The sequence below is a fragment of the Phaethon aethereus genome, assembly GCF_964289735.1.
Source record: "Phaethon aethereus genome assembly, chromosome: 2".
In the NCBI taxonomy this organism is placed as follows: Eukaryota; Metazoa; Chordata; class Aves; order Phaethontiformes; family Phaethontidae; genus Phaethon; species Phaethon aethereus.
The window spans coordinates 38,801,097-39,053,439 of record NC_138582.1 but is presented as its reverse complement, the minus strand read 5'-3'; the positions used below and the strand labels follow the sequence as shown (position 1 = coordinate 39,053,439).

General features: G+C 38.9%; 1 protein-coding gene across 1 annotated transcript; it reads left to right on the top strand.

Annotated features, from left to right (window-relative positions):
- Positions 1-51,827: 51,827 nt before the first annotated feature.
- On the top strand, positions 51,828-238,952 carry PREX2 (phosphatidylinositol-3,4,5-trisphosphate dependent Rac exchange factor 2; the record flags this gene model as incomplete). The annotated part of the gene is made up of 40 exons (XM_082014802.1): positions 51,828-52,355; positions 105,512-105,583; positions 105,658-105,780; positions 107,680-107,784; positions 110,650-110,751; positions 112,491-112,652; positions 120,102-120,235; positions 125,309-125,412; positions 132,110-132,259; positions 135,783-135,927; positions 137,498-137,598; positions 141,520-141,623; positions 142,888-142,937; positions 143,486-143,561; positions 144,279-144,351; positions 145,496-145,638; positions 145,791-145,883; positions 147,189-147,337; positions 149,735-149,820; positions 152,112-152,248; positions 156,448-156,565; positions 157,424-157,608; positions 161,817-161,978; positions 165,880-166,102; positions 166,453-166,660; positions 172,384-172,563; positions 175,394-175,488; positions 177,466-177,548; positions 177,886-177,976; positions 179,442-179,570; positions 186,164-186,205; positions 189,133-189,350; positions 192,124-192,226; positions 194,453-194,596; positions 198,605-198,719; positions 211,605-211,671; positions 214,957-215,147; positions 227,367-227,469; positions 235,001-235,068; positions 238,907-238,952. The coding sequence occupies exons 1-40, from the start codon at positions 52,215-52,217 to the stop codon at positions 238,950-238,952; spliced, it is 4,821 nt and encodes a 1,606-aa protein (XP_081870928.1). The 5' UTR covers positions 51,828-52,214.
- Between the last annotated feature and the right edge of the window lie 13,391 nt (positions 238,953-252,343).

Genomic DNA, 252,343 nt, shown 5'->3' with positions numbered 1-252,343 from the left:
TTTGGAAAACTGGGGGTTTGCCGTCTCTTTTGCACACTGGTGAGGGTGAAAGACCCACGTAGAGATAAGTCACTGGAGTGCTGTGAATAGCAAGGAAAATGGGGAGAATTTTGTTGCAAATAATTGTAGTTTATAGAAAACACATGGAGTACTCGTTAGAGAAAAAGGTGAAAATATAATGCCAACATGGAATAAATTGATAGCCCCTTGGATACCTTTATTGTTGACTTTCATAAAAAGGAGCAAAAAGTGTTTCAAAACCAGCCGATTTCCAGCCTCTCTGAGGGCAAAAAGAACGAGTGGGCTGTAGACAAATAAAACCAGCTGACATTTGAACATGTGTGAGAACTACTGTAAATCCCTGTTAATGTTTCAGAGACACAGGGAGCCATTTGAAAAAGGGCTGTATTTAAACCACACACACTTCATATTCTATGGCTGAAAGGCAAAAGAACGTTTCCCTTTGTCTCTTTTCCATGCTGGCACCGAATCTGACACTAGTTGTGTGATAGAGTCTGGAGATGGAAAAGACTTGATCCAGGGCAGAATTATTCCCTTCTGTTTGGTTATTGGTGTTCTCTCCCTTGAACTGCCTGTCCCCCCACAACATATATTCTGCTTTAATTCTCAAATTAACTTCTGCTGAGGCTGTGCAGAGGTGAATTTCTGTGTCTGTGTGTGCTTATGCACAGATGTGTGTTTCAACATCTCTTGTTGAAAACACTTTCCACTTACTGCAGGCAAAAGCGCAAACCTTTTCTGCAACTTTTCAGTCTTGTAATAAATGCAACTTTAACTTTACAGACACCTATTTAATAGAAGCTCTACTGTAGGTTCAGAAGTGATGTAGACGGTAAAGCTGGCTGTTGTGAAGTTGAATGACTCTTGGACCGCATGAGTATGATATTGGAGGAAAACCAGTGCTTTATTTCACATGCTGTTCTTGCAATGTATCCGTGCTACACCTGAAGTGCATCAGGTAATAGGCCAATTTATTGAAAAGTTTGCAAAATGTAGTTTGGCTATTATTCGAAAATGTTTGCTTTCAGGATGAAAACCTGGCTCCATTTGAGTTAAGAATTTTACTATTGGCTTCTGTTTGCATAATAGTTTGGCTATTATTCTAAAATTTTTGCTTTCAAGAGGAAAACTTGGCTCTGTTGGAGTTAGAGAAAATTTTATTATAGGCTTCTGTGGCTTTAGATTTTGGTTTTAAATCCTGCCTTTCTGCAACATTCCCTGAAATGCAAGAAGATATGAGAAAAAAGGGAGGTCAAGCAGCAAAACTGAATAGTAAAGCTAAATAACAGAATGTGGAATAAACACTCAAAGAACGGTATTGCTATCTTTGTTAATATGTATGACTATTGCCTGCTTAAAATGCATTTAAAAATTAATTAAAAAATACAACTTTAGAGCTGTGGCAAAGCTGGAGAGAGAAATAGCACAAAAAATATAAAAAAAGGCTTTAACAGAGGTAGGGATAGTGAGGGGGATAAAGATCCCTTGGTCTCTCTGGTCCATCAGTTTAAATCATAGTAGGTGACTGGGCAGACTGGAGGGAAGGCTGAAGCTCCGTCATGCTGGCAACTAGGAAAGGATTAAAATGCTCTAGTTGAGCCTGGAAATTCCGCATGTGATAAGCCTACTTTCCTGACAAGATGGGGCTATAAATCTTGCAAATCTAAGCAAAGGATTTGGGAGGAAGAAAGCAAGGGTTTCTTTTCCTCCACTTCTTGGAGCTGAAAAGAGGAATTGCCAACACCAGGGTTCTGCTTTGACTTGGAGGTGATGAGAGCCTGTGAAGGAACAGGGGAGAGAAGACTGAGATATGGTTTCCCTCTTAATGAATCAAGATGTGGGATTTATAACAGCATCCCACACTTTACAAGGAACACAGGCTGCCAAAACAGAGGCAATTCTACATGGCATGAAAACAAGACAGACTTCATGTAAAGTGAATGGGCAGGCAGCCTACATTTGGTACCTGAACTTGAGAACATGCCATTTATTGAGAAACCTGTAATTGCGCAGAAGAGCAGAAAAAGAGAAATAGTTTCTTATAAACATGTGTTATACCTTTGAGTGGTCCCAACTCTCACCTTCATGAGAAGGTTGCATTAGCTTGAATAAACGATCCTTGCCGTATGTTTGTTAGAGCCGTAACAGTTCAGAAACAGGAGTTTAAACAAGGTTTACATTGTTCTAGTTTAAATCATCCCAGTTAATAATAAATTGGAATAAGTGTGTTTGTGCTGGGATTTGCACTGCTATAACTAGTTAAAAAAAGATTGAAGTTGATGGAGTACAATGTCCTTTTCAAGATCCGGCCTCCATTTCTTTTAACTCACACAGAGGCCTCGAGGGATGAAGGACAGTGAAGTGGCCCTGCTCATTCTGTGCTAGATTAGGTTTGGGGTCCATAAGAACATGAAAGTGATATAATCCATGCATGAGTGCCATGGCTGAGTTAACTTTAGCTAACTGCTTTGCAAAGTCAGGAGTGTTACTGTAGCACCAGAGAGTTGATAGCCCGAGGACTTGACTCCTGGGGTTGATTATTCAGGTTGTGCTGAGCTTTGAACTGTCAGGGACAAGCTGCCTGAGCTGGTCTAGTTAGTTGGGGTACTAGGCCACTGCAGAGGCAAGACACTTAGGGCGTCTGTGCTTCTATATAGGGGTAGCAATCCTACATACAAGTCTTCCCCATCCCCACGCCCATGTCTTTTAAGTTGCTTCAGCCTCCTGCTTAGCATGCTAACACAGCTCAGTGGTTCTTCCTCCTGGGTCTGCTGAGAACCTGGCGCTTGGGAGGGTGTCACCATCACTCTGCCCTCGCTATGGCCCAAGACATGGCAGCACAGGAAAGAATAAATGATCAGCTAGTTTTGTAACAATGAACTAGTGCTGAGCATTGCCTTGGAGGGTATTCAGATGGAATTAGCTTTCTAACATGAGTTTCAAGTGTCTTTAAAAGGGATGAGTTTTGTAATTAAGAATCTTGACACTCTATCTTCAGCTTACTTGGGGATGCTGCGTTACTATAACTGAGTAATTTTGTTTGGACTTGTGTCAGTGGCACTGAACTGTTATAAAATGGTTCAATTAAGTGAAATACAGGAACTCTTTCACTTACAGTATTTCTGTCTTCTGTTCTGCTGCTATTCTGTTATTCTACAGAAAGACAGGAACACAGGCTAAATACTCTTTTCTGTTTTGTAGAAATTAGAGATCTTTAAATATGGCTATGCTTTAGAAGCAGATAAAGGAAATTAGATGTGTAACAGACAAACCATCAACAGATCAACCCCCTCCAGGAGTCTTTAGAAACCACACTGACAGATAACATCAGATGACAGTATTACATCGCCTGATGAATTCTGTTCCTTAGCATGGTTTTAGTCTTGGAAAGACTGCTATACTTGTGCTCATATTTTTCTTCATATGTATGAAATTTTTCTTAAAACTACTACTAGATCTTTGAAGGATCTACAGCAAGGAACATTGTGAAGGAAAGCTTGTTCTGTCTTGAGATTCTGCTTTAAGACACACGTGGCCACTTGGTTTTACACTCTTGGCCAAGAGTTCTGAAAAAAAGCATTGCTTGTGACAATTCTTAAAACTTCTTTTTTTTAAAGTGAGAGATGTATATAACTGCATAAACAAATTGCAGTGTAACTGTACATGGACTTTGTCTCAGATCTCTTTTTACCCTTGCTAGCACTCACACAAAAACAACATTAAAAAGATTTCCTATATCTGAACCAAAAGGATTTTGATTTGAGTGAAAAGTCAGTCATCCAGTGCAAATTTCACACTGGGAAATATGAGGATGGCAATTTAAAAATTTCTTGCACCTCCTACACAAATCATGGGTATTTACTTTCTGTACAAATGATTTGTGTCTAGTAACACACTGAGCTTGTACTGCACGTTCTTCCAGCCCTCTCTGAACTTCTGTACTTTGCAGTTATTAAAGATGTCAGCCTTCCTCTAACTTCATTTAACCAGTATTTTCAAGCTGTTTTGCAGGTGGGGATACTAAGATATGGGGAGTCTGAATGATTTGTCCCAGGTGAAAGAGAAAATCACTGGCAACTCTAAGTCTAGCATTTGGGTCTCCTGACAATCACCACTGGAACATATGCCATTAGTGAATTTGATTAGATTCTATTTTTAATTTAAAAGGCAAACATACTAGTTCCCAGAGCCTCAAACTTGTCTGAGCATACTCAGGCTTAGATATGGTTTCACTGCTTTTACTCTAAGGGGAGCAGCACATTCACAATGAAAGATGATGTTCAGTATCTAGTTTTAATATAGACATTATTTGCAATCATCGGATACCCACTAATGATTTTTTTATAATGTTGAGAAGAAAGGAAAAATAATAGCAATGTTTATTTTGAAACACTGTGAGAAATCTAAACTACTTCCAAACCAGCAAACTGTGTTTATAACTACTCTATAGCAGCTACTGCGCACAAAAGATGACAGGTGCCCAGGTTTTATTTATATCAACTAGCATTTACTGTATATGTGCATATGAAAATATTTAGAAGGAAAAGGTACTTTGGAAAGAGTAAGTTCAGTGCGACAGCGTGGTGTGCGGCTCCCCAAACAAGTCCCAGCTGCGGATGTTCTGCAGCAGACTATCTTTGTATCTTCTGGGAGAAAAGGGAAGGTTACGCATAATATCATGCTGGAGATAGGTGAAACAGAAACTACTGAGTGGTTAATTTTTCTGTCAGCGGCACTGGCATGAAAAGTGTCTTTCCTCCTCCTCCCTTTCTCACCCTTACCATTACCTGATAATTATTAGGTCATTTTACCATCTGTGTCTGGAATGATATTTTGATTGTCCTCCTTCAAATTTGGATGCCTCAATAGCTTCAAACTGTATATAATTAGGTAGCATGTACTTCAGAGCTTTATGCAACTTGAATACTGAAAAATGCTGAAAAGACTGGAAAATGTGAATGGTGAAAAATACTGGTATTACAGGATTCTGTCATTCCAGTTCTGAAACATTGAAAAGACGGGGGATAAAGTCTAGATCTGGTGAAATATGTCAGAAGAGAGAACAGAGGAAAAAAACAAGAGGGCCCCCAAAAGCATATTTTGCAAACATCCTTGTATCTTACAAGCAAGTAGAATTGCAGTGAGACAATACCACCTGTCTGTCATCAACTCAAAAAAAACCCCTGGATGCGCACAGAATCACAGAATCATTAAGGTTGGAAAAGACCTTTAAGATCATCAAGTCCAACCATCAACCCAACACCACCATGCCCACTAAACCATGTCCTGAAGTGCCACGTCCACACATTTTTTGAACACTTCCAGTGATGGTGACTCCACCACCTCCCTGGGCAGCCTGTTCCAATGCTTGACCACTCTCTCAGGAAAGAAATTTTTCCTAATATCTAGTCTAAACCTCCCCTGGCACAACTTAAACATGAGCTCTGCCATGAGAGGAAATGGTTTCAGTTGGGGGATAGAGAACTGCCAGGGCCCCCAGGGCACCGCCAGCCCTCCCCACGGCCCCGGGCCCCATGTCAGCCACTGCCCCAGTGATGCTGCAGCAAGGCCAGTCTCCAGCTCTCCACAGCCCTGCCCCGCTCAGCCATGGGCCCCACCAAGCCGGGCCTGCCCACGGGCCTGCGTCCTGGCCTGGGCCTGTCTTCGTCCCCAGGGAGATGCCCGATGCCTGGGGCTGGGTCCGCCCGGTGCCCTGGGATGCCCTGCGGTGCTCTGCCACCCCAGGGAGCCCCTGGTGTTCCTGGCCCACAGGGAGCTGCCAGCTGTTGCTGCTGTCTGACATTAACTTGGCATTTATCTTCTCCATCTTGGTAGCTGAAGCAGTGCACACACACATAGCCTTGGAGTTCAAATCAGAGGCGAGTGGTTACAAAACCAGAAGAGGCAAGGCGGCAGAAGCTTTTGGGTACCAGAAGTTGCAGCGTAGTCATAAATATGAAAATACCATGCCAAAAAAAAAAAAAAATCTGAACTGAAACCCCCATATTTCTGATTAACACTCTACTTGTATTTACAGGCATTGAGTGAATTTGACAAATATTCTACTGATGTAACAAGAGCTGACTTTACATAATTTTGGTTCAGGAAAGAATTTCATCATGAGAATTTCATAATTTCATTGTCTGGTGGAAGTTCTGGGATCCAGAAATGTGCACTGAAAGGTTAGAATACACTTAAAAAGTTATCTGTAGTAATCTGCTGTTGGGGGCCTGTTCCTTCAAAAATTTTAAAGGACAACCTGTAAAACTGTTTCTAACTCTTTACTAAGAGAAAGGATTGAAAACAGTTTGTAGAAAGAAAAAATTGCTAAAGATCCTTATTAGTATTTTCCTCCAGGGCAGACCAAGAGTTGTTTTCACCTGACATCCGTGTTGGTAATGCTGTTTCACACAGCGTTACAGTGCAGGAAGGACATGTGATATAGTTAAAGAACATTTTAGATGACATTTTAGCTTTTTCTCTTTGCTGTTGATGGGAGGAGAATTATCTGACTACGGTGTCTAAGCTAGACCTTACAGTATTGTGATCTGAATGCAGTATCTCTTTTTCTTCATTAGATAAAGTACCTAGTGCTCGATAACTTGGGTAGCAGGCAATCTTCATTCACTCTTTCGTCTCTTGGTGATTTCAGGCATGACAGCATGTGGCTGGGACACAGGAGTGCAAATTTTTTTCGCTTTATTTTTACTTGAATTGATTAAATTTCCCTGCATGACCAAAAGACACCACCAACTCCCCTAGCCCTCAAATGTAAAAACGTGCTTGTCTCTTGATAGGCTGTTTCATTGTTGGGGGAACAAGAAAAAAAGTGAAAGAAATACATTTAGAGGGGGAAAAAAAAAAGTTTTTTCAGCTGCTCTGTTACTGTCCACAAACATAAACACATGAAAACACTAAGCAGTAAGAACCAAGCAGAGCAAAAGATACTTTTACCCCTTAGGAGCCTGTTAAACCATCTTTCACTGCTGTGAGTAGCCAGTCAGTGGATCGCAACTTGTTGCCTCTGTAAGTGATGCCTTTCTCTGCTGTTTCTCAACACTGTTAAAAGTGTTTCAGATGTCATCCTCTGTGTGACTGTAGAAGTGGGATAATCCTTTATTATAACATTTAACCCAGGTATATGTGAAGCTTAAGTCAGTATAGTAGATAAGTTCTTCAGGTGAAAACACTCAATTGAGATTTAATTATCAATTATCAATTCAACTATGTTGCTAAACTTTAAAAGTGTGGGGTTTTTTGTCCAGGTCAGCTGGTGTCCTGCATTCCTGCTCACAGCCTGAGCGTAACGTACCAGGCAAGCCATGAGCATTTTTGAACCTGGGCTGCCAAGAGTGAAAGCTCTCCTTATGGTAAGACACCAGGTAAGAAGAGCTGTGGGACCTTATCTCTAGGAATGAGTTACAGTTTGCTGCCTTCTCTTAGTGCAAAGCTTAGTTGTGAAGATCCATATGACCTGTCAGGGATAGTCTATTCAAGTAATATCTTCATTAATACGGAAGTATTTTGGCAGAATCCTATTTTGCTTCCTGTGACACAGTTATCACTGGGGATAAACAAGTGATTGCAACTGAAAATACTGTTTTTTCCAAGAAAATGAAAAATGTACTTTGGTCAAATTTTGTCAAATCAGTTGATAACTGATAGTCAGAATTAGACTACCCATGCACCATGGAAACTGTTTCCATGGTGAAAATCTTTTAGCTCAGAGACAGTTGTCTCTGGATTAAATCCAAGGATTCAGACTGATAATCTAGAGCTTCCTCTGACAGCTAGGAAGACCAATACTTATGAGCAAATTGCCGTACAGCTATCTGAAGGTTGCACCATCCCACTGTTGGAATATATTCTTACCCTCCAGAGCAAGATAAGTGCCATGATGTTTCTTTTCATTCCACGCATCTTTGGTGTTCCAAATGCCATTGTGTCATTTAGAGGCAGTTGCCCATTCTGTCAATATTCTCAGTTACCTGCCAGAAATACAGAGAATTGATGGCAGCCCTTTCTAGCACAGCTGCAATACAGTCTGTAACTCTTCACTTCTGTTACAGTCTGTAATGCTTCAAAAAGAGCGGTTACTCTACTGTAGAGAAACTACTTTTAACCCATGTAACAAGGGTGGAGAGAGAGTAAAAAGCAGTAAAAGCAGTAAGGTCTTTGACATTAACTACACTGTTACCTGTTTCAAAGTTGATTAGGAAGGAATTGTGGGATTTTGAATACTTGTGGATCAACGTATTAGCAAAGCCCCAGGAAGGGCACACTTGTTTTGATGAGGGCAAAATGAAAGATACGAATTATTTCCTAAACACCACTCTAATATATGGAAATAAAAACTGTATTGAATTGAATATTCTTTGAGAATAAGTTATTTTATGGCCTGAAGACACAATTCAATGATTTCTGTTTCCCAGGAGATAGGACGTCACTGGCTAAAAGCCTATCCTGGTTCAGTAGTGAAATAGGTACAGCAATTAAACAAACAAAAAAGCAATATCTAATAAGAAAAAAGGAGAAATATATAGCAATGGATACACATTTTCTATACTTCATAGATTCTGGATTATAAGAGGACCTAAAGCCATCAGGAAGAAACTCGTGGATGGCAAGTCTAAGAACAAAAGGATTTAAATACATTGGGTACAATGTAAATCCTAGCAGTGGCAAAGTGCCACTGCTTGATGAGTAAATTATTAATAATAACACAGAAACAGCAGAAGTGTCCAACAGAAAAATCTGTTCTGTATTTGGAAAGAAGGAAGAAGCAACATTATATCCTTATACCACAAGAGAATCAGAAAGTAATTTCTGCAGTAATCAAGGAAGAACATAAACAATTTCTAACAAAGGATTAAAAAAATATTAATCAACATGGCCAGAGAAGTTGTATCCTGGCCCCTCATGATTTTAAATAAATACTGGATTTCTGAAAAGTTTCTGGAAAAGTTAAATACTCTTCAATATTATGTATTACAAAGGCAAAGTGGCTGATCCAGGTCAGCATAAGCTTGTTGGTCTGACACAAGTCCTAGGGAAGACAGAGGAGTGGTCTATACAGGATGCAATTAGGAAAAAAAATCTGAGGGTTAGAGTGGAAGCAATGCTAGTCAGTATGGTTTATGAAGAAAGCTACCTCAAAAGATTTAAATCAAGAATGCTTCGTATTTGTGCACAAAATATTAGCTGCCCCTCTGGGAACTGGGTTGATTGCCATATAGGTACAATATATTCGGACTTTTGAGAAGTACAGTACATGATTTCATATCGCCTGATGTTGTGATTAGCACAAATCAAAACCAGCTCTATACAATATCAATAAAGTGCAAATTCATAGTTTAAGAGCTAGCTGACAGATAAACACAAAAAGTGGTGGTTATTAGGAAATTATAATTAATAGGAACCATATAAGCAGGGCTCCATAGGTGTATTAAGTCTAATCTAGCACTTTCATTTGTGATTTGGAAGTAAAATCACTACTGGAAGGCATTTACTTACAAATCAGATTCAACCAGTGCAATAAGCAGAGGGGCAATGACTTACAGAGAATCATTCAGATGGTTTAAGTTCAGTATGACTTGCTTTTCCTATTTGAAGATGGATAATTTGTAATGTCTGAGACAAGTATCCTGCATTTGATAGCATCCACATTAAATGTGGAAGGGACCATCAGCTGAGGTGGTTTAGTAGGAAATTGGGACTAGCCCAGTTTCCACTACCAGAGAGTAGTTGACCTACTCACTACATATAAACATATCAATACCAAACCAGAAGTTACTAGATGACAAAGAAACCAAAGACCTTACAGGTATTTACTGTGCTGTTGGGAGACAGTGGCTAGAATCTGGGGCCAGGAGTCTGAGGGACTTAACTTTTTGACTGGACCTTGCTGTTAGCCTGCTGATGACCCTGCACAAACTACATCATCTTCCTCAGCTTAATTTTCCTTGTCTAGAAAAGAGGTATAATGATACTCAGCATTTTTAGAGAGCACTTAATGAAAAGTGAGAAGTGTCAGCTAGTCTTACTGCCTCTGTATTATCTTAACTACAGCCTTGTGTGATGGATGTAGCTAGTAACTGTTCTAAACTTGTTTCTTGTAAAGAAATAGACTGGCAAAACACTTAATGAATGCAAAAGTGAGGATGTCTTTTGGGGTTTTGTATCCTTCCAAGCATGTAAGGACATTCAAAGTTCTTAAAACTGAGGAATCAGAATGACCATATATCACCACAGCTTACTGCGCTGTTTTTGGAGAGTAGTCCCATGTAGCTCTGGAGAGATACTCTGCCTTCTAGCTAGCGCAGATCACTTGTGGCATATATGCCACCCATAAGGCATACCTGATATTTCTCATTTTCCAGCTTTCCTGCAGCACATCAGCCTCACGGGCTTGAAAAGCTGGAGGAGGTGCTGCCTGTTTGCAAGCCCAGTGCTAAAGCAAAGCTGCTGTAAGGGTTGAGTGGCTCCCTGTAGCATGAAGAACCTATCAGCTCTGAAGAAGGCTGTTGTAGTACTTCTATCCCTCTCAGACAACATGACGCTGTGCAAGAAATCACGAGGGATACCTGTAAGAATTGCATTAAGAAGCCCCTTTGCTCTGATAACACTGAACATTCCTGTCCAAAACTAATGAAGGTTTAAGCCAGAGTCTATGAATAATAAACTTTTAGATGGGAGTAAAGGGTGGGTATGAACCTCTCTAAAATGCCTATCAGAACCTCAGTCCCTCTAGTCCAGCTTAATTCCTTTAGCTGCACCAAGTAGCAATTCAGTAGAAGATAGAAAAAGCCTTTACTTGGCATGGAATAGTCTGTCCCTCCCATTAGGTTTCATCCTGATCTCTCTTTCTAACAAACATGGACTCTGAGGTTTGAGGTTTCACAACTTTATTACATGTAATTTATTTTCTAAATACACCACCAGCTTCTAATCACATCTGGGAAAACTTCACTGGGGTTTGAAACTTGTAGAATCAGTTCCACCACTTTTTTAACCCATGATGGACTCCATTTAATTACTGAGATTATATGTAGGTATTTGAAGAGACAGTCAGTCTCCAAGAAACGTCTGAGCTTTAAAAACATAAAAATCTGTTCTGCTTTATTTCAGAATCCTCACTATATCTTTCCGTTAGATTTTATTACCCGATTTACAAAACGGCATGGCATTGGGTTTTTAAACTGATTTATTAAGGCGACTCTGACCAACTGGAAATAATTTACTTCAATCTCCTGCCATCTAGTGTCAGAAATAACACAATTGCACCTCAGCTCACACATGCTCTTGCAGCTCTAAACTGTACACGACAAAACTATAAAATATCGCAGTGTTATTTTTGTCAGTGTTTAGCACCTTAGCACGATTAAAGTAGGTGTGTGTATATATATATATATGTATGTATATATGACAAAAGATCTTTTCTGTCTTTATTGATTCCGACATATGAACTAAAGCCTTGCTCTCAACCTTTGGGAAGCGTTTGGCATTGAAACAAGGGGCAGGTTTGTAACTAAACGTAGCATGGTTTAAGAAAACCCTATACGATCAATCAAATAAGCATGCATATTCTCATGTATATTTTGGGGTAGTATGAAATATATTAACCATTGTTCAGCAAAATGTACTTTGTTAACTTCTTCACCAACTTTGAGATGTCTTGAGGCAGTCTTGTTGCAGCAGCCTGGGTGAAGATTTTGAAAGGCTTCCACATCACATCCTAGCAGATCAACTCCCTCATTGAACGACTGGGCTGCCACCAAGAAAGGGAGGCAGGTAGGACCTTCCTGAGGCACTCCAGTATGGCTAACGCTCCCTTTAGAGTGAGGTGAATCCTGTCAGAATCTTTACCCAGTCTATTAATTCACTCTACTTGTCTATTAGTTTCCAAGTCTTATAGTTATGTTTGACTGTATCTTCCTCCTTTTCTTCTTCCTCACTCTCTGCAATGGTTCCTTTGCAGATTCCTTTTTATCCTAGCTGCCTTTTCCAATTCCCTCCTGAACTCTCACCTTCAGGTGATTACACTCCCTCAGCACAGCAGTGTTTCCCTTTCTTTCCTCTCCCCTCCCATTTAATTCATCATATTACATCTTAGACATGTTCCTGTTCTTACCCGTTCCTCCAAAAATCTTTTTGTTCAGCAAATATCTCTTGGAAAAAAAATAATCTGAATTTTCCTCATATCACTTTGCCAGGTTCCAGATAATGGTCCAAAACTCCTCTGAAGGATGAATTACTTAGTGCAGGCTGTAAGCAACAAATTGTTTTCACTGTAGCCTCTGGTAATTCAAATGGTAAATTAAACACAAAATAAGTAGGACAGATTTTTTTTAACGTTACCTAAGGATGAGGAAAGATTAATCATTAGCAGAAGTGAAGATCACCTTTTCTTAAGCAATTAGCTGTCTGCATTTTATATTAGCATTTACTATAATAATGTAATATATTGTCATTAAATAATACTAATATAATTTAATATAATAGCATTTATACACATTATTAAATGAAGATATTTTTGCAGGTATGTGCACACCATGCTTTCCATTATAAATGAAACCAGTGAGAAGATCCGTGTTGAAAAAAAATCTTTCTGTCCATGTACCCAAGAAATAGGAATACAAACGTACAAAAGTACGGTTACTCAAATTACCCTTTGATTTTAGCAAATAAAGGTTAGGACTTGCTGCTTTTAAAGTGTACATCTTAGTGTCTCATGTCTCAGTGATTACTGGCAATCAACTTCCTTACTCCATTTTTCTTGGGGAGGAGGGGTTCGTTGTTCAGTTGAAGGCTCTATCCAAATCCATAAATGTCCGCCCAAGAAAGCTAGTAACTGAGGGGGGGGCGGTATTCAACATGATACTTCATAATGGGAAACAATGTCAAGAAATCAATGTATGGATGACAATGTTTTCCAGTCTTTTCCTCCCCCAAACTTCTTTATTTTAATATTTGTTGATACAGTTTCTAATGCAGTGGGTATTGATCTTGTCTGGAATCTGTTGTGCAAATAATACTTTAAGCACAGTCAGGAGGGTAATATGGAACAATGAGAAATTGTACAAGGATTTACAGGTTAGATTAAGAAACTTGTTGGGAAAAAGCTGTCCGTGGAGCCATCTGAACTATCCCACTATACCTGTAGGTAACATTACTGTCTTGTTATCATCTTGTTTTCAAACCTTGTACTTTCAGAACTCACTCTTCCCACTGCCATACCTGGGAGTTACAGACTTGAGCCAGCATGTGCCTATTACCTGAAGCAGCTGATTTAAGCTAGTGGTAGTATGTCTATGCAACACTAAAATCTCAATAGTGTGATCATTGTAGTTGTACCCGTGATAATATGTTCATATCCCTCACTAATGAAACTGATAAATGACATTGAGTTTAGCAGCAAAAAAACCTTTTTGTCCTGAGGAAGTGTATGCAGAGGACAGTCAACTAGATTAATCGCTCTTCTTTTAAGAGTATTGCATAGGTTCATGGGAAAATTTAGGTTGGAAGGGGTTTCAGGAGGTTTCTAACCCAACCTTCTGCTCAAAAGAGGCATATATGTGAAATCAGACCAGGGCTTTATCCAGTCAGATCTTGAAGACCTCTAAGAACAGAGACTGTGCTTCGTCTCTGGGCGACCTCTTTCACTGTCACTGTCCTCATAGTGAAAAAGTTTTCCTTTATATGTCACTTGAACTTCTCTTGCTTCAGTGTGGCTGTTGTTTCTTGTGCTCCCACCATGCACTGCTGTATTAGCCTGGCTCTGTCTTTTCAATGATCTCCTCATAGGTACCGGCAGGTTAGATTATTCAGTCTCCCTCAAAGCTGTCTCTTCTCCAGGCTGAAGGTCCCGATTCCTCAGCCTTTTCTCATAGGAGTATCTTGGTCACCCTTTACAGGATGTGCAGTGGTTTAACTGACGTCTCTCCTGTGTTGGGGCCTCAAAACTGGACACAGTATTCTAGATGCCATTTAACAAGTGCCAAGGAGAGGGGAATAATCACTGCTCTCAATCTGCTGGATACATTGCTATTAACATAGCCCAGGATTCTCTTTCTTTGTGTACTTGCATGGCTTTGGACTGACAATCCTTTCAAATTTGCTGCCACTCTTTTACTCTTATTTGAGCTCAAAGGTCAAAAGGACTCCTATGAGTCCAAGGCCAAAACATGATATAACATTGACCTGAAGAATGTATTTTAATTTTGGTGCAAGGTGGCCTGGCATAGGGGTGAGACAAAGTTTTCACAGACCCCATAAACACAGTATTACTGCACTGATGAGCTCTTCTAACCCTGGCTATTTGGAAATACCATATCATATTTATCTCCCTTTGAACTTTGCAGGTTTATACACACAAACTGATATATATCTAGATTAAGACTACATTTTAACACTTATGCCAGTCAGTAAGATTCTTGTGATGAGTAGGCAGATGTCAATGTGCTTTTGTGTCAAAGAAGCTGCATGGGAAGGAAATTAGAGAATTAATAGAGCCACAGATCTTCCCAACACTTGTGGTAGAAGGGATATATAATAGACAAAGATCACCCACAAATTATTCCTTCCCCTTTAGAAAGGGGAAATTGGAAGAGGTTCGTGTCTAGACTAAGCCACAGAGTATTTTCCAGGCTGCTGTTAGACAACGTATTTCATGTTCATCTCCTTTCTCAAGACTGTCTAAAGACAGACTAGAAGCAGCACTGTAGAAAAACAAGATCACCATCGACTGATATTTCTAGCCTGTGACTCTTTCAAGCACTCTTTATTCTCTACCTGCCACATAGCTATTCTTTGAACTGAGCTGCAAATGGATAAACACCTGTGTTCAAATTAAACTTCAAAATCACAAAGTCCATTGAAAATAGAAGTAGGATGAACTCTCCCTTGATATATTCCCTTGGTCTAGCAGCAGGCAGACTGGACTCTGATACTTTTTGTATGTTCTGGCCAACTATAATTCATCTTGACCTATCAGTTATATAGATAGTGCCTGGCATTTAGAAACGAGACACATTTCTTGGATAAATTCCACGGAAAAGGCATAGTGAGCTTTTGATAAGGCAGCACTAAATGTTTTGGTTAATTTCCAAGCACCTGCAGATAAATTTATTTCCCCTAAATTAGAATGATGGCAAATGAGAGTACTTAGCACCTAATTTAGCCTATGTATGATTAAGTCCCCGGACAATTTTAAGCAGAAGGCTGGTTTCAGTTCTATATGTGTATACATGCAATGTATTTGCTATGTTCAGATTTTAACATGACAAATGATTTGGTTAAAAAAAAGTTTTTCTGGAATTGCAGTAATAACCTCTAGCTCTGTTTGTTTTTTTTTCTTGAAGAGTATTTAGTAGCCCTGTGAAACTGGAAAGAAAATCCTCAAAACCAAAGGAAACAAGATGCCAAAATTGCATTGGAGATCATACTGCCAAATGTTGTAGGAACTTAAGATGATGTGCCAAGGAGGAAGCAGCATCACACTGCTTTTATACCACATGGATATCTGTCAAATTAATTTTTGCTAGCTTTTTCAAAAGCTTTTCCAAAGAACAGTTTAATTAATCCCTATGCCTTTGGTCTATCTTTTTATGGGAAACATCATTTAACATAACTATGTAGTCTCTAAACAGGCTATTTGGGTTAGTCGAGTAGGACTTCTACAGGCACTGTGGACCTTGAAATTCTAACAAGAAATACCAGTAATGTAACAGGACCTACCAGCTGTTTGAAACAACTGTTTGCCACAGTGAAACACCATAGTATTTCTTAGCACCAGTTTAGCCTGTATAATTGGTTGCATAGAATTTTTTTTTTTCAGAAGAAATGATGCTCCCACTGAAGTTCAGGGATTTGCAGAAAAGATTTGAAATGCAATAGCAGAGAAAGGTAGGAATGGAAGAGATTTTTCAGAGGTCACTAATGTGTTGATACCTTTGTAATGTTATCTTCTTTGATGGAAAGTGATGGAACAGGTTTCAGCTTTGAATGTGATGAAAAATCACTTTGCTAAGCTGTTTAATAAGTTCAAAGGATCTGACAAAGAAAACAAGCTAACAAAAAGCTAGATGTTATCACATGCTGAATGCTTGCCAGAAAGAAAAAAATTAAGCAATCAGTGTGTAAGAGATTTTAGGAATCCACTTGTTGCATAATTAGGATAAACAGGAACCCAAATGCGGAAAAGTTGTCAAAAGTGTGCCATTTGCTTTACATTCTGGTACGGCCGTGGAGAACACTGTGATGGCATTACAAATTTCCACTCCCCTGTAGCTAGCCAGTTGTCCAGAAAGTTTCGATTAAATGCATGGAATATTAGCAGATAGGATTGTTAATTTGAACTGAAAGAAGGCTTTGTCTGAATGAACTCATGGTGATTAAAATAACAGAAAAATCCCCTTTAGGCTGCTTCCAGTGAATTATAACCCAAATTATATATGAAGGCCAAGATCACCTTTCTATAAAGAACCAATTAAACTTGTTTCTCGCTCTGTAATATATAATGGGCTATCATTCCAGCAGTTTGACAACTGCAGTGTATCTTAACTCTGATATATATGGGAAGAACTCTAAGCATCATGGAAATATGTTTTAACATTATTATAAATAATATTGTTATTTATAATAATGTTTAACCACATTATTATAAATATTTCCATCCAGTTTTGTCACGTATCAGAAGTACTTGTGTTTCAAAATCAGTATATCCATTTTGTTTTCTATAAGCTGCTTAATTTCTTTACCTATAAGCACTTGCACTAGAAAAATACAGTTTTATAATATTAAAAAATGACTGTAAGGCTTGGGTAATATATCTTAGGTATTTACCATAACCACAACACTATGAATAATATATATGTCTGATTATGAAATGGCCACTGAGAGGTTTAATTAGGACATTTCACTTTAGTAGTGTAAAACATTTTATTAATAAGCTTTTTCTGGATCATACAATTTCTTTACAAGCATCTCAAACTGTTAATTTCTAAATTATTTTTTCACCTCAGAATATATGGGAATTTCGATGCTATAATCATGAATAAGAATAAGTCTAAGAATGTTAGTTCTATTGGTAGTATTTTGTTATATTATATGAGTCAAAATACTGTAATGACCAAGCTATTGCAGCTTAATAGGAGGTTTACTGTGAATAAGTGCCAAGAGTGGTACAGTGTAAACCAGTAAGCTGTTACAAAGCAGAGGTAGCTGGGTGTGAGTCTCTGCAATGGGGGATCCCAACAGTGCCTGCAGAGTAACTGTGGAATTAGTGCTTGCAGGCAGGCAGTGCTTTTCCTTCCTCATTTCCTTTGCTCCCCATCCAAGACTTAAGTTTACTTAGTTATATACCTCATATTCCATAACCAGGCATCAGATCTTTTAATTTTTTTTTAAATATGGTAATCGTGTCAAAATAGGTGTTAGCTTGTTATGTAACTGTTGTTGTTGCATTTCTTTGCAGATGTGTTGAGTTGTCAGACTGAAGTGGCAGTTGTCAGGTAAGCCTGGGGAAATAAACTCGCAGAGGAAGTCAGAGGGACATCATACCCTGGAGTACATCCAATAAAAAGTTATATCTTTCCCTACAAATCTCTGCTGTAAGAAATTTGACAGTGTTATTCATTGAGAATTAAAATTTTATGGATCTGCAGAATTACGTGATATTTTTAAGCAGTCAAAAATAATGTAAAAAGCAAACAAAAAAATCCCAGAAAGCCCCTTTTGTTCATCTTACCATACAAAATGCCTCTTAAACGGTCTTTCACATCCACTGAACTTAAGCCTCATAAAACTAATAACCCTAGGCTTCCACTCCTGTATAGGGAGATGCAGGGTGACTAAAGTTGGTCTTTTGTTGAACTGTGCCCAAGAAAACTTCTCTCTCACCACTGAAGAACGAGGGAGCATGGAGACAGTGGTCTTCATGGGATAATTTTAGGTTTTAGGCAATTCCTTTGGGTTTCTTCCTGCTGTTTGCAGAGTTCTCATTGCTTTATGGAATAATTTATCTACTAATATCAACGTCTGCATATCTTGCTAGGAATAGCTCCCTGAGCTGTCTTTAAGAATATACTCATACAGATGCCAATGATAGTAATTATGAACATAAAACCACATTCCAGGTTGTATAGATAATGACCAACAACCATCTATCTTTTTTTTGGAGAACTATGTGAAATGTGCTGGTGATCTTGATTCACTTGGCCACATCAACAGAGCTGTCAGCATTGCAAGCCTTGGTGGTCACAGAAACCAATGCCTAAATTGGGTTTAAACAAAGCTCACCATTGGAAGAGGTCACTGCAGGCCAGGACTGCTGGATGTTGACAAGACAGTGTTCAGAGGCTGGTCTAACTTCTACTCAAGCTGAACCCTTTTGTGAATTCACAAAGGAATACAGTCACCAGGGCTGTCATTCACACTCTTTTCTGTAGGTCTAACTTGACTAAACATTAAGAGAGAGAAAAAACCCCAACAGATTTCTGACAGACCGTCAATGCTCTTGTTTCATAACCATCTGGGAGCAAGGTGACTTGTCACAAGGGAGACTTCTGGCAGTGTAGCTGAATCATTGACCTTGTAGACTTAAGCACCTAGACTACACAATATAAGCTGGGGTATGTACTAAACTGCAATGCTCCTTGTAAGAAAAACTTAATTACATGTTTTGGGCAAAGTTCCCTTTTTAATCCACACTGTGTGCTGAATCACTGATATCTCTGGTTGCATAGCATCTAAATCCCCACAGAATATGTGCAAATGTACATCATGCTGTTTTTCAGTTTGAATTTCTCTATCTCACTAGGTTCTGCTTGAGCACCCCTGCTCCAAATGTTGAAAGAACATAAATATTAGATATTACTTTTTTTCTAACTCTCAACTAAAGCGGACCTACAAAGTTGCAATTTTACATTGTTCCTTTGCTGTTTTTTCTCCCCAATATTGCCAAGATTTATAGATGAAATATCAACACAAGGAAAAAATACACAGTATTATCTGTCTTCTTGTATTCATCAACCTCAAGTATTCTGTGATTCTGTGACACACATATAGGGTAGCTGCCATTCCCCCTAGTCCTTGTGGAGTGCAGACCAGCATGCCTGAGTTAGGTTTGGAGGAATAACATGTAACTTGGCTGGGCAAAGCTGGAGAAGCTTCTTCAGGCTGCTTCACAGCAAAGCTGAAGAAACAGTCAGGGAGATATGGGTCTCTCTTGGGCCAAGAGATAATTGGCAGTGTTGACCTGGGACTGGCACCAGGTCTCACTGCCCCCATACTCTGCTCTTGTCCTGGGCCCTGGTGAGGGGGAAAGACAGAAGGGCCAAGGGGCCAGCAGGCCAGCCCCTGTGCTGGGGAGCACACCACACTTCCCTGTCCCAGGGAAGTCATCAGCAAGGGGGAGTGAGCCAGGACCCTGTCATACTGCTTTTGTGCTTTCTCCTTCCCTGGGAGCCTCTGCCTAAAGCTAAACCTGTGACTTTGACGTGATACTTTTGAGTAGGATTCATGTCAGACGCACAGAAAAAAGAACAGAAAAGTATGCAGAATTTAAATGCATGGTTACACAACAGCCTTTAAATAATTTAGTGTCTGTTTTTACCACCATGATCACTACTAAACATCGCAGTTCATACCACTCACATCTTCAGCTGCTGAACTATGACTTAGGTCACATTTAAATTTCTCCTACTTCATTTTAATGTATGAAATTTAAACTTCAGGTTAACCAAGCTCATCTAAATATTATATTCTTTGAAAAGACAACTTTCAAAAACTGCTGCCTCCTCAGACAACCTCAGGTTATTTTCCCATTTTCTGTCTGAAGATCTTGTGGAAATCCCAGAAGCTTCTCAGTTAAATGGAAAGGAAAGGAAGAAAGGAGTGAAGCAGCTGGTGGAAGAGAGGGAGCATAGCAAAAGTGTCACTGGGAGAAACCAAAGATAACCTGCAGAAAAGGTCTTTGGGGTCCTGGTGGATGACAAGTTGACCATGAGCCAGCAAAATGTTCCTGTGGCAGAGAATGCTAACGGTACCCTTGGCTGCCTGAGGAATGTTGCCAGCAGGTGGAGGAAGTGGAGGGAGGTGATCCTGCCCCTCTCCTTGCCCAGGGAACCATGCCTGGAGTGCTGGTTCCCATTGTGGTCTCCCCAGTAAAAGAGAGACATGGTTATACTGGAGATAGTCCAGCGAAGAGCGACAAAGATGATTATGGGACTGGAGCATCTCTCACATGAAGAAAGGCTGAGAGAGCTGGGACTGTTCAGTCTGGAGAAGAGAAGGCTCGGGGCCATCTCATCAATATATATAAATATCTGAAGGGTGGGTGCAAAGAGGACAGAACCAGTCTCTTTCAGTGGTGTCCAGTGACAGGACCAGAGGCAATGGGGACAAAGTGAAACACGGGAGGTTCCCTCTGAGCATCAGGAAACACTTTTTTTCACTGTGAGGGTGACCGAGCACTGGCACAGGTTGCCCAGGGAGGATGTGGGTCTCCATCCTTGGAGACATTGAAAAGCCATCTGGACATGGTTCTGGGCAACCGCCTCTAGGTAACCCTGCTTGAGTAGGGGGGCTGGACCCAATGACCTCCAGAGGTCCCTTCCAACCTCAACCATCCTGTGATTCTGTGAACCTGTCAGCAGTTTTCTTAGATGGTTTATCTGACTTTCAAAAGCCATCAGTATGAACCCTTTTTGTTGCTGATTTAAGAATGCTGCTAAAGAACTTTTCAGTTAGCATTTCAGAGCAGAGCAGAGCTGTCTATGACATGAAATAGAGGATCAGCAATGCAGAGAGTCTCAGTTAATCTGTAGACCTCTTTTCTCTGATGCACTTTTTTGTTTCTCTTCATAGAAAATAGCTTAGTCACTGTTTTCCGTATTTTGGTTGTCACTTTCCAAATTGCTTGGAGCTCTCATCTGTGCAAAGCACTCTCAAGATTTTTGTCACAGCCTACTTGTCTCAAAACTCCTGGGAACATCACATGCTGTTCTGATTACCATTCCATCACTTTTGTGAAATATACACTTTGAATACACTTCCCTTCTCAGATTATCATTTAGAAGTGCTGATTTATTGGCACTCGTGCAGTTATTTTTACCCTGACTTTTCACCTCAGTGGGACTTAGTATTTCCTTGCAAGGCTGCAAATCTCATTGCTCTGAGCATTATTGCCAGACAAATATGTAGGGCTTGCTTACATTTACAACAGAGGATTAACAGCTCTTTGAAAGGGGAAGCCTCATTAATTTCTATATGCCAGCAGGACATAATATGATATATATTTTTAATGATATACAGAATATGTTAGATTTACATTCTTACTGTGACTAATATAACCTCCCCCAAAGATGTTCCTAGTTTTTCTTGTAAAAAATGAAGTTTTAGTTCCTTAGTACTAGTGACTATAGTGTTTGAAAAGCAGCTTTCAAGCAGGAGAATTTTCTTAAAATCGGTGCCAGCAGTATTGATAAGTAGCATGTTTTTGGAAAGAGAGGTTGAAGTTTTTCATCTGTGTGATTGAAATGAAAAGACCTACTGCTTTCAACCATGCACCTCACCTTGATGCCATGTTAAACTTAACAGAAGTTACTAAATTGTCCTATGTAGCTCACACACATCTCAAATAGTATGGCAGATGCTACTTTTCTTCTTGATAGCACAGTGCTCTGATGTTTGCCTACAGGCCTGAGGTGGATGCACCTTGTCAATCCTTGCTTTCCTTCAGAGGAAAAGCTTCCTGACTGTGAAGAAGGAAGTGATATGCCCCAGTGATGGTGAAAAACACACCTACCTGCCCTTCAAATAAAGAGAAAATAAGTAAGAAGTTTAGTAAAGGAATCAGTAGTGGTAACAGTAGATACTTCAGCATTGGAAATGGAACCAGTTCAGGCCAAGTCTCCAAGGCTGAAGCTGGAAAAGGAGCATTGACATCAGAGCCTGTGGCATCTCAGTCTATTTCTACTTTCTGTTCCTTTGTTTCCTCTTGGATTCAAAAGGCTCTTTTCCAGTTGCCACATGCACCATGGGAAAACAGAGATCCTGAATCAGGGCTAACAGTATTACTATTTAGTATGCTACTTTGATGCCTGAAAGGCTGATATTCATTCTTATGTTAAAATTTTCTGTCTGTTCCAGAAATGGATATGGATCTGAGTTCCATACTGCATGCATTTTTAATGGTAGTCCATGTACTGGGATAATAGCGCCAGCTTAGACTTATCCACAGGCCGCAGTCCCTTAAGGGAGTACCTGCTCCAAGTGGAGCCTTATCTATGAGCCACAGTCTCTCCAGGCATATACCTGCTGTGGCACAGCCACAGTTGCTTTGAGATATACCTGTTTCAGCGTGGCCTTCTGTGTGTTCCTTGTCTGCAGAAAATGATTCCAGGATGGAATGTTCCTGAAAGCACACTGGCGATAGGTGTCTCGGCCTCTGTGCATGCACCTGAACGGAGACCAAACACAGCCCTCAGCAGCCAACTGCTGCCATTCTAAAAATGCTTTTGCTCGGATGGGGTTAAAGCATGCCTGAGTATAGATGGACTAGATGGGAAAATATACTGCTAGGATCTCAGCCTCTGCTCAGGATCTTCATACTGGAGTTCTTTGTGAACTTAAAACCTACACAAATTTGTATGGATTTTTCAAAAGGATGAAAAAGCCACATTCTCAATACAAGTGCTGGCACTCCCCCCTTCCCATCCTTGCCCACCTGAAATTCAAGTCCTACTTCAAAGAAAAAATTTCTAGAACTTTTAACAAAGCAAGATTCTTTTTTTTTTTTTTTTAACACAGGCAAACCCAGCCTCAGCCAATTCTGAACCCAGCTGAACTATTTTTATTGAAATCTGTTCCTTTTCTTCTCTTGCCCCTCCTCCCCAGATTTCAAGCTGACATGATACTTGGCCTGGAAACAAATCTAAGTGCAAGCTACTGATACTTGTCAAGGCAATAAACAACTAAGCCCAACATTTTAGGCGAAAGTGGTAAACTTGATACTAGGTGCTGCTAGTGCCATCTACCAGAGGAAGGAAGAACTGCACCATAGAAAGAAATTGAATGATACTGATCTTGTTTTCTGCTACTGCCATGGAAATCAGTGGAATCCACAAGACTCTAAAGCTCTTTATGGACCCTTTCTTCGGCTGAATCCTGCTTTTGCTCTGATTTTACCACTGCGAGAGAGATCAAACAAAAAGACCAGTATTCTTGAGCCTGGGACCTCTTGTGCTAAAGAAGAGAATAGGCGCAAACCAGAATATCACATCAATGCACGAGTATGAGTCTCAAAGGGAAACAGAAAAACACTTTTCTTTCTGAAGCTGACCTACTCAATTTGATTGGATGACGAGGGAGGGAAAACTTTCCTGCACTCATTCTGTAGCATTCCTAGTTGGCTCTAAAAGATGCCTGGATAAAAGAACCAAAAGCTCAAATAGACTTCTGTTGAATTTGAAATTCCCTAAAGTGCATTCCTCTTCTACCCGTTCTAAAATCTATAGCTATTTACTTCTCACTGCTTCTGAAAGTTAGCTTCAGTGTTGGATGCTGATAAAAGGTATATAAGCATTCTTGTAAATTAGAAATACCAGAATCTGGCAGCTTGCTCCATAAAGAATTATATTGCAGAGACATGCAAAATTGTCATCCTATCCATCTGTTCCCCGATGTGTATTTAAAAATGGGCAATGCCACAAAAACTAAATCCTGAATGAAGCAACTGAAAAGCACTGTATATTCTGTTTCCAGGGTGTCAGAAGAAATGAGAGTCGTACCGAAGCACAGACTCAGCTGGGTAGCAGAAGGGCTTTGGTGGAGCCTTTCGCAGCACTGTAGAAAGGATATGCTGCTGGCATGGGGCAATCTATGCCCTTGATCTGCCCCTAGACGTTGGCAATGAATTCAGAGTGTGGGCTGAATCTTTAGTTTCACTACAGCATTGAACTCTGAACTGTGTTATCCCTCATCACGTCTGGAGACAGTCATGCGATGTAACTATTCATCTCCAGTACAGGCTTGATTTTATTTCCTGTCGAAGTTCTTGGCCAAGATCCCTTGATTTCAGTGATAACAGAGTTGACTAAGTGGATTAAAATCCTAGACGATCAGTATTTGATTTTCCCGTCAGATGTCCATCTGCTCATTGTGAGAGCATTGTGGGATGCAGACTTTTTTGATAGGGGAGAAATAAAGAATAATTTACCCTGTTCTGAAGTTCTGATTTAAAATACGGTGGAAGCAATGTATGTATTGTGGTTCCTTGATCAGTGGCAGGACTTGTTTTTTCATACTATAGTAAACAATGCTAATCAAGAGCTTCTGATCTTTTTCCTTATGACTCTTAGAATTAGTTGCAAGTCAATTAATTAAGGAAGGAGGTGGAAGGGAATGTGGGTTTTTTTGGACTGGGCTGGATGTGGTTATTGACACAGGCTTGTAGCTCAACACTTTATAGACTGAAGCACCCTTCCCTTGGCATCCATTTGAGTACATCTGATTTTGCCTTTAAAAAAAAATTCAGCCAACTTCTAGCACCCAAATTCAGCGATAAATTAGTTGCTAGAATGACCAAAAAAAACCCAAAACAGGCAGGAATTTGTGATTTTCAGGGAAAGATTGAATTGTAGAGAAACTCATATTTTCACATGGAGTGAACAACAGTGTTGATGTTCAAAGGATTTTTTTTTAGAATATTTGCAGATCTGTCTTGCTCAATGTGTCAACTGTATTGAAGTGACTCTCTTTCCTGCAGCTTATATAAAATGTTATTTCTGATAGTCAAAATTTGGATGTTTTACCAGTCTTGGCCTAAAAAAAAGTATATAATAAATTTACATGAGTTATAAATTATTTAAATTACTTATAAGTGCCTATTAAAAACCTCTGTAGACTTTGCTTTCATTTTAAAATACTTGGCTTGATTCTGAAGTAGCTTAAGGCCTTCATTAATTAAAGTGTTTTTCAATTATAATGGATACAGAGAGTGAGTTTTGTAGCTGAAATTATGAAGTTCCAATCTATGTGATATTTTGATGTTAAAAACATGAATAGGTATTCCCTGATGACATGAAGAGATATAATTTGAATTTAAAGTATACACAATGCAAAGTTTTGTTAATATATTTATCCCTGCTTAATTAGCCATCAGTTCCGTAAATACTTTTATATATATGCCTAAGTGTGAATTTTTGTGGACCCAATTCTGTGACTGAATTCAAGCCTGTGTTACAGAGTCTTTACAGGGCTTGGGAAAACAATCTGGTGGGTGTATATTCATACTCTTGGAATTCTCTTTGGGTTTCTTTTCTGACACAAGTCCACGAGAGGGCAGTACACAGCAAGAGTAGATGGCAAATGCATTTTACTGCAGGTTTCTTCAACCAGCACCCAGTCAGGAAGAATAAGGAGGTTGATCCCAGCACCGCTCACTTACAGTATTAAAAAAATAAATCTTCAGTCAAGTATGGAAAAACTATGGTATTTAGTGTAATTTTAGGTGAACTTTGTCTTCTGACATTGGAATTTGTTGTTATACTTTGTTCCTGTTTTCACAACTACAAGTTCTATGTATTTATTGAAAAGAAGCAGCAGTAAGCTGGATTTAGGAAATAATCATGATACTAAAGGTGATGTGGCCATAATGGAAAAAAACAAATATAGTAAAATAAAAACTGTGAAAATTAGTGATAATGAATGGTCACAACAAACTCGACAGCTGTTTCAAGGCTTGAAATAGCATGTGGAACTAGGAAACTGAGAAGTGCCTGCAGTCCGTAAAGCTTTGTACTTGGGCAATGGCATTTTTGACAGAGTCAGATTGTCTCATCCTATTAAAAAAACATTAATTCAAAGATTGTTGCAGTAACTGGAACTACTGAACTATTGAAATCTGACTAGATTTTCTCATTTAGTGGTAGACTTGGTAAACGGTTGGACTCGATGATCTTAAGGATCTCTTCCAACCTAAATGATTCCATGGTTCTATGGTTCTCTTTAGACCCAAAGGCTTAGTATGCTATTTTTCTGATTGCAGCATTTCATTAATTAGTAACCAAATCACCTGTGCTTGTGACAATAGTACCTTGGCTTTGCAGTGTGGTGGTGATGAAAAGGGTGCACCTGATGTATCATAAAAATCCAGCGTGCCTTTGTGGTGGAATTATTTTAATTCTAAGTATTAATGGATTGATATGTATTGGTGAGTTAAAATCTAAATATTTAATGGCCTTCCTTAATACTAGTTGACTTTCTGAATATTACTTAGTTAATGAGCTAATGAAACGAAACAAACAAAGATTTAAGCCAAAATGGCAAGTGGTCCTTTAAGCATTTTGCAGACATAACATACATTTTTGTGTGCCCCTCTCACTTTTCTTTCCCAGGGTAGAAGATGCCATATCGCATTTGTGGCACATTAGGCTTGAAGTTTATCTTCAGCGAGAACAGGTATGGAAATGTTTCTATAGATTGCCACCAGAGGTTCCTAACTTAGCCTTTCTGACAACTTCTCTCTGTGCACTGACCAAGACGTGGCAGTTTAACTGGGGTGGTGGTCTCCTGTGTGCGAATGCCACAATAGGCACGACGACTGCATTAAGTGACCTGTGTAGGGCAAGCTGCAACGTTGTGGCGGTTGTTTATAAGTGCTCTGCATAGATGTAAGCAGAGTTTACACTCTGTGGCTACTTGTGGTGGATTTGAGTATTAGTACAGAAGACAGTGGCTTGTCCAGGCAGGACATCAAATTCGTCCTCCCCATGGGCCAGGTACAGGGAGTTCTGGGTGCAGGCTTCAGCATTCCTTATTTTCAGGGTTCGATTATGCTGTTACAAGGTTTAGTTTATCCTTGGATTTGAGTTCTGCTCAGCCCGGAGAGCAGCAGTGATAAAGATCCTACATGTCACAGCTTGCAGATGGAGAAACAACTCTTTCTTTCACTCCCTATGGAGATGTGGTTTTGTGTCCCACTGAGTTTGCTTGTGTCCTTTTCCAGTCCAGGACCCAGTCAAGTGCATGTGTGCATTTGTGCGTGCTTGTGGATAAATACAGACCAAAGCACATACAGACACATATATTCACACACGTTCAGGCAATGTTGTATCGCCTCTCTGTATTTTGTCACGCATAGAGAGATGAAGAAGGATGGGTGTTCAGACAGAGGGGCTGTGAGCATATGAAGCGTGCATGCATGCAGACCCATGTTTGTGCACAGCTGGGATGAACAGAGGTGAATACTGTGTTAAATTTTGGGCCCCTCACTACAAGAAGGACATTGAGTTGCTGGAGCATGTCCAGAGAAAGGCAACGAAGCTGGTGAGGGGTCTGGAGCACAAGTCTTATGAGGAGCGGCTGAGGGAACTGGGATTGTTTAGTCTGGAGGAGACTGAGGGGAGACCTTATCGCTCTCTACAACTACATGAAAGGAGGTTGTAGTGAGGTGGCTGTTGGTCTCTTCTCCCAAGTAACTAGAAATAGGACGAGAGGAAACGGCCTCAAGTTGCACCAGGGAAGGTTTAGATTGGATATTGGGAAAAAATTTCTTTATGGAGAGAGTGGTCAAGCATTGGAACAGGCTGCCCAGGGAGGTGGTGGAGTCACTGTCACTGGAAGTGTTCAAAACATGTGTAGACGTGGCACTTCAGGACATGGTTTAGTGGGCATGGTGGTGTTGGGTTGACGGTTGGACTTGATGATCTTAGACGTCCTTTCCAACTTTAATGATTCTATGATTCTATGATTCCAGTTGACTGGTAGAAATAAAGAGTGTGTTCCATTTGAGAAAGGAGTGAGTGGGAAGGCTAAAAAAAAAGAGTAAAAAGCCACAGGAAGTGTAAGCGCTGAGTACAACTGAAAAAGTAGGTGGGGAAAAAGTGATCTGTGTGTTTGTGCAAATAGACGGACTTAATGCTAATTTATATGTGATGTATTTAGTGCTACACAGTTACAGGAAATGAAAAGGGATGGTGGAAGCAGAATTTTTGTTAGTTTTATGTAAGGTCCACGAGGAGACCTTTGCTCTCCCTGCAGTATGACAGCAGCTGTGAGGGTTGGAGTCTTCAGAATGGATATGTTAAACTTGAGGAGGGAACTGTAAATCCCTTTCAGAAGTACATTGTCCCTCTGTAAAAAATACAGCATAAGCATAAGACTGAAGGATGTGCGTAATGATCCTGACCAGAAGACCATTGTATACTGAGGAGTTAGCGATCCACAAAACAGTTAAACTGAGCAAGCTCAGGGCTGGTTTGTGCTGTGCTGCACATGCGGCTTTGCCTTCAGGCTTGGTGCTGTGCTGCCTAAGTCCGCTGGCTTCGGGATAGACTCAGCCAGCTCATCATAAAAGGGCCTGCAGGCAGCTCCCTCCGGGTACCAGCAATTATGCCACCTGCATAAAGGCTTGGCCTTTATCTAAATGTGCAGCAAGAAGTTCTCATGCAAACATCCTTTCTGTTTGACAGTAGAAATGATGAATACAGTTGTTTTCTGGCAGTAAAATCCTGTAATAGCTCAAATGACCAAAATTCCATGGATGGGGTCTGCATAATGTGCTATGCGTGGATCAGAGGCTCATTTAATGCTACACTACTTCGAGTTCCCAGCATCTAAAAGGACATAAGATTACCTTTACTTTTCTCTCATTATAGTGTTATCTCTAATAAACAGAATTTTAAATGATACCTTATGGAGTCTGGGTGCCTTTCTTACTGGGATCATAACAAACCAGCAACTCTTGGTGCAAAACAAGGTGTCAGGTGAGAGATTGGCTATATATTTTCTGGATTTTCTGAATGATATCCTCAGACTCACTGAAATGAGTGCCAAAACTTACTGAGAAAAGCATGACGGGACTCTTTGAGAACTCTTTGGAGTTCTTATTACAGAATTATGTTGCTCCACAGTGCTAGGTACATTTTTTTCTTTTTTTCTCAGTTGGTGACAGACCTGAAGACATAAATGTTACAGCTCCTGGTCATCATGAGCAGAGAAGGACATGTTTAACTCCAGATTGCCTTTTTTAATCATGAGAGGACTGCACAGGGCTTGAGGTCACCATAAAACTGTGAATTGATCCTGTGAAGTACTTTTAAAATTTGTCCTTGAAATGGCCTCCTTTAATAAGAACAAGGTTCCCTGAAATCTTTGTCAGAATTAATTGAAATTGTCAAAGGATGAATGACCACACAAAAAAAAGAAAAAAGTTTTCCTTTGATTTTTGGACCAAAAAGATAACAGTAGGCTTGTAGCTGAGAATTTGACTTTTATAACTTCTTTGAAGGTTTTTATATTAATAATTCTTGGTCATTTAATATTTTCCTGATGTTCCAAGATTACAGTTTTAATTCTATTTAATCTGTGTATGAATAATTGATCAGTAGCTTTTATATGGTGTCAGTCCAGTAGAACTACCCAACGTACCCAAGCTTTTTACATGAAAGATGAGCTGTTCTGCCAACAGATGATGATTAATCAAAAGAAATTGTAAATTATGTACGACACTCACTTCTTTTTCCTTTTCCTCAATAACTATGGAGGTGACATTAAATAAGTGACATTTTTATCATTGAAGGAGAAATAAGTTAATATAAGAAGTCCTGATGAAAATCAGATAAAAATAGAAGTGAAAGTAGGATATTGTATTGCTTGATACATGTAGTTTAGGCTACAGACTGTTGATAGAAATCATTCTCCTAATGATTATTGGCTGCACAAGTAGAATGGATGGAACATATTCCAGGAGAAAAACATTTTTTTCTGAGTCATTCCTATTTGAAGTGAGTAAAGAAATTAGTGTCTAGGGGTGAATGTGTTGAGGTGGCAGTGTTGTTTTTATCATTGTTTCTGTATGTGGAAGAGATACACTGAGCAAGACGAAAGAACAGAAGAATAACCAGAAGAAACCAAGGTAGATCCTATGTTTGTAGACTCGAATGCAAGGACAGGAGAGGAGTGAGACCACGGCCTTATGATGCCATACTCCTGCTAACTGCTGCATCAATGACTATCAAGGCTATCATGAAGAGAAAGAGAATGTATTTGCGTAGACTAGCTGATACGGCTGGAAAAAGTAAATAAACTTTGTTATTTAGGCACACTGAGCTTTTTTCAGCTGTCTTGTTCTGTGGTGAAAGGAACAGCACCTCTAACTAAAAACGTAAAACCTTAATTACAGCAGTGAACTATTAAGTCCATTCACTTCTAAGTACAGAGTAATGTAAGTGAGGAATTTATCTGTGAAAGGGCAGTTTTTATCTCCCGGATGGAGCTGTCTTTGCAGCTACACTGAGATCTGTGTGCACCTTTCTGGGCATCAGGAGTGTAGGTTTCTGTTGCTGGCTCTGGAAATGAATAGTGTTTTAAAAGTGCATGACAAATCAAACTCTCCTGTTATTTTTGTGGTTTGTGATGTAAATGTGAACCCTTTTCACTGGAGGTAAGAGATGTTGGATTGAAAGAACTACTGAAGTCATAAATCTATACAAGGACCGCAGGTGACACGGTATCATATGGTTACAGATGCACGTAATGGCTATAAAGTAGCTGAGTCTGCTAGTGCTGATAGGTGCACAGTCTGGAGCTTTATGTCTTACTGGATAAGCACTGATTATTTTGTTGGTGTAGCAGGTGAATGATAGTTACGGCATGAATGAATCCTTGCCTCATAATGAAGATGTGAATGTAAAAAAAAATTTCTTAATGTGGTTAGCGAAGAAAGTGGTGAATACATTGTGTTCCCTGCGTTTATAGATAGGCACAGTAATTGGCTAGTTGATTAGTATCCCTTCCCAACAGCACAAAAAAATCAGAGTTCTCCTTTTAATCTTGGTGGCTAGCAATTCAGCTCATGGAAAAACAGCCTACTTGGTCAGATAAGAATCTGTGTTGTTTCATAATTTTCCAGGACTTCATTTCAGAATATTAAGAAAGGTAGTTTAAAAAAAAAAAAAAGGATCAAACAGACAGTGGAATGCTTTTGTGAATCTTTTCCAAGAAATGTTAATTTTCTTATTCTTGTAAACAATCTTAAGAGTGAAGAGACTAACTTAAAGTATACAAAAAAGAACTAATCTGCCATGTTCTTTCTTTTTCCTTGGTGCCTTTGAAATAATCAAAGGGTACATGTTGAAAAGGATGATTAAAACATATTGAATACAGTGAACACCTACAATTATTAGAACTGAGTTTTGTCATTGCTTGTTTTCTCTTTCTTTTTCTTGATGAGTTACTTTACCAAAAGATTACTTTTAGAAAGCATACATTTGTAAGACTTACACTGCTATTTTCTCTTATTGGAAATTTTAAGCAGGAAAACACAAACCCAACTAATCAAATGCTTACAAGATATAGACTAATCAAAACTACTGGAGAATGATATAATTTTCTCCTTTATTAGTGCTGGAGAATCCAATACTTGCCCGCTCTCCACCCCCAATCTTTTCAGACTTTCCACAAGAGAAATATTATCTTGTTTTCTTTCCTTGAGGTGCTGTACTGGAAAACATATATTGAAATGTTCTTGAATGCTTTCAGAATTAGCAGTGTGTATTTGCTTTGCATAAGAGCACAATTAGCTGGCTGAGCTATACAGTCAGAAAAATATCTTACTGTAAATTAATTGTTTTGAACATATCTCTTATCTGTTACTAATTATGTATCTACTTAAGTTTATTGATGTAAGTAATACTTTTTAAAATCAGCGGTGCTACTGCTTGAGGTAGAGATAAAACTGTATGGATGCCCAAATCCAGAGCATCAGTCTCCAGATGTTCTCTGAACCCAAGGCAACACAGTGTAGTTTAAAACCATAGACAAAAAAGTTAATTCCTCCAGCTCAGACTGAAAGCACACTTAAAAGACAATGTTGCATGACATAATACTATCATATCTGAACAGTCAAGAACTAGCAAGATGACCTCTGCATATTGAAGTGCTGGGGAAAATTTAACATCGAACTAAATCTCTGGGGTTTTTGAAATTTAAGAATGCCCTTGAACTATATAAGTACAATTTGGAATTTTTCCATCAGTGGATACACTGGACAATAAGAAAAAAATAAAATGAGATATTGTGAAACTTGTGGTGGATTGACCTCAGCTGGCAGGCAAGCCCCAGCGAGATGGGAGAGAAAGTCAGAATGGCAAAGGCAAGAAGACGACTCGTGGTGAGATTAAGACAGTTTAATAAGTGAAGGGAGGAAAAAAGAAGAAAAGAAAACAAGTGATGCAAAAGCAATTGCTCATCACACAGACCAATGCCTGGCCAGTCCCTGAGCAACAGCTACTTTGGAAAAACTCCCCTTCAGTTTTATTGCCAAGCATGACATTATATGGTACGGAATATCTCTTTGGTCAGTTTGGGTCAGCTGTCCCAGCTGTGTTCCCTCCCAGCCTCTTGCCCACTCCAGCCTGCTTGCTGAGGGGCTGAATGAGAAACAGAGGAAGCCTTGATGCTGTGCAAGCACTGCTCAGCAACAGCTAAGGCATCGGTTTGTTCTCAACGCTGTTTTTGGTCACCAATCTAAAACATAGCACCCTATGGGCTGCTATGATGAAAACTAACTCCATCCCAGCCAGACCCAGTACACCTGTAAAAGCTGACAGAGCTGTCAACACTGCGGCTCCTATGCATTTCCACGCTTAATAAGGACTCTATGGCCTAGCTATTTAAAAAGAAAATAAATGAGAGAAGAAGATGTGAGCTCATGCTTTTTTTTTGCATTTATGTTGAAAACTTCACTGTTGTCTGTAATGAAGAGTGTGGACTTAGAGAATTAATTCAAAATCACAGATAAAAATCCATACTCTCTAGTGAATAAGGAAGAATATGGGAAATGATATCTGGCAGTTTTAATTTCTTATTTGCATGTCTTTTCTTACTTGCTCTTCAGCTGTTGGTGAGAGGTTGTTTTTTCTGAGAAAGTGTCAAAAGATGCTTATTAGTCATTTAGGTATTTAAAATGTTTTAGTCATCAGTTTGGAAATATCACCAAAACAAATACATTTTTAAAATAGATGGTTCATTTCCCAGACTAGACAGTGCTGGAAGATCTATAAATACACTGGATGTGTCTGTTCCTCTACTGGGAAATCAAATAATGCTAAAATACGTTTTGAAGAGCTGTGATGATTGATATTTAAAACGTTGTGTGTTAAGTTCCTGCACAGTGTAAATCAGTCTGGAAGCTATGAAAAATGTGATCAAACAGCATCTGATACATAGCTAATGACCAGAGAGAGGCACCATCACCACTTCACTTGTTTTTAGTACTTAAGATGCTCTTAAATGTTATTCTGTCCTAATTACAGTTGCTACGACAATATTACAATATTGGCAGTGGATTGGCTACATTTAAGACATATTTTCCAGTGGCATATCAATGAGCTCATGTTCCTTCAGTTGTATTCCACAAAATGACTCAACTTGTTCTGTGATATACTCAAATGTTCCTCATGAACATTCTTCATAGCTCTCATATATTTTTAGTTTTCTGAACTGTGCTGGTGATCATGACAACTGTTTCTGCTTCAGAGCTACTCTTTTGTCACTCTCTGTTGCCACATAAGAATCTCTGAGCTTCTGCTTTTTTCCAGACTTTTTTTTGCATACAAGGGAGTCATATTTAAATCTTTCAATAAGCATACAAATAATTGCATTATCAGGAGTGCTGTTTTTTTATCAGTTAGCTGATAAATGACTAGGGGGGGAAAAGCACTGTATAGTGATAGAACAGTACTCAGTTAGAGAGAATAATTCTTCTGCTGTCCACCATATGAAAACTTCTTTACTGTGAGGGTGAACCAGCACTGGAACAGGTTGCCCAGGGAGGTTGGGGAATCTCCATCCTTGGAGATATTCAAAAGCCCTCTAGACATGGTCCTGGGCAACCAGCTCTAGGTGGCACTGCTTGAGTGGAGGTCGGTGGTCCATATATTATGGACCAAAATATATTCCCCTCCACATAGAACCCAAAACCAAACAAAACCAAGAGCTCCATCAAAAATGAAAATGAATGTATTCAGCGCAACTCTGTGATAATATAGACCACACTTTTATAACATTAAAATATACATCAATTTATGTAGTTTTAAATTACATAACACTGTTTAATGTAGGAGTTGAATTTTGCTTCTCCCCTAGAAATATCCTCAGGATATGGAAATGTGAGTTACGTAGGCAAAATCCATGGCCAAATCTCCAGAACCCTAAGATGACAGCATAAATTTATCTTGATAATGCCTTAAAAACCCCAAATTATTTATCGTAATAATTACTCTATGGTTATGCTCACACAAGGCATATATTATAATTTCTTTGTCCTGAAGGTGGTGACTCTCAACACTTAGAGAAGTGTTTAAAATTTACTCCAGTGATGCTAACTATTCAAGGATATATTTAATACTTATTGTATTTAGGAAACTACTTACACATATGGTGATGGGTAAATGAGTGATATACATCTAACTTAAAGCACTCCTGTTGACTTCACAGTGCTTGTTGTTAATATATATTAACAACAAAAGGAGGGCTAATGAGAATCTCCATCCTTTATTTGACGTGGGGGGGAAACATAGTGACAAAGGATGAGGAAAAGGCTGAGGTACTTAATGCCTCCTTTGCCTCGGTCTTTAATAGCCAGACCAGTTGTTCCTTGTTCCCTGGGTACCCAGCCCCCTGAGTTGGAAGAGAGGGAGAGGGAGCAGAAGGAAGCCCCTATAATCCAAGGGGAAATGGTTAGCGACCTGCTACACCACTTAGACGTCCACAGATCTATGGGGCTGGATGGGATCTACCCAAGGGTACTGAGGGAGCTGGCGAAGGTGCTCACCAAGCCATTTCCAATCATTTATCAGCAGTCCTGGCTAACCGGGGAGGTCCCAGTTGACTGGAGGTTAGCAAATGTGATGGCCATCTACAAGAAGGGCCAGAAGGAGGATCCAGGGAACTACAGGACTGTCAGTCTGACCTTGGTGCTGGGGAAGGTTATGGAGCAGATCATCCTGATGATGTACAGGATGCTATTGGCCTTCTTGGCCACCTGGGCACACTGCTGGCTCATGTTCAAACGGCTGTCAACCAACATCCCCAGGTCCTTTTCCGCCGGGCAAATTTCCAGCTGCTCTTCCCCAAGCCTGTAGCATTGCATGGGGTTGTTGTGGTGGCCAGCAGGAGTAGGGAAGTGATTGTGCCTGTACTCGGCACTGGTGAGGCCACACCTTGAATACTGTGTTCAGTTTTGGGCCCCTCACTACAAGAAGAATGCTGAGGTGCAGGAGCGTGTCCAGAGAAGGGCAACGAAGCTGGTGAGGGGTCTGGAGCACAAGTCTTATGAGGAGCGGCTGAGGGAACTGGGGTTTTTTAGTCTGGAGAAGAGGAAGCTGAGGGGACACCTTATCACTCTCTACAACTACCTGAAAAGGGGTTGTGGTGAGGTGGCTGTTGGTCTCTTCTCCCAAGTAACTAGCAACAGAACGAGAGGAAATGGCCTCAAGTTGCTCCAGGGGAGGTTTAGACTGGATATTAGGAAAAATTTCTTTACGGAGAGAGTGGTCAAGCATTGGAACAGGCTGCCCAGGAAGTGGTGGACTCACCATCACTGGAAGTATTTAAAAGATGTGTAGATGCGGTGCTTAGGGACATGGTTTAGTGGTGGAGTTGGCAGTGCTGGGTTTACAGTTGGACTTGATGTTCTTAAGGGTCTCTTCCAACTTAAACAATGCTATGATCCTATGATTCTAAGGGTTGTGTGACTGGGTCCCTACTGACTTCAAAGAATCATGGTTGGATAGAGCACACAAGTACTCATTTAGAAGGTTTATGTTTCTTTCTTTAGTTAAGTTTTGAGTTATTTTTGTGGTTTTTTATTAAATATTTTAAGCAAAAATTGAGATCTGGAAGATGAGCTGTGTCTGTATGAAGTGATACTCCTGTTTTCTCCCATTTTCTGTGCGTGAGAACAACAGTAGTACGCAGGATGGCTGTAGTGCAGCGCATCAGGGAAAAATCTTAATTTGGCAAATAAAACATTTGCCTTTGTTTATAAATACAAGGTACAGTTACCTTTTTAGAGTGGGAAATTGTTGCCATTTTTAGCAGATGTATGAATAGCAGGGGAAGCAACAATTATGGGGAAAAAAGTATTTTCTAGAAGATGAAATACGAATAACAGCAAAGTAAGAGCCTTCACGTAAAATTAGGCTGGGAGAAAGGTGATAAAGAAATTCTCACTCCAAAGCAAAAAAGCTCTGGGGGACAAGCAGTCATGTAATGAACCTTTCAACTCAAGCAGTCTTTCCCATGCTGTTCATTACTTTAAGCTTCTAAATGGTTTCTACATTAATTGCTGTGATCTGGACTAGTGCTGCTAAGCACACACAGATTACTTAGGGCAGAATAAAAAGACAGAAGTGATTGCTTTTCAAGAAAATGTGGACCTACACATGAAAAATACATTGCAGTGTCAGCACCACTAATGTTTTTGTAGTATAGGAACAAAAATACAGACGGGAGGGAGAGTCTGCAGTTGGGTCCAGCGGCCGCCAGGCAGGGCCACAGTGATGGGGCCAGGCTGGGGCCAGGCTGGAACATTCACCTGCAGCTGGGAGGCAGAATCAGGCCTGGTGACGAGAACAAGGGTCAGACATGACTGGGCAGTGCCATGGCAATGGGGCTGGGAAGAGGCCAGGCTGGGACGTCTCTGCATGTGTGGGCCTGGCTCAGCAGGGCCCACGGCTGGGCAGAGCAGGGCTGTGGGGAGCTGGAGGCCAGCCCTGCCTCCGCATCGCTGGGGCAGGGGCTGACGGCCCCAAGGGGCTGACATGGGGCAGGGTGGAGGGAGCCCCAGGGAGCTGACATGGGGTCCTGAGCTGTGGGCAGGGCAGGGAGAGCCCTGGGGAACTGAAATGGCCTCCTGACCTGTAGGCAGGGTGGGGCGAGCCCCGTGGCGGCAGGGCAAGGCTGTTAAGGCTAATAAGTGCCCTCAAGGCCGTGAGAAAATATATATTTTCTGGAGAACAAGTCTTACGAGGAGCGGCTGAGGGAACTGGGGTTGTTCAGTGTGGAGAAGAGGAGGCTGAAGTGAGACCTCATTGCCCTCTACAACTACCTGAAAGGGGTTTATGGTGAGGTGGGTGTTGGTCTCTTCTCCCAAGTAACTAGTTGCACCAGGGGAGGTTTAGACTACATATTAGGAAAAATTTCTTTCCTGAGAGAGTGGTGAAGCATTGGAACAGGCTGCCCAGGGCGCTGGTGGAATCACCATCACTGGAAGTGTTCAAAAAACATGTAGACGTGGCACTTTGGGACATGGTTTATTGGGCATGGTGGTGTTGGGTTGATGGTTGGATGTGATGATCTTAAAGCTCTTTTCCAACCTTAATGATTCTGTGATTCTGTGATTATGTGATAAGTCTCTGTACTCATATTTCACAGAAAACCTATCTCTTTTAGTACGCTTAACCTGAAGTTGCGCTCTCAATTTTTGAAGATTTAAATGGCAAAGTAGAGTCACCATTATGAGTTTGTACACAGGCAATCGCACAGAATCATGGAACAGCTGAGGTGGGAAGGGACCTCTGGAGGTCCTCAGGTCCAGCCCCCCTGCCTGGACAGGGCACCCAGAGCCAGCTGCCCAGGACTATGACCAGATGTCTAATCCTTGGCAGAGGATTCTACACCTCTTTTCTTACCTTCAAATAAGCAAGAAAACTGGATGGGGTTTTGTCTCACTTCAGGTGTCCTGAGCTCACTAAAGTAACTAACTGGGTTGTTTTTAAGCAGTGAGACTGCCCTTTGACTGCATTTCAGACATTTCCATTTCAGTCACTGTCTCCTATGTAGTCTCTAATTGACATAGATCAGATTATTGATTTCCGGCTGTATACATAATGGTTTTCTTCCTGTGGAATAGGTTATATCCCACACCTATTTTTGTTCTTTAAATCATTGACACAGCTGTTCTAATTATGCATGTGCAATTTTAGGGGAAGACACCAGACATTGTGCTTTATTCTAAAGGCAAATGATTGCTTTCATAGTAAAGTTGCTTCAGAAAAAGTTTTTTCTCTGGTTGCTTTAGATTGAGGAGCATTTCAGTTAGGTGACATACTGGTAAATCGCACAGCAGCTGTGTTGTATTTAATTTTCGAGATACTGTGCCAAACCTGAGCAGAAGCTGTAGGGTTTGGCTTGCAGAAGTGCTGCAGTTAACACAGTTAATTTCTAGGTGAAAATTGGAGAAAGTCTATTTAGGTTTTGGTGGTTTGTTGATGTTGTCTTATTGATTCTGGCTTCTCTTGTGGGTGACTGAGAAAACAGGGAGAATCAGGACAGTGAAGCAGATATAATCTGGAGCAATAGCCCTGCTCCAACTCTGCAGAGCTAAATGCAGGATGGGCCATACCAGCTGACATGGCAGCAGAGGGCTGAAACAAGGCTTTTACACACTTGAGTAACAACCTGAGACTAAATTCCACACATAATGACTTAACATGCAGAAAATGTTTTCTGACTAGAGAGACTGGTGTACTTGGTTAGTGTTTGGTATCAGAGGCGCTGCTGGCAGCAGAGACTTGTGGTGGGTTTGTTAGTTGTTGGGATGCTGGTGCAGTTTGGGTGCAGGTCAAGGGAAGTTTTGAGGATCTGTAGGGAACAGCACAGTGAGACTCCTAAGACCCTGGGGGTAGGTGCTGAGTGTGTGCATGTGGGGAGAAGTGTCAAGGGGAGGCTTGAGGGGTGGTAGGGTACAGCTGTGCAGGAGTCAAAGGGCAGTTATGGCTAAGACAGACTCCAGATGGAGAATTTATTGCCAGTTGACATAAACATTTAATTACTGATTTGGGTATTGAGAAACAAGATAAACATTGAAAGACTTGGAGAAAAGAACTTTCCTTCCCTTTTCCGAGGCTTAGCTTCACTCCAGACACCTCTCCTTTCGTCTTCATCTTCACTCATTTTGTTATTGCTGTGGATTACTCCCAGTCCCTTTTGTGAGGTGATGGGTGGCACAGGCAGTTGGGATCAGTGTTTTGTAGTTTCCTTCTGTTGCTCCTTACTTCTTTTCTTTTGCTGCTTTTTTCTTCTTACTTTTTTCCTCTGCTCTGTGCTAGTCTTATCCATGGAGGTGCAGCACATGGCTGGCTCATGTTAATCTTGTCCACCAGAGTGCCGAGATCCTTCTCTGCAAAGCTGCTTTCTAGCTGGTTGGCTGCCAGTGCATGTTGATGCACGGAGTTATTCTTCACTGGTGCAGGACTTCACGTTCCCTTTTGTTGAACTTCGTGGGTTCTTCTCTGCCTTTTTCTCCAGCCTGTTGAGGTCCCTCTGAATGGCAGTACAATGATCTTGTGTATCAGCCACTCCTCCTGTTTTGATGTCATATGTGAACTTGCTGAGGATGCACTCTGTCCCATCAACCAAGTCATTAATGAAGTGGTTGAACAGTATTAGACCCAGTATCAGCCGCCGGGTATACCCCTAGTAACTCTCCTCCACCCGGACTTTGTGCCAGTGATCAAAACCCTCTAAGGCTGGCAGTTCACAGAATCACAGAATGGCTGAGATGGGAAGAGACCTCTGGAGGTCATCTGGTCCAACCCCCCTGCTCAAGCAGGGCCACCCACCCTAGAGCCGGTTGCCCAGGACTATGTCCAGACAGCTTTTGAATATCTCCAAGGAGGAAGACTCCACAATACCCCTGGGCAACCTGTGCCCGTGCTCGGTCACCCTCACAGTGAAAAAAAGTGTTTTCTGATGTTTAGAGGGAACCTCCTGGGTTTCAGTTTGTGCCCATGGCCTCTGGTCCTGGCACTGGACACCACTGCAAAGAGCCTGGCTCCATGTTCTTTACAGCCTCCTTTCTGGTATGTGTATACATTGATGAGGTCTGCCCCTCCTCCTAATCTGGGTCTTCTCTTCTCCAGGCTACAGAGTCCCAGTCTAGGCTAAACAGTCCCAGATATATGGAGTAATGATACCAGATAAAGTTCCTGTATTACCACATGTGTCATGGTTTATCAAAGAATGACACAACAAAATGTATATTTTCTACCAAAAGGAGTGCAAGCCTTGGGTTTTTGAAGCTGTACATTGGAAGTGGCTCAATTTCTTCATCCTACAAGCAACATGACCATCCTGGGCTTATTAATCTGAATCTTATAAAGATTTTTCAATATAATGATACTGCTCAGCTCCTCAGATCAAACTCTGCAATCATTCTTGTAATTTGCTGGATAAAACTCAGTTCACCAGTCCTTGCTGGAAGTCCAGCTCCTGCATCCAGTGTTATTAAGTATGGAGTATGGAGTCAAGTACCAGAGCTGTATGCCACTGCCTCACAGGGAAGCCAACTGCTCTAGCAAGTGCTATGCAAATCTGTGATAACTTGCTAGGACAGCAGATCTTACAGCCGTGCTACTGCTGTATACAAACTCCTTTGTAAAGTAAAACCAAAATCTTATGTATTGCAGTCATTTGAAAAATAATGGGAAACATAAACATTGAGGTAACATTATTACTCTAACAGAATAAATTCTGTTGTTCGAGAAGGGAAAGCCTATCAGATATTACAATTTACACTCATTTACATGGGTGTTACTATTTAGTCTCCTATGGTGAAATTCCTGCTTAGTGTAAGAGAGAAGCCCTTCACTGATACTTCCAGTTTACAACAGCAGCAAATTTGTGTCTCTTTGCAATAGGAGGTACTTTGTGGAAATACCACCAGCTATTTCTGAGATTATGTGAGCCAGAAAGTGTGAGTTATGAAGACCTATGTAAACATAACAGCTGCTAAGAAGAAAACCCATATTCATTTGAGGGTTAGTGGTAGTCAAGTGTGTAAATGGAGCTAATACCTGGTAGGAACCTAGAGGTGCATGTAGTGGAATAACTTAATGGTGCTTACAAGAAAAATCAGTGGTAAACTCCAGATTCAGTTCTTAGTTTACTGCTTCTTGGCCAGTGATCCATGTGTCTTCATCACTGTACTGAAACATTTTTTTAATTGTGATTTCATGTTGTTGACTGAATGTGTTTAGATTTAGCTGCACAAACATTTCTGCAGTTCCTTCCAGCATTCATGGAGCACCTGTACAGGAAACTTTTTAGATTCCAAACAATGTCATAGTGGCTGAGTGGGAATTCTTACTGTGGAAAAAAAAAAGCTACTTCCACAGGAAATTCCCAATCATCCATTCCCATAGCTGCCTTATTGCACTTAGTGCTACACAGCCTTTATGGATGGCCATAAATGGTTGCTGTTCCAAACGTAACTTTTACTCAAATTACTGATTTTTCAGCACTCATAAATCAGTGCGCTGTCACTGGCAGGCACGTTTATATCCTGCATCTAATAAGCTTTTTTTCTCAGAGCAGCATTATACTGCTGCTGACCTTTAACACTTCTGTTAGCCATAGAATGATGCTAAACTTAGCTAATAACTAAGAGGAGATTAATATTGAGACACCACTTGGCTCTGTTTCAGGTTGCACTGCTTCTTGGCATAAAAAAAGTGTTTTAAAATCAGCACAGTCAGCAAGTCCTGCATCCCCTTCATAAGGAGAAGTTATTCCATGATGGATGTCATACTGGGCTGAGTATAAGAACAAGAGGGTAGCCAGTGGGTTGAGGGAAGTGATTCTTTCCCTGTGTCTGGTACTTCAGAGACTGCTTCTGGAGCACTGTACCCAGTTTTGGGCTCCCCAGTACCAGAGAGACATTGACATGTTGGAATGAATCCAGCAGAGACCCAACAGGAGGCTTATAGGGCTGGACAACACGATGTATGAGGAGGGGCTGAGATAACCATCTGGGTTTGTCCAACCTTTAGAAGAATAGGCTAAGGGGGAACCAACTGGGTTTGTTCAGCCTTTAGAAGAGCAGGCAGCGGTAGTGCTGCTCTCTGTAACTCCCTGAACGTCAAGGTGTAAAGAGATGGAGCCAGAATCTTCTCAGACTTGTAGAATGGGAGGATTACGTGCAACAGACACAGGTTAGAACATGGAAAATGCTGACTCTACATGGGGAAAAAGCCCATAGGAGCAATGAAACACTGGAGCAGATTGCCCAGAGTAGTACACACTAAAAACTCAGCTGTGTAGCCCGCTCTAACTGTACTAGATCTACAAGTGCACCAGAGGTCCCTTCCACCTTTGTGATTTTTTGGTTTTATGTTATTGTAACAGTTCTTGTACTTCCTTCCAGACCTCTGGTATAGGGACCAAGCAAAAGGGATTTTAGAGCTAAAGATAAAACCACACAGATTAGAGGAACCCTGTCTGATTTACTTGGCTGGATCCAGAACTGGTTATTATCTGGTCCCATGGTGCAGGGAAAAGAGACATAGCCGCAGTCTAGATTTACCTACCCAAAGTATTTCTTAAACACTTGTATTATTAGTTGAAAAAAGAGACTTTCTCATCATCTCAAAGGACCACAATTAACTTGCCCCAAAATTGGGACTGATATTTTCTTAACAGGTTTCTGCCTGAAGTGAAGGAGTGATGCTTTGGCTGTCTTTCCTCCATTATAAGCAGCAATATTTTTGTGTTGGTATGTGATTTTTTTAATCCCAACCTTAACACTTAACAGCATAGGCCCTTTCCCTTAAAGGAAGGGTAAGAGAATAAACATGTACCAGATCTCAGTCATGTTGCTTAATGCCGAAGTGGCAGTCACTTGGATCACAAAGATCAGGTAAAAACCTACATAGAAAAGGCTTCCAAAAAATAAACACAATAGTCTCAGAAATGTGTAGTCAGTGCAGGGAAAAGGTGGAAAAACTTATGGTCAAAAGATATTAGTTTTGTGCATCAGAGGCTTTTTGAGGAACATAGCCAAGGAGGAAAGCTGTGATTATTGACAGGCTGAGATCCTTCAAACTGTAGTGTAACCTAGTTTTGTAGTGCCACATATGAACAAACTGGGAAAAAAAATCTGGAGAAACTTTGGAGCTTAGTCAGTATGACTTGACCACAAGATCTAGATGTTTAGGTTAAACTCAGGTAGAAGTAAGCATAATACTGAATCTTTTCACTTTCTACTGTATAAAATTAGTTTTGTATTTCCAGCTTAAATCTTAATTTTTCTAAGTAAATTGTCAGGTTTTGAAATGGTAAATCAAAATGGTTGTGTGATGGAAAAAAAATCTCGGAAGACAGAAGAGCTGAAGTTTGTATTTTTTTAAAAAAAAGTTGTACATGGACAAGCTTGAGTGGTGGGCCTGTGTGAACCTCATGACGTTCAACAAGGTCAAATGCAAGGTCCTGCACCTGGGTCAGGGCAACCCCCAGTATCAATATGGGCTGGGGGATGAAGGGATCGAGAGCAGCTCTGCCAGGAAGGACTTGGGGGCACTGGTGGATGAAAAGCTGGACAGGAGCTGGCAATGTGTGCTCACAGCCCAGAAGGCCAACCATATCCTGGGCTGCATCCAAAGCAGCATGGCCAGCAGGTCGAGGGAAGGGATTCTGCCCCTCTACTCCGCTCTGGTGAGACCCCACCTGGAGTACTGCGTCCAGCTCTGGAGTCCTCAGCACAGGAAAGACACGGACCTGTTGGAGAGGGTCCAGAGGAGGGCCACAAAAGAGATCAGAAGGATCACGGAGCACCTCTCCTATGAGGACAGGCTGAGAGAGTTGGGGTTGCTCAGCCTGGAGAAGAGAAGACTCCAGGGAGACCTTCGTGCAGCCTTCCAGTACTTAAAGGGGGCTTATAGGAAAGATGGGGACAGGGCCTGTTGCGATAGGACAGGGGTAACGGTTTTAAACTAAAAGAGGGTAGATTTAGACTAGACAAAAGGAAGAAATTTTTGACAAAGAGGGTGGTGAAACACTGGCACAGGTTGCCCCGAGAGGTGGTAGATGCCCCATCCCTGGTAACACTCAAGGTCAGGTTGGACGGGGCTCTGAGCAACCTGGTCTAGTTGAAGATGTCCCTGCTCATTGCAGAGGGTTTCGATTAGATGACCTTTAAAGGTCCCTTCCAACCTAAACTATTCTATCTTTCTATGATTCTTGTTCAACCAGTCTTGCCTCAAAGAAATTTTTACTGGTAGAGTTGACATTTTATAGCTCACTGTGGGTAAATGATGTGAATATATTGATAAAGTCATATATGTTATTATGATAGGTAGAAATGAAAGGGAAGGTTAAAAAGAAAGTGATTCAGAGCAAATTATCACGTTTTATTTAAAGTATTCTACAAACATTTAATATTAATGTGTAACCCTTTTGTAGTTGAAGAATTAAGTATATTTATGAAGGTATCTGCGTGTTTGTTGTTTAGTTCATAGATTTTTTGGCAGTGATTTTTTATTTTGTTTTTAATGTGTTCTGTCCTTCTACCTTCCCAGAGAAGAGAAGTGTATTGGCAACATGCTGTAAAACAGCAACATTTCTGCCTCCAAATAACTACTGCAACTCCATGGTAATATGTTTGTTCTTTTTCAGGTACCTAGCTAAAATAAATGTGTGACAGTTCACATAGGGTTAGACTTCTAGTCCATGTTTCATTTGAGTCTTTAATGGTCAGTGAAATTAATGGAATTCCAGTGATTTATGTCAGCTGATGATCTAGCCTTCTGTCATGTTGTTTCGTGTCATGTTGTTTCGTGGTTAAAGCACATGGCTTGGACTTGTTCCCTCTTTGGACAAATGAACAGAGAACATCAGAACATACAAATCACAGTTTGTCTGTGAAATATCTTGCTATAAAATAGTAAGTTGCCACTGTGGTAAACCTACCATTCAAATTTTTTAAAATCCTGCTTTTACAAAGGGAATGGTTTCAGTTCTTCACATAAAAACCTTCTACCAAATGAATACTGTAATACCCTGCTGTACTTGGTCATGTTTTCTGGGCATGTCCAGCCTTACTCTGCTTTTCTGGTAATAACCTCTAATAGAAAAAGATTTTTAAAGGATTCATTTTGGCAGAAGCTTCCCTTTCTGACAGTAACAATCCTACCTAGGGAAGAACATATTTAGATTTCTCTGTAGTTGTTATCATTCTTCCAGCTCTTTAATAAAGAAAATGTGTCAACTATAATAAAATACAAACTAATTTTTCATTTTAGTTTAAAGTTTATCTTTTCTTGATTGATAGGTCTTGCTAGAACCCCTAATTCAGAACAGTTTCAAAATATTTCCTTCTCTGCTCTTGTACTCTCTGAAGGGTTGGAAATAAATACAAAATATCTGCTTTGGGTATCATCAACATTACATCCCTGGAGTATAACAGCAGTTTGTTCTGTACTTTCAACCTCAACTCAGTATCGTCTCAGCTGTTTTTTATTATCTATGAAAGTTGTTGCATGGCAAAAGAAACTAGGAAAAAAAAGCAGCTTAGCTGCCATGTACCTTATAGCACATCATAACTTGAACAGTATTTACTCTTGCTTTGTCAGAGACAAAGAGATACAGTGAAAGTATCGGTTACTTAAAACAAAATGGAAATCATGGGACCAGTCAAATGCTGCTTGTTTTGTGCTGGTATTATCAATGTGACTTGTGTTCTGCTTACATGTGTGTATAGCTTGCTTCTGGACATCTGCTTTATGTTACCTCTCCTTGCCTGCTTCCCACCCTCTCTCTCAAACACACATTTGTGAGCATAAAAAATAATTTCTGACGAAGTAGGAATTGAAGTGGGTTTTTTTTTGTCTTGGGCTTTCAACTGATTGATTGATATTTGAGGCTCCTGTATCACCTCATCCAGCAATGAAAGCAAGATAGAAATTTTTTAACCTGATTAGTAGCCTTTCTTAATTTAAGATTAATTTAAGATTTTCAGCAAATATTAACAGTATCTTACACTGCACATGCAACAACTAGAGAGATTACTTATCAATTTTACACACTGAAAAAAGATAGAAAAACCTCTTCTAAGTCATTGTACAAGGGTAAGAATATTAAAATACTCAGGAAAAATCAGCTTTTTGAAGAGCAAACCAGAGATTTTGTTAAATAAAATATTTAATGTATTAGCCTCTGAATAACAGTAGTGAGTCTTTGCACTTCTAGGGACAAAAATTAGATGTGACAAAATTACCTCCTGTATCAAAGTTATTTCAAGCTGAGTGAAAGAGTGTCTTCAAGTGGCTCTACATGTCATGTACTTGCCAGGGTATAAAGGATGCCTGTGAAAGTCAAGATACAGATGTGTCTGTCTTACAGCTTGTACCAACCAATGAATCTAGTGTTCTTTCCACTTTCTAAATACTGCAGAGAAGTTTGGCATGTTTATATAATAGTTCAACCACTAGTGCTGGAAACTTATTGATTAGTTACTGTCCTTGGGTTAACTATAAACAAACAAACAAACAAATGTGCTATTGTCTTTGAAGAACTCATTGTACATCAGCTAACATTTCTCCTGAAAGCTCATAATTAGGTTCTTATTTTTCTTTTTACCCTAAAGTAAACCAAATGGAAATTCATTATGTGTTCCTTCATATCAAGTTTTGTTTTACTGTCTGTTATCCACAAGTCAAAGAAGTGGTTGAGTTACTTTTCTGTCACTGTTTCCACATAAAGCCCTGCTCCTCAATCTCTCTTTGGTTGTTCTGCAGAGCTCCCATAAGCAAATCAAAAAAGCTGTTCTAATTGATCAGTTATGGTTTCTTTCCCATGGAGAATCCAGAGAGATCTAAATCTAGCTAGCAACACGAAAGGGCTTGTATACTCTGAAGTTAATTTGTTTTATTTCTCACTAAGATGTGGGAGGCTTTTTGAGATTACTTGCGTAAATTGTATTCAGCTTATTTCAGCTTGCATGGTTTATAACTAGTTTTGTTTCAGTTTCCTATCAGCTTTAAAAAAGGTTGTTAAATGCCTAGTGGGAAGAAGCTGTAATCAGATGTCCTCTTGAAACTGAGGTGGAGTAACTGCCTGCAGCTGTCCATGCTGTCCTTCTGCTTAGATGCTACATAAGGTGAGGTTTTAGTTTAAAGAACTTTCATCAAGGTACACTAAGCTGGTGTTGCACCTCGTGGAAGACCATTTTTACTTTGTCATGCTGGCTCCATGTAAGGTCAGTTTCTTTCTGAGCTAATTAGAGTTTCCTGAGGAGATCCTGCCATGCATTTGTGTTAGTTCATGTTCTTTTAATATCAATTTAAATTCAAATGGTATGTGAACTAACAGAGCTCTTGACTTGAGGTTCTGGAGATGTGCTGGCTCATGCTAGATATCCTTCTGAAGAAAAACCATCGGTAGTGATCACTGGCCATTATAAAACTTAGGTGGCTTCTTGATGCAGGATTTCTTAAAGGTACACTTGATTCTTACAGGGAAAAGTCAAATACACTCCTTTAAGTGAATTACTAATCACCCCTTAACCCCTTTTCTTAAGAGTTATAATCTCTCTATATATAGATTGGATCATGCAGTAGTTCTTTTCATGCCAGCTAAAGCTGAATGTTAAGATTTTGTTTGCTACAGATCTTTGCTGTGTCCCTTGTGCTGCTGGGAATAAAATCGTTGAAAGCCTTGCGGATAGATATGCACCATTATTAGTGGCCTGTAGAAAAACTATGTGGTGAAGTTCAGTGCATTTGTACTTAGAAAGTAATATTGTAGCAGTTTGGGGTAAAAAGGTCTGGTTTTAGGGAGGGACCAGCTGGTGTTCAGAATACCTGCAGAAATCTTTTGATTATATGAGCTCACTGTGAGCACTATGTTGGTTATATTACATTGCCTCCACAAACTTACAGCACTTGGGGACATTTAAATATCTTTGAACCTCCATCTTCCTTCAAAAATGCCATAAAGGGAGATGACAGAACTGATCCTTTTGGTCCATTCTGTACAAATAACGACTTCTCTTTAAAACCTGTGGCTGCAAAGCTGGTTTAGTGTAAACTCTGTGGTGAATGAGCACACAGAAATGTGTCAAAAGTGAACTCCTCGATTTATGCACCCCCCAATACTTCATAACAGTTTACAGCAAGTCCTTTACATATTAACTTTTTCATTGCTCATTATGGTATTAGAGCCACCTGTAAACAAACTGGTTTTATTCAGGTGAACTTTTTAATCACATTTCTTGGATGAGTCTTTTAAGAATTTTTATGCTTTGTTTTGTTTTTTTTTTTTAATTCTGGTAAATTCTTCTAGTGAAGATTGCTACAGGAAAAGGCTAGTTTTAGCTTTGATAGCCATTTCTGCATTGCATGGACCATTTTGGCAGGTTAGAGTGGGAGAAATTGCTGCATTATCAATATTACCTGAAGAAAAGGAGCCCCAGTAGTGTTTTCTACAAGGGGAGTAGGAATGGCTGACTTGCCTGTCCCTGTTTTTTGTACTTCAGGAAAACTAACCTTGGAGAGAGAAAAGTCTTCAGTGTTGGTGAGCAGCCTACAAAGTAAACATATTTCAGCTTTCTCTGAAAAGAAGACTATTTTAAATTCCCAGCTGGACTGAAGAGCCCTTTACAGTGCTAAGATACAAGATAATAAGCCCTGCAGAATGTTTTATTTTATTCACATATGGTACTGGAGCTGTTGTGCACTGATAGCCATTGTTCAGTAGCAAAGCCGAAACAAATCCATGTGGTTTCTCCATGGAGTACACAAGTGTCATGGCAGATCCTTGAAGTTTAATTACTACCATCTGTCATGCATGAGGGTTTAATATCTGGAAACTTGTTCCAGGTCATCAGATAGGACCACGAAGACGATTAAGGGAATAGAGGATATTACATATGACGAGAGGCTGAGAGAGCTGGGACTCTTCAGCCCAGAGAGGAGAAGGTTGATGGGCAATCTTATCAATGTTTCGAAATGCTTGATGAGAGGGAATGATGACGAGGGAGCCAGACTCTTCTCAGTAGCGCCTGGTGACAGGACAAGGGGCAATGGGCACACATTAAAAAAACTCTCATGAAATTCTGTTTGAACACAAGAGAAGACTCGTTTTTTTAACTGTAGAATGCTGGTCAAAGACTGGCACAGGTTTTGCAGAGAGGTTGTGGAGTCTCCATCTGCGGAGATACTGAAAACTTGGCTGGATAACCTGTCCTGTTACCCTGGGCAGCCTGCTGTAGGTGACCCTGCTTGAGTCTGGGGGTTGGACTAGATGATCTTGAGAGGTCCCATCCATCCTCAATTATGTGGTTTTGTGAATAGGCCAAAAGTTGTGTGGTGACATATTTTTTCAACAAGACTCTCTAAGTAGAGTTCAGACTTGGGCCTCAACTACCCTTGGACTGAAAGAGTTCTTGTTGCATTCCGAAGTTATAGCATCCCATGGGAACAATCTGATTTTTGCAGTTTCTCCAAACCTGTGGCTTTCCCCATAGGGAGCAAGAATTGCCGTCTCTCACATGCTAGCATCTTCAATATACTGTTTTACATAACTTGTTTCTGTACTTAAGACAGGTAGCGCTACCTACTAGTCAGGTTCCCTGATATATCACCCTGTAAAATCTGATCTTTAGGTGCTTACAATGTATTGTTTGGGCTGAAATTTTTCATCTTTTCATCTACCTTTCTTTTATTTTTTTCTTTTTTTTCCTAATTTTGCTGTATTGAAAACTACAGTTGGAGCAATTCAGCTTTTTCCTGAAACTAGGGGAAAAGAGTATCTTGCCTTTCTCTTAGTACTTCAAGCAAGTTGACAGGAAAATTGGTTAAGCTTATGTGCACGTATGTTTTCCATAGATTGTGTCTGGTAGTTAGAACTACTTTTCCTATCATTGGACATCTGCTGTGGGCTTTGCTGGATTCAGTGGCCTTAAGTGAGTCATAAAAATCTCTTCAGTGTTGTCAGCTATGCTTTTGCTGACCCAAATAGTCGAAGCTGCCTACCTAAATGAAGGAGCAACAATCAGTTGTATGAGGACATCAGGAGGGTAAACTGGGGCAAGGATCACCTCGGTTTAAGGTCTGCTGGCAATGAGATGACAAACTTTTGAAGCGAAGGGATTCTTACTGCTACAGATGATGGGGAAGAAAAAGACAGTAAGCTGCTGCTCCTGCCTCTCTTAGCCTTCACTTAGGTCTTTGAGCATGCATGTGGGTTGTGACAACTAATGGGACATGGCTGAAGCCAAGAGCAAAGGGGAATGGCTGAAATCAGAAACTGTAGCCGTCTCTTATTTCTGCACTCCCAAAGGAAAGAAAGGGTGCTTGCTGACAGAAAAGTTAAATAGTTTGAGGCATCTGGCTATGACTGCCTGAGAAACGGCACCTGCATGCGTTCAGGAGTGGGAAAACGGTAGCTTAGTGTTCTGCTCCAGTGGTTTCAGATCTATTTGCTGGTTATCACTTGAGAAAGCTTGTGCCATCATGGGGTTTGGTGGATATTTTTTTTTCCCCCACCATAACATTGGCTTTCTTGGTGCTAGTGCAAGCAAGTGTGAAGCACTTCATCTCCTCCATAGGATCAGGGCAGATGCCACAGAGCTTTGGGACTTTGGTTCTGTGCCTTACTGGTGAAGCCCACCCAAGCAGGTGAGAAAGCTTCCAGCTGATCAGACAGGTTGTCTATTTTAGACAAGTTTCCTAAGCAAACAAGCTTCAGTGATCGGACTGTGTTGGCTTTTCTGCCCTTGCCTGTTTTAAACCCGTTAGTCCATTTGAACCAGATTTGGCAGGGGAGTGAGGTCCTCAAAAGCATGAAGTTCTGATTTTAATGAAAGTCAGTACCTGTTTTTGGAATGGGCGTCCCAAACTAGTGTCCCATTGAGGGAAGAGCTACAGGCAAGGTTCCAGGCTACTTTGCACATATGTAAATGGCTGTGCAGGATACATGTAGCAGAACCAGTCCCAGCAACTGCTGCTTCTTGCCTAGGCTTTATGTGAGGGGGCTGTGTGTGTTTGGGAAGCAGGGGATGCAGGGAAGTAGGACACATTCAAAGAAGCAGGCTTTTTTATTTCAGGTCTTTGAGAAACATCTTGTGGGAACCGTATTCTCTATTTTCCCTTAGATGTCCAAGGCAGACAGATGGACAGATGATGTCCAGTTATCTGAACATGAATGTCTTCGCTTATTCTCTCCCAGTAAGGACTCTTCTCACTGTGGCTGTACAAGAGTTTTACAGCCTTCCTTTTAGGATGTTGCAGGTTGAAAAAGATGCTTTGATATGGAATCTTGAAGTTGAAGACCTGAATTTTCTTTCCAGTCACAGATCGAAGAGCTAGCCAGAGAGACCTTCAGCTTTCAACAGTGGTCTCAAAATTCATGTGAGAGTGTCCTGACATATTTCAGTTGTCAAGAAATCAGTTCCTCTTGTGATGAGTAGCTATATACTTTTTGCTAACTGTTTGAAAAGGTTACTGGATTCTTTTTTTACTCTTTTAATGTATCATGCAAATCTGAGCTTCCAATGCAGACAGGGAAACTGTATAACCTGGGGATTTTATAGAACTTTGTTTCAATAAACAAAAACAAAAACAAAAACCCCCATTTTGGAGGAACTATGGTAGAATATACTGTTTGTACCTGCTTAGCACATCCACATGCTTAGCTGTGTATGTTTGTTCAGAGGAGCATCAAAGCATGTATTTGTAATACACATCAGTTGGCGACGTATGTTGTAACATACGTCTCGTGGGAAGGTGTGGAAGGGGAAGTCGACATGGCTCTTTTGCTGCTGATTAAACCAAAACAAAAACAACTGCCGATGCCCTGGCCAGCCAGCTCGCTGGGACATTTTTATAATTCTTGTGCTCTGTCGCTGGAGATCTCCAATTAGCCTCAAACTGGAGCTCGCAGCTTGTGTGTGAAACAGGCAGCTGCTGGCACGCAATCTTCCCTCAAGTTGTTTCCTTTCCTTTTTCCTGAGATTTAGCGAAGGGGGGGAAGGGGTCGGAGTCACATGGATACAAAGCTTTTGATTAATGTCCAAGGCTGTGCTGCTGCTGCTGCTGCGGAGGCTTTCCAACCTCTTAGCTAACAGGGCGAGCTGGGAACCAGTGACCGCTCGCTTCCTCCGGGCCGTGTCCCCTTCCTGACGGGAAAGGAGCAGGCACTGGGCTGGCTCCTCGCCTCCGCACCTCGGGCCGCCGCTGGAGCTGGGTGAGGGGGGACTGAGGCTGCTGCGCGGCTGGGGACCGGCCGCAGCCCGGCCCCGCTGTGTAACTTGGCAGGGTCTTTTGTTGTCCTTGTCCGCAGCGCAGTGCGGGGGGCTCAGGCAACGCCGGGACAGGCGCCGGGCTGCGAGCACCGCTCTTTCTCGCTGCACCATGACAGAGGAAAGCAAAGGGGAAGGCAAGGGGGAAAGCGGGAAGGACTTGGAGAAGCAGCTTCGCCTGCGTGTCTGCGTCCTCAGCGAGCTGCTGAAGACCGAGCGGGACTACGTGGGCACGTTGGAGTTCCTGGTGTCGGTGAGCGGAAGGGCGCGGAGGGGCGCGGAGCGGGGCCGGGGGGGGCTCGCCTCGCCCCGCTCCGGCTGCTGCGCACGGCGGGGAGCGGGGCGGGCTGCTGCCGGCCGCGGGACGGGACGGCGGGACCCGCGGCCGTGGGAGGGCTTGCTGCCCCGAGCTGCGCGGGGCGGCCGCCTTTGCTGAGAAGGGAGGGAGGGTAACAGGTTTTGAAATGGCTGAGGAGGGGTCGTGTTCCCGCCCCCCCCTCCCCCCCCGCCGCCCTCCTGGGAGAGCTTGCGCTGGTGATCTCACTCCAGCACGGGTGATCTCACTTCTCCGGGCACGGAGGCTGAGGGGGTAATGTGTTTTGGGGGTAGTGTGTTTTTGGGGTAACGCGTTTGAGTCCAGGCCTGCCCTGGGCGTGCGTGGGGGCTCGCGTTCGTTAACAGGGCGCCGCAGGGCCGTTGCTTGCGTTAGCCCGAGAGGCAGGGGGGTGCAGGGGGCACGGAGGAGAGGCGGGTGCTGGTGTGCAGCAGCTGCTTGGCATTAAAGCCACATGTGGCATTCACTCCTGCCTTCCCTTCCGATGCAGGGGTCAGCTGGGAAGGTAGCATGTTCTGCTGAGAGCTGTGTTGAAGCAGCTTTAGCTTCCTCCTGCATCTGACTCTCCCTGTTGATAGGATTATTTGTCCAGGCAAGACCCTCATCAGTAAGGCAGGGGTTTTCACTCTTTCCAAAAGCCAAAGTGACAAATTATTACAGAACAGATGCGGGCAGTGTTTCATTTGTGCATGGTCTTGGTAGCATCACTTTAGGACCCTGTTGAGATAAGTATGTCCAAATCAGCTGCTTAAGTTTGCAAAAGATTTCACAGTAGCCCCCTCATACTCTTCTGTCCTCCCCTGTCCCATTGAAGAGGGGAAATCCTTCAAACTGCAAGCTTCCTGCTTTGCTGCTTTGAGATCTGTGAACTTTCTGCTTATTATCATGAAAGAGGAAATTCTCAACTTGGCTGTGACAGAGAGAATAAAAGCACAGACACTGGAGTGAAATAAGATCTACAGAGTAGCTTATTTTCTCCATATGTTTATCCTCAGCAGAACCATGAAAAATGGTAAATGGTCCAATGTGTTTTCTATTTAAAAGAAATAAAAAATTAACATGTATATTTGAGAAGGTGGCTGTGCGATGATGTTTTACATGTTTCCATTTAACAATCAGATTTTACCTATTGTAAAAAATATCTGTTCTAGGGGAATGTTCTTCAATATTTTATCTTAAGCCCCAGATTTGGTGTATGTCAGAGTCTTAGGTCATTTCAGCAAATTTAAAGAATTTATAATATCTTTAATTTTGGACTCTTCAGATTAGGTGAGACAGATAACAGGTATTGGTGTTCAAGCAGTAAGTGCTCTGCTTGTTCTGAAGAGCAAACTCTGTATTTCAAGTATTGAATTCAGTAATACGTCTTTTTGCAGTGTGGATCAAGATAATCCAAGTAAATCATCTTGAGAAAGCAAGGGGGGATGAAGTTAAATACCTGGTTCTACATCAACTTTTTTGCATTCATTAATGGTAACGATTCAGATATGTAAATCCTTCACAGGGAAATGTCATGCATTTTAACTGTACCTCAGCCTTGGTTTGAGGAAACAACTTCCGTGGGTTCCATGACCTGCCTGCTAGGACTGCTGTTGAGAGCAGCTCTGGTGGTGGATTTTACGAGGGGGACAACTCTGGACTAGGGCCAGTATGGAGACCATCATGTTTATTTTACATAAGCCATCAAAACCATCATTGTACTTGTTCCTATGGTTACTTCTTAATCTGGAGACTAGATCCTTTCATTTAGGTGTCCTAGGTTATGGTTCCCTTTCTTAAAACCATTTTCCTAGGACCAGCTCTTCTGAGATACAAACACTATCCCAGCTTACTTTGTTTCAGACCATGAGCAGGTCTTGGGGCATGCAGCCTCAGTTCTTTTTGGATGGAAGTGAACTGGAAAGTTTTCCGTAGGAACACATCCAGCTGCTAATGAGTGTACAGTTCCTGGGACTAGACGAGAGCTAGTCTGAAGACACCCCCCTCCCAACAGTGTGGAGTCCGAGCGCTGACTATTTCTCTATCCAAACCGTACCCTATTTTGCAGGACTTCTTGTTAAAGTAGAGGCAGCCCGAGGGGTTGAAGTTCCAATAAAAGTTAAGAGTTTGGCTTCCAGGTCTCCTCAACACCATCAGTAGAGCTTGTTGTGGTAGAAACTGTGTTTCCTTTATGATTGAAAAGCTGAAGCCATTTATAGTCGTTCTGATGGTTGGCACAGAGTACCTGCAGTTTTCACTGAAGTTAATAGGAACAGGAGTATTCACTTAGATAAGTGAAAAAACCCTGTGGTTTCAGGTTTGGAGCCCATTTCTGTTGCAGGGAGTGTCATCTTTCATGATGTGTACGGTTCACGTGGAAAAGTACATTAGCACTTGTGTAGTGGTGGGCAAGAGAGCTGACTTTTCACTCATTTGGACTGAAATGTTTATTTTGTGTACATACCCTGTTGAGGAGGGAGTTAAATTAAGGAACAGAAAAATTCAGTCAATTTTCTTCAGTTGCTTGGTTACTGCCTAGGAAAGGGACAGTATATAAGTGGGATTTATGTGGAAGCGTAACATACATCATGCCTCAGCTAACTCATTTTCTGAGTACTTCATGAGGTCTTGTGAAGTGAATTGCTAATGTCTACAACCCCTTTGGCTGAGGCAAAACTACGCTGTTGCAAGGGGCAGTATATAATATAAACGGGCATGGAAGTGAAGTGTAAGCTGGATTTATCCTAGTGGTGGGAGGAGGAGACCCCTGTTGCTGATGCACCCATGTTGGCTTTGCCTGGTAGAGCTTGTGGCTGGCTGGAGAATGAAGAGGTTGTAAGGAGGAAGTGACTTTGCTGGTGCGTGTGAACATGGGAAATGCTTTGCTGGTTTCCCTGTGCTGGAAACATGTCTATTATGTGTTAGATTTATTTAGGATCTTCAGTTTCTATTAATTAAAGAGCGTCTCACTGGGGACAAATTTCTGGTTGGTTATTTAAAGTATTTTTGTTCCCCTAGTCCTCTGTGATTCTTCATCCTCCGGTTATCAGTGTAGTGAGAAGCAGCTTGGTTTGTGTATTCTGTCAAAAGTCTACAAGGCTCTGAAGTGCAAAGCAGAAGATTTAATATATTCATTATTTTATTAGATAGATGTAGCCGAGTAGTCATTCCCATGTGAGCTTGTTCACCTCTTCTTTTTGGCTTTACGCTGTGTAAATACAGTATATTGTTTTTAATCTCCACTCATCACAGATCAAATCTGAGTGGAAAGGTCTAGTTGTATTAATGTTATTCTTTCAGATCTCCTGAATCTTCCAGTAATAAACTAGAGTAGCTGAGTACATTGAAACATCAGTAATACTGAGCAATAACAATTTTGGGCCCATCTGAGTGAGGCATGTAAACATACATGAGGTGAATAAACTTAAGAAGTCGCCCAGTAGTCACAGTAATGTTGGAGGGAGGAGGCATGCAGAGGAAATACGAAGAAAGGCTCATGCTTTTCCTTCAAACATGCCATTATAGCATTTGGAGTGTCATTGCATTTCCGGAGTTTTTGTTCTTGTTAGTGTTTAGCATTTCTTAAAAGAAATTAATCTAGTGATGGAAGAATTTACCTAAGGCACTAAAATATTTTTTAAAACTTTATCTCCAAATGGAGTTTATTATGAGCTACCATACGAAGTTTTGGTCACAAACTATTGATAGTTTACTGGCTAAATCAGCAGTTGGGATTTTTCTGCTGGTGGATGATTTCTCTGGTGATCATATCATCTTCCTATGGCAAAATCTTTGTTTTCCAAGGAAAGAGAAGCTGCACTTGGAAGGACAGAGGAGAATCTTTTCACCAAAATGCACTTTCTGGAGGGGAGAAAAAGCAACAATTTGTGAATTTTTACCCTGCCTAAAATAATTATATGCCATCCAACTGTGTAACTGAATAATTAATATTACCTTGAGTGTTCATGGTAAAGATGCTTTTTTAAAAAAATGTTTTGACTTTATCAATATGTACCATATCTATTTCATTCTTTACAGCAAATGACAAAACATGTATATTTAATGTGCTCTGTGTAAATGTAATGAAAATTTCCTATTTGGCTCTATAAGCACAATTAACTAACTAGACTAAAACTAAAGAAACTTTTCAAAGATTCTTATTGGTCCACGATTTCATGCTGGGGAATATATTTTACTTTTTAATGAGTGTTTTAAAAAATATTTTTTTTTTTAAATTTGCTGAATGTTTTCATGTAAAGTTTCATTTACTGTATACATCAGGATAGTCCCCTGAACCCTCAACGTACCAGTAGTAAAGAGACCTGTAAAACTGTGGGTAGAAGTTGCTGAGAAATTAAAAAGCATTTAGTAGTGAAGAGTTGCCAAAAAGCATCTGGCTTAATTTGTTGCCTTGTAACTTGGTATAAGGCTTAGATTTTATGATTGTCCTTTACACTGACTGTTTGGCCGGTGAAGGCAAACCAGACCATGAAGAACTTTAGGATGGAGGTAAACTGCAGGGAAATAGGCTAGGTAAAATAGGAGGTAAATATAATAATTATAAAAATAATATATATATAAAAATCAATGTGTGTATTTATATATTTGGGGAAGAAATTTTATTTTGCAACAGAAATTGGAAATGTAATGGATCTGCTACACTTGTTACTTCAGGGGAGATCCATAGAAGTAGAATTTATTTTTCTGTGACAGCGATTGTTTTTCTGGTGCAGTTTTGTGTTCTGACAAATTTGACGTTGATGGGAATAGAAGCAGATGTTGGCACTTATGTAAGCCTTCCAAAACCCCATGGCCTCAGCTGGGGTGACTAGTTAGATCCTGAAACAGCTAGGGGGAAGAAATAAGCTAGTTTATTATGTAGACTATAGCATGGTTTACGGAGTCTCTTCCGTGAATATATATACATTTCTGCAACTCTCAAATCTCAGTTTAATTCTGTTAGATCCTACTGTACTATCTTCTCCCCTCTCTTCTGCTTGCACTAAAGTGAGAAAAGGGTTTGTCTTCTCTAAATGTGTGCCCTGTTAAAAAGCTGAATCCTTGCTTTTCAGTGGGCATAAATAGATTTTGTTCATAAGGTTTATTGCCCAGCCTTCTCAGTGGCTGTGTGACTCCTCAGGATCCATATTTCCTTGCCACACTGAGCCTTTACTTGCTCTTGGCTCAACAGGTATTTCTCTGGTAGTTAAGCAGACTAATTAGTTGGACAAGTCATTAATAGTAATTGAGATTTCAGGTAAACTTCAGTCAAATTCAGTATTACTAACCCTGACCAGCAATAGAGGATTTGTGTCCTGGATTGAAACTCCTCAAATGGTTACTCTAGATGATGAAATTAGGTGTTATGCCTTTCACAAAAGAACAATTTTTAAATGATCTTTTATGGCTGTAGTTTGATACAATAACAATCTGTGTGTATGTGTATATATCATAGAATCATAGAATATCACAAGTTGGAAGGGACTCATAAGGGTCATGGAGTCCAACTCCATAAATATGTTATATGTATATCTCAATTACAGTAATGATTAGAGACTTCATAATGGTTTGCATAATTGCATTTATATTTCATAAAAGGAATTTAAATGAATGGAAGGGAAGGGTTTTAGCTGGCTGCATTTTTTGATAAGGTTATGTGATTTCCTTTCTCTTCAGGAAAAGAAAAACAACATTCTATGGCTACTTCATCATAAAAAGTCAAAAGGAAGTGCAAACACAATTACCATAGAAAGTCAATATCTTTTCCATTCACTTCCAATTTCTGCTGTTTTTAAACGTGCTTAAGTGTTACCAAAAATGTGAATGTGGTATTCTATTCTTATTTGACTTTGCTTGGCTATATCAATAGCACCACCTGTGGCCTTTGTCAGAGTAAGGGTAACTGCTTAAAAGCTTTTTATTTCTCTGTAACCCCCACCCCCACGGTTGAATGCTTGCTTTATGGAATGGATTTGCAAGAAAGGTTATTCGCATCTCTACTTAGCTGAGCACAGAGTTCATATAAGGTATGCCAATGGCAAAGAGCAGAGTTTTTTCAGAAGAATTTTCAAGCACGTATCTTGTTTGGGACTGTAGGGAATTATATTGCACTATACTCCAGACAGATGTTTCATACTTTTCAATGGATTTCCTCTTATTGCTCTCAGAAGTACTTAGACTATGTTGTGAAAAGCTGCTCTTTAAGAAGAAAGGTGGTTTGTTTAGCAGCTCAGTTCAGCAGTTTCAGTTCAGAAGTCTAATATACTGAAAGTAAAAATCTTTGTTTAATAGCATTTAAGAAACTTTTATGTTCCTAGGACTCATTGTAGAATAAGAGGTATCATGTTGAAGATCATGATATGCTTAGGGGTGTTGTACAACTTTTTGATGTATCTGTATTTATAAATACCATCATATTTGCAGTGTTCCAGGTTATTCCTTTGCTCTGCCTTACAGCTCAGTCCTAACTCGCCCGTCACATATATTTCACAAGTTTGTAATGTGAGCTGCTAATTTAGAAGAGACTACTTGGAGGGGACCATCAATCAGTACACCCAAACTTAAGTTACTCTATGCAGCCTAATGTTGTTGAATAGTGTGTTGTTTGCAGTGATTTCAAATATTTATGGAGACATATTTTTCAACCCTCTTCAGTAGTAATTTTTGTCACCATTTTAAAACACCAAGTGCTTTGAAACTGTGCATTCCAAGGTTGGTTTGTATTTTTTTGGTAGGCATGAAGAACAATTTTGTCAAAGATGACGAAGTCAAAGTTAGTAACAGTATTACACTATGGGAGGAACTGAGAAGTTCTTCACGTTGGAAACCAAAAGGAACTGTATTTTGGCCAAAATAAACAAATCCAAACTGGCTGTAGTTGACCTAAGATACTGGTGGGGGCAACTTGCCAGTCTGTAGAAGGCTATAACCATGTGTCTGTTAAGTATTTGTCCCTGTTTAGAAGGAAATTAGGCTACCAATGAATGAAATACAGACTTGAATAAGATAATAATTTAGGTAATAATTAGAATAATTTAGGCTCTACCTTTTTATGCAAGTAACTTGAATAACTTTGTATACTTACACACTCATGCATATTCTTTTTCAGGAATTTTGTTTAACAGTTTTTGCTTTAATTCTAAACTACATGCATATTGGTTCAGTTTTCTGTTTTGGACTGAGCAGGATTATCACCATCTTTGGTGAATAGATTGTGTGCATTGGTGCGGGACTTGATAGAGCTTAGGGACAGGCTACTCAGGAGGAATATAAAGACATGCAAGAATGGAGATAGCAAAGTCAAAGCTCAGCTGGCACTGATATTAGCGATGTGAAGGGCAACAGAAGGAACGTCTGTAAGTACATTGGTAGCAAAAGGAAGGCTAAATAAAATGTGTGCCTACTGCTCAGTGGGGCAGGGAGCCTTGTGAAAAGACGAGAAAGAAAAGGCTGGGGTACTCCATGCTTTTTCTTTTGGAGTTTTCACCAGTTAGGATTTTCCTTAGGCCTGCTGAAGCTTACGTGCAGATTTTGTGAGAATGGGTCATTGCCTACAGTAGAAGAATACTTACGGCAATTAGATATATACAAGTCTGAGATTAGATGGGTTTCATCTGAGGAAGCTGGCTGATGTCTATGTGAGGCCTATCTATAATTTTTGAATGGTCTTGGTGACTGTGGGACGTTCCCAGTGACTGGGAGAACACAAATATCAAACCTAGCTTCAGGAAGGTCAAGGAGGAGGATCTGGGGAAGTGCAAGCTCATCTTGGGTAGGTGATGTAGTGAATCATCTTCAAAACCATTTCCATGCAGCTGATGGAAAAGAAAGTGATTGGAAGCAGCCTCTGGGGATTTATCAAGGGTGAATCATGCCAGATCAATCTGATTGCCTTCTATGAGGAGATTACTGGCTCAGTGAACTTGGTAAGAGCTATGAATATTATTTACATTGATTTAACCAAAGTCTTTGGCATGGTCTGGAGTAGAATCCTTACATCCAGGTCTTATCCATTTGGACTGGATAAATAGACAGTAAGGTGGGTGGGAAACTGGTGGATCTGTTAGACTCAGCGGACAGTTTTCAACAGCGTGAAGTACAAATGGTGGCCAGTTATGAGTGGTGTCTCCAACAACCAACACTGCATCATGTCTTAGGTAATTTTCTGGATGGTGGGATAGAAAGGTGCACTTTGAGCAGTCAGAGGGATCTCAATGGACTGGAGTACTGAAAGCACTGATGGGAGCCTCATGAAGTTTGGTGAAGGCAAATGCAGAGTCCTGCACCTGGGATGGAATAGCCTTGTACACCAGTACAGGCTGGGGGCTAGGAAGCAGCTTTACAGAGAGGACTCTTGGAAGGCTTTTGGACAAGAACTGGAACATGAGTCAGCATTATACCCTTGAAGCGCAGAAAACAATCATCATCCTGGACTGTTTTAGCAAGGGAGTAACTATTAGGTCAAGGGAGGTTATTCTTTACCCTTTACTCTACAGTTGTGGGACCTTTGTGACACAAATTTTGGGGTCACTAGTTCAAGAAATAAATTTAACTACTGCAGTAAGTCTAGGGGAGGGCCAGCAAGTTGAGGAGGGGCCTGGAGCATATTACTGCAAAGAGAGACTGAGGGAGCAAGGTTTCTTTGACCTTAAGAAGAAAAGGCTCACCCTGATAGGTGGATACGCAGAAGATGGAGCCGCATTCCTCTCAGAGGTGCACAGTGGAAGAAGGAGAGGCAATGGAAAATGGGAAATTCCAACTCATTGTGAGGGGAAAAAGTATTATTTACCATGACAATGGTCAAAAACTGTAATAAGTTGCCCAAAGGCTGTGGAATATCTTTACTTTGTTCAAAGCTCAGCTGGAAAAGACTGGGCAGCCTGTTCTAGTTGACACTGCTTTGCTCAAGCAACAGGGCTAGATGACCTCTGGAGAACCCTTCTAACCTACATGACTCATCATTTTTGCAATTTATCGGTATAATGGGGAAAAAGACAGACTGTCTTTAAGTTTCAGCTCTTCAGGAGGGCAAATTTTTCAGGGTTACATCTCTACTTTGTTTCCTTTGTCCTCTGAAATTGCAGTGCAAATGGCCAGGCTATACTATTCTGCAAATAAATATTGAAAATCCAAGAGGAAACTCAGATACACAGATTTTTTTCAACTGTATGATATTTGCTCAGGAGACAGATAACCTGGCACTTCTGTAATCTTTTCTATTCAGAGATCTCTCAGTGCAATGCTGTCATTAATAAATCAAATCTGAGTAGTTCTACAAATGGGAAGCTTAGAGATGGATCTTGATTTTTGCGTCCCAGTGGAAGTTTGTGGCAGAGCCAGAAATATAATCTGATGTCTTGATTCCCAGTTCAGTACTCTGACAGCACAGCAACCCTTTCCCTTTATATATAATTGATGCTAGAAGAATGGTTGTCTACTTAAAATGTCTGAGAAACTGCAAGGATAATTCTTCAAAGCCAGCATAATTTTGTGCAAGCTTTATTGCTCCTGTGGTTATCTGATAGACTGTTCACAGTTGAATTTATCCTGTTGTAGGTACAGAACTGAGATATTAGTGTTTGACACTTATTTTGGGTCCCATGAGACCTCCTCATTCTCTTTTGTGCTTTTGGCAGCCTGGCTGCCAAGTCATCTGGCGTACCTCAAGAGCTTTCAAGTCCACGGCTAAAGAGCATGAGTTTACTGTCATGGAACGGGTAGGAGAAACACCTAGAACTGAAAAATGGTGGAAATAACAGTCATACAGTGTAGTAGGGTGGCTTTCTTTATTTCAGTGTCACTTATGTGATGTAGGCCCCCTGACAAATTGATAATATCTTGCTGAATGGAGCAGTGTAAATAGTCTGCTCCTTGACCTTCCTAAGGGAGTTTTATATGCATTCTCACTTCAAAATTAAATTTGGCTGTAGCTGCTGCTATTTGCACATGAAGTTTAAACACATTGTATGTATTGATATGTTTGCTTTCTAAATACACTTTTGCCTATTGTAACAGCTAAAGCAAGTGACCAGTATCAACTGACAGTTGATTTACATTAAATATGTTTTTTGTAATTTGCCCTGTGAAATATACTGATAATTTCTCATTCTGTTTAAATGGAGTCATTCCTAGAGGGATGAATGTGTTCCTACATGTTGATTTAACAATCCCAGCCTCCTTATGCCTAAATCAAACATGATGTGACAGAGGAGCATCGGTGGAGACAGAGCACTCCTAGGCAAGTCTCAGAAAATAACTTGTTGCCCTACAGGTTATCCATGTTAGTAAGGTGTTCTAAGTGGTCTCAACAGGAATGTGGCAATGTATCAGAGAGCTGAGCTGCTTGAGGTGTGTCCATGGTGTCTTCTGTGATATTTAAAGATGAGGTGTTAAGAGCTCCATCAGGGATATAAATAATCTTGAATAGTGTGGGTTAGGCAAGAGCCATCAGCTGTCAGGTTGAATAGAAAAGGAGAAATAGGCTGGGAACACAGAGAATATCTAGGCCAGGAAGAGTTATCCATGAGATTTATGCAGTTAATCCTCATTGTTGCTGGTTAGGTATGAGCTGGGGCATGGGAAATTCTCTGTACTTGGGACTTCAGCCTCTTGGTAGATAATAAGGATGTTTTTATTTGCATCACAAAAACCAACTGAAAAAATATAATTGGGTAGTGGCTGGTCAAAGCTTAAAGGCTGGCCAGGTCTGGCTGGCTGAGGGACAATGACTAGTGTTGTGTACTTAGCAGGCTGAGAAACAAATCTGAAGGTGACATTTGGAATATACGTGTGGCTGTGACCTCTGAGCACCCAGCTGAAATGGCTGGGGCATTGTACTGGGTTTGCATGGCAAGGTTTTGGTAGCAGGGACGTTGCAGGGGTGGCTTCTGTGAGAAGTTGCTAGAAGCTTCCCATGTGTCCGATAGAGTCAGTGCCAGCTGGCTCCAAGATGGACCCACTGGTGGCCAAGGCCAAGCCCATCAGTGATGACGGTAATGTCTCTGGGATAACATAGTTAAGAACAGGAAAAAAAACCAGCACGCGGCATTTGCAGCCAGAGAGAGGAGTGAGAATATGTGAGAGGAACAGCCCTGCAGCCCCCAGGTCAAGGCAGCAGGAGGGGCAGGAGGGGCTCCAGACGCCGGAGCAGAGGTTCCCCGGCAGCCCCTGGGGAAGCCCATGGTGAGGCCGGCTGTGCCCCTGCAGCCCATGGGGCTCCACGCTGGAGCAGATCTCCACCTGCACCCGGGGAAGACCCCACGCCAGAGCAGGGCGATGCCCAAAGGATGCCGTGACCCCCTGGGAGGCAGGATCTGTGGCCCCGTGGAGAGGAGCCCAGGCTGGAGCAGGGTTACTGGCAGGACTTGTGACCCCGTGGGGGACCCAGACTGGAGCAGTTCATGAAGAACTGCAGCCCGTGGGAAGGACTCATGTTGGAGAAGTTGGTGGAGGACTGTCTCCCGTGGGAGGGACCCCAGGCTGGAGCAGGGGCAGAGTGTGAGGAGTCCTCCCTCTGAGGAGGAAGGAGCAGCAGAGACAACATGTGATGAACTGACCACAACCCCCATTCCCCGTCCCCCTGCGCCACTCGGGGGGCGGAGATAGAGAACATCGGGAGTGAAGTTGAGCATGGGAAGAAGAGAGCACTGTGAAGATGTTTTAAGATTTGGTTTTATTTTCACTATCCTGCTGTGATTTTGATTTGCAATAAATTAAGCTAATTTCACCAAGTCGAGTCTGTTTTGCCCGTAACAGTAATCGCTGAATGATTTCCCCCCGTCCTTGTCTTGACCCATGAGCTTCTTGTTATATTTTCTCTCCCCTGTCCAGCTGAAGAGGGCAGTGACAGAGTGGCTTTGGTGGGCACCTGGTGTCCAGCCAAGGTCAACCCACCACAGGCATATTTCAGGAACTGTAAGCCAGAAAGCCTAAACTACAAGAAAGTTTTCTCACTTGAGCTAGAACTGTGTTTATATTTGTTGTAAATGTCCCGTTTTTTGAAAAGCCTAATTTCTTTGCCTTACTAACTTCATGAAGTTGTGCTTACAGAAAGCCTTCAGTGACCTGTAGCTTGGGGCTTGTTTAGGAAGGGTTTGCTGGCAAGCGGTGAAGGCTGAGTTTGGTAGCCAAGTACCTGTATTGAAAAGAGTACCTTGTAGTAGGCACAAATTGGTGAAGTAGATGAGACACTTTGAGACATGTCTAGGGGCAAACCCTGAATCATCTGTATTTGTGTCCTCACTCTCCCCGACCCCCAAAAGCATGACAGTTCAAAACACAATGAATGTATATGTAAAACAAAGGTATTTTCATATTATTACTCTGCTAAACATTCCAGATTGGGAATTAAGTTAAATACAGATTACTAGATAACAGCATAAAAGTGGAGTAATGCAGCATAAAAGTGGAGTAATGCCTGAAATAATTCATTAGTTTGTATTTTCTTTAACAAAAGATACGATAAGAATTATCAACTTTCCATTTTATGTTATTGAAATAAGCTAGAAAGCGCTAGATATAAAATAAAAGAATGGTATGCAAGATTTCCGTTCCCTGGCCCTTAATACACTTTCAGGATGTTCTCAGGTTCTTCTGTAAACTTAATTGGGCATGTTTTTACTTCTTAATCCCTACTGTGACATTTTGAAAAACATTGGGCACTAAAAGCACAAGCTATAGAGTTGAAATGATGTACTGTGTAACAAAGTGATCCGTCTCTGGGATGCTATGAATTTGTGTAACAAGACTGGAAAATCACTTCATTTTATTGCTTAGTATGTGCTAAGTTATCTTATCCAAGGAATTTAAGCATATGGTGTATCCAAATGCCTGGAAGAAATAGCATACGACAGGATACTTTAAGACAACATCTTTGGATTCTGTAGTGTGAGCATGGTAAAGGGACTTGACTTTAAGAGTCACAGAGGCATTTGAGGTTTAAACAGACGTGGAAGCATCTGAAGCTCTGCAGTGTATAAGCAGAGCTGTCATTGAAAAGATACCAAAGCCTTACAAGGAGAGGGAAGGAAAAGTGGCACACACCTGTAGAGTTAGTGTTTTGTCACTTGTAGAATGGTCATCGCTGAATAATTCCTATTTATCCTTTTATTGTCTGTGGGGGAGAGTTATTTTGCAGAAGCCATATAAAGCAGGAAAACAGTAAATATGTCCCGATTCATAGAATGCCTTTGTAAAAACAACCACCCTAAATTTATAATGATAGCTGCTTCCTTTTTTCCAGTGCCTGCTGATTTTTCTTCCTGAAAGCTTATAAAATACCCCTTAAAAATGAACTTGCAGTATAAGATAAAGACCTAAAATGAGAGGTGTTGGAAGGAACCTGTGAGTTGCTGTGATAGATTTAATACTAGGTCTATCAGAGGGTTTTTTTTTTTTTTTTTTAATAAAGGTGGTTAGTAGCATTACTTAGGGAGGGCGTATCCTTCCCAACTTCAAGTACCAGTGGTTTGGGGGCTGTCTGTACTGGAGATTGTGGATGTAAGGCCTGGATGCAAACTTAAGTAATCTTGGAGTTTGTCTCCTTTATTTTTGTACAGTTTGTATTTTTTTGGCACCAGTAACTTCTGAGTGTGTTTCCCACAAAGTAATTCCTTTTGCTCATTTTAAGTGTCCTGCCTTAAAATTTCACTTACGTACTTAGGTCACTATTTTTCTTGTTAAAAGTCCAAGTCTAATTATTTCTGTTATGAAAGCCCTTTCATACTTGGGATCATTTTTCATCATAGAATCACAGAATCATAGAATAGTTTGGGTTGGAAGGGACCTTTAAAGGTCATCTAGTCCAAACCCCCTGCAATGAGCAGGGACATCTTCAACTAGATCAGGTTGCTCAGAGCCCCGTCCAACCTGACCTTGAATGTTGCCAGGGATGGGGCAGCTACCACCTCTCTGGGCAACCTGTGCCAGGGTTTCACCACTCTCATTGTCAAAAATTTCTTCCTTCTATCTAGTCTAAATCTACCCTCTTTTAGTTTAAAACTGTTACCCCTGTCCTGTCACAGCAGGCCCCGCTAAAAAGTCTGTCCCCATCTTTCCTATAAGCCCCCTTGAAGTACTGGAAGGCTGCACGAAGGTGTCCCTGGAGTCTTCTCTTCTCCAGGCTGAGCAACCCCAACTCTCTCAGCCTGTCCTCATAGGAGAAGTGCTTCATGATCCTTCTGATCTCTTTTGTGGCCTCCTCTGGACCCGCTCCCACAGGTCCATGTCTTTCCTGTGCTGAGGGCTCGAGAGCTCGATGCAGTACTCCAGGTGTGGTCTCATGAGAATGGAGAGGGGAAAAATCACTTCCCTTGAGACCTGCTGGTCACAATTCTTTTGATGCAGCCCAGGTTACGGTTGGCTTCCTCAGCTGTTATGTGCACATGGCTGGCTCATGTTGAGCTTCTCATGAACCAACACCACCAAGTCCTTCTCCTCAGGACTGCTGTCAATCCATTCTCCACCCAGCCTGTTTTTGTGCTTGTGATTGTCCCAATCCAGGTGCAGGACCTTGCACTTGGCCTTGTTGAACTTCACGAGGTTCACATGGGCCCACCTCTCAAACTCTTTTGGGATGAATTCTTCTGGTGTCAGTGTCATTGTTCTTCACTCTGGTTTCATTCATAATCTTTTGCACAACAGTTTTTAGAGGGTAAAAATTAAAAGCCCCAAATGTATGTAGTACATGTTTGAGGTACTGAATTAGGATTTTTATTGTACTGAAAGATGTTAAAGAATTCTGCTTATCCTTCTTTTGCAAAGTGTAGTTAGCATCTTAGGCCCTGCTTTCCTCTCTTCATTTACCTTTTAAATATTGAAGGTGATATTTTATAGAGGTTGGGGAAGGTGCTTGAAGTATGAATTGTAGCTGCTGTTTGCTATTCCTTCTCACCATTCTGTTTTGCAGTGTGAAACAGTGTATGGGGAAAAGGTGAGGAAAGGGGGCTCAGTGAAGGACAAAAGTAGTCAACAACAGTAACAAATATGAAGAATGAGAGGTATGAGGTAGCAGGAGAAACTGTGCTCTGGAAATAGGAGGGGGAGAATACTAGAAATGAAGAAAAAATGCATGAACAAGGTAGAAAAGGAAGAGGGAATGGTTACTGGGTCTTCTAAAAATGCTAAAGCACACAAAATGCCCCTTTTAAAATGTATCAAGTATGTGATGAGATTTCCTCATATTGTAGTATCTGTGTTAATAGGACAGGCATCACTGGCTTTTGCAATGTTAAATTAGCTGCCACTCGTGGTCCCAGAATTTAACTATATTGTTGGATGGTTGCAGTGTAGCTAGCAATAAGGTAGAAATACAGTTTCTTAGATATCTTCAAATGCAGTCAGCTTGAGGTGTGAAAATACCATTACCTTTGCGTTTGGTTCTTCTCTGCTTATTTTAATTTATTTTATGAGAAAATATGAAGTTTCAATAATTATCAAGATATAATTGAGAATTTTGTAATTAAAGAGAGCAAAACATGAGCTGTTTTTAGCTTATCTCACGCTTACCAGTAAAAGAGACCTCCAGGTTTTCAATGTGATGTGACTGATTTAACATTTTGAAAATGACAAGTTGTAGATTGCTTCATAACGTTGGAAATAGTTTTGTCACATTTGAGATCTTTCTGTGGATTAGAATTACAGAGGAGACTTCTTAAACAGAAGGCTTGTATCTGCTGCTTTCTCTGAGTAGAAAGATTCGGTTTCTAGTAAGATTGATTCTGTGGTTCAGTTACACAAAACAACACGTAACTACCATTAATAATAATAACGGAATTAATGAACGGAAATTACAAAAGTAATTGGATGTGGTTACCGCATTTAAATACGTTGTAATATACCTGGAAGCATTCTTTATGTGGGCAGGGGCGGAGTGAAGACCTGATAGCAATAAATGTTATTTTCATTTACTTTAAGGTTACTGCTCATTCATTTATCTCTTTGACACTGTGTGAGATCCTGTTTATTAAGAATAATGCCTGGAAGTTGGCAGTTATATTCTGTATGAGTGTGTTAATTTCTTCCCATATGCTATGAGGTTGTCCTCACAGGAAATAAAGGGACTTTTTCCCATGTTTAGTTATGCTGAACTGCTACAGTAGTCAGACAGGACAGAAACAATGGGAAGGAAAGTTTCCTGTTTTCTGCAGATATCGAAGAGGTCTTCGGCCCCGAGGAAGGTAAAGTTTTCTTCAGTCCGAGTGTGAGTGCACAAAGAACAAAAAACAATGGTTTTCATTGGTGTGTGAAGTTGCTGTGATTTCTGTTGAAGAGCAGTGGTTCACTTTGAAATGTTTTACAGGCAATTTACTGTCCATTCTACCTGTCTTGATTACATTTCAGGATTTGCAATTAGAAATAGTAAATTACAGCAGGGGAGGCTTAAAGTTCCCTCTCTATAAATGCGCAAATGTATTGTGCTGTGGTTAGAATGCTTTTGGATAGGTGATGAAATAAAACTATATTAAATGATCCTCACGTTTGTGTGCCTACCATGAGTCTGACTGACATCCTTGCAAGGGAAGCAGAAGAGAATATGAATATAGCAGACTTGAAAACTTTACAGAATAATAAGGATCTGAATGGCAGAGAAGAATCGTGCTTTGTGGTTTTGGCCTCCTATGTCAGGACAAAATTGGGGAAAGCTGGTGAATCAGTGTCTCAGCAAATACAGTGATGAAATTTTCACATGAAGCTGAGGATAAATTACACTGATAGTGCTATGATATAAGCTGTGGTTTTCCATAAGTAGGGAAAGACAAAGGATCTGACCCTGCCAAAAAACTCATTGCAAAAAGCCCTTTTAAGTCAAGATTCGGCCTGATAAGTTTGTAAGGGATTGTTTGTCTTTGAATTCATGTATACATTTTACAGAACACACCTGTGAGTTGGTGGAGATGACTTTCAGTCATGATTAAAGGCTATTCTAGTTGGAACACATGAAAATAAAAGTCGAATATGAGCTGTAATACTGGTACAATTAATTCATCATTTCATTCAGTAGACCAAGTGAAGAAAGTTTTGCCAAGTTAACTTTTTAAAAAGAAACATAAAATTCTATTTTGTAGTTATAGTAGTTTATCATCTGCTGTGCTATCAGCTTTTAAATTGGTAGTGTAGCAGAGTTGACTCTTAGTACTCAGTCTCAGTAAGATCTGAACTTAGATTTCATAATGCAGTTTTCAATGCGTACAATCCAGTAAAACATTGGTTTTCCAAATTAGTTTGCAGGACACTTCTTCACTGAGAAATGTTTTTGGTAATGGGATCCTTTCAGACACTTTCTTGGGCCTGAGTCAAAATTTTCAGGTGAATTGGTAGAGTGGAATTGCCCTTTATCTTCTGAAGCATCTCCTATTGCTGTCAAATCTATTTTGTATACAGATGCTACTGTACAGTTATCAATGGCAGTGTTACATAAAATACTCAATTCCTGCCCCTGACATTTAAAGTGATTTTATGTAGGTTCCTGTACAGGATGTGGAAGCGAGTGTTGCTTTATGCTGGCAATTACTGTATCATGAACATTGATGTTAATTTGGGCATCTTGTGAAATATGTGTGCTGGAAATATACTGGATTCATTAATTAATTTTCATCTGTATTACAGTAGCTTCCAGCCCAGAAAGTAACAATTAATTTTTTCACCTGTAACTTTTACTAATTAAAAAAATTAATAGCTAGATTTGGACCAAATGGTATTACAGTATTTAAAAAAAAATATGGCCAACACAGCTACTATTATGCATTTGTGTATTGTGCATCTTTCTATTGAAAAATTTCCCATACCTACTTGCCAACTATAATTTGGCTTTTGACTGCGGGAACTGTTAGATATAAAACAGGATTTTGGCAAAATGTTATTTTGTGTCTAAACTGTTTCTTCCTTGTAGGCTGTTGTTGTCTGCCATAATATGCCATGGCAATAAAGGCTGTAATGGCTATTCCGTTCCTTTTCCTGTTGTTTCGTGGCCACCAAACAGCTCTGGGCTCATGCGGTGCATCAGCCTCTGACCTTCCCATTTATTTCTAAACCTTCTAATTTCAGAGAGTAAACATTTCTCATGCTGGCTAGTAGTAACAGAATGAAGCATTCACTATAGTTATCCCGTGGACTTCCAAAAGGAATTTACCAGGGTATCACAGCACTTCTGGTTATTGACCCTTTATTCTCCCATTTATTCAAATATTATTTTCTTAGTTTTGTCTTGCAGGAGACTGTGTTGTTCTTGATAGATAGCTGGACTTAAGAGATGAGTGCATCATTCAGTGGCAGTGGGGCAGCTATAGCTTTACTGTGCACTGTGGATGGGGAGCAATTTGCATAATGAATATTCCTGTTGCAATATGAAGTCTGTAAAATTAAAGATTTGGGATTTTTTTCCGGTTAATGAAAAATGTAGATGAACTGCTGACTTGCCACATGCAATCAGATTTTAAACTTGGTTTACTTCTAAGGTTTTGAGAGAAAATGAAGCTTACCTGGGGCAGAGAGGATCTTAGAATAATATTTTTGGCCTCGAAAAAGCCTCTGGTAATATAATAAAAGCCAAGATTTTAGGGGAGTATTGTCTTCCTGAATTTTGTTAGGAAAAGTGGCTACCACAGGTACTATCACATCTAGACCTTCTATGTAAAGGCTTTTCATATCACTTCACAAATTGGTTTCTGCTTCAGTAGACCGTCATCTACAGATGTATCTAGCCCGCTTTTCCTGCTATGTCTCCAATTCTAATTTACACGCATCCCAAATTATTATGTGGATTATAATACCATGATGAGTCATGACTAGAACTCGCATATGAGTATAGTTGTTTATCACACTTTAATTGTTATAGAAACATATCACTAAACCAAATTTTACACTTTTTATTTTCTGCCTTTATTTTATGTCTGTTGTATATTATATGCATTTTTTTTTTCCTCTGGAAGCCTGTCGTCTTAGTTTTTCTGTTTTTGGGGGTGGGTTGGTGTGTTTTTTTAAAAAAAAAAAAACCCTTGGTCTGTGGCATTTAATAACATCTCATTGGTATTTGAATTCAGGTCCCATATTTTGTATCTGTGGGAAAAGTGTGTTGTATTATGATTTTTCTCTTTTTGATTAAAAGTGCACAATAAAATTGTTCAAAAAGCACTGTAGACCAATGGCAAATAATCTGTTTGATCTTGAGAGGTAAAGATAATGCTTTAAAATATTTAAGGGCTATAGCCAATCCTGGAAGAATATTCTCTGATAAATGGTGTAAAGAGATTTCCAAATCCTTGTGCATTCCTGAACTGGTAGCTCCCTGTAAACGGGCGCATTGGCAGCAGGCACCAGGCTGTCACTGCTGCTTCTTCTGCCTCTGATGTTCTGAGGCTGTGTCTGGGGTACAGCGAAGGAAAAGTCAGCAGTCCATGTGAATCTGCTATTTCTAGGGGATGATTAATATCCTGGCAAAAATGGATAATTAGCATAAGTTACGATGTGGCCTGATGCTGTGCCCATGGCTTCAGTGATAAGTACTTTGATAATCCAAGAATGAAAATATGTTTAGATTGCCCCTAATTTTCTGTAAACAAACTTTTGCACAATAAACTTTGAAATTTATATGCTCATACTTATGAATGTCCTGTTAATTGGAAATCACAGGAAAACAAACCCACTTTAGATTCTGGGGTGGGGTAGGAACGGACTGCTGGTCCCAATTTGTCTGATAGCAGTTTTGTTTCCAGGTTCTTTTTAAATAGAGGTAGCCAAAGCAATCCTAAATCAGAATAATAAAGGAGTTATGGTTGTGTAATATGTGTTTATGCAGATAGGGACGGGGGTCTGTCCTAACCTGAGGCATTTACTAAAGTTGCCTGTTTTAGGGGTTGTTTGTCTAGGTAGTTAATAGGAAAGAGAAATTGCCTCAAGAACTAATTCAGAGCGCCTTGGTTAGGAGGCTTTGTGTCTCTCTTTTTTTCACTCAGTTACCATATTAAGTTAAATACCCTTCCTAAATGCTGACCAATAGATTTTTCCTTTGCATGATCCATTTTTCTTTATTGGTGTTACTTCAGCAGCCAGGATTTCCATCAGATTTGTCTATAATTTTTCAGCTTTAGATTTCCCTTGAAAACTGTCCTTATGCTGTAAAGAATTCCTTTACTCATATCCCATTTTTTACTTTCAGTCTTTTCTGTGTGTCCCTCGTATGGACAAAAGATGACAGTTTTTATCACCTCTTTGTGGTAACCGCAAGAATGAATTCATTAAGTGACCATGAATAAAATATTTAAGTTTCTAGAAGCATACTCAGTGTCTGTATTTCTAAAGGCTTTTACAAGAGCTACTGTACATACTTCTAGCTCAAAAAAGCACAAGAAAGTTAACATTATCCTGGAACTCTGGTGTTGTAGTGGAAGTGCTTTGTCTTAGTTTAAATAAATATTTACTTTGAAAGTCCAAATTTACATTAGCCAAAAAGACTGTTAATGTGTACTCTAGGTTGTGTATTTTGGTAATAGTGCTGGGTAACATAATGTATAAGCGTTCTCAAAATGCCACAGTTACTCTGAGATTTGCATGTTATTTATGATGCATTCAAGCTTTCATTAATTGGTACAGCTGGAACTCAAACCATGCTGTTTGTGTCAGTGGTGCCACTTTTTGCTGCGGGTGGGTATTCTGACGAGTGGCATCTGGAGTTGTTGCTGAACGAAATTGGGGGGGGACCAGAGACAGAGACTGATGAATGCTGTGGCAGCTGCTAGCCCTGCCGATAACAAATTGCAGAAGAGAGTTGAGTGTCTGGAATTTTCTTAAGTATTTTAATAATTATGGGTAACTTTAAGTTTGAACGTGTACCAGTGGACGCTGGAAGCTTTCTATGGGTCTCCTGGATTTGGCTGAGGAAAGAGCGTGAAGGGTAAATTTAGCCGTCGCCTAGTGATGTGTCTGAAATACTGAACCTTAGCTACTTCTGTCTGAGGTAGATGGCCGGCTATAGTGCAAGAAAACATGGTGTGAAAAGCTGATCCGCCGTCCTGTTGAACAGGATCGCTGGTATGAGAAAGTAGCCATCGATACTGCTGGGGCAAAGATCAGCAGGCTTTGGGAGTCTGGCTGAGATAACTGTTTTGGAAACAGATAAAGGAGAGGGCTGGTTAATTTGAAGGTACTGCAGGGAAAACATAGCAATGGGTAAGAGAAAACACAGTGCTTCAGGTGTTAACAATAATTTAAGTATAAACTGGTGCCCTTCAGTGATATGTATGTGCTTTATGTTAACAAAAGATAGCTAGGTAGTGCTTTATTAATTTTAATTAAAAAAAACCCCACTCATTTGATCTAATAATGTAGTATTTAAAGTTTTTAAGGTGAAAAGAGGTATTTAAAGTTTTTATATTTTAATAATTTTATAGTTAGAGAAAATATGATGATGCTGACTTTGTACAGCACACCGAGTGTTAACTTCATTCTGCATGTATTTAAGCACTCAGCACAAATTAAAAGCTTATCTTTGTTGTTTTATGGCCAAGTCGGTAAAGCACACTGCATTCGCTTTTAATAAACAGATAAGATGCAAGAATAGAGTTCTGCATGTGCTTGGTCAAGAAACAGGCACCTTCATATTTCATAGAACCTTATTAGAAGTAGAGGATGTGGTGGGGTTGTTTTTCTAATGTTGGAGAATTGGCTTTTACTCCTGTGTGCAAATCCAGTCAGTTCAACCAAGTGAAAAGCTCAGAAGCGCTCGGTGGAGGCTAATTAGAAGCCTCCACCATTGCTGCCCACAGAATCTGTTTGCTCTCAGTGTTCTTGGCACCCTGCATGTCGCTGCAGTGATTTCACTCTTCATCTGCCATCTCTCCACAGCCGCTGAACCTGTTCCAGTCCAGAGCCACTGGCCTGAGTGGGATTTTCCAAGCGGTTACATCTCTGATAGCCTGGACCCTTTAGGTACCAAACCTTAAAGCTGGGTTGGGAAAGACTTTGTGCCTCTTCTCCCACTTGATGAGTGTGTTGATAAATGCAGGATCAGGGAGCGGGAGCATAAAACCAGAAATCAACAGAATTATGAGCCAGGAGTGAGTGGGTGATGGGAATGGAAATGGAGAGCAAGGAAAAGCCAATAAATTGTAAGCAGAAATAAGAAGAGTTGAGTGCACTCTGCATAAAAAACTTGGACTGAAATTTTGGGTTCCTAGGTCTTCCTGTTTGTTCCTTGGCTATTAGGAAATAGTTGTGAAACACTAGGAAAGTGCGACTTCTTGCTTTGGTAACCTCTGAGGATTACTTAATCTATTATCATTACCAGCTAGTCTGCTGACGCAGTAGAGATTTCAGCTCTGAATGTAAAGGCTAATGACTTATGCAGAGGTGAGTATCAGTTTACATGGCAGAATGTATGTTTTTCAGCTTAAAAAAATACTGAAACGATGACTAGAGGTTAGCGTATTTCCCTGCTCATGTTAAGTGAATTGGACAGAGAGGGGCAGGGTGAGATCAGTCTTCGTTGCAGTGCCAGCTGAAGTTCTGCTAACCCTGTTACTCCTCCTCTTGGTTGTTTTCACTGTCATCATACAAACAACTTTTTTTTTTTCCATATAGGATCTACTTGGTGTGGTAGATAAAGACTTAATTTGTGCAACAGTGTTATGACATTGGGGATAACTAGGCCAGTCCCCGCTCTTTCAGTTAGCCAAAATGTTAATCCTGACTCTGCTTCCTGCCATGATCATCTCTTTGCTTGACCAACCCCATTTTTTTTGCAACAGACAGGGAATATGTTTTATTGAGGATCTATCATGTGACCCAGAATGGGAGTGATCACAGTGGAAGTCAATTGTTTTTACAGTGTAACCTCTGATACGATGAGTTCCTCTGAAGACAGCTTTGAGTCCCGTCTCTCAACTTTCGACAAAGCATCTCGCATTTCGTCTGCAGTTTTGCTGTCTGATGTATCTTTGACTATGGGACAAAGAGATGCCATGTGTGTTGGAAGGAGGGAAATGATGAGGGAAGCTGCCTCTGGAGTCGTACTGGTCCTGTGCTTGGGAAAGGTTTCTTGCATGTGATGAAGATCTGTTACCTTCCCCGCACTGGAAGCCAGAAGCTTCCTTGACAGTTTGGAATTGATCTGTTGTGGTCTTCATGTATTACTGTAGGTTACTTGAGAAGCGCTAGAGTATACTCTTTTAGTAAAACGGGATGCTTTTTTAAGTAGTTTAGCAAAGTAGAAGCACTCATTAATGAAAAATGCAAAAGCCCCAGGGTTAGTAATATTTAGTATTTGAATGGAAACATATAAGCATAAGTTCTTTGGGTAGATATATAAAAAGAACTTTTCTCCTGGAATGGGAAAACTTGGATATTACATCATGAAGTTTCTGAAAACTTAAGTGATAAACTTGAATTACTAGAAAGTGTTAGGAAGTTTAGTGAATTCCTGTTTTAAGTGAAAGACGACCATTAATATAGTATGCTGTGGAAAATGGTGGTATTTTATAGTGTTACTAGTTTAAGTATATCTGTTTAAAATTGTTTTGAGAAGTGCATTATTGAAGTTGTTCTAAGTAGTGTTTGAACATAGTTAAAGACTATAGAAGAGAGCTAAACAAATACACATCTGAACCAGACATTGTGTTTGTTCTTTGAAATTTTTAATAGCATGTTCTTCAAGTCTGACTCAGCTCTTAATTGAATAAATTACTCAACAGCAGCTGGTTCTTTATCCAGATTCAGCAATATTTTATTTTTAAAATTTAGTTAAATTTTATTATGAACTTCTTTGGTTAAGTAGGACATCTATCACTAGTTTTGAAACAAATGTGAAATCCCATTAGCCTAAATAGATTTCGTATTATTTCGTATCTCCTGAACACTCTGGCTGTAGTACTTTAATCAAAAACATATGGTAGTTCTAACGAGTGAATAGTAGAATAGGGACTTTGCTGTTAGAGTAATTGTATGGTAACAAAGGTTTTTTTGGTTTGTTTGGTTTTTCTTCTTGATCAGTATGTCCTGATACAAAAACAAGTCAAACCTGTACAGGCAGCGGGGTGCAGAGACTCTGGGGTCAGCAGTAACTTAGGAAAAGTATGCGGAGAGGTCAGAGATCAGTTTAGGGGCCCATTTATCAAGGGAATGAGTCGGGAGGGCTGCCTCGCCATTGGTTCACAAGTTGATTTAGAAGCCAGGAGTGAAAGCCGCAGGATGGAAAGCGCAGCTGATACCTCTTGAGCGAGCACGTCGATGGCACTGAACGCCTTTGTGGGTCACGGTCGTCTCACCAGCAAAGGGCTGGTTCCCTGGTCCCCCCAGCAAAGGGAAGGGCGAAGGCCCCAGCTGGGGCGGGGAGGAGGAGGGCATGTGGCTCACGCCGTTTCATTCACAAGCACAAGCATGGCAGAGGGCCCAGGCTTTTTCATAGAAGTCCCGCACGGCAGCTTTCAGTCTAAATTCATGCCACTGATCAGATGCAAAAGTTTCTTTTCATTCATAGCAGCCAATTCGTTCCAGCGAGCAGAGAAACGTAACATCAAGTATAGAAAACACAGCGAGCGGTTGCCAATTTCTAGGCAGATTAAAACCTTTTTTCTGTAGCTGAAGTACGCTTACCATGAAGATTTCCTTCATCATGACATGTTTTCAAAGTTAAACACAATAGCAGACTGAGCTCTAGTAAGCATTTGGTATGCTTTGAAACCTTGCTGCCTAGCTAATTAATGTGATTGCAGCTTGGAGGATGGGCGGTGATGCTGCTGCTGCTGTTGCTTTTGTAAAGAAAAAAAGGTCTATCGAGAATTTGGAATAAAGTTGTAATGATCGCTGTGACTGTAATCAGCTTGTGTCATTTTTTAACCTTGAAAACTATCCCTACCTGTTTTCATATGTAACTTTTTTGTGTACGTCTCTAATTAGAACTGTATAATTTTTAATTTGGGGGTTGGTTGTGTTAAGTTATGTTAATGGATGAAAACCGTTAATTGGAAGACAAAACTCTTTCCAGTAAGGACAAGGAAGTCTGTGGGTAGCTGAAAAAATTGCAAAAAAGCATTCCTACTTATTAGCTATTAATGCTCTAAAGATGAAAGTAGTCTGTATGACATAGAAAATTAGTTTGCTTACCAGTTCTTTAAATATGTGGAACAAATCATCTTCTCCTGTACTGTCATAGCTTTGCTGAGTTTGGATAGGTCTGCAGAGCTGGAAATGTAAGCAGATTTTTTCCCTATTGTTGCTCAGAAGCCTGAGCAACAGTCACTTTGGAAATGCTGTCTTTTTCTACTTTTGTGGCTTGTTTTGCATGATCAATGTGATGTATACAGTCGGGTTTTGGGTTACTTTAGGTCTCGGTTGTTTTGTAAAATGAAATTAAAGCCACAATAGATGAATTTTTGTGTATGGAATGGACCTGGACCATCCTACTGGCTGGTAGGTAGAGAGTCCTGAAACTTCTTCCAAACTGCACTGTCAGAAACATTCAAGTAGTGATACAGCTACGGGTTCAGTGCATGAGAAAAAATTAAATATTTCAAGGAATTAAAGATGATGATGAATCAGAATAAAAGATCTTAGTGATCTAAATTCACAGGATGAGCTAAGTGCTGTTGTGCCTAATTGTTACTACGTCTGACCAGAATAAAAGGGTGTTTGTTTATTATTGCCATCTGAGGACATTCTTCTTCCCCTCTATTGCACTAAGCTGTCTGCAGTTTCTTACGATGGTTAAAAATGGAAATAAGCCTTTGTAATTGAAATATTTGTGTAGCTGCTTTGTTTAGTCCTTAAACATACTCAACTGTACCGAAGCACAATTGAGATGTGGTATTTAAATTATTTGCACCAAATAGAAAAGATATTCAAGAAATAAGACCCCCAAAAGAGTATGAAAACAAAACAGTGGTTATGGCAGTGCCCTGGGTGATGATGATTAGACTAATATTTCTGCCTTATTTTTTGAGTGGTAAGAAGTTCTCATTGTTAGTGAGACCCAATTAAAAATAATTATGCTCTGGCATTTTTATTTCTGATACAATTTGGGCTGCAATGATTCTCCATTCTCTCCCTTGAAGTTTAGGATATGAATCGAACAGAGTTTTTGGTTTTTTCACATGCGATGTGTTAAAGAGGTTTCCAACATATTAATATATTTGAAATGCAGTGCTTTACACCTCACATTCCATGAGTCTTGAACTGAAGGTCAGAGATTTCAGCAACTCTATACATTGATTTATGAAGCTTAATGTGTTAGTAAAATTACTTGAATTCTTTATCCCTATGAAATCAAACAGGCAGTTGGAGAATTTCACTTTTTTTTGCATTTTCAAAAAATTACACTCCATACGCTCAGAATCGTTTGAGGATTTTTTCCATTGCCTCATCACATTTGGAGAATTATTTCCTTTGTTTCGTTTCTGTATAGTTTGACGGGTATAAATGTAAAGTAAAAGAAAACAAATACTAATACAACATCTTTTTTCCTAGTGATGCTTCAAAAAGATATAACTCATTCTTCCGGTGCTGCACAGATTACCTGGGTTCTTACCTATAGACTGGGGAACAAAATTGGCAATTTTCAGTATTTGTAAAAATAGTCAACCCCTGAAATCTTTATTCAGTGGAGCACCCAAGAATTTGAGAAAGAGAATACATTGATTATTCTTGACGATGACACTGTACTTCTTATTTTATAAAAGGAGTACTGGAATTCCCTAAACTTCCTTTCATTGCTTCTGAATGAAGCCTAGGGTTTTTCAAAGACAGTCAAGAGAGTCTGAAGATATTCACACTGAAGTTCAATGTGAATTAGAGATAAGATCCAATTAGGTGTCTGCCATTTCTAACAGGAAGACTTTCAGGCATATGTGTCTTATCTAAACAAATTTGTTAACAAATGACTCTGGCACAGAGATCCCATGCTCTACAGCTGGTGTAATTAGTAGTGCAGACTGTTCCTGATCTTCATGCTCTTTGCAAGCACCAAACCTCAGTGGCCTGAGATACAGGCTTCGTTGTAACGATACTTTCAGACAAACCAAAAGCCTCAACTGTTGGTCTTTCATCCTACTCCACAGCACTGTAAATACCGATGAAAATGGAGGAAAGGCTAAGAATACTATAATGCTTCAACATGCTGAAATTTTATTTTGATTCCACAAGGATTTGTAAAGAAAAAAAAATCAAATGGGAAGTTACACTTCAAATATTGTATTTAAGTTATATTAAAAAGCAATTAAATTGTAGAAATCTGTGGTAAGGTCTGGTCATCATATGCAGATGCCCTTACGTTTATCCTGTACTTGCCAGTACAAGGATAGGATGATCACAACTAAGTGTTGCATTCTTTGTGCTTTAAGTTGATTTTAAACAACAAAAAACTCTGATGCTTTTCATAATATTGTTGCCGAAGTTTGGCAGTAGTAGGGGTGTGTTCATTGAGTTTACGTTGTTGTTCTGTGTCACCGTTTTTTGCATCAAATGACGGTCCAGTCAGAGAGGTAAAAACTGGGAAAAGTTTTGACTCTTCAAATTCTGAGGATTTAAAGAAATGCACACAGGCAAGAGTATTTCTGTAATGAAATACTCCAATACATTTTGGTTAACTGAAAAAGAACTTAAAGAAGGGAACTGATACTTTTATTTCAAGGATCAGTTCATGCTATGGTAAATAAAGGAAGTCTAAATTTATGGTTAAACTTAATAATCTTTGGAATTTGGACCATAGGCAGAATATTAACATTTGTAAGCATTTATTTCCTGTCCTAATCTTTCTCTAACTTCTCTTACAGTTTTTATGACTAAAAGTGCTCTTAAATATATTGCTCAGTGGGTAAATTCCTCCCCATAGTTCCTTAAATTGAGTGATTAGCTTACTGTTGTAGCCTGTTCTAGGCATGTGTGGTATGTTTCTAACTCTGAAACTTCTGGTTTATATGTGCTTACTAATTAAAAATTAACCATAAATACTGCAAATGATGGTGATTTTAGGAACCAAGATGTTTACGTAATAGATGTTGATAAAAATGCTCTTTAAACAAATTTGGTGTTATAAATTCCCTCAGTTCTGAGGTGATAATTTATAATGTTTTTCTTCAGCTTGCAAGGCAGTTTGAAAATGATAGTTTAATAAGAAATGAAGTAATTAAAACTTCTCTTACTGTAATTATAAGCAAGCAACAGTAATATACCTTCAGCTCCTTTTTTTGTTATACCAGCCTCCCCACTTGCCACCAAATGTGGCAGGCAGTGTTCATAGCCCCTTCACAAAGATGTCTTGGCATCGCCGCCTTCCTGTGTCAGCCAGTGGGCTCTCCTGCAGAGAACATGTGAGATAATACCGTATAGCAAAAGATCACGTTATTATCAGAAGGAAGCTGGAACTATTAGTACTTGAGAATATGCTAATAAATGGTATAAAAACATCAAAGGTGGGAGCTGGCTGTGCTGCTCTTGAGAAAACCCAAAGCAGCTCCTGTTAGCTTCAGACTTTAAAGATCAACTGTGGTAAACTAACCACCACTGTAGCCAGTTCTTTAATCCGTGTTGAAGGGCTCGGTTTATGCAGGTCAGAAATCTTACCTTTGTGAAACAGATTGACAGAATTCTCAAATACTGACCCTTCATAGGGCAGATGATGATACTAGTCATCCTTTGACGTTGACAGCGTTGCACAGGTTACAAAGGCCATTGAAAGCAAGTTCTTACCTTTGAAGAAATCCCATTTCATTCACACTGATGTTTTGGGAGTGAAAGAAAAATAACGCCTACAATAATCCACTGTAGAGTTCCCCTGATTTTTAGGTAAAGGGTGTGACTGACCTGATGCCTGGCTCCCTGGCTGTGATTGCAGCATCAGAGTTCAAGCTTAAATTATCTGCACTTCTCTCTCAGGGCATTGAATTTCTGCATTGTGTGGCGAAGGCAAATGGTGAATCTTACTGCTGCAAAGGCACCTATTTCCCATATGTTCTAACTCGGGGTGTTGTCTGTAGGGTTAATAGATGTACTTTTATTTTTATAGATGTACTTTTATACTTTTATTTTTCTTTAGATTTTTATCTCGCTTAAAGGAGGGAAACCTCTTCACATCTCAGTTTCATTTGCTATTGCAATAGATTGTATTTTTTTTTGAGACTCTGAGTGAATTGTTCATAGGAAGAGGATAGGCTTCAGCAATAGTCTCAGAAATGCTTCGCACAGGTACTCTCTCCAAAAAGGTGTCTTTCACAGCCTTATGGTTTGAGATTAGGAATGGATGAGGAAAAATGAAAGGAAAAAAGTTAACACAGAATCATGGAACAGCTTGGGTTGGAAGGCACCTTTAAAGGTCATCTAGTCCAACCCTTGTTACATTAAATATGTTATACGTGGGAAAAAATTGCTATTGTGGTCATTTTCTCTTGAGATTTACAGGGTGTCTCTTTCTGCTATATCCATGCATTGAATGTAATCTACAATGGTCTGGTGTCTATAGGACTGTGATCTGTAAATTCAGGGAGGGCCCACCATTCTGCCCAGTGCTCCCACAGTTCCATGGAAGCACTTAACTGGTAGTGTTGTTAATGTTCATGAGACTGACCTTTTTTTTTAACGGTGGCTTTTTATTGTAACTTCTTAGTAATTATTAAAAAAAAAAAAGGAAGACAATGATCTCTCCAAGCATAAGAATTGCCGTAGCTCAAAACCTCGCTTAAAAATCTCTTTGTTTCTAAAGCCAAAAACTATATAAAATATTCAATTTAAAACCTCACAGAAGTATCTATTGAAATCTGGGGTATTTCATTTTTGTGTCTTTTATGCAGTTTAAAGGAGAAAGTTAGCAATTGGTAAGAAGTGAACTGGCAAGTTTTGCATTTCAAATTGCATTCAAATTTGCTGCAAATTTTGTAAAAAAACACATACGTAGAAAACAGATACAAACAACGTAATTCTGATGCAAGAATTAAGGGATTTCCAAAATGGGCTTCTTCCAGCACTTAATGCATGCATACTTAAACACAGGTTTTAAAAGAAGGTTTCAAAGCTGGATGCTTCTGAAAAACTTGGACACCAGTGGAAATTCAATGTGCGCATCAGTTGTAAAATTACTTGCTAAAAAATATCCATCTAGGATAGTAAGGGTGCTGTCAGGCTTTTAGCCTTACGTAAATTTTTGTATCATGGACATTACAAGTGTCTTCGATTTATATGCTAAGTGATGTGACTAACATTTGTCAAATGGTCTTTGCTTTTTCACCTTTTCTGCAGGGGGGGGAAGTATGTGCAGTTGAGTGTTTTGTTTCAGGAGGTTTATGCGTTTTTTTTGTTTAGATACTCTTGTTGCTATGTTTTTGTTAAGGGAAGACAAAATCACAGGAATGTGCTCCGTACTTGAAGCGGAAGGTGACCGAGACAGCCATGTGTGCCTTATTTCCTGTAACATCGGGAAATGTTTCTTGTACAACCACTGACTACGCTCTAAGTTTCTTCTCCTTATATGAATTAATTAGACCATTACTTGCAGAGAGCTACATGGAGCCTAGGGAGCAGAAACGTCCATTATGCTGAAGCTTGGCAATCTGTTAGATCAATAAGGCCCTGTCTATGTGTTTCCTTGAAGCCATATTAAAATTCTGTGGAGAAGGTGAGTAGGTGTGATGTTTCCCAGTTTATTTTGCTGCAGAGTTGTGTCTGTGTTCTGCACTGGTTGGAGTTATTAGGCACCGAAGGCTTCCTGCCAGGGTACATTTACCATTACGTAGATATGTTATGGGAATACAGGCCTTAATAAGTATTCCAGCTGAATGTAAGTGGATTTAATTAATTACATGGCTTTACTCCTCTCAGTTTTGATTGTCCTTCATGGAAATGAAGCCTTTTAATCGCATCTTTTCAGAACTTACTTTTCTTTGCAAAGAATGCCAGTTCATTATATATATAGAAGTTGTGCCTTGTTGCAAATGTGTGATAGCATCCCTTTTTCACTTTTAGCTTCTGCAGGTATGATGTGCCGGAAGCGATAATGTTGTATGTTGTGGAAGCTCAGTGTGGTGTTTGTGAAGTGCTGCCGTACCCCTGGATGACTGTGCCGCAGTGCAGAGGCATAATTATTGTTCTCCAAATATTGAGGAGCTGATGTTTTTTGCACTTGTGTTACCAATAATCTTAAAAAAACCCCAACCAACCAACCAAAAAAACCCCCCGAATAAAAAAAGGAGGGGGAGGAGAGAAACGCCTGCAGTAAATACTGAGTAAGTACAGTGTGTGGAGAGAGAGAGATATGTATATCCATATATCTATATATATATCACTGACTAGGCCCCATTCAGAATAGAAACCACAGACCTCTTTTCTGTCTCTGTGGACACCTTAGAAGAGCTCCCCAACACAGCCATGCCCCATTCGTGCTGCCTGGACAGCAGTGCTGGGCCGGCGGGTGTAGCAGAACCCAGGAAGAGCACAGCCTCGGGTTCAGTCCTCTGGGGCGTGGGCATGCTTCTGAAAGCATGCATTGTAAGTCTTAAATGGTTTAAGAATTCTTGCCAACATGAGTTGGTATTTTTCTTTTAAGATGGAACCTGGATATTTTATAAGACTTAATCCGGAACTCTACATTTCTGCAAACTGCAAACATAATTGACAAATGCATGAAAGGAGATAGAAGTACTAATTCTCTGATGTTGCATCACCAGCGTTGGGCATGCTCTACTGTGCCACAGTAAGGGGAGACTGTCCTTGACGTTGTTTCAGCCCAGAGTTAGCTACCAGCCTCTTACCTTTAAGGTCTTTGAGACCTTAACACCTTTGAGAGGGGTGTTCTTCTAACACGAAGAAACGGGTTGAGTTTGCTGCTTGCATCAGCACATCCTTATTGTTCTGGCTGCTTTTATCCAGCTTCTCTTTCTGTGGGTGAGGTTGAGTGAAATGATCTTCAGGGCTTGGTTTTCACAGAGCTTAGAAGAAAATGCTGGACCTTGAAAGTTCCTATAATCTGACTGTGTTGTGGTAGGGAAAAAAAAGAGGCAGGAATATGCCCGTGGTTGCAAGTTACATTAATACACTCCGTCAAAGTGTATTTTTCCAAAATACTACATTTAATTCTGTGGAAAAGCAGTTCTTTTTGCATCTCAAATATCTAATTAACCAGCACTCTTATGAGCTTTTGAGACTTGAATCTGATATGTTTAGCATACAGTCCTATGGGTAAGCAAAAAGATAGAGTAAAACTTCAATGCTGGATTTCGCCTTGCATAGGCTTTGACTGAAAGTTCATGTTTGACAAACAGATTTCAGTAACAGTGTCTATCTTTTCTCAAAATGAATGACAGTATACCCAGTTAGCAAAATAGCTTGATCCTGAAGTTCTAACCCCATATAAAACCAGCCAGATACTTGGAGTCATGTAAGAGGACTGTAAAACATGTTATAAAATTACTGTAGCCATTTAGACCAAATTCTAAAAATGCGTTACTATTCTGTCCATGCGTGATGGAGTGCTACAAGTGACAATATCCTGACAAAATCCAGCACTGACATTTTACTTTATTTTTTCCTTAGAATAGCCTAGTTTAACATCATACAGATAGCATATTTTAATTGGGTAACATGGCATACTTATCGAAATATGTGGCTGAATTCAGTTCTTTTCCCCTGAGGTTTATCCCATGGGATGGGAACTACAGGAGTAGGACTAGACCATACAGGTAGAATATGTCATTCATTAAGAAGGTCAAACAAGGGAACAAACCTGCTATCTACAACGGCAACACTACCACAAAATCAAAACCCAAGAACCCAGAATGGAGTATCCTCTCAGTTATGGATCATTTTAATTATGTCCTGACTGGTTCTGCCTGTAGGGCCTTCTCATGTGAGACCAGTGCATTTGTAAATCTGTGTGATCTGACAGTCTAGCCTCCATGTAGGGTGGCTTTAGCCACTGAGAAGTTACTCTACTTTGTAACAAATTTGGTATTTCAGGCTATGTAACAGAGACTATTATACCAAGATCCTAATGTCCCATCTATCAGGCTTTGCTCTTCCCCCTCTGTACTATTCTTTGGAAAGCTCATTAAAACTGATTGATGAGGAAGTCTTTATATGTTATTATAAAGGAATTCTAAAGAAAGTGCTTAATGATTATTATGGAGATGATAGAGAGGTTCATCTTGAGGGCGCTCACAGGGCATGTGTAGGACAACCAAGGGATCACACCCAGCCAGCATGGATTCATGAAAGGCAGGTCCTGCTTGACCAACCTGATCTCCTTCTATGACCAGGTGACCCGCCTAGTGGATGAGGGAAAGGCTGTGGATGTTGTCTACCTGGACTTCAGGAAAGCCTGCAGAAACTGGTGGCTCGTGGCTTAGACAGGTGCACTGTTCGCTGGGTAAAGAACTGGGTGGACGGCCAAGCTCAGAGAATTGTCGTGAATGGAGCTAAATCCAGCTGGTGGCCGGTCACAAGTGGTGTTCCTCAGGGCTCAGTTCTGGGGCCGGTCTTGTTCAATATCTTTATTGATGATCTGGATGAGGGGATTGAGTGCTCCCTCAGTAAGTTTGCGGATGACACCAAGTTGGGTGGAAGTCTTGATCTGCTGGAGGACAGGAAGGCTCTGCAGAGGGATCTGGACAGGCTGGATTGATGGGCCGAGGCCAACTGTATGAGGTTTAATAAGGCCAAGTGCAGGGTCCTGCACTTCGGTCACAAGAACCCCATGCAATGCTACAGACTTGGGGAGGAGTGGCTGGAGAGCTGCCCGGTGGAGAAGGACCTGGGGGTGCTGGTTGACATCTCACTGAACATGAGCCAGCAGTGTGCCCAGGTGGCCAAGAAGGCCAACAGCGTCCTGGCCTGTATCAGCAATAGTGTGGCCAGCAGGAGTAGGGAAGTGATTGTGCCCCTGTACTCGGCACTGGTGAGGCTGCGCCTCGAATACTGTGTTTATTTTTGGGCTCCTTACTACAAGAAGGATGTTGAGTTGCTGGAGCATGTCCAGAGAAGGGCAACAAAGCTGGTGAGGGGTCTGGAGCACAAGTCTTATGGTGAGCAGGTGAGGGAACTGGGGTTGTTTAGTTTGGAGAAGAGGAGACTGAGGGGAGACCTCATCGCTCTCTACAATTACCTGAAAGGGGGTCGTGGCAAGGTGGGTGTTGGTCTCTTCTCCCAAGTAACCAGCGGTAGGATGAGAGGAAATGACCTCAAGTTGTGCCAGGGGAGGTTTAGACTAGATACTAGGAAAAATTTCTTTCTGGAGAGAGTGGTCAAGCATTGGAACAGGCTGCCCAGGGAGGTGGTGGAGTCACCATCTCTGGAAATACTCAAAAAATGTGTGGACGTGGCACTTTGGGACATGGTTTAGTGGGTGTGGTGGTGTTGATTTGATGGTTGGACTTGATGATCTTAAAGGTCTTTTCCAACCTTAATGATTCTGGAATTCTGTGATTATTTCTTAGATTTAAATAACTGACTAGGCTGGAAATCTGCCGTGGGATTCTGAAGTCTTAGTAAGTGTTACCCAGATATTTGTCTTTCTGACATGTCCCAAGTCACTTTTAAATTGCTAGGAAACCTGTTGTTATTTTGTACTTAGGACGTGTTGGTTTTATTTACCATGGTAGTGGATCTGATACCAGTTGATATGTTTGACTTTGTATCAGCTTCTGTGAGTATGAAGGCTGCTGGCAAAGCATTTTGGAGTGATAGTCCTGTATGCATACTCTTAGGCACAGTGAAAAGTCAGGTTTTAACAAAATGTGATTCAATCATAAAGTTGTTGATAAACAAAATTTGTCAACTCAGGATAAACATTGCAAACTGATGACAAAATGTTAATCTTTTCAAAGTCATTTTCTCACCACAGTCAGTCACTCGCATGTAGTACTTTTCTGAGAGCAAGACCTGGTTCATGGAAGTAAGGCAGAATCAGATGAGTGTAGGTCCTCCTTCCTATCAAAGTTGTTGCAGTTTTGCACTCGCTCCAACCAGAGGAAAGCAGTAAAGCTGGGGATCTTTTGCCGTGGTCAAAAATTAATCCATTGGCATTCATGGGGATTGCAAAGCACATGCGTAGTCTAAACATAGGAGCTGGGAGGATTGTGGCTACTTGGCTTGTCTCTAGTGCCCAGGAATCTCAGAAACTAGACATATCAGACCTTTGTGCAGATTTTCACAGCACTGGAAATTGCGAGACCGAATAGCCTGAAGGAACTGCTGATAGTTTTCTTGTGGTGATCACGGGAGCTTTCACATGAACATTGCACCCACTTTTCCAGTACTGTGGGCCAAGCTTGTTCAGACTCCATTACTTTATCAGAATTGTACACGTTCTGCTACCTGATGTAGAAAAGTTTTAAATGGCCCACAGCTCAGCAACCTGACTGTCTACAAATTACCAGGAGCACCTCTCTCAAAAACAGCGCTATGCACTGACTTCTCACCGGTTATAGAGGAGGTTTTGGACTTTAAGAAGCCTACATCTGCCTGTCCTACACTGTATTGTGTGATTCAGTAGAAAACCAGTAGTCAGGTTGGTTGCTAAGAAGGAGCCTTCAGAACACAAAAGGTGAATTTCTAAGAGTTTGATCTATGATCATGGAATTCATAGAGAAAACTGGAAAAAGTGCTCTTTGAGAAGTAAGAGCAGAACTTTGCCTGACTTCCTCCATTATCTAGGACAGGAACAAACCAGGGCAAATACAATAAGCAAGCAGGTTCTTTTTTCTTCCGTGTGGTGAGGGGAGGGGAAACATGCATTCAATTCCAATAAATGAACACTTTGGGAAGAAGAGAGATTTGTTTTCTTGTGTTTCCTCAGAGGAGTCCCTGATGCGGTAGTCTGGGAAGACCAAGTAAGAATCTGATTATGTAGGAATGGGAGGCTCATGTCTATTGACAACTTTGCTTGTTCTTTAGTTTGGGAGATTTCCAGACCTTTGCCTGCTGCTCCAATGAAGAATGTCGAGTAGGTATTGGGATCGATGCCAGACTGACAGCATTGCACAGAAGTTTCTGCAAGGTGCATTCAGAAATTATTCTGGTTTCACAGTGTGCTCTAATCCAGAACCTTGCTGCTGGAATTTTTCATGTGCAGAAGAAATTTGACAAAAACTGGTACTGTGGGAGAATCTGACTGTGCAATTACAATATTCACACAGAATCACAGAATCACTAAGGTTGGAAAGGACCTTCAAGATCATCAAGTCCAACCATTAATCCAGCGCCACTGTGTCCCCTAAACCATGTCCTGAAGTGCCACATCCACACGTTTTTTGAACACTTCCAGAGATGGTGACTCCACCACCTCCCTGGGCAGCCTGTTCCAATGCTTGACCACCCTCTCAGTGAAGAAATTTTTCCTAATATCCAATCTAAACCTCCCCTGGCACAACTTGAGGCCATTTCCTCTTGTCCTATCACTAGTTAGTCGGGAGAAGAGACCGACACCCCCATATTCTTGCCCATTTGCTGAATGGGAGCATGTTAGGAAATCTTTTCAAATTCATGTCCGGTTTTGGAAGAGAAAATAAAAATACAGAGTATTGTGGGGTACTTATAGCATGACTTAATCCTGCTTTCTTGAACATAATTAGTCACATAGGTAGATACTTGCGTAAAGCCACGCTAATCACTGTTACCTGTTTACATACCAGCTGTGTGATGGACAGTATTCACTTCTGGTTGACTTCTCAGTCCGATCTAGCTGCTAATCTGATCCTTTTCCTGCCTTAGTCCTTGAAAAAAAGCCCGTGGCCAAGGCCCCTTTCTGCCTGAAAATGCACAGTCCAATGCCAGATAATGTCACATGACCAGGAAAACTCCATCAGTCATTATATCCTCTGTGCATTTGCCTTGCGAAGTGTACTGATGTATTGAGCTGCTTTGGGGGTAGCTCAGCCAAGAGCATCTCTGTCTGCACTGGAGATTTGGCTTCAGTTTGGCCCACCTTTTCTACACATGACTCTTTTTTTAAAAATTTGTCTGTCGGTCTTATTTATTTGAGTATGATCTGGTTGCTCTAAGTCTGCGCGCTACAAGCGTTGCCTGTTTCCGAGCACTTACTCTAGTCCAGAAGGACTCGGCAGTGTTGGAGCCTCCACCCTCCTTTGTTCCTTTGGTGAACTCTGATTTTTCAAAATAGGCAGGAAATTGTGCTCTTTTCCTTTGGTCCATTTCTTTGGATGACAATGAAAAAGAAGTGTCCTTGCTGTCTAAAAGGATAGTTGAAAAACAATATCTGGATGTCACCCATTCCTTTGGAAAATGAGACAAGCCTTCTGGTGCTTCCAGAAGGGATCCTGTGCCTATGAACTCCTTGCAGCTCTCTGGATCTGGAAATTTCCACCCTCATGTATGACAGCTCTGTGTGCGAAAGCCTTGCTATATTGTCCTTAACACTAAATTTCTAGAAGGCTTTTCTTCATCATCGATGGATGTTGTATTTCTCTATTTTATATGACCAGAATGCCTGTCAATTCAGGGTTTGGAAGGAAGGTGTGCATTATTTGCCATGTTATCAAACTTCCTGTATCAAATTTCTGTTCAGTCATCTTAATCCTGGATGCTGAGTTTCTATACACAGACAGTAAAGTGTGATGTGTGTTTATTGTGCTTCGTAGATGATGGCAGAGACTACAAAGGAGAGAAGGAAACATTCCCTAATACCAAATCAGTTTTTCTCTCATGCTAACGTTTGAACTCATGTTGTTCAGCTGATTTATCTTGTTACAAAGGGAGCTCATTTTTCTGTGATAACTATTGTATTTCAAAAGTTGCTCCTTTCTAGTTGGTCATCAAGAGAGGGCTTACAGAATCACTGATAAGGATTTACATTTTTCCTTAGCTCTTGTATGGTAGGGTCAATCCCATTATCCCTTAGGTTTAGAACAGAATTTGCAGAAAACCATTTAAACGATAGGAAAATACCAATTATGTACAGTATTCCATGTTGGTCATCGAAGAGTTATCCTTGTGGCAGAAAGGATAGTGGCAAAATTACGGCTGAGACTGTATTGTCGATCTGTGCTTTTCTTCTGCACATTTGTTGCTGGTAATTCCGGTGAAGTAGTGTATTAATGGAAAGGAAATGCCATAAAAATTATGTTAAAAATAGGATTAAAATGTAAAATAACATCCAACAAATACAGGCCCAATTGTAAACTTTAAATCTTTTTGTTTGTTGGACCTGCAGTGGTTTTCTGTTTAAATGACAACATATCAGATTAACATCCTGTTACCTAAATATTTGCACTGTGTTTGGTCAGTAAATATTGGTATATTTAGGAAGCTTTTCACATAGGTGTATTTTTGTCACCCTTCTCTAGCCAAATGAGCCACAGTTCTGCTTTTTCCCTCAGATTTGAGGGAAGATGTGAAGCTGTTTCTGCCCCATAACACTCTTGACAGCACCTTTAGGATGAGAAAGTATATGGGCTGGGTAAGTGTTTGGAGTACAGGCAGTGAGACTCCGATGCTTGCCTGGTTTGGAGGACGAGAGTTGGAGGAACAGGAACACAGTATCAAAACACAACAAGCCAAATTATGGTCAGCAAACAGGATGATAAACTTCCTGGAAGCTTGTAGTTTACTGCTCAAGTTGATGTAACGGTGGTAAGTCAGTTCGTGCATTTTTTGAGCTCTTCTTTTTAACAAGAACAACAAATTCAACAGTACATAATACCACACCTCCATTTAGTTGCTGGAATTTATTGTCTGACAAATATAACTGTTTGGTCTAGTTGTATTTTTTATTCTTCTAGTTAGTTGCAGTCCGTAGCAAACGTGAGAAGTCAAGACTAGCACGTAGTTCCATAATTCAGTCAAACATATTTTAAGGATGTGGGCTGCTGCTGCTATGTAATTGGACATACTATTTTGGGATGGAAGGTGAAGGTCAAATCTCTTGGGAATGATGGTTTTGTTTATCTATATAGATAGCATCCATTCTGTAAATCATTGCACTGCAGTCTTCACAGTAGAAGAGGCTAGAAAAATATTTTGAAATGAAACTCTGTCTCTTCTAAAAAAAAAAAAAAGCTTGTGGAAAGTTTCTGACTGTGGATTTGGCAACTTTCCTCTGTACTTATCCCAGTTTCTTTCACATGCCACTGGAAAAAATCAAAGTCTAGCAATTAGCAATTTTTTAACAGTTTGAGGAAAGTAAGATTAAGCCTGAAAGCCTAAGCAATCTGCTTTTCTTTTGCTTCCTTCTGACAGGATTTCAGCCTGTTAGTATAGTGTCCACTTCATTTGTGTGTGTGAAGTATTGCTTCCTAATTTAAAGTGAACCTGTCTTCCCACAAGTTTTGCTTCTTTTCCCCTTCATTTCTGGTATAATTATGAATACTGCACATCTGGAATGATGTTAGTAGAGAACACCTTGCACTGGCCTGCTGCCTCACTTGCCTCCCTGCCGCTGGTCCTTCCTACAGGCGGGATGTAAAGGAAGGAGGAAGATGAAGAGGTTTCTACAAGGATCATGTATAGACCTGAAGACCATCAGACTTGATCTTGGCATCAGCTCTCCTCCTAAAGTTGCTCCCTAGCCATAGTATTGCTCCTGAAGCTATTTTGCCTGCATTTTCAAGCTATCTCTACCAGTACATTCATGCAGTGCCATGGCTCAGATGGATTTGGCATCTCTGAGACAGCCGTACCCTGTTCCTTAAAAGGGGGAAATTAGGCTTTGTAGTGGAGGAGCAACACTTTGTCATCAAGAAGTGAATCCATAGTCACAGTGGCTATTATTGCCTAGCAGATGGGCCTTGTGCATGGTTCACCATCTGCAAGTTCAATGCCTTCGGTTTGCTCAGGTGTGGCAGACTATAGTGGTCTATTATGGACACGAGGAAGACTTGCCAAGGCGTCATTTCCTTACCCAGAGGAAGGACTGCAGGATCCAAAACTATTGAAGATGCTGGAAAACAATACTTGATATTTATTTCTGGTTTCTTGATTTCCTGGTCCTACTAACACCATTGTTCCCTTGTGTTGTTCTTAGAAGTCTGGTATCTGCGGTTTTGAGTGGTTTAGGCAATTATTTTTTTCTTTGGAGAATAGGAACTGAAAGTACGTTCCTTACAGCAAACTCATGAATGAAATAAAAAAAAAAAAAAAAAGTTCCATATCCTTGTGTAACCTTGTGTGGAAAGACTCGGTGAGACTTCAGTTTGTGTAATCAATGTGGATGTCTTGGTAAGCATCAGTATGTCCTGGTATGAGCAGTAGTCAGTGCTGTCAAACTCCAGTTGAGTATTAACAGATGGCTGTTGCAACCAACCTGCTCTGCTTGTACTTGTCTGCAGTTACAGTGCAGGTAGTTTGGCGACGAGGGTGGTTCACATCATGCTGTGGCAACTGAATATTCTCCTTTTTTAATTGAAGTAGTACTTTAACAAACTGTCCCTGTGGACTGATTGGGAGTGGCAGTTTTTCTTGTACTGTTTTTTACAGATTTAATATCTAAAAAAAATCCCCAATCCTCTCTGCTTCAACTGGAGGGTGTTTTAAAGCTTTTGATTATAACCTAAAAGAATGAGGCTCTTTTTTCAGGAAAAGGTAATAATAACCTCTCTCATCTTAAGGTCCCAGCATTCAAAAAAATAAAATTTCATTAAGAAGGCAACAAAAATTGTACTGTAATCAGGTTTTGTCTTCTGTTTCCCTATAAAATTAATGAAAGGAGCAAGGACAGTCATGCAGTCTTTGTGTTCCTGAAGAACACATGCTTCACAGACGGTTCAGTGAAATTGTGCAATTATGCTGGGAACTCATAGAAGCCAAAGACAGGCCTTAGACCTGCATAAGACAAAAAAACAGTCTGTGCCTGAATAGGGAAAGAAGAAAGGACCAGGGAGAGAAGGAAAGCCTGTGAGTGTGTGTGGTGTGTTATTTCTCCTCAGCAGGCGTGTAGAATCCAGGTCCATATTTCTTGAGATTATGAAATTACAGTAAGGCAATCCAGCTAAAGTGGATAAATTCAAATGGCATGGCTTTATTTCTGCAGCTCTATTCTGGATGTGAGAATGCTCCATTAATTTTTCTAAAATCATGTCCTTGGTGATCATTGTATCCTTCAAGAACTGAAACCTCTTCGATGGACGTAAACTGAGATTAACATGTAAATATCCCATGATACAATTAGTGTTCAGCAGATGTTTAGATAAAGAAAGTCAGAGTGCTAAAATTTCTTTATCATATACTCTTTCTGATAGTTATCAAGCCAATAAAGAAATAAAAGATGAGCTATTCTTTGCATTTGCACAGTTGAAGCATCTCATGAATCAAATATAAGCCAGAAAAAATACGATTAATGATTGCATTTCCATGGAAATTGTCTCAAAACCATATAGGCAGGTGAAAATTCACAAGACCAATTCATGGCAGGCAATAGGAGCATGTAACAATGTTTTATTTGTATGAAGCTGTGTGTAAAGAAATTTAAATTTTGATATGATTGTATTCTTGTTGGAACAGAGTTAAGACAACTAACATTGCCATCGAATCTTCAGAAGCCAGTTTCTGCCAGAGTCCTGTGGGATCCTGCAGTAGAAGTGCTGGGGGTCTGGCCCTGCAAATCTGAGAGCTGGGTCTGTGCCAGTATGCAGAAATTCTAAACCTTAGTTTACTGCTGCAGTCAGTTTTGTTTCTCAGAGTAGGCCAGTTGTTTACTTTGTTCAACCTGTCTACTCTTGATCATTTCCCGACAACAAGAAGTTAAAATTTAGGCAAAATATTCCAAGAAGTGAAGCAAGGTTTGACATCTTCTTATAATAAATTTGTGTGTTTCTCCTTTGAAATGATTTTTTTGTCCAGACCTTCATGCCTTAAGTTTACCAGGGCTTTAGTCAGCGTTGCTGGAAAGAATTGCTTTAGTCAGCCTTGCTTACCAGATATGAGTGAATTTGGTGTTGTGTGCTGCCCTGGGAAGCGTTCATTGACTAAGTGACAAGAAGATCCCATTACTGTTGAGAAAACCTTTAATTTGGTTTAATTTCCAACATCTGACATATATGGTATAAGGTGCAGGTGCCATATAAGCTGCTGTTGGTAGCAGTTAATGCAGCTTGGGTTTTGTAGACTGGCTATTTTCAGATTTGCGATGGCGGGGGGGCACTCATATCATAGTGTTACATCTCATTTAAAATTTTAAAGTGTGAAAACTAGGTGTGACAGTAAGAGTTTTGAGTTTAAACAAATATTAAAGATGTAAAGTTGTTTTATACAAGTGCAGTAGGACTGTATTTGTCTGATGATGACATTTTGTACTACGTGATGGTAGAGCAAGAATAGGAATAATTCCCTCTATAAATTGTTCTTTTACATATAAGTAAGTATGTTTGTTTCTATGTTTTCTTAAATACTCACCACTATCACTGATACGATCTACAAAAGTAGTCTGTCACTGAATTTATTGCTGGATAGAGAATTACATTACAGCTGAAACTGCTTTCTGACCTATTTACAAAGAGATGCTGCTCTCTGTGTTTGAATTCTCTTGTGAAGAAGATCCAGTTTTCCAATGAAATTTTGAGAACTTCACAGTCTCACAAAAGGGGGGAAAAAAAGACGAAATTTAAAACTGCAAGCCCCTGTAATTTTACCAGGGCAGGCATATAGGACTGCTGCTTGGTTTATCTACCTGAATTCAAATATGCCCTTGAACATTTCCATAAAAAATTAACTGTTCTATGTGTCTTCAGAGAAGGAGAACTGCTGTTAAGACAATCTGCTGTCCTGTTCCAAAGTGTGGAGTATATGATCTTGGATTTCAAATTAAAGATCAAATTCATGGAGCCACTTGGAGCCACAAATTGATTCAGCCACTTTATTCATGGGGGCTATTGTTAAACCCACTTTAATGACCATTCTGGCTGCTTTGGCTGTTCTGGTGCATTGTTTCTTCAAAGTTGTAATTGAATTGATTTATGGTTAATGCTATACATCCAAGGCCAGTGGAAAGGTTGCAGGTTAGTATTCAAATAAACTCTGGTACACTGTACATGAAATTGTAAGTTTTTTTCCCCATGATTTGATTTGCAGAACATGAAAGCATGTGAGTGCAGCCAAGATACTTGAACGTATGAAAACTGCTCTTGTGAAATTATTTCAAATTAATCTGGAAATGCAAATGTTAGTATTCTTAAATAGTGACATCATTATATGCTTATTGTCATGTAGGGAAGCGTTCTGATTTCTAGTGACTGGAAAAGAACTTAAATGGGATGTTTCTGCTCATAAGAACAAGTCTTATGAGGAGCGGCTGAGGGAACTGGGATTGTTTAGTCTGGAGAAGAGGAGGCTGAGGGGAGACCTTATTGCTCTCTACAACTACCTGAAAGGGGGTTGTGGCGAGGTGGGTGTTGGTCTCTTCTCCCAGGTAACTAGTGATAGAACAAGAGGAAATGGCCTCAAGTTGCTCCAGGGGACGTTTAGATTGGATATTGTGAAAAATTTCTTTCTGGAGAGAGTGGTCAAGCATTGGAACAGGCTGCCCAGGGAGGTGGTAGAGTCATCATCGCTGGAGGTGTTCAAAAAAAGTGTAGACGTGGCACTTCAGGACATGGTTTAGAGGGCATGATGGTGTTGGGTTGATGATCTTGGAGATCTTTTCCAACCTTAATGATTCTGTGATTCTATGATTATTTCTGTGATCAGGAGGCCACTTTTTAGAAGTACTATAGTCACTACAGCTTCCCTGTAGGCTTTCTGAAGAATTGAAATTGGGATGGAAAACTGCTGTTTCATACTCTTCCCTGCTTTGTGTTTTTCTTGGCATGAGTGTGCAAATACAAATGGCAGCCAGAATTGGCACTGAATACTGTTTGAGAAGTACACGTTATTTATGCAACTCTGGCAATAAAAATTGTAGAACTTCCAAACACTCTAATTCCTAATTAGCATCTAACCATATTAAACATTAAATAAACTCACAATTAAGGACTGTGCAATCCAATATTAGAAAAAAAAAGTGTTATGTGTTGAAAACTGAGGATGTAAAAAGCGTTTGGTGGGCTTCCATTATGATTGCCTATCAGTAGTTTAAAGTTTCTCAGTTTGTAGGTAAAATAGTAGTTTTTTTAATTAGCTACCTTAATCATTAAGGGTTTGATAATCTGTTTTCATTGGTGCTGAGTCAGCTTTCCTCCCTTATTCAGATGAAATGGGAATTAAGCTTTAAATTTTAATTTGGAAAGTGGAGATGTGATGTGTTATTTCAGGTTTCTTTCTCATAATTGGTGGTAAGGACTATGGCTGTCAATTCTGGTGGATATTTTTGAGTCAGAAAAGACTCAAACTTGTTTTCAAACATGTTAATGAACTTTGGAAAGGTGAAGAAGGGAGATTAGCAGAGAATGACTTTCTTGTAATATATTTGAGCTTGCTAACTATTTTTTCTCAAATTAGATCAGAAAATCTAAAAGATTCTTTCAATGGGGTCATTTGTGACAAATACATTTTTCGTCTTGACCGTTTTATACTTTCTGAAGTTCATAAGTTGCTAAGAGAAAATTTGATGTGTAGAACTAAAAAGTCTCAAAAATATTTTGGAAATGTTGAATTCTTCCAAATTGGGGTTATCCTAGTAAAAAAAAAAAAGTTTAGAAAAATCATGATTTTGGGAGTAAAAATTAAATTAAAATTTAAGATTTTTTTTTTTACTGATTAGAATAAGCAGACGTGTCTACATAAAAGAAGCAAAAACTATAATATGAAGTTTAAAGGTTTCAAACATATGAATACTTTTCTAATTGTGATTGCACTTTAATGGGAACATGCTGTTACTTCCAGAGGTACAGTTGTTCTGAGGTTTCCTAGTTTCTTGTTTTGATTTGCTGGTAGTGGACACAGCTGAATTCACTGAGATTTCCCAGTAAGAACCTAGTGTTCTGTAAATTCAGGAAACTGCTGACTTTTATGAGAGGTAAACTTTGTTTGTAGACGTCATTTCTTTTCCATTCCCATTTGAGTGATACAAGATCAGTTGTATGATTAGCAATCTATTATGCACTTTGAAACGTGCACCAACAGGACATATGATGTATTTACCAGAGGGAATTCCACATACATGTGAACATTTTTCAGTCCAGAGTATCTTTTTCTTCATCAGGAAATCTTCAAAATACAGTAAAGATTAATCTTGTACTTCTTCACAAGCATGCTGGAAACATTTTATTTATTGATAAGGACGCTTCTTGGTTGGTTTTTCTGTTGCAATGCCAGCAGTCTGTTCAGAAATTCACATGGGACAGGCAAATCCCTCTTTTCCCCTTGCCCTTCCAAAAGCTCTCCATTGGTGATGCTGAGACCGGAATCTAACCTGTTTGCATTTTCAATGGCATAAAGGCCTGGTTAGCAGCAACCCATGTTGCGTAAAATATTTGCCAAAAATAGACTCTGCCTTCTGCTCAGCTTGCAAATGGGTGTTCATCCCTTACGCCAGAGTATGGCCTTTCTCTAAAACTCTAGTCAAGCTATATTTTAATCAAATTGAATGATCTTCTAGCAGCTTTCTGCACGTGGCTTCAGCTTGCAGCAGCATGTGTGAGCCAGCCTGACGTCCAGCTCTGATTTGGTCATTCACGGAGGCGTCATCTTAACTGCGAGCGTGCGAGTAACTCCATTGCTATTCATCAGCCAAACTTGTACTGACCAGCAAGAGCGTAGCTAGTCCTCAGAAAATCAGTTTCCCAAAATGAAGGTATTAGATGTGGGTGACAGGGTTCTTGACATCTGGGAAGAGAAGGGAACAGATAGCTTCTGATCTGGGCCAGGAAAAGGCTGTACTAAATCTTTCTGAGAATGGCTTCAGGACAAGGAAGAGGGTGGAGACATCTGACTTCCCGCCTGGCTGAGGGGAGCTGGGCTTTGATTATAAATCTCTTGCTTTCATCTGCTGTGGAGCTGAAAGGGAGGAAGGGATCAAAAGTGAAAGCACAGTCGTAGCTCAGGTGATTTTAGAGGTGGGGGAGATCAGTTTAGGGGGCACTTCCTCATCAAAGGAGGAAACTGAGTTAGGAGTCGCAGTGGGCCTGAAAGGATGAACAAGTTGTGCAGTAAAAAGTTGAAAAATAGTCACTAGGGAAATGCAGAAAAGGTGGTTGAGATACAGGACAGGGTTTCCTTGCTCTTCTTTTGGAAGAAGTTTTCTGATACGATAGAGAAGAACTTTAGCAGAAAATAAAAAATTATACGTCATGGAGAAGGGGTTAAGATTATCCCCAAATGTGGCAGCATATTCATCTTGTGTGAGAACGTTATGAAGGTCCATATTTCTTTAATGCAATAATTTGTGTGAGTGTGTGTGCGTTTACTTCTGAGTTCATGTTTACTTCAAGGAAAGAAGCCAGGGATGCTCTTTCAGGCAGGCTGATGCCCCTTTGGGCCGGATGAATGGAGAATGGAACAGTTTGGTCAGTAGTGAAAGGAAATTCGTGCTAGAGTGGAAAGCATCGCACATGTGGTCCATCTATTCCCCTGCCCTTCTAGGCAGCAGAATCTGAAGCCAGCTTTGAGAGTGGCTCTAGGTGCAGCAGGGAGACGGTCCGTATCTGACTTTGGCTGATGCTCTCTCTGCTGCTTGTGACTCATCCAGTCCTGCGGGCAAATGGGAGAAACAGGTGGTGCCTCAGCTGGTGGATTACTGGAGAGAGAAGACGACTCTTTTGTTCAGCAGCAGAAGCCAGCCTGAGCAGATACTGCCACTGCGCCTGGCACAGGTTAATGGGAAGAGGAGGGTAAGCACACAGTGCTTGCCACAGCTGCTGTTGCTGCTGGAGTCTCCTCTATTGATTTTTTTTTTTGTTAATTTTTTTTTTTTTGGTGGTGGTGGCAAAACAAAGCGAAAGTGTTTCACCAAAACCAGCACGGTGTTCTTCCGGGACCTGGAATCTGATGTGCGTTAATTATAGCGCGCAAAAACTTAGACTGCTGTGCAAAATACCACCTCGATATCTGTGAGCTGAATTAGCCACGATAAGAAAATATATTTGGCCACCTATAGTCTTGGGCAGTTTTCTTCCCAAGTACAGGTCTCCGTGTTCTCTGTAGGGTCATTTGGAATATTGTGAAAGAGCAAAATAGTTTCCACCATCCAGATGTCTATAGATACACTAAGAATGTAAAGAGAAAGCACAAACCCCACAAGTATTTCGGCTTTGTATTTCTAAATTTGTGAAGATAAGCCTATTATCATAGACACTTATAAAAACTGTAATATATGAACGTTTTCCTTGTTATGTGTTTCTTTTAGGATTTTCTCTTTTGACAGTGTGCAAAAGAAAATTTTATTCACCAAAACATGTACAAAATATCTTGCTAGCCTTATTCATCAGGCTTCAAGATGACAGATTGGGTGCTTCAGTTGAACCAGTTTTCCTAAACTGAAAATATACAAGAAATGACCTTATTAAAAATATATATGTTTTTGCAGTCCAAATTGGTTTTGTTTATGACAGTGTAGACTTAAGAGCAGAAACAGTGTTAAAGGAAATCTGGGGGGGGGGAAGTACCTTTTTCTTTAATACTTTTGGCAAACAAAAAGAGTATTTCTTTCTAGGCTCACAAAAGGAGGATGATTGCTTTCAGAAAAATAGCTACATATATTTTGTCATCTTGGTGCTCTGACATAATTTCAGGACTTAATTTCTGATCTGTCGAGGAGGCAAAAAATCTTTGTGCCCTGGGAATCTTCAGCAGGCAGACGTCTTTGTCTTCCCTGATTTCATTCCAGATGTCAGAGAAGTCATTTGTGCTGTTGACAGCTTCTTGCTCTATCTGTAGCAGTGGTGTTCCGCCCCCCCCCCCCCCCCCCCCAGCACACAGAGCAACTATGGAGAAAAAAAAAAAAACCACCAAACAACCCAACAACACTACTTTTATTTTGATAAGACCAGAAGTAAAATCCCCATAACAGGAACTCAGTGTGCGTTCTCTGTGAAACACACTGTCTCGCAAAATGGCAGCAGATCAACAGACAGGCGAACACATTTAGTGTTTTTTGGCATAAATAACAGGTTCTTTTTAATTCTTTGTATTTGGATTTTCAGTCTTTATGTTTGACTTCAGTCCCGGTGTTTTCTATAGCATGTTACAGCAGTGTCAAAGGGTAAAAGAGTTACAACAGGGACTAGTACAGAAAGTATGTACAAATATTTTGCAGGTAGTAAATACACAATCATTAAAAAGGATGTATTTATCTTCCTTGGTATTGTTAGTATGGAATTTTCTCCAAATGTTCTGTGTAATTCTTTGCCCCATTTCTCACAGGTAGAGGTGAATTACCCTCCCAGCTTACCAGCGTGGTACAAAGACACTGAGTCATAGCCAGAAATAGCGTTTTTATTTCCCCTGTAGGACCTGAGTTGAGTTAGGAAACCTTAGTCCTAAGCTGTTATCTTACACGTTTTACATGCAGCTGCTCCCCTGTTCCAAAAGGCTCAGTTGTTACCCCACGTTTTGGTCTGCAAGTTTGTCAAACTTCTAGAGATCATTAAACTTCTAATGATGTGCCTCTTCACGTTTAGAGCTTTCTCAGCATTTTGGGGCATTTCTTCTTCTCCAAAGCAGCTGTACAATGATCATTGAGATGCCATTTTGTGTTAACAAAGTTTCCAGAAGGATGCTTGAGGAAGTTTACGTTTGTAATTTGAATTTCAAACTTTGTGGAGGTGGGGGTTGTAGCAATTGGAGTGGCTCAAGGATATTCCTGGATGACAAAGTTTTCCAGAGACAGTTCTAAAAATTGGCATATGGAACTGGATTGTTTATTTTTTTAATGTAAATAACAAACATGCTCTCTTTTATATTCATCTGATCTTGTAAACTTAGACTGCTCTGTGTGGTACCTAGCCAGCTTGCTCCTCTGAAGTGTTTCATGGAGATTTCTTTTAACTCTGAATTCAGGAAATCAGCAAGTGTCTGGCTGGCAAGAGAGTGCCGGGGGCAGCGGATCTCCACTCGCAGTGCTGCAAGGGTGAATCCCCATACTCTACCAATGTAGCTAGGATGCTGGTAGCACAAGATGAAAATTTGGAAAATTATATTATGTTTAAACCATATGCCTTTGCTGTTACTTGAGAAAATTAAGAATTGAAGATAAATTAAGGGAAACTCTGGAATCCACTTGAAAAGCTTTGAGGAAGTTGAGGATCACTGTCAAGGTGACAAAGGTCTGGAGTCCTGGAGTGCACAGGGATGCATGTAATCTCTGTGCTTGATGTTGGGCTAAGAAACATCTACACTAATGTAGATGAATCTTGAAGAAACCTCAGCAAGATGTGCCGTATACTTCAGGAAACAAAGATGAGTCATGATTTACGGACGTGTGTGTGATAAATGAAATTGCATTAAGTTTGAGCTGATTTTTCGCTTTGGGTTCTGTTTAGTGGTTTGTGGTTTTTTTTTTTTTTTTTGGATGAGCAGGGGAATCGTGTATGACCGTTGATTGCTACAGTTACTTACTCAGTGCAGAAGCCAAGGCTATTTATCTGTGTCCTTGCAATTTGTAATGCTTTGCTCCTTCATGTAATGTGGTGCTCAGTAATGAGTCTGGACTTTGTTTTGATCAGGAGACTTGAAGCTATGGTAAAATTTTTAGAATCCACTCAATGCTATTTCAGAGGAGTTTCTGACTATTTTTTCAGTGTCCCGTTCTTTAGTGAGTTGTAAATTGGCTAAGATATCCGTTTTACTTTTCTTTCATTTCTTTACGGGTGTGTTTTTTCTATTAGTTAGTGATAGTTTATGTAATGTATCGTCATAAAACTTCTGTAAACTTTTTTCTCTTACCTCAGAAGCTGTCAACTCCTGACTAGTTTCTGGGCCTCCGTATATATTTTCCTTTTAAGGTCTGTAATTTCTACATTGGGGTCCTCCTTAAAGCTGTGTCTGCAAATGACCCGCTTTTTCTTTGTTTACTAATTTTTGAAGACTGTTCTTGGTTGTCCTAAATTGACGTTCAAATAATTCTGGAGTCTTTCAAATAGTCATCTCTCTCGCAGACCTACTGTGTGTTCATGCAAGTCGAGAGACCTTTATCTTTCCATAGTCACAGCACGGGATTAAGGTTATTTAATCACTGTAACAAAAGCAATTCTCCACCCTCCTGCCTGATGACAGCTGTCTCTTCTCCCTAGCAAAGTCTCACAGCAGAGATGTTGTGTGTGTGGAGCCAGTGGTGTCTCTGTGTTCCAGGGAGTTGGTAAGGGCATTTGCATCATGGAAGCCTGGGTTTCATCACTGCTTTGCATTACTCACTCCGCAGTGGGTGAAGTCCACCAAGGATGTGTCTTGGTGGCAGGTCAATGGAGGTAGATACCTCCATCCCTACGTGCACTCCCCTGAATTTTCTTACACCACTCTTCTAGAAAACATGAGATTATTCCAATTATTTTGAGATATGTGTGGCTTCGTAGTGTTTGCATGTAAGTGCCCTGAAAGATTCAAATGGTCACATCCATTGATTTGTGGGACATAGCGTTAGGATTTTTTCAGGAAGCAAATCTGCATTGATAGGGACAGCAGGTGGCAAATCTTTAGGAAAAACTGGCATCGTGACTACACTACCCCTGCGGTATGAATACAGCAATATAACATACGGGCTTGCACCAAGGTGCTGGAAGGGGCTGAAGTCATCCTAGGCCTCCCTAACTTAATTAGTGACTTGTGTCTGGGTTCTGCGAGAGTTTGGGTTTTCCTGGATTCAGTTTCTGATAACTTCAGATGTGGGGTCCAGGACAGTGCTGCTTGGACAACGCTGTTGCAGCTGATGCATACTCGACCTCATGACTCTCAGCTGGTGTCTTGAATCACTGGAGAATAACTAAAGCCCCAGGCCCCAGATAATTCTCCGTTTCACCTTCAGCCGACTGAACGTTCACCTTCCTTCACAGTTACAGGAAAAGAAGATCTTCTGGGATATCGTGAGTGCGGATGAGCAATATGTTTGGTCTATGGGGAAATAATGTGAACAGAGAGCGATTACAGATAGTGAAAATAGACATGAGTTTCAGATGTAGTTCTTACAAATTTTTTTCCCCCCCTCTCACTTCTAAAGTATATTTAATACTGTTGGCTGGTTTAGTGAAAACTTTCAAAAATGAATTTAGAGTCGTACAGTTAAACAGGCTTTCTCACTCCGTGTGGGATTGGTTGTACACTGTACAGGTGATGTGCACAGTAAATTTGCCATAACCCCTGTGGATATTCATAACAAGGAAGGGTTATAAAGGGCTGTCATCCACCAACAGTTAACTGCTGCAAGTTAATTAATGACGCCTTTTACCATCAATAAAACATTAGAAAGAAGGCATAAATAGTCAGGAAAAAGAAGGATTTAAAGAAGGAGAAAATCTACATCACTGTAGAGAGTGATATGAAACATACAGTGTGCTGGCAATATTCCAAACTTAATTCTGTTTATGTCCTGGATAACTAGATTTGTCTCTTCAGTAATAAAAATGTGTAATGCCAGTTACATAGTCCTCTTCAGCAGAGGAAGGATCACAGCTTGGAGATGAAAATGTTTAAGTCCCAGCAGAGAGAAAAAAAGGGATGCTGTGGCTGCTATCCTTCCACACAGGGGTTATTTATTGACTCTTTTATGGAATTTGCACCACGCCAGAATTTAGATGAGTTCGTGTACAGTGTACAATGCACAGTGACTTGGAGCTAAATGGTTATGAAAGACATGACATTTGTGCACTTGTGATGCCAGTTTTTAATGACTGAAGAATATGCGTGTCTGTGTGAAGAATTGTCAATGTAAGATTTTAGTCTACAGTGTGTAGATGTTTTCAGAATGTACCCAAGTGTTTGTAATGGAATGAATTAATAAAAATTAATTATATCCTTTGTACCTGAAATGTGATTTATTTCTTTTGGAGTTACTTATTGCACATCTCTTGTTGTTTCCAAATCTCAAATGTGAAATATAAGAAAACTTATTACTTCGGTATTTTATTAGTGGTATTACTACCTTCTCATTTGATCCCCAAGGATGAGGTCTTGGGAAGGGAAGAGTGAACCTTTTCATTAAGCAAAACCAGGTGCAGCTAACTGTTATTTAAGTGAATTTACTTAATAATAAGTTCGCTTATTAATACATCAGAAATCTTACTTGTGGTTACTATGGTAAAAGTTACATTTCATAGTAGTATCTCCCGAGTAGTCTTCATTTAGAAATTAGGAGTTTATTTCAACTTTGTCTGGTAGTCAATTTGTAAAGTGCTAGAGTGATATTTTGAAAATTACTCATTTTGCTCTTGCTTGATTGTAATGTGAATGCAGGGTGGAAGTGGTGCTTCAGAGAATGTTCAGTTTCTCAGCTTCATTAATATTTTGCTGTTTAGATCTTTTTGACACTATGGAGATAGGGTTTTATATCATGTTATCCTAACAGGACTACTAAATGCTTGTTGTGGTTTAACCCCAGCTGGCAACTAAGCCCCACGCAGCCGCTCACTCACTCCCCCCTGGTGGGATGGGGGAGAGAATCGGAGGGCTAAAAGTGAGGAAACTCGTGGGCGGAGATAAAGACAGTTTAATAGGTAAAGCGAAAGCCGTGCACACAACCAAAACACAAGGAATTCGTTCACCACTTGCCACCGGCAGGCAGGTGTTCAGCCATCTCCAGGAAAGCAGGGCTCCATCATGCATAACAGTTACTTGGGAAGACAGATGCCATCGCTCCAAACATCCCCGCCCCTCTTCCTTCTTCTTCCCCCAGCTTTACATGCTGAGCATGACGTCATATGGTACGGAATATCCCTTTGGTCAGTTGGGGTCAGCTGTCCCAGCTGTGTCCCCTCCCAGCTTCTTGTGCACCCCCAGCCTCCTCACTGGTGGGGTGCTGTGAGAGGCAAAGGCCTTGACCCTGTGTAATCCCTGCTCAGCAATAATGAAAACATCCCTGTGTTATCCACACTGTTTTCAACACAAATCCAAAACAGAGCCGCATACTAGCTACTGTGAAGAAAATTAACTCTATCCCAGCCAAAACCAGTTAAAATACTTGTTTTAGATTCTAAATAATGTTTCCATATGGCTCTGTAAACAAAGCATAAGAAATTTGGGAAACAAAGTATAAGCATAAAATGCCAAAAGTTCAATTCTTCCTGAAATAAGTTTTTCCTTCTTTGTCTTGTTTCATGCAGGCTTTTCTTCACCGAATGATCCAATGTGCTACAGCCAAAGTGGATAAAAATGTCACAGAAGAGACAGTTAAGGTTAGTCTCCTAATTGCATATTTCTTCTGTTTTGTATCTGATGTTTTATTTATATATGTTTTATTCTTTTGCAGATGTTGTTTTCAAATATTGAAGATATTCTTGCAGTTCACAAAAACTTCCTGTCCCTGGTGGAGGAGCGCTTACAGCCAGAACCTAATGCACAGCATGAAGTTGGAATGTGCTTTCTTCATTATGTATGCTAGCTTTTATTACAGCTTTATTTCACTTTTTTTCTTGATTAATTGTCTTTATTAATTACTGTCATGATGTTGAGTGTACATAGTCATGAGGGCAAAATATGGCTTGATTGCATAATGTAGAGTACATTGAGGTCATCTCTTGGTTATTGTCATTTCCAAAAAAAAGAGAGGTGAGGAGAATGAAGAACAAACATATCAAATGGGTAAACTTTTGTTGTTTCATCATGTTTATATTCACCAAATTAGCCCAGGCTGACAAACTGAGCCTTGCAGCGTGGGCGAGGCTGGTGTCTGTACATGAGGTGGAGGTACAAAAATAAGGGTTGCATGAAACAACAAAAGTAATAATATGCTTTATTTTTATTTCCCTTTGATGCTAGGCAAAAAGGTGAATATTTAACAAAGAATTGCATATGCTGGGTAAAATATCACCATGGTTATGGACTGTGAAGATATTTTACTTCTCAACTACAGTACCTCCACAAGTATATTTGTATGTCCTGTAGTAATTGTTTTCTAGGAGTACTATTTTTCCTGTGGGAGCAAAACAAGGATGTCAGTGTTACAGAGCTCTGCAAAATCAAGACAAGTTAGCTTGCTTTCAGCTGTAGGCCTAATAAAAAGTCTAGGTCTCATTGTTATCCCTGGTTAGAGTCCCATTTGTTTGCTAAATCTTTGTTTACTCATTGTGGGAGGACAAAATTATTAATGGCTTGTGGAAACATTTTACAGAAGTTGAGTGACATCAGTTTTTGACTCTACAGAAGTATGGACCATATTTGCAAACAAGTGTTTGCAGACAAAATAAGTAATGATGTCAGCAAATAAGCCACTCGTTTTGCATTTTCTTCCTGGTTTTTTTTTTTTTTTGTGTTTTTGTGATAGTCCAGCCTCTGAAATTTTTCAGCAAAACCTTATGAAGTTCAATAAAGACAAATGTAAGGTCTTGCACCTGGGAAAATGTAATCCAGGAGTGCAGCACAGGCTGGGAGCTACCTGGGTTGGGGAGCAGCTCTGTAGAAAGGGACTGTGGGGTCCTGGTGGACAGTAAGCTCAATATGAGTGAACAGTGTGCTGCTGTGGCAAAGCAAGCCAACAGGATGCCAGGTTACATCAACAAGGGCATCGCCAACAGAGATAAATAAGTCATTATCCCACTCTACTCGGCGCTTGTCAGGCCACCCCTGGAATACTGTGTTCAGTTTTGGTGTCCGCTATGCAAAAGAGATGTGGACAGACTGGAGAGGGTCCAGAGAAGGGCCACAAAGGCGATCAAAGGAGTGGGTAGCCTGCCATATGAGGAAAGGCTGAGAGAACTGGGCTTGTTCGGCCTTGGGAAAAAAAGGCTGATGGGAGACCTTATCACCATGTTCCAGTATTTAAAGGTGGGTACAAAGAAGATGGAGACTCCCTTTTTACAAGGAGTTCCATGGAAAAGAGGAGGGGTAACGGGTACAAGTTACTCCTGGGGAGGTTCCAGTTGGACACAAGAGGAAAATTTTTCACAATGAGAACAATCAGCCATTGGAATAATCTCCCCGGGGAAGTGGTACATTCCCCAACATTGGACACTTTTAAGATTCGGCTGGACAGAGTGCTGGGCCGTCTTGTCTAGACTTTTCTTTTGCCAAGAAAGGTTGGACCAGATGAACCTTCAGTTCCCTTCCAACTTGGTATTCTATGATTCTAGGATTGAAATTCCTAAGCAATGCTTCCAGACTGCTCATAATTCTAATTTGAGGCTGGACCTCAATAAGCATGGGAGGAAGAGATGACCTTTCAAAATGAAGACTATATTAGCTATTCAGCTTTGAAAAGTGTTCATTCCATGTTTTATTAATAAAAAAAATCAAAATGACATGTGAAGAACAATGTATTTCTTTGTTTCTGCAGAAAGAGAAATTCCGTATCTATGATGAATACTGCAGTAACCACGAGAAGGCACAGAAAGTTCTGCTTGACCTTAACAAAATAAGAACAGTGCGGACATTTCTTTTGGTAAATAAACTTTGAACTGGTGTTCTAACTTAATATTTTTTGACTGGGAAGTGAATTGTTAGCCCTGTCACATCTACCATGTAACAACTACAAGCACACCTGCAAGTGGTTAGCAGACAGTTTCAGCTGGGGATGGTGTTTCCAGAGAAAAGGGTTGTGTACATCATATTTTCACTGCTGCACTTGGATCCGAGCATAATACAGCATTAGTCAGTGTGCCTTGAACTTGCTGGCCAAGAGACAAGGGTGTAAATTCAGCCATGTCTGTAGAAAGGAAAAATAGGATAAGATATATGAGGAAGGATAGGGAAAGAAATTATAGAAAGGAAACTGAAGGACTTCTCAGAACTTCTGAAGAGAAGGTCCAGTTTCTGGTACTGTAGCCACAGCTGTGCCAGACAGAAAAATGTTTTGTTATGGATCACAGAGTAGCCATCCTGATCTTAGACGCTGACTTAATCTGAGGTCAAAAGAAACAGCTACACAATTAGCCTTTCACTTTATGAGACAAATAAGGAGGGCTTTTAAAATGTTAAGTATGACAGTCCTCATGATTTTCCCACAGAAAAACCAGTTTCCATGTAAATACTGAGTTTCCTAATAGTTGACATTAGTTGTTAAAAGAAGGATTCAGTGTGGAATGATTTTTGTGTTTTCCTTCATGGTGTCCTCTGATAACAAGGTCAGCTTTGAAATGTGGGGCCTACTATATTGGAGCTTAAATGCCTGGGAAGGTGCCCTCAGATCTGATATCAAATTCCAGAGTGATCAGATCTGATTATTGCATTTTAGGACTGGAGAGCAAATAACACTATCAGTAAAGCATCATAGATATGGTTTAAAAAAAAAGATGATGCCAATGCTGGCAGTATCACAAGTTTTATTTAATTTTATTAATTATTTTTAGCATGCAGTAGGCTTTCACTACTGCTATTGACAGAGTTCTTGGTGAAGTTGTCCTATTGCAGCTCGCTAAATTTTTGAAAGATACTGGTTCTGACTCCCTTCCTAGCTGTACTTATTTACGGCCAAGTTAATGAGCGGTATGGGAATTTCCTTACTGTAGGGGTACTGAGTGACATGAAACTCCAGCTGCCTTTTTGCTAAGAGTCTTTTATTCAGCAGTGTTCAATTCATAGTTAAAAACAGCTTCAAAGTTGTCCTATTTTTCCTCAGTGGTTGACACGGTATCCCTCACCTTGCCCCAGACCTGAGCAGGTGCACAGACATGGTTCAAGTATTGGGAGCAGCATGGCTGGACTCAAGAAGAAGGGGTGAATGTTGACTACAGAGACAAAGAGCAAAATATTCCAGTGAAAGATTGCAAAGAGCTTGTTGTGTCAGAAAGGAAGCCAAGTGTGCAGTTGTGTCAGTTCATGAAGCGTCAGTCTCATGTACTCCTGGGCGCATGCACAGGGCTTCCACATCTGCTTTGGGTTCCTCATAGGTTCAGGACATGTCTGTAGAATAAGTGACAGCAGTCTAACCTAGAGAACAGGAGGTCTGTTTGATTTGAAAGTACAGTTGAAGGCTTCTAGTCAGACAGAACAGTTCAGGTCATTAGAAATGTGCTTATCTGTAAATAATTGGGAGCTGAAACCAAACTTTTGAGCCTTTCAGTATAGAGACAGTCATATAAACCTATAGTCTGCCTTGCCGTTATCTAGCTTGGTGTTTATCAGTAAAGCTTTTTCATTGGCAGGTTAAGTGAGATCCTTTAGGATAAAGGATCCTTTAGGACAAGGCAGAAGCTGGTTAACATGAGTACAAAGCAGAGACTTAAGGGTGGGTGTACAGATCATGGAATAGTTTGGGTTGGAAGGGACCTTTAAAGGTGCCCCTAGCAGCACTGGTTATGGGCTATGTGCATTGAGTTACGTGCTAGCAGAGTGGCCACCCAGTTGTGTAGCCTCTGTTCCATGAACAATGTGTCTGCATCCAGATTTGTGGCCTGCGTCAACATACCAGCTGGCTGTGTCAAAGTTTTGTTTAGTGTTCTCAGTTTAGACATCTTGCTCTTTGAAGCTGTAGATTATCTTATACCATTGCATCACAATTCCCTCTGATCTGCCCATAAAATAATTTCCGTCATTACTTTAGGTCTTTATGTACTTAACACTTTAATTCCAACAATTTCAAATATTTGCTGTGATGTCCCTTACACACTTTGTTATCTCAAATAGCCCTTATTCTTTTCTCTCTCTCCTTCTCTCTCTCTCAGCTGCTTTTTCATGAATGTTTCCACCCAATATCTCATGTACTCTCTGCTTCCATAGTTGGATGTCTTGTCAAAACTCACATATTTTTTGGCCCATGACTAAGGATATTTTATTCATTGCACATCGTGTTTAAATATAGAAGCATGTAAACAGAAGACTTTTTTGTGTGTCAATATTAGGATGGCCATATTCAAACTTTTCAAAGCATCTTTGATGCTACTTACTGTCACAAACACGCCTTTTGGAAGCAACAGCACCTGCAGTGGTCACCTTGAATTAATGTTATTTTTGTTTGTTGAAGTGTGAAAGGATATTTTTAGCACTTTATTTACTGTATTTTATTTTTAAACCTTAAAAACATGCCACTCTTAATCAGACTGGATGAAGAAGATAGCTGGGGGAGAAGCCTGCCCTAACACCACTGCAGCTTCCGTGTCGTGTATGATAGTCGATGTACCTGACTGTGCATGTGTTCAAGACTGTTCTTTTGACACTCTTGCAAACTTCCCTCATCACATATGTAACATATACATATATAATTTATATATAGCTTAGCCAGTATTGTTGTGTGCATATGCCCTTGTCTTTATTTCTGATAATTTTCTTGGGATTTTTTAAATAATTTTGGAAACTGTTCACACTCTAGAATTGCATGCTCCTTGGAGGACGCAAGAACACAGATGTACCATTGGAGGGATATCTAGTAACACCGATACAGAGAATATGCAAGTATCCCCTTCTTTTGAAGGTACTTAAAAGATTTTTATCTAGGACTTTATGCTTCTGTATAAAACTGGTTGCTAAGCATATTTCCAAACTGCAGGAACAATCTACTCAGTGAATAATCTCTTCATTAGATATTGGACCCAGACTTGCTCTCATTAAAGCCAATGGCAAGTTTCTGACATCAGTATTAAAAGAACTGAGGAGTTTGGCTGGGTCAAGATGATTAGCTCCCTTCTGCATCCAGGCGTAAGGTTGCCTCTCCATTGTTGGACGGAAGTGAGCCATTTAAGGGAATTTAATGAGACTGATTTCAGCTGGGTTTGACCATGTCCTTGCTTAAAATGCTTGAGTTTGTTAGCGACGTGCTTTGATCATTCTAATTTACCATCAGCAAACTGTAAATGAAAAATATTTATGAAAATAATTTGTAAGAAAAACTGTAGAGTAACAATAAGATGCTGTAGGTGCCTTTATGCACATTTATATGTTTATTCTCGTCTTACTGTTACAATTTAAAAAATAATGAAAAATGTGACATGTGCTGATAAACATTAGATATTCAAGTCTCTGAGTTACTGAAATTTTTTGCATGTTAGGAAATAAAATAATACAGTCATCAGGAAAGTAAATATTCAGAACAAATTTATGCTTAACTAAGTAAGGGTTTATATTGTTTATTGTTTCAAACTGTGAGAGAAAAGCCAGAGCAGATTCTGTTTTAGAAGCTACTTGAAACCTGATTATTCGACAGTGTTTTTCACAATGCATGTGTGAGTTTAGATCTAAACCATTGCCAGTATTTCATTGCACTGACATAAAAACCTAATATGTTAACGTGTTAAAATAAAGTTTTTTAAAACATGTTAAAGAACATAGTAATTGCAATGAGGTTTGAGTCATCCCAGATATCTGTGGTTTTACAGTTCCCTTGGCCTATTTTAAAATTATTTTTGACTTCTATTTTTTGAGTGAAGGATCTACAGACAAAACAAGGGAAGATGACTAATGAATTACTTCAGGGATACATTGAAATTAATATATTTATGTGAAATATAAATACAGGGTGTGGTGGCAGCAGGGTTAGGGCTCTAGGAGGAATGTACCCACACCTCAGTCAGGGTGTGCGCTGAAGGCTTTCTATAGTCAGTCCAGCTGTAAATGGGTAGTTGGTAGTTTGAGATGGGAAATCTCAGATGAAAACTGGCAACTCCACTTTTGTTTTTTAGTATGGCTGCCATTACCAGTAACCATCTGAAATCAGTGAGTCACCAAAGCTATTGTTCAGTGCTCTGGTGTGTTGCACTAGATTAAACAATACTGTGGAGCTAAAGGAACATGGGTTTTGCGCTGAGTTGCTGGAAAGGCAGGTGTTAATTTTGACGTCAGTAAACTAACATTTTTAAGCAGAATTGTTAACCTTGCTATTGAACAGTTCCATCCTGTGGAATATAAGAAACAGCAAAAAAAACCCCAAACCAAAAACCAAAGCTCAACATGAAGAAACATTTTTCATGGGAGAAAGTAGTGGAAATGCAAACCTTTTCCTAAGTAGTGATTATTTTTATTGTTACTAATTAATGTCTATAAGTTTTAGTGTTCTACTAGGACACAATGCTGGAGGGTTTATCACTCTTCCACCTAGTAAAAGAGAAGTCTGACTACTTCTTGATTTTGTATCCTAGTCAATTTAAGCCTCCTGTAATGTACATTTAGAGATCAAAGACAGGTTTCTTTTTTTTTTTTTTTTAAATGTTTAAATAGGAATTACTGAAGCGGACTCCAAGGAAGCACAGTGACTATGCGGCGCTAATGGAAGCCCTCCAGGCCATGAAGGCTGTCTGTTCCAACATAAATGAGGCCAAGAGACAAATGGAAAAATTAGAGTTTTTGGAAGAATGGCAGTCTCATGTTGAAGGATGGGAGGTATTGTCATAAGATTTGTTGCTTTCTATACTGAGGAGGGAGTAACAGTTTTCAACAACCATGTATTGCACTATTTCTGTGATCCTGAGGTACTGTCAACTCCTCAGTTCTGTGAAATCAGCTTTTATTTGGGATCTACTCTGTAAATTAAGTGTTGGGCATGACTGAGCACTGCTGTATAAAATAGCAGACTTCCAGAAAAGAGGGCAAATATTTCGTGTTTGACTTGGACTATTGATTATTTACATCAACAGATATAAATCCGAACTTAACTGCTGCTCTGATTTTACTGCTGTCAATGCCTGCCTAACAGCATTTTCTCTGGCTGAAAAAAATTTTGATTATTTATTATTGATTAAGCACTGAGTCCATTAGTTTTTGTCAGCTTGTAGGTAGTCGCTTAGTGTAAGACATGGTTTTTTTTTTCATAGTTTGCCAATGGAAGAGCTTTAATGCTTTAGTTTTGTGAAGAAACCATAGGTCTGTTCCTGAGTTAGAGTTTTCAATATTAACCAGAAGAGTCACCCTTTCCTCTAGATAACAACAAGATCAAGTAGTTGTAGCACCAAAATCTTCCTTTGTATTATTTTGAGCACTGTAATTATTTTATACAGAAATATAGATGTAGATACAGGTGTATATTTAAATTGCCTTGGGTGTTTTGTATTGAAATGTCTGAGCTGTCTGCACTGAGGTGGGAGGGAAACACAAGTGAAATCCCAGTAAAAGAAATATTAAGCAAGTAATATAAACTTTTTTTTTTTTAAATGAGTCTTGAACATAATACACAGGGTTTTTAAGACACGAATTTCAACGTGGAAATAGTTCTTCATTTTTTTGAATACTTCACTCAGATGTGCTACTTCTTTTCCTGAGAGAGCTGCTTAATAACTGGAGGAAGAGATTTTATCTCTTTAAGCTTTGTGGAAGGTTTGGTGGCAGGAAAAGGTAGCAAGAAAAAATGTACTTTTTGCACATTAATCTGATAGACTGAGAGCTGATCTTTCAGCTATGTAGTGGGAAAGGGCCTTTTGTACAGTGCAGAGAAGAGGTTAGGGACACTGTTGGGACACAGAATCAGAGAAAGCTGAGAGAGAGACCTGCCTGAACCTTAACTGACAGAGTTCCCCAAGAAGTCTGACAACTAAAAATGAGAATATTGCCTAAAGAGTCAACTTTTAAGTAGATATTCATAGTAGTAGATAAAACAGCAGAAACAAAAAACAGTTTCTACACAGCTCCATTCCCTCCCTACATCTCCTGCGGTTACCACACCTCCTGTTCACTGAACTTGCTCTGCCTAAGGATGCGCTTTGCTTCAGCAGCACTGGATTCAGCCTCCCCTGCCTTCCAGAAGGGTCAGCAGAACAAGCCACTGAAAAAAGCATAAAAATGACACTGCATGCTGCCCATGACACTGCAAAATTATTTTCTCTCTGCTCCATGTGAAATCTCCTGATCTGTGGACTTAATGCAAACCTTTGATTTGTTGTTCATTGAGTAGGGTGGGAAGATTTGATTCATTCTAAATGTGGTTTAAGCAACTAATTTTACTTCAATCAAAATTCTTCGTGTTTCTTCAGTGCATTGTGGGATTTGAAATGTGTCACTTACGGTATTTTTCCTTTTCCTGTGTAGCTGCATTTTCAAGAACTACTCTTCCATTTCTGTAATTGGGGTAGGTATAGTTTAGAGCAGAGAAATCCTCTGCCGGTGTTCAGGGCACTGTAATCTTTTGGTCCAGGACTGTTACTATATTCCACAAAAATTCAGTGCACCTCAAGAGAAAGAATTTTAGCAAGTACAAAAGCTATGTAATTGCTGGTCTCTATTCAGACAAACCTTTCTACATTTAGCTGTAATCCTCAATCTTAAATAAATAATAACAAAAAAAAAGCCTTTAAAGGCAAATGTCAGAGCGTGTGTACTCATACCATGATATTGTCTGCAGGATTTTGAAAAAGAAGTGACTACTTAGATAAAATAAACCTTTAAATGTTGTAATTGTAATTGAGGGCAGGTCTAGTTGACCTAAGACTTTCCAAAAGAAGCAAGCATCTTAACAGCTGCTTGTTTAGTCTCGGTGAAAATAAGTTTCTTTTTGTAATTAGCTTGAACTTGCTGTCATCAGCAATAACTTGGAAAGACTAGCGTATGTGAACATTAAAATGCATTAGACATGCTTGTGCAATAACTTCATGATAGGAGCAATAGTTAAGTGCTTACGTTGCTAAATATTTTATGGCAAGCAAATTTGTTAAATAATCCTTATTGCCTATCACCGACTTTTATTATTTTCAGCTTTTCAATTAAGTCTTCTAATGCACTAAAGTGATTAAAATTCTTCTACTTGCTTTCAGTGCCTGAGTTTTATAGATATTTGTCAAATGAATCTTAATGAACACACTCAAAAATCAAAGTTACAGTCTTACTAACTCAGTGCATTATTAGTCATGTAAGTTGGTTAAGAACTGACTGTTCACAAATTTCTCAGCCTGAAAAGGGAATCCACTTTCCTGCATTAAGTTTGTTCTGAATCCTTAGTAAAACGTACAGTAGTAACTGTATTTGCGGTTGAAAATATATTAATGAGCAAAGGTAGCAACAAGGAAGCGTAACAATATGGACAGAAGCACGTGAAACATAGGCTTATTCTCTCTGTGCTCAGAATGTGTTCTGTGAACCGTAACACAGTGATTTCCTTCCAATCTTGTTTCCCTCCCCGCCCCCAATTTAATTTCAGGATTTCACTTGTGTTTGAACTCTGAAATAGTGCCATTGTCTTAAAACAGTATGTTTTCAGTTATGAAAATAGTTCATACTCAGTTATGTGGTGTTTATTGTAGTTTAGCTGATCAGGTTTGATGTCATCATATGGCAACCACAGGGTGCCCAACTGGGCAAAACTGCCCTTATCTTAATACGCGCATCCTTTTCAAACATAATATACGGTTAGTCCTTGAAATGGTAAGAATTCCAGAGCATGTATAAGAACTTACAGTATTTTGAATGTTTCCCAACAACAACTACGAAAAAATCTCTGAGTGCAATGTATGAGAGTGGATTTAATTAAATAAACATCTGGTTTTCTGCATTGCCTAAAAATAAAGAAGCAAACTTGTTGGAGATTTCCTTCCAGAAGGAAATGCTTAGCACATTGCTTGGCCCCAACTAGAAGGAAAGGGAAAAAAATAAAGACTATTTTTAGAATCTGATCAAAGCATGACTTGAATTCCTATACTTAAGTGTCATAAAATGAAGCTTGTGTTTATTATGATAAAAATACAGATTCATGGAAAAATGGAACATCTGTTTCAAGAAAGAAAATTTTGAGTATAATGACTTTTTCACTTAATTTCCTAAGTGGTTAAATTTATTGGCCTGAATTCAGAACTTGTGTAGGTGGCTGTCTCAGCTGGAGAATGGCTCAGCAGCTGAAGGAGTCTGTCAGTAAAATTTGCGTGGGTGTTTTTAGTGAGAGAAGAAAAAATGAAATTGTTGCATTTGCTGTAAGCTGGAAACCAAACAACCCAGTCTGAGTCATAGGCCAACTTAGTGACAATAGCATGGGGTATTCCATTCTTTTCCATTCTGCCGTATCATCAAGTAGTATTTTAATAGAGATTTCTGTTTCAAACAAGAATTTTTAGCCCTTTCTCCTATCTTATTTTTGTTTCCTATGCCCATGTGCAAGTACTGAAGAGTAAGTTAGCATCTGTAATTTCTGACCTTTATCGCTGTTAACCTGCTGCCCACTGAATCAGTATGGTCAGACCTCCGTGTTTGACTGAAATTTGTCCAAAATATGTAGATAAGTAGCTTTTTAAACAAATAGACCACAACAAATGCTGCTTTTCATCTCAAGGTAATAAAAGTAATTTTTTAATGTCAAAGATGGGTATTTAATGACTTAAGGATGAGGGGGATACTGTTTTAAGTTTCTTGCATATGGTCTCTTCCAGTGCATTTTAAATGCATTTATTTTACGGTATGGTCATGGTAGCCCACATCTTGAGGCCTCTTGCCTGAGCTCTGGCCTTAGTGGACCGATAGGCAACTGACTGGCAGTCCAGGGTTGTTAGAAGCCAGTTTTACCTTAATAGCCTGCAAGCTCTGAGACCCTATAGGCTTTTAATTTCCACACCAGCTGTCCTGGAAAATGACAGTCCTCAGCCACGGTGTGACCCGCAGGACAGGACGGCTCTACAGTTAGATGTTGGGAGCCTTAAATGGCTCAGTAGGAAAGATGGAGGAAAAACTAGTCTTGATTCACAGTATAAGCCTGCTTTGCAGGTCAGTTTTTTTCCCACTGAATTCTTTAGATGTTTTGTTGGAAGATGATTAGAACAGGTTTGTTTCTACAATACATGGCATTTTCAAATTGACATATTACAAAAATGCTGCTTTCACTGAAAATACCCCATCATCTCTAATTGCAGGTACTTCAAATGTATAGAAACATGAATTGTAGCATAGTAGTAGTGATACTACATTTAGGTTGAGCAACTGTATGATCTTCCCTTGCAAGCACTGAGTACAAATGTACGTATTCATGAAAACTTTAAAATAGCAAATTAATTTTCAGATTTGAATTGTTCATATTTGAGATCTTCCTGGTAGTTTCAATTCAAACATTTAATGAAAACATGTTTGTGTTAGAAGACTTTGGTAATATTCCTTCCAAAAGTATTGCTTGTAGATAGCGTAGTTCAATCTTCGCTGTGCAGTAGGTAGCCTCTCCTGCTTCTGGGACAAGACTGACCTCTCATTTGCTACCACAGCCTTGAGCCTTCCCCCCATGAGAGGGACAGCTTGGAGTTAGATAAATGAGTTATTCTAATGGGATGGATATCAACTATAGGTTGAGCATTCCTGCTGTAAACCCATGTGGAGGTTCAAGGTGTAGCTTCATCCTTCATGAAACCATTCTTAAAGTTGTCAGTCCTTCTTTGAATTGCATGGTGGATATGGCAGTGCATGTGTGCTTAAGAGTGACCTTAACAGTGTTACATAGGCAAGGGGGTGGCAGGGCATTGTTCTGTGCTGGCAGTGTTATGTAGGACAGTCAGATGTGACTTCTGATCCTGTTATCTTCTTCCCTTGGACTTCAGCAAATAAAACAGCAGCAACAAAATTCACTGACCTGTGGCCACACCAGCATGGGTTGTGATCTTGTCAAAAGGTATCCGACAAGTGACATTAACACAGTTCAGTATTTTGACAGGAGGTGTCCAAGGGAAAAAAATACCTCTAGAATGTTTGTTTTTTTTATTATCTAGCAGTTTGTATTAGAAAAGGAGGAAAATGAAGAGGAAAACAATAGCAAAGGGTAGTAATGTGATATTGATAATACTACCTGTCATATTGTAATGTTGAACTTGAATCATGAATGAGGCAAATATTGATGATTCAGGTAGCCTGAACTATATACATTTAAAATATGTATAAAGTGTAGTATTTTATGACACAATGCTGGCACAGTAACAGAGGTTGCTAGGACTGTTGGGAAAAGGTTGTCTTTTTCTACAGTGAAAATGAATTTTTTCAATAAAGAGAGACAAAATGTTTTCATAAAACCCTCTCTATGAAAAAAATACTCCCTTTTGTAGAAAGCTGAAACTGCTGAAACAGTTTTGAAGCCTTAAGCTGAAATTTTTTGGCTTCCCTACAAAAAATACAATTTTTTTCTATGCGGAAAGCTGAAGATTTCTGTAAAAACAAACCAAAAACCTTTAAAAAGCATCCAGCCCTTTAAAATGCAAATGATTAGTAAGCACTATTCCAGCAAATTTTAAAAGCAGCATAAGGTATTGGTTGCTCTTTTTAATACACAAGAGCAGTGAAATAGAATGGAAAGAAATGACCTGCTTTTCTGTAGTTGTGGTCAGGAAACATTAAGTGCAGCCCTAATTTATGCTTAATTAATATTACTGAGTGTGCTTTTAAGGGGTTTCAGTGTTTCGTTTCAAATAAAACTGTGAAATTAGTATGCCAGCTTCTGGTGCTTCTTCTGTCTTAAGAAGTATGATCTAGTGGCTGTAGATGACATTTGTTTTTGGCTTGGCTCATTTGATCCTAAATGGAAACAAGAGTAGTTAGTTAATACTGACACTGAAGTGGCTTTAGAGACCTGAATTGTGTCCCAGTGTGGTGGTTGTGCAATTTCTCTTATCATCCCTGTAAACAGCCTGTGTTGTCCTTAGAACAGCGTCTGAGCTATTGCTCAATATTCAGTGCTGTGACATACAAAGGATGAATGGTAAGATGAAGAGCTGAGAGCAGAACCCATGACTGCTTTTTGGCTCTTAGTTGAATGCATTTTTCTTTGGGCTACTGTGGTTAGATCAAGACAAGAAAGTAAGTACAGCTATTGCAGGCATAAGTTGTTCAGAACACGTGTAGATGGAAGGGAACTCCTGGCTTTTGCCGCGTTTCTAAGCTGTCTGTTGACTGCCTCAGGTTAGGGAACTCCTTGAGTCATGGGCATACGCCCGGCGCAGCCAGCACGCATAATTATCAATAGAATTGCATGGCTGGATGCATATAGCACATGGACAGGAGCACTGTCCTGTAGGAACAGGGATTTTCAGCATAGCAAAATACGCCACTGAATTCAAGGCAGACTTCCTTGGGAGGTAAATTTCTCTTTATAAGGCATAGAAAGGCCAGGACTTTTTCATATAAATATTTTGGGGAAAATGTTATCCTTTGTTAAAGTTGCTTCTTTTTCATTCACCTTTGTGAAAATGCCTGCCTTCATTTCATATGACAGAATGATCTGCCTTGAAGCAAAAATGAGGCATTGGAAGCTTCATCACAAACATTTTAAGCCTAGCACAATTCTGATGTCTTCAGTGTGTTAAGATGAAGTATGCTAGACAGTCTTGGTTGTACATGCCACTGTTAGCTTTGCCTGGATTTTAAATCTTGCTGTATTTTGATTTTGTGTTTACCTTAATTTATTGTAGAAGTATATACCCTTGATGATGTTCAAGTTCCGCGTTGCTTCAGCTTCCAAGCTTATCTTGGCATAGACTATGTCTTGTAAAGCCCAATTTTCAGACATTTCTTAGTAAATAGTAAAGTTACTGAGGATAAGAGTTATTGTATAAAGTTGTCCTGATTTTTCAGGAGAGGTCTCATGCACAGATGTGATGCAATTTGGAAACTTTAGTGGTTAAACTTCATCCATTCAAAAAAAGCCACAAACCTTCCCCGCAAGTTAATGGCAATACTAAATGAATACAGAGCTAGTGTTAAGTATTGTTAAGTAAACATTAGAAATTATTATTTAATTATGATGTAATAAATTACCCTGAGTTATATTCTTGGTGTTTTCAGGGAGTCATTATGGTTGTAAGTTTGTTTAAGAAACTTTTCCTTAATTGATGCAGAAACTTGTAGTTCTCATAGAATAAAAAAAAACCAACTCTTTCCAATCAATTTTAGGGGTCCAACATCACAGACACATGCACAGAAATGCTGCGAAGTGGACTACTACTGAAAATTTCAGCAGGAAATATCCAAGAGAGGATATTTTTTCTTTTTGATAACCTTTTGGTCTACTGCAAAAAAAAGCACAGGTAAGTGGTTAATTTATATTTTGAAAAATAGCTTACATTTTTCACACTGTAGAGCTAATCCTCTGTATACTGTTTCATAAGAATATTTGTACAACACCAAAGTGTTTACTGTGGTTAATTGCAATATGAAATCTAGCAATTTTAGAGGAGACCCATCATCCAGAGAGAAGTGTATTTAATTCAAACATTGGAAAAATGTTGTAGGAAAGCAGAAACCACACGATGAAGTGCAGGGAAAAGGAATCCGTTTTGTCAGTCTTCCGCAAGATTCCCACAAGGTTATATGTGATGGCCCTGCTCTCCGCTAGGAAGGGTAAACAGACTGAATTTTTAATTCAAGCAAATTAGTGTTGTAGCTTATGCTATAAAATTAGTCTTGACAGATTCAAGAGTTTCAAGCCTTGTATTTCTAACCATAGAAAACAGCCAGAAAGCTGCTGCTTGCTGCATTGCAAGGAACAATTCCTTGGTTCAGCAACAAGCTTCTGCAGTTAACGTTCACTGCTCTTATGCTTCTGAGAAATAAGGGTTCTCCTACGTATACTGTCCCTCTTGAAACTGCTTGAGTTTGTCTCTTTGATCCAGAAACTGTTCTTGAGTAGCCACTGAATACGTATTATTGGATAGGTCATTGATAGATTCCTGGACACATGATAGACCATGAGTGTGCTCTCTGATAGCACTGCCGAATACATTAGCTCTGCCTCTGCAGACTTGGGGATGGTGTCAGAGGAAAATCCACCATCGACCCCAATCAAGGAAACTGTCTGCAGCTGCTGAAACTGTTGCTTCATAAATCTAGGTTCTACTGTCAATCGCCATAGCTATGTCCATTGGATCAGTGTGAATGCTGTAAGATTTTCAAGGGTAATTCTAGATTTGACAGCCAACTTTCATCCTGTTTTTCCAACTGTATTTTACCAATGCCCTGGATTGTCTGTAGCATCCAAGTGAAAGATACCTTTCTTGGCACCTGTACTACCTATTTGGTTTTGGCCAGTGCCCTGGCTTGGCAGTGGTCACGTGTCTGTTAAAAGTTGGATCCTGGCTCAGCTGCTTTTAAAGGCTGTGCGTGAGAGGATGGTCAAGTGCAATGTTAATAGCAAAAAGTATGCTTGGTGCATCTGCGTGAAGGTAGTTGGCCATGCAGTCCAGCGTGTGGGAGCACCCAGCACCATCAACTTGAGGACGAAAAGGCTGATCGAGCAGGAAGGTGCTGCTATGATTTCCTTCCTCCCTCGTTGTTTTAGCTGGGAAAGAGTGGGTGCTTATCTTCCTCTTCTTGCTACCTGTTCTTGGTGGGGGTGGATGAAATGGAAGGAGATATAAGGGTTGGATAATGGAGACCAGAACACCTATATATGTGTATCACAATATCCATGTGTTGTATAGTCTAGTTATAACCTCAGATGTATATATACAACTACAACCAACAAAATAAATGGAAATTAATGCATATAATGCATGAATCTGAAAGCAATTTTTAACGGATGCTTTAAAATTTCAGTAGCAACCCTTGTTGTCTGCTATTATATGTAGTTTATATATATATGTTATTTTTCACATGAGTTTTTGCATAGGACCACTTACTCCAAAGTATTATTTTTAATATTTTAAAAATTATTTTTCCAAATAAGTTTATACTTATATTTATGATGTCATGCATAAGAGCAGGTGGCTAGGGGATGGATATCCCCTTTCTCTCCTCCTGTGCTAATTATAGACTTGTGGTTGGATTCACTGTAGTACCTGTAGAGAGCTTCTTGCTGAACCAATACGTGGGAAGATCGGACTCATCAGTATGTGTATGGAAAGTAGAAAGTGGTAGTAGTGGAAAGCAGCCATGGACCCTATTGATCAAGAATGTCTTCTTAGAATCTCTCTAAATTGTAAAGCTGCTGTGCTTGTTCCACAAGGACCTTATTCAGACTGGACTGGAAATGCTGTTTTTTCCAGTGGGTTACTACTGAGGAACCTGCTGGCTAACCCTGAGGGAGGTTTAAAAGTCTTCCCCAGAGAATATTGGTTTCCTCCTATAGATTGCTCTGGTGACACGGAAACATTTATAAGTGAGAAGATAGGTAATTGTCGTGGTTTAGCCCCAGCCAGCAACTACGCACCAAGCAGCCACTCGCTCACTCCCCCACGGTGGCACGGGGGAGAGAATTGGAAGAGTAAAAGTGAGGAAACTCATGGTTTGAGATAAAGACCGTTTAATAAGTAAAGCAAAAGCCGCACGCAAGCAAAGCAAAACAAGGAATTTATCACCACTCCCCATGGGCAGGCAGGTGTTCAGCCATCTCCAGGGAAGCAGGGCTCTGTCACGCGTAATGGTTTCTTGGGAAGGCAGACGCCATAACTCCGAACGTCCCTCCACCCCTTCCTTCTTCTTTGTCCCAGCTTTATATACCGAGCATGACGTTATATGGTATGGAATATCTCTTTGGCCAGCCTGGGTCAGCTGTCCCAGCTGTGTCCCCTCCCAGCTTCCCGTGCACCCCCAGCCTGCTCGCTGCAGGCCAGCATGAGAAGCTGGACTGTCCTTGAGTACTTAGCAACAACTCAAAACATCAGCACCTTATCAACATTTTCTCATCCCAAATCCAAAACATAGCCTCACACTAGCTTCTGTGAAGAAAATTAACTCTACCCTGGCTGAAACCAGGACAGTAATTTATACTTCACTAGCTATAGTGAATCAGTTCTTTGTTTTTAAGTTTCAACTCTTGCTTAGGTTGCAGAACTTTTGGAACAGTTGAGTATGAACTCATCTAGTGTTGTATACTGAATTTTTTTCAAGGATATCATTCTGCAACGGCTCAATTTCATTTTGGTATAGACTGGTGCAACAGAAACTCATGCTCTTTTCAACATTTCTATTTTTTGCTATATGTTGTTCAGCAGTTAGAATTAAATTACTGATTACAGAATATTTTTCAGTTGTCATCTGCTAAATTACGTATTTCTGTAGCCATATTCTAGCTAAAATGCACTATTGGATGAAAATCTCAAAACACATGAAAGGTCAATGATTTCTTTAGTTTTGAGCAGTCATGTCTTCCATGTCATTGGTGACACCTCTGCAGACATGAGAATAACTCAGTGTAGACCAGGGTTTATGGTGGAAAATGAATTCATTATATGATAGCAAGATACTTCAGGTATTGCTTGGCAAGTAGGTAAAGAGAGTGTTGCCCACAGGAGGCTTGTATTTTGGAAATTTTACCAAAATTGTCCTATTTTTATTGTATGAGATATATTATGTAATTTTTAAGCATACATTTGCTACGGAGTTGTATAAATGTGGATTGCTATATTTGGATTCATAGGTACAAAGGTCACTGAAGTTATTGGATTTACAACACTTTGGAGAGAAAAAACATTTGATACTGAATCTTTCTTTATGCTTACTGCTGTTTTGTTTTTTTAAATATATTCACTTTTTTAATAAGAAACTTACACTATAGTAGACTTATTCATTAGAAAGTAATGAATGAGAGGGCAGGTCGTTTTCTGAAGATTAGTACCTCTCTGGAGTGCTTGAAGGTCAGAATTCAGATGATCGCTAATTCTCAGGGACTGACCTTTGTTTGATACACAGTATTAATTATCATTATTGGTTGACAGCCGGCTGAATATGAGCCGGCAGTGTGCCCAGGTGGCCAAGAAGGCCAACAGCGTCCTGGCCTGTATCAGAAACAGTGTGGCCAGCAGGACTAGGGAGGTGATCGTGCCCCTGTACTCGGCACTGGTGAGGCCGCACCTTGAATACTGTGTTCAGTTTTAGGCCCCTCACTACAAGAAGGACATTGAGGTGCTGGAGCGTGTCCAGAGAAGGGCAACGAAGCTGGTGAAGGGTCTGGAGCACAAGTCTTATAAGAAGCAGCTGAGGGAAGTGGTGTGTTCAGTCTGGAGAAGAGGAGGCTGAGGGGAGACCTTATCGCTCTCTACAACTACCTGAAAGGGGGTTGTGGCGACAAGGGTGTTGGTCTCTTCTCCCAAGTAACTAGTGATAGGACAAGAGGAAATGGCCTCAAGTTGTGCCAGGGGAGGTTTAGATTGGATACTAGGAAAAATTTCTTTGCTGAGAGAGTGGTCAAGCATTGAAACAGGCTGCCAGGGAGGTGGTGGAGTCGCCATTACTGGAAGTGTTCAAAAACGTGTAGACATGGCACTTTGGGACACGGTTTAGTGGACATGGTGGTGTTGGTTGATGGTTGGACTTGATGATATTAAAGATCTTTTCCAACCTTAATGATTCTGTGATTCTGTGATCGTAGGCCCAAATGGACAGAAAATCATCCCTGGCTTATCTGAAGTGGGAAAAGCTGCCTAGAACTGTGATTCTCAAAAATCCTTGACTTCACTGGGAACAGAGTTACAGCAATGTAAAGTGCTTTGGAATAATGTGGTTTAGTGGTGGACTTGGCAGTGCTAGGTTAAGGGTTGGACTCTATGGTCTGAAAGGTCTTTTACAACCTGAGTGATTCTATGACTCTACGGGTCTACGTCAGTGTGAAACTTACACAAAATTTCAGCAGTTCTTAATTATAATTCTTGGTTAACCCTTATGTGAGGAAGAAAAAATGTCTTTATAATTCGTCCATGCATAAATCCCAGTCATGTGGCTAATGTGTGTAGGTCAAGATTTATATCCAAAGGTGTTCTTATTTCATCTTTTCAGTCATACTACCCTTGTGTGGAATTTTGTGGCTAGCATAAAGAGGCTTAAATCAGTTAGCAGGAAAGGTCCCCCCAGTGCAGTATTTACTCTTTGATGGTAGGCAGGGGCATATAAGTACTAAAGTGTTGGAACAGGACATTTACAGAATGAGACTTTACTGATAAACTCTCGTATGAGCCAGCAATTTGCAGCTTACTCTTACCAGAGGTAGCATCTTTGCTTTAGCAACATCAGTGTCCCATTCAGCAATGGTCTCCATGGTGCAATTGCACATGTATAAATGGGTTGTGATTCCTACAGTAGTCTTTAAATGCTACATGTATAGGTGGCATTGCAGAACATAGCAAAAGGTGGTGGGTGACGTGCTCCTCTGTTCTTTCTTTTATCAGACGGTTGAAAAACAGCAAAGCATCTACAGATGGCCATCGTTACCTTTTTCGGGGCAGAATAAACACAGAAGTGATGGAAGTAGAGAATGTAGATGATGGAACAGGTGAGTATATTTGTGTTGCTCATTTACAGACCAGTCTTTCAAGGTGCTAGAATCAAATGCAGTCTTATGATTTCTTTGAGAATGGAGAGTGCTCCTTGTACTTATAAAGAAAGAGCAAGATGCCACTTTAAAAGCGCTATCTGCTCATATCAAAACTTTGCTACTGTGACACATCATTGCTTTCATACATTATTAGCTGGCCAGTCATAGCTGAGTGGTTTACGCTAACATGAACAGAGTAATAAAATAAGGTGACATTTATTGCTCAACTGAAATCATATATTTAACTTCACTTTACAGCTTTCTAGCACTCCCAAATAGATTATCCCTAGGTATGTGATATATTTGTAAAAGCAAACAGAAAAGTTGCCTCTGTTGGAATGAAACCTCAAGCACTATAAATGCTGAAATTGTAACGTAAGTGTTTAAGAAAAAAAAGAGGGTTTTTTTAATACCTTTAGGGATATAATCCATGTGATTGCTTTAAATTTTCCTGACATACATTAGAAAAGTGAAAACCCAAAGTATTCGTACAAATGTCGATTTCTGTTTTAGAAACTTGTGAACTTGAGTTTAACCTTTGAGCTAAACAATTATTATTCCCTTACAATTAATAAAGAAAACCTGAAACATTTTGGCCTTTTTTGTGAAAAACTAAAAAAAATATGAGAAACTTGCAGTGGCATTGCAAATATGTAGGTCTGGAGGAAATTTCTGTGAGTTATATATTACTTCTGATTTTAAAATAACATTAGGTTTGCCCTACATCTACTCTGGATTCCAAGTATTTCTTAATGTAATTTCTTTATAAAATTGACCATTAATGACAAAGATTTTACAGCTTAAGTAAGCTTCATAGAAGTTAAATATTTCTTAAAAATTAAGTTTTGGTTGGGTTTTTTTTTCTGATCTTGAGTTCCTTTTTTCAAAATAGTTCTCTCACTTCTTGTTCTACTGGGTAGACTTGGAGAACAGTTGGACTATTGTTCTTATTGCAAATAACTTATTGGAAGGCTGTTGTGTCTCTCCTCCATCTCTTCTTTTTAATTCTTTCAACCTTTTATCACGGGTCGTGTTTTCTAAGTTTTTGTTGCTTTTTACATTCTTTGGAGTTTCGTGATTTTTTTTCAGTTTGTTTGCATCTTTTGTATTATGAGGTGTCCAGAGCTGAAACTTTGCTGGTGCCAAGTAGAACAGAATAATTACCGTAGTGCTGCATGTGGGGTGTCTCTTACTAATCCCAGGATTTTTTGGCTTTTCTGAGAGCATTATTTTTCAGTTTTTTAGTTTGTGTTCCAGAATACCACACCAGATCTTTTTGTGCAGTACTAGTGCCTATCCCATTACATCTTATACTATGCTAATATCTGAGGGTAGTAACTAATAATTACTTTCTTTTCTCTACTGAATATTGTCTTACTGTTTCCACAATTTTTGAAGCATTCAGAATTCACGTGTTATTCCCCAAAGCTCTTGCACTTGGTTCATTCTCTTTGATTATGACACATTCTTTGTAAGAACTCCTTGACATCTGTTTTGGGCTACACTATAGCACACACTGTACCTTTTGGGTACACTATAGTGAATTTCATAAAGCCTTCCTGACTTGAATATAATTTATCCAATATTCTATATCCTACTATTTATGTTTTCTGGCTCATATTCCTGCCCAATTATTACCTTTATTTGTATGAAATCTCATTTGCACTTTGTTTATGCAAAAAGGAGAGTTGAGTGTTTCAGTCTTTTATGTCATGCATTATTTGACTGTTTCATTTATTTTCCTTTGTCTTCCTTATATATGCTTTAGAAATAAAAGAGTTTTCCTGTTTACATTGTGTCACTTTCTAAGACAACATCTCTTTACTTATAACTCTTGGCGTTACTCTGGCCGCAGAGGCTTATAGCCACCATCTTCTTCCTGATGAATATTCCAAGAATTCTGTAACTTTTTTCTTTCACTGGTTCTGATCCCACATGTTGCCACGCTTTTAGTGTTGGCTTGAGCAAATATTTCTTCCCTCCTGTATTTCTTAAATCTGGCCTACCTTTCTTCATTTGTTTGTTCCAGCTATCTAGTTCTTGATCTCTTTCACACTGTCCATTTTCCTTCCTGCCCACTTGTTTTCTTCCTCAATGAATCTTCAAGTATGATTTGGCTAAGCACAATTTGTCTTCCTCTCCACTCCAGACACCACTAGTCTAATTTCCTCCAGCCTCAGGAAATTTTGCTACTGTCCCCATTTCCTATAGCCTTGCACACAGTACTGGCGGCTGTCACGCTTCCTTCCCACTTGCTCTCCTGAGCCATATCAAATCTTGTTACTTTTATATATGCAACATTTCTAAAATCTGTCCTCCTTTCCATACTTCTGAGACATCAGTTAATGGTTTGGTTATTTTGATGTCTAGATTATTCTTACCTGCTTTCTTTTCCATATCCTCACATTTCTCACCTTCTCCATTTCAATTTGTCCAATATCCTAAAATAGTTTTTTTCTTGTAATTACTGCTATTTCACACCTCCTTTCTATGGTTTTCTTTGAAATATGGAAATGTCTGTGTTTCCGTGGCCTATGGTACCTTTCTGCCCTTTTCTTGCCACCTCCTCCCCCTGTTTTTAAAAAAAGCCATGATTTCCTTCCTTGTAGTCAGAAGTGTATTCCCTCTCCTCATACTGATACTTTTTCTTTCACTCATATCATGATGCCCTTCTTTAACCTTCCTCTGTCTTGGTTTCTGTACTGTTCTCATTTGGTGCCCCCAGATGTCTTGTTTCTAATCCCCTGTAGTCACCAGCATTTGAACTGTAACCCAGTGCTATTCTGCTGTGTTCTTTTTCCCTTATCTCAGTCCCAAGTGTAGTAATCGGTTCTTCTGAGCCTTATTCACATTAGCTGTGCATGTGATTTTTTTTGGCATTGTATTATCTTCTTCTTCTTAATCATCTGTTACCTATCACTTTCTGTAATTCTCAATTTAGAGTGCAAGCTCTGAGTGCAGAGTGCTTATATTTTCATATCTATGCATGACTCTTTCTCATATACTCTTCATGGGCCTCTTTATAGACATTAAAGACTTGAGCCTAGATGACACTTGGACAGTTCTTTACTGTAGATTTGGGGATCATTTGGAATAAGGAACCATAGGGCTCCAGGGAACAGGGTAACTGAGAGCGTTTGCTTTCAGTGTTGATAGATGCAGGAATGTAGTCTTCGTTGTTTGTAAGTGGGAGCATAGAAACAGGAAAACAAATTCCCAGTGTGGTTTATTGTCATGCTAATGACATGCCTACAGAAATTAACAACGCTTTTTCTGAAAAGCAATTTTTTTTTGATGAAATTAGGCCTTGGCTGAGCGTGCAGTTGGTGAAGGCTTTCTTTTTTGTTTCACCATCATGAAGCACTCTGCCTTTTTTTTTATTGTGCTGATTAAAGTGGAATGCATGTTGCTTATCAGCACAGACTATTTGTGTTTCTAAAGCAATGTGGCTACACAACTACTTGCAGGTATTAGAAAGGTGTATATATTGTGATGGTATAGTTTCTTCTCTATTCAGTTTTTAAAATTCAGTTTTGAGAGAAAAGTATATTTCTAAAGGCATTCACTAGCCATTAAATGAATGTTATTTAGTTTATGAAGACAAGCACTTGAGATTTAGGAAATACCAGATTTATGGTTGCTTATACTATCTTAGTTCTCTCCCGTGTTGTCTTGAAATGAGGCATGAAATAGAAAAAACACTACATGATAATAGTACTCTGAGACTGCATCGAAAAGTGTACAGAGGAGAAAGGGAATCAATACTATGCAACTACTATTTCCTTGGTATTTCTGAGCATCAGTGCTTTTAAGTACCTTAAGTCTGAGAAACTTCAGTACAGAGATTTCTATTTCTTTAAGAGAAGAAACAAATTCTATTGTATATGGCTGTAACAAATTGCTTGTTATGCATCTCTCAAAGGTTTGAGTCTTGAATTTTCAACAATATATTACAGTTCAAATTACAAGCTTTTATATATTACCAAGTATCATTAGAAGATGATGTCATCTTTCATCACCTTTTCTTGGGAAGTTGGAGGCTTAATGATTTGTTAAGCCTGGTAGTTCAGACTTTGCATGGAACAACTTGAAGTCTCATGCTCTTCTTCCTTCTGTAACCATTATGTCAGGTGTACAAATAATTTATTTAGCCTGACTGGCAGCTGTGGTTGCCTTGATGTGAAGACTGTGCATATACCCTGTGCAGCTGGCCTGTCAGAACATGCATACCTCCTGGCCAACACATCTGCAGCTCTTGACCAGATTTTGTCCAGTAGATGATAGTGTAATGCTGAAATGCTCTTCAAGACACTATGGGCATGGGTGTATTGGGGAGAACAAATTGCTAGTGGGAGCCTTTGGAGGCTTGTAGTCATGGGGAGCAAAAGAGAAAGCAGGGGTGTTGCAGTTAAAGGCAGAGGTTGGAGTCAAGCTGAGCAACAGAGTAGTGAGTTACTATTGCAAAATTTGGTGATAGCTACCCATTTCCCTCCACCTGAACTCATTGCCGTCTGTATACATTAGGCAGTCTTAGCATCCAACTACGTGATTGGGCTTTTCACAGAATTCAGTGAGTTTGTAGCAGCGTGAGATAAAACGCGGTCAAACTGCCAGTGCTCTTGGCCCTGCAGTTGCAGAACTTCAGATGCCAAGGAAGCTGCATGTTTAAAATGTCATCTCTATATTGAGATGTTCAAGTGTCTGGATGAGCCATTTTTTCTGGATTCAACTACTAACTTGACACCAAATTTCTGTCCAGAGTGAAATGGAAGTATCTAAATCCATTTGTGAGTCTAAGCCATAATTTTTTTCTTTTTTGTCACAATTTTAACTGCTACGGTTCACTGCATTAGCTATCATAATATTTCCCTACCAAGCATGGGTGTTATAACAATAGATGTGCGGTAACAAAGACCACAGGAAAAATATCACCCTGTAGTTTTATATTTATTAACCTCTAACTTAATAAATAAACAAAAAGACTCAGCTAGCACCATATTGCAAGATTTATAAGAATATGCTTAAGTAATACAAAGGGACCTTAACCTTCCTCAGTCCAGTAGTGCTCCTGCCTCTGATCTCCAAAATGCTGCAGTCTGTCAGCTGATAGCTTCTGTCTGAGACATCTTTCTTTTCCGTGACTTTTGACTCTGATTTTCTGACAGTATTTTTAAAGGGACAAGGGATATTATGCATAGGTTATGTGAAGAAAAATATGATAAATAGGTAAGTGGTATAAATAAGATGTTGCAAAAATAACTTCTTTTTTTCCCCTATTACAGACTTACTTGCCGTGTCTTATACTTTTGAGTACTAGAAAGTTTTGTTGGTTTAGAAATTAGCCATCAGTCTCATGATTTTCTAGTAGTTCTTGACATTTCCCAGCCCAGTATACAAAGCCCGGCTTCTTTCCATCTAATTAAAATGCAGAGTTATTGAAAGGATGCTAGCATGTCTGCTGAGATTTATGATAAATCTTAGCAAGCATTTCAGCAAGGGTTTCAGTTTTGGAAAATCCCATCTCATTATACAAAACAGGGCTGAATTATGAAAAAGTGTATACAAAGTAAAACGCTCTGTAGTTAGTTCAGTAGTTCAGGGCTGGCTGTAGGACTTTCTTGCCTCTTAATGAAAGTTCATGGTGAGAGAATGTTGACCTTTGATTTTCTTAATATTTTGTACAATAATAGCTAGTTCTAGTTTTAATCTGTATTTTATGCAAAAAATTGTATTTGTTATCATGGGACACTTATGCCTCACAAATTTTCCCCCAGGAAATGCATATAATCCTACTGAAGGATATTCAGGGGTGTTAGTTTTGGAGAGGAAGTCTGTTTAGCTAATTTCTGAATAAGATTTATGGACTAGCATGTTAAAATCAAGTGTTATGTAAGTAAAGAAAGAGTAATAAGTAGTAAATTGCTTTTTATAGCATAGCAGTTTACATATTAAGAGTCAGAAGTTCAAGATATCTAAGATAGCAATTGTTACCGCTCTCCCATAATGTGCACACTGAACATAGTGTTACTAGGAACATATTTCAAAAATTATGCATTTGGTTAAAGCATTTTTTGAAATCATAGTAAATCCCGTATTCAGTTTGTGTTAACAACTAAGCATATATATATTTCTTTGTTCCGGTAACCAGTAAAGATACATAAATTCTATCGGATTTTCTTACTTGTCAAACAGAAGTTGTATTTTCCCCTTGTATATTTAGTCCTTTTTAAAAATTTAATAGTAAACCGTTCAATCAGCACAGCAGCTCTGAGTAATTTAAGGGGCAAAATCACAACGCTGCTTTTTAAGGAATTATTTATTACAGTTTAGCACCATCAAAAGTGCTCCAAGTACCATGATCTGTTCTTTTAATAGGACTCTGCCTGTTTTAGTGTCGAGTTTATACCTTCTTCCATATGCTAGGCAATTCTCTGTTACATTTTTAAAAGGATATTATTTACTAAAAGTTAAAAGTACAGCTTATTAAGTGATACCATATTTCACATAGTTATCTTATTTAAAGGTAAATTGAAATGTGTTTCTAGTCTTCTCTATTTTGTGAGCTTTCTGTATAATGATGAGAGTTCTTAATAATTATAACAACTATTGATTTTTTAAGAGTTGTTGCTCTTTAAGCCATTTTATCTATTCCCAGCTGACTATCACAGCAGTGGCCACACTGTTATTAATGGATGGAAGATCCACAACACAGCAAAGAACAAATGGTTTGTATGCATGGCAAAAACCCCTGAGGAGAAGCAAGAATGGCTGGAAGCTATTTTGAAAGAGCGAGAGAGAAGAAAAGGTAGGTTAATAAACTTCCTTGTGTTGCTTTGCCAGAAAGCCATCCTGTATTTTTATGTTGAGATGTAAAGCAAAACCAGCTGCTAGGAAAACTTGTGGTGTCAGGTTCAGCTGAAGGTTTATGAATACCAGCTTGGAAAAAATAAATGAAACTTGTACTGGGAAGGGCATAATGGCTTGAATCATGTATTCTGGTAGTGAATGCTTTTTTGGAAATGGGAAGATGATTTCATCTATGATTTTACAGCTTATCCTCAACTGGCATAAATTGTCATAATTTCACTGAGGCCTGTGAATATTTATGGTTTGTGGTATATGAGGGTCTATCCGAATTGCCTTGTGGGATTTGTATGGATGTCCTTTTGTGCCTGGACATGTGAGTCACTGACATGAGCAGGTTTTCTATGTTGGATCTTCATGCTGATGATCCAACATGAAATGGTGCAGAATATACCTACAACCTCAACTTCAATGTAGTCTCCCCTGAACAAGAAAGTAAGAAATCACCATTGGCAAACAACTTTTTGAATAACTGAATTAAGATGGAAGAATACTTACATGAAATATAGCCCTGATCTCAAATGTGACCAAAAATATCCTTATGTATTCAAGATGAACCCAGCACAAAGTAGAACCAGGGAAAGATGATACATTATCATCTTCTGGAGCTAATTTCATTTGCAAGCTAAAATATCCTAATAGGTAATGATGTTTGGAGCCTTGGTATTGAAAGAAAATACAACCTTGTAGTTAGATCTGGGATTCTTTTCCTGGTCTGTGTAGATTTCCTGTGGCCTGTTGTAGTAGCTGTTGTTTCATGCCTCCATTGTAAATGGAGACTAACAATACTTGTCTTTTCAATGGTGAATATTGGATGTTTGTAGAACATCTGCTGTAAGACCAGAGTTTCAACTCGGGTGTCTGCGCACTGGCTAATTAATAGTGCCATCAGGAATTAATAGTAGAAAAGCTAAAAAGATGCCATAAAACCTCAACATTTTAAAATAACAAATGAAAAATCAATGTGGTAGAGATGGTGTCAAATGCAACAAAACCCAGGTTTGTCTGCTTCTGTATAGGCCCTTATCTGAAACTGGCTAAAAAAATTTTTAACAAATCCCACTTTGCTGTTGTTAAGTTTCTTGTCTCCCTTAGACTTTTGATACCTGTAGGGAAGAAATAGAAAGAGTAAGTAGGAGCATTTTATGTCGATGTATTCTTACTATTTCAGACTATACTATTGAGCAGCTGGTAGTAGACGTGAGTTTGAGCTAAACCTTGCCAAGCCTGTGGTCTGAGGTAGCCTTCCCAAAGCCAAGCCATGTCCTAGTATTTCAGCATCCTATGATGTGCAGAATTTTTCAGCTCCAGGTGTTTGCAGTAGGTTTCACCACCGAGGAGACAACCACAAAGGAAAGAGGAAGAGGACAGAGCAGGAGAGGGTTTAGTACACACTTAGATTCAGTTTGCAACACAGAATCTTCAAAAGTATTTCTTGAGTATCTCTGTTAGTCTACCAACTTATAAATTTATCCATCCCTTCCAGCACAGTGATTTTTTTCAAAATATCTGTATAAACACCTCTTACAAAGCAGGATGCATCAACTTAATTGCAGGCAGGTTGCCAAATGACTAGGGAACCAAACAGCTATCTTTTTAGAATTCAAATACTGTCTAAATGTAGCTGTAAACGCTTTCCCGATCACTGTGAACATAAAGATGCTTCAATTGTATGTTTACTTAATAAGACATGGAGCCTGCTCATGTGTGTATATATAGGCAATTACACTGCAGTCTAAGTGACTGCATATGTGAGAACAGTGTTTTATTAACTTTGCAAGTCTGAGACTGACTAAATCAAATGAACACACTCGCCAGATCTCCTGGGCTGGGAGTGAGGCTCATGTCAGTGACTCTGTCTTCATCGTGCTTTGCGTGCCTGTGCATTTCTTGGCAGCGGTGCTGTAGACCCCACATCTCCCACAGAGCAGCAGTGACCTCCAGGCTAGGTAAATACAGCATGTGGAGCGGGAGTGAGGCACGGAAATACAGCTTGAGAGTGCCATGTAGCTGGGGCTCGCTGGGCTGTTCGTGTCTGGAGGCTCAGAGATTCGGTGTGCTTAGGGAAACTCCACCTGTACTGTTACCTGGAATCCATATAGCAGAAGCTGAGCAAAAGGAAGAGGATGCCCCAAGTGAAATATTTTAGCAGAGATTTTGGTGGTTGCAACTGAATTATCAGCTAGGACCACTTTATAAATTGTATTTTCTTGCTAGGAGAAACCAAGCTGAATTGGAAACTTTTTGCTAGGAAGTCTTCCTGTCAGTTTTGGGGCTTTCATATAACCACCTGAGGCATTCACCAAGTTAGAAATTTATTTAAAAGGTGATCATCTTTAAGGCTGATGATGCTGCGCTGATCTGATTCAAACAGTCAATACAAATAAAAATATCAACATCCTATAAGCTCCAAAAGTAGTATTTTCTTTTCCTGGGAATAAATCAGGTTTTATCTGTTTGTGTGGCATCACCACTATCCGGGTCATGGTTAATGAGAGACACTCCTGCATCTGTATCAAATACCATTGTTAGCTTTATCTCATGATGCAAATGTTCTTTTCTAGCTATTTTTTTTTTCAGAATTAAAGTGACGGACACTTACTCAGATTCAGTATGTCCAGTTACAATTTTAACAATGTGAAAAACTGAACAGGAACTGGGTACATGTACATAAGACATTCCAGAAATGTGTGGTTTGTCCAGAACTAATAATTGTTTATGGAGAAAGTACATGGGATATGGAGGTCTGTGGTATTCTTTGGAAGCACAAGCTTTTGTGAGTGGCCAGTAGGATGCATAATTCAAGAAAAACTGGTTTTGATAATCTGTTACTCAGAAAACAGAATTATTTTCTCAAGCAGAGAATCAGGAAAAAATAAACCAGTAAGAAATATTGAAATAAAACCCCTCAGAGCTTTTGGTTGTTGAAAAAATTCTGAAGCAAATAAAATCAAGTTATATTTATGCTTTTGTGGAAAAGGGGTGAATTACTCTTATGTGAAAGCAAAAAAGGTGTAACAGATAACTAGTTACTATTAATGGGAATGTTGAGAAAGTTTCCTTTATGTCAAAACTTTTTTATTATCACATGGTAAGAGCAAAACCAAGGCCCTTTTCTTTTAAACTTGTGAAACGTGACTACTCCCTTGCAAATGTTTGTATATTGAAGCCTGTGAAAATCACTGTGTTAACATTTATTACTAACAGTATCAATGGTGATGGTGGTATAGGTGTTCATTATCAGTAACAATTTAACGTCATTATGAGGAACTTAGAGATATTGTTTGGTTATGCTTTATGAAGATTATATGTTCATGGATGAATCTTGATTCTGAGAAAAATAATGGAAAACAATTCCTTTACTTTTTTACATGCAAAATATTGGTATTGCTTCTCCATTTTGGGGAAGATACTGAAATATAATGGCAATATCACTTCATAATATTTTAATGCATTTTTGGCAGGTTTAAAATTGGGCATGGAACAGGACACTTGGGTGATGATCTCTGAGCAAGGAGAAAGACTGTACAAAATGATGTGCAAACAAGGGAATCTCATCAAAGACAGGAAAAGGAAATTAACCACTTTCCCCAAATGCTTTCTTGGAAGGTATTCTGTGCATTTTTTAGCATGATTTTTACCCAGCTAAAAACACATTTTAAATCTTCTTTGGGATTCTGTGGAAACCACACTTTATTTGTAATGCCTGTTAGGCCTATTTGCCTCCCAGAATTTAGCCAAAATGGAAATTGATCTGCCTGAACTTTATGGATGTGTACTCATATTCCAAAATAGCTTTTTAAAGGGACAAGGCTGCAAAGGTATGTTGATAATAGGAAAATGCATTGAATAAAACAGTTTCTTTAAAGAAATAATTCCTAACTTGCTTAATGCATTTGATCTCTGAAATGCCTAGTTTAACATATCAAATTTGCTTTTTTCCACTTAAAAAATCTGCCTCTAAAACTGATCCTGTCCTTCTCTTGCCTGAATATCAGGTAGAGAGTTACAAAATGCAGTTCACATGTTTAAAAATCTACCCCTATTATCAGGAGGATCTTTATAATGCCATGGTATACCTATGCCTTATGAAAACTGAATGTAAGAGGAGGAGAAAGCAATAGCTACCCTACAAATGTGTATATGACCCAAAAAAAATTGTTAGGGCGGCAGAAGGGTTATCACTTACTTCATTTGACTGTAAGATAGTTAAGTATGGAAAGTATTTTTATACAGTACAGTGGCTGTTTTGCACAAACACATTATGGTGACAATAGTCACCACAGGTTTAAAAGTGGAAACTTGGGAGATTTTCAAGCACTGTCTGAAGTCACGTAGCTGGTGAGAATTGAAACCAGGATTAAGATTAATGATTGAGTTGCGGTTGAATCATGTTCCCTCAGTGAAGTTATTGGAAGCAGTTAAAGAATACACTCATGATGTGGATGCACGTGTGAAACATTTAAGCCTACTGTCAAATGGCTGCTTTTCTGTGCTTTCTTTCAATCAGAGCCTTTTGAAGTAGGCTTTTGCTGGTCCCAGTTTAACTGGGTCACCAATTAAAACCCATGAACATGAGCGTTGCACTACCTTACTTCGCTGCTCTTTTGATTTGTAACACACATACAAATATCTTAGATGCTGTAAGTTTGATATCTCTGAACTGCATCAGGTTTATTGTGAAATAAGCCAGGTATTTCCTGCACATGCACTACATACTTTGTGTATATGCTCAGGATGTCAACGTGTCTGACACGTCTCAGAAGTAACATGCCTACTGTTATATCATACTGTGATTATGTTCTGCCTTCATGGCATATCTGCTCTGGGCAGGTGCAGTAGGTATACCTGGGATTGCCTTACATTTGACAGTCTGGTCAAGTGTGGTTATGCTGCTTTAGGAGGTACCAGAAAACATGGGAGGTCTTCACCATGTGTAAGATCAACTTCATGAGCAGAAAAGAAAAGACATCTCAAGGGAAACCATATGTATTTATGTTGAAATAAAAAAAAAGTTGAAATGAGTGCTTTTTTTTAAAGTGATATGGCATCCTGAAGATCATTAAGCTTAAGAATCACTTACTAGGGTAGTAAGAAACACTAGTAACTGAGAAGGAAATGTAGTAGATTTGGTGGTATGACATTTAAACCTTCTTATTTGTATCTGTTTTTAATTCAGTGAATTTGTGTCCTGGTTGTTGGAAATTGGAGAGATACACAAATCTGAAGAAGGTGTTCATCTTGGCCAAGCTTTATTAGAGAATGGCATTATCCATCATGGTAAATATAATTACTTTTAACTCAGTTGTTTTCAAGGTAATTATTGTAATTAGAGTGGCCTTAATGTTGTTTGACAAAAAGATGGTCAGGTTAACGCCAGATAGCTTTTTGAATCTGCATTATATACTTGGAGGGACCTCATGGGGCCATAGTTCACGCTTAGCAGGTTTACTGGGAGAGGCTGCATTGATTTAATCAGATTACATCTATGCTGTTGGGATCACAACATTGCAAACAGGGACTTAGAGAAACATTGCTATTCTCTTGTAAGCAAAAATAAATTCTGGGGGAACAGAGAACGATAGACTGTTTTTAAGGATTTAAGCCTTTTATTAAGGCCAGGCTTTTTAGGAATACTTGTTCAACTAAGAATTGTAGTGGCTGTTGATATATGTGCCTGCTCCTCATCTGTTAGGTATTACAAGTGGAGCTGGTGGAATCCAACCTAGAAACCAACAGTTTAATCTTTGGAATTTTAAGGCCTTATTTTCACTACATTGTATAGTTACTAAAACTGATATTTTTATGTTGAAACTTGCAGTCAACTATCTGCATTTAGCTCATTCTGGAGAGAAGTATCACTGAAATGGTTCAGTTTTTGAGCCAGTAAGAAGGTTTGATTTCTGAAGGTAATTTGCGTTGGCAACATTTTTCTCTTACCAGAGCAGGTCCTCATCTCTGTCCTTTTTACAAGGTATAGTCCAACAGGACCATATAAGTGAACCAGAGAAACTTGTGTTTTTGAAGATATATTTGGCTTACAATGGTACAGTCACTTAAAAAAATAAACAGTGAAACAGTTGTGAAGCATAGATCCGGGTGTAAATTTATATAGCATCATTGATAATATACATTTTAATACTTCTATACTTCAGCCAGCAGTGAATTTAATACTTACTTTATAAGATCTTTGCACAATGTTTTCAGCGTCCGTGTCTGGAAAGAAAGCAGGAGTAGCAGAGTGCCACTTAACTGTGTGCATTTTAAACATATGCAGAGTAGGAGGAAAAGCATTAAGTTTATTCTTCAGTAGTCATGTAGTCTTTAATTCTTTAATGTCAGTCTACATGATTTTCCTCCACCATCATTCAAGTGTCAGATGCTATTATGTTTACTACACACAGAGAATTGTTTTCAATGGAATGATTCTGTTGCCAAAGATTCTTCTCCTGATCTTGTAATTTATATCCCAAATACACTCATAGACTTTCTCAATACAGAGTTAAATGAATATTGTGTAATTTCATGAGATAAAAGGGTAATTATATTAGAGCATAGAAATGTGAGCCAGACATGCTACTTTGAATAGTGGATCCAGCTGTGGTTCAGTGAAAATAGAATTCTTAAAATAAAGTTGAATGAACCATCTGTTTTCACAGAGGGAGCAAGGGAGAAAGAAAGTTTGGCTGTTACTCACATTGCAAATGTTATAGAGGGCTTTGTTAGACTTTGCATATTCCCTGTGCTGGCCATTGTTTTCACTGTGCTGGGCTTCACTCTAGCAGTGCCAGACCCATGTTGTGATGGGCATTGTTTTACTTCCTGGTGTGTGAACTCTTGCAAGTAGAAAAGTTATGGTTTTTCCTTGTTTGTTTTTTTTTTCCCGCCAGTTTTGCAAAAAGGAAAAATCTCTATGTTGCTGTTTTAAATCCATCTTGTGGCATCCCCTAATATCTGAAAAGACTTGTATCAGCCAGTGGGCTGAGGCGCTTTGTCCAGTCACTTGCTGTTGCTGATTAGAGACGGAAGTTTCCTTTCAAGGCAGTAAGGAGTTTTGTAGTTACAACAATATAATCTAAATATCATGTAGCTCTGCAGTTTCCTGGAATGGTGTGCTGATCTGAGTTGAAATGACCCTAGCAAAAATGTAAAGACCAATTTAAATCTGGATCAGTTCCCTTTTCTTAGTGTGCGCCATATAAATATCTATCCCAACACAAAGTATAGGTACATTGTTGGGAGTGACATAAAAACCAGCTTGGGTTTCCTGATTGTACTGGTAATGATGTGTTTTATCAGCTTTACATGTTTAAACCTATTGTCTTGCAAATGTACAGTTGATACTAGTTAAAAGGAAAGCTATTCAGTAAGCTAAATGTTTTCATAATTTTTTTGTTAACGTTTCCATTTTAGTACGGTAGCTGATAGACCATCCATCCTTCCTCTTGAGTAGAACAAGCCAAATCACATCTATATCACAGAAAACACCCACCCCACACTGAGTAGCGATTTACATCTTCCTTCAACAGCATTCACTGGATAGATGTGGTATTTTACAGAATACAGTAGAGTTGGAAGCATCCATGTCTGGTTTCCTTGCTTTCCGGAGCTCAGCAGGTGCCAGCTCAGTGGACCTGCTCCCCTAGTTTCTGGTGTACTGTGTGTAAGTAGGAGCTGCAAAGACAGAGCGGTGCTTGTGTTCCTCAGAGGGCAGAGCCTGCTCTGTTGGTCATGGGCATGCAAGAGTGGAAAGGTGCTTTATAGTCCTGGGTCCCTCCCTGCGCATCTCTGTAACTTCGAGGAACGATTTGGTGTTAAGCAATACTGTCCTGGTGGTGGTTTTTCTATTTTCTGTAGTTGCTGGTTTTAAAAACTCTTAATACACTGATCTAGTGTAATAGATTTTTTTCTCCAACAGTAGGAAATTATTTTGAATTACAAAACTAGAAGATATCTTCTTTTTCTGAGTTAAATGGTCACAATTGATTAAAATTCATTTAGATGGTTATACTAGACACTGTATTGTAGCCCCTATCTGATGTATTGAGAAGCAATGATTCGTAAAAGAGCTTAGGAGTTATTTTGAATAATCACCTTACTGTGAACCATCAGTTAAGCCAATTGGAATAGTGTCCTGGGCTTTACTATTAGTAGATGTATCAATACAAGTAGAGAAGTTTACATAAACAGAGTTTATGGTGCCTAACTACATTTTTTAGGAGAGTAAGGGACGATAGTTTAATCACTTGGTATAGGAAAGCATGCACAGAATTACCTAACACTGTCAGGCGTGTTACTCTGATCAATGAAGACATTACAGTAACTTCCTTTATCAGTTGATGACATGCACGTTTAGTTTCAAAAGTAAAGCTTACATCTGCAACCAAAACAATAATTAATACCAGATAGTTATCCTAGGATGGTGCTGGTGCCTAGTGCTGTCCTCAGCTGTCAAATGAATCAGCTGTTTTTCAGAAAGTCTTGCTGTAGTACCATTTCCAGGAGAATTTTTGTATTGTATGATATGACTGTTCTGACAAAACACTTGAAGTTGTGAGGTTTACTGCTGGAATCACATGAAGATCACCTGTTAAGATCCTTTTTTGTGGGTCTTTGGTGAAATGGATTGTCAACACCTTCATAATGATTGCAAGTGTTTTGCACTGAAGACCCTCAGCTGGCTACGTATAGAGGAAGACGTTCCCTCTCCCCTTTCCTCCCCACTGCAAGACTGGTCAAATACGTTGTAGAGGGTTTGTATCTTTATTGACTCATCTGACATTGGCGTCAGAATTAGAACAGAGAATAACGTGGAAAAATAATAGCAATAGCTGTAAAAAAAGCTTTAAGTGGCTACTTGGTTGATAAGCTTCGAAAAAGTGCTGAAGACTAGAGCAGATTTGAGTGCCTCATTTTCCAGGCTGTTCCCTGCCTGTTTGTCTTTTTTATTCTATGCTTTGTGACTTGACATTGTTTGGTGTCTTGTGGACTACTTAAACGTTGTGAGAAATATTGTCACCAGTGACATAAAGGATCTTAGGGCAGATAATCTAATTGGACTTCCTTGTCCTCCCTGTCTGAAATCTACCTATTGCTGTGTAATGGGCTGTTACTAGAAGAAATGATGTTAGCTCTCTTCTCTCTTGCTGGTTTCTTCAGAAAGTCACCTAACAATACATGATTGTTTTTTTTTAAATATAGTTACAGATAAGCACCAATTCAAACCCGAACACATGCTGTACAGATTCCGGTATGATGATGGAACGTATTATCCAAGAAATGAGATGCAGGATGTGATCTCTAAGGTACAGAACAGAATAGTTGCTATTATTAGGAAGAACACATTAGAAATTGAGATTCTGCTTGAAAAATAATGTAAAATATTATGCTAGGATATGTAATATCCCCTCACGCTTGCCCATCTCTATATTTATGTGAATCAAATTTAGTTTTCTGTTTGCAAGGGAAGACTTTGACTTGTTACACATTTTAAATACTAATTAATTTTTTAAATTTTTTTAATTATTTTTGTTATTTAGTGGTTTCATATGCAGGATGCATTGCCTGTGTTTCTGGGTGATTCTAAAGCTGGCGTTTCAGTCTTTTGTATTTTTCAGTCCTTTTTAATGGATATGAAGCTACACGTAGAAAATTCTTTTAAATTTTCTCTTAAATCTGAGTGTCTTATTAGTGCCTTAAAAAGGCAGTAAATCTGCAGTCATATAGATGTTTAAACACAGGTAGGTAGTACTATCCATCTACATTACTGAGCATAAGAAAATCATGGAGCATAGTTGCCTTTAAACTCTTCATGATTTTGAGGTGGTAGAAAATGCCAGAATTTGGGTATTACATTACAGTATCATTCACTTTTCTGCTGGCATTTGTTAATATAATACATGGTTCTTCTTGCATCTTATAAACATAATTGTTTTTGATAGTCTGCTAAAGAATACTAATGTGATTTCTTTTGTTAAATAACATTTTCTGATGCTAGTATCTTAAACTCTTCCAAATGTTTTGTTTCATTGTTTTTAATGTAAAACTTTTCAAATCTTTGAATCTTTTGCATTTTTCTTTTAAAGTTCACTGGTTAGTTATAATTTCAGTTTGTAAAGAAGGCAGCTATGCAAATAATCAAATGCAACCAAATGCAGTGTTTTTTACTTTAGTTACTGACTCTGTGTGTAGAATAGCGAGCAGTGATTGGGAAAACCTTAATGCATGGCACCATTGCTTTATCTTTCAGGTTTTGTGTACTTTTCTTTCAAAGTACTATACCTTCAGAATTTTTACATGCTACCTTAAAACTATTCCTTTTTGTATGTGTCTCAGGGAAGCTTAGATTAGATTAAAAATGTTTAATTTCTCATAACTTATTCATCATTATTGTTATTTGGAAATTTTAAGTTTTGGCACATGAAAAACAGATCGAAATTTCAACAGACTTTTTTTACTGTCTAAATGAAGTGCGTTTAGAACACACAGGCTTCCTTACCGCGTCAGTTCCTCTTATATGCTCTGTGGTGTGCATATGTGCTTAACTAACCTCATCTTTCTCTTTAACAGGGTGTACGACTGTACTGTCGCCTTCACAGTCTGTTTACTCCAGTAATTAGGTGGGTCCAGTTGGGAAATCCGTAGAGGGTCATTTGGAAGAAGTATATAAACTGAAGATGCTGTGTTTGAATGTCAGAACCTAACCTATGCTTTCGAAATTGTTTTTTTGGGAGTAATCAAAGAAGATTGAAGGCCTGTCAAGACAAAAAGCATAACTGAATCATTAAATGACTGCAAACTCTATTCAATATGACCTTTTTTACAGACTTTTTAGAGCCTTCTAGGTCCTGATGGATATGCTTTGATGCTTGCTGTATATATTACACTCCTTTACTAACACTCCATTACCTCATTTGGAGAGTCTCAACTGTAACGAGACAACTGCCTTTATACTCCAGCGACATTATTGCCCAAGTAAGATATGGTCATCCTCCTCCTTTCCAGCTACACTGAAAGGTTTTACTTGCTTTACTCCAGAGGGAACTTCTGAACCATTGCAAAATGCTCAATTCATGCTTGTACTAACCTGTTTGTGCAATACAAGCTTTTTCTGTTAGGCTTCTTTGAGTTTTTGTTTGATTCTTAAATTTTGTTTTGTTTTGAACAGGGATAAAGATTATCATTTGAGAACCTACAAATCTGTAGTCATGGCTAACAAACTCATAGACTGGTTGATCGCACAGGCAAGTACACACCTTTGGATTTATGTACTTTTTGCATTTAAATTCCAGTTTGAAAGGTGGTGATGTATTAAGCCAAATAACATGCAACCACTTTGTGGAAGGGTTATTAGAACAGCATGTGTAAATGTAATCCTCTTAAACCAGTAAAGTAACAGAAATCAGCCGTCAGCAGCCATGCTGTTCATCCCTTTTGTGCTTATCTTCCTTATTTGCAACTGAACTTTAAATGCTTTAATGAGACCTAGCTTTGTGATTCAGCATGTAACGTTGTTCATGGCTTAAAATGAAATGAATAGGCTCTGAAAACTCTAAATTACTAACTAGATGGATAAAAGTCAGTACCAATTTGCTGTCATCAGTTCTTTTTTAGGTGAACTAGGAACAAGAACAGGGTAGTGTGTTCACTCAGTCAACATGTACCAGTTTTATAAAATAAAAGTTAAAAACTGTGATACTTTTAGATTCTATTATGTCCAATTTTTATGGAGAATGCAGTGTTACTAAAATGTTTACGTATTTATTTGTAACTATAAAGAAGTATATCATATAAACATGCATTTACTGTTTAAAATGTATGCTATAAATGCGTCTATAAATGCGGGAGTGGTAAATATAATCTACAACTATTGCTGGCCCTGTGAGGTTATGCCATTGTGCATAGAATCCATTTTTCTGCTTTATTAAAGTATATTAAAAAAATCTGCTATGGTTTAACAGGGCGATTGCCGGACAAGGGAAGAAGCTATGATATTTGGTGTAGCTCTTTGTGATAATGGGTTTATGCACCATGGTAAGTAAATGCATTCTGTACAAGCTATGCTTTCTTTTTGTTTAATGCTATCTACATAGAAGGAAGGAAGTGCAGGGGCTGGTAAAGATATTCCAGAAGGGATAGGAAGTTCTTTCATTGTATTGCTGAAGAGACCTATGCTACAGTCTTCAAGAAAAACAAATAGCTATTGTATACTCTGAAAATTATGTTCAGTCAATTTTATAGCATGTACTGAGGGATTCATCCTCTGAAGGATTTAGGCAGGGCAGTTTTATTAGCCACTTTGAAAGAAATTTCTTAAGCAGATAATACATGCTTGCACAGATGAGACGATAAAAATTGAGGAAATGTGTAGGAAATAGCAGAGGTATTTTTGGAGGAATGAATGAAGTATGGAGGAGAATGACTTTAAAGAAATGAAGTGGTGACAGCAGGAGAAAGTGGACTGCAGAAAAATGAGAAAATCATAAGGACAGCAAAGAATAAAGAGAAGAGAGCAGAGGGATGGGCAGTACCAAAAATGAGGAGAACAAGGTCACATTTAATATGATCTGAGGGAAGATTTCAGTGAAAGGATTGAAGCAGTAGGTCATTTACTGAAATAAAAAGAGGAGGAAATTATTTTCTCATCAGCTTGTTTAGAGAAGGAGGGAGAACTAACTTCCCCCTGGTGCTGTTCATTCTTTTTCCTTTGATTTTTAAACATACAAATGCATCTGTCTGCTGTTCTAGTTGCTTCCACATCCCCACAAAATCCATTTCTAGTACTGAACCTGGCATGCTTCACCACCTAGAGATTGACAGACCTTGGTGGTGAGCATCTCCAGCAGCTGTCCAGAAGAACTTTTCAAAATCATGTTTTAAAATCCATTTTAGGAAAAAAACCAACTTGTGCTTGGCACTCTCACTAAAGCCATTTCAGGCTAGCGTGTCCTCCTCAGCTTAATGAAATCAAATGTAGTTGAAAATGAGCTTAATGACACCCATCTGTAATGGATCCAAATAAAAATCATTGCTTATATTTAAAATTAAGATTTTCCTAGATACTTTGCTAGCATTTAGTCTTTGTACGCATGTTTAGTGTTTTATGGTTCATGAAAGCCACACCGTTCAAAATTTCAAAAGAAAAAAGGATTAATGTTTATGTTTTTGTATCATACAGTGTTAGAGAAAAGCGAGTTTAAAGATGAACCACTGCTGTTTCGTTTTTATGCGGATGAAGAAATGGAAGGGTCAAATATGAAGCACAGACTCATGAAACATGATCTCAAAGTAGTGGAAAATGTCATAGCCAAGTCATTACTGGTGAGTGAAACCCAGTGATTGAATGTTTTGATGAGTAAAAAATCGGTTGTAGCAACAATAAATTAGCACTGTGTATTGTTATATAATGGGGATATACTTTAGCTCTTCTTAATGCCTTTCTGAACAATATTTTGAACAATTTTATTTTTCAGATTAAATCTAATGAAGGCACCTATGGTTTTGGTTTAGAAGATAAAAATAAGGTGCCAATTATTAAAGTGGTGGAGAAAGGATCAAATGCTGAGGTATCAAGTATTATAAATTACCTTCCCTGTTTTGTTCACTTGATCACAGGTGTATGTTTTTTAGGAAAATCTATAGCAGTAGAAGGTCACAATGACAACTTTCCAAGAAAGCTTTTTTTCTTTTTTTTTGGGGGTGGTTTTTTTTTTTTTTTTAATTAAAAATATTCTCTGACCATTTTCAACACTGATTTTCTGCTTGGGTAAATTGCCGTATTGAGTGGTGATATAAAAGTTATCATTTTGGTTTTTTACATTTTACAATATTCCAGTGATGACATTACTCATGAGTGGAATAAACATTTTTTGGTAAAATATGAAATGAGTGTAAAGCTAGTCTGTGAGTTGCACTTGATATATTTCATAATGAAGGATGTATCAAGCTTTGGATAAAGTCTAGAGTTTGAGAATCTGACTGAATAAATATAAATGACAGCCTTTCTGTTCGTTAGTATTGCTTTAGGTGCTCTTTGGGTAAATTCATATTCTACTGAACTTCATGGGAATCTCTATACATGTAAAGATAAAGAACGAGTCTCTTCCATGACAGAAAAAAATTAGACCTAGATTTCAAGCCTTCCTAAATCTCATGGTGGAATAGAAATTTGAGATAAAAATAGATACAGCAAATCAATAATATAACACAGCCACAGAAGCATATCCAGGGTGATTTCTAACTGTCAGGCTCTGCCATCCTCTCAGATGGTGCTAAGGCTTAGCCTGTGCCCTGAGCCACTCTGTGTACTCCTGCCGTCCAACTGCTTATGGTTCCTTTCTTGTTAGACCAGAGTTTAAAACCTGTATGCAGTTTGGCTTGCCATACCTTTGGCTCAAAGGCCATGAAACGTTTAAGGATATTGTTTTGTTTTGGGGTTTAATAAATATTCACTTACTAAAATACGAATCAGGTCTTTCCTTATGAAAGAAGCTGTAATGCCTTTGGAGAATGATGGATGGACAAATTAGGTAATGTAATTAAAAAAATAAACTGGTTCAATGAAAGCTGTTGTGTTAATTATTACACATGTTAACTGATACTGTAATACTGTCATAAAATCTTGATTAAGACTAGTTCTTGTATTTAGGTCTCTCTAGAATGAGTGTTTACTGTACTCTTCATGTCAATTTAACAAGTTCTAGAAGCATTTTGTGGTGTTAAGTCTATTGTGCATGGTATGTGAAGGACACAAAGAACGTAAAGGAAATGTGAATGTCATTATTCCTACTGGGGTTGCATGCCAGCAGAAGAAAACATAATGTTAGTGGTTATAAAAGGCAAACATATACACAACTGTTATTGTCTTCTAGATGGCAGGCTTGGAAGTTGGCAAAAAAATCTTTGCTATTAATGGTGACCTGGTTTTTCTGCGACCCTTCAGTGAAGTGGATTGCTTCCTGAAAGCATGTTTAAACAGCAGAAAGCCCCTGCGGGTTCTTGTGAGCACTAAACCACGGGAGTAAGTTCTCATTCCTTTGGGGGAATTTTTACAAACTACAATTAAAGTGAGTTTTAAAATACCAGTGGAACTTCAGACAGTGCTACTGTAAAGTTATTTTAAATGCTGTATCTAATCTTTGTAAAGCAATTTGATCTGCTTTGATTTTATTACATTTGTCAGTCAGCAAAAGCAAAACAGGAGTGCTTTAGATCATCAGCTCTGCCACTTTAAATACATGCAGGAACCACAAGTGTAAATGAAGTTTCCTTGACTATCTGGACGCTTTTGATCACTTATCTCTCACTGTGTTTATTAAACAAGTTCCTCTGTCTGGAGATTAGCTGCTGGTTTGGCAGAAGTTGGAGTCTGCGATCTAATGGGCCCCTCCAGCATGTGTACTGGTTGTGTAAACAGCAGGAGCAAGTAAACAGCTCCCTGGCTTTATATGAGATGCATTCCTACCTGAATGCAATTTTTGTTACGTAAATGAAATACAAAGTGAGCCCTACTGGCTGGGTTCAGTAAGTATGTAAACGAGCATAGGTCTATTAATAAAGTTAATGCAGTTGTAACTGGTTTGTATATACCAAAGAAAGAGGAGAGTAAGAAGCAGTGGTCAGGAGTGATTTTGACCAAATTTTGCAGGGTAAGGAGGAACCGTCCTCTGTTTCTAGACAGCACGCACAGAGTGCCTTGGAAATGGCCCTGGTTCAGTGGTAAGAGTGGAGACATATTTCTCCGGTTAATAAGCAAAAGTGTCTTGGGAAATACAGTGGCACCCAGAAAGGGGGAAAGAGCAAAGAAAGAAATACGGCATAAAGATGATCATCTGGAATGATACTCAAAAAAACCCCAACCACCAACCAACCAACCTACCAAAAACAATAAAAACATCCCCCAAACCAGTAGATGATAGTGTTGCAGCAAGTGTAAAAGGCGTATCTTGGCCATTCTTTGCTACAGATCTTGGTTCGACTTGGCCAGTGAAAATGTGGGTGAGTTTCAAGGTTGGCAGAGACGATCTAGAGAATGAGGAGTTCTGAGGAGCTGAAGAATTTGTTTCTCAGTGCTGCCTGCTTTTTGTTGGGAGCTGCTGCTAGCACAACTGTGTTTGCAGAAGAGACAGTTATCTCCCAAATTCTTAGCCTAAACTGCCAGTGATGGTCTTTTATAGCTCCTTAGAGTGTTCACAAAGGATTTTCAGAATGAAACCATATAGATTGTATCAACCTTAGTATATGTGTACTAAATGATACTATACTTAGGAGAATATTTCAAATGGAAATTTATTAATCTTAAGAATATTCTAATATTTTTTTTTAAATTATAGACTTCAGCGGGTTTTGGATCTCAGCTCCACTGATAATCGTCTCCAAATGCTAAACATTATGTATACCAGAAAAACATGAAAGTACAAGAAATGATGCACTGATATTATTCAAAACTACCTGTAAATCAAGTTTATTACAGTCCAGATGTGTTTTAAAATTGCTTTTGAGCATCAACTTGAATTTGTCTGCTTTTGCACTGGCAAATAGAGCTTGGGGTAAAGATCCCTTAAAGAATGACAAAGCTGGCTCTGGAGGTAAAGGCTGCAAACTTAAATGAGTGCAATGCTATGCATGACCTAACTAGCTCTGATAAGGGCTAATGCAGCTGTGTTGCTTTTTCTGGAATGTGAGCTGATATCATGTGGATATGCTAGCTTACTCTGGGTGAGCTCAGGGCTTCATTTTAAGGGTAGATGTGACTTTTGATTCTCAGGAGTGTGTTTTTGTTACTTACGTTTGTCAGTAGGTTTATTACTGTTGCACGTAGACCAAGAGGGAGCGTATTTCAATGTGCTTACAAGTTATAGGAACAGTAGCAGGTGATTCTTGCTGTACAAAACCCAGTACTTTGCATAGCTGCTCAAACTGCAGCAAAATACTTTTTCAATAGAACTTGCCAAGTAGACAGTTAGATGTTAAAAAATTGTGATACGGATCTAGTCTCCGCAGTGCTCCTGTCATCTGACAAGGTCTGCCATGGTCTTTGGTTCCCAGACTCTGTCCTCTTCACTGAGAGACTGCTTGCCTTCCCAGGGCTTTCAGTATTGCTGTGCTGTGCCAACTTGCCCAAACCGCAAGAATCCTAAAGCTATGGTGGTGCTCTGGTCGTACTTGGCATATTGAATTTCCCTGCCAAATAGTATTGCCTTCCTCTGATTGGTTTCAGTATCTCGGCTTGCGCTTATGTCTGAAATCAGTGGTGCAAAGTAGCTGGAATATGAATGGTGCTGAAACTGAAACCGTGACTTGAAGGAGAACGTGAAGTCTTAACACCATTGTAACTTACTTATTGCTGTCCACCTTTGCCTCGACCAACAAAATACTACCTTTTGCTGTATTCATATTGAGTCTTTGCTTGTATCAGGACAGTGAAGATTCCTGACTCTGCAGATGGACTTGGATTCCAAATCCGAGGCTTTGGCCCATCCGTTGTCCATGCTGTTGGGAGAGGTAAGCCGTAAGAGCTGTCAATGGTAGTGGTAAATACACATTTAATATCTAAATGGCACGGCTGATATAAATCAAAATTAGGTTCAGTGATTCAGCTTAGATCCCTCCCACCCCCCAAAGTAACAAACAATATTAAATAAAACCAAATAAGGTTATCTTGTGTTCTTACTTTTTTGATGCGTTTTTTGGTATGTATTTAAACTAATGTCGGAAAGTTACGGTAAGGCTGTACATTCTCTACAGACTGAGGAATAGCTGATGGGCATAGAATCGACCTTCTCCAGTGAATGGGTGCTGGGAACCACTCACTTCCTGAGAGTTAATTTGTTAGGTGGCCACGTGGTACTGCAATGTTCTGAAAACAATTTACAGAAAATGCATTTTTCACAAATCTTTACAAGGATGCTGGTGACCTAGTCCGTCTTAGTAATTGTAGATGTTTCCTCTAAATACTGCTCTGTCATGTGACTGTCCAATGTTTGCTATCCCTACCTCATTATGTTCTTGACTGGTGCACTGGTGATGAAAGAAGTTGAAGCATTGTTGCTCTTGCATGTTTTTAATGGTAGAGCCAACTAACACCGTATTTTCAGCTATTGTGGGGCAGTTGTGTCCTTTGCCCCCCTCCTCCCTTTGTAATTGAGGAATTTAAAATGAACTGATTTGCAAAGCAGCCAGACTTGAACTCGATGACTTTTTTCCTAGGCTGTGGTGCCAGAAATTAGGTTTTTGAGAGAAAGTCTAATAAACTACAGACTGTTGAGCTGATGTGATAATTATTTCTGCACCTGGATCTCAATTCAACTGCCTATCCTTATTCATTAACCACATACTTTATTCCAATTAGGCTCAACAGTACGTAAGTGCTTGCTTTTGTGGTTTGATAAACCTGAAAGATTTTAAGCATATGCTTAGATATTTTTCTGAATTGGGACCTTGGGTTTTTTGAAGAGATTTTTTTTGAGACATCTTTAATAAGGCCTATTTAAATAATTATTTTTAGATCACTTTTTTTGAGAAAGATTTTTAATAAGTCCTATTTAAAAGTTTATTTTTAAATCCCCCCCTTTTTTTATTGCAATAGCTGGTGATGGTATAATTTCCAAAGACTTTCTTTGGCATTAGAGTTAAAATGCAGCTATCATCTATTGTTGCTGCAGATTGTATTTGTTTTGAACAAAACCAAGACTTGGTAATACCTAAAATGAGGGAAATCCAGGTATATTCTACCAGTTACCTCCTTGTCAAATATGCTCAGCTGTGAGAAGTCATGACATAGCTTTTCTATTTGTCAGCCCTGCAAATTCAGTTTAGCCTTTTCTTGCATAGCAGCTAGCTTCTGCACCTCAGCCTTGCAGTCTCTAGGCAATAGATTTTGAATTCCCTGGCACCTTTGTGGCAGTACCAAGACGGACATAAGGAGACGAATGTTCAGGTAGCTGGAACTAAGGTCATACTCCAGCAGGCTGTCTTTCAGGAGTATACTTGGGTCGCGCTGAAAAGCCCTGGAGACAGCTACTATTTTTGTAGTACCTATTCAGTGGATAGAAGATTTTTCCCAAGGTGGTTGTTCCTTTGTGAAAATAAATCGCTGAACCATGAATTTTCTGCTGCTCAAAGAATATGGTGTTTCGTGGTTTTTTTTCCCCAAAATAATTCAAATTTTTGAGATCTCCTGCTTGATTATCTTTGGGTGTTTTGAATAAAGCTGTAAGGCATTCTGTTGAGTTGGTAAATGAATTGTTAAAAAGATTGAAGTGAGAACTAGATGCTTGGAAATGTCTTTGAATTTGAATATTTCACTTAATGTTTAACAGGAAATTCTAGTATGCTCTGATACTTCTTTGTGAATTTTCAGAAAGCTTCTGTTTTGCATGTAAAATAAAGACACCTGAAGTAGTCAAGAAGCTCATAAGCCTGGGGAATATAAAAGAATCCAGAATAAAAATGGTCTAAGTTATAATTAGTGAGTTTCAAGCCAGAGCCTTTTTAGCCATTAGAAGTCTTTTTCTTTAAGACAAATCTTCCACATTTTCATATTACCAATCAACATTTGTTTTATAAAACAGCCTTTAGAAAATAGTCTGGTCTCTTTTTATGGAGTTATCTGCTGGGGAACTCCATTTTCTTGGACTCCAGCTGACTGCAGAAGCACCCTGCGGTCAGGGGAAGTATGTAAGAATTGGTGAGAACAGATTCTGATTAAAAAAATGAGACTTTTGGACTGTTAGCTTTAAAGGAGATGTTTAGGGAAAGAAGTCTGTCAATTATGAGGGTTTTTTTTTTAATAGGAACAGTGGCAGCTGCGGCGGGTCTCCACCCTGGCCAATGCATAATCAAAGTGAATGGAATTAATGTCAGCAAAGAGACTCATGCAAGTGTTATTGCTCACGTCACGGCGTGCAGGAAGTACAGGCGGCCAATGCAGGTATGTCTCACTTGGTACTCTTGCAGACTTTCTTTGAAATTTATTTTTGAAAGTAAACAGCATGGTGTATATCTCTGTCCACATATCTGTTGTGTTTGAGTGGGATGGGAAGAAAGGAGTGGTGAATAAAAGTGAGGGGAAGCCATCTGAATTATAAAAGCTGAAGGTTGCTTAGTATATTGCTGATATTCAGGGTCTAATTTCTGCATTGAAATAAATCTAAGCTTATAGCTGATTTTTTTTTTTATAAGGTATTTTAAAGAATTATTTCAAGTGCAGTTCTGTGCAGAAACCGTTACGAGGTATATTCTCATCATGATGGAAAGGGATTTATACAGCTCACTGCCTGCTCAGCAGCAGGAGAATGCAGTGTAAAAGGCTGATCTTCTTCCAGAATTTCATAACACTACAGCACATGGAGAGCAGAGTGCACATATTCGATCTGTAAAAGTTCCTCTGTTTCCATTGCATTGCAATCTTGGGAATAGACATACTTTCAAGGGCTCAAAATTTCCCCTTTTTTTAATATATGCAATTTTTGTTATCTTTTCACGTTAGTTTAGGAGAAAATCTAAGGCTTCCAAGACACAAATTTAAGGAATAAAACCAAAACCAGCTGGATTCTGTAATGTAATTTTTCCAAGTCCCTGCAAATTTCTCATAAACTGTGAACCAATATCATTAATTAACTTCACAAACTCTTCCAGTGCATGTTAATTGAGAAGAAAAATTCAATTAAAATCAAGAGTGAAATCCTCCTCCCACACCTACTGCATAGATATGAGATAAGAATTATAAGTAAGAGTTAGTTAGAACTGTGTGATGCAAATACAGTCTTCATGAAAATGTCTGGATGTTTGTGTTTAATCTCAAATACAGAATCGAAGTTGTTACATGGCATATTGGGATCAAGCTCACCTATTCTTTAAATGAAGATGCACTCCAGCAAAGAGAGGGTGCTTCGTGCCCTAGTAGCAAAACTGACTAGAATAACAGATAAATGAAATTCTTTATAGCATGTGTGTTCTTTCTGTGTGTCAGCGTGGAGTTCCTAAAGAGATCAGTGACATCGAGAGAGGATTGGTTAATGCTGGCTGGCATGAATGCCTTCACATGCAAAATTACTCTGTTTTTTTTAATCTACTTCTGTAATATGTTGGAGTACATAACTGTTTTTCCTATACAGAGTATTTATTTCAATCTAAAAAAGTAGCTGATCATAATTCAGCAAATCACAGCAAACTAAAATCCCCCAGACTGACAAGAAAATCTTCATTTAGGATGTAGGGCTATCAAATGCCATGGGAGAGCTGTCTAAACTGAAATAAATGGCAGTATTCCCACTGGTGTCAAGACAGCTAAAATTTCATTTCCTGTTCAGAAATTTGCGTTTTTAATTATTTGGAAGATGACTATGTATTTCTCCTATTATGTAAGTACAGTTCATTAGCCTATCATTTAATTAACAGGAATATTGCAGTCTCTCCTGTGGTTGGCAATGGCAAAATTGCAAGGGGATCTTTTCCTGTCTCCTGTATATTCTACTTGTCAGGGTGAGGAATCTTCCTGCTCGCCTGGAGTGTGGAGTTTCATTTCAAATTCTTGCAGTGTGAAAAACTGTGTAACTTCTGTTGGACAGCATTTATATTCTGTCTTGTCTGGATAAAGAAAATTGAAAGTAGATTGTACTTCTTGGAATTACATACCATTTCTTTGCAGCGATACTAATCATGATGGGGCAGATTTGTGCTTAGTTTGTGCCTCTAATGCTTTTGGAGAACATTTCTCCAAATCATATTGCATTGTATCTTGTGTTAACCTTTGAAAGAGGGGCTTCAAGTTTAAGTAGCTAGTCCTTCCATTAGGTCATATTAAGTTCAAATAACGAAGGAACCCTTTGACATAATGTAAGTCTCCTATTAGAGATTGGCATAGCAGTCTTAGTGCTGCCAAGCAAACCTGTAAGACTACCTAAATAAGCAGCAAGCTTTCAGGTGTACATGCAAAGAAGCGTGGATTTCAGAAGGGTTTCTGTCAATCAGCTTGTGCACAGGTGTCTTCCAATAATCAACAGAGCTCTGAAAGTTAAGCTTCCTTTTTAAAATATTGTAGTGCCATTGAGTGAAAAGTAAGACATGGATGAATCTAGGAAACCTAGAGAGTAATAGTACCTTAGTCATACAAAAATTTAGTTATGATTAATGGGGTAAAGATAACAGCTGAATATTGTATATCAGCAGAGCATAATCGGACGTACTTGGCTTTTTGCATGAAAATTGTAACATTCAGCTTAAACTTTTGCTATTCTTGCTTAACTTTGAATTCTTCCACAAACTTGTTTTTGAAGTATATGAATTCGGATTCGTCATAATCGTGTCATTTATTCTGCTGTAGCTGTTGGAGAGGGAATGATTAACTGGCTTTCAAGCTTCTTTTGAAGTGTAAGGGAAAGAGAAGAGTAGTCTGGAGATGCCATACTAGATAGGCCCTTCCACAAGGGAAGGGCATGTAGCTGAGTGAGGGGGGAGAACAAGATGTAAGGTGTCCACGTGGCTTCTTCATAGGTTGTATGACCAAGCCACCATTTCTGTGCTCATGTGTCACTGATGGACTTTTGTGGCCTGTGGTTCTGTCCTTTTTGGGGTTTGCTAATCTGAATGAAAAATAAGGAACATCTAGTAAAATAACTGTAGTAAAGTCAAATATAAGTAATGAAGGCTGTTGTGTATATTCTTCTTGCCAGTGATGCATGGGTGATAGTGGACATACTCTATATCTTTGGTTGGTATGCCATAATATTTGCCAGCAGCTTTGAGGACACACATCAGATTTCATAGAATCATAGAATCTTTGGGTTGGAAGGGACCTTTAAGGGTCATCCAGTCCTACCCTTGTGCAGAGAGCAGGGATGTCTTCAACTAGAAGAGCCCCGTCCAACCTGACTTTGAATGTTTCCAGGGATGGGGCATCTACCACCTCTTGGGGCAATCTGTGCCAGTGTTTCACCACCATCATTGTGAAAAATTTCTTCCTTCTATCTAGTCTAAATCTCTCCTCTTTTAGTTTAAAACCATTACCCCTTGTCCTATCACAGCAGGCCCTGCTAAAAAGTCTGTCCCCATCTTTCTTATAAGCCTCCTTTCAGTACTGGAAGGCTGCAAGAAGGTTTCCTGGAGCCTTCTCTTCTCCAGGCTGAACAAGCCCAACTCTCTCAGCCTGTTCTCACAGTAGAGGTGATCCAGCCCTCTTACCATGTTTGTGGCCCTCCTCTGGACCCTCTCCAACAGGTCCATGTCTTTCCTGTGCTGAGGGCTTCAGAGCTGGACACAGGACTCCAGGTGGGGTCTCACCAGAATGGAGGAGGGGGGCAGAATCCCCTCCCTCGACCTGCTGGCCACACTGCTTTGGATGCAGCCCAGGAGATGGTTGGCCTTCTGGGCTGTGAGTGCACATTGCCGGCTCATGTCCAGCTTTTCATCCACCAGTCCCTCCAAGTACTTCTCGGCAGGGCTGCTCTCAATCCCTTCATCCCCCAGCCCATATAGATACTTGGGGTTGCCCCGACCCAGGTGCAGGACTCTGGGTGTGAGGGGCAACTCATGAGGTTCACAGGGGCCCATTCCTCGAGCATGTCCAGGTCCCTCTGGATGGCATCCTGTCCCTCAGGCGTGTCAACCACACGACTCAGCTTGTTGTCATCTGCAAACCTGGTGAGGGTGCACTTGATCACACTGTCTGTGTCGTTGATGAAGGTATTAAAGAGTACTGGTCCCAATATGGACCCCTGAGGGACACCAATCCTCACTGAAGGCAAGGCAAAAATCGTTTCTCTTTATTTTTTCGCTATTTTCTGTCTCACGTGTTTTTAAATCTTCAGTTTGATTTGAAATGTCTTAAATTATTTTTGGCAGAGACATGAAACTGATAGATGTCATGCTGTCACAGATGTCATACTGTCTCATGACAGTATACTTTGAAATAAAAAATAAGTTGACAAAATGATTCAGATGGTTTTAGACAAAGCCAAAATTCTCTTTAACTTTCGAAATATTATTTTTAACTTGGAGCTCAGAAGTCAATAAAGCTGAGAATAATCAGGGAATTAAAGCAACCATTTCATTATTGAGAGCAGTGAAATAAGTTGCTATCAATTGCAGTTGCAAAGCTTTTCCTAGCTGTCTTTTTTTGTTGTTTTTTAGCAAGATTCTATACAGTGGGTTTACAACAGCATTGAAAGTGCACAGGAAGATCTTCAGAAAACAAACACCAAGCCCTCTGGAGATGATGGAGGAGATGCCTTTGACTGCAAAGTGGAAGGTATGTAATGGTTGTTTTGATTTTATTGTTGCTTACAGCATTGGTGTAGCAGCAAGGAGAATATAGGCAGTGGTTTTGTTTTCGGAGAGAAAATTACAAGCAGACCATAAGATGCATTTTACATAAGGATTTGATTTTTTTATGTATTCTAAAGATGTAAATTTAACATGCTGTTCTCTGAAAGTTAATATATTTCCCATTTTGAGAAAAACCTGCTGTGAACACTTCAGGGAAAATCTGTTAAATTTTCATTCATAGGATACATAATCCTAGGAATTACCTAATTTATTTTCACCACTAATAATCATTTAAGGCTCAATTAGATGTATTAGTCACTACTGCATAAGAAATAACAAGTCAGTTATCCTTCAGATTATTTTCAGGCAATTAACGTTTAGATAAGCTGCATTCATACATGTCATGGTCATGAAAGAGACAGTTAACATGTGAACTGTATTTATGTTCTCTGGGTAAAGGATGATATTGTGGTTTCATTTCTGAATGTTGATAATTTTCATGGTCATTTTTTTCTACTTTATTCAGAAGTTCTCAGTTTTGCCTTTTTTTGTTACTTATTATTTGTCTCTGTATTGTAACTGAAATTCAGTTAGTCCCCTTCAATAACTGTTTGTAAAAAGAGACTACTGTGACTTGTCTGTTCATACCTCTTCAGCAATCTAGTAAAACTACTGGTGTTCTGATTTTTAAATCATTCAGCTGGTAGCTTTTTTTTTGATGAACATTTTAAAATAAAATAATCAGAGTATACCTGTTTTCTAGAATATTTGCCTGTGTCCTTTTTAGTTTGTTTAATGGCTAACCCTCCTCAACTGATTTGTGTTATTTTCTTTATTCTAGAAGTAATTGACAAATTTAACACTATGGCAATAATTGATGGGAAGAAAGATCATGTGAGTCTGACTGTTGACAATGTTCATCTGGAGTATGGAGTAGTTTATGAGTATGACAGCACGGCTGGAATGAAGTGCCACGTGTTAGAAAAAATGATTGAACCAAAGGGATTTTTCAGCTTGACTGCAAAGGTATGAAGCAATTTTTGTTTGTATTAATTCTTACCATGCTTAATTCCAGTGGAGCAACATCTGTCTTTTACTTATTCTTAGGATTATGTGTATTTCATGTAATATTTTATAATTGGTCATCTTTATCCCTCTGACATTTTGGATGATTGTGTACTCAGGAAGCAAACTAAATTATGATACTGTCATAAATTAAGCCTCTAAACTGAAAAACTGTTGAAGAACTCGAAAGTCTTCCATTCCTCCTGTCCCTCTCCCTTTTTTCTTAATTATCAAATAAAACTTGAAAAAAGGTGAATGACTCACTGAAATGTCAAAACTTGGTGAAGGTATGCTGTGGTTTCCACAAGTTATTTATATATATCTTCATATTATATATATAAGTATAATATATATTATATTATATATATTAATATAAATATATATTTTATATATCTCATCAGAATTGCATGTGCAACTTTTAAAATTTGTTTCAGTAAAAGGAGTAGCACGACATCCATCTCTTCTGTGTCTGAAAGTAAAATAAAGCTGTGCATATACAGGCACACACATTGGCAAAACCACAGAGGAAGAAAAACACCAAGTGCAACTTTATAGTTTACATGGGAGCTTTTATTTTGTGAATATTTCCAAATGGTAAAATCTGTGATTGCTATGAATGGGTTGTGAAATTTTTAATACATATTTGGTATTGTCTGGGTCAAACTGACAAATACTGTAGTAACACAACTCTTCTACAAAGATTGTTCTTACGTTTTCACACACATATGCATGCTAACAAAGTACACTTAATAAAAGTAAGAAAACTCAAACTTTTGGGGAGTGTTTTGAGATCTGCAAATTTCTTCTTCTGTTGATCTTTCCATCAGAGGTGTAAAGTAAAGTACTGACCTTTTACTGAAATGACTGAGGCATGGGCATGTTTTTCCCTGACTTCACTTTGGAGCAGGTCATGTTGATGGATAGGGGAGTAACTTCTTGCACCAGCATCACAAGATTTGCTAGAGCTGGTTAGTCAATGCTTCAAGTCATTGGCCTGAAAGATGTTAATTCTTGCTGTAATTATAATTTCATATAAAATGCTTAAGGCATTATTTCCTAACTGCTTAAGAAATATTTTCCATTGTTGTATACAGACTAGTTAAATACTTCCAGCACACTGAATCTGGACCTTAAATAATGATGTGTCATCACCCTTAGTGTTAGACTGGCTAATTTAATATTTAGAAATTATTAAAAAATAATGAGTTGTAATGTGACTCTGTTAGAATAATATAAAGTTTATAACAAGTGATAGTGGTCTAAATGACTACAAAAGGTCCACCGGTATCAAAATCAGATTCACTTAACTCAAAGGCAATAATAAAAATTGTAGTGGCACTTCATGAAACATAACTTTCTGTAAATGGTTTTAAATACTCTAAACATGTACTTCTCTGTGCATTCAGTGGGGTCTTATGCTTCTCTCCATATGCTTCTTTCTCTCTTTGCTGTGTATTCATTCCTGCTTTGCATTTTTAAACGTCTCCATTCTGCATCATATGTAGTAGGGGAGTGAAGTAATCCTGGACAGCTTTTCTTTCTGTTAGTTATTATGATGAGAAAGTATCCAAAGCTATGCTGCAAAAGTTATTGGTTTGGAATGCACTAATTTTTACGTACAGCTGCAAAAAACACACTTGAATTATTTAAGTTTGTATTATTAATTAAACCTGAGATAAAGGAAGCCTAAAAGTATGACCAAAGAGACTGGGGTGTTTTAAACACTGTAGCAGAAGAGTTAAAGGCTTTCCTTAGTTCACAGATTCATAGGATAGTTTGGGTTGGAAGGGACCTTTAAAGGTCACGTAGTCCAACCCCCCTCCAATGAGCAGGGACATCTTCAACTAGATCAGGTTGCTCAGAGCCATGTCCAACCTGACCTGGAATATTTCCAGGGATGGGGCATCTACCACCTCTTGGGGCAATCTGTGCCAGTGCTTCACCACCCTTGTCGTCAAAAATTTCTTCCTTCTATCTAGTTGAAATCTGCCCTCTTTCAGTTTAAAACCATTACCCCTTGTCCTATCGCATCAGGCCCTGCTAAAAAGTCTGTCCCCATCTTTCTTACAAGGCCTCTTTCAGTACTGGGAGGCTCACTAAGGTCTCCCCCGGAGCCTTCTCTTCTCCAGGCTGAACAAGCCCAACTCTTTCAGCCTGTCCTCATAGGAGAGGGGTTCCATCCCTCTGATCATTTCTGTGTCCCTCCTCTGGGCCCGCTCCAACAGGGCGATGTCTTTCCTGTGCTGAGCGCTCCAGAGCTGGACACAGGACTCCAGGTGGGGTCTCACCAGAATGGAGGAGGGGGGCAGAATCCCCTCCCTCGACCTGCTGGCCACGCTGCTTTGGATGCAGCCCAGGAGATGGTTGGCCTTCTGGGCTGTGAGTGCACGTTGTCAGCTCGTGTCCAGCTTTTCATCCACCAGTCCCCCAAGTCCTTCCTGGCAGGGCTGCTCTCAATTCCTTCATCCTCCAGCCTGTGTTGATACCAGGGGTTGCTCCGACCCAGGTGCATCCCTTTTCTTTGCATCCCTTGCCAAGTTCAGCCCCAGCTGCTCCTTGGCCATCTAACCCCATCCCTATACAGCCGGAGCAGCATCCCTGTACTCTTCCCAGGATACCTGTCCCTGCTTCCACCACCTGTGCATTTCATTCTTGCCCTTTAGTTTGACCAGCAAGTCTTGACTCAGCCGTGCTGGTCTCTTCTTGCCTTCCTTTCCTGATTTCTTACTCCTGGGGATCAAGAGCTCTTGTGCTTTATGGAAAGCATCCTTAAAGATCTGACAGTTCTGTTCTGCTCCCTTGTCCCTGAGGGCAGTTTCCCAGGGGGTCCTATTGGCTGACTCTCTGAAGATCTGGAATTTTGCTTTCCTAAAATTCAGTGTCCTGAGTTTACCCTTCGCCTGCCCCATATCACTCAGGTCTGTGAACTCCACCAGTGCATGATCACTGCAGCCCAGACTGCCTCCAATCTTGATGTCACCCATTAGCTCACTCGTGTTGGTGACCAACAGGTCCAGTATTGCATCCCCTCTGGTAGGGCTGTCTGTTACCTGCTTTAAGAATTTATCTTCCATACACTCCAGGAGTCTCCTGGATTGCCTATACGTTGCCCATCCTGATGGGGACCCGAGAAAAAAATTACCTCTGGATCTAGTCATTTATCATCTGTGTCTTCTTAAAAACTTCAGATTTTGCACTCCAAAATTTCTGAACATTGTCTTTTTTTTTTTCTAAACTCCTTGGTCAAACTTACAAATAGTATATTGCATCTGTGATGGTGGAGAGTATAATAATGAACTGTAGCAGAAGTGTATTACAGACATAAGTCCCATGATGGATTAACACTGTATGTGCTGTTTGTCCAGACTACTTTGGGTATCTTTAAAATGTGAGCCTTTTCGTATTTAGGTGCCTTAATCTGAATTTTGTGTGCCTTTCTTAGAAAGCTATTTTGGATGTGTTTTTCAAACACATCTTCAGAGTTGGACCCAACCAGCAATAGGCATCTTCCAAGTTCCGTAACACAGTGAATTTTAATGCCTGACATGTAACTCTAATGCCAAGAAAGGGCTTAAATACTACCTTCATCTTTTCAACATGCCATTTTTTCAGTTTTCTATCACCATCATTTGCTGGTGCTATTTCCATCATAGCAAGACTTCAGTCTTTGCTGGGCAGTATAGCTTACTCTGTACCCTATTTCCTCTTTATATATGCAGAATATACAAGAGGATAGCACTCAGCTTTCTTGTATGCTTTTTCAATGTGTTAGTATCACTCACACTGCCAGACCAAAGGTTTGCTGCAGTAATGAATTAACTCATCAGCTTTGCATAGTGTGTGCTGTTCAAGTAAATACAGCAGATAATGTATTTCAGAGGAGCCATAGTGGTTACATTAGTACGAAATTAGTAATAAATCCATTATCAGACAATGTCACGAGAAGCCAAGTAAAAGTACTCATTATGGGTATAACTTATGCAGGGGATAGTTTTAAAGAAACCTCTTTTGCTTCCCAAGGTTCATTAATTGTTGTTATGCAACATTGCCTGTAACATTAAAAGGCGACATTATCAGGCTTTTCAGCTTTAATTATAAGGGATGATTAGTAAGGGGTTGTCTTAGTCATATTATTTAATAACGTACTGCTCTTGTTTTTATTATCTTAGATTCTTGAAGCACTGGCAAAAAGTGATGAACATTTTGTGCAGAATTGCAACAGCCTCAATTCCTTAAATGAAGTGATCCCCACTGAGCTTCAAAGTAAATTCAGTGTCATTTGCAGTGAGAAAATTGAGCATATCTACCGAAGAATCTCTAGTTATAAAAAGGTATGACTGGCATGTCCTAAGCTTGGTGATATTTGTCTCTTAAGGGAAAAACAGGGGAATGTGGTACAGTTTGAATAAGTCTTCAAAATGTCTATTTGCAATGGCAAAAATATGGCTGAAAGTTTAGGTATTTTGAGGTGCAAATGCCTAAACTGAGTAATTGCATAAAATGTTTTCAAACCATGCTCTTTAATACCCTTTTTTAGACACTGGGTAGATCATATCCTTTCTTCCTTGCTGTAGATACAATCAACTGCATATTTCCCACAAAAGGCCCAACATTCTTGTAAATGCCTTAAACCAATACTCTAGTGAATTTGCAGCTGTTAACCAAAAATGAAGCAATAACAACAGAATTGTTTTTTTTCTTCTAATGCCTCTTAATTTTAAATGCCAAATTGTTACCCTTTTATTCATCTTTTGTGCCCTTCAAATTGGTATGACTTTTTCTAGCATGACTATTAATAGTAATAGCTCTGTAAATTGTTATATTAACTTGGGTTAATAGAACATTATAGCATGGAAAAAAGGAGAAGGTGCTGAGTTTCATACACTTGAGAGCTAAATTAATGAGATGTGAATGAATAAATAACCTGGAATATGACCTCTAGTTGCTGTCAGTGTATTTCTCTATAGTTGTTTAGCTAAGCAGGACATAAATGAATCAACCATTTGTTAATGCAAACTAATTTTTCTCATCCTGGCTTCTGGTTCCTCTCCCATACAACCTAATTCTTGGGAGTTTGGAACTAGTTTGAAGTAGGCCCAAAATGGTTGCAGAGAACTGGCTCTGCCCCGTCTTATCTCAGTTGGGGACCTGAGTTGTGGCATTTACAAACTGGTCTGTTCTGAGAGTTAATAAGAAAAGGAAAAGGAAAAAAAGGAAAAGGGAAGAGAAGAGAGAAGAGAAAAGAGAAAAGAAAAGAGAAAAAAAAAGAAAAGAGAAAAGAGAAAAGAAAAGGAGAAAGAGGTTCAGTGTAGAAGCTTCACACAGTTCTATAAGTTGCATGGAAAAGAACAGATAATGTTTTCTTGTTTTTCAAAGGAAAAAGACAGAAAACTGTACGGAAAACCTGTAGCTTCAGTAGGATGAAGGCCAAAAAGCGGCTTTCCAAGGACTTTTCAGGGTGCTCTCTGACAAGAAATGGAATAAACTGAGGAGTTGAGTCACAGGAAAAGGCATCAAAAGGATTCTGATACTGCATAACCAAACATCCAATCTCTCCATTCTTTCCCTGAATTATAAAACCTCCATGCATTCAAATTGATTAAAAAACAAAATATCTTTTTTAAAAAACAAATTCATTAGTTTTAACTTTAATAACAGTGTATTTAGAGTTCGAGTAACATGTAGGTGGTTTGTACTTTTCCTGTAGCCAAAAAATTTGAGCATGATGTGCAGCCTCTTTACAGGAGGCCAAGACAATAAATGATATTTGATTGTTATGCTGGATGTGAAATAAACAGCCTCAAGGAAGTTTTCATAGTGCTTATACTGTCAAGAAGCAGATATTGCTGATACAAACTGCACTTTCAAGCTCATCTGCTCAAAAATCAGTAGTTTCACAGTTATAGCTTTTAATGACAATTAGTAACGCAATGAATTTCAGGAATAGATATGTCGTTTTCTTGGCAAGGTAAAGGTAACCATAGTTACAGGAGACTTTCGGAGCGCCTGAGCCTGGCTTGGCTCCTGGTTTCACTGTGAAAGTTTGAATTCTATAATTAGAAACCCTGTAGATTTCTGCAGTTCCTACTATTATTATTATCAGAACATTTTGCTCATAATAGACTTTGAGTCCTGTGCCATGAGTCCCAGATGTTTCTCAACATATATATGAAAAGAATTTTGGGCCTGACTTATGACCTGATTAAATCATAGCCAGGCATTTGGTCTCTCTGGAGCAGGATGTGTGGGAGATTGAGATGTGAAATATGTACTGCTTGAAGGAACATTTTCATCGTTGAATGTCCTTAGTGCCCTTCTTAACTGTTTGTACATTCTTCAGCCTTCGAACAATTCCATAATTGGATTTCTTGTAACCTTCCAGATCTTGTTCTGATATAAATATTTAAATGTAATTAATCCATCAGATGTTCATCAGACTGAAGTAATATGACACCAAAATAAACATAAGTTTAAATCCCAGCACAAAAACCTGTTATTACTCAGAAGGGACATACCTTTGTTCAACTGAAGTGTTAGTCAAAAATTGACTGATTGAATTTGTACTGACATTTATTAGGGAAGGAACTTTGCAAGTTAATTTTGAAAATATCCTTATGCATGAGCTATGCTCCATAGCTGAGGTGGGTCTGGAGAGATACTGTAATTAAAATACCAGGGACTTGGAACTGATTATGTCTTTTCCAGAAAATATTCTCCCCTAACAACAAACTGCACTGAAAAGGACACATTTTGACAAAAACCTACTTGTGACTGACAAGTCTCTTTTCCAATGGGAGAGCTTGATCTCGTGATTTTTATGATTCTGAAGTAGGTGTATTTTCTAAGCGTCCAAATTTATTACAGTTCAGTCTTAGCCATGTCATTTTGGTTGACATCGTCTCATCTTAAAAAAACCCAAATAACTCTAAGCCTGTTCAAAAGCCTGCACAAAATTTCAGGTGTTATAGTGAAGGAGATGTAGCTAAGCACTGTATTAGAATTAGACCATAAAACAGAGGGGGGAAAAAATGTTCATCATTGCTGAGCTGATATATGGGGGAGAGAAGAGGGGGTGGACTAGTAAAGTCTGTAAAATACGGTGTTTGCAATTTTTATGTTCTAATGTTTATCAGCTTCACAGAATCACTCAAAATCACAGAATGGTTGAGGTTGGAAGTGACCCCTGGAGGTCTGGTCCACCCCCCTGCTCAAGCAGGGCCACCTAGAGATAGTTGCCCAGGACTGTGACCAGATGGCTTTTGAGTATCTCCAAGGAGGGAGAGCTGACAACCTCTCTGGGCAACCTGTGCCAGTGCTTGGTCACCCTCACAGTGAAAAAGTATTTCCTGATGTTCAGAGAGAACCTCCTGTGTTCTGGTTTGTGCCCATTGCCTCTTGGCCTGTCACTGGGCACCACTGAAAAGAGCCTGGCTGTGTCCTCTTTGCATCCTCCCTTCTGGTATTTGAATACACTCACAAGATCCCCCTGAGCCTTCTCTTCTCAAGGCTGAATAGTCCCAGTTCTCTCAGCCTTTTCTCACAGGAGAGATGCTCCAGTCTCTTAATCATCTTCGTGGCTTTTTGCTGGACTCTCTCCAGTATGCCCATGTCTCTATTTCTGGGGAGCCCAGAATTAGAACCATTACTCCAGGTATGGCCTCACCAGTGCTGAGTGGAGGGGCAGGATCACCTCCCTCCACCTCTGGCAACACCTCTCCTAATGCAGCCCAGGAAACCATTAGGGAGGACTTCATCCTTCCTGAATATGAAATTCATAATTCATAGCTTCCAATTTTGTCTTTATTATAGCTTCAGGCAAAAATTTCAGGTTTTTTTGAAAGACTTTGACCTGAAAATGTCTATGTCAGCAGGTGTTTATAAATGTCATGTGCAGTACAGCACTGGATCATAGAGCATTTCCAGACTTTCTCCCCAGGAAGACACTTAAGGTTTTATTATGTTGCAAGGAAAATAAATTCTATCTCCTTGTTACAAGGCTGTTTACATTTGTAAATATAATTTACTTCAAAAACCAATTCCTCAAAAATATAAAATGAAAAATATGTTTTCTTGTAGAGAAAGATGGAAATTATGAAGTCAAGGCATCTGAAGTCAAAGATGCCTGAAATATTTTAAACTTTTGTTTTCTAGTCAGGTACACAAGTTTTGTCAGCCAAGTGCTGACACATCAAAAGGTGTTAATCAAAGTTCTGTTTTCTTTCTCACATTTAGTTTTCAAGAGTATTAAAAAACAGAGCTTGGCCTACCTTCAAACAAGCTAAGTCAAAGATTTCACCACTTCACAGCAGTGATTTCTGTCCAACCAATTGCCACATCAACGTGATGGAAGTGTCTTACCCTAAAACCTCAACTTCCCTGGGTAGTGCCTTTGGTGTGCAGTTAGACAGCAGAAAACATTCTTCTCATGAAAAGGAAAATAAAAACAGTGATCAAGGTAAGTCAGCTGAGCTTGAAAGAACTAGTTCCAGTGCTTCTGATACAGACTTTTAAAAGGTAACCTGGTTTAGGTTTATGTCCCAAATATTAAAATAAGAATGAGCCTTTATGAAATCCACCTATTTTTGATACTTGGATTTATTTTAAAGCATAGTAAAGGCTAGTCATAATTTCACAATAACTTTTTTCTTAAATAGCTTGACTTTGATAAGCAAAATAAAATGCAAAATTAAATAATTACATGAAGTTTTAAGCAGGAAAATATTTCTATGTCTGTTATGTATTTTACTAACTTTAAAACGTATGTTGAACAAAGATAATGATGTAATCTCTTTGAATTGTTTCCAGGTAAGCTGAATCCGATGATTTATGTCCAACATACCATTACTACTATGGCTGCCCCTTCGGGACAGTCTCTTGGCCAGCAAGAGGGCCATGGTCTGAGGTACCTCTTAAAAGAAGAAGATTTAGAAACACAAGATGTCTATCAGAAATTGCTGTTCAAATTACAAGCTGCACTGAAAGAGGTGGAAACATGTGTCTGTCAAATAGATGAGTAAGTAAATGTTACCATCTGGACTTTCCTTTAATTTTTCTATTGAAGGTACCAATAAATCTGGGTATCCTTTTTGTGTAGCATAGGATCAATGTTGACTTCAGATAGAATTGAAATAAAGCAAAGAATCTAAGTTTAGATAATATTATATTTTGTTATTTTTCCCAGCATCCCTGATTTTTTCCCCACTTTAATTTGTAGCTTTTCTCTAGAATGTGGAAACGCTAGTTATTTTGAGATGAGAGAAATATGAGGCACACGTCATCTAAAATTTCACTAGGAATGGAAACAAAGGGCAGAGATATAAAAATAACTTTTATTGAACTCTTCAGGTATTGCTGAATAGTCCCAAAGATTAATTTGTAGGTAAAGCATTTTTTACCCATAGGTAGATTATTAATTTGTTAGATATTTTTCAAAAACAAATTTGCCTTAATGAAGAACTGTGGATCTAGGGAGAGGTGCTCTTTGGTGATTAGGACACTTGGCTTGAATGTGAGAGACCCAGAGTCTCATCACAGTGTGTCCTAATTCAGGACAAGGATTTAAAACTTGCTTTTCCATTTGTCAGGTAAGTGGGTTCACTGCTAGGCTATTCGCTGTTTTGGGATGAGGAGGAAGAAGGATGATAGGTTTTCCAGTTTTGAAAGATCCCATATGTAATGCAAATGTCAGAAATCATTCATTTTGAAAATACAAATGACGTAATTTTTTTAGTTTAAAAGCCAGTCTTTCATGATCTCCAGTTTGGAAAAGTGGTGTATCATTGCTTCTCATGTTATTTTGAAGACTGTACAATGATTTGTCCTTTCTTAGTTATTTCAGAGGAGGAATTTTTTTGTACTGTATTAATAGTAGTGTAATGTAATAGTTACATTACAATTACTTATTACTGTGTATTGCCTACTGCAATAGGAATGAAAGTAAGAGTGGCCTCAAATATTTTAAAGAAAACGGTGTGTTCTGTGCCTTTACATAGTTCTGCTACTTACGATGCTGAAAATGAAGTCAGTTAATTAAATTTAAGATAATTTTGGTGCTTGGGTGTAGTTAAAAATGACTGTCTGTAGAGCCTGTGTGGTCACTCTTCCTCAAGGAATTCAGGAAATTATATGTGGATGTTCAGTCAATATTTCAGGAAGTTCCAGTAACCAGTCTGCCACACCTTTCCTTTCCACTCCCTTGAGCCCATGATGCAAGAGTGCAGGAACTTCTGAGCTTTTCTTTCATACACATGTATATATAAATACACACAGACACACCTATATTGTGTGTAGTATATATATACACACACACACATATATTAATTTTGAGAGTCGCACAGTTGTGACAGTAAACACAAGCGTTCACTTTTTTTTTTTGATAAATTTCCTGTACACTGACCTTGTAGCAGATCTTGTATAAGGTGCACAGATTTACTCAGCGAATTTTACCTTTTGCTCTTTGTAAGACTGAGACTTTTCATGCTTTATTCCTCATGGACTTTGAGTCGACTGCCAGTGTGTAATACTGTGGAGGAAAGTGGTTTTATACAGGAAACAGGATAGCTAAGGGACCTACTTAAAAGTGCTGAACAGGGAAGGGGGAAGCCAGGACTATCTGAGTGTGAGCAGTTCAGCAGTACCTGGTGTATTATATTAGTTACAGCTACTAATTAACTCTTGAGAGAAGAGTCAGGACTACTAAGAAACAAAAGGTAAGGTAATAAGATAGGATAATCAAACAGCTGTGCTTTAATTAGAAATATTCATACTTCAGCAGCTAGGAGGAAATGCTTGAACATACCAATCCTTGAACTTTATATATAAAGACTGTAGAACTGTTTTCTGTTATGACATAGCAACAATAAAATTAATAGTTTTATTTACTGAATTGCTTATTATTATAAGCAGTCCTAATTATTATAATTTTCTCAGGACAGAAAATATGAACATGGTATCACAATTCTAAATTTATATGATCCTGAATGACAGAAAAATTGGGTTACTAAATGACTCTTTGGTACCCTTTATAACAGTAGTGTTTCAAAAACTTTTGCTCTTTCATGTTACCAAATGTCTCTGCTCTGTGTTGAGGTCAGCAGTGGTCTCCCTCTCAACTCCCAAAATCTTGGGGCAGTGTTATCTACCCAACCTCTCCTATCTGTTAATGAATGAAAGTGAACTGAAAACCAAGTGTTTCACCTGAAGAGCAGGGCTGTGAGAGCTTATGGATTATGGGAAGGGAATGTCTAAGAGAGGATGTGTACTCCTAGCATTATCTTCATAATAACTTTTGTTATGGATCGTTGATGAGATTAGGTTGCATAACAAATACAGTACTGATGGGGAGAGAAAGAGATATATACACAAAAAAGCCATATATCCCCTTTCCACAGCCTCTCAAAGTTCCACTGATTCCTTGTTCAAATAGTATCCAAGTACTACTTTAGTACCATTTCCAGATACTCACCATTGATGCTAGGTAAAATACACAGATATTAGTCCTTCTTCAAGTTGTTTTCCACACAGTGACTCTGCTTCCACGATCCCAGCTGTTTTTTGGAAAGATGTCTGTTGGGAGTATACAAGAAGCTTGAACATTTTCTGAGCCTCTGTGGAGTGAGGAACAGGCAAAGGAGCTCACAGGTTGCATAGTTTTTTTGTTACTGCCTATGGCTATCCATTTTTAACGCTTTGACTGACAATAGCAGGTTTTGTTTGTTTCTGACATACTTTTAGGATTGTGTTGATTTGGCTTGCATATAGGATTAATTCTACATGTGAGGATTTTTTTTGGTTGAGATTTGAATTTCTCTGTTTCATGGAAATTTTCTTCATTGTTACAGGGACTTCCTAGCTGTTAGTTACTACTCATTCACATATTTCTTCTATGAGAGGTAGACGTCTAAGATAATTTTGTTTGGGGTAGACTCATCTCCAAAGAAAATATAATGTGCATGTGCTGTATTTAAGAAATTAAAGAAAACCACTTTAAAAAAGCCTATGTAAGCATGATTATTGGTGGTTTTTTTCATCCAGATTTGGGTTTTGGACTTCCTGAATTGGGTTTCTAAGAGCACTTCAGTGATCTCAGGAACTACCAGCTCCAGAACTCTGTTATCCATAGTTCCAACTTTTGTTCATGGTAGTTCAGCAAAAAAATTTTCCTTAGAAATAGAGCCTTGCCTGCTGAGGGAAAGTGAAAAGCTCCCTTAGGAGAAGTTCCAGCTACCTTCATCAGTCTTTTACTGAGATCTTGGCAGCAGTGACTAAACAGTCACATAAAAGAAGAGGATATAATAGTCTGTCTGTGTCTTGACAAATAATTACTCAGGGGAAGATATTTTCAGGAGCTGAAATTGCATTTCATTATGTTTGTTTCTTACTCTTGATTGTTTTCTTGCAACAACAAAATCCACAAGAAGTTACCAGAATGGATCTGCCGAAAGCCCATTTTTGTTTTCCTAGAAGTGGATGATAGCAGGAACACAAGAAAAAGCAAAAGTACAGATTAATCCTTGTCCCTATCTCATCTCATCTCATCTTCCAGCAGGCAGTGCTACAAGGTCTTCTTGGAATGGACCTTTTGTTTTAAGAGCTCTGTTAGAATGATCTGCCATGAATTTGTCTGATCCCTTTTTTTGAACCCTTTCGTATTCAGAAAATACATTTTACAAGTACTAAGGACTGATTTTTCTAAGGTCTGCATTTTCATAACAAATTTATTTTAGGACATGTTCAAGAACATGTATGCTCCAACAGGTAGATCTAAACTGAACATATGTTGTAAAATATGCGCCCCACCTTTCGTCCCGTCCTCATGGAATGCAGCTAACTGGTGACTTAAGTGATAGGGAAGAACTGAGTTGTGATTTCATGCTGATATGAGGTGATAAGGCATCATGTAGCCCAAAAGATGTCTGTCTAGTGGATGGGTGGGTTTAAAAAGTAAAATTATTACCTTTTGTATAGTTTTTCTATATTTCAGTTACAGTTCAGATCAGTACCTTTTCCTATATGTAGGATAAATATCTGTCTGTTTATCTCTTGTTAGCTCTTAGCCAGAGAAAGTTATGCAGAAATGATGAAAGGATTTGCTAAAAAACTTTCCTTATCATCCTTGTTTCCCTAAAGTGAATGTCAAACCCTATGCTAACAGCTATCGGGTCATGATTTCAATGAGACCAAGCTTGATATACCATTTGAGGTATGTATTAATTGCTGTACAGTCAACAGACAGCATTATAGGGATAATCTACCCTATTGCATTTCCAAGGTATATGGCTTCCTAATTTCTTTCTCAAAACTGTCCATTCCTGAGAGTCAGGAAATTATTTGAGTATACTCACAAACATTATAGTTGAACACGGTGTTGAACACTTTGTCTGTGTTTTGTATGCAAAAAGTAGCTGCTCTGAGTCCAGAAATTTCAACCTGTAAGAACAGCTTAGGATCTGCTTGTTTTCTGAATATCTTTGTCAAAAGAGTAGAGAAATCGATAGCTCAGTACTGATGTAACTGTAGCTGAACAAACTTAACTTTGTTAGGATTAAGAATGAATTACTTCAACTGGCAGAGCCCCACAAAATTAAGGTGGAGCTCTAAACCACTTAAAATCAGAATTCCCCCCTTGTGTAATGCCACACATACTAGCATTGTTATGAGAAATAAAAGTAAAGGAAAGAATTCTGAATGCTACCCTTTAATAACAATTAGGGCAGCATTTTTTTTCACAAAAGATATGCATCTCCCATAGTTTCCCTTCAGAAATGAGAATTATGTGGGGGAAAAAAAAAAAATCTAACATACGTTTGAATCCTGCCATGTATTTGGTAGAAAGTTTGCCAGTTCACCATTCTGACAGCTCCTACAATAAAAGCCTGCTACTGTGTCTAAATACATTACAGGAAAAAAAGCTTAATTCAATGTCTTCTGATTTTGGGTAGTTAGAAGGTAGTTTTTGCAAGAGAAACACTGCCTTTCAAATAAAAATATTAGTTTGAAAACGTCGTTCTAATGGAGTGTTTGAGTAGTATGAATTAAAGGGCAGTTGCCCATTATAGCTGTTCTGATCTTAAAAGTAAATTAGAACATCTCAGTATGAGTTAATCACCCCAAAATATGAATCCTTTGCTTCCAGTATTTGTGTATGTTCTAAAACTAACAATCTGTGCTGTTCTCTCTTCTTGACTGGGTGTCACTTTTGTGCTCGTCACAGGAGCTTGTAGATTAATCATCAGTTTTACTAGTGATGGTGGCTTAGACACTTTGAATGTCAGGAAATACATAGATATGTTAACAAAGATTCTTAAAATGTCTTAGTAAAATAGCTTGTGATGCAGGCTGGCATGTCTGGTACAGTAGTAATTGAGAAAATAAATACTTTTCGCAGAGACAGAGTTTCTTTGGTTTGTTTTCTTCGTTGTGTTTAAAAATAGTTATGTTAATATAAAATTTGACCCCAAGTGTTTAAGAATGTGCTGTATTTCTTCCCCAGCCAGAATCACTGCCTTATGCAAGATTGAGTATTTAGTAATGCTAATGGGTTTCACTGTTACACTTTTTAACAGAATGTGTCTCTGTCACTTTCTTCCTTTGTTTCAAATAGATACGGACTGAATTAAAATGTTCTCTTCACATATTATAGAATAATAGTTGGAGGGTGTTGATGAGAAATGTTATCCTGTTGTTAGCTCACTTTTGAAAAACATCGATTTATCTTCTTTTTTTTTGGTCTCACAGCCTTCTTTCTTCAATAACGTACTCCCCCAAATCAGAACGTAAAACGCCTGAGCCTTTAATACCAGCAGACAGTGACAATGAAAAGGGGGAAAGGAATGGGAAGAAAGTCTGTTTCAGTGTGACAGGTGATGAACAAGAAGATTCTGGTCATGATACTATCAGCAACAGGGATTCTTACAGGTAACTTTACTAATAATATTTTTATTTGTCAACTGAATCAAACCTGTGGGTTTGTAGACTGTCAAGTGGCTATGAAAAATATCAGAGTATAATCATTCTGATATTTTTAACTGAGGATTAACTAGCATCAAGATGTGTTACAAGATGTGTAAAATAAACTCTTCTTGAGTACAGATTAGTTATTAGATCTCTGTATCCCTAACCTTTATAGGATATCATAACCAGAGCTGTAAAGCTTTACTAAGATTACTTGTCTTATAAAAACCAGAAATAATTTCTGTTACTGTGTTCCCCAATAACAAACCAAATATCTGCTATGGAAAGCAAGATGCCAGAGCCACCACTCTTGCTGATCCAAAGAAAAAAAAAATCTGTTTCTCAACATATATTCCTCATCTTCTTCCACTGAAAATATTGTAGCATCATCTCACTTCCAGAATTCATAATGTGTCATGTTTACTGTTAATTAAAATACAGAGAACTTTGAAAAGGAAGGAGTAATTACAGCAAGCATAGGTCTTACAAAGATTTTCTTCTGATGCTTAGAGAGAATTGGTTAACTACACAATATAAAATCTAAATTAAAATTTTAGCTGCAAGTAAAATAAGGGTTCATTATTTGTTCATTATGATGGTTCATTATTATGCTCAGAAAGTAGAATCTCAGTAGGGTCATTGTTTTTCTACAGAACCCTGTGTTGCTGAGATCTCTTTCATAAGCTAATATTTGATTACTGCAGCATGGTAGTTAGGAACTCTTTGTCAGAGTAGAAACAGAAATGTACATATAAATTTGAACAGAAATAAATGTAGAGATAATTTGCACAGATTAAGTCCATCTTGGTCTAACCGTGGTGAACACACAAGCAAAGTGCCCTTCCAGCTGAAGTGCATTTAGGGGTTTCTGCGTGTCCGTGATGTGTCAAACTGACTGTGCAGGAGCTGCTCCAGTGGTCTGCACTTGTTCCAGTTGGGAAGTTCCCCAGCTGGCACAAGATTTGTCTATGGAGAAAGAAGATGTGACTTAGGAAATGAGTGTCTCTTGGTTTAAAATACTTTCTTTATTCTGATTACAGTCATCTATAGTCCATTCTGACTGTTGAGGAATGATACAATCTAGGGTTCCATATACAGAATAATAATAAAATCTGTGAGTTTAGAACAATTGTTGGAGTGAGATTGGAATTTTTTGTTTCTTTGCTTAAATTACATTAGGTAATACTTAAAATCTCCAGATCCCATTATGCCACTGTGTTATTATTAGAACAAGTAGGCTCATTTCAGCTGTTAGAATGCCCTCATTTTGTGTTCTAGGGTCTCATTCTAAACCTTACAATATAACACCATAAAAACGCAGAATGATATAGCTAATACATCTAATCTGTTTCTCATTTTCCTGAGTTTTATTTTCTCATGCTTTGCACAATCCAGTTTTAAATAGCCTTCATCTTCCCTTTGGAGACTTTAATAAGTGAATAGAGTTAGTTAGAAAACATTTCTTAATATCCAGCCAGAAATTCTTAATACTCCTTGGGACTGTTCACCCTCTGTTAGGAACATGTTGTTACTGATGTCTTTTCACCTACTTAATGGATATGACTGTAATTATATCATATTGCTTCGTTTGAAAGTTTTCCCCATTCACTTACCTGGTTGGCTACAGGTCCAAAACATATACTTTAGCCAGGAAATGGAAGTCAGTATGCCAAAACTAGTAAAAGATCACTTCTATTTTTACAATAGTAAAGAAAATGAGTAGGGAGCACATGGGAGTACATGGATAAATGCAGCATTATATATAAAATATACATACATATATCTTGATGAGTGCATACACGCAATTCATAACATCCTTTAGGTACGCTTCTAGATTATCTTATATTCGTTTGGGTTTTTAAGGCTTCCTGTGCCACATAATTACTTAAGCATTTCCTGAGTTGAAACTAAACAGTCATCATGAAATGTCTAAGTAACTCTGTTGAAGACTTTGAATTCAAATTTATCTTCATAAGATCTTTAGTACAAAAGGCTATGTTTTACTCTGTTTATGCTGCAGAAGTAGGAATGTTCTCTGTCTATTTTTTGTACAGAACAATTAATTTTTGAGGGGGGAAGGTGATGTGAGTGAGTGTAATATCTATAGCAGAGAAATGAGCAGCAGAAAAATACACATTTTAATCCCCAAATCTCCTTACTAGACCAATGTGGGTGACATTTTGTATGTATAGAAGTTTTCACTGAAGTCACAGATGTAAATGTCTGTACATCTACCAAAATGAACAGCTGGAAGAGATGGGATCATAAACTGTATTTTGGCTAGCAGGGAAAAATAGTTTTTAATTTGAGTTTTGGTGCTACGCAATTGGATCAAATCTCTTCTAAACCTGTTATGGACTCTAGGTTGCAAATCATAAACCAGAGTGTTTTGTCATTTGTATTAGCTATGGACTAGGAGTACAGAATTTAAATGTAGATTTACTAAAACATTTGAGGCCACAGTTTCAAAAACTGTCACTTGTGTGAGAAAAGTTGATTGTTTTGCATTGAAAGTGTATATTATCATTCTGCAAGTACTTGTGCACATGCAAGGTGAAGGGAGACAATTGAATCATTGTTTTGGGAACCTGGTCCTCTGTGTCCGACCAGGATTGCAAGTGACGTGCTGGCCTAAATATAGGGGTCTTTATTGTTGATAAAGGGTTGTACAGACCATCTCATCATTAAATTTAAAAGTGGATAAGGGAAAGAATTTCCATTACTTTGATACAGAGCCTGTATTGAAGGACATGACTTTATTTCTTTTTTTTTGTTTTGTGTTTTTTTTTTCAAGCGATTGCAACAGCAATAGGAACTCCATTGCCTCATTCACCAGCATTTGTAGCAGTCAGTGCAGTTCTTATTTTCATAGTGATGAAATGGATTCAGGTATGTTCAGAAAAGTCAGCTATGAATCTGTCATCTGTTCCTTTTATTCAGTTTTATTCTTTCCATTTGCCTGGCAGTTTTGTTGTTTTTGTTTTAAAAAGTCCATCCTCCTTGGTAATAGTGGTATATCATCTTGCTTCTGCCTAGCCTAGTGCTGCATTTCTGTGTCCTTCTTTGAAAGACAGCAAACATTCCAACATCTCTGTGAATAGACCGAATTAGTTAGAGTCACTGCTTTTAACCACTTTCATGCCTTGACCTTAACAGTGCGTTATGTTGCACAGAATAAGGAGCATTTTAGGTGAGCGTGGAATGCTCTCCCCGCCTGCGTGAGCACCCAGACGGCAGGATACGGTTGTGTATGTTTGTAGGAAAGAATGTGAGACCACATAGAAGCACATACTTGTTTATGCCATGACAAATTGAATTTAAATAAATGCAGCTGCTAATGGGAATGAGATGGGATTTAACTGCATGGAGTACAAGGTCATATACGCAGCGACTAATAATAAAAAATACTTGCTCTGAGATAGGAGTTTATCATTTGGAAATCATGAAAAGAAAGAACTGGGCATGTTAGTTGAATATGAGCCACCAGTGAGACTTGGCCAGAGAAGGCAAATTTTATTGCTGATTGTACTAGGAGAGGTATTTTCAGTTGGGACAGGGAGTATTAATGACATTATGCAAGGTATCTGAGATGCCTTGTAAATAATGCAGTTCTAGGCAGCTACTTTCCAGAAATTATGCATACATGGTACTTAGAAAGCTGAGAAAATACAGAGGAAAAGGATGAAGGACGTAAAGAACCGTTAATGAAAGAGGAGACCCAGGGTCTATATCTTCAATTTAAGATATAAATGAGCTGATATGCACTTGTGAAGCATCAAGCTGAGGTACCAACTGAGGTGCCTAAAAGAACATGTCTCTGCTAGCCAAGCGCAGATACGGCATTCAAGTTGATAAATATTGCTCCTCAGTGAAACTCCCACTCTCCTGGCAACTTAATTTTCTCCTAGTTCCAAAGCTAACCTGGTTAACTTCAGATCAGGGCTCATTGGCACCGTGCTCCATCTGTTGCAATTAAAATCCTGTGAAGGGTTATAACTACTGGCTGAAAGGACATCTCAAGGAGCTAAAAAAGTGAAGGAGAGAGATGTGCTATTTAAGTGTTTCACTGACATAAGAAAAATGAGTCTAGATTGACCATGAATAAATTTGGATTATAAATTATCAAGTGGCTACTTCTTATCTGTCACTGCAACAGCAAGGGAGAAGAATTGAGTTTCAAGCTCCCATTTTTCACAGCTTTTGAAAGAGTTCAGGTTGCATTACCTGCTGTCTGAGTGAGCGAGTGAATGAGGGCAGTGACCTAGCTAGGAGAGTCGTTCTCCTTTGTACTCTCTTAGGAAATGATGTGGTATGTGCTACTAAGAGTTTCATATCAAATACAGCGTTTGGATGCTGTATTTTTGTTGAATTAGTAAAATCTCAGAACCATTTAATAAGTAGGAATATTAAGACTGTAAATTGTCTGTAGAGTCCCTATAAAAATTTTATGGTAAATGCATTTCAGTGACTTTGTGTCTGCTATATTAGGTTCACGCTACTTAGCCATTTAGTCTAGTGTTTAGGATGTTCTCAAGCATAGAAGAATCGTGTGTTCTGGTCACAGAATGGTTGAGGTTTGAAGGGACCTCTTGAGATCATCCAGTCCAATCCCTTGCTCAGTCAGGGTCATCTAGAGCAGGTTGTCCAGGACCATGTCCAGCTGGGTTTTGAATATGGTCCTTTCTCTAAGAGCTATTTCTGTATTATTGAGTGACTACGAAATGCAAAATATTTAGGGAGAACAGTTACTATAATCCTGAAAGCCTAAGCATCAGTCTGTGTGCAAAGCAGATTATCTAAGCTACAAAGGTTTTGGAAAACATGCTGAAACTTCTAAACAATTTTTAATTTTAAAATATTTTTCAGGTGATGAGCTTCCCATAAGTGTTCGAATCTCCCATGATAAACAGGACAAGCTCCATAGCTGTTTGGAGCATCTTTTTGGTCAAGTATGAGATTATTTATCTTGGCTTTGATACTAATGTCCATGTTTGAGCTAAGATGTCTTTAGCAAATACTTCTTTTTCTTTTTACTTTTGCTTTCCACTGTTTACTGGGATGGTATGTATTTACTCATTCTCCTTCAGTTTTCTGTAAATAGTTCAAAACGGCGAATTAAACAGGTCCTTAGATTTAGTCTAACATTCTCTAGCTTGTTACGTTAATGAGAGCCATTAGGTAAGAAAGAATCCAAAGCTGCTTTTCTGTAATCTGTGTTTCTTAAAGAAAGAATTCCTTATTGTTGTTGTAAAAAACATCTTTCTCACAGAACCTTGTTCCCAACAGGTTGATTCAATTGTCAATCTTCTGAAAGGACCAGCTGTGATGAGGGCCTTTGAGCAGACAAAATACTTTACACCAGGTCGAGGCCTCCAAGGTAACATTTAATTCTATCTGTGAGAATCAAAAGGCAGCTTGAAGGATGCATGGATATGGCTATCTACTCCTTGAGCTGGGTGTTAAGGAATTGATTTTGCTTAATCTTGGCGTGTTCTGCAATAATTGATTGTTGCAATTCTTGCTAAGTAAATCTTATTCTTTGTTGAAAATTGGCTTGTTACAATTTTATTGCACAACGTATATGAAAGAATTTCAGGTTTGTTGGAAAGTTGGCTTTAAATTGTGGACTCTGAACTGACTGTAAAAATGCCAAGACTTTTGAAGCAGGATAGAGGTTTTGTATATTGCAGGTGGTTTTATTACGTTTTTGTGTCAACTACTGAAGACATTCCTGATCTACTTTATTACTAATGCCACATTTTTTTTCGTAGATACATTATTTGTAAAGTTGATTTAGAAATAATTTGCAAATGTAAATTTATAGTCACAGTAATATTTATGCAAATATATGCTTATGTAAGTGTCATTGATAGTTTAAAATAAAGCCTGTATGTAATTTCAGCTACTCTGCTACTTACATGGTTGTTTAAATAGGTATCTGGTAGTAGGCATAAGATTGTGCAAAGGACTTCTTTCAGTGGGACAAGTAAAAAAGGAAAAAAGCTCAGTGAGGGACCGAATGTTGTATTAATATGTATAATAGGTTTGATTATGATTTTATTGATCCTGCATATGTCTTTTGGCAAAGAAAACTGATTTTAGATGGCCAGAGGGTGGATCTTTGGCTTTTATAAATCACCAAAATCCCGCTGAAGTCAACAAACCATAATTACTATACCCCAGTTACCTGGTTTTACAGAGCCTGAAGTACTTCTCTGCTCACTGAATTTGCATGGAATACCACATAAGCTCCTCTTTCTCTTTTTTTTTTTTTTCTTTTGTTTCCTATTTTGGGACCAGGGTGATAGGGATGATCCTAGAGCATTTCTGCTCTCTCGTGTTTCTCAGTGTTTCAGATTGAGTACCTGTCTGGCTCACAGAATAAAATGTTATCCTATCAGTGGTATAATAAATGTTCCGTTAGACACAATTATATTTTATTCTTGATCTGTGCCATCTTCATGAACCGTACAAAGAACACTTCAGTGATTTGAAAGAAAGATAGACTAGGTTAAGCAATAAGTAATTTTGTTTTGAGTTTAATTTTTGAATTAATTTTGCCTCTAAAAGTTCCAGGGTCCTGCTTACTCCATGGAGACAGGCACCTCCTATCTTATGTACCTGGTTCAGAAGGAATCATGTTTGGGAATGCTGCTCTCTCTCTCTCTCCTTTGACTAAGTAGGGAGCTTAGATGACTGTTAGACGTGTCACCCGAGCTTTAACTAGAGTTAAATCAGTTGACATCTCCTGGAGCTGTGAAAACATTTAGGAAGAAGTAACGTCTTACTGTGGCTTTCTCAGGAGGTTTAAGCAGAAAAATATTATTTTTGTCCTTGCTTAGAGTTTCAGCAGGAAATGGAACCAAAGCTTAACTGTCCAAAGAGGCTGCGACTCCACATCAAGCAAGACCCTTGGAACCTCCCCAGCAGCGTCCGAAGTCTTGCCCAGAATATCAGAAAATTTGTTGAAGGTTAGTAAGAACAACATGACCATAAATAAACACTACAAACGACAAAGAGCATGAGGAGGGGAAAAGATACAACTGCTTTGTGTTGCTGCTAGGCAAGGTTTGCTGAACACAGTGTAGTCTATGGGAAATGCCTGAATTTCAGGACTTTTTTGTGTTCTTAGTGACAGAGTTAGTGGAGTATATCTCAGTTTTCTCGTGCTCACCCTATTGGCTTCAGATACTGAAGAGAAAATCGTCTCTTCTGACAAGTGAAAAGAAATGAACCGTATGTTGCATGTCCTATGTTATTTCAGCTGCTGCTGAAGTCCAGTGGGCTTGACTGATTTGTCACAGAACTTTGTGGGACTGATACACCAAAATGGGGCTTTCCTTGAAATTAAACTCCCTTTTCTCTACCATATTATATGGAAAGATGAAGACTCTGCAGGACAACTTTTGTCCTGTATCTTGCTCTTATCTGTCATCAATCTGGAATCATTATCCCTCTAAAATCATGCTCCCTCTTCTTCCATGAAGGCAGACATCTTCTGTTTGTTTTCACTTACTCACTCCATTACAACTGATCCTATCACTCCTTCTCCTCCACCTCCGTCCCACCACTGTCTAAAAGTTACCTAGTGCTCTGCTGCTCTTCACCACCAAGTAACAATGTGAGTTGGGATTTTCTGTCCTCTTCCCTGGCTACATAAGCAAGTAACTGGGATTTCTTTTTCAGAAAATCTTGCCTGTACCTTCTGCTTTATTTCCTGTGCCGTTTCATAGAGAACCAGAAATAATGAGCAAAATGATTTTTATAAAACTACTTGCACTAGGAGTCTATGTGGGAACAAAAACTTTTATCAGGTCTAGCTTTAAATGATTTGTGTGTGTATTTAGCTGCTTTTGTTTTGTTGGCTGACTTCCATGGTGTCTTCTAATGAAACTGCTAAATTTCAGATCACTGGAAAAGAACTTCGTGATAAGTTCTAGTAAGATAAGCCTCCGAGAACAAACTGGCCAAACCAAACAAACTCCTCCTCCTCTGACTTTTGGTATTTCTCATTTCAGATACAGTCAAATTTTCAGACCCTGGGTTAGGAAATTATAAAAACAACTACAAAAATATCTTCTGTTTTTTGAGTCAATCACAGTGGGTTGACTCTCCAATACTAAGAACACTTCTTTTAGTTTAATGGTGGCTGTCACTGAGTGAAAAAAGAATAAATATTTTTGGATCCTTTTTTCTACAGATCTATCTTCAGCCTAAGCCAAATTATATTCACATATTAATCATGGTTTCTTTCACAGTTCAGGAGGAATGGAAATATGTTTTTAACAGTCCTTCATTGGCCACCTTCTGAAGCCAAGCCTAACAGACTATTTTCACACAAATTGCTTGCCCATAAATAGAATTAATAGACTTAACCCATTTCAACATAGGTCATATATCCTCAATATTGAGCTAAGGTTATTCAGATAAATTTGGTTTTAAACTTACCACAAAATTTTGTGGGAGAGTTCAGTGAGGTCCAAATGACTTGCTGCCTCTCTATAATACAAAACTTCCCATTTTACAATACTATTGTAATGTAATGGTGATACTTATCAGAAGGAATCTTGATGTTTACAGAACAATAAAACTGTTGGCATTTTTTAGTGTTTTAGAAATTAAGATTAAAAGAGGTTTTTTCTATTAACACATTATAGTAACTAACTTTATTGCAACTGTCATGCTTGTGAATGGTGCATAGTTCAGAGAGCTAAATAGTAAAAGGCATTGTTCTTGTGCTGTTCAAGGAGAGCACATACTGTGCCTTACCTTCTCTCATCGACATGTTTCAGAAGTTGTCTGCCAATGTTGTATATTCTTGGCTCTCCTTTTCCATCCATGGCATCTGAGTCAGAGATTTCCAAAAACTGGCTTCTGTACTATCTTCTTAATCAAATAACATGGGTTTACTTATCATCTTAGGTTGTATTTTCACCATCAGTCTTTACATCTTTCTATTCTCTTGCAGTTTTCTTTAATTTGATTCCTATTCACGAATACTTGTTCCTGAGAAGTACTCTGGAGAATCATGATCCACGTCTTTGTCATAATTTTGATTTGCCTGCGGGACCAAGGGGTTCGTGTGACATAATGGATACCTGAGAGCCTAGGTTCTTGTGGGTTCCCTGGCACAAACAGCATGAGGGAGAAATAGGAGAATGGAAGTGAATAATTGCTTCTCAAGCCTTACCTGTCCAGACATGCCTTGGAAACTATATGTAATTCAGTGTTGAAAAGATTCAGGGCAGAAATGTGCCCCTCAGGCAGTTTTGGGAGACTGCTGTGATTTAGACAGGCTTAGGCCTGTATAAATTAAACTTGAGACACAACCAGCAGCTGGATCTAACTGAAATCAGATGAGCACAAAGCAGGGTTAAAAATGTTTTAGCAGCTAAGTTTTCCCTTCATATCTTCACTTCTTGTTTTCTCCTTTCCAATCTTGCCTTTATGCATTGTGTTCACGAATGGTCAGGGTATCTAGAAGAATCTCTAATACTGCCCTGAACTATTTCTGGCTAAAAACGTAACACATGGTATGGAGATTTACATCCCCATTTTCTTCTTATTAGCTTGATTCAGAAAAAACAAAAGGTGTCCCCTAATTTGACTGCTTAGTTGGGTTTGTGAGAACAAGTTGAACAAGGTTTTGGGATTTTAGAAGAATCTTCATGTTTGTTTGTAAGTAAAAGGCAGTATTTTAATAATTGAGGAAAGCAGATGTATTTGTCTCTTCTAGCAGGTACTAGAGGAATTAGTCAAAGGAGACCCCAAATACAACTTCGTTCACCCTGGGAAAAAAAATGTAATTAAAAACTCCAATTGTTATAAACATACTTAACCATTATTGATGAATGCTCAAGTAAGGATTAACGCTTTCAGTAAATGCATCTCCTTATTGAAAACTGACTTTCATAAAAATATCACAGGCTATTGTAATTTTTTACTCATTGTTCTATTGCACTGTACAATATACTGTATTAGATTAGACTGATTAGTGTTTTAAAGCAGAAGGAGACATGGGAGCCCCACAAAAATGAGACTTTTCAAGTTCTCGATCTTAGGATTCTTTTTATGTACTTTGTTTAGTAAGTATGAAGAAATGGGAAAACTCAGAATACCTTGAGGATGATTGTTCTGGTCTGTAATTTTTCTTTTTATTAGTATTGGAATTGGGAGAACAATTATAACAAAAATCTAAGGAGGTTTGCACAGATTAAAAAAAATGGAAAAAAACAACCAAACCTTCCTTGACAGTAAATTTAAAACATATGTGGAGATTGCTTTGTCTCATTTCATTTGTCCTACCACATCATTAGAACAAGAAAAATTTTCTGTGGTTACAGTACAAGGCAGCCCTAGAAGGCTAATCAAGTTGATAGAATTGACGTGTTCTCTGAAATAGTACACAGATTCGAGGAGGATTTATCTGGAGCTAAATAACTAAATAAAAGATGAAATTTATTTCTTAGAGTGACTGGGCCTACCAAATTGTTAAACCAATAAAGATAAAGAGAAGTTGTTGACACAGGCAGATCTTTGGAGTGCTTGATTTTAGTGCAGGAGAGAGCAATAGCCAGGGCAGGAATTCAACGTCACTGAATAGAGAAAGAATAATGCAGGTACAGGATTCTGGATGTACGTGAGATATGTAACATGAGAATTGGAAAGCAAAAGAGGAAAAGCTGAGGGACGACTCGATTAGGAACCAGGAAAATGAACAAGACGGATGGAAAGAAAGGGACCCTTCAGAAGGAAAGAAAAAACCAAAACTGGCCAGCATAACAGTAGAAAGGTGTAAAGAGAACAAAGAGGAGGAGAAATTTCTGTAGTTGCTTTTTCTCAAAGGAAAAAAGGTAAGGGTTTTGGTCAAAAGAAGAGATGTTGCACAGCAAGTCGGATTTGTAGTCAGCTAGTCACATAACTGCATGAGGAAGTGCAGTTGTTTTGCACAATAATTTTGAGTGTAAACAGGAAATACTGTGCAATTGAGAAAGTTCACATCTATTTTAATTTAAATTAGGAGTGAGGAGTGAAAGAACCTTTCAATCATTAAAGGTATGAAAAATTTATTTCAATTTAAATCATAAAACATGCAGTGCAAATCTCAGTCTTATTTAAAAAATATTTTCAGATGTGAGAAACAAAATAAAACTAAAATCTAGCCTTTACTGGCAGAGATCAGAAAAGCAGAATAGCATGATTTAAAAAAAAAAAAAGTGCAAAAGAATGTTTAAGAATAAAAGAAGTTACTACTTTCAATATGCCATGTAGTAAGAAGGGGTGAAAACTTCCACAGCATTTAGAGTTTTTTGAAAAGCAAATGGGTGACATTCAAGGTTCACTTCTAACCTCAGGTAAGTCTCTACTTATACAAATAACCTAAAAATACTTTCTTGCCTGTGGGTATATTTTGAAATGGAGAAGACATATAGCAATGATAAAGGAGAGTTGCAGTGTCCTGTAATTTTCCCATGAGCATGAAATCATTACTTACAGATACCTCAAATGTTTTTGAATTCAAAGATCCGACAAATCTCATATAAAACAAGCTGCAAGTAATAGCCTCAAGGTATCTAAATTCTTCAGATAAAAACTATATTTCCCTATATCGTATTTTCAGTTACTATGCTATGTTCAGACTTCAAGATGCCAAGTTATTAATCTCTGTAACTTTTTTTAAAAAAGACAGATGGCTAAGGCAAAGACCTATCACCAGGCAATTTTTGAGAATAACCAGTGTTGTGATGCTTGTATTTGAGATATGGTGGGCATGCGTTTCAGAAGGGTAGGCTCTGCCAGTTCTTTTCACAGTGTGTGTACAGCACAGACGAAGATCAGGCTTGAAAGGTGTCGTGGTTTAGCCCCAGCCAGCAACTACGCACCACGCAGCCGCTCGCTCACTCCCCCACGGTGGCACGGGGGAGAGAATCGGAAGAGTAAAAGTGAGGAAACTCATGGTTTGAGATAAAGACAGTTTAATAAGTAAAGCAAAAGCTGCGCACGCAAGCAAAGCAAAACAAGGAATCCGTTCACCACTCCCCATGGGCAGGCAGGTGTTCAGCCATCTCCAGGGAAGCAGGGCTCCGTCACGCGTAATGGTTTCTTGGGAAGACAGACGCCATAACTCCGAACGTCCCTCCACCCCTTCCTTCTTCTTTGTCCCAGCTTTATATACCGAGCATGACGTTATATGGTATGGAATATCTCTTTGGCCAGCCTGGGTCAGCTGTCCCGGCTGTGTCCCCTCCCAGCTTCCCGTGCACCCCCAGCCTGCTCGCTGCAGGCCAGCATGAGAAGCTGGACTGTCCTTGAGTACTTAGCAACAACTCAAAACATCAGCACCTTATCAACATTTTCTCATCCCAAATCCAAAACATAGCCTCACGCTAGCTTCTGTGAAGAAAATTAACTCTACTGGCTGAAACCAGGACAAAAGGTTTTCTTCTTTTTAAGCATAGTCACCCTTGGGGAAGATTCTAGATCTGTTCAAGTACATGCAGAATCCAGACTGTGCTGTTGATATAGTCAACCCCAATGTCAGTTCTGTCATCTGAGTTATATTCAAATTTCAAACGATTCAATTTCAAACCTGTCAGGTTAGTTTTAGTAGGAGGCAACATATTCCCTAATTATCTTATTGTCCATATACCCCATAGCAGCTCTGCTGGTCCACTGAGCAGGGCTTGGAATAGGACTGCATAGAAAATTGTGTGTATGAAAGAAAGTTTGGAAAGCTGCGAAAGCATGTGAAATAGTGGTGTGCTCCTACGGGCAGTTACTGTAGGACAACTGGTGTGCTGGAAGTTTAACTCTCTCTAAGGCTATGGTAGCTTTTTCATCTGCCTGTTCCTTGCAGTGGTGGTTAACACATTCAAATTTGTGCTCTGGTACATGGTGGAGGGGAAGAATCATTTCCTTCAGTCTGCAAACCTTGAGAAGCACCCTCCCTCCAAAAAAAAAAAGAAACAAAAAAAAAAGCGTAGAGAGATATAAAATCAAAGTTTTGTCAGTGTACATTAAGACTTTTTTTTTAATCTGTACTTTTTTACTTCATAGCTTGTTAAGTGAAAGGAAATGTTTGAAGCAAAATAAAATCCTGATGGCTGAGAATGAAGTGAAAATGCTGATGTGTTCTTCCCGGATGCTTTGGTATACATTAAAATGAGGATAATTTTAAGTATGGAACGAGAGAGGAAAAAGAAAAAAGAAAGAATTGGGGTAGTGTGGGAATTGGTGAAAACTGGTCTCGTTTTTCAAAGTTTTAAGACTGGAATTTTTCATATGTGGTCTTGCACTGGCCAGCTGCTACACATGTACTCTGAGATAGAATTGCCTCTTCATTTGTCTTTCTCAGTGTTGGTGCTTTTGATATTATCAATTTTATCAAGTCATATGTAAAATTAAGTGAATTTGAGACTCATTACTGTTTTGTAGGTATAAATCAGGATTGCTTACACAACAAGTTGGAGTCAAGCTGGTATAAAATGAGAAACAGCAAATGCGTTATAATGTTGGTGAAAACACTTTTAACCATGACCTCAATATATATTCTTTTTTCTTTAAGAGGTGAAGGCACGAATACTCTTGGCACTTCTTGAGTATACAGGTAATTTTGCTTGTTTTGGAAGTGGGGGAAGTGAACGTGGGTGGTTTGAGATTTTTTTTTTGCTTTTGGACAGAATACTGTGTTTAGAGAAAGGGGAAGAATCTCAGATACGATAACCTGATAATCAACAACTTTACCCCTGTGTTTACAGTGAGGATTCCTGAAGAACACCACAATTCCAAAGACATTTTCTAGCAAACATTGCACATTTTTTTTTTAATGCAAAATGCCTTTTCTGGCCATTTACTTTGGATCTTGGCAGATGAAGTAACTATTAAATCACTGAGCTTATGCACAGTACTTCTGCTGTCTTTCTTCTTTTCGGCTTTTTCCTATTTGCTGTGTTTTTTCTTTTCTCTGGATTCCCATCTATTTCCAGACTTACCTTACACTGTAACCCATAACTACCCTTTTATCTTTTTTTAGAGAATACCTTGTTTAAGTCCCTCCTGGAACTTAACTGGTACTGGAAGGGGTCTGATTATTCTGTGGGTTATTCTACCATCACTCCATACAGCATACAGCTTCAAATACACAGAATAGGCATGTGTGTCTGCAAAATGAAGGTCAGGAAGTCAGTGTTTAGAATGTAATACTTATAGCAGAAAATTTCTACAGTTTGTAGGTGCATAAATGTTCAAGTAAGCAGTCACATTTGACTGTGAAAACTCATTATTTTAACCATCTTGCAGCACTATAAGAATGCATTATTAGTTCCTGATTTTGTTATGACACGGAACAGCAGTTTTATAAAGGGGAATATAACTTTTCTTTGTTGTCAGATTTCTTCCAAATATTGTAAAAGCTTTTAGGAATTCCTCAGGTGTTTTAAAATAAGAAGTGACTTGAGAAAATACCCCAGACTTTATTTTTTTAAATCAGTTTTCCCTATGTACATGGTTTCATAAGTCCAGAAATTCTTTAGTTTATTTTGTATAAAAACCTTTTTGTAAAAAGAGCCCAAAGTGCTCTTGTATGTCGTTATCTGATGTTCAAGTAGTATTAAATGAAATTTGGAAACAAGGTGTTGGAGACACAAGAGGGCTGCTTCAGAAGAAGGCAGTACAGAGGAGGGCACTGAAAGTCAGCTGCTGTTAGACAAACAGAGATAAAATTGAGCAAAGCAAGGAGAGAGGATGTGTGTTGGGCTCAAATCCCTGAGTGCTGCTGTGACATTGAAAAGTTTTTGACCATGGAGAAGCCAGTGGAATTTTTGAAGCTGGAGATGGGTGGAGATTTTAAAGATGAAATTTCTATCTGTGCTGGATTCTGTACAGCTTGAGAGATTGGAGAGAGAGAGAGAGAGGATAATTATAATGATCAAAACAAAAAGCAATGAGTCGCAGTGCAGAAGCAGTAGTGATTAGACCATTTGTGGAAAACATTCCTGAGGTCCTGAGAGTCTGGCAAATGGAATCAAAATGATAAGTAAAAGAATCGTTACTATTATCAATAGTCAAGGAAAAGATTGAAGAAGATCCCAGAAGGAAAACAGACAGAATGGAGTTATTTTGAGAAATATTTGGAGTCCAAGAAAAGCACATTTTTAAAATCAGTATTAATTTTGTGAGTACAGAATTACTTCTGCTGACTTATTCAGTCATCTAAAATCTTGCCAGGTCCATAGAGAACGTGGAAAAGGATCAAAGCCTCTTAGAGGCAGAGGAATCTAAAAGTGAGGACAAAGATTTTAGGCTTTGGAAAGACCTTGATATCACCTAATCTTCTTCTCTTGCTCTGACAAAGATTAAGTCTACCTGTACCATTTGTGATTGATGTTTGCCTGACAGCTTATAATGATAAAAATACTTGGAAGACTTTCAGAAAAGAGGAGAAGAAGGAAGCACTGAATATTTATCACCACAATTTTGTGCTTTACTGAGAACATATTTGCCTTTCTAACTCTCTTCACAATCTAATGCCTGTGCCCTCCAGAATGGATTGGTAGGTTAGCTAGTCCCTAATTTGAATCATAGAATAGTTTGGGTTGGAAGGGACCTTTAAAAGTCATCTAGTCCAACCCCCCTGCAATGAGCAGGGACATCTTCAACTAGATCAGGTTGCTCAGAGCCCCGTCCAGCCTGACCTTGAATGTTTCCAGGGATGGGGCATCTACCACCTCTCTGGGCAACCTCTGCCAGTGTTTCACCACCATCATTGTCAAAAATTTCTTCCTTCTATCTAGTCTAAATCTGCCCTTTTAAATCAGCTGCTAATGGTTCCATAGACTTCTACCTAGAGACCTGTCCTGAACTTTCCTGACACCATAAATCTCCTGCTGCTTCCTGGAGATGTGATGCTGCTCTGTGCTTTTTTCATACATTTCATATTCATATATATATATATATATATATACACTGTATTTGGATAGATTGTGTTCTGGTGGCAACATTCCTATATACCCTGTCTGCACTTTGCAGCAGGAAGTCTTTGTCAGCCTTACCCAGCTGATAGCTGTGCAGTTGACCAGATGATGCAGTCATATTGAGAGCTTCTGGCTGTCCTTGCTTTCCTGTGGAAAGTAAATGTTTTTGTGCCCAGCTGGTTCTCACATTGCAGCAAAGAGGTCTGACTCACGTACGTCACCTTGTAACATCAAAATACATAGAATTGATGACATGTGCATTTAAAAATTTAAAAAAGATAAACATAAGCTGTTTATTAAGAACTACTTTAAATTCCAGATTTTAAATACATTTCTATATCATTTTAGAATTATACAATAATCTTTTAATGTGGAAAAAGGCAGTTTTGGTCATGGAGTGCTATTTACTGGGGATAACATTAGGTTGTAAACTTCCAATTTACTTTACATTAAAATGACTTGATTTTTAGACAAAGAAAAAAAATCCAGCCTGGTTCCTTTGCTGTTATTTAATGTCCCCTTCCATTTTTGCTTTTCTTCTTTTGGCTTTCACCTGTCACAGATAGCGAGATACAACTGAGGCGAGACATGGTCTTCTGTCAGAGCCTAGTGGCCACAGTCTGTGCTTTTTCAGAGCAACTAATGGTGGCCTTAAATCAGATGTTTGACAACAACAAAGAATATGAAATGGAGACACTGGAGTCCAGCAGAAGGTGGCTGGAACAGATAGCCAGTGCGGGTCTTCTCCTTCATTTCCAGTCCCTGCTCTCGCCTAACCTGGTAAGACTCCTCATGTGGCATGCTTGGTCACAGCCCGTGTTTGTTCCCTGAACTGGGGGCACAATTAAACAGTCTTAGTTATAAATGTCATTTTCTGTGTCCTTTGTGCTTAGCTTATTACTTAATTAGCTGCTATTTGGAAAATTTGTGATGTAGATAATTACAGATACGGGAAATGCTTGTTTGTGGTATGGGAAATATGTTTTCCACAAAGGCAGTATTATGTTTGTTTTGAGTTAGCAGATAGTGAGTTTACCCTTGACTCCCCACTGCTATCATAGCTGTTCCCTAGGAGTGAATGTACTATTTGGTGGTAACCAGAACTTCAGTTTGCAATAAACAGCAATGCAAGATAAAAAAAATACCTGATGTGGGTAATTTCAGCACTCCATTCCCCAAAAAACAATGTCTGTCATAGTTGAAGGACTAGACATGCTAGTCTGTTTTGCTCCTGTCATAGGGCAAATCCTCGTAGCCTGTCAGGGGAATTGGAAATTCTGCTATTTCTTCACAAGGCTTAGCAAAGCTATGGCTTAAGAAACAATTAAAAAGGGGACATGGTTTTGCAGTCCCCTAATCCCCAGTTATCCAAAGTGCTTCCTCAGCTTTTTAAGCTGCTTCTCACACTAGACTGGTTCCTGCTTACCTGAGGAGCTGTGAAGCCATCTGTACGGTCTGCTCCATGGCAGTCTTCTCAACCTCTGGAGCTGCTCACTGAAAATAACTGGTGTGGTACTTTTTTTTTACTGTATAAAAGTCCATGTAAATAACAGACTGTGTATCAAAGGTCTTCTTCCCTTGCCTTTGTCTATGTCGGCAGCAAATTGCTGACAAGTTGACCTGATAAACTTAGAAGCAGAAGAGATCAATAAAAATAGAGGTATTTCTAAATCGCAATCATAAAGTATTAGTCTTTATGGTATGGTTGGAGAGCATTGACTTGAGCTAGTGTGAGCAGCTACCTCACAGGTAGTTGAGGTACCTGCATGGGCTTGTGTGGGACAGGATACGTCAGGACGAGGTGTGCAGCTTAAAAACAGATCAAGTCGGTCCTGAGAGGAACGGGAGGGCTCTTCATCCGCGTGAGGAGTATGTGAAGAACGCACAGTCAGGGAAGCTCGGGCTTGTGTCTTGAGTCTTGGATGCTTTTTAGCACCGCGCGGCACCAACATGTCCTGGTGCTGCAGTCCTCAGAGTTCAAGAGTAAATTCAATTGGTGCCTGTCTTATGTTTTTTCATGTACTTAGTTGTAATGTTATCACAAAATAACTGTTGCCTTTACAGTGCAGAATTCTTCTGTTTTTTCTTTCAAGATTGTAGAGATTTTCTTTGTAGTGAAAATGCATGTTACTTAGCTATTTTCGCATAATCAGATACCAGCAGTACGCATTGTCGAGTTGAAAATAAAGTTAAATTTAGTCTCTTCTGTCCAACTTGTTAACCAAGGCAAAAGTATTTAAATGCAACTTTTTCAATACCTTCTCGCACTATTTTGCTTACAAATGATCCATGTTATTTTAAACAAGGGTATTTGAAGGAAATTACACTCATTATGGCCAGAGTTCAGTAAAGAATGAGCAGCTGTGCAAAGATTTCCCATGTCACCGAATGGTTTTCAGACTATTCTGCTGATAAAACTGCGCTGTCCATAGAGACTTCATAAATTGAACCAGAAGACAAAATATTTTTAGGAGCTTTGCTGTTTCATAAATACAAGAGGGAAAGCTATTTTGCTATATAGATCAGAGAAAATCATGGGTTGTTTTTTTTTTTTCCCCCTATAATTTTTTTTCCTTTCTATAATTCAGTTACCTATAGTTATTTTCTCATTTTATAGGCAGGTAGTTTATTATTCTTTGCCTTCCTACTGTTTCAGTTCTTAGAGGAGGAAAAATGCATGCCTCAGATTTCCATTTGGCTCTTGCTAACTTAAGGTGCTAGGGGAAGGCTGTATAAAGAATAGAATTACTTTAAGTGATTATTGATTTCTGCTATAATTGCTCTGCATATTTAACTCAAGGTAATCATACTTGTAGATTACTTTTTTCCTTTTTGAGGGTTCAGTAAAGTGTCCTGAGAAGTTAGTAATTTACTTCATCAAGCGTTTTTGGTAAATTAGTCTGGATCTCTTTAGCTATCTCTTTAGATGAGGAGTACACAGAGTGAACCATAGGTGCAAATCAGAATATTGGCATATCTACATATTTGATTTGCATCTAGAGGTTTGTAGGCGAAGGTGCAAATCACACTGAGCTGTACTTGCTCTGACCTACTGGTTCAATTATTGCTGCTTAGTGTGGACACGATGAACTCTCATCTGTTGTTTATAAATGAAAGAAATGCTAAAGTTAAGCATTTTTTAAAGAAAGTTGCTAAAAAGAAGAATCTGTTTTTCACATTTCCGTTCTCTTAATTTACAAGCTATACCTGGTGTCAAGACAAGCTGTTGAACTCTGGTATCTTACATACAGAATAATTACAGTATTGTTTGATTAAGAGCCATGAGAAGTAATGGTAGCTGTAAATTACCTATTAATTTACTATGTGAAATGATATCCTTCATTTTAATAATCTTGGACTGGTAATAAAAGGGAAAAGGCCAATAGCAACAGAGATATTTACATTATCTAGGAGTTAATTAAGTTATACGCTGCATCAGTGAAATGTTGTGCAACATTCTGTAGTTATTTTTATGTCCCGCTCTTGGATTATTTCTGGTAGGGAAAACATCTGGCTGAAATGACCATTTCAGTTTTTCTTTTGCCTTTTTTAGGCTGATGAACAAGCCATGCTAGAAGATACATTGGTTGCGCTGTTTGACTTGGAAAAAGTTACTTTTTATTTCAGACAATCAGAGACAGAACCACTAGTTGCGAGTGAGTAATAATTAATATCTGGGCTTTACTGTTCAGAAACATTTTCTGTATTTGTAACATTTTTCTCTCCTAGAACATTACCTCCCATGGGGAATATTATATAACTTGGGATTATGGAGAATTAGTAGATCCGTAGCTCTCCTAATATTCCTAGATTTCCTGAAGTACATCTAACATCAGTGACAATGCAGAATCATTATCTGGCAATGGCAGTAACCTTGGGGGCAAAACTGTTTGCTTAACTGCATTTTCCATTGGGAGTATGTGACTGCATCAGGGAGGTCCCACGAAGATCTAGTTGTTATTGAAGAGTCGTGTGTAAAATAAGCTTGAAGGTCTAAACAGAGAAATGCAAATGAGATGAGGTGGAGGAGCATAAAAAACATTTCATTTTATTGACTGAAAGACCAAGTAGGTCTTGGAATTTTTCCTTGAAAGGAGACAACAAACAGTATTGGGATAGCTTTAGATTGTGCAAGAAACGTCCTCTGAGACCCGCTGGTGCAGACGATCAGAGTCCTGACCTCCCAATACTTACCCAACTCGCAGGAAGGGACTGTCTTCACAGTCTGTTGTTTGTGCCCTTCACTCATTTGCAGCCACTCCTTTTTTAATATGTTTTCAGAGAGTCGAGGCTTTCCTGCGGTGAACTTTGTGTAGTGAGCAAAAAGGCCTCATTTTTTCCTAAGTCTCGTAATTCCCCTGGGAAGGGAGGAAAGCATGTCTGCTTCACATCAAGCTTTTCTAAAACAATTCCCTTGCTGGATTGGGACCACACATGAGAGAACTTCTGCAATAACCAAAACCAGAAGACACAAAGCTCCTCCACAAAACTACTAGTGAGCCTGTACTCTGAAGAATTCAGTAGCGCAGGGCTGGTAGTCAGGTAGGAACTAGTCTATATAAGACCATTTTTATTTCTGTATAGTTCAAGGACGGACCCTGTTTGGAATGTTTATTTTACAAAGGAGCCCTGCCAAGCCAGGTAACAACATGGAACCAGAGTTACAGGAGGGCCTCCTGATGGGGAATTGACCCTATGCTCATGTCATGAACTGTTCATATTGCTCTATCTTCCAACTGAAGTGTCTGTGCTAAAACAGAGATAAACGGAAGGTCCATGTGTTCTAGGATTGCAATAAACTCTATTTCCTTTTGGTTTAAGTGCTGCCACCACAGTCATCCTGACTGTGCTTACAGAAGACAAGGAACTGGCAGATTTGGGTTTTTTATTTATCATTATGTATAATTAATAAAAGAAAAAAGTCTTTCTTATTACCAAAAGCAGTGAAAAATATTCCTTTGAAATCTTTTCCATTTAGGTACAAAATAATTTATGCACACAGTGTAAAAACTACATAATAATATTATTAATGCAAATCACTAGATTTTACTGTTACTGCTTTCAACTCGGAGACTTATGAATGGAAATGATACTTAAACATGAAATACATAAAAAGCTTGAATTAAACTGACTTCCTCTGAGAGATTTGGCTAAATGGAAAATTTTCATCAGCTTTTGCTAATGGTCATTACATGTTAATCACCTGGCATAATACACACAATGTATTTTGAGGAATCAGTGTAACTGCAAAATGATACTGCTGGTTGCCCTGAACTCTACACCAGTTGATGTATTATGACGTTTATCTTGTCAAAGTGTAATCATATGTGCACTTACAGTTTTTTATATTCTACCATAATACATTTGTTTTCTGAGTTGAATCCTGATTTTTAATAATCCTTTAATGAATATGCTGGTAGCTAGTGTATATTTTTACCTGTGTTCTATCCCACACAAATCTGAGGAGACTCTGACTCTCTATATCACACTGACCTTATACATCATGCACCTGAGAAAGGCATGTGAAATATGTCTAAAGGTACCCTTCCAGTGATTTCAAACTGTGCTGTACGTAATTGTTTCTTCAGTTTTACAGGGAATACAAGTAGGATGTTGCCAACTACATTATTTGCTTAGTATTTTTGCTGTCATTGACAGGCTGGCAAAGACGACGGTCACTGCTTTTCTGTTTACCTACTTCCTGATAATAGATAAGTCAAAAGTGACCACAGCCAACACTGAGTATAATGTAAAATACTGGACAGACTAGTTTTGTGCCTGCAGTGATTTCTATCTAACTGTGTGAATTTTGGGTGCAGCAGTTTCTGGAAAAGGATGTCTCATTGCTTTTCATGAAATAGTAACACTGACTGTATTCTTAGATGTACCAATCACATACCAAGCAGAAGGAAGCCGGCAGACCCTGAAGGTTTACTTCTACCTTGATAGTTACCATTTTGAACAGCTTCCTCAGAGGCTGAAGAATGGAGGGGGATTTAAAATCCACCCAGTACTTTTTTCACAAGGTAACTTGAGTTTTCATTTCCACCCCTCCACCCCAATTCTTTCACATAATATGTAACTCTCTCTAAAACCGTACTTCTTCACTCTGATTTAAATCCTTTGTAACTATAAGGCCACAATGCTTATATTTTAAAATGTTTTTTAATGTGGGAATTTACTGAGAACTTTGAATTAAAATACGAATTTAAGAAATGCTGAGATTTGTGATTAAAAGAATAGAGGCATGGGTATACATTTCTAAGTTTATACCTGTTATATGATTCCAATGCAAAGAATCAATCCTCTTTCATCAATATTGTTCTGTTCTTTGTAGACATTAGTGGACAATAGTCAGATTATGAAACTTGCTTTTGAAAGTGTTTTGCATTCCAAATGCTATTGTAATCTTTTTCCTGTTACTTCAAAATTAAGGACTAAATCGTTATCCCCTGAGAATTCTGTCTCTTCAAAACGTTATGAAGACTTAAATAACGTTTTCAGGCTTTTTTAGTTACGACACTGCAAACATTACCGAAGTGATGAATGGTGGTGCTGATGCTCAGACTGTTCATAAATTGCAGGCAGCCTGCATTAGCTGCAGTGTCATTACAGTCATCAGGAGCATGGAGTTTGATTCACTGAAATGGTGAGTGCAAGGTGCTGATTGCCTTGAGCTGCCTTTGATCTCAGAGGGAGCTGAAAGTACTCTGTACCTTGCGAAAGGCTTCCAGGGTCTATGTGGAATAGGCAGAAGTCAAGTATACAAATGAAGATTTCGAGGAGGTTTTGGTCTCTGATAGATGAGGAGGATGTAAAAGTAAATAGCAAACAGTAAGAGACATCAAGAAATAGCCAAACTTACTGTAAACTTAAACCACACAATTTTTAAAAAATAAGATCCCTGAAGTCTGATTTTTAAACAAACTAATAAAGACAGACTTCAGTGGATTTCTTTTGAACAGATTGATTTCAGTCATAGGGGGAAAATGAGAACACTGAGCAGGAGTCATATTTCAGTAGAGCAGACAAAAAGGCATATGAAAGAGAACAGAAAATACCTTGGTTCAGATGAAATCCTGGAAACACTAATTTTTTTAGATTTGGGAAGGGATTAAGTGTGCTACTGAATTTTTTTTAGCAAGTGTATACATTCAAAAGGATTCTGATTTGCAGGATTGGTGTCTGAGAATGTTGAGATAGTGCTCTCAGCATTCAGATTTCTCTATTTCCTATGTTGGAATTGAGATCTCAGCAGTAAATAAGCTTAATTAAAAGACACTTTATTTAAAAATAAAATTAAATTTATTTAAAATTGCCACTTAGTTTCTTAGTTATGTAGGGTTTTTAAATTTTTTAGTTTTTCATAGAATCCTAGAATAATTCAGACTGGAGGGGACCTCAGGAGGTCTCTAGACCAACCGCCTGCTCATAGCAGCATCAGCTGTGACATCAGTCCAGGTTGCTTGGGTGTTTATCAGGTAGGATCTTGAAAATACCCAAGGACAGAAACTGCACAACCTCTTGGGTAACCTATTCCTCTACTCGAGGTGAAAAAGTGCTTTCCTTCTATTGAGTTGAAGCATCTCTTATTTCAATTTCTGTCCATTGCCTCTTGTCCTGCCAGCATTGCACCGTTGTGAAGACCCTGGCTCTGTCTTCTCATTGATCTCATTGACTAATGGCACCTGGCTAGTAGGTCGCTCCCAAAACCATTGCTTGTACCAGCTGAACAAGCTCAGGTCCCTCAGCCTCTCCTCACAGAGCGTGTGCTCCACCCCATAACCATCTTGGTGGCCCTCTACTCAACTCTTTCCAGTTGATCAACCGCTTTCGTGTATTGTGAGGCCCAAAACTAGACACAGTATTCAAGATGGCTATCTAATGAGTTTTGAGTAAAGTGAGGACAAGCACTTCTTTTTAGTCTACTGGCCATGCTTATATTAATACAGTTTAGGATGCCCTTGGCCTTCTTGGTTGCCAGAAAAAACTGCAGGCTCATGTTCAGCTTGCTGTCTAACACGATGCCAAGGTCCTTCTCAGCAGAGCTGCTTTTTAGGTTCTGCCTTCCCAGATGCAGGACTTGAAATTTGTCTTTGTTCATGTTCACAAGGTTCCTGCTGGCCAATTCCTCCAGCCTGTGTAGGTCCCTCTCTAGGTGGCCCTGCACTTGAGTGTATCCACTGCTTCTCCCACTTTGGTATTAGCTGCAATCTTGACTTACCTTCTCCAGGTCATGATAAAGATATTGAATAGTATAGATCCCTGTGGTATTTTGCTTGTAATGGGCCCCTAGGTAGACCATGTCCCATTAGCCACTACCCTTTCAGCCTACCCATCCTTCCAGGCTTTTTTCCCATTCAGTTGTCTGTGCATTCAGACCATAATATCCTAACTTGGATTCAAGAATACAACAGAAGACATGTTTGTAAGGAAAGCTTCCTTACAAAAGAGCTTTCTAATATATTAGATAGAAAAATGTTAAACCCTTACAAAAAGGGGAGAGCCAAAACACACACTGGGATTCCCTGCCAGCACCCGTGAGCAGGGTCCCCACAGTGCCTACAGAGGCAGAACTGTGTGCTACAGCCAGTCCCGACAGATGACAGTTTCCCGGTTGGGTAATCTAATTGGATAAAACCAACTTTATGCCAGTAAAATAAGCAGTACGGATTAACAACTCTGTTTGCACTAACATGCCATTATAAATGGAGTTCAGCAGAGATATTTGTGTGGGCTGTCTGGTGTGACTTAGCACCAAGGAAGTTAAGGAGCAAGTCTGACTGTTGAAATTTAGTATTTTTTGCACAGAAGTAGAACTACAAACTCTGAAAGCACAGAAGAGGAGTGCAGTTTGCATGTTCTTTCACTATGAATGAATTATGTATTAACTGGTCATATTAAGCAGTACAAGCAGAATTAATATTCTGTGTGCACCTAAAGCTGTAAGACAGCACCATGTTTCCATCAGAACTCTGCTTATTGCTTGCATTTTCTGATATGGTGATGAATTCTTAGAACGTGGATGGATTATTAAAGTGGCAATATTCCTAATTGTAAAATCTTTAATGCTTCTCCCCAGAAGACCTATTTCACCAAGAGCCTGTGTTTTATCTTGTAATAAGGTTAACCTCTTAATGTGAAGATCTTGATTTTTCCAGTCTGAATTTTCTTGAGACCCTTTCAAACACTTGATTTGACTTGGCCAGAGAAAAGGTTAAACTCCCCTGAGTGTCTAAATTAAAGGGGCTGGGGTAATGTTGTTCTTTCTTTTTCTGAAAACTATTGCTAGGAAGAGCATCCCAAAATGGAATGGTAGTGCATTCGTTTTTTCCTCCTTTTAACTTCTGTGCAATGATCATATGAGAAGGACATACGATCCTTCCTCTAATGGAAGTCTTTATTTAGTTCCTGAGTTCTTGTAGCAATATTCATCCTTCCTTTGGTGAAGTGAATACAACAAAGGTGGACATAGTCAATTATTTGACTTTAGAAACTTACCCGATCCCTTAAAAGGAGCTTATAAAGCATTTTCAGAGATCCAGAGAAGTTTGCTTTACTTGATCCAGAAGAAGGCATTCAAATTATCAGTGCAAATAATTAGAGGTTCAAGTGCTCCATGTCTCACAAAATCAGGCTTTGTAAGAACTTGTTAAAGTAGCTGGTGAAAGTAACTGGTACATTAATCTTTTCTTTCCTCTAACCCAGCTCATCCTTCTGTTTTCTTCTAGGTTATATCGTAACTAAAACCCACATTTACGTTCACAGGGCAGGAGTACTTTAATTAGAGCAATGGAACCCAAACTCATGTTTTCCACAGGGCAAGAAATACAATTTTTCTTGTAAATAAAATCTTAAAGAGAGATCCGTATGAATTTGATGACATACGGAAACAGCTCAGCAATCCACAGTGGGGTCACAGCCTCAAGGTTAAAAAGTAATTCACTAATTTGTGAACAAAGCTACAAAGAAGGCTAGTAGTAAATATTTAATACCGATTTTTCTCTTCTCCATTCTCCTTTCTCTTTTCACAGCATTGGAGAGCATGGAAGGATATTATTACAGAGACAGTGTCTCAGTAGAAGAATTTCAAGCTCAGATTAATGCAGCCTCACTAGAAAAAGTCAAGCAGTATAACCAGAAACTGCGGTGGGTAATAAACCAACATTCTGCTTTTTAACTCCGTTTCTATGACACATCTTTAAACTGAAGTGAGTTGTACGGTGGTTGTTTTTTGGTGCGTGATTGAATAAGATCCGAGATTTATGGTTCTGACTTTTTTGATTTCGGCACTGTTAAGTTACTTTTTACAAAATTGTCCTCCCATGAAGGCTATAGCTGTAATTGCCTCCAGGTTGTTGTACTAACGTATACAGAAAAGGATATGTCTACTTGATCACAGATGGAGTATCAGAATTGCAAAACATTATGATCTGATTTCACCGACCATATTTAGCTCATTCATCAGAATAGGACTTAAAAAATAATGTAGTTTTCCTCAAAGCTGAGCATCTTCCTCCCCACCCCCCACCATACTAATGGGAATATAAACATATTTGGATACTTGCATCAGCTTCAGGTAGGGTTATAGGGTGCTTACTTGCCAGTATATGTAAAGATTATGCAGCTGTGTATTTCAGTAAATATTTCATTAAGAAGTTGCACATAAAGATAGAATTTCTGGTATACAAAATAATCCTTTAGTTATGAAGTAAAATAATGAACATGTGTACCTAGACCACTCTTGCATCTCGCTGTATCTGTGAAAATGAGCTGTTTTAGTACACTTATTTGCACATAAATTAAAGAAAGAAGTGAAAAGGACTGCGGTAAAACCACATCTATTCACTTTTAAAACTCTTGAATGAGATGGAACCACTACCATTTCACTAGAATTGTTAGACAGCTTTTAACAGAGAACAGGATTAAAAAAAAAGAGATTAAGGACGGTGGAGAAGGGAAAAGATGAGGGTCTCTTTCCAATTCCTTCACCTGCTGGCCCACTCCTGTTTTTGGAAGGTTTTCTTTACAGATCTTGCAAAAGTATTTCTTTAATGTATTGTCAAAGCAGTGGACTTTCTAGATTCTGTCTTATTCTAAGCAGTACTATAGCAAAAGTGATTTTAAACCCACTTATAATCAGTGAGTATTGTATATTTCTATTTTTTGTGACACCTGTGTCAGTGCACTTCTATGTTAATGACAAATGTATTTATTTAGACTGTTTTCCACCTTCTTGTATCAGTACCTCCTAGTTGGGAAAAAAAGTTCCTTCCGAGTATTTATTTGACAAGGCTTATGTGATAAATAGTTTTACAGAAAACTTTGGTCATGCCAGTATTTGGCCTAGATGAAGTCAGCTAGTATTGGAAAGAGATTTCTATCAGTTGGACAAGGCAAGACTTTTTGTGCTGTTTTTTCTATGAATAGGCCCAATGTAAGCCCCCCTGGAAATCCTTAAAAGAAATTCTTCCTGACTTTATGCTCTAGTGTTCCCTGACCTTGCTTACTTCATGTGTTAGGACCTCCATTCATGCTGTGGCTCTAATGAGGTACATTCCTCTTACGGTGTTGTGACTCACAGGTCTGATCAGTTGCTAACTTCCAAGGCCTAGTTTTGCAAGAAGTCACTATGAAAAAGTTAGCATTCAACAAAAATTACCATGGATAGGCCTGTTCAGTCAAAGAATAGGAAAATTTTGGATTTTTTTCCAGCTGTCTCATGTCTGATGAGAACATTCAGTAATTGGCTTTTTTGTTTCCTTTCTGATGAACTCTACCCATTTCTTAAATGAGGCACAAATAACCTCAGGACATAATGTGAAGAGGAAAAACAGAAAAGCAGATGCTTCGTTCTTGTTCTGCCATTTGCTAGCCTGTGTAGGTGTTTGGCCAGGAGAATCTAATAAAGTAACTACAGCAGCAAAAGATATTAACATTTGGGTAATTGCTTTAAACAACAAAAAAGTGAAATTGAATATTCCGTGGAAACATACTCAAGTATAATAATACTATCTTAAACCCTTCACGTGGAAGAAATCCCCTGTGCAGAACCCCCTAACAGTAACAGAATGAGTCATTCAAGACACAATCCATAAACCATTCTTTCTCCATAGAAAAGGAATGTATTGCTTGCTTGTGAAATGACCATCGGTGACCATCTTATAATCTCTCCATCACTACAGCAGCGGAAAGCAAATGGGAGCAAACAGCAAAGGAAAATGTAGTGGGAAAAGAGGATGGGGACTAGTGGGAATAAAACCACTAGTTGGCAGTGACACTGCAGCTGAGCCATCCATTGATGAGAACTCTTGATACAAGTTCAGCTTCTCTTATTCTTGATGCATTTAGATAATAATGCTCTAATAATGTGAGACAGATGAGACCACTTTGTTGTGTATGGTGCCACTTACATGTTTGTTGTCCTAACTTGAGATATACCCAACCTGGCCTGTAAAATGAAAATTGAGTAGTACCTTTGCTCAGCTACCTCTTAATTTCTTGTCGTAAAATCTTGTTAGAGTTTGAGTACATTGAGAACATTTTTTGAGGAATGTGGTGTCTTTTGGGTGACAAATCTGATACTGATGTGTGCCTTAAAAGAATTCATTTAAAAATTATTTATTTGAATGAATCAAAAGATGTATTAGTAAATTTTTAGTGGATTTCAGGAAGGATAACCTTTATCCATCATATAAAGTCAAGAAGCTGAATCCGTGCTTTTATTGCAAAATTCGTTCATAACTATGGAACTGTGACCAGCTTTTCCACAGTATCAGCAGTAATACAATAAATCCAGGTGCAAAATTGTCCTCCTTGACACTGATTTGAGCATCATAAGAGCTTCTGTCTTTCATGGCTCTTGCTTTGGGGCTTTTGCAAATACTACCTCAACTATAAAATAGTAATGATAAGATTATCATTTTTATGAGAAAGCATGAAAGACAGTTTAAAATCGGTTATGGAACTTCATGCTTATATGGAATGGAGAGAATATCCCTCCATCTTCTCTAATAGACTTAACTCTAGCTATTTGAATCTAACTAATAATATAAGGGAACTTTTATTCTAAGGCCAGCTAAAATTGAGGTTTTCTACAATTCCTGAGGCAATATCCCCTACCCCAGCAATATGTAGGAAGTTCTTTATCAGAATAAAGATGTTGTTTAAAAAAAAAACAACCAATACCTAGTTTATGAAATTTCTGAAACTGCTGGGAAATCTTCAGCATCTGGCCCTCAATTATTCTTAATCATGCTGCATTCTTTTTCACAGTCAGACAGATTGCACTTATTTTTATAGTTCACCAATTCTGTTCCTCTGACACTGGTAAGGAAATGAAAGTTATGCTCTTTGCAAGTTGAGCTGGTGCTAGTAGTTGCCAGCAATATAAATTTAACCTCATCAAATTGTTTGCTAATGAGAAACATGCAGTACAACCAAGTGAAAGTAATTAGGTCAGCAAAGATTTTAAAGATCGTTATTACTATGTGTTTGATAGCTCAGCAGTTGTCTTCTAATTTAGAAGAGGACCAGAAAGAACTTGTGTATCTGACCTGTACAGAGGCTGATGTTAAGTGAGCCGATTCTGTATTCTTCTACTTCCTTCCACTTTTCCCCATCTTCCTCCTTTGGTGCTGCTTGCCCTTTGAACAGGCTTTTTCCATCCTGAATCAGTCACAGAATCACAGAATTGGAAAAGACCTTTAAGATCATCAAGTCCAACCATTAATCCAGCGCCACCATGTTCCCTAAACCATGTCCTGAAGTGCCACATCCACATGTTTTTTGAACACTTCCAGAGATGCTGACTCCACCACTTCCCTGGGCAGCCTGTTCCAATGTTCGGCCACTCTCTCAGTAAAGAAATTTTTCCTAATATCCAGTCTAAACCTCCCCTGGCACAACTTGAGTCCTTTTGCTTTTACAGATATTGGAGACCATTTTGCTTCAACAGTGCAGGGCACAATGGTGTTTGAATTCATAACTACTACAAATGCTGCCAGGAATAATGAAAACTCACAAATGCTCTATATTTACTTGGACTGCTTGGTTGGTTGAAGTATTCTCTTGCAAATCTTGAGTCATGTAATTGTAAAAGCATGAGGGTAAAATTTAATTGTAATTTTTGAAGCATTACTGCTTTAAAAATTATTTAGTTAAAATACATTCAGTCCTTTGAATATTATTTTCATATTTGGTAAAGGTCTCTTTCCTGCAGAGTGAGATTCAGTATGGTAGTTAGTATTATGTTGCATAGACATAAATCTTGCCATCATTACTGTGGCTAAAATATTGATTGCGATGCAGGCCTGTTGGAAGCTGGGCTAGACCTTGACAGGTTAGCTGAATGGCCAAAACTCAGCCAATCCTTGGACTGACTAGTGACTTTAAGATAAAACATTTAGTTGGATATGAGAACATTTTTTGTCCTCAGAGAAATTGGGTTTTGGATTAGCTCCCTACAAAAAGTAAGCCATTTTTTTAAATGGACCTTGATGAGTGTAGGAATGAGAACTTGTGTAACATTTGTCCAAGTTATCAGAGATTTGGACTTGATGGCCCAGGATGGGACTTTCAGTCTACAGTTGTGAGGAAGCTTGCTCTTGCAGTCTTCCTTTCTCTGTGGGTATTTGACATTTTATCAGATAGTCTTTTTTTTTTTTTTTTTTGTGTCTGTGAATTCTCTTTCTGGGAAAAAAATTGGGTCCCTCCTATGACATTGTATTAAAATGAAATTTTCTACAGGTGCTTCTGGTTAGCTTCTTAATCAGAAAAGTCCAGGCACACCTGCCCTTTAAGAGTTTTTTTCCTGGACATGTCTGTGCATGTGAGGGATGTATCTCAAGGGCAGAGAGGACGTTCAGGGCACAGATCATTCAGTGGGATGCAGGGCTGTGGCTGCACCAAATATGCTTCTAGCATCTGGGTCTCTGCGGTATGCTTCGCTGCACATTGTTGACCGCAAGAGCAAACTATGGTGGAATATAGATTCCTAAAACTGCGCATCAGTATACCTGTTTGGATTCCAAAACTGTCTGTGCAGATAATTTTTAGCTGATGAGAAATTAGTGAAATCACTGGCTTTTAGATCATAAGCATTTTTAATGCCTCTTCAGCACCTGTGCTTGCATTTAGACATGTAAACACCTTTGAAATTTGGTTTCCAATGTTATGGTGGCTTGGATTGGGAATATTCAGAGGGAAGTAAGCAAAATAATAGATGAGGGTGAGGTTAGGAACTTCCTATTAGTTACTTTCCCATAACTTTTCTTTTGTCCCCAGCATGGCACTTTCTTGTGACACCCCTGGCTATATGATGACCCAGTTCTTCACTCCAAAGATAGGATCATGCTGTGGGAAAGACAGCTGAGGATTGCTGTCCATCCCCGCCACTGGTGTGGGTGCTGATTACCACTGTGTAGTAATTAACTTGCCTGTGCATCAACAGACAAAGAAGGTCTGGAAAAAATGTTCCTTCCTGCCTACCATTCTGTGTGATTTGGAACTATTCTTTGAAGTCAGCTGTGTCCAGGGTTATTAGCAGCTGCTTTGTAGCCTGTTGTACAGCCATAATAGAAGAAAAATTAAAGCAAGCAGTAAAACGGAAAAGGCCATTTTTTGTGGGTTTTTTCCCTATGTTGCTGCTTTCTTGGATATCGTTTTATGGTAAATGTAAGTCTGTTATGCTAAGGAAGCAATTATAATCAGTGAATCTAATGACAAATGATTTAGCTAAGTACCCTCATTACATTGAACATTTGATTATGCTGAATGTAATATTTGTCATTTTGAAGTGTTTCATTTACAATGTAACTTCAAACAGTTTCTCTGTCTGAAGCCTCCTGTATTTATTTTATGGCATAAGCAGCCCTCCACAGAATAATGCCAAATTTAATTCAATTCATTATTCAGGTATGTTTTAATCCATGAGGTCTTCGTGTTGTTGGGTTTTCTTGTTCCTTTTAATTTTTGAAATGACAAGAGAAGGAAACTATTTCTGCCCCTAGATTTTGTTCCATGCTTGCATAAATTCTGTCTGAGGAATACAACATCTTTTTTATTTATGCATGCACGTATACATGCACAGCAGCCTCTCAAGCTGCAGACTTCTTGGCAGGCTGATGTTTTCTGTATCCTGTATAATTTAGTCAAGGCAGAAAATTGATGTGATGGCACGCATGGCTTCAGGCTGAACTAAAGTTCTCCAATAGTTGCGTTTAAATGACATACAATGACATAAAGGACATATCCACTTAGAGATAGTTAATTACTATGAAAGAAGGAGTTCGTCTGTCTCTGGAACAGACTGATGGGTCCTCACGACAATACTTGCATTATCACAAAGATCAGATCATATATCAATTCCTGTAATAAATGCATTAAAATCCACCTTAAAACTGGCAGATTCCTTTCCTCACTGTGACCAGTGGAAAGCTTTTCCAAACCAAATTGCTCATGTGGTTAAGAAGCTTATGCTGTTTGTCCTTGTGCCACTGTTGTCCTGTGATTTGAGTCTTACTCTCCTTTCCCTCATGTCTATCCGCTTCAGTGAGCGACATGTTAATGAGCAACATTAACAGTTTTTGTCATTGCCATCAAATTCAGAGTAACCTGAGGAGAGTTACAGGTTTCAGAGAGTGATTCTGTGAAAATATTTTCTTTTGGGTGCAGTGGGATATTTATAAAGCAGATGAAAAACTGTTTTCCTATTTTCAATAGTAGGTATTTGATACATTGCTTTGTCTTTAAAAAATCAACAGTAAAACTGGACTGCAATGCTACACACCCATGTTTGTCATGTAGTTTGTATAACTATAAAAATTGGAAATCTAATGTCTTTTAGATTTTTAAGATGTGGTTCCAAATGAACTAGCTACTTGTGGCTAAACTCTCTCCAAATGCAAAATCTTTATGAAGGAGAGATTGAAAATTAAGCATTCACTCTGAAGGACGTAACAAGGAAATAATAGCTAAATTTGTCTCCTGATGAACTTAATGAGAAGCATTTTAGGTAGAACAGAAATTGAGATTCATTGCATGTAAGTGAAGCAAAACTAGAGAGAGAATAGAGACATCCTGGACAAAGTAAATTATATTTGTCTAGCTGGTCTAAAAGATATTGCCAGCTGGCTTGAATTTAGCTTTGTTTTTTTCTCTTCTAGTGCTATGCTTTTTCTGTGAGCGCAAATTCGTAGTTTCTTTAGACTTTTGACAAAGTATGATCAGTATTTATTATAGGTGGTGTTCTGAAATTGAAAATTATGTGTCTTGTTAGATTATATATACTGAGTCTTTGCTCACTGAGGTGGACATCTGCTTCATTCTGCTTTCTTTATCCTCCGCAAACAGAGAGAATATGTATCACAGTCATCAGAGGCAGAGCCTTTTCTTTCACTCCTGGTCACTGATAGGAATCCAGCCCAAGCCTAGACTTTGTGCAGCTCGTAGCTGTAGTAGAAACGCTGACCACCCAATGACTATTTGGCACGTTGTCTCTTTTATTAGTGTATTCCATGTCTGGAATATCAGGAGCCAAAAAGAAGACCTCTACTGTCTGAAAGGCAAATGTGGAAGCAATTAGTTAGTACTGATGGGTTCAGTGTGGATTTGGCTGTTTGGATAATGATGGGAGAAGCAAGAAGGCAGCTGTAACTGGTCTGTTGCCTGAGAACTTCCCTTCCACATCACAAATAGAATGGTTTCAAGTGATCTTGGATGTAGGTGCCTGGAAAAATAGGGGTTAAAATGTAGTATGTGAAAAGTGGTCAGTGTTACATAGAGCAAATGGTATTTTTTCCATTTTGTATCATACATGACTTTCTGTCTTTACATTTCTATGATCCCCTGCTTGTGTGTTTATAAAGGTTTGAGAGTAGGGCTGTGATATGCCCGCTGGGATAGTAGGGCTGTTCTTCTGCAAGCATCCTCCTCAGCTTGCACCTCAGATACCTGTACTCATCTTAACACCAATTTCTCAACGTGCCCTGTTCACAGACTGGAGAGAATTTAAATTGGTGGGAGACCAGTATTTTAGCCCGGTGCTGCAGGCTTGCAAGAAAATGAGGAGCACTATGAAGAAGCATCCACCCTGTTTAAGAGTCCAGTTTCTTAGGAATTCGGTTTTCCACGGTTGAAAGTCTGTGTCCCAGCTATGGCTCACAGTCTACTCCGCTAAAGCAGACAGTTGCCAAGAATGCCTAAAGTTTCAGTTCTTGAAATTTTCTTAGCACCCTTCCCCACTTGCAGGTATTTCGGTGCATAACTAAATCTAATTATTTTCCTCTTTTCTCTCTATATTTTGCTTGTCTTGCCTTACAGTCACATCCTCGTCCCCATAGACTGCACTGTTTCCCACAGTTCTGTTTGCCTACACTTACAATAGAGACCGACTGGTTTGTCACTTTGTGCCCAGAGTAAGCCAGGAATCATAGAATCACTTAAACTGGAAAAGACCTTTAAGATCATCAGGTTCAGCCATTAACCTAGCACTGCCAAGTCCACCACTAAACCATGTCCCTAAGCACCACATCTACATGTCTTTTAAATACCTCCAGTGATGGTGACTCAGCCACTTCCCTGTGGGCAGCCTGTTCGAATGCTTGACAACACTTTCAGTGAAGAATTTTTTCCTGATATCCAATCTAAACCTCCCCTGGTGCACCTTGAGGCCGTTTCCTTTCATGCTATCACTTCTTACTTGGGAGAAGAGACCAACACCCTCGTCGCCACAACCCCCATTCAGGTAGTTGTAGAGAGCGATAAGGTCTCCCCTCAGCCTCCTCTTCTCCAGACCGAACACCCCCAGTCCCTCAGCTGCTCCTCATAAGACTTGTGCTCCAGACCCCTCACCAGCTTCGTTGCCCTTCTCTGGACACGCTCCAGCACCTCAATGTCCTTCTTGTAGGGAGAGGCCCAAAACTGAACACAGGATTTGAGGTGCAGCCTCACCAGCACCGAGTACAAAGGAAGGGCTTACTGAGTTGCTTACATATGAAATATGAATTATCCATGGTAAGTTCAGAGCCCTGTGGTGGTACAATTTCCTGTTCTGTATGCAGTTTGCACAATAGTTGTGAAAGGTCAGAATATCATCATGTATGCTCTTTGAGAATTTAAAATCATGATACTGTCATGGAGGTTTTCTCTTGTTATAATTAAACATTTCTCTAACTACTAATGACACTGTACCTAGGATTGTAGCATCATCAGAGGTGTTAGGACACATAATTTAAAATCACTAGGTCTTAGTATGGGCTGAGAGGGTAATTATACTTGGTAATTTATCATTTATTGAGACTTACCATTTAGTGGAAAGAACATGTAAAACACTTTTAGTTTTGTTTGCTGTGACAGCAGATACTTTTCTGCAATGGATACTTTGTACTAAAGAAACCATTGAATTTTTATATATATTATATATATATATGAAAAATTATCTTGAAATGTGTATGTATACATATATATAACATGCACGTTATATACGTGCTTACCTATATATTTAACAACCAGATGGCAGAACACAGAATTGTTATTGAAGAAATACGAAAGTATGTGTGCATATATATGCAGATACACAGAGATTATTTATCTATGTCATAAATACATGCGTTGTAGTTTGAGCTGAAGAAAAGAATTAGGGACACTGATTCTAACACTTCCTGACTCTGCACCTCTATACTGATGTCTCCTTTGCCATGTTGTTGACCACGCTTATCTACATGATCTTGAATATCTTGTGACCAAGGGATTGACAATCAGGTAGAATTAAAATATATTTCCATCCTTCTGCTGAAGACAGAGTGAATTTATTTGTATGTGTGCCACAGTGATGAAGAAGAATTAAAAGACTAAATTCTTCTCTGCTATAACATCAAAGCAAAACTTTTCTGGAGCAGAACCTCCAATTTGCCTGTATTTAAAGCCATAACACAATTACCTGCCCTCCTCCCTCTTCCCCCATGCCAATCACTTCTTTACTATCCTTGTATTTCAAAGAAAAGATGATCAACGTCTAGGATAACCCTGTGGGCTTCCTGGAACAACAAACTGAGAGTAAGACTAGAAACTTGGCTTTGCTTGAATTATTTGCATGTACATAGTCACTCAGGAATGTGTGTCTCCACAGGTTTGGAGCCTCCTTAGGGGTCAGTTTTCAATACTTCAAATTTTCAGGATTTTACATGTCTGGGTCAGTTTTGGAGGGTTCTCTGTAAAATGCTTCACTGAGAAAACATTGATACTTCTGCATCTCCTTTGTACTCAAGTTCTGGGAAAACATCTTCGGAAAGCATTCATATTGTGATAGATTTTTCTTTTTGAACCCTAAGATGTTTGTTACCTCATTCCAGTGTAAGTTTTCCCTGAGGTACTTGTCCTGTTATTTGATATTGTTACACAGGGGATATATTACAAAAGTGGAACACAGCAATAATTCCCTGTAGTTTTAATACCTATTGGATTTTCTACCTTTTATTAAAGAAAGGCTTTTCTGCTAAAGCTTAGAGAAATTGTAAGACTTTGAGAAGCAAAACCAGCATCACATTTGCAGACAAAGAACTATGATTTCATTCTTGTTCATTTCAAATGGATTAGAAAATATTGTCCAAATGGGGCACCATGCCAAGATTGCCATTAACTTTTCCCATAAAATATGATTAAGGACCTTAACAAGCATTTAGTAATTAAGTGAAGTGCTTTGGAAATTTATATGCTGTCCACAGTTTGTCATGTTCTGTAAAATACTGAAGACAGTTTTTATCAAAAGCAATAAAAATAAAGCACTTGAGAAACATCTGGGAGTGTTATCTGATTGTGTGGGGGGGAAGTAGTTTCATTTGTAACAGGATATTTTGATATTTAAAATTAATGTTGTGTATAGTTGATTTTTGTTTGTTCTTTAGGTTAATGAATAATTGACTGAATTAATGGAGCAATTCCTATAATTGTATATCCCATTCTAGTGTCCATGTTGCTTCAGTTTGTACCCTGAGTTGATTATTTTCCATGTACTCCATTAATGTGTGTACTGTTCTATATTTGGTTTCTGGTTTCATTTAATGCAGCTGAATTTGCTGAAATAACAGTCCAAAGAGAATGGGAGTGCTGAAGAGAGTCTGAATGAAGCAGATTTTCCTGTGGCGTGGCAGGAAAAAACAGTATAGGCTTTCAGTCTGATAATGTTGGGTGGATGGCAGGGTGATGCTTTGTTTTTCAGCTTTGCTAACAAAGAAGGTTGGTCTGTTGCTGCTGAGGTAGCTTTTATGTGCTGTGGCCACTCAAAGTGATTTATGAGTAATTTTCTCTGCAAACCTCTTCCAATAGTGTCCAGCTTCCTTTGACACAGAGTACATTCTGGATCATGCAACAGACTTAATGGAATAACAGAACTAGATTAGCTTTTTGTGCTTTCTGAGGGGATTAATTCAAACCTTAAATTTGGGAGAAGACGCTTTTCGAAAGTGCAAAGCTAAAGGTGGCTGAGCTTTTTATCATCTTGATTATTCCAGATCGGTGGTACTGATACCATGAGGTTTCCACTGGATTTTTTTTTTTCCCCCCATAGTTTAGTGCAGTTTTTCTTGGTTTGTTTTATTTTAACCTTGGCCAGAATTGCTGCAGCGGTAGCTGATGCCTGGTTCTTACCGGATGCCTTAGCGAGGCAGGGAAGCCTGCTAGGTGTTTCAATGTCCAGCTGCCCCAACAGGTTTTAGGAGGTTTTTAACCAGCAGAATTAGTTTTGTGATCAGAGAATTGCAGAATGGTTTGTGTTGGAAGGGACTTTTAAGGTCATCTGGTCCAGCCCCCCCTGCTATAGGCAGGGACAATTTTTGTTTTTTCTTAAGTGATGCTGCAGAGGCAGAGAAACTGTGATCTTGTGTAATGAAGTAAGGTATTTCCTCTGCCTATGAGATGTTTAATGAATAGCTCAGGTGTCGTGAGCAATTAATTTGCTTATAAGGTAGAAAGCAAAAAAAAAAAATTCCTCTAGGGTTCCTGAGTTGAAAGGCGAGAGGAGCATCATGCTTCCCTTGTGCTCTTTGCTGAAAGCTCTTCCTTTCTGATGTTGAATAAGATAAGTTTTCCTGTTTTAGGAGAGAAAGATAGCATGGAAGCCCTCTATACAAGCCTCCTTTGTGCCACTCAGAAATTAGCCAGCCTTTGTCTTTTAAAACAGCACATGTTGCCTTTGTCCATTTTACGGAAACTTTTTCTGGTACTATTCATTGACAAGTGAGAGGGTATAGAAGGAGCTGGGAGAATGTGGGTTGATGAGCTTTAGTACACAACAGATAAACATGCTACAGTAAGTATGCTTTCTCTATCACATTTGTGTTCTGCAGGTAAATCACAGTTGTCTTTGGCATTTCCTTTCATGCACTAATTCATTTTCAAAGAAGCGTGCAGAAATTTATTAAAGAAGGCCGTTTGTTTTTTATTTACGCGTGCATGCATGAGTGCGCACATTGCAAATGCCATTTTGCCTGTACGATGCATATTTGCCCCTTGTAGGATTTTTGCTTTTCGGTATCATCTTGTATTGTGAGCTTGTGTGTGTTTCCTCTGTCAGTACTGTGTTTCATGTTTGGGATGGGGGTTTTATGCTGTTGTAGGTACATAGCGCTAAAATGAAAAAGCTTGTCGTGCATGAGGCTCAGGTACTGTTTACATGCCAAGTTTCCCAAAGTCACTATTAAAATATAGACAGTTGCCACAAACATTTTCATGGATAGCTCTGGTGAAAATCAGTTCCATATCCAGTTTTTCTACTAACCAGACATTAAAATTTTGCACTGTACTGTCAAAGGGCAGAGGGACATTTTTTGTTTCTAGAACAAAAAAATCTTCCTTATGACATTAAAAGAAAGAGTGATAGTGCCTATTTACCCATGTATTATTACTTGATCCTCTCTTAGCATTAAATTAAAAAAAAAAAATTCTAACCTTAGGATAGTGTCTAAGATACATTAGATACATTTTGTTCAGGACTTTAAACAATTAACAGTTTTTGCCTTATTCTGTTTGTTCTTTCAGGGCATTCTACCTGGACAAGTCAAACTTGCCTCCAAATTCAACATCTAAAGCAGCTTATATAGATAAGGTAAATAAAAATGTTAAGTGCCTAATTAAACTTTGCATGTTACACACTGTGTTATTGTAATCCTTTCCTGAAGCTTTCTGAATTCCATCAAAAATTTGAATTCTTTAAAGCTGGGGGGGGGTGGGGGGCAGGAGGAAAGGAGAAGCTCTCCTGCAGCATTTTGTCCCACCTGTGTTTTAGGGGTATGTGGTGCCATGTGGTTCTATATCAAAAGCTGTGGCTGGAGGGCATCAGTGTATTTGAGAAGGGGAAGCATAGCTTTCCTTTTTCACTGGACTTTCAGAGCAATGCAATTGCTCCAGGAGCATGTGAGGGGTCGAAGGGTAGGGTGGGGGAAAGCAGGTGCAGGCAGAAATTCTTTGTTCTGAAAACTGTAAGCACAGATCCAAATCCTGATCCCCTTCTATGGCGAGGTGACATGTCTGGTGGTTGAGGGAAAGGCTGTGGATGTTGTCTACCTGGACTTTAGTAAAGTCTGGAGAAACTGGCAGCTCGTGGCTTAGACAGGTTTACTCTTCACTGGGTAAAGAACTGACTGGACGGCCGAGCTCAGAGAGTTGTGGTGAATGGAGATAAATCGAGCTGGCAGCTGGTCACAAGCTCCCCATGGCTCGGTTCTGGGGCTGGTCTTGTTCAATATCTTTATAGATTATCTGGATGAGGGAATCGAGTGCTCCCTCAGTAAGTTTGTAGATGACACCAAGTTGGGTGGGAGTGTTGATCTGCTGGAGGGTAGGAGGGCTCTGCAGAGGGATCTGGGCAGGCTGGATCAATGGGCAGAGGCCAACTGTATGAGGTTTAATAAGGCCAAGTGCCGGGTCCTGCACTTGGGTCACAACAACCCCATGCAACGCTACAGGCTTGGGGAGGAGTGACTGGAGAGCTGCCCGGTGGAGAAGGACCTGGGGGTGCTGGTTGACAGCCGGCTGAACATGAGCCGGCAGTGTGCCCAGGTGGCCAAGAAGGCCAACAGCGTCCTGGCCTGTATCAGCAATAGTGTGGCCAGCAGGAGTAGGGAAGTGATCGTGCTCCTGTACTGGGCACTGGTGAGGCCGCACCTCGAATCCTGTGTTCAGTTTTGGGCCCCTCACTACAAGAAGGACGTTGAGGTGCTGGAGCGTGTCCAGAGAAGGGCAACAAAGCTGGTGAGGGGTCTGGAGCACAAGTCTTGTGAGGAGCGGCTGAGGGAACTGGGGGTGTTCAGTCTGGAGGAGGCTGAGGGGAGACCTTATCGCTCTCTACAACTACCTGAAAGGGGGTTGTGGTGAGGTGGCTGTTGGTCTCTTCTCCCAGGTATCTAGCAATAGGACGAGAGGAAATGGCCTCAAGTTGTGCCAGGGGAGGGTTAGACTAGATATTAGGAAAAAATTTCTTTACTGAGAGAGTGGTCAAACATTGGAAGAGGCTGCCCAGGGAGGTGGTGGAGTCACCATTGCTGGAAGTATTCAAAAAATGTGTGGACATGGCACTTCAGGACATGGTTTAGTGGGCATGGTGGTGTTGGGTTGATGGTTGGACTTGGTGATCTTAAAGGTCTTTTCCAACCTTAATGATTCTGTGATTCTGTGAAATTAAATACTTCTTCAGCATCCTGCTCAGCAGACTTTCTTCTGAACCTCCTTATTTAGGCTTTCTTCAAATGCCTTCATCTGCGTTTAAACTTCTGTGATGGGAGATCCCAGGGTCTATGAAAATTCATTTAATGCTCTCCCCTATAGTTGGAGAGTTAATGCCCATATTGCAGCCCAATAGGGGGGAAAAAGAAGTTCCTAGGGTCTTGCCTATGCTGACTTCAAAAGTGATTGAGCTACTATGGCTTGAGAAATACAGTGATCATCAGCTGAGCCCTGTGACAGACTAAAATTTTATGGCAGTATCATTCAGCATGAGTGTTAACAGACTGATAGTTCCTGTTTCTTGGATCCATGCTGGACTGCATGGAAAGGGAGGAGGACATGTGCTTGTGCCTCTCCCTCCCTGGTGAGTCAGCAATTTAACTTTCTAAGCAGTCACAGGTGCAGCAGGAGACATTTAGCTATATGTGAAGCGCTTGTTACCCCTAAACCTCTTCCCTATCTATCTCACTGAAAAGTTCAAGGGCAAGATAAAAGCATCTCATAATCCAGACCTTACCAAGGGATGGTGGGTTAAGCTAATGTGTTTATTTTGCAACTGGAGCAAGCTAAGAGTGAGTGCATGGTCTATTTGTGGCTGTGCCTTTTGCTCTATTCTCCACAGTAATGGAGCTCAGCATTAGTAAATGGCACCAGCTAAAAGCAATTTAAGTGGATGCAAGTTAAACCAATAGGACCTAAACCAAGTTAAATCTATTTGTGCCCAGGTTTAAATACGCTGGTTGTTATAATTGATTTACTTGACCTCTATGCTTTCTGATGAAGTAGCTTTCATAGAGGAACAAGTGAGGTTGCCACTTCCCAAATTAGTTAAAACTGTCTTTAAGGAATTAATCTGTCTTTCAAAAGATTCATTCTTTGAGTAGTGGGGAGGTTTGTTGGAATCTTTAAGTGTCTGGAATGAAGAGAATATGTAATTTGGAATGATGAGGTTTGCAAAACTGTCCTGTGAACATCTCCTTTACACAGAGCACCATGAGATGATGTTTTTCATTGCTAGACCACTCTTGAAGGTTCTTCTTCTGAGAGCTGCCTTCCATTTGAAGCTACCTTCTTTGTTAGGTGGATCATTTATTTTCCATATGGTAATGCTGAGATTATTTGAAGTCCTGCTACGAAGTTAACTGTTCTTGTTTTGTAGTACATTTTTGTCACTTCCGTTCATTTTTATTTTTCCATGTTGTTAGTCAAGATTGGGAACTAGACCTTTGCATAAATAAAGGACAGTGTTGACTTAATTATAAGCTGATTTTCTCAGCGAGTCAATTAACCAGTCTTGGCATCCCTCCTGTGTATGCGTATGGTTGTAGGTTGCCTCTTCATGGCTTCCCTTCTTTGCCAGTACAATTAATGGAAATTAAAAAAAATGACTGATGGGTCTGTTCAGTCTATTGAAGTGAAAAATGTTTCTTTAGGCAGGACTGGGAATGAAGCAGTCAGTGACGATAAGAATTTAAAAGTTTGAAAAAGTTGTCATAGGTTATGTAAAGAAGACTGTGTCCTCTGTATTTACATTATGGAATTTGGTTTCAGCTTCCTCAGCCAGCCCTGCTCTTCCATCTGCATCTGTGATGACTTGCTCTAAAAGAGCATTTCATGTGCTCTCGGTAGCAAATATTTAAATCTCTCTCTCTCTCTTCCTCTTTTGCAGCTGATGAGGCCTCTCAATTGCTTGGATGAACTTTACCGACTGATAGGGTCCTTTATCCGATCCAAGCGCACTGCTGCCTGTGCGTACACTGCATGCAGTGCTTCCGGAGTTGGATTGCTTTCAGTGTCATCTGAGCTCTGTAGCAGGCTCGGAGCTTGTCACATCATTATGTGCAACAGTGGAGTTCACCGGTACGACAATTTCTTTTCCTCCCTTTGTTTCAGTCTGTCATTCAGTCATTGCAGGTTGGAGACTGCTGCTTTTTTTTTTAGAGAGAGGTCTTACACTAACTGCCTAATATCTTAGACTAAATATCTAACACACTTCAAAGATGTGTGGTGAAATTTTAGAATTGTATTTGCAGTGATTAACAGAAATGACCAGTACGATTTTGTTTTGTAGGTGTAATGGATTGTTCCTCATTCAAGTTAGTAAGAGGCAGAAAATCTTAATTGCTAAAGCAGAAAAAGGAAGGTTTCCTAGGCGAATAACATATACTACATTAAACTCTTAATACAGCCAAGAAATGCTGAAATTTGTATTTGCTTTGTATGCTAGGGGGAATCGAAGTAGAGCTTGTTTCAATCTAAAAAATTAAACAGAAGAGATACGCATTTTGGCAGGTATACCTTATGATAACTGGAAGTTCAGCCCGCAGAACAGTTCGTGTGATTAATACAATATCAAAAAATGAACTGATCTTTGTCGTCAATGCTAAGAGATTTTAATAACAAATATATATATGACAATAGCATCGTTATAGAGCTCTCTAGTGCTTAATGATATTTGTCAAAGGCAGCAATATGTTTATGTTCCAGCTGGGCAGATCACAATTTTTTGTACATTATACCAAAGAAGCAAAGACTACAAACTAGAGAGGGGGGAAAAAAACCCCAACAAACAAAAACCCCAAAATAACCAAGAATCTGATGCTAAATATTTGCTCTTTTTATAATTCCAGACTGTAGATTACAGGTAGCAATATGTTAAAAATATGCTTAGTTTCTGATCTATGCAAATCCTTATTTTAACAGACTTGGTTACCAGTGCATTCTGTTAGAATGAGCATTACTTTTTCCTCGTTTTAAGTAATGCTCTTTCTTTAATAGAGGTTTGAGGATGGGGATAAAAAAAGGCAACATAATCTGCATTGCAGCTATCAGACATGAAAAACAGGCAAAGCTCCATATATAGCCAACAATTAAGTTGTATAAAAAAAGTGCTTGCCATTTCGTATAACAGAGTTTACAACAGACTGTTTGCATTACTCTCCATCGCTGATACAAGTGTATATAACATATATATGCTGTATACTATACTTGATATTAGGCAATAACAGAAAATGGCTGTATTGTTTAATAGTGGTCACTGTATCAGATGAAGGTGGAAGTACTGTAGAGCATGGACCGACATGAAGCTGGCATTTCAGAAGACCATGAAGCTATACAGCTTTTCTCTGGCTCTTTATCTTGGTTTTAGTTTCATGTCTTATGTGATCAGAAAAGACTTTGGGCTTAATTCTGCCATCTTTTTACTAAGCTGAAAAAGACTACCTCTGAGTTTCATCATGATTTCATGGATTAAGTTCTGAATTTGTGTATTTGTGCCAAAAAATCTTATAGTTTAAGAATAAACTCAGAGCAACCTTAATAGCCCAAATAAACTGTTACCCCACAGTGTGTGAGTAACAAATTATTCAGAATTATTTGATGAGTGAATTTCTGCTCATTTCAAATTTCTGCTATTTCAAAGGTATAAACTATTAAATGTCTATTTACGTATGTGTTAAAAACAAAATATTAGAAAACAAACAACATTGGATTTCCAGACTATAGTACGAGCCACAGGAGTGGGGATTAAATGTATTATGTGTGGGTTTCCATCTACATGTTAAAGGATTCAAAATCACCTATTTACATAAAGTGAAGGTGCAAAACACTTTTCTCTAAAGCGTGACTACTTCTGCCTTACGGAGAGTCCATTTGAGCTTTTCTACAAGATACTGTTACTTCACTTGTGCATTAATACTGCCTTTTGCGGCTACCATCTGTTCAGAGAAAGAAACATCAACTCTTGGCATTATCAGAGACATTTTAAGATAGGCCCTCCAGGAAAAAGGAATGCATTATTTGAGATTTTATAGGTACTCAAAGAGTTTCTGCCCTGAATTTCCAAAAGTTCAGAAGAAAACTCATCTATTTAGACAGTAGAACGGATTGTTGTGCTGGGTTGTGTTGTTTTTTTGTTTTTTTTTGTTTTTTTTTGAAGTGGTAGAAGTTGAGGACTTTTTTTAACAACGATTTCCCAAAGTTACTGTTGTGCATACAAATTGTATGGGTGAAGAAGCTTTTCAGTTAGAAATCGAAGTCTCAAAGTCATTTCGTGTGCGGTTTTCTTTTTCTGGCCTCCCTAGGCCACATCTCTACAGTCCAGCACTAAGTAGCCTTTGCTTCTGGCTTTTGGCTTTTGGAAATTGCCTTTACTCAGATAGAAAGCTTGTTTTGTCTCCAGCTAGTAGGCTTGCTTGAATTTTGTTCCCAACATTTCTACTGGTAAATTCTGCTGTGTTTTTGTGAACCTGCTCCCCTTGCTGCCCTGCAGAGTGAAACTGTCTTGCAGCACCTTGAGATCCTGTGAGGAGGACAGAAGAGGGAAGAGTAAGATGCTGTATGTGATTGAGTCCATAGACATAGATAATTTTGCGTGTTGCCTGCAATCTCGAAGGCTTCATTCTTCTGTTGGTTGGAATATTATTTAATCAGGGCAGATAACCTTGCAAAATAATGCTCTTTAAGTTTTAAGTTAGTTCTTTAGAGTTCAAGCTATGGATTTTCAGTAAGAGAGGATATTTATCTCTGGCTGTATCCAGTAGCGTATCTGGCCTCCTGTGTTCTTAGAAACTAAATGCTGTGAAGTGCTTGATTGTGATCCATTGCAGAAGTCCACGTTTTGTAGGCACAGACCAAGGACTCACAACTGTCTTTTAACACTATGCAATGGATATTAAATGAGTTGAAAACTGGTACTAGGCAAGTAGATGGAGGAAGGATGCGAATTGTCCTTGCAGGTTAAACTTTGAAAGTATATTCTTCACTTATCAGTCTTGCCCGCTTAAAAATTGAGAATAATCAACTCAGAACTCCTCCATGCTTTCTTTTGAAAAACCCTCATTTTAGGGTAATTTCTGTGATTGGTCTCTAATGGGAAAGAATGTCTGAGAGTCTGTGGAAGAGTGCAGGGGGTTCTGCTGGTCAACATCTTCTTTTTGTTCGTGGGGAGTGGGAACTGAGCAAACCATTGATCTGTTGGAATTTAGATACGTTTAACAGTCTTCAAACAAAATATATATGAACTTTCCCTCACTGAATTTATCCGTCTTTTACTGAACTGACTGGAGAGCCCTTTTCTGTGTTTTCTCAACTTAGGTGTCATGGATTGACAGGGGGTGGGGGGTGTCTGTCACTCCTTCTAACGAGAAGCAAATCCCAGATAGCTTGGGACGGAGGTGCTGGGAGGCAGTCCAGTGCAGAAGAGGCCAAGAACTATGAAACAGCAGCTTTGTCTGCTTTGACAGTGATTGCTGATCTCTGGATCAGCAGTGTCTTGGTTTCTGACTTCTCTGTGATCCATATTAAATTGCTTTTTACACTGCACTAGGCTAAAACAGCTTGATAGAGTTCACATTTTCATCCCTATATCCAAGATAATGCTGGGGATTTTGAATTGCTGGTGATTGCTTTGCTTTGATTTTTATTATGACAATAAGTTTACCAATTTACATTACAGCCTGAAATCCTATATCTATTTCAGACAGCAATTCTTTTCAAATATATTTTGATCACTAGAAAAAAAAAAAGGATGGGGGAAAAATAAGTCCCTCTAACCTTCACTGTCCTAAGTGACATGTGAATACTACAAACTCCTCTTGGATTATCAAAGTGAACTGCCTTGTTGATCAACATCAGGAACAGAGCTCTAAATTAGTCCAAGAAATCAATAGTTTGCATTTCTATTTTCCCTTTTTTATCATCCATAATTATATTTCTGCCTGCCAATCAGCTGTCACCCTGTAAACAATACTTTGCTTTCTTTACTTGTATTCGTTCTGTTTGAAGTTGAAATCACTCTGTACAAATGTAGGTGATGAAAGGCACTTTAAAATTTTATTGAATTATGATGCTAGCTCCTGCTTGAGGGAGAAGAGCGAGACTGCACTGCACAGACATGTCCTAGCCTCTTTCCATGCCAAAATGAAATTAGGTGCAGCAGCTGCAGAAGTCTATTCAGCGACCATAGGCCTTAGAGGCTCAAAGGAATAATTTCAAGCATCCAAATGAAACAAATCCCAAGTTTACTTAAAATTTTGCATTTCCTGAAGGATCAAGAGAAAATAAGTATTTTATAATCTTATGAACCCCAGAAAAATCACTGTCATATTTCCTTTTCTGAATTTCGATTTCCCCTCCAGAAAGTCTCTCCTTAGTGTTACCATCCTTCAAGCAGTGGGGTTCTGGCTGGCAGACGCTCGGCTGAATGATGAGGCGGATTTTGCCAAGGGTTGATTATGCTGTTTCCTGTAGCTGGCACAGCTCCTGCGATCCAGCTAAACCTGCTCCATCTTCCACAGAGCAAAGCAGGGTTACACCATAAGCTGTCCATGATGGCCAGCTGCCTTTCTGTGAATCAAACTAAACAAGGTGAAAAACAGGAACTCTGACTTTATATTGAAGACTTTCTAGCATAAGAATTCTTCCTTTTGGATTATTTTAGAAATTTTTCTGTAGGCATTTAGTTCTGAGCTCAATGACTGTATGCTAAAAAAACAAAAAGTCTCCTTGAAGTTTTGCAGCTGTATTTAGGCTGACTATTAGCTCCACAGTAAGAAAGCTTTCTGGCATCAATGAGACTACTTTCAGAGGCAGGTCAGCAAGGCTGAAAAACTAATGCTTGCTCCTCTCCAGCCTTCTGGTCTAAACTGTGCTTTTAATCCTGCTGCCTTCCCGTTTAGTCAAGATTCCCTTCTTTTTTTAAATGGCAGTTTTGTTAAGTCTGTCTACAGTTAGTGATTTTTTTGTGATAGCTTACCTACTGAGGCATAAACAAACTTTTGTTTTTTGTAAAATAATTTAGGATTAGAGTATTTAATTCTGTGTTGGTTACTATTTGAAAACAGTTACATAATTATTAAATATGCAAGAATTTATCTTAAGACAATGTAAACAAGACTTTGAGCACAAATAGGTTGTTTCTACAGTGATGATCATTTTATTTTTCATCTATATTTGCCTTTCAGGAGGAACCTGGTACATTTTTGCTTTGTTCATCTCTAATACATATGTGAAGGACTATAGTCTTAGAGTTCTCTTGCATGTTTTAAATTATGAGACACTATTTCATTTTAAATGGTATCTGAAAATGCAGAGAAGTGCATAAAATGCACTGAGACAGATGAGGTGGATCTAACTTGTTACTAATATGGATTTCAGGGTGATGTTATTTTTCTATTTGGATTTCTTTCAACATAATGGACCAGGGTAGACATTTAGTAGCAAAGTTGACACACAACTCAATCACCTTGCTCTCTAAAATCCTCTCACGCTTCAGTTCCTGCAGCATTACCTTACCTGCAGTCCACGTCTTTGGGAGAATCTGATTCTTCCTTACAAAAATGGCTACATTACAACAAAAATAGAATAGATCCACCTGAACAATGTAATGTTAAAAACTTGCCCAAATCTTCTTTAAATTCTAAGGTGGAAGAGAGTTAACTGAATAACCTGAACTTTACATGATGGGTTGTAAATTCCAATTTACTTGCCTGCTTACATGGGAAGAAGCCTGTAATGTGAAAGACTTTCTGCACAGAGCAAGAGATAATGGCCAAAGCTGAGTTTTCAGTTGACTTTAGATTTCTTTGTTTGTTTTAGCAAGTATGACTGAGAATGAGCAAACAAAAGGCTCATGGGATACTCTGAAAATGCTGTTCTTTCATCAAACAAAAACTACTTAATGGTGGAAGTGCCTCCTTGCAATGTTTCCAGCTGATTAAAGGTGACAAGATCTTACAGGAAGAATCTTTCTGAAAAGATGCTCTATGCAGTTTTTTGACACTGACAGATACATGGTGAAAAGAAGTGCTGTTTTTGTTGGGTTTTTTCCATTGTTCTTTGTAAAGCTCTCTGTTTTAAAAAAAGGTAGAACAGTCACATTTTATTTCTAGAAATAGATTGGATGATAGTAATCTTCCAAATAAGCCACAGAAAAAAAAATCATCATTACCTACTGCATGTTTCATGCTTCAGAATTGAAAATTACTAATATTGAATCTAATAAACCTGATTATATTTGTAAACTACAAAGGAAGTCATTAACCAAGGTTAGGTCTGAAATATGGCTAATGTATACTTACCTCCCAAGACCTATTCTCTAGCTTGATATGTTCATGCCATCTACTTCAGCAAGTCAGAGTTTTGTTGGTAGCTTGAAAATACCTGGTAGAGCTGGGTTTGAATATCCTGTCATGGGATGGTGGGTGTATGCCTGATACAGGAGTTGGGGTATATTTATTCTGAGGTTTGCACAACTATGTAAACACAGTGGTGCCTCTTGTGAAGGCAACCTGTGCGTGCTGATGCCTAACGGATAAAGGGCAGAAGACCCCTTAACCATGGACTATCCATTTCGGTTTGGTGTTGTAGTATCTTCCACAGATGGTCACATTTTGAAGCATTGTTGATGATTACTGAACCATCATAATGGAATAAATATATTTAACGTGCAGGGTAATAGCTGAGAACGCCAACCGTATCCTGGGCTGTATCAAAAGCAGTGTGGCCAGCAGGTCGAGGGAGGTGATTCTGCCCCTCTGCTCTGCTTTGGTGAGACCCCAGTGAGACCTGGAGTTCTGCATCCAGCTCTGGAGCCCTCAGCACATGAAAGACAGAGAAGGCCACAAAAATGATCAAAGGGAGGGAACACCTCTCCTGTGAGGACAGGCTGACAGAGTTGGGGTTGTTCAGCCTGGAGAAGAGAAGGCTCCGGGGACACCTTCTTGCAGCTTTCTAGTACTGAAAGGAGGCCTATAAGAAAGATGGGGACAGACTTTTTAGCAGGGCCTGTTGCAACAGGACAAGGGGTGATGGTTTTAAACTAGAAGAGGATAGATGTAAACTAGATAGAAGGAAGAAATTGTTTACAATGGCAGTAGTGAAACACTGTCACTGGTTGCCCCGAGAGGTGGTAGATGCCCCATCCCTGGAAACCTTCAAGGTCATGTTGGACGGGGCTCAGAGCAACCTGATCTAGTTGAAGATGTCCCTGCTCACTGCAGGGGGGGTTGGACAAGATGACCTTAAATGGTCATCTATTGGCTGTCCCAACTTCCCTCTCCTTGCAAGATGAAATTCTGTTCATCAAAGTTTCGGTATATGGGCAAAGAGAATACAAACTTCAACTTTACTTGCATGGGGACATATTCCCACAATGAGAACAGCTTATAAATTGTGAGAGAGTCTTGAGTTAGACCTGTCTATACTTGTAATGCTTATTTCTTATAGTCCTGAATTACCTCTTCCCACTTTTGTAGGTTTATCATGGCCTATTTTCTTCTTTGGGTTACCCATCAGAATCAATACATATTACCCAGCCATCACTAGTAATTATAGAGAAATACCCCAAAAATCTTTTACCCCAATGTGACTTACTTTACTACTAAGTTTTTAATTGATGCATACACTGACATAAATAATAGCTGCTCTATAATCATTAATTTAAATGATAATAGAAAAAATTGTAATACTTAATAGTGTTACTGGTTTAAAAAATGGTCAAATGTAGGAGTGATAAGCTTATGATGTATGGAATAAAGTAATTAAAATAACAACAGTGGCATTAAATTGCATGTTGAGTAGAAGTGTTAGATTTTAATTAGACTAAGCATACATTCATCCTTTTCATATTTTTTTCCTATTCACATAGCCAGAACATAATTCATTTTGACATCCCTGACTGGGGTAGCTACTAAACCAATTTGTTTCACCACATCTTTTCTATTCAGGGCATTTTTCAAAGGGATGTTTTGATGCATCTTTGGGTGTAGGATGGCTGGAATCCTAATGGAAACCTGAGAACGAATTGAACAATTTAGATTCTTTTTACTCTGGTAACATAGATATACAGTTTGCTGAGTGGCAGCTCTGTAGGTAGTGTACATAAACTCAAATTATTTTTCCTTTCAGGTGACATTAAACAAGCTGTCACAAAATAATCAATTTCTTAGGAAATTTCAATCTGTTTTCCTCTTTCACAACTCCATTTTTTAGTGTAGGTTTATATCTATCCAGCCGATTTGCTGCCCTTTAATAAAAATCACATCCAGTCAGACACAAACTATTGGTGATGCAAAATTGTTTAACCTCTTTTGTTCAGGATGGTCTGATCCAGAAGTTGCTTGAAAGTTTGTATTTAATCTTCATATCAATACTGTCATGACTAATGGGAGACTGGGGATAGCAGGCAGGGGCTGGGAGCAGCTGCAGCCACTTCTGTTTCTTGGAAACCAAATGGGTGAAATGAGGAATTCTCAGCCCAGTTGTGCTGGGAAAGCCAAATGTGTGTGCTGCCTTGCTGCTGTAATCTGTCAAGGCAAGGAATTTGTGATTCTAACTGGCATAAATTCTGAGATGATGAATTTGGGTCTTTTGTTTTTCTGGCATAAAAGAAGGGATGGGAGAAAAAGCGAGGGAGTGAGAACAGATTTTTATTTGTTTCCACTGTAAAATATATGGATTTGGGATTTATGATTCCCATAACAGAATGTTGTGAGAGCATTGAAGGAGTTTTTCTCCTAATATTTTCCTTGTTTGGTTTGTCTGGGCTGATTGCATCCAAATGACCAGATACTTTCAGTGGTCAGAACTGCTTCCAAATTGCTTTGTAAACTTTAAAACCATCTGCTTATCAGCTCTCAAAATGGGGGAGAATTATTACATATTGCACATATTTCCTGACATTCCTTGATAATTGAACCTTGCTTAAACCACCGGAACAGTCTTACCATATGAGGAATTCACAGCTCTCATACTGTTTCATAAAATTGTACAAGTTGTATTGGTTTAAATTTGCATTTGGTTGTTCTCTCTGTGCTTGGCAGTCCTATTGCTGAGGTACTTCCAGTTATGACTTCACCATGTTACCGTCTAATGTTCGTGTGTGGTTTTGTTTCTTTCACAGCTGAGTTCCAGGGTAGTTTGATTTGTGGTAGTGAATATGTAGTAATTCAAAAACTATATCGGAAGAGCTGGAAGAAAGCACCAGCATGTAAATACAGGTTTACTAGTGAGTCAGTTCAGCATAGCGCTGTGGAAGGTTTATATGATCGGTTTGAACAGAGAATGCCATCTCATTGATTCGGTATTCAAAATGAAGCCAATGTTGTTGTTTTTTACATTTAGAAAGTAGTGACCTTATTCCATAATTACATGACAAAAGCCATAAACAATAACTTATGCCATTATATATATGAATTAATTTTATGAATTCTGCCATTCATCAGAATTTTACATGCCTCAAGAGGAAAAAAAAAAAAAAAAGAAAGAACAGAATAGAATATTTCAGTTGTAAGGGACCTACAATGATCATCTAGTCCACCTGCCTGACTACTTCAGGGCTGATCAAAAGTTAAAGTGTATTATCAAGGGCATTGTTGAAATGCCTCTTAAACACTGGCAGGCTTGGGGCATTGACCACCTCTCTAGGAAGCCTGTTCCAGTGTTTGAGCACTCTCTTGGTAAAGAAATATTTCCTAATGTTAAGTCTAAAAAAAATCTAACAATATTAAATTGCATCTCTAATGACATACTATATTGAAATGAAATCATGACACTGATCTTATTTTAACATTTTTTAAACATACATTAACAAGTGAGAATGGTTTTTAAAAGAAACAGTAGATGTATCTAACCAGCATTACTGTAGGACTTAGCCTCAAATGTAAAATGTTTTACTGAAGTGATGTGATAATAGTTAACATCATCACTGCTGTCACCTTGAGTGTCCTGGGTACTGATTTCATAGGATATGTTAAAATATTGTTAAAAATATTATCTTTAGAATTACTATTTTTTTGCCTTGGAGTGAGATCTTTGATTTTAGTCTGTTTACATGTTTCAGGACTGTACTCTAGTTGTTGCCTACTTCCATAGTAGCATATTAAAGAAATTTTCATTATGCTATTTTACTCTTTGTCTCTGTGTTTCCCACTCTGGTTATGTTTTTTTCTGCGCACTTGCCAACCTTATTTCTGAATCATGGTTGGCATTGTCAAAATGTAGACAGCTCATGGTGTCCCTGATCACCAGCCATTTCATCAAGTTTTGGATAGAGAGCAGTTTGGAAGTCTTTTCCTATCACAAGATTAGTGTTTGCACCTAATTCTTCAAGATGACCTTAATTTAGGATGTTCTTTTGTTAGTTTTGATTCACACATGCAGAATATGATTTTTCTGTTCTTCCACTCTTTTGGGTTCCAAGAAGATGGGATTTTTGGGAAAGTTTGCTCAGTAACTGGTTTGTTCAAAGCTGTACTTGGAGCCCATTAACCTCTATTACACCCACAGAGACTTTCTGCCCTTTTTCTCTGGCTTAGATTACACCTGCCAAATTAGATTTCAGATACTTCTGCTTTTTCCCATTGTCAATGGGACAAAGTTTCCTTTGCAGTGTGTTCTTGAAGGTTAGATGTTTAGATTTTGGTGCTGGCAAATATTATGAGCATGTACTTTATTTGTGCAATATTTCACCTTTCAAAGACGAGATGAAAACAATGTTTAGAATTTCTAGTCTAGTATTTAACTATTATGCACCTTAATCAAACGTATAACATAAAAGATCAATAGATTTTTGCTTCAAGTTAATTCTGAGGTCAGTGTATACAAGAAACTGTGGAATAAAATTTATTTCATTACCAAGCAAAGTCACTTAGCTTATAAATTTTTAATGAAAGGCCATTAATGAAGCTACAGATCAAATTTAATATCTTCTACACTCACTACTGTGAAACTTTTACAGTCCATAAATTTACTTAAGCGGTATTTAAAACATGTCAGGGTTTTTTCTTCAGTGAGAAAATAAGTGCAGACACATTTTTCCTCCTACAGATCTTCTGCTCAGCAAGATGAGTGATTGAAACATATTGTCTGTTCTGGGAGCATAATATACGCTATGCAGAATCTTTTGGTCAGGATTTTGCCAAAAGGCTACTCCAAAGTATATTTTAACAATGTGTCTTAGTTTTATTATTTGAACTTGAAATATTCAGCTTTTGTCACGTTCTGCTGAGGTAGAATCATTTTCTGTACACCTGATCTTTCTGCTTGAAGAGATTTGATTATTGCAGTACTTTGGTTTTGAAAGAAAACAGAAAAATCATCAAGCAGCTTATTGGTGCAGAAGGAAGCCACTCTCACTTCTTGGATGATAGCAACCCTCAAACATGTTGGGCTTTTCAAAAAGTACCTGTTTCTACTCAGTTTGTTGCCTTTATCTGTGAATGTTCTACAGCTGTGGTCTTGAGTGTATGAGGAACCATCTATCCATCCTTGTCCTCACCATGACAACTGTAATCGGATGGCATGTCCAAAATGACTTTCTCTACTACTTCTTGTTTGGTGTGATGACAGGTTGTCCTAGAGAAAGTTCTTTAGCTCCAAAACTCTCCTGGTTGCTCTACCACAGCAATTATGGCCTTTTCATTAGGATGTGGTACCATGATCGGTTTTTGTCCTCAGGTATTTACTTGAAAAAAGATTGGCAGTGTAGGAGACAATAGTTTATTTGAGGGAATGCCCTATTTATTTATTTTATTTTTTGAAAGGGCAAAGTGTCTCTTTATTTGGACTGAACTGTACTAATGTGCCATGAGAACAACCAAGCTAAAATAATGCCAAGAGGTCAGGATCCTGGTACCAAAGCTAGGGTCTGCGTTAACAGTGGAGGGTGGGAGGCAACATGCACAGAAACCACCTGGAAAGGGATTTACATAACTGCAAAAAGATCTCCTCCTTGGGTTGTCACTCTCTCATGCTCTTGCCAAGCAAGAGCCATAGCTGGGTTGTGGTTCTTGTTGGGTTTTTTTTGTTTGTTTGTTTGTTGTTTTTTTTTAAATAACAGCAAGAAAGGCAAATGCATTTGGCTGTTAGTTGGTGGGAACTGTTATTACACTCAAAGTCTTTCTACTTAAGAAACATTTTAGTGTCCAGGTTAATGTCTGCATGGGGAGGGGAGGGATAGGGGGCAGGTGCACTATGTAATATTTTTATTTATAACTTTTTTTAAAAACATAATTATTCTAAAAGCAACTTTTTCAAGGAAATCACTGCTAGGAGGTAGCCGACTTCTGTCTTTCATTGCAGCTGCACTCTGAGTGTTACCCTGGAGCAAGTGATCATTCTGGCTCGGAGCCATGGGCTTCCTCCTCGCTATATCATGCAAGCTACAGATGTCATGCGCAAACAGGTAAGATGCTCGCTATGGGTAAGATCTTGATGTTTCCTAACAGGAGGTGTTACCATCAAACAGGAAGGACTTCACCAAGCATTTTTTAACCTCCACCTTAATGTTGTGTAATGTCGGTGTCAGTTTTCTCAGTTTGGGTATTTTGCTGGGGGTTTTTTGGGTTGTTTTTTTAATTCTCTTCCTTTATTTCTGACTGAAAGGTGTTTGTTTGTTTGTTTTCAAATAACGGAACAGGCTGTCTTTAACCAGATGCTTGCTTTCTCTGTATGTGTAAATGGATGTTAATTTTTACAAGATTATGGTTTTACTTAACAATTTTTGTATAGTAATTGCTGTGGCATCGCCCTTACATCCACATAGCCTGTTGAGTAAGACAATATTTATTTTAATATATATTATCCATAAAAATAACTTAATATTATTAACTATTGTTAATGAAAACTGACTCATACTGAATGAAGGGGAAACATAGGAAGGAAGGGGAGAAATAAATACTGTGGTTCTTAACTTTCTGGGCAAGATTTCTGAGGACAATGTGCGTATTTGAAAATAGTGTTTTTCACTCTTTGGTCGTAATATAATATTAGGATTTAGAGGCTGTTGTGGATAGATAACCACCTCAACATGAACTCTGAGTGCTAAGGTATGACAAAAAATGCTGGATATTAGGCAATATCAACTGAAAATGGGGAATATACTCTTACTATATTGGCACAACTTTTCCTGGAATATCTTGTTATCAGATAAATGCTATCAAAAACATGTTTGGAATCTTGGAAGGAGTTCAAAGGAGGAGCATGAGTGATCCAGAGATTGTTAGACAAGTCTTATGAAGTGAAGATTAAAGAGCTCAACCTATTCAGCTGATCACAGAGGGATTGAGTGGGGGCTTAATTGCTCTGAGTGCATATGGAACATGTGTCCCAGCCCATGGTACCTTTCAACCTTATGACAAAAACATAAACAAGATACAGGGCCTGCTCAGTCTTGAAGTGAAAGAAAAAGTTAATTAAATATTGGAACAATTAATCACAGATAAGACAAGATTCATAATTTCTGGGTTTTAATTTGCATCTAATTTTATTATTTTCATTAAGTCGGCTACATATTCTATTCAGCAATCACAGTTTAGTTGTGGAAATTATTAAACAGCTGTACTTTACTTTTAACTTGCCATAGATAAAAATATACATATGCTAGATCAAATCTGTAGTCTGTTAAAGCAATTGCATAGATATTCCCAAGACATAGATTCTGATCAATTATATGTGAGTGCTGCTGCCTAACATGGGTATATCAGAGTGATTAGTCTCATGCCTTTTCATATTGGACTTTCACTTTATTCAGTGCCTAAATTAAGTTTCTGTGGTAAACAAATGCCCTCAAGGTTCTTGAATCAGATTGTGTAGGTCTGCTCAGGAATTACAGCTTTAAGTTGACTTGAAAAGAAAGCTACTGCTATATAAGAATAAACTTGCATGGATAGGTTGATATGTCTGCTCCTGAAGTCCTAGACAAAAGGGAGATCTGGGTATTTTGCCATCAAAAAACGTGGGCTTAGGGTTGTGCATACATCTGCTTGCAGGATGTATTCCGTCGAATGGCATATTTTCAATGTACAGTTCTAGACCGTTTTAAAAATGCCGATTCATTTATGGATCTTCTGCAGTTTATTAAATGAAAAAAAAATAGTAACTTGCATGGTTTTGAGCAGCTGTAACTGTACTTGCTCAAATAAAGATGTAGAAAGCAGCCTGCAGTGGGGCTACATTCTCTGAAGTAAAACAGCAGGTGATCAATAGCTGTTAGAGATACCAATATCTCAATACCACCCACAGACACTGCAAATAAAGTCTGCTAGTATATCAAGCCAGACTTTTTTCACACATTTTTCCTCTTGCAGGAAACCACTACAGCATTTAATAAACTACTAATCTTTTGTTGTAATTTTAAATCAGTCTTGGAGTCTGTAGTAGAAATACAATCCTCCATTAAATTCTAAATGTTTTGAAGTTATTTCAACAATGCACTATAGTATTTTCTAGAAACCTGTTCTGGATTTAATGATTAAATTATCTGTAGGATTTAACTGTCAGGAGCATAATGCAGGCCATAAAACTTGGAGGGGAAGAAAAAAAAGGGCTGCTTGGCATTTGATGCAGAACATTTAGTTAAGGGCAATACTAGGTCTTTTACCTGGCTTAATACAAAAAATCCAACCAAACAAAAACTCCATTAGCGCATTTACACCCTGAATCTTTTGTGGAATGAAGAGATTAGCCACAGGGAGGTACAAATGAAAGGCCATCTCTTTCATCTGTTACTCTGGAGAAGCCAGCAACATTAGCTTCTGGCACTATCACTTTTCCACAAGGGGAAATTGTCTCTACTCAAAGCTGATACCTCTTCCAGCTTGGGGTACCAGCACTGAATAAATGGAGACATCTGATTGAATGGATGAACTCAGGAAGTGTTTTTTTTCTTTTAAATAGAATGAGGTCATGGTCATGTTTAACAAGACTCATAGTAGCCCTGACTGTATCGTTGGAACAAGTTTCAAAGTAATTGCACCTATTATTGTGAGAACTAAAGAAAAGAGACCAATTTGTGGGAGTTGGTATGAACTTGGGTCTGTGGGATGGTTTTAGTTAAGTGGTTTCTGTTTTTCATCTGCTAATCCAGTCTGGATTGATTGCTAAAATAAAAATTTTGACAAAACATCCCAACTATCTTTTAGTAACTTTATTTACCCATCTATGTTTACATGAATAAACATCAGCACCCACAAAATACTATGTAAAGCATCCTGACAGGAGTGTGTCTTCAGGATGCAGTGAAGTGTGGAGAGGGCAGAGGCCTAGGAAAGGAGCTGCAGGAGGGCACAGGGCTCTGAGGAAGAAAGTTAACTAAAAAACTGATAAATAGAAAAGGCTAGGAGAGAATTTGTGTTGTCTTTTAAATGAGTAATCATTTTTCCGTGCCTTTTCATGAGTATAACAGCACTGCATTTTGAGTAATTCTCATAAGAATTGTACTGATTTAGAGCTCTCTGAGCAGGGCATAAAGAGAATTTGTTTTCTTTATGTGACTGGTTCTTGCTGTCCTTAAATTAATGTGTAGCTTGAAAAGAAACCTATCATTTTTTCTCATGGCAATGAGAATACTTGTTCATATATAAGGGGCCAGATTTATGGTGGTGTCTCCTCGGAGCTGCCGGCGTCTTTCACTAGTGCTCGGGCAGTACTGGTACGCAGAGGGAAGCATTCTGGACCTGCATAGCTCAACTACCCTTTATGCCTATGTGAGACAGTGTCAATCTTTATATTGCTATAGCTTTAAGAATAATTTTGGAGAAATATAAATTAACAGTATATTGAAATAGAAATGGTATAATGGTGCTCGGTGGAGACAGAGATGTCATGTAGCAAGTTGCTAGTAATTCTTGGGGGCTTTTCCTCAAAAGAAATAAGAATCTGGTTGTTGTAAGGAATGTATAATTTGTTCTCCTGCTAAACAATAAATTACATGGTTGTATGAAGCTAGACTCCTTTTTAAATCAATGTATTTGATTTATTATGTGAGCAAGACACTAAAATTAATTTATCTAGTGAGTGATGCAAGTAAAAATAGGCTGGTTTTCTTCTCAGAGACAGTCACAGCATTAATGTTCAGGACCTACACATGATTAATTTAGTTAGTTTTCCCATGTATATGTATATCCTGGCTCTCAGTTTTGTTAATCATATGCCAATCTCAGCAGTCTGTCATGGTGAGGTTTCTTTATTACATAAAATTTTAGAAAATGGCACTGAGAAAAGGACACTGAAGGTGATGAAGGTCTGAACTCAACATGCCTAACTGTAACCAGCACCGGATCAGCTGTCCATATGTAGTTCATGACAGACACTTGTCACATTTGTTTTTAAATCTCCAGTAGTGGAGACTCCTGCACAGTGCTTCTCAAGTGATCTATTCCAAAGTATCCTTAACCTTTTCATTAGGATGTTTTACTTAGTGTCTCATTTAATTTTTTTCATTTGTTTGTTTCCCTGTCTCCTGTCTTCTCGCCAGTGTACTTAAATTATCCTTACATTAGTGTGTAGCTTGAAAAGAAACCTATCATTTTTTCTCATGGCAATGAGAATACTTGTTCATATATAAGGGGCCAGATTTATGGTGGTGTCTCCTCGGAGCTGCCTTAGAGACCAGATTTTACACCCTTTTTAGCAATAGACTTTTAGTATTTTCCTGCACCTAGGTCAGGTCAACCCCTGGTATCAGTACAGGCTGGGGCATGAAGGGATCAAGAGCAGCCCCGCTGAGAAGGACTTGGGGGGACTGGTGGAGAAAAAGCTGGGCAGGAGCCAGCAATGTGTGCTCGTAGCCCAGAAGACCAACCACATCCTGGGCTGCATCCAAAGCAGTGTGGCCAGCAGGGCGAAGGAGGTGATTCTGCCCCTCTACTCTGCTCTGGTGAGACCCCACCTGGAGTCCTGCATCTAGCTCTGGAGCCCTCAGCACAGGAAAGACATGGACCTGCTGGAGAGGGTCCAGAGGAGGGACACAAAAACGATCAGAGGGAGGGAACACATCTCCTGTGAGGACAGGCTGAGAGAGTTGGGGTTATTCAGCCTGGAGAAGAGAAGGCTCCAGGGACACCTTCTTGCAGCCTTCCAGTACTGAAAGGAGGCCTATAAGAAAGATGGGGACAGACTTTTTAGCAGGGCCTGCTGTGATAGGACAAGGGGTAATGGTTTTAAACTAAAAGAGGAGAGATTTCAACTAGAAAGAAGGAAGAAATTTTTGACAAAGAGTGTGGTGAAACACTGGCAAGAGGTGGTAGATGCCCCATCCCTGGAAACCTTCAAGGTCATGTTGGACGGGGCTCAGAGCAACCTGATCTAGTTGAAGATGTCCCTGCTCATTGCAGGGGGTTTGGACAAGATGACCTTAAATGGTCCCTTTCAACCCAAAGATTCTAGGATTCTGTGATTCTATTTTGAATGTTATTATTTTGAATATTCAATGTTTTGAATATTACCCTGTGTCCTATTGCTACAGGCCCTTCTAAAAAGTCTGCCCCAAATTTGGTTATCATTTCCCTGATAAGCCATCTACTTTTGTAGATAGAAGAACATCAAATAATCTGATCTTTCTTTTTTCAGTTTTCTTACCTAATCATCTTCCCTATTCTCCTCTGAAGTCTTTTCAAGTTGTCTTTAAAGATGAAAAGTAACTATGAAGAATTACAAAAGACTCTTACAGGACTTCATCATAGAGCAATTAAATGGCAGATGAAAATCAGTGTAGATAACTCTTAAGTGATGCACATGGAGGAGAAAACAAACCCTAAGTTCACACTCAAAATAATTGACTGTGAGCTTGCCATTACATCTCATGTTCAAGACCTTAGCATATGATACAAAACATAAGCTCAATTCTTAGTAGCTAGCAATAAAGCAAATCAGAAGTTATAATTGCTTAGGCAAGGGTAGACGATAAAGTAGAAATCATGCTGTCATGATCCTTTATTTTGAACTATCTAATGTTCTGATCCCTTCCATAAGGATATAGCATAATGGAAAAGGTTCAGAGAAGGTCAGAAAAAATTAATGGTTGGGAATGGTTTATAGACAGGACAGACAGCCAAAATAATCTAGAATTGTTCAGCTTCATGAGTGAAGAAGTATATGACAGAGGTCTCGAGAACATGTGACACAGATAGGGACTGACCATTGTCCTCACCAGTGCAGAACTAAAGGCATCAAAAGAAACTGGCAGGTTCAAACCAAATTAAAATACTGGTTCTTGACAGAACAAGCTAAGATTGTACCCAAAATGTGGATCTCCTTGCACAAGGCGGTTAGTGATGTGAAGTTATTCATGGGTTCAAGATGAGATAGGAGAGAAGAGAGGAGAATCACTGAAATCGATTAAATACCTACTTGCTGCTGAACAGAGGAAGTACTGAGTGACTAATGGTTGAATTCTGGAGGAGTTTCTGTGGAAAAGACATATGTTTGTCATGGTATGTAGTCATGTGTCTTTTGCAACTGTCGAAGACAAGCTTACCGAGCTAGATGAAAAGCTAGTAAAATCCCTTTTTGTATTCTGCCTTCAGTTTTGTAGGTACTTCTAGTTATTTTCTCTGTCTTTACCACTATTTTTTTTTTCCTAAAAGAAATGTAAGGACACGGTATTTTTTTGTGGCATGTGTTGATTTACATAAACTCTCAGAACCTACCTGTGTGTAACCAGCCAGCCTTTTTCATCTTTTGTTTGAGCTGTAACAGTGAACTTCTCAATTACTTGGGTACCAGATTTCAGTCAAATGCAAGGTCCAGCCTTATTCCATGTATTGAATCAATGATTATACCTTATTTTCACATCACGTGCAGCTGCCATTGCAGCTCTGTTTGGAATGTAAATTATCTTTGATGTTTCACACCAATCTAAGATCTCACTGGAAGAATTCTGAGATTATTTTTTTTTTCTCTGTTATTTTGTCCTGAATTTAGGTAGTACAGAAGGAGAAATAAAGGGAGATTCAGTGTATATATTACAGAAAGAACAAGTATTTTCCATCTCCTTTAAAATGTTAGAAAACACGAAGAGACTGTAAGTCTAACAGATACATTTCTTTGTGATGACTACTTTATATTAATAAAACTGCACTTTAAAAGCTAGACCTCATCATTTAAAAACAAGTTTTACTAATTTTTTTCATATGTCTAAGCTAGTTTGTTTGCAGAAGAGTCTGCATTTTTCACTATCATGGTATATGACATTGGGCATGTTTTATCAACTTCCTCCTTACTGGATGAGTTAGTGAGACAAAAGTACCTTCACTACTGTTTTTCCAAGGTTCATTTGAGGTGCAGAGACTAGCTTTTCTAGTTGACCCTGCTTTAAGCCAGGGTGTTGAACTAAACAATTTCAGGAGGTCCCTTCCAACAAGATTTTTTTTGTGATCGTATGAGTATACAGGAAGATCAGGACCTGCATTTTTCTAATCCTAATGCAGTGCTTCAGTTTAGGCCATTTTTCTAGATTTAAGTAGAAAGCTATTCATAGGAAATAATCTGTAATATTTGTTTGTTCAGAAGTTCATAGGAAGTAAGTGGCATTTCAGAAAAGGACTGTATTATCCATTCCTTCTACATAAGAATTGTGACAAAAATCAAACAAATTGAAACAAGATGTGTTTGGATTGTTTTCAACATTAAATGTTAATTTTTTATGACTTCTTTTGTGTTAGTAAGATGTATATGTACTCATTTATTTAATTACAAGTGGAAAGATTTTGTCTCTTTCCTGCGTATTTCTCTAAGTTGAGAATTCATGTACTGCTTGTTCCCCAACTTACACCACAACTTTAACTTGTTCTCCACCTTAGACGAGGAGAGTTGTTTCAGGACACGGAACATATGTGTTAATTAATCATAATCAATAGTTATGTTAATCTGGAAAGCTCAGAAAACTTTCTAACTTGTGTTGGAATAAATGAAGCAAAATTGTTTTTCTTTCACAGGGTGCGAGAGTACAAAACACAGCCAAGAATTTAGGAGTGAGGGATCGAACGCCACAGTCTGTCCCAAGGTAACTGTTTGTGTCCTAGACCATGATTTTGTCTAGTTTGTACCAAATTTTTTCCTAGCTGCTCAAAAGATAACAATAAACATTGACTGTGTTGTGCACTAACTGGTAAGATTTGTCTTTTAATGTACATAAAATCAATTACGTTCTTAGCCATACAGTTTCACTTAAAGTAATTAGAGAAGTTCAGGCTACGTAGCACTTCAAACGGTGTCTGTTTTTGAAAAATGAAACCTAGTTCCTGTTAATTATGAAAACACTGGAGTAAGTCCTTCATCACTTGTGATGTTTAGTGGTTTGGGGTAAATATTCATAACTAAATCCATAACCCCATTTGAACGAAATACTGTACTGCAGTATCTCAGCAAAATCATGTTCTAGTTGCTTTTAGACATGATGCAGTCTTTCTTTGTCTCTTTCTGAAACATCCATTAGAATGAAAAATGTGACTGTTCTATATTTATCCAGCTTTTTAATGCTGTGATGGATTGGAGGTATCTGAAATGTTTCTTAACAAGCGCAATACTTATAAATGAAAATAACCAAACTACAGTGTTCTTAATTTTATCTTAAAGTGGTTTTATTAATCCAGTTCTAATTTAAACTTTTTTTTACCAATTTAAAACATAATGATTTTTTTTACTAATGATAATGAATGAGGTAAACAGATATGTGGAATACATAACAGACCCACTGTGGTGTTTAAATTTCAGTAAGGAAACAGTGAATTAATAAAACCTGATAGAGGTAACCATGTGATTGAACATACACCCTATCCATAGCCTCGCAGAAAGTCTTCTGGGTTCTGACCAGTAATGCTCAGGAACTTTTTCTTATGCAATTTTCTACCTTTTTCTCAGATGTCCCAGCTTCTCCCAGTAGGGAATCAGGCTACTGCTCATAATTTGTAACAAATGACTGAACATTGTTCCATGCCTGTGCTCAATCTGATTCTAGAAAAGGAGTGTACCTTAAGTGTACAAGGTATTAGTAAATCTGAGTAGCAGCTGCCATTCAGTTGCTGAGTAGCAGCATTTGTTGGAGCATATATGCATCCTGAGTGCCCCATAAAGGAGATTAAATAAGATCCAAGAAAAGTACTTATTCTAGAGCAAAATCATCAGCAATGAAATCACTGCCTGTACGAGCAGATGAGGGCGTCCCTTCTCACAGTAATTACTAGCTTAGAGGCAATCCAGGACCAAAGCAGCCTGACCGCCTTGCTTTGTAGGAACCTAAGGCAGTAAAATAACGTTTTATTGCAGTAAAAGCTGCATGAAGCCTTTTTATATTGTGAACAGTATGGGTTTTGGCCTTAAACCCATAAGGTTTTAAACGTAAAACTCTTCCTTCATGACATAATTTTGGAGACAGCCAAAGAGGTGTTGCAAATGAAAGTTTTCCCACCTCTAAGTGATAGACCATGTATCTAGATTCAGAACTTTGGTGATAAAGGAAAAGTCTGTATTCTTAAAAAGAAAACCTTAGCCATGAGACATTTTTTGGCTTTGTATCAGTTGAGAAAAGATCGACTCCTTCCACTTGACAGTCCCACAACATAGCAACGAAAAGCTCAAGGAAAATTGAGATGATTCCTAGAACGCAGAATGGACCAATGCACTGGCCAGTCAGCAGCAACAGCAATGTTGCAGGAATATCTCACTGACCTCAGTGTTTGGGGCATTTGGAGTATTGTTAGAGAGATAAGTCACATAAGTCAGAATAGTCATCAGCCCCAGTGATACTTTTGACAATATATCGTAAACAATACTGTGGATTCTCAATTCTTTGCCCTGAAAAGAATCTTACCATTAAATTTGGCTCCATTTAACAGCACTTGACAGTGTTCTCAGTTCTCTGCAGCTGCCACTGTTTTCTGTCTTTTCTCAGCTGATCTGTTTGTACCATCTCAAATAGTTGTTCCATATGTATTGACCCAGAACAGGCTGTTTCTGCTCCATGCCGTCTTCAGCAGCTATAGCTCCTTCGAGATTTATGCAGACTTGTTGTTAGTTTGCTTCAGAGTTCCCCTACATTACTTGCTCTGAAGACAAGTAACCTTAACGATTGCCATTTTAACCTGAAGAATACACAGACTTTGGTACTCAGGGCTGAGCTTTTTTGCACATTGTTTCATAGAAATTAGATTTTGCTAAAACATTGCCAGGAACTAACCCCACTGAAATTACTTAGATGATATTCCAACAGTCATTCTGTCTTTCGTCAGCTTTGAATGTTACTGCTTTATTACACCAGCAGAATCAAATAACTCAAATAACCCCTGCTTATTTTGCTCTGCTCTCAGTTCTTAACATCCAGAAACAATACGGCTTGATAATCACTTCCAGTGAGATTCAGAGAAAAGTTATTTAGTCCACCACAGTTATGTGGGTCGTCCCATGGGTTTTAACTCCTAATGGAACTGAAATCAGAAAATGGCAGCTGTCCTGCCTTGCTCTTGCATAGCCACAGGATGCTGCTTCTGACAGGTTGTGCCTAGATGTTGAAGAGGCTTTCAGTACTCGGGGGGTCTGTCAGCCATATAGACCATGCCTCATGTAATTCCAGTGGCAGAGCATCATGCCAAGAAGGCAACAGCCCATTGATCTGGAATTGTTTGTGGAGCCCAGCCACATGTACAGATTTTTATTTTCTGTGTTGATTTGTAGTATGATTTTGAAATTTATGATTAGTTAAAATGGAGTCATATAAATTAATGTGATGTTTAGCAGGCAAATTTGCAAAACATACTTGGAAAACTCATATACCCTGAGCATCTTAAATATCCCTAGCACCCAAGCCACTGGGCATGTCACCACCCTGCCTGTAGCCAGACCTACCAAACTTACTATTTCTATTGCTTTGGTATTTCAATATCAGAGATTCTTCATGTGAAGAGTTAAAGCACATGCTGCGTCATTGTCTTTTCATTTTTTGGTTTCTGATGCTTTTTCTCCTTGCTGTGCCATACTTGCTCTCTTCTCTTTGCTGTTCCTTCAATGATACGCTTTCCCTGAGGAAAATGTGTAATCTCCAAATGAGATCATGTCTATTGCTGTTTCTAAATTGCTGTGGTTGCAGGGGAGATACCGTATGCTGGACATACCTGCAGAACAGAGAGCTCGAGTTCAGAATGATTGCCACTTATTTTCACTATTCCTAACATTAGGGTAAAGTTTCAAACACTTGCTAATAACCAAGTCCATGCAAAAGCATTTAAGAGAGATTCAAAATCCCTTATAAGTCAAGGAGTGGCTATTTCAATCTGTACTGAGGTAGCAGGTTGAAGCAAATCTTATTGGTCTTGACTTCATACATGCAGAAACCGGGAGCGGGGGGAGAGTTCAAAATCTTCCTGCTGGCATGTCACGTGCCTGACATCTGCCTTAGGTTCTTCAAATGGCATCAGTTTTATAGGGAACTGTGTTAAAGTGAGCTCTGACTCTGTGCCGAAACAAAACAAAAATGGAGACAATTGCATTCACCAAGCAGCTTTTCCAATTTAGAAATTCAGAGCAACAACTGGTAATTGGATTAGTGGAGACTTAGCTTTCTCCAGAACGGTGTCTTTGGTGCAGAAATATGAGAACTTAATTAAACTGGAATGTCTTTATAAGATTGCTTATAGATGTGTGTTTTAATGATACTACTTTCAGTGTAAACATTCATGCTCCTGAATAAGTTTTTACTGGTTTTATATCAGTGTTGTTAAACTGAATTCAGTACCTCTTGTTTTGCAGTGTGGGAAGACTTAAATTTAGTTTGTGTTCCTTAAATTTACCCATTTTAATAATGACCAAGCTCTCAGGATAACAATTGCTTTGTGTTTTGTCATTGTCAGATTGTACAAGCTATGCCAGCCACCACCACCTGTTGGAGAAGAATGAGAACAACTGCTCCAGAAAAGAATCCAATAATGGCCTTCAGGATACTGGGACTATATGACAAAATCTGACTGCACTATAGCAGTACGTGCCTGGGGCTTTGATAAATAAAGAACCCTTTACTCAGGATAAAGAAAGAAATACCCTAAATATTCTCTATTGGCATTGAAAAATTACTTCCAAAAAGCATTTCTGGAATCTGGGCACCCCGGCCTTACACTAGTAGAACAGGAATCTTCCTCGGGAATTTTACACTGGAATCAGGTTCATTTGATGTGTCTTGTTCAGCCACACAATAGGCATAGCCAGCAGCTTGAAAACAAATGTCTTGTTCAAAGAAAATGACTTCACTTGTACACTCTGCAGGATGTATTCTTGTGGAAGGAATAAAAACCTAGATAAACTAGGCTTGATAATGAGCATGCACTTCATATTGGGCCCTTTGCACTGATAATCCCTTTTTTCCTGTCACCATCATCATTTCTGAGAATGATGACATTAATATTTCAAGGATATAATGTAAGTGAGGCTTAAAGATGGAAAAAGCTCATCTCAGAATTGTGCCTAATGGCTGCAAGCAGGCTGCTGCTATGAAGGTGCGCTTGTAATCAGTAAACTCAGCCATGCCTTAAGCAGCTCGTTGTAATGGCCTTTTGGAAGGAATCCCTATGTGGCATATGAGGTGAAGTTTTGGCCTTTTTCAGTTGCTATTAGAATGAAGGAGAAGGATAAATCTGATCTTCATCTATAGTTAGACTGAAATTCAGGCTCTATCTAATGGCTTGTTTTACATTATTGCACTTCTGCATTTCAGAGTTTTCCAGAGTTGTGTATATTCTTGTCTAGTACTGCACCGGCAAATCCACTTAAGGCGAGGATGAGGCAGTATTGTTGTGTTTAACTGGAAATGTCTGTGGTTTAAGTTGCAGCATAGTTCGGGGGCTTGATGTTTTATCCTACCGTTTCCCCTATTTTGTCAGAATTGTTTTGCGTAGCGTTTCAGTTCTTTGGTGTGGTGATTGTTACAGGTTTATTTTGAAAATTGTACTGAGTATTTAGAGGGCCCAGGGAAAATGTATCTGCACTTGGCTGTTCTTTTGGCCAAAGTATTTTCATAGAAAATGACCCCAAATGGAGTTTCATATGTGAACACATGAAAGCAAAAACTATCTTCTGAAATAGTTCTACTTGTAGCAGTAGCTTCATATTCTGAGCAGGACGTATACTGTCTGAATAAAATTTATTTTTTGTACAGTAGCAGCCTATAGTTATGCTGTAGCAATCAAGCCTCACAACATAATTGTTGCATATGATCTAATAATTTATGAAATCTTCAACAAATATATTAATCCACAGTGAAATAAGTGAGAATTCAAAATGAGCTGTACTCTTGCAAAGAGTGGGTTTTTTTTATATAGGATATCTAGGGGACTTGTTACTTTTCTCCAAAGGAGGAATTAGAGCTCCTACCTTTTTCAGTATTGCTGATGTTTTTACACAGACTTTAACTTTGCTAAGAAAATAAATATTTTTATATATCCACAGATATATATGTCTGCGCATATATGTGAGTTTCAATATGTATATATTTGTGTAGTCATATTAATTACTGGTCCAACCTTAAATATAGAATGTTTGCCTTAAACTGTGACAAAGACATGCAATAATGAACATTTCAGTAACAGTGTCTCCTTTGTGCTTTGAAGCTTACACCCTTTCATAGTTACTGGAAGCTGTGGGACTATAATCTTTTTGATTAAAATAAAAACAACACCAAAACCAGAAAACAAAGATTTACTCTTTAGAAACTTAGGAAGGATGACCTAACGCTTGTACCTAAGAAAGAGTCACAATTTCTATAGTTTCTATTCTAGTCAGGATCTCACACTTTTGGATATGTTTTATTGGCTAGGGTAATTCCCGCTCCAGGCAAAAGCATCAAAAATGTTTCAGTTTCTGCTTGTTCAGACATCAGGAATACAGAGAAGCCGTAACCTCCTTATGTCATGGATGGTGCCGGTGTCGGCCCCGGCTGCGAGCTCACATCGTCCTGTGAGGTTTGCCCACCTGAGTTTTGGTTTTTTACTATGAGGCAAGTCAGCTGCGTGGAGCTGCTAATCCTGTATAATGTAAAATTACCTAGAGGACAAATTCTGTTGCATGCGCACATATTAGTGTAATTACTCTTATCATTTTTTTTTTAATTGCATTGAAAATGGTAGGAGTGCAAATATGCCGAAGTAGTCTGCTGTATTATATGGTAATTGCCTAATTAGTTTTGTTGTTGAAAGCATGGGATAACAGACGTTTGTAAACACCGAGGGACAAGTAGTTACGAGCCAGTCACCGGACCAAATTCTTTAGCTATTGTTTCATGAGTGTGCATTAGAAATCTTGACCTCTTGTTTTTGCATCTAATTTTTGGTTCTTTATTATTTGTTTTCCCCTCCAGAGGCAGTTTTCAAAAACTTACTCAGCACTAGGAGCTTCATTGAAGATCCATACTGCAAAATAAAGTATCTATTTAGCCTCGTATCGGGGGGGGCTGAGAAGTTTAAGTCCTGGTTGTCTGGGATTACAGGTAGCACGTAAAGATAGGATTTCCACAAGAAATTGGGCATAAATGACCCACTGACCGTCTATGGAGAGTGGGTGCCTAATTTCTCAATTTCCTTCAAAAGCCGGTGTTCTCTTGCAACATTGTGCAGCTTTTCAAACTGCTTTTCTTGTTCCTCTGTGTTCAGAGCACACTGCCCATTCTAACAGATCTGGCTTCTAATAACATTAGATGGACATTTAAGAAGCCTGTTCTTAAATCACAAATTTACATATGTTCATTATTAAAGCTATTTATCTTGTTTGGTATATGTAGAGGATGTATTTGTTCCTCGTGCAAGGTGCACTTGCAGAGTAAAAAAAAATCTATTCTTATCACAGTATGTTTATCCTCTCATAAATTTTTAGACCTACAGTTGACAGGAGGAGATGACCAAGAGTGATGATTTACAAGAACTGTAACACCCATCGCTTGTTAAATCTTTGCTTCTACAGCAACAGATTATGCAGCCTATTTTTATGACAATGTGTTGTACTGGTTTAGGGAAAGCATTCTGTATCTAATTTTTACTTTTTCATCCAAGACAAGTGTAATTCTTCTGGGAATAAATTCAAGGATCTATAGACATACATTACCGGATACTGACTACCATGATTCGGTGGTCGTCTATGGGGGATGTATAGGAGATTTAACAGATGGGAAGGGAGGGTTAAGGGCCAAGGGACAGCTAAGTTGCCACGGGGTTTGTGCTTGGAGAAAAAAAACATTTTGATTTTAAGGTAGAGCTGATGATGTTTGGCCTATCTTTGTAACCATAAGCTATGAATAATAGGATGCTAAACAGTCTTTAATTTTTGAAATGAGCATTGATTTGGTCTAGTTCCCCAAATTAAGTATTTTGCAACAATTATTTTCCTTCTAGATTGTAAATGTAAATGAATACCAAAATGTATATATTCCAGTTTCTAAATGTCAAACATTTTTGTATTTAGGGATCCATTTTAAAGTAAATATTCCTGCTATCAGCTGTCCACTGAGAGAGTTGCAGTCTTCAGTGGCTTTTTTATAGCTTTCACTGAGTTTTAACAAATGCGTCAGGTTTTGGGGTTGTTTTTTACTTGTTTTAATGCAGTCAGTAGTGGTCAGAACTGCTCCTTTACTGTTTTAGAGCCAAAACAATTAAACTTAAGCTGATGAGGATTTATAGTAATCATACTTCATTTCATTTGTTAGAATCCCCTAATGGAAAAAAATGAACCAGTTTATCGATCTGTTTTCACCCAGAGAAATTCACAAGCAAACAGTGATTTTTTTTGTTTTATTAATTCATTGTAGGATGTAGTGTATATATATATAAAAATATACATATATAAAAGACAATTGCCTGAATGTGAGTATACACATCATGGTTAAGCATGATGCTCAGAAAAGGAAAGTTTCTTTCATTTATTTTCATTTAAATTGTGAAATCAATAACTGCAGTATATATACATATTGTTCCATACTCTTTACAGCTACTTCATGGATATGTCTGCCAGCATTTTATGCATATTTTGCACCATTTTTCTTTAACATGATGAAAAGAGGAGAGTTTCTCAAGCTAATGCATTGCCTTATGTATTTTATCTCTGTACTTGTTGATAAATGCAGGTAGTGTTTTTCTAATTGTACTCCAGCAGTACACTGGCATTGGTAAATTAGTGCATACCTGTCTCAGGATACCTGGATTTTTCATCATTAGGTTTTGAAGTATAAAAAGATACTGAACTCATATTTTTGTATGCTGACAATTGTGTAGGTTTTTTATATATACTGTATATATCAATCAAGTTTTCCTAAAGAAAATGTATTATTAGGAATGTTTCCTTTTTCCTGCTAGAAGACATGGGTTTATGTGTTCTTGTTATGTATGTATAAATAAATATACAGCATGCACAGTCATACAGATGTTAACACCGGCAAGAAATTTCAGATTGTCCAGAGGCCAATCAAGTAATCATGTCTTATGTTCTTCTCCAGAAATAGCATCTCCATGCTAGAAATCCTGTATGGCTAGAATGAAAGTACTTTAGAAGTAACTTCTACTTCAATTTGAAAGTCCAATGGCGTGTTCAAATAGCTGGGACATTTCTGCAAGTACTTAGATTTGGACTTTCAAGGGAATGTCCACAACATCTTGTGTGTGTGTGTCCTATCCGTTCCATAAGCCAGATTGGAAAGACTAAACAGCCTTACTAACTTTTTAACACCCTGTATATAATGTATGTATTTGGTTATACTTGTGTTACATGTTAAAAATGAACTTAATTTCTGCATTGAGTATTGCACATGTTTTTCAAATGAAGAATATATTGTTTGTAACGTCTCATTAAGCACAAGAGAGCATTACTGCTTTGAAATACTATGGATAAGTACAGCCATACACAGAATCGCTCAGTGAGCTTTTGTTTGAAAACAGTCAAACTAGCAGCTCTGTGGGTAGTTGAGTTTGTTAGAAGTAACCTTTGGAATTTAATGTTACATATCCTTGAAATACGGATTTAAATCACTTTTTCCTTTTTTGTAAAGTGCCTGTGTAGCATATATAGCAGTTGCTATATTGATTATGGGTTAAACTAATACTGTGTACTTTTAGATCTATGGTTTATTTTTTTAGTCTAGGTATTAAAGACTGGAATGGTAACAATGTATTACAAAATGTCAGACAGCAATAAAACCATTCATAATATGAACAGTGCAAATCTCTTTATTTGTAAGCAGGACATAAGTTTTTTGGGGGGTTGTGGGTCTTACACTTCTCTAGGTATGGCTTCTCTAGGAATTCTGCCATTATGAAATTAAGCTTCTAGAAATACATGTTTGTCATAGGAATCTTTTTTTTGAAAATCCGGGCCCAATCTAGTACATTGTGACAATTAAACTGTATCTCTATAACCAAGTGGAAAACTGAAGCCTGCATGAGCAGTAATCCCTGGCTGTGGGCAGCTGTATTTTGTGAAGGCGGGAAGAAGGGAGATAGATAGGCAGGAAAATCCCTTTCTGGCCCTGTGGTGCCATTACTGTCCCACAAAGGTCCAAAACATCCACAGATTCTGGCCTTCCCTTGTCTGAAGACTGAAGTGTGAAGTGGTCATCCATCATCTCTTTACTGCCGTGCATAAGGATAATCTGATGAGCGTAACGTGGAGTGTTGTACTCCCTGTGCTAAAGAAACACCTACAAATGACTGACCCTTTAGAGGGATTTGGGAACCTCTTCCTACCTACTGCTGAGATGCCAGAGATTTGATGAGTTGCACTGAATGCTTCTTTCGAAGGACCGAAAGCTGGTGAAATATTAGACCTTGCTGAGCAGTTGTCTGTATATGAACAAAGTTTCAATTTCTACATGCTTGTGATCAAGATCAAAAGGAACTGCAACGGTTTTGTAAAATCTCTTTTGTTTTCCATCTCCTCCTAGCAGGGAGGAGGGTGAGGATGAAAGTATTTCCGGATAGCTAGACTTGAACAGATTTTTTAATTTTTTTTTTTTTCCCCTATCATAACTATTCCTCTCTGTAATTCTGTGAAAGAAGGCAGTATGAAATTTTGGATTAGTATCAAGCAGCAGAAGTGACCCAAAAATTTAAAATATGGCCTGCTTTTCTACCATCATAAGTCAGGTTTCTTTTTTCAGTGCTCCTCATATCTGTGGTCTTGACCTGCTGCCATATATACATCAGAAATAAAGTCCAAAGAATCATGAATTGCTTTCTTCATCAGTGTACACAATGGGGATAAACAGTGCTTTGAAACCGCTTCTGAGAAAGATATCACTTATACCATTGGGTGTTGTCCAGTAATTTCTCATTTTCATGAGAAAGTATTGCTATCATCATGATTTGAAAGTCAAAATGTCTGCAAAGGGACTTGCTACACTTACATGTCAGAGGTCACATGAGGCACAGTGTCAGTCCATGATTCAAAAAATGTAATGTATCTTTGCCTCGCATCAAAGTATGTGTTAGCTAATTATTGGAAGCTAAGACACTTCCTTTTAAATGTTACTCAGAAACTTACTTTTACTATGTATTTGATTGCCTTTTTTTTTTAATGGCTCATTATGTCATGCAGAAATGGGATAGGTGATGCTCATACTTCGCTTGCACTAATGAAGTGGGATTGCTAACAATCACTTCATTCGTGCTTGTAGAAATCTTAATTCTCTGAAAATGCTTTCCCAGGTAGTACTTGATTCCCCCCCCATTTCTGTATACATTTTCCTCTGTGGAGCGGCCAGGGTCCTGAGGGCACGAAGAAGCTCTAATTGGCCCAATCAGCCTCACCCATGCATCTGCTGGCCATGGGTCCGGGGCAGCATTTCATCTCAGGCCTGGGCAGCTCCTGTCTCCATCCTCATCTCCTGGGCGGCCCTTGAAACCTGTGTTATGGGTAGACTTGTCTTTAGTTCCATCTTCTGCCACTTCTGACTGGACTTTCTGGATGGACCCTGCACCTGATTCAGTATTTCATCTTGTCTCATGATCCCTGGATGTCAGCTGAGCCTGTCATGGCCCTAGTCCTGCCAGGGAGTGGCCACTGAGCTGTGTTCACCCACAGGTCCTGGCTTGTCCTCCCTCAGGAAGTGGACCCACTCTTGCTGCTCCCCAGGAAGAACAGCCAGTGCTGGTACAGGTTCTGCCACATCTAACGTACTACCAGCTTGTGTTGCATTAAAGCAGATTAATGGCTTGTAGTGTTGGGGGAAAAAATGCCCATTTCCAGTCACAAAACAGATGGGAGGCCTCTTCCATTGATTCTAATCTTGGAACTAAGGGTGGCATCTAAAACTGCTCTATAGCCCTAATTTGGTGAAAAGATTTGAAAATGTATCTCCAAAACCTGACAGGATGGGGAGGGGGAAAAAAAAAGATATTGATTACTGAGGAGTGCAAGATAAGACAAGCTCTGAGCAGTGTCAACAGAGCAATGAAATGTCCTGAAGATTTGACTTCAGTTTTTCAACGTATTTATCACAGTTGATATGTTATTAAACAACTGCATCCTTTATAGAAGACTACATGTAAATTCTTACTATTTTGATGTGCATCCAGAACTTTTTTTTAAAGTTCGAGGTTGTAGCTAGTCATGTTTTGTTCGTGTTATTTAGATTTCTTTATCATGGCAGGAGGAATTTTCCTTATGTAATAAGGTTTTTAACATCCAGAATAAATAATTGGTGTCTTTCCTTGGGAAGTGTAACAGCCTTGAAAAGTAGGAGGAAATTGTACTGGATATATTCTGAGACAGTAATCAAATATAAGGAACACCATAGGTTTTGTTTCTGCTTTCATTTAAATGAATAACCAAATCTTCACTGACTACAGAGAACGAATCCATAATACTATGACTATTATGCCAGAATTGGACTAGCTTGAATGCTTGTCAATGTATTTAGTTCACCTAATTAGTGAAATTATTCATTTCTCAAGTCAGAAAGCTTGAGTGGAAATGAGAAGCAGACCACATGTAATCAATGGGGTTTTGTCATCAACCAGCCATACAGTAGGTCTAATCAAACCAATACAGGGCATGATTGCAAGCAAATGAACATCAGTACTGAATTAACTAAAGTCAGTGCATCATCACAAAAGTTAATGACAAAGTATCACCCAGATTAAGAGAGAAATAATGTCTGATACTGATCAGTGCTACTTGCTCACATTGCAATACATTTCAGAATACGTTGAGTGACAGTTGAACTCAAATTCAAGACAAAGTGAAGCTTGATTGAATGTTTAGCAATATATTGGATGCTGTTCTGAAATAGGAAAATACATAAAGCTTTTATATATTGAGAAGTTGAGCAGGTGTTTGGAATATTGACAGCACACTGGAAAATTGGTAGCTTGGGAAACAGAGAGAGATAAGTATGATCATGTGCCAATTTTAAAGGACATATTTGGGCCTGGTACAGACAGAACAGACAATAGGCTTTCATTTGTGGACTAGTTTCTGTGACTTTGAGAGAAAGCATTAGTACTTGAAACTGTAGTATGGGACTAAACTACATTATCTGGATACCCATCACACAAGAGTCATGAGGAGAAAAAAAATCTCTTTCAGACTTAATCCTTATCTTCAAGAATCACAAATTCTCTATCTAGTCATAGCTTCTATTTTTTACTTCTAATGTGGGAAATAATCAGTGTCTCTCTACTGTCCTGAGTAAAAAACCAATGTGTTAAATGGGATTTTAAGACTTTTTCCTTGTTTTCTTTTTTCCTCTTTCATTTAGTAAACTCACTTGTTCATGTCAGGTGAGATGCCTTTCAGAGGAACAGCAGAAGTTAAGATTCCAGTCACATAGATGTTATGGGCTGCTTGTGCTTTCAAAACCTCTCTTGAAGGCCACAGTCCATTTGGAGCTTCCTGCAGGTACACTTGTCCCAGTGGTGAGCAGTAGGCAAAGAGAATTCCGAAGATGGAGGAGTGACCAAAGCGCTTTTTGTCGGGATTGTGGTAAAAATACACTCTGTTTCCATTGGAGTTTAGCTGTGATCTAAATGAGCTTATAACAAAAAATACAGTTCAGTATAGTGAATGTAGAATATGAGCCTTACTGATGGTCTTTCATATATCTGATTGCTAGAAAAATAGGAAACAGATATTCTGTACCAGTTAGAATAAAAGTGGGACAAGTCCTTATATCATGTTTTATAATGGTAACAAATTTTGAATGAGAAAGGCAGAAGAAACAGTGAAAATCCCTAGTTTGTCCCTAGGTATCCTCAATATTTAAATTTGCTTTAGGCCACATTAGACCAAAAGAATGAGGACGTATCCCTCATTATAATCAGGATTTCAATAAAATTCAAAGCAGGTCAAAATTTTCTCCAAAGAAGTAGAAAATCTGATACAAACCTAGGAACTCCTTCAACTCCTTCTTCTGCTCTCCAAGTCCTATTTCCAAACACCAATAATCCCTGTGAATGTTTCTTAGAGCAGACTCAGTGGGGAGGCCCAAGAATAAACCAGCATGGAAAATGGACTCTGCTCACGTTCAAAGGAAAGAAAATCACAAGTGCTGAAGGCTTTTCAAACGTGCTGAGCCACAACCATTTTCTGTTTCGTTCAGCATTGATCTGATGTATTTCCCCGAGCAGGGCTGTTGGTGCAGTGCAGAAATACAAGCTCTGCCAGATTGTTTCAAAGTTGTGATACGTGGAAGTAGGTCTGCTTTGAGTAAGGTGGGGTGAAATGGAAGAAATGTGATTCCCCTTCTTGTGAAATTTGCTGTTTGGATCACATACAGGACTATTCAAATATGCTGCTCTGGGAAACAAGACTTCTTGTCAACCTGGATCTAAACAGTCAGTCTACTGGAAAATAATCTGCTCTCTGCATCTTGAAGTGACAGTTGTGTAGTGTTTCAGCTACTGGATAGTAGCGTGAAGATGTGGGAGGGCAGACCAGAGATGATGTTGAGGTTCCTTTACTTTGCACTCTTCGTAGCCTGGTGCATCATAGGTAGCTTCAGCAGGACAGATAAAGAATTGCTCCTCTTCTGGAGCACGGCGAGGCTACTGATGCGCAGTCTTGGGTTAAGCACATTCAACCGTTTTCAGGCAGAGGAGAGTATGATGTTTAGTTTGGACTAAGAACTTCCAATTGCCAGGCCAAAAGCACTCTGAAGATTTTTATACCTTTTCAGCACGTGATCCAGTCTTATGTATGTTAGACGTTATAAATGTATATGCTTTGGATCAGGCCTGCTTTGTTTCTAGATCCTGGTGGCACTTAGATGAGAGCTAGGCTCCAACCTATTTGCCTATCTGCCCAAGGCATACCCAGAGCAGAGCTACAGTTGCTTAAGGGATTTTTCAGTCAGATGGGAGGTGTCTGGGGAGTTTGGGCAGACTCACGAGCCATTTTGGGTAACAACTTTGGACTTAATGATTGATGTCCTGATAAAGTACTGAAGTTGTAGTTATCTAAAAGTAAAATTGGAAATTATGTAATATTGTCCAAAAGTGACTCGGGGCCGGGTTAACAGAATACCTGTATATATTCTGATATATATGTATATATATTTAACTGGCATTAAGATCTGGATCAAAGGAATTAATCCAGCTTTGGACTCGGATTCTGATCTGCAAGATGGCATCTATTCATTTAGTCATTGGTGTCAACAAATGCTGTGTCCAGGTATCTCAATCACTTCTGAGAACAGAACTAACACTCCTGTTCCATTAGTGAGCTCTGATAATTTTACAATGAACATGCAAGTTCTGGCTTATGGCAAGAAAAGTCTTAAATTCCTTTTATGATATATTTGTGAGAATAGCTCTTAGTCACCAATGTCACCTAGGGATGAGAGGTATTTGGATACCTAATCATGAAGATAAGCATTTGTTAAGCTTTCTAAAGCCTAGTCCGAATTATTTCCATAATTAGGAAATTGGACATAATTAATTTTCATAACTAGGTAGTTAGACATCAAAATGCTTTTGAAAATCCCACCAGGCTACCTACACCATTTGTAAAGAGCTAGCTTTAAAAGTCTCATCTAGATACATGTAAAATCTAAGATGAAGGAGGTAACACAGTGTGATTAACTTCCTTCGGAACAGAAGTGAAATACAATTCTTATAAACACTCTTGATCTTTCATTTATTATTTTCCAGACTTAAGTGCAGTGCACATTTTTTCATACTCACATGAAGTTCCAGTATTTAATATTGTCAAAGCAACAGCCTTTCACTTGTAGTTCAATTCGCTAGGTATTTGTCTAATTTGGCTTGAGTCATCACTGTACAGACCTTTTCCTGCCAGTCCCAGTGTATGGCAAATTGTATTTAAATCCTTACTGGCGAAATCATCAGTTATTCAGACATTCTGGCTTATATTCCGTTTCCTCTTCTCTAATCTTCTTTCCAAATGTCCTTGAATATAGAAATGTCTCGGCTAACCACCTGACGATGGGCTCTCTGGCTGGCTCCCACTCACTGATAACCTCATGACTGGTGTTGCATTTGTACCACCACAGCTTCCCAGGTATCTCAACTACCCAAAGATTTTAAAAAATTGTTCATAATCTTGAAGGTCAGAACTCGAGTAGGTCAGTGTTTCTGCTGAAAGAGACAGGATGGAACTAATCCTCAACAGGTATTCCCCAAGGATAATGAAAGGCACCATAATAATCTTAAAGGATTGTTATGCAGTCATCATATTCATGCTGTTGCTCACTCCTCTAGATATTACATCATTCTTAGATCAGTGTGAAAATGTTATATATAGTCTCCTTGTCCTGTTGCAGGACTGTAACTAAGTTAGGAAAGGAGCATAGTTTATGACCATAGGAAGGAATTAAGAAGTCTAGGATCATTTTCAAGCACTAACATGCACTTAAGTATTTACTTAAAGTGAATACTTAATGCATGGAAACTTTTCTGCTTCAACATCTGTAAAACATTAATAATACTATTTCCTTAATCTTTAAGGTCTTTCTGTTTCTGTTCTCTCTTTCTCTATAGAAAAGCATGCAAACGCTGCTTACAAGCATCTGTATCCAAGTTTTTGATGCTCTTAATGACAACTAACCTTTAAAGTCATGATATTTGCACCATTAAAATTCCATAGTCAACTGCCTGCCTGCTTTGGAGTATCTCCAAAACTATGCAAGTCTCTATCATGATCTAGTAAATGATTTAACCTCTTGGGAAACATAAAGTAGGTATTCTCCTGCATATCTCACTAGCAGGAGTTTTCTTAGAAAACAAATGTCAGACCAGAGCTCACAACCAACCTTGAGAGTGAGGTGGTATAGCCAAGTCATCCTCCAGCAGATAGGGAGTCCAGCTCACCTGTGTTTATTGATTTTACTAGCACTAAAGCACTATATACAGTTACATCAAAGCAGAAGAGGAAGATCCATGTCCTCTGGGCTTTCTGGAGAACTGATAACTTTTCAGAAGCACCAGCTGACAGAGGCTGCTGAATCATTCAGTTCTTCTGGCAGAGGCTTCCAGGAACAGCTGAACCCTAATTATTTCACCACATAACTACAGATTATTCCTGTAATAAGGGCTTAAGTGGACCAGACATGGCAAGTCAGGCCCTTGTCAATACTCTTCAGGCTAACTATTAGGATGGTATTTATTCTGAAGCTATCAAAAGAGAAGCTATGCAATTTACCGAGTCTATAATTCTGATGATGATAATTAGCTCTGCTTTGCCCTAAATGTACTAACAAATGTGTCGTTTGCAACAAAATATGTTCAGTGATATTTCTGTATTCTGTCTACATAGTGAGCAAGACACAAGTTAAGTTTTACATCTGTGTATTAATTATTTAGCATGTTCTCATTCTCTAAGCATACAGAATCTTCTTTTCTCAAATGCCTCCGAATTACCTAACTTGGTGAGGAAGAAAAGAGCAGCTGAGGAGGAGAGGGAGATAAGCAAGCTGGTAAGATCAGTAAGCTCATTAGATAGAGGCCATGCTCAAAACCCAGTAACATTAATGGCAAAACCTCTTTGGCCTCAGGTGGCTTTGAAGGAGCCTTCATTTGCATGAGAAGATGAGAGAAAGCGCTCTCATTTCTACAGATGAAACCAATCAACAGAAAGGCAATATACCATCTTTCCAAGTCGAGTTCTCACATTATGTGGGGGTTGGAAGCTGGGCAAGCACACAGAACTTTGTGTATTCATGAAAAATACAGACCCTAATCTATTATTGTTACATGGAGGAAAAACAACTATGGAAGCATTAGAGCAACAAATTCATCTTTCATATATCTGTAGATGTGAATTGGTTTTGGATTGTATTCAGGGTGATTTTTTTCTTCATGAAA